This window comes from Ricinus communis, chromosome 1 (genome assembly GCF_019578655.1).
Source record: "Ricinus communis isolate WT05 ecotype wild-type chromosome 1, ASM1957865v1, whole genome shotgun sequence".
Lineage (NCBI taxonomy): Eukaryota > Viridiplantae > Streptophyta > Magnoliopsida > Malpighiales > Euphorbiaceae > Ricinus > Ricinus communis.
The window spans coordinates 4539284-4820672 of NC_063256.1; the positions used below are offsets into that span (position 1 = coordinate 4539284).

The following is a 281389-nucleotide window of genomic DNA, read 5'->3' on the forward strand; positions in this document are numbered from 1 at the left end:
GAGGTAGCCAACAAAAATATCGTTTTTGTTTCTGTTGCATTGCCAAATCTGTCCGTCCTATCATTCACTTTTGATGGTGAAGACTTTTTCAATGAACGTTTCTTTTTATTTAAATTTCTAAATCATCCTTAATTCTAATACTGGGTATAAAAATGATCTTCCATCAATACCCTAAGTTTATCCTCATAATCTATATATATATATAAACAAGGTTGTAACTTGCTTTCTCTATTTTCACAAAAAAAAAAATTATAAATTTTAAAAATTTATTTATTTAAATTATAATAAATTTAAAAATTTATATAAAAAATATATTAAAAAAATACTATTTATATGAATATTAAAGAAGTGCATTAACTATTCTAAATATATATATATATATATATATATATATATATATATTAATTAATATTAAAAGTATTATAATTTTATACTTAACCATTCAATTACTTTAAATTATTTTCCCCACCCTATCATCACAAGAATTATTCTAAGACTTTTAATCCATGTCTTAGAATTATAAATTTAATCTAATTTTTATAAAAAAATATCAATAATTTTTCTTTCATTTATTTAATTATTCGAAATCTTTTCCTTACTCTCTTTCATAAGAATTATACTAAGATTTTTAATATATTTTTAATTTAATTTTCATATATATTTTTGTTCAATTTCATAAAAAATACTCTAATTTCATATTTTAATATAAAAATTTGTATATGTATCTAAATAACTTATGATTAATCAATCACTGTATCCATGTCATAATACTTTATGGCTAAATATATAAATGGCTCCTTTAACTTGTTCTGTTTTTGCAATTGGCCCTACATACTCAATTTTGATTTAATTGAATTTCTCTAAAATTTTTAATCCACTTTTAATATTATAAATTTAATCTAATTTTTGTAAAAAATCTCTATAATTTTTATCTCATTTATTTAATTACTTTGAAGTCTTTTCCTTAATCTCTTCCATAAGAATTATACTAAGATTTTGAATATATTTTTAAATATATTATATATATATTTCTCATTTGATTTCATAAGAAAACTCTAATTTCATATTTTAATGTAAAGGTTTGTATATGTATATAAATAATTTATGAATAATAAACCACATCCATGTAAATGCTTTATAGCTAAATACATAAATGGATCCTTGAACTTGTTCCGTTTTTTGCAATTAGCCATCTGAACTCAATTTTAATTCGATATAACTTTTTAGATTTACGGGTTATTAGTTTTAAACCATTCAATCACAGACGTTATGCACGTATAATATAGTTATAATATTATAACTATATTTCATACCTTACGGAGGTCCGACCTCTTGAACTGGCTGAGGTCCAACTGTCAAAATTAACAAATGAATTGCCGAGCACAAAAAGAAACGTCTATTAATTCATAGTTTGATGCATCAATATATACCACATCTAATTACATGCAAACTGCCTCCTAATTACTCGGTCCACTGCTTAACTACGGCTGCAAATGGGCTAACAGCTTTGACAAACTTAGCCTAAACGACAACAAATTAAAAGACTGGAAATACAGGACTGACTCGATCAACATGTCATATACATAACTTAGGGAATTATAAATAAATATAAACCTAACAAATTCTCCCCTAAAGTCAACATATTTAAGTTGAGTTTAAACACCAGCAACTCCCACAGCTTTCTCATTCTTCATGACTCCAAGCTGAGTTCTGAGCTGTTCAAAAACTTCAAGCCCCAACGCCTTGGTCATAATATCAGTTATTTGCACCTTGGTACCACAGTAGGCCAGCTCCACAATTCCATCTTTGACCAAATCCCTGAGAAAATGGAACCGAACGTCGATGTGCTTACTCCGTCCATGCAGTATAGGGTTTTTGGACAATTTAATGGTGGAATTATTGTCACAGAACACAGTAGTTGCCCCTGCAACACTCTCGCCCCATCCCATCTGCTCAAGGACTCGCTTTAGCCATATACACTGTGCAGCACATGAAGCGGCGGCAACAAACTCGGCTTCGGTTGTTGACAAAGTTACAACCGGTTGTTTCTTGGACGCCCATGAAATTGCTCCTCCCTCCAAGAAAAACACATAACCCCCGGTGCTCTTCCTATCATCTTTGTCCCCGACAAAGTCACTATCAATATATCCAATTAGGCGCCCCTGCCCCTTTCTGTGATATTGTATGCCAAACTCCGCGGTCCCCTTTATGTACCTTAGCACACATTTTGCAGACATCATGTGTAGCCTTGTAGGTTTTGCCATATACCTGCTCAAGAGACACACCACAAACATGAGGTCCGGTCTGGTCGCTGTGAGAAATAGCAGGCTGCCTATCAACTGTTTGTATTGAGTTTCATCCACAGGCACTCCATCTCCCTCAATACTCAGCTTTGTCCCTGACACAATAGGATTTCTCACCGGGTTACTGTCTAGGATTCCAAATTTATCAAGGAGCTCATTCGTGTACTTCCTCTGACATATGAAAACTCCTTGATCATCTTGACTGACTTCTACACCCAAAAAATATTTCATTTGGCCTAAGTCAGACATTTCAAACTTGGATTGCATAGATGCCTTAAATTCCCTCACAAGCCTTTCACTGCTACTTGTAAACATGATGTCATCCACGTACAGACTCACAAGAAGTACATTTGATTCGTGGGCATAAATGAATAGAATGTGTTCATATGGACATCTGGTGAAGCCTTCACTTAAGAAGTAATTTTCTATCTTACTAAACCAGGCTCTCGGCGCTTGTTTCAAGCCATAAAGCGCCTTCTTGAGCTTATATACTTTATGCTCTTCTCCTTGAACCACGAAGCCTAGGGGTTGTACAACAAAGATTTCCTTTAAGAGCTCCCCATGGAGGAAAGCACTTTTCACATCAAGCTGATGAATTTTCCATCCATGGTGCCCAACAAGAGCCAATAAAGATCTGATCGTATCCCACTTGGCTACCGGGGCGAAGACTTCATTATAGTCTATGCCATATTTTTTAGCATAACCCTTCACTATGAGTCTAGCCTTATACTTGTCTACTTTCCCGTGCTCATTGAGTTTAGTTTTATAAACCCACTTCACTCCAATTGGGCTGACTTGAGATGGCAAGCACACCAACTCCCATGTGTCATTTTTGTTGATTGCTTCCATCTCAACCTCCATGGCTTTCCTCCACTTCTCCTCTTGTCTGGCCTCCTCATAACTACTTGAATCGGCTCCATCTGATCCTTGGCCCCAGCTCAGCTTGTGGAGTATTTTTAGCCTCAACTTCCTCTTCCTCTTCTGTTTCTCCTTGTGTACTCTCAGACAAAATAAATTCATTGCCATCATCAACTGCAATTATAATATTCTGGTCATCTATTGCAATTACTGTACTTTTAGATTCTGCTTCATCCTCCGATTCCCAAACTTCCTCTTCACTGCCATTCCATCTGAGTTGTGTAGACTCACCCACACTTTCATTGCAGTCTTGCCACCCCTTAGATTCATCGAATACAACATCCTTACTCACCATAATCTTTTTTGTTTGAAGATTATATAATCTGTATGCCTTGGATTCTGGTGACACTCCCAAGAAAATACACTTAGTACTTTTGTCATCCAACTTCTTGCGTTGTTGGTCAGCTACATGAGCATAACATAGGCTTCCAAAAACTTTGAGATGATCCACAGATGGCGGTGAACCACTCCAAAGTTCTTGAGGGGTTTTATCTGCATTGATCGAGGTTGGACATCTATTCAAGATGTGAGTAGCCCAAGCCATTGCTTCTGGCCATATTTTGCTTGGTACTTGACTCTCCTTCAACATACACTTAACCATTTTCATAATAGTTCAGTTTCTTCGTTCGCTCGGAGTGAAAGCCGTCTTTTGAAGCTTTGTCACAAAACTCCTTGAATTCGGTAAACAAGAACTCGCCTCCCCTATCTGTCCTTAAACAAGCTATCTCCTTCCTTGATTCCTTTTCAATGAACACCTTGAATTTTTGAAATACCCCAAAAGCCTCAGATTTCGCCACAAGGAAGTAAGTCCATAACTTCCTGCTGTAGTCATCTGTCAACGTAAACAAGTATCTCTTGCCCCATTAGAATCTGGTGTTATAGGCCCGCACAAATCTACATGGATCAACTGCAATATCTCTATTGCTCCCCATGAGCTTTTTTGTGCAAATGGTCTTCTATGTTGCTTTCCAAGAAGACAAATAGAGCACACATCAGAGTTACTACTTGTAACACCCGGAATTTTTATATATTTAATAAATGAGTTATTTTCTATACCCAATTAGTTTGAAATTTTAAGAAATTATAAGGGATGTTTTTATAAAAAAAAAATTGGTATTATAATTGATTAGTAGTATTAAATTTTGAGTTGGAAATTGATTATATTTTGGTTATTCAAAATTTTCCCAAATGCATATTTATATAAGTAAAATTATATATTGAAAATTTTGGAAGAAATTATAAAGGATGGAATTGTAAGTAATTAAGAAAGTTGAGGGACCAAATTGTAATAAGGAAAAGTTCAGGGGTCAAATGTCGATATCAAGGGAAAGAAATCGGGAAGAAGAAAGGAGGAGAGAGAAGAGATGTCGGGAGAGAGGGAGGCGCGAGAGGAGGAGTCATGGGGCTCTGTCCGGCGGGCGGCCGGCCGGCTGGCCAAGGCACCACGGGCGACGCAGCCTCGCGAGGAGAAGATGGCTTCTTCTGCCGTCGGGCGTTCCGGGTCGCCGATTAGTGCCGATCGACTCCTCTCGGCCCTCGGCTTTGTTTTGGCGGCAGGTGTCGATGGTGGCCGGAATCGGAGATTCACGGTGGAGAGAGAAAATGGTGGCAGTCGGCGTTTTTGGCTTTTCCGGAGAGATCCGGAGGAGGGATGATCGGAGGACATATCCCGACTCTCCTCCGCTTTCAAGCTTCGCGATGGCACTAATTTCGTGGGCGATCGGGTTTCGTTTGTGAATCGACGGTCGAGATCGTCCGTAAATCTCTCCCGGATGATCGGGTGTCGGATCGAAAAATCGGAAGCGGGGATCGCCATCGGCCGCATCGTTGTGAGTCCGATGGTGTGTTCGGATCGTCGATCGGACCCCGAGCGATCAGCTCCCTAATTTTCTTTAGCCCGTTAATTTTAGAAATTCTTGGTTTAATTGTGTCTAATGGTTTATATTGAGTATTTGATGATTTTTGTGAGTCAAAATAATTGTCCGCTTGCCTCAGATTTTGTGTGGGCTCTGGAAATAGGGAAGTTTGGGGACTCGACTCCCGTTGTTTAAATTGTTGGATATTTGGAGTGTTTTTCCGGCAGTCCTGGACCCGCTTTTTACGGGGGTAATGTTCGTGTTGTAGGGGAGGTTCTGCCGAATTTCTAGTTCCCAGTCTAGATTCTTAGAGCGATCCTAGAGTCTAGACCTAGGATTAATGATGGATTGTCTCAGTATTGATAAAGTGTTTTCCGTGATTAGATGATCTGTCTGCTCGGCCTCCTACCGAGGCACCGGAGCGAGCTAGGAGGTCGCCAAACCCGCGAGTTAAAGTCATTTAATCATTGCACTATTGCTAAGTCCGATTTAATATGCTATTTTGAAAGTTTATGCATAATATGGTTATTAGTATCGCAACGTAAATGATTTCACTGGACTATTAATTATTGAAAATAATATAAATATTATTATTAGTAACGTTATAATAATACAGGATATTATTATTCTGTCGACACGAATTGCACGTTGCCTTATCTTAAACTTTTAATCTTTATTTTGATATGTGTTGAATGATTTCATTAGACAATGATATTTATTAAATGTGGTGATTGCGATTTGGGAAATGTGGCTTGTAGAACATGTCACTGATGGGTTACATCGGATAATGATCATGGACATGTAATAAGATATTTATGGGTTTGCCTCACGAGCATGGCTCTCTGGGCTGATTTGGTGTAAATTGCCTAAGTAAGGTCCCCGGTCGAGCATTGCTCTCGGCCGGCTTATTTGGATACTTAAGTGACTGACCGGAGGTAAGGTCCCCGGTCGAGCATTGCTCTCAAGGCCTTATTGGATTAAGAGAGCCGAATTGCTACTAGATTTTGGGGTTTAGGGTTCTACCGAGCCACTCGTCCCGTGAAAAGTAAAAATATATTTTTATTTATTCATTTATTTATTTATTATGGTATGATTATAATATGGATTGTATTTACGTGCATGGTTGATATTTTGATTCGAATGATTAATATTTTATGTGAAGGAAATAGTAGGGTATGATTATAGTATGATTTGATATACCGATTTGAATAATCTATGTTTTCCGAGAAGAATGCAATAGTCCCCGGATTATTTGATTTTAACTCACTCTAGACCCATACCTCCATTTATGTTTTTTCGGATTCGTGATCGTTAGTTCTCCATGACTCTTATTCAAAGAACCCGACTCCTTCATCATCGGGTGATGTATTTGATTTGGTATGTAAATTGGTAAATCTTAGATTCTCCGCAGTAGTAATAGTAAATGTATAAGTTGTAAATTTTCTGAGCTTCAGGTCTCGCCTAGTTTTTCTGGCAAACCGAAGTATTTATATAGAATGTAGCTATTAAGATAATTTATGGTTTTAATAATATTAATTTGAGATGAGATTTGTTTAAATCAGTGAGTGTCAGGCTTACTACGGGTTTCGGTGGCCTTAAGCCTACCCATTCCCTAGTGCCGGTCACGGGCCCACGGGTGGGGTCGTGACACTACTTCCCTTCAACTGTGGCAGCCCTTGAACCATGGATTCCTGGTGGAGCTTGATTAAACCTTGGTAGTTCAAGTGCCCAAAGCGTCTGTGCCAGAGCTCGAGGTTCTCCTTTTCAGCCTTTGAGACCATCAAACACTACCCTTGCTCAGTCACTTTACTGCCTAATGACAAAGCTTGAAGAACAAACATCCTGTTTACTTTCATAGATGTTTCAAACAACAAGCCTTTTCTTTCATGGAACACTTTGCAAGTTCCCTGCTTGATCAGAAAAATTAGAGATTTCTCTTGCATTTGTCCTATGCTCAATAGGTTATTCTGTAATCCAGGGACATAATAGACATCTTGTATCACAGCAACAGTACCATCAATCTTCACCTTTATGCTTCCTTTACCAAGAACCTCTAATTTCGTGCCATTTCCTAACTTGATATTGCAAGCAAAGGCATTGTCAAGCTGTGTAAACCAGTGTTTGTTGCCCGTTATATGGTTGCTATAGCCCGAGTCCAAGAATCACAAGCCCTCATACTGCTCATCTGAGTTCTCCAAAGCCATTAACAACAGATCTTCACTGAATTCACTTGTATAATGCGCCTGTTGAGTCCACTCAAGGCATTCGTTCCTGTAATGGCCTAATTTATGGCAATGGAAACACTCAATTGTTTCCCTGCTTCTTGAACTACTGCATCATCTACCTCTTCCCTGATAATTACCACGGCCTTTGCTTCTTCCTCTATCATACCCAACTCCAACCCTTAAAGCTTGATCATCTGCAACTGTTTTCCTGACCAACTTCTGTTCGTGCACCAGTAAAGAGCTTTGTAGCTCATCAACAGTCAATTCATCCAGATTCTTAGACTCTTCTATCGAACATACCATATAATTAAACTTGTCCGTTAGAGTCCTAAGTATTTTCTCAACAATCTTCACCTCTTCAACCAGTTCTCCATAATTTCTCATGGAATTAGAAACGATCATGACTCTGCCAAAGTAGTCGTTAATCGTCTCTCCTTCCTTCATCTCCAACACCTTAAACTCTCTCCTTAAAGCCTGAAGTTGAGCTCTCTTAACCCTGGTGCTGCCTTGGAATTTGGTTTTCATGGATTCCCAAAGTTCCTTGGCAGTTCCCTTCTTTGTAATTGTCTTAAGGATAGTTTTATCTATGCTACTAAATAGATAATTCTTAGCCTTAAAATCCTTTAACCTTATTTCCTCTAAAGCTTTAGTTTGTTCTGCGGCTGGTTCTGTGAAGCCCTCATTTACTACCTTCCAATACTCCTTGGAACGCAACAAGTTCTCCATCAAGAGACTCCAATGGTCATAGTCTCCATTATAGGTCGAAATGCAAGCCTTCACAAAACTTACATCACCCATTCTCAGTTCTTCTGGAACACACTTACTCTCTGTAATCGTCTCTCTGTTCTCTCCGTGTTTACCCTACCCAGAGATCCTCTCTTGATTACTCTCTTTGTGTTTCCCGTCCCAATCACCAGATTGCTGTCACTGTTTGTATAATGGCTCTGATACCATTTGTCAAAATTAACAAATGAATTGCCGAGCACAAAAAGAAATGTCTATTAATTCATAGTTTGATGCAGCAATATATACCACATCTAATTACACGCAAACTGCCTCCTAATTACTTGGTCCACTATGCTTAACTACGGCTGCAAATGGGCTAACAGCTTTGACAAACTTAGCCTAAACGACAGCAAATTAAAAGACTGGAAATACAGGACTAACTCGATCAACATGTCATATACATGACTTAGGGAATTATAAATAAATATAAACCTAACACCAACTTCTCTACTAAGTGATTTTACCCTTATTCTATTATGAGTAGAGTTTTGTTACCATTAATCGTAACTGATCAATATTCCTGAATACGCTGGGGCAAGCAACGCAATCACAATTAAAGCTACGTATCCTGTATTCAAGTAAATATCAAGAAATGCTATAATTTTAGTCTTGAATACTAGTAGATCAACCGTGTGCCAAAACTTCTATTTTAGATAATTTGGTGGGGCAAATGCTTCACTATGCTATAGATATCAATTATCAGTTGGCCCAAACTCAAAAGTCTAAAGATACTAATATGTAGCCACAGGCTAGGCTACAGCGAAGGGTTGATGAGTTGATTGGCAGAAGGTTGGTCCATATTGTGATAGGAGGGTGGCTTGTTACTATTCTGAACCTGCATATGTCAAGCTGCTAACCTCAGGCCATTTTAATGTCTGAAGTTATCAGAATACAGTTCCTGGTGAAAATTCCATTGAGCAAATATCCAAGAGTACACACTTCCTGATGAGCGAATCCTGCAGGTATGTACCTAGTGTTGTCTGTAGGATTCTTATGCGATTATGTGTTTATCCACTGCATGGCAAAAATATCAGAGGTTTGTAGAAACTCTTTTTGTCAGTGATGGATTTGGTAGTTATTTGCATGACTGTGTAAATAATTTAGAACTTTTCTTTTCTTTCTTTCTTTCTTCTTTTTTTTCTTCTGTTGATCTGCATGTAAATCAAGTTCTCCGTACTACTAATTGGTCCTGTTTGTTCTTTTCATTATCAATTGATCATATGGCAGCAGGATATTTAAGGCCTTTTGGATGAGCAGTTAGGAGCTGACGAATTATTGGAAAGTACGAGGATGGTTATCAGAGAGAAAGAGATTCTGACATTTGTGTCCGCATTGGACAAAATTAAACTATACTTTATTAAGAAAAATAATTAGACCGGCCACAATATTAATAGACACAGTTAAATATAAATAATGATATGCTAATAATTGAATTGATAATTATATTTTTCATTTGAATATATATATATATACTTAAGACTAATAATTCCAAAAATTTACTTAAATTAAGCTAGTTCCTACAGTGTCTTTATTTTTTGTTTTTGGTTTTATTGTAGACTTGTGAGAAATTGGCTCATTGCAAATCCACACAAAATGAAAAACTGACCTTAATGGGGAACCTCTCTTGTCATACAATCTTGGCAAAAATATATTAAAAGAAAAAACTGAAAGAACAAAAAAAATCAAATTATTATTTTTTAATTCATTGGTTCACAACGCGTAGGTCATGAAATTGTCAGAACCATTGCATTAAATTCTTATGGAAAGACTTTGGTATACAAGCAAACCTAAATTGAATATTCCTTTCCCTTTTCTTTTCTTTATTTTTCTTTGCAAGTGATGTCAACTAATGGGGTCGGTTTATGTACACTTTCATGCTAAATTGTAAAGTCTTTACTTCATCTTGGTCAAGTAAATAATGGAACTAACCATAGGAGAAAAATATGGTCACACTCCCTCATGCAATGATGAAATAGACGAATTCTATGATCTTTGTCTTAGGAGTAGTTAGTATATAGTTTCAATGAGTTCTTTTTAAAACTCTATAATTATATATAACCAGTTTCAGTCTTTACTGATGCACATAGTGATATATATGTAACTAAATGCAATAGTTTTTTCTTTTTGGGTTAAAATTATTTAGCAAAATTAAAATTCTAATCTGTCCATTCTTAAATTGGTTTCATCTGACTATAAAACTAAGACACCAAATATTATGTATCTATATGATTGTAATTACCATATTCATTACTTCCACATTCAAGTAATTATTTAGAGTTCATAATAATCACCATGCTTCTCCTGAATCTAAAAATGATGTGGAGTACAGAAACTATGACAAGACTTAAACAAAGGATTAGACTAATTCTATAGTAGTTGAAACTTATAATTAAAGGGATGTTACATATATATAGAGACTTTAATTATTATATGAGTGATATATGAAAGTAATAATTATCCTATTATATTTGTTAACTGGCTATCTCTATTATAATTCTATATGTTTGAGGTCAATCTAGTACTGAGCCATTCACAGTATTTTTTATTTTCTTCAAATATTTAATCAGCACCCGGTCACCTACTGTTTTATATATAACCTTTCACATGATTTAGATTTTAATATACTGGAATCTTATTTTATTTTTCCTTATAAATCTCTCTCTCTATCTCCCTCTCTTCCCTCGATGAAATAATGCTAGCAAATGGACCTTTTTTTTGAGGTATTGGGACCTTCATGGTCTAAGATTAAGATGTAGGCAACACCATACAATTGCTATTTTATGACCAAATTAATCTCTTAGATTTTTTCAGCCACTCTTTAATTTATTTGAATAATTTCTAAGTCTTCTTTTTAAAAGATCTACTAATACTTGTAACCTGAGGATAAATGATTGATCTACCTAACTCCAATAAGGGGTAGCTTTAACTTAAATAAAGGGATGTTATTTGTTGAGCTTAATTTGTTCAGGGGTGTGGCTATGTACCATTTGCCCTCTTGTTTACAGACAATGCTCATTTCTTTTATAGTTCCATGTTCTTGCTATAACAGTTTGTATTATCCTTTCCTTTTTTTTTTTTTCTTTCTTTTGTCATTATAATTCATAAAAGTCAAATTTAAGATATATTATTTGAATCTTAGCTGTTTGATTACTTGTCCTTGCCTCCTTCGAAAACCAAAATATATTTTCTTGAAATGATACGCTAATCATATAAATTCTTTTTTTTTTTTTTTTTTTTTTTTTTTATGTATAAGAAAGGAAGAGGAAAATAGCTATGGCCTATAGGCATGCACGCATGAGTTCAATTCCTACCATCTTTTGCTTTTTTTTTTTTTTTTTTTCAAATAACTTTGTCGAGTAATTTTACGTTCTTTTGAATATGAGACTAATCATGTTTAAACCAGAGAGCTGTTACCTTAAACTAAGACTCTAACCATTGAGCCAATACCGCATTCGTCTATCATTGTTTTGCTTGCTGCATGTAGAAGGGCAAAGGTCAAGATAATGCCTTTAATACAAAGCTATAAGATAGCTTTAAATTGCTAATAAAATCATATGCGTAGACATACTATACCTAATACAAAAAATCTTCCCCCCTTTTCATATTGTGTTCTATTGTAAAATTAAAGTCATATCATTTTGCATCATCAATTGACGAGTACCATTTTTAAATTTCCTTACTACCAAGTCAACCACCAAATGTTTGCATCACAATTTCCCTTAAAAATATTGACAAGTACCTTTCAATCTTACTTATGCTGCATCCATGGCCATTTTTTAAGGACAACCTTTATCATTTCAACTTTTGTGAGGACAATCCTTTTCAATGTACTTATGATGGTTAGACAAATAGTTTAATGTTCAACTATTATGTTGTAACATAGATAGTTCGTTTTTTTTTTTTTTTTTGGTTTCTTCATTCTAATCCTTATGGTTCAATTGGGAGTAAAATTATTTTAAAAGATTTACTCATTTGTCATCCATTATTAAACAATTATGTAAACATCTATAATCAAAGATTTATTCAGCTATAAATTAAACGCTTCTAAGGGTAAGACCTGTACTCATGTAAAAATCCATTGTTAATTATCTTGACTTGTTAAAAACTGGTTGGTCGTGATAACTTGTTGATTATCAAATGAACCATTATTTATTATCAAGTGCCTTGTGTCTTTGTATAATATATCGGTCTATCTTGAAGATTAAATTTAGTAATCAGGATAACCATCCAATTCATCAAGAGCAAAAAATAATATTGGCAATAAAAAAAAAATTAATTAGTAAGATAAATGTTTTTTCGTTTTTTAAAAAAGAAATCCGGTTTTCTATCATTTTCCTTAAAAATGTTTTTCTCCTCCTACGGCTGTCAAACTTTTCTAATTCCCCTTCTTCTTCTAGTTAAGGGAAAATAAGAAAATTGAGTGTTGGACCTGACTAACAATTTTGAAAGTGCGGTTATTGTCCTCAATTTGTAAAAACAATAAGACAATATACCTTCATCGTATAGATTATATTATAGTCAGTCTTTAAAATTATTGGATTAATAAGAAGTTGAAGAATACGTGGAGGCTTTGATGATGAGGAAAACAATTCCTATGCAATCGTGAGGAAACAATTGGCTTTTGAAAGGTCGGATGGGTTACTGAAACTGAATATGTATGCCACCAAAAGCTTGGCAAGTTGTGATAAAAATGTGTATTAATTGGTGTTTTGGTCACAGAGCTGCCATGCATGTTCTTGCCAGATATTCATTCTCATGCTCTACCTCTATCAGATTCAAATGCCTTTTCTAAAATTCAACTTGAGGATTTTTAATAGCACATGTCTACATTAATGACCATTGTTATTGTTGGATTATGTCCTGTCCTTTTTGAGGTCTTTCCTTTTGTTTGTTTTTTATTTTTTATTCTTTAATGGAACTCAAACTCTAAATTTTATCCCTAAAATAGCCTAGGCTAACACACCAGTTTCCTTTAATCTTTTATAAGTTCTACCCAATGGGTTTTTAAATGTTGTTATACTTCTTTTGTTTTTATAGAAAAGAGTCATTTTCAGGAATTAATATTTAGATTTGGCGATTTAGCTCTTGACCGATTGTACACTTTTCAACTTTGATCAAAATTCAAATTAGAATTTCTCTTATTCCTATTTAAAACATGCTAATTTTCTTCAATTCTGCGTACCTTTGTGTTTATCTACCAAATATCATATATTTGTTTTGACGTTTTGGTTGCTGAAATTGGAATTAATGGGCAACACATGCCAACTTTGTGCATGTAAAATACATAGAATATAATTTGGAGTACATTGTATTATTGGTGTTGCAATTCAAACTCAAGACAAGTTGAATTCCTCCAGAAGTTTGAAAAATAGGAACCGTTGTCTATTAATGCAAAGATGACAACTGAAGATGCAAATAGGAAAAAGAAAAAGTGGACACATTCTTCAATTTTAATTTCAAAGGTCTAAATATATAAATTTATTACTTTTGTCGATATTTAGAAGAATATTTCTACGCATTCTTGACTGGCAAGGCCTTAATGTGGATAATTTATTAGCTCTGGATTTGAAGAAATATCTGTAAAATGATATATAATATGGTTGAAAATAAAAATTATAAAATGTTTTTGACTAGTGCCCAACTAACCTTTTACAAATAATTTTCTAAAAAAGAAAATTAAATAAACCTTTGCAGATCTAGTAATTATATTGCGTTACGGAAAGATAAACAAAGTTTGATTTTATAAAAATTAAATTAAATTAAGGAGTGCTCTGTACCTAATGTAAAAAAAGAAAAAGAAAAGGGAATTCACTAAAGTTAACTAGCGCATAGGGTTAGAATTAACTGTATTGAATTAGCCAACAATATAACACTTTAGACAAGTTTCTTTTAATAATTATGGATTATCTTTTAATCTCTAACTAATTAAAATTTTATTTTGATTTAACTTCTAAATTATGTTGGGTCAATAAATTAACATCTGAGTTAATGTTGCAGTGTGAACCTATCTGACTCAGTTGGTTTGCTTACATATTTGTTTGGTCCCGCAGTTAAAGCAGATTTTGAGATGGAGTCTCCCCATCCACTAACATTTTATGAAGAATTATCATCTGAATTGCAAGGGAAAGGGCTACGTCAAATTATGTAAGACATTTTCAAGAACTTAATGCATGAAATTCTGAGAATGTTACCCAGTAAATATCATGCCCTAAAAACTTCAGGCGGCCAAAAGAAAAAGCAGTCGCAGGATCTACATGAAATTCTGAGAATGTTACCCATTGAGGTAACGGCGGCTATTTAAATTTGACCAAGCATTGGCTGTTTACACATATATGAATCTTGAACATGACTACTGGTTCAAGGTTTTTCCTCTTTCTACATGCACAAACGTTGAAATTGAGCATTTCTTTCTTACTTTTAATCAAAATTTTCTTTTCTCAGAACTTCAATTAAAAAAAAAAAAAATTCAATAAGAAATATGACCTTCTCTCTTTGGAGTATATGTGTTTGACATTTCTCAACGAGAGTAACATGCATAATAGATAAGTACTCGAGTTTGAATATCTATTTTCTTTCTTTTTTAAGTATAAAAGTCAGAATCTGGAGGCTCTATTATGTGTATATAATGACCCAGCCTAGCTACTAAATGGGCATATGGCAAATAAAAGAATAAGCTCAATATCTATGGAGACCGACAAGAGTGGGAGCTTGGAGAAGCCTGATCATTGTGCAAATACTGCTGCAGTACAGGAAGAGAAGAAAATGAAATCAAGCGGTGATGATGAGGAGGTTGTTGTTGCAGAAATCAACAAGGTGATTATGTCTTTAGTTAATTAGGACCTGAGTGCATGGAAGATTTTAGATATGTTTATATGCTATTGTGTTCTTTTTCTTGGGAAGTTTTCTCTTGTCTTGTTGATTAGCTTTCCATGCATAGGAATCCACAAAGGAACTAAAAAGATTTATCCATTAAAAAGAAAGAAGAAAAATCTCCAAATGAAATCTTCCTTTTCCTTCACTTAAATTCTTGGAAATACACATAGCGAATGATTTGTCTTTTTTGGATTAATTAAATCTGGTATCATATACTTATAGTTTTCTCCATGACAAGATCCACTTTTCTAGAAAATTAGTTTCCAAGTTCATCCATTAATGACTCTTCCCATGTTTTGACTCTTTGCTTGAATATTGATTTTCTTAATTCTTTTTCAGTAATATACACAAAATGCTTTTGAAGCTTATGTATATTGAAATGAAATCATTATTCACGTTATTTCAGAAATATTTATCTTATCAAGCAATATTCATGTTTTTTTTTTCCTTTTGGTGTATGCCATCTTAGGAAGAAGGAGATGTGAATCATGTGATAAATATTAAACAAGAAGAGAATATCAGAAAGCGGCCTTCTTCCACGATGAATAAAGATCTTACTTCTATCAATCATGTAAGAATTTTCATATACTTGTTTCGTTTTATATGTAAACACCTTAATTTTTCTTTTCACTATTATTACTTTGGTTGTTGGGCAAAGACTTGTATGTAAAGAAAAATGTGTTCTTCCACTCATATGTGCAAGTTGATCTATAAAATATTAATAGTTTGATTATTTCTTATAATAATTAAGTTCACTTAATTTTGAAGAATTTATTTCGATAAGTTTTCCTTAAACTATTGAGTTGTTCAACCAAAATGATGGTAGACCAATTCTGTAAATCCTAATATTGAATATTAATTATTGAGGAGTTTTGCTTTCAAAAGATGATCACTGCATTATTAATGGATCTATTCTAAACATTTTTGTGCTATACCGAGTCAAACATTGTTCACAAATCCCACCATGAAGATCAGATCTCCTCTTAATTAGTCATTTGCAGAAATTGACTGAGATCTATTGTTATTATTTTATCTTCATTATATATATTCTAGTTAGTACCTTTTCTTTTCAAAAAAGAAAATCATAAAAGCACTCAGACTGCATAAATTTGAATTCTTAAATATAAAGTAGTATTGGGTTTATTGGTTATGGTCTTAATTTCTAGTCTTGATTCCTTTGCTTGGTTTTACAATTTTAGTTTGATTTTGATTATTGTAGTCTGCTATTTTGTTTCTCATTTTCAATGTGAAATTTTGCTGCCCATATTTTACAAGTAGCCACTTCATGATTAGAATATTATCTCAATAATAATTATTCGATGCCATATTATGTAACTAAACCTATAGAATTCAGATGTTACATTTTTCTGAAGCTCTTAGTTAAGTCGTGTAGTCTGGAGATGGACTAACTCAATGCAAGAAACTTTCCCAAAGATTACTATTATTATTATTTTTATTATTTTAGAAGTCTTAAATCATTTAGTTCACTTCTTTTGACACCAGGAGGATCAGCTGAGGTCCACAAAAGCTAAAATTGGTGAGGTTAAAGAAGAGAACGAAAGATTAAAACAGTTACTATCCAAAATTTTGAACGATTACCAATCTCTACAGAAACATTTCTGTAAAGTTGTTCAGGAGGAAGAAAAAAAAAAACCCGCCAAACTAACGACTGCCCATCAAAAAAATCAGGAACCAGAGCTCGTCTCTCTCAGCCTTGGTAGAAGTAGTTCCAGTGAACCCAAAAAGGAAGAGAAAAAGAGCAGCAATCTAAGTGATGGGAATGAAGATGATGAACTGAATAATAAAGGACTTTCTCTTGGTTTGGACTGCAAGTTCGAGCCAGATTCATCTGTAACTGTGAAGAATAATGCAAGCTCCGAAAATAGCTTTGATGAAGATCCAAAGGAAGAGGAACCTACTGAGACATGGTCACCAAACAAAATCAGGAAGACAACCATAACTCCAGATGATGAAGCGATGCAACAAAATCAGATCAAGAAAACTAGGGTTTCAGTCAGAGCCAGATGTGATACTCCAACGGTTAGCATCTAACTTTTATTTATTATATATCATGCACTGGAATGCATGCATGTGCGGCATCAAAAAATACTGTTTAAGGGTTAACTCAGTTGGTACTTCTTATTTTACGTGATTGTTTTCAAATTCTGAGATTGGATCATTATTAGGAGTTAATTTTCTTACTTGTGGTCTCAATGTAAATGATTTGACTAATTGGTAAATTAAAAAAAAAAGTAATAGGAATATTTTCATATTAAGAAAAAAAGTAATGAATTTGTTTTTTCAATGAATTATAATACAGATGAATGATGGATGTCAATGGAGAAAATATGGACAAAAGATAGCGAAAGGAAATCCGTGCCCTAGGGCTTACTATCGTTGCACAGCCTCACCAACTTGTCCAGTGAGAAAACAGGTATGTTTTCTGCATGCCATTGTTGACATTTCAATGATTAAAATATTTGTTTGGTTTGTTTGAACCATCGATATATGATTATGTCCTATCTACAACCATCAATTTTAGTAGAAATTACAGTCAAATATATGACATAATGTACTTAGAAAATAGAACTTTTAGGAGATTATTTATTTAACATCAACTGTCATCATATGGAAAAGTGCAAGAATGCACCATATATATGTCGGTAATATCAATATAATGTATAAGTTTTTGACATATTGTTAGAAAATACGTACCATCAAACTAATGCTCATTACTTGACATTTGATATAAGTATAAAGATTATATTTTCCAAAATCTAGTTAAGTTGCTCCAATGTAAATTTGATTTTTATCTCGTACTATTTGAATCAACACATGTAAAATGATTTACCTGGTACAAATGATAATTTAATTATACGAAAACTCCGACTTTGGTATTCAGTTTCTCATGCAGCTTTTTCTTGAATTTCAGGTGCAAAGATGTGCTAAAGATATGTCAGTCTTGATCACCACATATGAAGGAACCCACAACCATCCACTTCCACTTTCAGCAACGGCAATGGCTTCCACAACATCTGCAGCTGCATCCATGATACAGTCACGTTCATCAACATCAGCACAGCCAGGCTCATCGATCTCTGCACCAAGTTCAATCTCAACTTCAAATGGACTAAACTTCAGTCTCTCCCAAAACTCAAGACCCCAACAAATCTATTTCCCGAACTCTTCAATCTCAACTTCCAATTCGCACCCCACTGTTACTCTTGACCTCACTACTGCACCATCCACAACTACTGCCCAATATTTCAACAGATTTTCTTCTGCTCCAAGATGTCTCAACTTTTCTTCTTCACCATCATCTACTTCTCTAGATCAATCCAACATTAATACTCTGCAATCACTATGGAACCCTTCAAGCTACTCCACTTATGGAACAGTACCTCTAAACAGAAACTACGTAGAAAAGCAACCAACTCCAGGTAATCATCATGTTTACCAGCCATACATGCATATAATTAACAGCGAGACTACTCCTCCTCATAATCAACAATCTTTGACAGAGAGCATTGCAGCTGCAACAAAGATGATTACTTCAAATCCCAATTTCAGGTCAGCCTTGGCAGCTGCAATAACATCATTTGTTGGTAATAATGGAGGGAGTACTACTACTACTACTACTACTACTACTAATAGTAATAATAGTAATAATCCTGGTGCTGGAGAGCATTATTCTGGCCTGAACTTGAAGTTGGGTGATCATCATCAGTCATTAGCATTTAACACACTTTATCCAAGCAGCAATAGTAATGGAATAGGGTGTGCTTCAAGCTACCTGAATAAATCGGCTACCAGTTTAAGCTCTCAACAAGGGAGCTTGGTTTTGTTTCCAGGTTCATTGCCATTTTCTTCTACTACCAGGAGTGCTTCTGAATCTCCTGCTAATAGTAGGGACCATAACAAGGGTTAAGGTATGTACAGAGAAATTAATATGTAAATTTTGCTGCACTTTGTTTAGCTAGATCGATTGATATTTTCTGTGTAAAATTGTAGAGATGTTTCCATATGTATTTCTGCTACAAATTGTACATTGATTTTTCTTTTTCTCTCTAAAGAAATTTCTGGTTTTGGACTAAACTTGCCCTATATATATATATATATAACATGACCAATAAATAAGTACGGATTATAAATATATATAAGCAAAACAATTAAATTGATATAAAAGGGATCAATCAATTCATGAAGTTTGTTTTTCATTAGAATCAAATTGGATGAATGATTCGACAAGATAAAATATAGATTATTATACATTCATCATTTGATTTGATTGTCCAGCTAAACATAACTAAGAGAAGTCGTTTATGAAACAAGCCAATTCAAACACTAGCCGCCAACAATCAATTTCATATATTTGAGATGTTCAGCTGAATAATCCAGGTTGGGCCTAGGCTATTGATGCTGGTTTTCTGCACAAAAAAAAAAGAAAAAAGAAAAAAGTTCAGAGAGTTGAACATATATAGTGTTCACTTCAGCAGCAGCTTTAATGATCAATCTGTAATTAATAATTAGGGTTTCTGAACGGTTTATCCTCTTAATGAAAAAATTCACTCTTATAAAGTGAAAAAGGTTAATTAGAATTTCTTTCTATTTTAGGAAAAATTATAGATGATGGCTGTCAACTTTTTATTCACAATTGAGCTTTAAAGTTTCTTTAAACCATCTTTCTTATTATCCGTTCCCTTAGTTATACTTTATTTCTTATATTTCAATCCTTAAACTTTTTTAAAATAAAAGTACAAGTTTTGACCTCTTTGATCTAATTTTTTTACTACTATTTTAAGAATCTGATAACTTTCTTTTCTTTTTCATTTTTTGATGAAAAAAAATCTGATAGCTTTCAAAAATCACATAATCAAACTAATAAATAAGAATCAACTTTTCATGAAACTTTAATATTCATTCAATCATAGTATTTTAAACATTATCTTTAAAACATATTTCACTGTTTGTTTTTCATCTTGAGTTTTAGTTGCTTTTGATTGAAAATTGTTTACTTTCTTTTGGGGGGATTTATAAAATTAAACAATTTTCAATGGAAACATTCTTTTACTGACAAAACATAAAAAATTTCAAGAAGTTTTAGAATTCAATTCTAAAAAAGAATTTGTTTTATTGGAAAGTTAGAGCTAATTGGGCTTCACTTTTAGGGTATCAGGAAGAAGAAAGTCTTCGAGAATTGTCAAAGGGTCAAATTACCCACTCGACCTTGTCCAAAAAGATCAAAAGAAAACGAACAGAGAGCTTTTGAGCCCCAGAAAAAAAAAAAAATTAAAAACTCAGAAAAATGAACTCTGAGGAGCAAATGAGTTCTCCCCCTTACATGCTTGTGATTCACAAGCTAGTTAAGTCAAGCCAGCTGAATACATCAATATGTGTTTTATGATATGAGTCCATACAATAATTATTACTTAAAATAAAATTAAAAAAAAACTCCCCGAAAGTCTCAAATTATTCTATTAAACCCTTTCCTCCTTCCTCTTCTTCACTAAGAAAAAATGACTTTCTTGTAACACCATGAGAATACTATTTCCAAAATCAAAATTAATTTTTAAAGAATAACAGTTAATCAGTTTCTTATCAAGAGAATTTCCCTTGCTAACTAAGATCATAACTTTGTAGCCTTGTCAGCTAGAAAATCATTGAACAAAATCACTTATCCACCTAGAAATAATTAAATTAATTGTGCATTTTGAAAATTAAAAATTTTTAAAATGTGTTGTTGTTCAGCTGGAATTTGGCTGTAAAGATCGTATGTTTAAATTGTGATTTTAGGCTTAGAGATTGTGAGTGGGAGAACCATTTTGCTATGAGTGGTAGGTGAGATTCATTTTGAACCACTGGATTAAGAGATGAGATAAAGAGAGAGATAAGATAAAAAGATAGGATTTGTCTTTAGTTATAAAAAATTATATGGACTCATTTTATATGAAAATCTATAAAATTCATTTACTGGTATGTATTTTACACATGCGTTAACAAGTACTAGTCTGATACTAAAAGTTGCTTTTTGTGGGTTCATTTGCCCAAAAAGCTCATTTCTTCCTCATTTGATCTTTTTTAACAAGTTCAGGGGGCAATTTGACACTTTATCCAACTCAAGATTATAGAACGCATATTGGTTGATAAAATCTACCCAGCAAAAAATTGAGTCGTGGTAGCCGGACGTTCTTCCGCGTGGCACAGCCAAACACATGGCGACCACAGTAAACATGCATTAAAAAATCGGTAAAACTGAACCTGAAGAATGGGTATGCATGGCTTTACCAAAACTCATTCCAAATCCAATCTAATCTTTGAACCCAAAAAACTTTTACAGGTATGTTCAATTTCTTCTACGTAGATCTTACTAAATTATCCTTTGGTTTCTGTAAATTGTAGAGCCACATTTCACGTTGTTGCTTAAACCATTGAATTTTAGCTTCTTTTAAACAAACTCTGGCCTTTCTTTTTCTTTTTGTTGGCTTTTTATTAATTTCTTTGGGTGGTTGGTAAGGAGTTTCTTATGTTAATCTATCTAAATTATTAATGGGATGCTGATCGTTTGACAGATATGTTCAATGTATGTGGTTGATCAATTGGACAAAATTGAAGGAAAAATGGTCTTTAATGGTCAAGGATCAAGGATATTGCATTTTAATGGTCTTTAATGAGTGAAATAGATCTACAAGAATGTGAATTGATTGAATTGTAGGAGTATATTGTTTGAGTTCATGCTTTAAGAAATGTAGGAACAAGGGAATTTGATGAGGAAATTTTTGCATGTGAAGCTGACTAGGCCTGCTATTTTTTTGGTTTTCCAACATGGCTAGAACTAAAGAATTCAACATAAGTAAATCTCCTAAAGCATAATCTCACACTATAGCTAAGTTACATCAAAACCATATTACAAAGTCAATAGAATTGAGAGGTATTCATTAATTTTTTTTCCATGCATGTCTTTACATTTAAATGAATGGAATCGTAAGGGAAGTCTTGTTCTATGCAATATAGATATGGCACAAACCAAAGAGAAGAGGGCGAGTTCCAATCTTGAAAGCTGTGATGCTTATTTTGAGACCATACAATCCAGGAAAAAGTTACCATTATCATTGCAGGACACTTTAACTACTGCTTTCGCAAGGATTCCTGTCTCATCATTCCCACTAGTGCCCAGGGGCAAAGGTGATAGCCATAATTCTTTCGCTTCTGAAGTTCTAATGACCGTTGTTTGTGCACATGACATATTCCTGAATTGTTAAATGATGTTTCACAACATTATTTTTGTAGTCATTGAAATTCTGGCAGATACTTCTGTTGCTGATGCTGTCAAGATTTTATCTGAATGCAACATTACGGCTGCTCCTGTGAAAAATTCAGAAGCAGGGACTAGTTCTGATTGGAGAGACAAATACCTTGGTATGATAGATTACTCCGCAATTATTCTCTGGGTGTTAGAGAGTGCAGAGCTTGCAGCTGTTGCTTTATCCGCCAGTAGAGCAACAGCTGCTGGTGTGGGTGCTGGAGCTGTTGGTGCTCTTGGAGCAGTAGCACTGGGCATCACGGGTCCAGCTGCAATTGCTGGGTTAACTGCAGCAGCAGTTGGGGCTGCTGTTGTTGGTGGAGTGGCTGCAGATAAGGGGATGGGGAAAGATGCTCCTACAGCTGCCAGCAACTTGGGCAAGGATTTCTACAAAGTTATCCTACAAGAAGAACCCTTCAAGTCAACCACTGTAAGTTTACTTAGAATCCATAATAGATGTCTCATTTAAAGATTACCAGGTTTCTTTCTTCACTCGGGAGTTCTCTGATACAGTATGTTTTTCTTGTTACAATTTATTTTTCCTGTCATAGGTGAGATCGGTACTTAAATCGTACCGCTGGGCTCCTTTCCTTGCAGTTGCAACAGATAGTTCGATGTTGAGTGTTTTGCTTTTACTCTGGAAATACAGGCTGCGGAATGTACCTGTGGTTGAACCTGGAAAGACTGATGTTCAGAACTTCATTACCCAATCTGCTATTGTTCAGGGTCTAGAAGGATGCAAGGGAAGGGATTGGTTTGACTGTATTGCTGCACGACCTATCTCAGATTTCGGACTACCTTTCATGTCTGCTAATGAGGTGAGAATTTTTCAGATTAATCTCCCCCAGATCACCACTTAATTGGGGTGTTCAAGCATGTTACTACTTCCTGGCCAGGTTATTAGCATCCGAAGCAATGAATTGATTCTTGAAGCTTTCAAGCGAATGAGAGATAACCATATTGGTGGTCTTCCAGTTGTAGAGGGGGCCAATAAGAGGATAGTTTGGAATTTAAGCAAAAGGGATATAAGGCACTTGCTGCTCAAACCTGAACTTTTCAACAATTTCAGGTAGTGTAAACAGAATTTAAAGTTGAACTTACTAATTAATTCATGATAAAACTTCAATTATATGATTTCAAATGCAAAGTACCCTATAGGAAAAACAAAGACCAGCTAGATTGAAGCTTTAAGCAAGTCTTTGCTACCATTTTAATTTCAGGCAGCTCACAGTTACTGATTTCATGGTAACTTTCAGCAAGACCCATGAAATCGGCAGAGGCATTCCACCAATAACATGCAAACCAGATGCTAGTCTTGGAAGTGTGATCCACAGTCTTGCTTGGAATTCAGTTCACAGGATTTATGTGGTGGCTGGCAATGAAAATGAGGTTGTTGGTGTGATTACACTAAGAGATGTTATCTCTTGTTTCATATACGAGCCCGCTGACCATTCAGACAACTACTTTGGGTTTTCGACAAAAGAAATGTTGAACAATTAAAGAAACTTATCTGGGGCAAAACATCTCTAATAATAACTTCAGGAGATGCAAGGTCAAGAGATTATAAATAAAGAATGGAGCTGAAGTTGTTTTATCTGTTGTTTGTTTTTTTTCTTATCACTACTGCTACTGCCTAATTAATTCTACCTTTCTGCATCTCCCTATCTTCCTGTGGTACGACATATATGTTTTGACAGCTCAAACTGCAAGTGATGCGAACGAGCACCAACCCAATTCATTCGTCTACAAATACTGGGATCAATCTAATTAACCGCATCAATATTGATTTTTATTAAAAATGCATAAAACATTTTTATGGTGTTTTTTTTTTTTTCAATTGTCTATTCTTAATGATTATTTGATGTTCATTTAGAGATGTAAGAAGAGTAGCTTTAATAAATTAAAAAAACAAGATTGATTGATTTTTACCAGTCCACACAAGTCTTCAGTCAACTGGTGGAATACATCGCATCAACCTGGGAGCATTAGCCGATCTGGTACATCAATACACGTTCCCATGCCCATTCCAATCTTGTCTAACTTTGCTAACTCCCCCTTCTCAGCCCGTATCTTCTATCCGATCCCTCTCTTGAGATCCTTCCTTTACGAGGCCTAGAATTGATCAACTGACTGAATCAGTATAATCATGTGATGATGATACAGATGAATTTTAAATTGAGTCGAGTCACAATACAAGATTTGAACTTGATTCATGTGGTGGCTAGCTACTGTGATTAGACTCGGATATGCAGTTTCTTGTTTCATTTATCAGTCCTTAACCATCTAATAACTACTCTTGGTTTTCCGCAAAAGAAGTATTGGAAAATAACTTCTCTGCTGTAAACATCCATAATAACCGCAGGAGATGCAGAATTGTAACAAGACCTGGTCAGAGATTAGTAAAAAGACTGGATTTCAAGTCGTTTTATCAATAATTTTCTTTCTTATGCAACTCCAACTGAACAATATCCTGGGAGTTTTCTTAATCCTCTATCGTTTATCATTTGTCTAACTTCTTCTGCATCTTCCCATCTTCCCAGTCCAGCATATATATTTGAGAGGATCACGAAAGGAGATGGGTCCTCTGGTTCTAGTTCTGAGAGCTTGATAGCCATTTCTTCTCCCAGCTCAGAGTGCAAGTGATGCATACAAGCACCAAGGAGAGATGCAAAAACAGAAGCAGGTGGCTCTGACATGTCTTCTATTAGTTTTCTAGCTTCATCCAGCCTCCCAGACCGACCCAACAGGTCTACCATGCAACTGAAATGCTTTGCCTTCGGTTTCAATCCATAATCCGTGGCTATCATCCTGAAAACTTCCCACCCTTCGTCAACCTTACCAGTGTGACCACAAACAGTTAAAACCCCAGTAAAAGTTGTCAAATTTGGTTCCACCTTCTCCTCTAGCATCTGGTCAAACACCTCGAAAACAGATTCATTCTCTCCATTTCTTGCATACCCAGATATCAGTGCATTCCAAATTGCTGGGTCTTTTGGTTTTATTTCAAACTGATCGAAAACTCTTTGTCCCCAGAGAGAACACCCGCACTTCATGTACATATCAATTAGTCCAGTAGCCATAAATTCATCAAAATTCATATTAGTTCTAACAACATGCCCATGAATCTCTTTGCCACATTGCAAAGCAGTCAAAGATGCACAAGCTGCTAATAAACTTGTAACGGACTTCAAACTTGGGACCATACCAGACAATTGCATTTTCTTGAAAAATTTAAACGCTTCAACCCCCTTGTCTAACTGTTCAAACCCGCTAATCATTGAGTTCCATGTTGCTGAATCAGGTTCAAGTCCTTGAGATTCTAAAAGTTCAAATAACTCAATAGCATTCTGACTCTGAGCATTCAGCATCATACCAGCGATCATTGAATTCCATGTTATCAAGTTCTTATTATCATTCATTTCGTTAAATACATTGTACGCCCATTTCCAATAACCGCACTTAGAATACATATCTACAAGTGAAGTTCCCACCATAGTGTCACAGCCCATCTGTGTCTTCTTTAAAAACCCATGAACCTGCATTCCAAACTGAATATACAAAAGAGTAGAACAAGCAGCAATAACAGAAACCAATGTAAGTGAATTGGGTTTTAACGTTGAATATTCTCTCATATCCTTAAACACCTTCAGTACTACATTTGTCACTCCATTATGCAAAAGCCCCGAGACAAAAGCATTATAACTCACCACAGTCCTATTAGGCATCTCTCCAAACACTTTTGTAGCCAAAGTTAGATGTCCACAGCCAGAATAAGTAGTCACCAATGATGTAGCAACATACACATCCATTTCCACGCCCAACTTGATAGCGCAGCAATGCATTTGCACAGAAAGGTCAACACTATCACAAGCAGGCAACACACTAGCTATGGTAACTGAATTAGGCCTAAACCCACAGAAAGCCATCTCTTTAAACACTATCAGAGCTTCCATACAACAGCCCTTTTGAGAAAACCCAGAAATAGTGGCGTTGAAAGAGGCCTGGTTTCTGTCAGGCATTTCGTCGAACACCTTCATAGCATCAGGTAAAAGAGCAAGCTGCATGTACATGCTGGTGAGGGCAGTGGCTGTGTATATGTTCAAGTTGAAGCCAGTTTTGATGAGATGCGTGTGGATGATTTGGGCCTGGAGAAGGGAGTTGAGTTTGGCGCATGCCTTGAGGAGAGCAGGGAATGTGAATTGGTGAGGATGTATGGAAGCAGAGTGGAGTCGAGAGTGTAAAGAAATGGCTTCTTTGTAAAAACCATTAGCTACTAGTTTTACTATTTGGTGCTTCATGTCATAGCTACTGCCAACATGGAAAGTGCTAGCAATTCTGCATCTTGAGAAATTTCCATCTATGTTTAGAAATCATTTGTGAATAGAAATTTACTTAGCTGTTTATAGGGGAGTTTACAGCCAAATCAAATTTATACCAGCCATTGCTATCTCACTGCAGAGTCAATAATTCGTAGATTCTTGCTTGGTGTACGTAGCAAGTTCAACCAATGTTGTGTCCAATAGCTCAGAGGCTGCGTCAGTTAGAGATCCCCAAGGCCAAGCAGCCAAGATCTTCAGCTGGAGAAGTGGACGGTGCTCTACATCTGGGCTAACTTGATTGCACCATCTAACCCTCCATAATTCACCTGAACGAGTCTTAAGCCATGTCCATTTTTCTAACAATCAATAGTCTAACAAATTGGCTATGCATAGATGGATGATAATCCAAGAAAAAAGTAAGTAAATATGTAGAAAAATTAGTTTCAATCTTGGTTGACAAATAAAATCTTTTTAATAGAAAAAAAATTAAAAGAGAATTTCTGAAAAATTAAATTAATTGCACTCTAATTTAAAGCGTTAAAAAATTTAACGAATGTAAAAAAATAAAATATAATTAATTTTTGTTATTTCTCTAATTATAATTAAAAATCTAAAATTAATTAATTTCTCTATCTTCCCTTTAATAAAAAATTTCATATAATTAAATATAAGAAGATAAATATTTCCTTCCTTTTTACTATGCATGGATGAGGGATAATCTAAGGGGAAAAAAAAAAGTAAATAGATAAATAATTAGTTTTTATTGTGTATAGTTAATAAAAGTAAATAAATATTCCTTCCCTTTTCTTTAAAATACCTTCCATTTCCCTTCCCTTTTCATTACCATGGACAGTGTTCAGCTTCCTTCCGTTCCCTTTAAAATATCTTCTCTTTCTCTCCCCTCTTCGTTCCATGCATAATGTAAGAATCATTATTCTCAGAAGTGAAATTAATTTTGGTTTTGAAAATTATGGGCTTGCCCCGCTGCCGAAGTAGCAAGCCTGCGTAAATGGTCCCATTAGTAGATGACATTTTTGTCTTTTAACCGAAAAAATGACTTAACCAAATGATGTTGCTACCTCCCGTTCAAATAGCCAAAAATTCTCAAATGGCATAATGTCCACGTTGCTTTTAGTCTTTTAGCAATTCTTGCATATTGGCAATAGAGAATACACCGTTAAGCCCACTACATATTTAGGACAGAGCTAAAACTATTAGGTAACTACATTGTCATTTCCTATACTAGCCTAGGTATTTATGAAAAATACTCATGTACTTGTCCTCTTTCTATTAAAACACAGACGTTTTAACCATGCAATTTCTTACATTTATACTGTCTATACACACTATGGTTGTTTAAGATATTTTCATATATTTTTAAATGTCAATTTTTGTTATTTAATTAAATGTATATTTTACTATTAATAGATAATAATTAAATAAATTGTACAATAGATGAATTTCGCAGCATTGTGTGAATGACCTATCTAATTTATATATATGGTACAATAAAAATATTTTATGTAATATAACATTCTAATATATAAAATATACATCATATATAAAGTTGTAAAAATTTTATAATATATTTAAGTAATTATCTTTTCTAGACACTGTTTTTCTAAACAATTTTATTCATGCAAGAATGATATTGTTAACTCATAAATTTCAAGCCAATGATCCGTAATTTAAAAATAAAAATAGAAAATGAATACATGTTATTATTATTATTAATTTTTAGTATGTTATTTTAAAATATTACAATTGCAATTTTGTCAAGACTCAAAATAATTTCATTTTCTATTAAAATGTCTTGATTAATATTTTTTTTATATAAAAATTGAAGAAAGGATTCAAATATCTTTTTCTTACTGTCCACTAATTTAGCGGAATTCATTATTTTTATTATGAAAAAATAAAAATAATAGTTACTTACATAGCTTATGCCCAATGGACTAATTAAAGAAAATAACCTATTTTGGTTGTTTTTGCAAACCTTACCAAAGCTTGAAAGATTTCTAAAAACCAATCATATTGCCAGAGAAACACAGAGAGGGATACAGTCACAGGCCAGACAGGAATGGAAAGGGCAAGTGGATTATATCTGGAATGCAAAGAATTTTCTAGAAACATAATTGAGGTACTTCTTTAGCCTAAACGCCGCCGTTTATAACAATAATAGTGACAAGAAGATAGATTTTGTTAATTAAGAAAATAGCAAATAATAATAAAATAGAATGGGGCTAGTGAGTGGTATGTCTATAGCTAGCAACTTGGCCATAAAAGCAGAAAAACAGAAAAAGCAAACCCATAGGGACCGCTGACCTGAGCCACCCAACTGCGATTCCCTTTTACCATAATTTACCAAAAAAACAAAGATTATTGATTTCAATAAAAATCTTCACACCTGTGAAGATTTTTATTCTCTTCCATTAATAATCATTTTGGTCCATCGCTCGTCATGCAAGTTCTCTAATCTTCTGTTTGTTTCCTGAGAAGTAATTCTTATTTAGGAACGAGAAAGGGAAAAGCAAAAAAAAGGTGAGTTTGATTTTGTGAGAGTCAGCGGTACTCGCCGCGTTTGGTTACGAGTGAGTTCATAATAATTCTTATGTTCATTTGTATGCATTTCTTTTTTTCTTAAATTTTGCTTCTGTTGTTGTTGTTCGATGTTCAAATTTTGCTTTAGTTTTGTTTGATTATTCAATTTGTTCTGAGGTCTTGAGTGTTTGATTGATGGAATTTATAGATTGAGAAGCATCTGCTTATGGATCTAGGGTTTTGTGTTTATTGATGGAAATTAGGGAATAAGTCTTTTCTTTTTCTTTTGCTTTTTTAAAAAAAAAATAAATTAATTCTTTGTTCTTTTAGGTTTGAAATGCTTTGATGTTTGGGCCTTATAGATGTTAATATATTAAACTTAGTTTGATTAAAAACCAGTCTATTGATAATTATGAGCATAACCACAAACTGTTGCTGGTTTTCGTCAACTTGTCATACTAAAATTTGGCACAGTTTATCTGATAAGTATGCTAGGGCAATGATTAGAGTTAAAATGTCTGGTTGTTGTTGATCTTATTGAAGTTTGCAGGCAGTGAGGATGTCGACTCCAGCAAGGAAGAGACTGATGAGGGATTTTAAGAGGTTGCAACAAGATCCTCCTGCAGGGATTAGTGGTGCTCCTCAAGACAACAATATTATGCTGTGGAATGCTGTTATATTTGGGTAGGTCAAGAGACAAATGATATGGACTTGCTCTTTTTTCCTTTGATCTTATATTTTTATCACAGTTGTTTATGCCCCTTATTTTCTTTAAATTGCAGTCCTGATGACACCCCATGGGATGGAGGTAAAGTCAACTCTTCTACATGATCTGACTTGAAGAGGATTTTTTACCATTTTCAATCTAGTTTTCTTTCTATCTATTAAGAAAACTTTAAGTGATAGCATTGTTTCGGTTATAGTCAAAGCTTAACCGTATTTTCTTGTTCATGGCAACTGAAAACATACTTTTTTATTGTTAGTTATTGCTTTTGCAAAAGGTCTAATGTGATTTTATTTATTTATTTCTTTGCGCCTGTTTTTATTTTCCTTGTCTGCTCTAACTTGCATTTTATGGAGTCTTTTTGCATTGAATGATTTAGTATCTAATAGAAATAGCCTTCTATAGGATTTTCCAATTAAACCTTTCTGTTGCTTTTAGTCTGTTTTTCTACTTTTTATCCAAGGTTTTTGCTAGATCTCAACCTTCCTTTCTTGTATTATTCTGGATGGCAAGTTTTTCGCCCTCTTCTCCTACTTATGAGAGCTGTGTTGGAAGTGGTCAGCCAACTATAGATTCTTACTTAATTACGTGCGTATCTTTCACACATATTCAGCTTGTCTATATCCTTCCATTTTAAGCCGCCTATTGATATTTAAAATACCTACTCTCCTTCAATTTATGCCACTCATTGCTATTCACTTGGGCGAAGAGAGGGAGAGTTAGTCATGTGTCTCATCACCAATTCTCTTTCTTACTTAAGCTTCAATTATGCAATCCTCATTCAGTAACTGACAATATATTCGTTACTCCTGAACCTATGGCAGTGTCTTCAGATTCAAAACTAACAATAACAATAGATATTTTATTGTCTCATTAATTGGCATAAATTTCAAGAAGATAGATCCTTCTGAAACTATGGCAATGTTGTCCGAATGGTTTTGGGTGGGTATGAGGATGTGACTCTCGTTGGTGACATATGAGGGAAGCCTGTAAGCTTTTATTGTTAACCGGGTATGATTATCATGCGTTAACTTTGTTAGAATGAATGTGCATGCGATCATGTGCATCTATTTGGATAAATAAAAGGACTACATTTAGATAGTTGCCAAAAGGAGAACTATACACAAATATATCCACTTAAGTGACTTCCACAAAAAGTCCATAAAGAAAATCCTGCAATTTAAGAACTGTAAAGTATGGACCCCCTTCTCTTTAGATGTGTCCCTTGTGCTATTTTTGATGCCCTAAGTTATGCTTCTCACAAGTTAATAAAATGATGGCAGCCCTCATCTCATTGTATTCACTTCTACAATGAGATTTTCAGGATCTAACCCCCATTTATAAATTCTCTGCATTCATCTAATTACTAAGTATAGCATAACAAACACAAAGAACTTTTATCTACTTATACATTGTAATGAACGAGCAAATAAGTTATAGAAGTCTTTCTCTTTTGTTCATAGGTGCTTTAACGGTCAACGAGCAAAAATAGACACTTTGATGGCCTTTTCATTCTTCTGTTTCTCTGTCCTAGAAAAAGAGTTATTCCTATTATCGTTATTTCCTTCTAAAAGTATTTCTTATAAAAAGATTTCTGTTTATATCTCATGTTCTTCCTTTCTTCTTCAATTGCGCTGAGAACTCTTAAAGCACTTTAATAAATTTCTTGATTGTTGCCATCTTTCAATCTTGAAAATCCTTCATAGGAATTGAATTCCAAATTGTGTAATTGCATCTCATGAAGATTAGTTGCCAACTAATTTTTTCATATCAGATACAAAACAGAATAAGATATTAATGATTATTTGGGAAAATTTTCTAAAAAGTTTTTTCAAAAATATTTTGAGGACGTCTCGCTCCAAAGGAGACGCCAGCAAAGTCTTTGTAATCTTTACTAACATGACTCTTTTAACCTCCTCGATATATTACCCGTATCACAACCCTTAATGATTTTCCTTCTCAACTCTCAGTTTCTAATAATTTTATATGGGCTTTACTGAAGAGCATAATACTTTTGATCTCTAGACTTCTATGATTACTAGTTTTTTTCTTGTCTAGTAAGCTGTGAGGATAGGGAATGCATATTTTGCTTATGCTTGATATGCCCTCATTAATGCAAGCCACTTTTATTTGCTAGCGACTTTAATCCGAGCAATTTTTTTATGGTTAGTAGCTTTGAACTTGGACAGAGTGGCATCTGTATAAAGTTGATTATTGTGTTAAATATTGAAATTATTTTTCATGGTGATTGTTAATTGCATTTAAGGTTGTTATATTATGGGCAAACTTATATCTTAATGTCTTTAAGCTGTTCAGGTACGTTTAAGTTGACACTTCAATTTACAGAAGATTATCCAAATAAGCCCCCAACAGTGCGTTTTGTTTCTAGAATGTTCCATCCAAATAGTAAGTTGAATGCAATACCTTTTCTTCATCTTCTTCTTACCATTGTACTTTCCAGTATTATTGATCTAATTTACATGACTGCATGGAAATCCCTGACTAATGGTGATATTCAGTCAATTTCCATATTGTTTTTCTTGGGCTTATCACCTATGTAATTTATTTCCTAGCCGTGTATGTATCTGTGTGCATTTGTACCTCACTGTTTCTTTAGAACCATTTATTATTTTGGAGCCCTTCAGTTGGAGTTTTGGTTATATATATATACATATATATATTTGCGTAATTTCACTCATCTAGCAAGATAAGCCTGCCAATCATAAAATTCCTTTTGGATAGCAAACTGAGGTCTGGAGAAGGAAAACAGGTGGAATTTTGGTTATGGAATTTGTAACTTTATACTAATTGACAATAAATTATCTTAGAAGATTAAAATAAAAAGGACCGATGCATTAAAAGTTCATGGTAATTAATATTTTTTACTTTTTCTGCTCATGTTCTTTCCAGCAAGTTGCCTCATGGTCCATAACTGTTTCACTTTCATATTTATCTGTAGCTCGAGATAGACTTTCTCTTTGCTTTTAATCATCTCTATTTTGGTTATAAGTTCATACTTTGTTGGCCTTTCCTTCAGTTTATGCAGATGGAAGCATTTGTTTGGACATTCTACAGAATCAATGGAGTCCCATTTATGATGTGGCAGCCATACTCACTTCCATCCAGGTAAAAAATATTATCCCTCAGTTATTTTTGAATGACTTGATAACTGAATAACAATTGAGAATATATATCAAAATAATCTGCTTCAAAACCGTTTTTAAATAATTTTTTGAAGTGAGAATGCGGAAGTGTTTGTCCCTTGGAATCCTTGTTAGTCATCCTGTTAACTTATCTTAAAACAGAAAATCTTTTGTGGCTTCTGATCAGGACTAAATATTACTTGCCTGTTTACTGATAATATTATAGTAAACTTTTTCTTCTGAGTCATCTCACAGATGCACCAAGCTGTGTATCCTACCCTGCTGAGTAGTTCTCTTGTCCCTTACTATTTTCAGTTCTTTAACCATGAGATCTAATTCTATCTGCTTGTCAGTTGTCATCCCTCTTTTTCCCAGCAGCTAACTTTCCTCTAATCTATATGTTTCCTTTACTTCTTTTTTGAATGATACATCTCATCTTCACATCTGCAAAGGTCTTAGAAATGATGAGAAATTCAACCTGAGATAATTGATAATTTTACTCATTCAGTTGTGGAATCATTAAGGCACTCTTATACAATGAATATGCATAAGCTTCAAGTGCAACCGTGCATGGGGAGACTCTTGCATGCTTCCTACTTGGCTTTGCAGCCATCTCCTTTAGTATGATATTTAGGTGCAGGTGCAATTCTTTTCACTATGCAAGTGATATTTATCCAATCTGTTATTATTGCTTTATTGCAGTCATTACTCTGTGACCCAAATCCAAACTCTCCTGCAAACTCAGAAGCTGCTCGGATGTTTAGCGAGAACAAGCGTGAATACAATAGGAGAGTACGTGAAATCGTTGAGCAGAGTTGGACTGCTGATTAGTTTCTCCTAGTATGGCAGCAGAGCTTAAAAAGTTGTTCTTGTGCTATTTAAATAACATTGAACATGAAAATTGCGGCTAACCATGCCTGTTGTTATATGTTTGCTTGGCTTTATGAGGGATGTTTGGCCTCTTTATTGCAACACTTGATGTACCAGCTTATGTTGCATTGTGTTTGGAGTTTACATTTTGAAAAGGAAAATGAAAAAGGGGAAATATCACCGTTTCTCAGCCTGGATAAAGGGGGTGGTAATGTCTTTCTACGATTAGTTTGTCCTGTCCCAGGCATCAATCTCACTTTGTAGCTCTAGCGGCTGCTTTTTTCTGTTGGCTAAAGGATTTGGAGGGTGTGTTTCTAGAGCTGAAAACCAGCCTTGCATATGGAAAAAAAAGAACATAATGAGGAACAACGTTGAATATGAGAATTCTGTGGTCCAGGCTTAAAGAGAGATCTTACCACTTTAATTGACTGTTTTGGAGAATACTGTAGTCCAGGCGAGTTTTCAACTCATAAGGTTATTTAAAACTTGGGGTAAATACTAAAATTCCTCCAACCTATTACCTCATTTTTCAAATTAAGCTCTTGAAAATTTCTAGCATCAGTCTCAACCCTTAGCTAATGTCATTGTTACAATTTAAATTCTGGTAGTCTTCATCCAACTTGGAGGCCCCACACTTTTATACATGGAGCCCACTAATAACTATATTTTCTATGGATAAAACATATCTTTATTTTACTCTCTCCTATTTTAAAACACTTGTACCCTAATGACTATACTTTTATAAGAAAAAATGACATAATATTTTAATTTTGTGAGAATTAAATAATGCAACTCATTGGAAAAAGGAAAAACTAAAATAAGAAAGTACAAGTACTAGAAATTAAAAAAATTACGAACTTATTAATTTCATTAAATATACAAAATATTTGACAACATTCGTCATATATTTAAAGTACATTAAAGTTTAAATTTTTTTATTCAAATATTATAATCACATATCTATTTATATTATGAGTATATTAAAAAAATTAAAAATTTACCCATAAATATTCACTATTTAAAAATTTTAATATGATTCTACTGTTTGTCTCTTAGATGGACATGTCCAGAAAGTAAATTCAAAATCTGATATATTAATCAACACCTAACATAACAAAATAAATCATACAAAACAAATTTTTGCCCTTATAATCTCCTGTAGCCTTACTTTCCCTTTGATCTACTCATACTGACTTGATTATTTGAGCTTGTAGTTAGTCTGGAAATGCTCAAACTTGAATTTGCACCATGCTTTACTTTACTTGTTCCAAACACATGTACTACTACCACCAAATTATTCTTGTTCAAAATCATAGTCTCCTATATTTGCAAATTGATAATGTTGTTTATCCTTGTTGTTTGCCGTATACCATTATCACCTCCGCTCTCATCTGTTTCCATTTCACTAACCTAAAGAAATTGAAATAAAAAATGAACATGTTATATTTTCCACTATCTCTTAATCAAACTTAAAGCATGAAAAATATTAATAAAATCTATTGTCCAAAGCTTTATTAATTTTACCTTCTTCAATATACAGTAGTCACACCGATGAGATGATATTCTACAACCAGTCTTCGAGGACATTCATGAATGGCAAAATAATTTAAATATTTAGATTTGTAAGATTATATAAATTAAAAGTGTTTGGTTAATATAAAATACAACCATTAAAGTGGGCTCCATAAATAAAGAATGCGAGGCCTCCAAGAGAGCTGCGTCGGAGTGGATCGAAACCAGCAGATTATTTGAATTGGGACATTGGCATTAGTTCAGGGTTGAAAATGAAGCTAGAAACTTTTAGGGGTTTAATTTGAGAGTGTGATAATAGGTTGGTTGTAGTTAACCCTCAAAACTGTTTGCCTTCGGTTTTTGGTTAACAGCACATTCTCCATAATCTAAAAACTTGGAAAGTAGTACGGATCATACTAGAGGGAAATGAAATGTATCTGCCAGCCTAGGTTGGTTTTTAGTACGGATTCTGTGTTTCAACGGCCAGTTATGTACCGCAAATATTCATCTTCCGGCCATCTTACTTGACATACTACTAATTAAATAAAGTACCACCCCTGGAAACCTTTCGCTGAGAATATGCACGCATGCATTCTTTAAGCTCCTAGGCCTACCTCAAACTGGTGCCCTTTTAGGTAAAAGCGTCTGATGTCTGCCCTAACTAAACATACCATTAGCAAAGTACAATTTACCTTGCATTCCTGTGAGACCACATAATCTAGGAACACGGTCTCGCCAGATAATTGTCTCAGCAAAATGAATTCTGTTTTCAAGCGCAATCAATGTCCTTCCCCTACGCTTCATCCAGTTCAGAGAAGGGGAACAAAATAATTGCCTAACTGCTTCAATACATGATCCTTTGGTCCCGGATCAATTTTCCTATTTTACAATTATGCACTTCCTTTCCTCGTGATCATAGTTTTATGCTAAACTTTTTGTGACATTTCCCGAAGGGCTGCACTCTGTGCCTTGGTTATTTCTTCCCTCTTCCATAGGGTGTTACATAGGCCTTCACTGCTTCCATTGCATATTCAGAGTGAATCCGGTCTTCCAGTAGCATGAATTATTTTAAGACGTTCATATTACAAGCTCTTCATATTGACCTGTAAAGGAGCATCTCTTATTTCATTTCATTGTTTGGCAGAGAAGCCTTGCAAAATTGGTCAATGATACTCATGAAAACAGCCACTTATCCCAGGACTGGATGTCAAAGGAGCACATCTACCAAATTTTTCACAACAAATACAGGGGGGAACCCAAAATGTCAAAAAAATTAATCCTAGGAGAACTCTCCTATTAACTAATTTAATACAAAGCTAAATTGGTGGGGAGCGATGAAAAATGTAATAAACAATCTCTACCACTGTCCTACTCATCCTTGCTACACGCACTACCTGCTCCATTCATAGTCTCCTCCGAACCTTGGATTCGCATTATTCATATGCCCATTCAGATCTGGTTTAATGGAATTTGCAAACGTGTGCCAGCCTAGCAGGTATGGCAGAATGTACTGTAGAAAACATGAGATAAAACATGAGTAAAAGCAAATATTTGGAGATGGTTCGGTTAGTATATTAGTAGGTAATCTTAGTGAGAACTGGTATTAAATACATGAGGAAACCATGCTAAAAGCAAAACATCAGGAACCTAAGATGCACTTTTCCCCTGAAGTCTATTTTGACCAGTGTACAACAGAGAGTAAGTCCTTGAAGTTCAGCTCAAAAGGCTTCTATCCTGCATCCCCAAATATACTATCTTTAATCCCTAACGGTAATTGACGTTCATATGATTGTTAGTGAGGGTAATATGAATAACATGCTCCTCACTAAGTTTTACATACAAAAGTAATACCAATAATGTAGTCCCTTGGGCATTCTACTAGACAGTCTCCTTTAAGTTTAATTTCACCAAACACTTTGGCTCACCCTTTCACTGCCAAAATGTGCATTGATCTAACGGGAGACAAACAAAAAGAGTAAAAAGTGTGTTTTTGTGTGTGTGTGAGATATATATATATACACGAGAGTGAGAGATGACATACATTAAATGCGGATATGAGGACGGCAAACTCGGCCTTGGTAACGGGAATGTAAATGCTTTCATCCATGTTCATAGGTTTGTTTTGTACACCTTCATAAATGCCATTGCAATAACCACAAAACAGGGAACTGTTAGACGAACAAAATAATTTTGCCTCCAAAAGTTTAATAAGTCACAATAACATACTTAAACCTAATTCATCCAATTACTATCTGCATAAGTAAATATATGACCTTCCGGAATAGTTATTTATGTGTCTATGCATGTTGTTGTGTGTGTGAAACTAGTGATGGTATTTTGCATTTTGCATCAGAAGCTCTAATATGGAGTTCTGTAATTAATAGGGTTATCCAATCCTTTTCTTCTAACAAAATTTCTGGTTTGCTACCCCTTCTTCCGCACTTTTAGAGTGAAAACTCCCCCTCTTTATGATCAATTTTCTCTTCTCTCTTACTGAGGTTTCTTTAGCTTTCTTTAATGAAACTTCTTCAGAAAGAAAAAGACAATGAGTTTGGACATATAGAAGCTTGCTCTCTTTTCAATCACTAAATCCATCTGCATTGAATATTAAAAGTGCTTCACTCTAGAAATTCAAGATCTAATCTGAACATGAATGTAACTTCACTTTTGGAATGGACTTGATAATTTAACATCTTTAACTATATTTCAAGGTCACAGAGTGTTGATGCAGAAACTGTTTCATGATGTTCACATATAGCGTCACAATAGAACATATTCAGCTTTCATTTCCAAGGGTGAAAAAGAGGATTACTGAGGTTAAAGAAGTGGCCTGAACCATCTGGAAGTGGCTCTACCTTCAACACCTTCCTGATCTTACCTTCATCGCTGCAAATTCAAACAGTTCCCATTCGAAATTATTAGGATGCCTTCAGAAGTGTGCATGCTTCGATTGCTTAAATGATAAACACATATAGGTGGTTATGTTCTTATAAAGTATGCCAAACATTTCAAAGCTGCAATATCAGAAAAATCTATAAATCAACCAGATGGCTGAACAAATTTATGTCAGAAAAAGGGAACAAGAGATTCATCTATAAATAGCAGCGGCATTCATTTCGTGGCACAATCTTCGTCAATTGGCAAAAATCGAAATCATGTAACTCGCAAACATAAAAACTAAATGGAAGGCTGAGTTGAAATTTAGATAGTACCTTTTCCCCTTGTTAGGATCATGGAAAAATTCACAGGAGTCTCTAGCACCAAGGCTTATTATAGTTCCAATTTCTGTCACTGATAATGAGAACACCTATAGACATACATAATTAAACCTTCAATTACTAACAAATTGAAGGAAAACCGTTTCATGTCGGAGGCAAGAAACCAATTTATCATATTCCTAAGGTCTAAAGATCTTTAACTAAATTTTTCTGCATAAGCAATTGAGAACTACTTCAGAATAAATCATTTCAAAGTAAGAGCTCCTTTAACTAGTTTTCCGTGAACACCAATTAGAGAAAGTTACCTGCTTTCGACTCCAGTCGTATTGGCGTACACCAGCTGCAGGAGCAAACTGTAACAGCACAAAACCTTCCCTAGCTACTTTGAAAGCCCCTGACTACACAATAATAATAATCAGAATATACCCACATAAAGATACAAACTTTACCATAAGAAGAAGAAAAACAAAACTAACTCACATCCAATGCAGCAAATTCAGGTGCTCTAGGTTCAACAGTAAGAGCAGCCTTCCCTTTGTATATTGAATGGCCTACATAAACCCTAGGCACAGCAGCTGGTGACTGCGATGCAAAAGAAGAATCGTTTGAGGACGGCCGAGAGGGGTTGTACTTCTGCTGCTGCTGCTGCTGCTGGTCGTAGAACTCGGATTGACGGCATTTAACGGCGCGGTTGGTGTTGGTAGAGAGTCTTCTGGGTGCAGAAATAGTGTGGATAAATGTAGTACTAGTGGTTCTAAAGGACTGTAAAGAGGAAAATGTGTTGGGTGTCCATAGTTTAGGGTTTTGCGTACTAGTTACTGGAGATGATAGCATGTTTCTTTGCTTCTCTCCCTGTCCGTCTCTTCCTTTCCTGGCTAACTATTTGAGCCGGATTCTAATCTTTATAGTCGTGTAAAAACGCACCCTTCTCCGTCGTTTTAACCACAAGAATATTCTTGTCTTTTTCCTTAATAACAAATTCCTTTTACCTTAACTTAGTAAGATCAATATTTCCAAAATTAACAAAAGGCAAAAGCCTAAGAACACAGTCCTTCAACTATTTTCCCAAGAAAATTAAATTTTTAAGTTTTGCCTTCTTAACGGGGTTCAATTAATCTAATTTATTAGTCCATTAGTCTTTTTGTTAGTGGTACACTAAATATGTATTTAAATCTAAATAATATAAATAGTCAAAACTCAATAATATTATTTTTTAAATTTAACAAATTTTTATATTTGGTAATAATGGAAAATAAAATTCAATTTTACTATTAACTTACACTAATAATAGTGCTTAGAGCGGTGGAGATGATAGCAGTTTTGGCGAGAATAATAGTGGTAATAGCTATTTATTGTTTAATTATATTAATTATATTAAAATTTTATTTTATTTAAATAATATTATAATTTTTTAATTATTTTTTATTTTTAAGAGAGAGATGATTTTTTTTTAAATAGAGTTAATTTGAATTAAATATATAAAGATTTAAATTAAAAAAATTCATAAATAAAAAAAAATGAATCAGTACACTAAAATTAGTGACCAAGTTATACTTGATTTCTAATAATGGATAACTACCATATAAATTTATCAATGTGTTGCCTCCATCACCATCTACCATACTTAAAATCCATCACGACCACTGCTTTCTCAATTTATTTTCTATCAAATTGCATGATCTCTTCAAACCCATCCAGAGAACAGAATAATTTTTATTTATATGAATCCAATTAGAAAATGATATTTCTCCTTCACAAAACGAGTGAGATTTAAATTAATATTGGTGCTTTAAATGATATTCAAAAAGAAAAAAGAAATCATCACTAAGAAAAAGAGAAATAAAGAAAGCTATTATTTTCTAACGTTGGCCTGCCACTCTTCTCCATTGGCTCGATGTTCATTGCCTTTACCATCCATTGTCGACCTTAGCCACGCTGCTTGTCTTCATTGCCTTCAGTGATGCTTGCTGGCATCGTTGCCTTCAATATCAGAGTACATTGAAAGAAGAAAGGGCGATGACTATGAGAGGCAGTAGGTTCTTTTTTAATTCGATGTTTTTAACTTTTCTTATTTAATTCCTATCATTTTACTAATTGTACTTAATATTATATATTATTTAAGACAATAAAAACAGAACATGTTTCATGACATTATTTGTGGAAATTTAAATAGATTTTGCCATTATTAGAAATGTTAAGAGATTAATAAGTTAGGTTTGATTACTTTGAAACGTTTTTTTTTTTTCTGCTTCTTTTCGACCTTTTGCCAAAAGAAAAAGAAAAAGATTAAATGGACAGCGTATGGGTTACTAACGTGGAAAATGAAGTGACAAGTTCACTTCGCGGCTTATCCAAAATCCAGAAGCAAGCAAAACTCTCTTTTGCAACCACAGGACAGGATCCAATTATTCCTCGCTTAGAATTTGCGGACTTGTGAGATGTGATGTCTTCAATCTGTAGCTTCCTTGGTCTTATGGAACCTCGATGGAAGCACTTTAATATCCTTCATTCCAAGACCAAAATGAACTTCCTGGCGCCTGTAATTTGCTGCTCAAACAATGACCCAATTTCCAAACAAAGCCAGGCATTACTCTTTCTCTCTTCCTCCTTTATTGCTCCATGCGGCAGATTTTTGCGTTCGTTTCCTGATTATTTTTTTTTTTTCCCCTCTTAGCAGTTGGGTTACGATCCTTCAGAAGAGTTACTTCGACTCGAAGCTGATATAAAGCCAAGGTAGGTTCGTGCTATTTTGGTTTATCTAATGACGAGACAAACACTAAATTAGACTTTTTTTATTTTTGCTTTGAAAATTGAATTTCAGGAATGGTACCTCTGGTTCAGCTAAACCTAGATCTTGGTTTGGTTCGAATGGACAATATATTAAAGAACTTCCTTGCCCAAGTTGCAGAGGGAGAGGTTATACTCCATGTACTCAGTGCGGAATTGAACGATCCAGCTTAGATTGTTCTCAATGTAATGGAAAGGTACTCTGCTCTTTCTCCGCTGTCTCCTTTCAGGATTGCATATGGCATCTTATGATTTCTGTTTCTTTTTTTGTCACAGGGAATAATGACTTGTCGTCAGTGCTTGGGGGAATGTGTAATATGGGAAGAATCAATTGATGAGCAACCGTGGGAGAAAGCTCGTTCAATGTAATTTCTCGACATCTATTTTTGACGATTTGCTAAATTCACATGTTTTCTCCTTTTTCCTTTTACCTGTTACAATTCTTTTCTCATTTAGTTGCTTAACTTACATATATAACAGGCAACTGGTAGTCTTCATAATTGGTAATCTTTCTTTAAGCTTACATGTGGAGGACATGTAAACTATAAGTACATATACAAGTATTATGCATATTACCTTTTTTCTTCATTTTTGCTATGCCTTTATGAAAAATTTACTGTGTTCTCGGCAATAACATGTAGTATTTTATAGGTGTTCTATGCATTAAAATGGTTTTCTAGTATGGACGCCACTCTGCAATCAAGTTAATTATGTTGATTTTTCAATATTATAACCCAGAAAGGATATTGTGCAATGATTAGAACTATATTGTTACCTCTTCTTTTAGCTAGAATGTACTGACCACTGTAACCAGTTGTAGGAAACTCCTATGCAGTGTTGTACCATAAATTCTTTTGGTTGCTCCTTCTGAATGTGTACTGGAGTTGCTAGATGTGTGCTCAAATTTTGGGGTTGCTTAGTTGTGTTCATGTCTGTATTGGTTGACAACAGAGCATGATATTGAATTCTGATCCTATTTCCCTGTTGTCTCCTCAGTTCTCCACTCAAAGTGAAGGAGGATGATGAAGTAGACAATTTAGAAATAAAGCTGGACATGAAGAAAAAATCAAAGCGTGTGTACCAGTCACCTCCTCCTGAAGTTGGACAAAAGATCAGCCGATCGCTAAAAGTTAGTGGCTTCAATCCTCCAATGTCATGCTCCATTTAAGACATTGAGATGCACATATTGTCATATTGCTTTTTAGGAACAATCTAAGCTACGCATTAGGATTTGCGATCTCAGTTGCAACTTATAACAATATCAATGGCAAATAAAATTAGATTAGATGACATGGATGCTCACTTAATGAGCAATTGCCCAACTTTTATATGTCTCTGGGTCCTTCATGTTCCCTTTTCTGCTTGTGTAAATTTCTTTTCCTAATTGGGCCTTGAGAAAATAAAAGGTTGGGTATGCCCCTATGCCCATCACCCTGTCATTACTGTGTACCAAAGTAACATCCATAAAAAGTTTGTCGATCTATATGGTGATTAAGGGCTACAGGATTTTAATAGTGATGTGTTTATACTTCTTCCTGATGTGCTGCAATTTGGGAGTTTTGTAGTACTGCAATATTGGGCAACCTGCAAAATTCTTCTAAATTATCATTTTATGATAATAGTCCTGGATGACTCTTGTATATGCACAAATATTTTACACGTGTCCACAAGAAAAGGAGTTGTGAATTGGCCAGATCATGATCTTAATCTTCTTTGTTTAGTTGGATCGTTGCAGAGTCTCAATGCCAAAACTGGACTATTCAGTAAAAGAATGAAGATTATCCATGGCAATCCTACACTTCATGCGCAAAGAGTGGCTGCAATAAAGGTCTACTTCAAGATATTCATAATTCTTATTTTCAAGTATATGCCTATTTTTATTGATACAATAATATATGGTGTAATCTGTAAACTATTAGTGATGTCCAAAATATTGCTCATTGTTTATAGCTGCAAGTTGTTGGATCTTGATAGTTAGATCATAGGCTCGTAACACAGAAATTATTGAAACTTCTAAGGTTTAGAAATGAAGTGAAATTAATAATTTTTTAATTTTAAATGCTGAAGGGTCACAGCCAGATAAGGCAGACTTAATATTCTATGCATTTTATTTCAGCTTGACATAGATTTCAGAACAGCATTTTGATCACCCTTCTTGGGATCCACTTGAGGGGGCCGACGTTTGGCTATCCCCTTTCTTTCTCTGTTGAAAGAGGAAACCATGTATAATATGCTAGAAACATGAAGTGTGCGACAGTATAACTAGAAGCATGGGAAAGTATTGGAGGAGATTGCACCATTAGCTTTCAATTTGATTGAAACTGAAGAGCTTTTGATTTACACAAGTGCTTATATATGCATGCAGAAAGCCAAAGGAACTGTTGCTGCCAGGAAACATACTTCTGAGACTCTGAAAGCTTTCTTTAGCGATCCTGAAAACCGCCGCAAAAGGAGCATTGCTATGAAAGGTCAGGTTGCAAAATCCAGTAAATTTTTGGCTTCAACTCATTGAATTATGCTCGATATTTTCTCTGACCTAATGGCCAATCTCAGTTTTCATTAGTTGATGCTTTATCATGCATTTGCTACCATGATCCAAGTGATACCTGGAATGCACTTCCTTGGTTCAGAAATTTTATGCTCGATATTTTCTCTGACCTAATGGCCAATCTCAGTTTTCATTAGTTGATGCTTTATCATGCATTTGCTACCATGATCCAAGTGATACCTGGAATGCACTTCCTTGGTTCAGAAATTTCAATGTGTTTTCTTCTTTTCTTTTTTTTCATTTTTAATGAAAACTGTGGTAGGAAAAATTGTACCCTAGTTGATTCATATGGTAAACCACTTCCAGATTTAATCATCAACCTCTCGCTCACAAGTATTTGATTACTTAACTCTTTGGCCACATGCAAATTAAACTCGACTACAAGCATGTACTTTGTCATTTAAATGCTGATATCCATGCACATCTCTGACTAAATTATGGTCAGTCTCAGAGATGCTCTAATGAATGAGATGAAGGAGCTGTCTTCCAGGTTGTAGGTTTGTGCATGATGCTCATATCAACCCATTTGATCTTTATGATGCAGGAGTGAGATTTTACTGCAGTAACTGTGGACGCGAAGGACATAGAAAACACTACTGTCCAGAACTTAAGGATAGCATGACAGACAGGCAGTTTAGATGTGGGTTATGTGGGGAAAAGGGCCATAACAGAAGAACATGTCCAAAGTCAAAGATGAGCAATCGCAAAAGCATAGTTAGAAGGCGCCACAGCTGCAAGATTTGTCATCAAGGTGGCCATAATCGCAGGACATGCCCAATGTCAAGGATGAGCAATCCCAGAAGCACAGTTAAAAGACGTCGCTGCTGTAAGATTTGTCATCGAAGTGGCCATAATCGCAGGACATGCCCTCAATTAAACCGATCAAAATTAGTCAGTAGCCATACAACTGGATGCAGAGTATATACATGCAGTTTGTGCCAAGGGAAAGGGCACAATGCGAGGACATGTCCTAACAGAAATACAGAGCCTACAATTGATAGTCCTGGATATGAAGAGGACATCAACGGCCTTCTTGTGGACTAATGTATCTTCTTGAACTTCTGACAGTGGGTTCTTTTTTTTTTTTTTGCACTTCTAGTTTTGTTGTTCTCTGAGTCTTCGTTCTAACGAATCTGTTGTTCGTTAACTCATGAAAGTTGCCATATATTTGATGCCAAGTTACTGTTATTACGTTTCCCGTTTCCTCTCTGATGCTACAGGCTTGGAATTTTCTATCACAAGTTCAAAGCTCACTACCAGATATTACTATATAAAAATATAGACATATTAATATAATTTGAAATTATATAGAGCCAAATTGCATTGGTGCAGTTACATTTTCTTAGATTTTTTAAAAAATTTTATCCCTTTAAAAGAAATAAGGTAAAAGATGCATATAAGCTTTTGAACATTTAGTCAAAGTTCAAAGCAGTTCAGTTATATTTTTAAAATTAAAAAAAGTAAAATAATTATATTTTTAAAGCTAATTCATTTCTTAATAATGATAACAGTGTGATATTTTTTTTTTATCAAAAATGTAAAAGAATTATTATTTTATGATCTTATTCACTAAAAAAAAAAATTAATACTTCTTTACAATAAAAAAGCTCGAGTTAAAAAAAGTTAAATCACTTTACTTTCGCATCTAAAATTAACTGTACCTTTTGACAAGAAATAATGATTCAGCTCATCAAGTGTACTCAATTCTAATTATTTTACCATTACTACGACGTCGAACCACCCAAAGACTAATCTAAGTCTGTCAACAAAACCGAGCTGGGCCAAGCCCAAAAGTGACATCACCCAAATGCACGTACTTGTATCTCCCGCACTGCCTCTGTTCAACTTTAATCCTCCCCTAAAAACGGAGTTGAAGTCCTCTCTGTTAGGGTTCCTGTGATCCAGACTCACCTGCTTAGCTTAGCCATGGCGATGGCGACGCAAACCGGAATTGGCCTTTCCAAGATCCTCATCCTGGCCGGTGCAGGTACTATCCGCATCCGGTCAATCTCAATCGAGCATTTTATATGATTTTGATTTTTTATTTTGACTTCGACTCTTCTGGCGTTGTGTACAGGATACACTGGTACTGTAATGTTTAAAAATGGCAAATTATCTGATTTGATCGGTGAACTTCAGGTACTGTAAAGATTGTTCTTTCGGTTTGTTAGACACTTAGTTAATTAGCTAGTTTGTTGGTTTTTGTTAGTTTTGGATTGCATTGCTTTTTCATGACTTCTATTTATAGCTAGCTTAAATTTCTTTCGAGAGTTTAATCTAGATCTGATTAGGTTAGAGGACAGGTTGGTCATCTTGCTATGGTGTTACTAGGCATATCAGATGATCTAATTGAGTGGAAATATTATTGTTTATTCTTTGTACACCTTTTTCCTGCTAACGGAATTTGTTTATATTTGTGCTATGTTATTTTAATTTGTTTGTGTTGGTGTTTATGTTCACGTGCAGTCTCTAGTAAAGGGATTGGAAAGATCTGGGGAAAATTCTGATGGTGATTCTGATTACACTGATGCCATTGCCCAACAAGTATATAAATATGGTTTAATTAGAAAGTGTTTTTTATTTTTATCTTTTGCTTGTTACAACAGGTTGTAACTCGATAATTTATTTGAAATTGATTGCAGGTAAAGCGGTTGGCAATGGAGGTTCGGCAACTTGCCTCAGCACGGCAAATAACTGTTTTAAATGGGAATTCTGGTCAAATGGGTAAGCAAATACCATAACTTTTAATGCATCCATTATTGTTTTTATGTTGCAGATAAAGCATAGCATATATCAATAGTTTTAATTGGTGGTGTTTTTCTTGTTGTTTTGCTAATTGTGCTTTTGCTCAATGTAGGTAATTTAACTGGTCTCATAGTTCCAGCTGCTGCAGTTGGGGCATTGGGTTACGGATATATGTGGTGGAAGGTATCTAATAAAATATCAGCATATTTAATCTGGATTCCTACTGATGATTATTTCGCTTTACATCTTAAACAAGTGTGTCACCTGTTGTTTGTTTGTTTTCTTCTCCCACTTACATGTATATTTAGGAAATTTCTTACCAAGCTACCTTCAACAGACTAATTCTTTTTACTTTTAATAATCAGGGTCTCAAGTTGTCAGATCTCATGTATGTAACCAAGCGCAGTATGGCAAATGCTGTTACAAACTTGACAAAACATTTGGAGCAAGTTTCTGAGGCTCTGTCTGTAAGTGGTATCAATTGATAACATGTTAAATAGATTAAGCGACAGTATTTCCAGTTGATTTTCCATTGATTTTGAAACTATAAACGGAAAATCTATTCATTCACATATGTGACACAGCTCGGGTGTGAACTTGTTCAATTAACGATTCAAAGGAACTACTACTTGATCAATATTCATTTCAGAATACTTAGTTATCAGTCAACATGTATATTCTAATAAATATACTTGCCATCTAACTTTGAGGAATGTGTTACAGCATCTGGTTATTTTCATTTCTCTTTTTTCTTTTTTGAGTTAGGCTGCAAAGGTGCATTTGACACAACGAATACAGCTTGTAGATGATAAAATGGAAACCCAAAAGGAGATCTCAAAGGCAATTCAAAATGATGTGAGAGAAAACTCTTCCTTGATCTCTTTTTGTGTGTTTGTTCATGTTTTTGTGTCTCTCTCTCTCTCTTTATACGTGAGAGGTGTTTCATTTATTGCTTCTTTTAGCTGTCGGTAATATCTATACATAGTTATTAAAGATGCAAAGGTGTTTGGAGCCTAGGTGCAAGGTACAAAGGTGCGCCTTATCGAAGTGAGGTGCAAAAATAATATTATAATAATGCATAAAATCATAAACTAGATGTCAATCTTTTTAATAAAATACATGCACAAATATTAACTTGTCATATTTCTGATCCATAATAAGAACTAAAAAGAAACATGTTAAAGAGACATAAAACCATAACTAAAGACTTATATTCCTACTAAATAATTGTAATTGCTAAAGCATGTTCTATAAGACAACTACTCATCATAATTAATCTCAACATAGTAATCCACTTTTATGTCTTCTTCTTCATTAAGTTCCTCAATTTTCTTAAGGCCATTTTCATTTCCTCTTTATAATCTTTTTCAAAATCAATTTCTTTCTCATACCTAATTGTTGGAGGAGTATTAGTCCTCTTTTGAGGACTTGAACAAACCCTTATGCAACATTCTTTTGATTTCTTGGAAATTGGAATAATAAGGTCTAATATTAATGAGGCCCAATTTACCATCAAAAGCCAAATTTTAGTTATAAGCTAAACTTAGGCCCAACTTTAGTGAGGCGGCCTCTTTTGTGCCTCACAGCCTCTGATGTGCTTGCCTTATTGAAGTTGCTTGCCTCTGAGGCTATGAGGCGCGCCTTTAACAACTATGCATCTATATTGATACTCAAGGGAAGGGCCAAAAACATTATAATTTGACGTGCCAAAATAAAATACCGAATTGATGTTCCTCCCTCCTAAAAAATCGCACACTTGAGGTGGATTAGAACTTTTACGTTTTAAGGTTGGTGCGTCTGTGTGTATTTCTCAATTAAGGTAGATAAGAACTCTTGATTAAATTTCAGTAAAGCAACACTGTTAGCTTCTTACACCATGCGCAACACCTAGGTGAATGACTTGCTTAATTTATGAATTTAAAAAACATTCTACCATTTTAATACTTTCACCAGGTGCTGACTTGCTTATTTTTACTACATGTCAGTACATATCTATACTAGTCTTTTTTGGCCTTTTCATAGGAGAGATATATAATGGTTTTGCAAAGATATATGGACGTCGGAAAATCTGGTTCTTCATTTTATAACTTTGATGTGTAATGTCGCACAAGGGCCTACGGTTGGGGTGAGAAAAAAATTTGTCTGTGACATTAAGAAAATGTCTGAAGACATTGTATACCAAGAAGTTTAATGTATCTTAGCTACTTTGATTGTAGAACTTATTCATGTTTAATAATCTCTTATATTAGAATGTGCATAGTAGCCTCCAAATAAGATAGAGAATTGAATGAGGTAATCAGAACATGAATATATATTCTAATGCAGTTTATTGTTTTGCTGAAGGTTAATGCTGCTTCTGAAAATTTATCACAAATTGGCTCAGAGTTGTGGCAGTTGCAGTGTTTAGTTTCTGGCTTGGTAAGTTAAATTTCTTGATTTTACAAAAATATAGGTAGCGTTAGGGAACTTCTTGGCTGTCTAGCATTCTTGATTGCTATTACCTCGTCTATTAATGTATTTTAGTTACCTCAATTTCTTTTAAGATTAGCATATTCATTTTATTTACCTCAACTGGTTTTCTGGTTACAACTTTTTCATTCTTATTCTTTTCCTATAGTGAACAAAAAGTTCAATAATAATGAAGGTTAAAATGGTCCGTTTTCACCATCTGGCTATATTCCCATATGCTTTTATTTTCGCTTTGTATTGTCATTTATTCCTTTTGCTGAATTCTTTGCTATCCTGTTTCAGGATGGGAAGATATGTTCATTGGAGGAGAAACAGGTAAGGCAGCTTTCCCTTTTTCTACTAACTTGTTATTAATAGGATTTGTCTATTTTCTCATTAACATTCCACAAATATGCATTCAAGTCTGACGAAAGTTCGTACATACCTACCTCTGTGCGTGTGCACTCGCGCATTTGCATCTTCTGGGATGCAGTTTTGGTGTTGGTTGAGGGAAAAAGATGTTTAAAATGTTATCTTCAATTTTATTTCAACTCCTGTATAACAATTTTATTAATGAATGTGATTTTTTGTTATTTCAATTTCCAAGTATGATTTTCAGGGCATCTTAATTTTTAGTGCACAAGTAGTAGCTCTCTCTTGGTATGAAACACACTTTCATTTTAGTTTTGCTTTACAAAAACCAGAAGAAGTTTGCACACATTGGACAATGTCGGTGATATATCTCTGCATCTGTCTGTCTGGCAATTGTGTCCTTCCTAATCTTGAGTTTATTTCGAATGAGATTGTCAGAAGTTGTTCTGTAAATAGTTAAGCTGTTTTTCTACATAGATGTAGCTCATTATTCCTGTCAATTGTTCTGAGACTCATTAATCTATTGTGTACATTGCAATTGCATTACTTTTGTTTGATCTACTGTTTCCTGTTCTTATAGATGTACTGATTGAGTTTCATGGTTGCAGGATCTTGCAAATATGGGCGTGCTGTATTTGTGCAATTTTGTTGGCGGCAAAAAAGTGAAAATGCCTAAAGCTCTCGAGGTTTGTAAAGCATTTTATGAATTGCTCATTTTTTATTCTCAAGAAAATAGGCAATTGTTAGTACTGAATTAGGACTGATGGTAAGGAGGAAATGTAAGATGGAAGCTCTTATGGTTTGATGCAATGCATGGACCAGAAATGGAGAATTCTTTCTTCATTTTAGGTCGTTATGAAATCATTCAAGCACATGCCATTGTCGATTTTAGGTTGCAGAACTTGAAAATCACTTCCACCTTTATAATCCAAATAAACAAAGATACTTCTTTCTTCCTCCTCTATGAGTTCTCATTTTCTTTTTGTGTGTTCTGCATCCAATCAGAGCATCTTCTTTTTTATGTCCCTCTTTTTTTGTGCGACTCATTCTGATTTATGTCGTGGGCTTCAAAGAAGAATATAACCTTGTCTTTCCTTGATGTTGTCTTCTCTAGCTAGCTTCTTTTGTTGCAAGAATTTTATTTTTTTTCTGATTCTCAGAGTATTTGAGCTTTTTTTTTGTATTGCAGTTCAGTTCCCATTTGTGCGACTTTTGCTACTCGTTGACTTAGAGTTTGTTTAATGTCTAATTGCAGGATCAACTTAAACCTTCTGGGAGAACTCGTTCTGAGCTTCCAAGTGGAATGGTATATATCCTATAATGTGCTTTATGCTCTTACATACAAAGAACATGCACGACACTGTTGAATGTCAACTGGTTTTACCTATCTTTGGCATTTATCTTGAGCTAATGTAATATATGCAGTCAAAGGTACCTTTGGGTTGAAGTTGCTTGGACCGCAGTTAATGCAGTGTGTCGACTGTTTTATCTCAAGTTGAACCTGAGTTTCTTTGTTAGCAGGGTCTTAAGGATATTGCGGATGGTTTGTTTCGAACGATGAGTGAGCCAGCAACTGATCTCCTGCTGCAAGATGGAATTGATAAGTTGGACGATCAACCACAGACACCACATAGCAACCAACCAAGACCCTTGCTTAGGTTAGAATCTAACTCTTATTTATCTTTGTGAACTGACTGGATTCAATCTTGGTTGGTCATGTTGGAGGCACTACATTTCTTTTCCTCTATTATGTGTGTTGATTTCTGGTTTATACTTTAGTTTTACATGGTGTTGTATTTGCAGGTTTAGTTCAGTCAAGTGTTGATGCAACATTCCGATAGATGGTTTATGGATCCTCATCTTTGCAACATGCTCGTTGAGTAATTTGTACTTTTACAAATAAGGGAAGTCTCGAGCAATCGAAAAGGTTGATGCTCAATTTCATATTATGGTTCTTGTATACATGATGTTTCATAGTGTTTTATTTAGTTCTTAAGTTTAAAGAACGCATCTATTCGATTGTGTCATGGCTGGCCAGGTTGTAGATATGAAAATATAATATTCCAGTTGGACCAAATTTTTCCATAAAAAAATTGGATGAGAAACTTCAGAATTTTTTGCGTAATCTTTCTTTTTCCAAGTCATTTCGGCATTGCCTCTTTTTATTTGAATGAAACACGAATAGATGCATGACTGAGGGAGGGTGGGCCTTTTTTTTTTTTTTTTTTTTTTAATATAGAAAGCTGTCGATAAATTTATTTAGGCAAAACCAAATGGTTGTTAGCCCGCAGGTTAGGTTTTATAACATGTATAATTTTTGCTTATAAAAATGGGCAGTAGGGGTCTGATTGAAGAGATAGGGTTGACGGATTAATTTAATTTCAGATTGCTACGTTGCTCGCATGAAATAAATATGATTTAAGAAGTAATGTCAATGAACATGTAATGTTATTTTTCCAATTAAGAGAAGATTCTTTAGGGTAAATCAAATTAGTCAAAAGTGCAATTCGTCTTATTCTTGAATGTATCCCATCTCTACCTGCCACTTGGAATAAAGACAAGAAACGGCGGTACTCTAATAACTTTATTTATTTCTCACAGAGGTGCAATTTATGGAACAAAAGGAAATAATTAGTTTACATATGAAGCCTCTGCATGTCAATTCTAAAACATAATAAGCAAAACAGTTCAAATCACTAGTTAAAAGTCACCATTTCTACAGGAATTGCCCTCTTCTATTGTACAATGGCAATATGTTATCATCCTTGGATTCTATCCCTAAACCAGACAAAGCATCCCCATTGGCGGGGTATGTATAAGGACTCTGATTCATTCCACTGTAGAATATCTGTCCAGCTTCATTATTTTTGCCCATTTCTGAAACCAATTTCGCCTCGTGTTCATCATCACTAGGATTTAAGTTCTTCTCCACTAGTTCCTTAAACATGGAAGATTTAAGCAGGAGGCCAAGTGCAGTTGGAGATGATGACTTGGTGCAAGGACTAATTGGTCCAAAAGTTTCTTGCTTTAGAGGGGTGTTTAAATCCTCTACCATATAGGGATTGTTATTAGAGTGGTATAGTTGGATTAGTTTCTCTGCTGGATTGATTTGATTGGACAAAGTTGGCATTGGAAAAGGTTCTAGTGTTGATTTTGAATGTTCGGTAGTAGAAGGGCCTGATCCAGGTCTCAGCCATCTAATATATGTACTCAAATCAAAATTGGTCACAGCATTGATTCCTCTGTACTCAATAGCTGCAATATCATAGGCATGAGCAGCTTCTTCTTGGGTACCTATTGAAAGAAACAAACTTTCCATGAGGTTACTCAGTTTCATATTTATGTTCTTGAAATATAAAACAAGAATAGCTTGAAGTGGTTCAACTTACTGTAAGTGCCAAGGTAGAGATACTTGTTACCAAACACTCTCCCTATCCTTGCTTCCCATCTTCCATTGTGATGGTGCCTGCAGTTTTATTCAATTTACCGCCTCAGAATCCACTGTTTCCTTGGTAATTAGCAGCATATCAAGTATGAATGACTGTAACTGTATGCTTAATTACCTTGCAACTCCTCTATATTTGGATACTCCTCTAGAGAACCCACTGCTTCTCCTGCAAATTAACAAAAAAATATCCTTGTAGTTCTTCTGATAACCTCATATTAATTACGATCAATAATGACCAAGGGAATTATGATTACCTTCTTAGAGTGGCAAGATACTCCTCTTTTGTTACATTTTTCATCATGTCAATTTCTTTCTCATAGTCAGCTACCTATATAGCAAAACCAATAAGAGTTTTTAAAATTTTGTAACAGAGCTTCTCCTGTATACCTTCACATTGCAAAGTATAAACTGAACAACCAAAAAAAGGACATGAAAAGGAAAGATTAATGATACCGGAAAATTTGTGAAAGTCGATGCTCCCCAGTATTTAAGAGCAGCCAAATCATATGCTCTAGCTGCAGATTCTTCTTCATCGTAAGCTCCTGTAAAATTAACAACTCTCTGTACATTAGATTACTTAACTGCAGAGAAAATGATTTCAATCTGATAAGTGAATGATACTTACCAAGATAAACTGCTCCATGCAAGAATTTCAAGTCCATAGAAGCACCCAGATGACAAAGAAAAAAACAGACAATAATGAGAAATGATCACAGTAAGTCCTTAATATGAAACAAATAGATCTTTCGAGAATCCTACCTTGTTTTCCCTTCTTCCTCTGTGTTGGATTCCAAGATCCTTTATCCCACAAATGGGCTTCATATCGTCCAGTCCATCGATGTCTGCTGACTCCTCGAAATCTTGAACTTCTCTTTACGGTAGTAGCAGTAGCACCAGCAGCAGTGGCAGTAGTATTTTGATCACCATGAGGCTGCTGCTGCTGCTGATCATTAGAGCTCAATAAAGCTAAAGAAGAGTCTCTTCGCCGTCTCTTAATGCACTTAGTCTCCATAGCTTCACCTTCTATCAAGCACAAGCCACGCCTTCCAGTATTTGCATGACAATTCCCAGTAGCCATTTCCATCTTTTTTTCTTTCCCCTCTTGGATTCTCAGCAGATACAGACCAAATCCTACGATATGCTGCTTCCGGATTGGAAACTTATAACCATGTTTCCACAACCTTGTTTTCTAGTGTAGTTTGTTTTCAGTTGTAACAACAGCTTCAATGGTCGATGCGTACTATAGCATCCGAGACAAAATTCTAGTGTCTGCACTCTTACTAGCCAGCCAAGAAGGACTCTTGACGTTTTTGTTAGGGCATATCACAAAATTATCCACATTTTTTATTACCCTCCAAAAAACTCTTTGGTATCATCAACATTATTTCTATCACATATATATTCGTTAAATCCGTTTGGAGTTAGATTAATGTTGATTTTCTGTTGTTAATTTAGCTGTGTTATCTTAATGATTAACAAAATTATGCATACTGCATTATGTCATTTTTTATTAACTAATATACACACTAACTATGGGCTATATTTACCTTTGATCAGTGCCATGTCCTTTTTTAAAAAAAATTAAAAAAAGAAACAAAGAAGTCTTATTATTTGAATATCTGTTTCTAACTTTAAAATGGTTTTGTGCATAGAAATTAATTAAATTCTTTTAAAAATATAGAGCATTATCACTTGGATCTCATCTAAGGGGTTAGGCCGTTGCAAATTAGATTTATTAATTGTTTTATTGGTTATTTGTTCAGTTTTCTGGGGTTCATGAGACCATAATAATGTTTGACACTGTTTTAATTTTAATATGATTTCATTAGTCTTGTAGATGGTCGATTTTTAACCTCACTGGAAAGGTTCATAAGTCTATGAAAACTTACTAGCAAACACAGCCCTTGTTACTTCCCTTTTTTTGATTCTAATCATTAATAAACCTTGAATTGTTTCTAACCAAACCCAAAATCTGTTGCATCCGATTTTTTTGAAAAATTCAATTACATTTTGTAAAGAGAAAATATTAATTAATTACATGAAAAAACGAAATTAAAAATAGCAATTAACTAGAAGTTATGGCATATATGTATATATATATTTCATATAGAACAAGTCTCTCTCATTTATAATCTAAGAAAAAACATAAATTGCAACATGTTAAAAGTTTAATTTGAATGATCAAAGAGGACAAAGTAACACCTCAGACAAAACCTGAACCTGACTTATTATAGAACGATTCCAAAAAAAGCCTCTTAGACTTTTGTTTGATGGGATAATAGATGTAAGCAGAAACCTATATAATGTACAATTACATGAGAAACAACCTTATAATATTTATTATTATCTTTTGTGAGTTACCTGTGCTTGGGATCCTACGTCAAGAGCAGTCCATGTCGATTTAAGCTTATTTTGAGGGATGTCTCGTATTTCAATATTCATCTTTTTAAATGTTTGTGTAATCAACCAACCATGGAGGTCTTAACTCTGGACGGTATTTCCTATAGCATCAACGTTATACTATGCTTCTGACTATCTCACCATACTCTAATTATACTACTTATTATACTGTAATTATTACAGTGGTACTTGCTTAATTACTGGCCTCATTGTCAAAGTAATTTAATATCCTTTTACTCTCAGGTAAAAAAAAAAAAAAGAAAAAAAAAATAGATTTCAAATAAAATATTTATAAAATTTAAAGTAAGTACGACTCTTTTATTAATTAAGTCTAATATTTAGAGTATAAATATATTATACAGAAAATTGTTCGAGAAAGATTACAACATTGTGTATGTGACTTTTATCACTTGAAATTAAAGCTCAAATATCAAATTGTATTGATAAGTAGAAATACATATATACTAGTTGAAGGTTTTTGAGATAGAGTCACTTACACACATAATTTATACATAAATAAATAGTATATATTTTCAGTTTTTTTTTTTGATAAGTTTCAATAGGCATAAAAACATCCAAATAGTAAAAAGAACTAAAACTACAGTCAAAAGAAAAAGTACACTTCAAAATGAGATCAACAATTGTAGGCCAAGAAATGCCAATTTAGGAAAAAATTTCACCAAATATTTTTGAACCCATCTACTAGCGTTAGAGTCCAATAGCTAACCCTAACAGGTGAACCGACTAGTCTTTTAATTCAATGCTTCTTCGTGTGTCTATTATCCATTCTTTTCTTTTCTTCTTCGGATATATAACATAGTCTGGTGTTTCAAAAAATATACGAGAGACAAAGAGTGACTGAATATAATTTTTATATCTATGAAATGAACAACCACATATATTAAACACTCTAACAAGGCTTTCCAACAAAGCAGTCGAGAGCACCAGAGTAGCGAGTGAGTCTTGTTACAAATGTTCCTGGCTTTGCCTTGATCAATTGTAGCCTTGAGAAGTCATGTGTAATCGGTTTTCCAGATTCAACAAAAACAGCTCCATTCATCATCAGATCTCTGTCTGATCTCCAATTCCAGTTCTTCCACTCGCTTTCCAATGAGTATTCCCTCTTCGTCACCTTCGTTGACAACGAACATGAAACAATTTCGTCAAGAACATTTCCAAGAACAATATTTCTTTTTCAGGTACATGCTTTTCTGAAGTTACTAATTATGTACATATGGAGAATGCAGTAAGAACCCTTTTAGGGAACCTTTTTCATGCAAAACTATTTAATGATCATTACCTCCTTGGAAAAGATATTATTGGGAGCAATAAATCGGTTGCCTTGGCTGATGATCGTGGGTTTGCGGCTACCACCGATGGCATACATAAGCCAATGAGTGTAGTCATTGTTGACAACATGAAAGAAACCCCATCTGCACCTAGGCATTCTCTGTACCAAACCTCTACCAAAGTGGTTGAATGCAACTGTGATTTGCATTATAGTATCAGCCGAATAGCCATCGCTTGCACCGAACAACATCACCTGCATCAATCATCACAGATGAATCTAATACAATTCAAGGATCAAAGCGAAGATAATAATTAGAATCATATTAAGCAATTACCTCATTGTGATTTGTGAAGTGGCAATTGGAGATGGTAATAGAAGTTGACCCCATAATAGCATCAATTAGACCATCCTGACAGTTGGACATAGAAACATGATCAATCCAAATATTAGAGGACCCAAATATGGAAATCCCATCACCATCACTTTTAGTCCTGAATCCGTAATGATCTACAGAATCTCTAACAAGGCCACCGGAGCCTGAAACAATGTCATGAATCCGAATACCATGGATGATCACATTCTGAACGAACTGCAGAGTAAGACCAGCACCACCAGCAATATGTACATTAGCTCCTCTAGCATCAATGGTTTTGTTGCTTGAAATCATGAGTTCTTGATTGAGTCTAATAATCATACTACGTGCAAAAATAATCCAAAGAGGTTCATTCTGGATCACTGCATGGCGTAGGGTTCCGGGTTTAGGGTTAACCATGTCATTGTCTGAAGGATCAGTGACAATATAAAACTTTCCGTCCTTCCCGCCAGTTGTGCTATGGCCAAAGCCGAGGACACACTCGACTAGCCTCTTTCTGTTCAACGCCCATTTGGGGTCACACCGCCAGCATCTATCTATAGGATTAGTTGCTTTGCATGGACCGCCACCTTTTCTCCTCATCAAATTCCTTCTCGTGCTGTTGGTACCCGATACAGCCCTGCATGCAAACGTTTCAGCTTTAATTTGCAAATGATACCATATAATCGAAACTTGTAAAAGTTCACGTAGAAAGGGGAAAAAGAAAATTTGTCTCGTTCCTGTTGAAGTTGTTTCCACAGATATCACTATTTTCCTACCTGAATAGCGATTCACAACAGACTTGCAAAATGCACCCACATTATGTATCGTATAGTCAATAACATTTCAAGGGACAAAATACTTTTCTGCCAGGTTAAGATTTTGAAACCCAGTTGAATCCATAATCTTTTTCTTCTTCTTTTTCTTTTCATTTTAAAGAAAATGATTAAGGCAGAGAAAATAATTTAACTCACTTGTTAACTTGATAATTAAGCTGGTTGGAGACATTAAAAGGATTGGGATTATAAGACCGATAGGCGGCTTCACGGGCAATATCCGCTTTTTGCTTCCAGTACTCATCAAAATCCCCTATATTGGCATGCAAAGTCGGGAAAATCACAGCAAAAGAAGCAAAAAGAACGAACGTAAATAAACTTTTGTTCATTATCACCATTGTTCTTCGCTTTTTTTTTTTTTTTTTTCTTTATGGTTTTTTTCTTGGTTTCAACCTAAGGCCAAGATCCGAGGAGGCTGCGGCCTCCGTAGTCTGAGAGGAGACTCCAAGATGGAAGCTCGGAGCCGTACAGACTCAACCAGCAAAAAGTGAGTCTCTTGTGCTGCTATAAGGATTGGCAAATATTTCTCATAGAGTTTGTGGTGTATATATAATATATAAACAATTAAATGGGCTAAAGCCATATTAGGAATGAATGGTGGATTTGGAAATTTGATGAGGGAATTATGGACGACCACTTCTGATTTAACGGTTATATGTCTAATTCTGGCTCTTACTAAATCTCTTAGTTGTTTATTATTATTATTATTACTAATAAACTTCTTCTCTCGATCCTAATCTCTTAATTTGTTCCTTAATTAGGTAGATTCAGCTGTAATTTTTTTCATTCTACACTAATTGCTTTCAGTGGTTTGATCGAGTGTTACGTGGGTTTGTTGTATATAGGGATGTTACTTGGAAAGAAAATTGGTGGTGATTACCATAAACGTTTGCTAGGCTGATGTTCTTACCATATTTCTTTCTTCTTACGGTTTATCGGCCCTAATATACTCATTATCAAGTTTCAGAAATTTAAGATTTGATACACCGGATTATGCCACCAGAGTTTATACATAATTTGTTCCTTTTTTCTGTTTAAATTTTAACGCTCAAGATTTTAATTTTATTTTATCTTTTTAGGTTATTATTGCTCGATTCAAAACTAAATAGTGAATTATCTAATCTTATCAGCCTTTATTTAGTTTACACTATTAAATTAGATGAAATTGATTTAGGCTATTGATTTATATTTTATTTGAACATCTGAATGCATTCAGGATGTTCAATAGATTAAGGATTTAAAAATAGTTGGAGAATATTGAAGAACTATTTTTTTTTCTACCATTCTCGAGCAGAATGATATTATCTGTGCAAAAAAAATAATAATAAAGGATTTGCAAATATGAAGCATAATTCAAGAGAGCAAATTTGAGCATATTGATTTCATTTATGCTTGAAAGAGAAAGGCTTATAGTTGCCACTTAAAGTTATTTGCTCCTGTTTTCAATTAAAACAGCAGATGCACGAGCATCTTCGCTATCAATGTTACATTATACAATTCTGCAGAACAAATGCTAGGTACAGTACTTTTCCAGTAGCTTTATTTTAAGGGTTACAACAATGTGAATAGATATCCCCGATGAATATTAGAGATGGATATATACCTTGTAAATTTTACAATAGCCAATTCCCCACAATGTGGTGCAGCCCTTAACCAAGCAGATTATATAGGTCAAGAATGGGATGACCAAATTCAATTGTAGGCCATCCTGCTTCAATGTCCTTCAACTTGCTTCATAACTAAATTTGTGTGTACTTCACAGTGGACACTTTTTACCTTTATATACTCCCAAGATGTATTTTGATATCAACATAGCCGCATTATGAAGCTTCCCAAACCTTGTAATCTTTTCCCTCAATGGCCATGGACCAATTTTTCCCGCTTGGAGGTTCATAATGACCTGGTCCAATTTTCATTGCCACTTTCTCCTCTATGATGGCTGCATACACGTCCCTTTCTGCCTTCGTAATTTTAACCTTAAACAAACAAACCAAGGTAGGCAATCAGTAATTCGATCTTTTACTGTTAATGTTTTTTTTTCCTCTTTCTTCTACAGATGAGAATTTATTCATTATAAAAACAGTTAAGATTGGCTTATCCTTCTTACTATTGAGAATGTACAAATTGGTTTGGGAAGTAATAAGAAAGAAAATGGGGAAGAACAAAAATGTGGCACATAGCCCCATACAGAAATGAATTCGCATTATGCTATCAATTTCCTTTTCGCTTAGAAAGTGGAAAATGCAAGACCTATGCTTTCCTTTTCTTTTTCTATTTTGCCAGTCTTGTCATAGATTGCAAACTTATGACTTATGATTCAAGTAACTTCACTCCAGCACAATCCAACATACCAAAAACTAAATGGAAAATAGACAGATCTATTCTAATACTTACTGAACTCCGGCAGTGGATTTCATTCCTCTTTCTGAGAGAGATAAGAGATGCAATTTCAGACCGATAATGAGAGAAGATGTGGTCATAGAAAACAGTCGGCGTTCCTGGATGGGTCAAGATGTAAGCATATCCTTGCATCTCCTTTCCATTAGGAAATCTCCAGTGACCCTTGAGGAAGAAAGAGTACAAATCAGTCACATAAAAGTGTCATAATATCAACCAGTGATTGCAGCAACAAATAAAGGCTGGACATTCTTTTCCATTATAACAAAAACACTGCCCTCTCTCCTTCAGAATGCAGTATCGGTACTGGACAACATTCCCATATTGCCAATGCAATTCACTTTGCTTTTTGGTGCCTTCAAAATCCTCAATATAGACCTATTTACTAATTACATTTTCTCTGCCCCTCCTTCATCCTCTCTACTCTCTCCCACCTGTTCTCCATTTGCTAGCTCCTATTTGGATAATAGTAGCAGCAAAAGCAATTATCCTATAAAATCATTTAACCCATTTGGAGCTGACACTGAAACTGACTGAAGATTTGGAGATTTCAAAGACATGAAGTAAAACAGATAGGGAACAGATTGCTTAGTTTTTACCCCGCTACAGTTAGTCCTATTGATACTTTCAAGCAATAATTCCAGACAGAAGAAGAATCATAAGTTAAGAAGTTTAAACCTGAGTAGAACCAGTATCGTGATTCTCTATGAAGGTAACAGCACGAGATGGCCACCATCCCACGACTCCAGGAGGCTTTCCCTTCTGATCCGACAACCGCCAGTACTCACACCTGTCCAGTGCCTATACAAAAGAATTTAATGCTGTAAGCATAATTTACTCCACCCTGAAAGTGTTTGGAATAAATAAAAGGAAGAGAAAAGGAAGTTGCAGCTAGAGAAAACAACACTGGTTATGAGATAAAATTTGGGTTTCATGCTTCATCTAAATCATTCATGGTTAACAATGTAATCACTCTTAGATTTCAGAAGAGTGAACATAATGATTCTAGCAGTACTTGTAAAAACTCATTTTGTGGTATTATCCTAAATAATGAAGCATTAGTTACAAACTACATGAAACCTTATCGACATCACTCCATCCAGGCCAATTTGTAACATTATCATATAATTAAGGAGATACTAAATGTAAACCCCAAACATCAGTCAAACATATCCTTCTCCTTCATTCAGCTCAATTAAGGGCCAGACTTTCAAATGAATGTTGAAATACCAAATTAGTAAATGAACCAGAACCTACTCAGTCTTCTGCACAATTCATCCCTAGGTCCATGTTAAGACATGACGAAACCATCCTAGTGAACTTCCATCTTCCTATGAATGCACTCGGTTATTATCCAACCGGTTTGTCATCAGAGATTTGGAAGCTCATCCTCCATCTTAATTCAGCAAGGCATTCTTTATATCAATACATAAGTCATTCTGTTTCCAAAGGAATGCCCACAGACGATAGGGCACAGCTTAAAATAATATTAAATTTTGAAATGCTGTGATAATCTCTGTAAAGCTTCATATAGAACAAACTACAAAGGAGAAGAAACATAAATTATAAACCGAAAACAAATACAATGTTAAGCGAAAAAACTAATTCAATTTTCAATGGCAAGTATAACCCAGCTACCTTGAATCCAGAGACAGCAGTCAAATACGTGCTGGATTGACCTGTCAGATGCTTTCTATAACAGGCATGTTTCCTGAGTATAAATAATTTTAAGACGATCTGGATGAGCACTTACTGAATGAAGGATCCCCTTTGTGGTAACATCAAATGCACCAGCAGTTCCATTGGTAGCATTGATCCAATCAATTATTCTCTGCCGATGAGCATCTTGATTGTGATCCATTTCACCATATGTATAACTGAGGGAATCCCAGTACTCACCAACAGCGAAATAAGGTTCAGTTGCCTCCATGTAGTCCTTGACATAACCACCCCAAAATCCTCTGACAAAATCAAGCCTCCATCCATTATATCCAATTTCATCTCTGCATCATATGTAACCAGAAAACTCAGTAGTTGTAATTTGATAATGTACAAGAGTTGTAATACAGAAAAAGTCAATGTGTGGGATTTTAGTATAAACATCTGCAGCAAATTAAATTGACACAGGTAAGAAATCCAGGGTCAACAAGGTTCTACAGATCATCCAGTAGAATATTTTCATGAACCGCTAAGAAAACATGACAGTTCAAAGTATAGCAAACTCATGAGAATCCAGATTAACTATTTTACTTAGAGCTATGGAGAACTGTTTTAGACACATGCCATGGAAACTAAGGAGATCTGAACTCATGCAGCAGAACATAGACCATTACCCAATTGATTTGAAACAAATAACTGATCATCTTTTCAAACAGGATGCTCATGCAGCATCCCTGCTTATACTTTTACATGTAATAAATGGTACTGCTATATGACCAAATGGAATAATGATTCGAAGATGACTCCAGAATGCTTCGTTCTGAAAATAAGTTCAGTTTTGATTCCAATTGAATGTAATAAGGCTTTGCTTGACAGATAATATGAAGAAAATGAGATCACCTTAGCCAGCATAACCATTCTTTTAGATCCTGCCTCACAAAGTCTTGTGAATGATCAATGTTTGGCGCAGCATGAAAATTATCTCCACTACTTTTGCTGCCTCTACCCTGTATGATAGAAATAACTGATTATATGCATCCCAAAATACAGTATATGCATTCATACCTCCCATCGAGTTCAGGTACAAAAAAGCACGCCTAAAAGCTGCATGGTCACTACATTTGCAGAAAAAGGACAGGACATGCACATTTGCAATGATCAATCCAGTAAAACAAAGTTTTCTTCTTGATGCAAATAAAGTACAACTCAGCCAAATAACTGCTATTGTTTGTCAAGTCGAAGTTCTATATTGTTTTGGCATACAGTGTTCATGTTGCTAGAGGATTGACATTGCAACAGCATGCTTATTATATTGGGCCATTCAGGCATTCATTTTCTTCCTCATTCACTAATTTGGTTTGGAAGATGACTCGGGATGATACAATCAGGATCTGAAAGTTACATATTCTTGCCACAACCTCAACTAATCTTGTCAAACAAGACAATGAAACATAATTAGGATGGTATTCCTCAAGTTGTAGCCAACAAAGTGTCAACAAAAGGCACCCTCGAAACATATGCAAAGATTGAAGGAGATGCCCAAACAACAATGGATTAGCATTAGGATAAATCTCCAGATAAAGTATTTTAATTGAAAAGAAAGGTGAACTGAAGAATTATCAGAGCAGTGGAGAAGTTCAATGAGAAATCATCATAAAAGTTCCTTTTCCGATGAAATTCATGAATAAGGATGTTAGACTGGGCCAGATCAGGAATTTTGCCCTGTCACACAAAATCTGGCCATTGAGAGCAACATATAGCATTCTGGAAACGTTAATACTGCTAAACAAGTGAGCCACATTAAGACACTACTATGAGCTACAGCATTTCATGAGCACTCAGTACGATGCATGTCTTTTTTATTTTACCTACGTGTCCAAGATTTTAGGAAGGCAGTTAACATGTCAAGTTATAGAGCATAATGGATGAGCAGTAAACTACTGTAGGCCAGTTGAAGTTAAAATACTCAAACAAATGTTTTGTTTATTAGTGAAAGTATACTGTGATGTATCTCTATATTCTTTTTCTTTTAATGCAGTAAGTAAAAGAATAAAATTGCAAGGACCAAGGAGCAGTATTTATATACAAAGAAATGACAATATTTTCACACTCAAGCCCCAAGATTATAACATGCATGTAATATCATGCATTCTAGAACCATATGATACTATATTCTTAATTCAGCAAAAGAAATAGATGCCGAATATTAAAAATCAAAATCTTACGAACCTGGAAATGTGGATCATCTGCAACAATGGCCCGGTCATCCCAATTTAAGCGACCCCCAAATATATTCCATACACCATTTTGATTCTGGAAGTGTGCACAACGGTGGTTTAAGACAGCATCTCCAAGAACTTTAAGACCCACTCGATGGAGGCTCTTCACAAGATCCTTCAGTTCATCAATACTTCCGTATCTGATACATATATGCCACAGAGGTGAAATGGTATTCACCAAATGATGATAGTGACCATCACCAATTCATATAGAATAGAAACAAAAAAAAAAAAGAAAAAGGTGATTTAAAGAAGACCTACCATATTTCTTAGAGAATGATAAACAACAAAATTTATGAACAGAAGTAAGAAGCTCCTTGTCAAGTAGAAAAGGGCATACATCAAGCAAGTAAAATGAAAAAGGCTAAATAAAAGGTTCCAAATAACATGCATCAGCTTGGGTTTCTATGAAAACCCAAGCTAAAATATATTTTGATGAAGATCATGAAAAAATTATTATGCATTTTATAAATTCATATCCAAGTACCTGGAATTCAAATTATATAAATCCTTTGGCATGTAACCTTCTGGTGACACAGATTCTGTTGGCGGGGGCAACCAAATCACAGTGAATCCAAGTGAAGATATTTCTGCAGCTTTTTCTTTGAGTTCCATGTGCCATCTTCCAGATTTATTTGATTCCCAGTTAAAACCTTGGAGCAATATTTCATGCCCTGTCCCTGTCCCTGAGCAAATTTTAGCAGGAGGAGCCTTTTCTACCTCAGATTCTAGAACAGATTCCTCAGTGAAGGTAGGAATGGAGCTTCTGAAGATACTGTAGGCTTCAGCAGCCAACTTCTCAATTTCTTGAAGAATGCTTTCCTGTGCTTCTTTTGTCTTTGTCTGACGAACCTTCTCAGAGGAAATGCCATTTACTAAGTTCCTTATTTCATCAATTATCTCATCAGTATATGCAGTACGAGAAACTTCTTCATTTCCTTCAGCATCTTTCCCAGATGCTAGTACGCCTTCAGATTGCCCCTGTCCAGGTTGAGTAGGCAAGCTACTTGAAGTTGAGAGGGGGACATAGAAGTCATTACCCTTACATTTCAACCAAGTGCCCTCATTTAACTTCAGAACAAAAAGAAAGCCAGCAAATTCTTCATCTAAACTAAACAATCCCGAGCATCCATTTCCACCATCATTTGGCTGCAGAGAAGGAGACCCCGGTAAATGAAGAAATTAACAGTTATTGTTAAAGCAAATTGTTTGAATACCTTTTCTTAAATAACACCATTAAGGCACCGAGTCTGAAGCGTAGATCAGAGCATATATGTACAATGCTTATATGCAAAAGAATGATCAGAGCATATAAGTGTATAAGTATAGCATAATCAGTTATATGCAAAAAAATGCCTTCAACCAGATCCCACAGAAGGCCACATTGGAATGTATAAGATCTTTCAGACTGTATGCAGACAGGTTCAGAAAATGTCCTCAACCCCTTAGTAAAATGCATACATCCAAATATATAACCAGTCCTTTTGAAAAAATTTCCAGATGAATAATTGCAATTTTGGCTGGACCCTGAAAGGGTTTCAGAAGTGAAAACATTTGAGCTTTAACTAGCTTAGAACTTTACTGTATCCAAAAGAAGCTTACACACTTGATGAATATTTAACAAATAAGTATCACATCACGGACATCCACAATGACCTTATCTCCATTGTCCCAAATAATTCAGAAAACATGTATGTTCTATACCTGTAACATAGTCTGCAAAGCCTTGTTCTTAAACACAGTTGTTTCTGGTGGATGTGGGCTAGAAGGAATTTCCCAGTTTTTAGCATCATCTCTGCAAACTCCCCAGTGAAGAACAACTTCTCCAGGTAGATCAGTTTCTAAATAAAGAAGATACTTGGCTGTCTTAGGGCACTTAGTAACTGATACAGTAGCTGAGTTTTGAATGGTAACTTGTTTAGTAATAGGCTGCTCTTCATAGAAACCTTTTAGCTGTCCACTGTCTTGTTTCACATCTTTGGTCTCACTGTTGTTATCTTCATCTTTAGAAGGAAGCGTTTCAGTTTTGAGAAGCATGTTAGAAAGGAGAGACCCTAAAATTATGAGAAGGGTTAAGAGGCTGTCAATTAACAGTTAAATATAAAATGAAGAAGGATGGAAAGACTATAAGGAGGAACAAGCAAGAAACATAAACCAGATATTAATGACCCACATGTACAACTCATAATAGTAATTTGAGTTGGATCTACAACTTAACCGCGATTTTGCTAGCTAATTCAGCTGTCCACGTTTATTTCAAATAATACCAAAATTCAGCTAATTCAATAGAAAGAGGTGCTGGGAAAAAATTACGTTTCAGACCTTAATATTATGAAACAAAATAGAAAACCATAAACCTAACAGAACGTAAATCCAAATTAGAAGCCACTGACCACATTTATCCATTTGCACCGACTCTATTCACCATTTGATTGCTGGCCTACATTCAGAGTATGGCTCTCTTTAACACACTCTAATGGTCATGCAAATGTGTAGGACTGCATTCAAGTAATACATCGGATTAGGGACGTCCCCTCCCAAATGTATTATAATAGACTTGTCTAGAAGCATGATTGCACACCAAACATTAATAACTGGAAACAGATGCAGGATGAAAAATAGAAAAAGAAATCAGAAGGTTGTAAACCACATAAAGCAATGATTTCTACAACCTGGCCAGATACTGAAGCCTCTCTTTGCTCCAACTACATTTCCACCTTCGAGAAGGTAGTCCACAAGAGGCACCTTGAAATCTCTTCCTTTATGCTGATACCAAGCTCCTGTTTCTTCATCCTGTAACACAATTATCACAGTGGGAAGAAGAGAAATATGTTAAATAATTAGTTTATCAAACGCAAAAGCTAGCTAGCTGAAGTGCTAAATGTTGAAATCAAAACCTTTAATACAAAATTTATAGCTGCGATTGAACTGTTGGGATCTAAATCAATCTTCACTTCATAAAACATATCTGCCTCCGATGATTTCTCCAATGGTGTCTCTATTGCGTAGTCCTGAAAAACATATATGCTTAATGCTTGTGCTTGGAATACAAAAGTGGGCTCATGGCTCGCATATTAGAAGCCATAGGTATTACCTTTATGGAAATAGATCCACGTGGTCTCATATTCTTAGGAGGTTGATCCCATTCACTGCGAGATTCAAAACATTGCATTATCACATTAAAAAGAAAAAAAGAAAAAAAAAAAACTCATAAGAAAAGCAAGTAGAATGCCCCTTTTACATGTCTTATGAGGATCAAATTCAAAAATAAGGAAACAACCAAAGCGGATTTTAGAAACCTGCCGACGTCGCCCACATAAGAAACTCCCCAATGAAGAATCCATTTCCCTGGAAGGCTACATCCTACGCTAAGCTGCCAACGTTGTTGATCTTTCTCCTCCTTATCTAATCTCACGAAAATCTTTCCCTCAATCTATGATTCCAAGCCAAACAGATAAAGCATCAACAACATATGCAAGATTATGGGCTTGTTTGTAATAAATCATGTGTAACAGTTCATTGGATTCTTGCAAACTCATGTCATTTTTTGCATGTTTTCATTTCTTCAAAATGCTTTTTTTTCTATAAGATGAAAGAATTAAATTCTGGCAACTATGAGATTTCCAAACATTAGGATTGACTAAATAGAATTTAACTCAATTGAATTATGCACTTTTATTGTTGCCTCAGTCTAAAGATTAAAATAAAACAAGCAACCAAACTGATCCAATCAAATTTCAAATCTCAACTTTCAAAGTTCCTCCGTCTTAAGTAAATAAATAAAAAGCAGAACGTCAATAAATACATAGAAATAAATGAATATGTACAGGAGCATGTATTTTACGTGTATATAATATGTGTAAATAAAAGATACGAATACGTATAGAGGAAGCTATAGAACAAGTGAAAAACCGTTTCAGTTCGAGAGAGAGAAAAGGTCTCCTTAAATAAAACATCAGCCGATTTAAACGTTTCGATAAGAGCCGTATCGGTGGTGGAGCTAGCTCGGACTGTGTGAGAGAGAGGAGGAGAGCGCTTGAAGTTGCAGAAGCTGGAGCCATTAGAGAGGAGAAGCTTTTTAGAGAAATTCAAAGAAGAAGGTTTCAGGATCTTCCTAGAACCGATAGGCAACGATTTTTCTCTACCGGAAAATCGGAGAAGCGGCTCTACGGTAAGCGTCGACATAACATCGGTCTTTTTGTTTTCTGTTTACGGTGATGTGCGTGTGAGAGGAAAGAGAATGACGGAACGAAACAAATAAACAGAAATTTTTGCGGATATTTATAAGAGTGTTTGGAGTGGCCAGTGGTCACTGGATATTTCCTTTTTTTTTTTTTTTCTAAATTTTCTTTTTATATAATTTCCACTTTTTTTGTGTCCGATAAATGTTTTCCCTTTCTCCAAAAGGTTTTCCATTTCGCTTTTTGATCTTATCAAACTCCACAATCGTATCCAAATCTTAAAGGAGTACTAATCTATAATATTACCTTAAAGATACTTTCACATAAAACTATTAATTTAAGATAATGCATTATCTTAAAGATATTTATTTTTTTTGTTTTAATACGTATTTTATAATGACAAAAAAAGAAAGTAAAAAATTAATATCTATTTATATACTCAAATCATCCAAAATGTTTGTGTTTTCTTTTCTTTTTTTAGTAACATATGACCATGTAATAATGATTAATCGGCGCCAACATAATTTTTCTTGCACTCATCCCATCCCATCCCATCCCATCCCATCCCATGTGTGTGGATATATATATATCTAATTTTTCAACAACCTACCAAACACTCTTTGTAAGCATTAAATTAGATCAATTTAATGCATGGTGGAAAGGACAAAACTCGTTTACAAATTACTAAGTAGAAATCATACTTAAACTTTATATACAAGTACCATTGTAAGGCGAATAGCTAAAAGCAAAGAAATTGTGGTAGTAAGTACATGTTTAAATTTTTAAAGAAAAATAGGATATGTGGACCTCGGGATGTGGGTAATCCTCATCATCTTTGCGTGAATCACAAGGCTTTAAAAAAACTCCCCAAATAATAGTTGGAATTCTGATTTCCAAAACATTTGCATGTGAACTCAGGCAGTTTGCCCATCATACAGCATCAATTCCAACTCCATAGATACGGTATGCCTATGACCCATGTCATTAAATATTGAAAGGCTTTGCCTTAACTTGTATTGTATTCTCAAAGAATTATCCTCCATTCCAGTTCACAGTAAGAGAGTTTAGTTCCTAATCTTGGTTTTAAGGTTTTCATCCTGCAGAAGTCATTAATTTTTTTACGACTGATTGTTAAAATGAAAAAAGACAAAAAAAAAAAAAATTACCTTTTAATAAAGCCATTCGTAAGAAAAAAAATAGTGACTCATCTTTAAATTTTATTAATTTAATATATGACATCTTTTAACTATTACTTTATAAATATATAGCCAATTCATATTTGCCCACTTAATACGACCAACATTATTTTTATAAAATTATCTCTTTGAAAATAGTAAGATATTTAACCAATGCAAACACGGTGAAATCAGAATGCTGCTTAGTGTCGTACTGTGATTCCGTCGGCCCAGGCCCAAAATTCTTGGATTGAACTTACAGCTAGCAAAAATTACAAAAATACCTATATTTTTATATAGGTATTTAATATATTTTTTATTTTTTTATTTTAATATATATTATTGATAAGTTTAACCTCCTTTTTAAATTTTCCCTCTAAAACAGTTAAGAAGCCTCCAAACTAACAGATTCAAACATTTTCTTTTTGGGTGATTTTAAAAAGAAAAACGCAAAATATCTGCAGAAATAGAAAAATCTACTAGCAGATAAGAAGAAGAAGAAAGGTTGTTGCCACCATTCAAAGATGGCCAATAGCATCCCAAAGAATGTTCACATTGGCTAAAAAGACAGGGAGAGAGTTGGGCAGTATGCATGAGTACAAGATAGTTTTCAAATAGTGTCCCATGATTTGTCAATTTATTAAAACTATGAATAGTGTATCATAAACATATGTCAATTTATTAAGACATGGATTATGTATTATTATAATATAATTTATTTATTTATTTTAGGACCATTTTGTTAATCCATGAATTTTATGTTGAACTTTCTTCGATTGGATGTAACAGATTTATTGAGATATGTAAATTGATTAGTGTAGTTAGTGCATTTTGATTAATTTTAATATATAATAAAGTTTTAGGTACACTGAGTCTATTGTAGATTTAATTAGATTTAGTTAAAATTTATCTTAAATTTAGGTAGGTTTGAATGATTTTCTTTATTAGCTATATCTTTTATCTGTAAACAGAAGATATGCCTTTATCTTAAATTTATTATATATAGAAAATAAATTTGAATCAGTGAAACTTTAACCCCATGACTGTTTAAGGACCACTAATAATTGTTCCAAATGAAATCAATTTTTTCTGAAAAGAAAATAAATATTAAAAATTGAAAACTCGGAACCAATGCAAACACGGTGAAATCAGAATGCTGCTTAGTGTCGTATTGTGATTCCGTCGGCCCAGGCCCAAAATTCTTGGATTGAACTTACAGCTAGCAAAAATTACAAAAATACCTATATTTTTATATAGGTATTTTTGTAATGTTACACAATAAAAACGATATTTATTATTAATTTTAAATTATTTTTAAAATTTCTTTTAGAAAAATGGTCAGCATCCCTCCAATAGATATAATAAAAAATTACAAGAATATCCATGTATTTTTATTAAAATACAGTTTTTTAACTCTCTTTTTTAAAAATATAGTATAAGTTGTTTTTTAGTTTTTATTTAGTCGTCGTTTGATAAAATAACCAAAAAATAACTAAAGAAAAATTAAAAAAATAATCATATTATATTTTAAAAAATTATACATTAAAACTGATATTTTTATTGAATTTAGAATATTTTTGAAAAGTTTATGTTTCTATTTTTATTTGTAGGCACACTGGAGAAAGGTATTGTATCCTCAAAATAAATTGAGTAGAATTTCAATATCTTTTCTTTTCTTTTTAAGAAATTTGAAAACTCAATATCTTATTTTCTATTTATATAATTAGTGGTCAACTTATATACTATGCAACTATATTAAATTTCTTGTTGTAAATAACAATGTAACATAAATTAATAGAAAAGAATGAATAATTATTAATAAGATAAGAATATTTATTTATCGTGATTTAGACAATAAGAATGAATAAAATATATTTATTTGAATTGTTTAATAATATTTACAATATTTTATAAATACAATAAGAATGTATTAAAAATATAATAATTTATGTTTTTTTGAAGATAGAATTCTTTGTATAATTAGAATATGAAGTTATTACGTTAATATAATATTAGAAATAAAAATAAAATGAAAATTAAATATTTAAATATGAAACTTAATTAAATCAGTACCAATCATACCTTTAAGTGCTCTATTGCTCATATTTTTTCCATAGTACGGGTATGCAAAATAAAAACATGTGTCGAGTCATGTAACCTATCTTTATTTTATTTGTTGAAAATGAAATAGAATGTGGTATATAAAATAAGATACTCATTTCTTAACATTCAAAATTTTGTTGTGCATTTTTATTTATAGTTGTCGTTTATTTATGAATTACTTTAATAAATACAAATATGAACACCAACCTTTCTCTTCCGACATAGATAAGGGTGGGTATTCAATGAACATAAAATCTTAAACTAAAAAGCCAATAGATGCTATAAACATATGGGAAGATTGTCGTATCAAGGTAATCCTTATATGAGTACAAAAGTTTCGAGATCTCCTTCCTTATATCTACAAAATAAAATCATATACATACAAATCAATTAATAAATTAAAAAGCTAAATAAAATCTAATTAAATTAAATTAAAAATAAATAAATAAACTGGATTGCCTCTCAATAAGCGTTTGTTTATGATCTTTAGCTGCTCGACTATACCTTTTTTTTTTTATGATGAATTGTTGGTGATTGTGGACTCTTAATGAATGACATTGCTATGAGAGTAAATAGTCCTGCGGTACTAAAAATTTACCTATATTTTTAATTGATACTAACACTTTGATTTTTTTCTTTTTTTATAATAAAATTTTAATTTATATTACAGGTAACAGACCCTATTGAGATCTGTTCAATTTCTTATAACGTAGAGAACATAACTCCACATCAGGATTCTAATCATCGTCCATCGTACTTGACTTTGGATAAATAATCCTGTTGGTATCAAAATTTTGCCATTTATATCCAAATAGTACCAATTTTTCAACTTGTTTCCTTTTAATACCACATACATTGTTTTTGTTTCAATTAATGTTACCTATTGGGATTTTGATGATTTTTTTGTTGATGTGTTAATTAGTGTAATGCTTAGGTGAACTTTCAGCCGCCATAAAAGATTAGCTACCATCAATTAAAATAAAAATAATGGGTGTGATATTAATTAAAAAAATTGGTACTATTTGAATATAAATAGCAAAATTTTAATACCAATTTATCAAAAGCTAAGCGCGATGTGGACAATGAGTGGAATGCTTTTATATATATATATATATATATATATATATATATATATATATATATTAATTTTTGATTTAATTACTATAACGGATTCTTTTTATTTATATTTTGTTTCAAAATTTCAATTTAAGTGTTAAAGAATAAAATAAACTCAAAAAAGTAAGAGAGTGATTAAGAGTGTTATTAATTCTTTGTTAATTATTTCATCTTCCATCAATAAGTAATCCAAATATGGAGATTATCTAATCTAAAAATAGAGAAAGAAAAAAGAAGGGTATTGATTGGTTAGAGAGAATATGTTATTTGGTTATAAAATAAATTACTCTATATATTTGCAGTCTCTTTACTTTTAGATCCAATCTTATATCTAATGAGTTTTAAAATTTAATTTAATTTATATATTAGTTACTTGGTACTTTTTGTTTAAAAGTCATATAGTGGTTTCTATGATAATAAAATTAAAATTATAATGCAATGCTCGGTTGGTATTTATAAAAAAATTATTTTATTTAAAAAATATATAAAAAATAAAATAAAAATATTAAAATTGAATAAAATAAAATATATTAATAAAATTAGTATAAAATTTATTTAAAATATTTTATTCATTTTATTAAAATTTAGTTTAGTTTAATTCTATATAAATTTAAATATATAAAATAATAAATTAATTCTTTATTTTATATAAAAAATAAATATTTTAGATTTATAAATAAATATTATAAAATTTAAAATTTTTAACCCAAAACCCTGTAAAATGATTTAGTATTATAAATCTCAAATTAAGGACTTCCGTGATATTAGTACATCATTTTCAAGGAAGGAAAGAATATTTTAGCCTAGAAATATATATATATTTTTTAGCTCAAGGGCCTATAAATATTATTGTACACAAATTTAAAAAGTTAATGAATAAATAATATAAAAAAACAACCGCAAAGCCGGATATGCCCAAGCATACCCTGTCCCGATTCTCAAGGTCACAACAAACCCCCACCTCTTGTCAAGTAAGAATCAACGGCCAGCAAAGCGCATATCTTCCCTTGACAAGATCCAACGGTCCAAACCACACCTCACAATATAGAATCGTCAAACAAAAATTAATATTTAGGGTTTTCTCTTTCTTCGCTCAATTTGAAGACTCTGGAATACTCCACAGGCGGAAATTTCCTTCATTTTCCTCTTCTCATTTGCTCGGGAAACAATCATGGGGAAAGGTCCTGGCCTCTACACTGATATTGGCAAGAAAGCCAGAGGTAACTCTATTAGCGTTTTTAGCTGACTTGATTCTCTGCTTTTTTTTTTTTTTTTTCCGTTTGGTTAATCTGCTATTTGCCGTTTCCAAGTGCGCTTTGATTGTTGAGAACTTCTTATTACAGATCTTCTTTACAAGGATTACCAGGGCGACCATAAGTTCACCGTCACTACCTACACTTCAACTGGAGTCGTAAGTTTCCTATATTTTATGTTCCCTGTTTGGTTGGTAAGAAAATGAAAGAAATCGAAAGAACATTTATACTCCTTTTATTTTATAGCTGGAAATTGTTTACATAATTAGTCGAAAGTTCAACAGGATAAATATAAGGTCTTGAAATTGTTTAAACATTTTTTTAAGCCGTAGTTCTCAACTTTATTTGTTTGGCTACTGCCGCTGCTTTTTGTGTTTGGAAATTTAACGTTTTACATGCTTATAGTACAATGATTGACTGCATGACGTTTATACTTCATTTCTGTTTCAGGCAATCACTTCAACTGGAATTAAGAAAGGTGAGATTTATTTGGGGGATATAACCAGCCAGCTGAAGAACAAGAATATCACAACTGATATTAAAGTTGATACTAGCTCTAATGTAAGTTGGAAAATAAGCTCTTTGATATCTCATAGTTATTTGTGCTAATGGTTAGTTGAATATTGTTCGTTGCTGCTATTAGGCATTAAGATTCAAATATTTATGTAAACCTTTGTGGTTTTGTGCCCTATAGCATAGTTAAGTATGAACTTGTGATTCTTATGCTACAGATCAAATTAATTTTACTTTAACTTGTACTGGAATACTATTCATGATTAAATTCTGTAATCATAACTTCTGACATCTTATGACAAAATTTTGTGGAATTGTAATGCAAGAAGTTGTAATACAAGTTACAGTGATGGATCTTGTCGCTATAGTTCCAACTGCATTACATAATTTAAAAATGCATGCTTCTTTTTTTTTTATTTTTTTATTGTTTTTCATTTGTATGCGTTCTTGTACAGTATCAAGCTATAGTAAGTAATATTTTGATTGTCATTCTGGATATACAACAGTAAGATGATAATTGCAATGTCTTGAGTAAAAGCACTCCATTTGTTGAGCTGGATGCAATCTAGCTCTTTCACTATATACCAAGATATTGGAATTCCTTCGCGCATTTGTTTCATTACTAATTCAAATTATGCTGTATCATGCAGTGCATGCTGTTTAATGCTGTTTCTGTTTTTAACTTTGATTGCTCAACTAATAGGGTATCTATATATCTGTAGGTTTCCACAACCATCACCGTGGATGAGCCTGCTCCTGGACTCAAGACGATCTTTAGCTTCAAAATTCCTGATCAGAGATCTGGCAAGGTAAGGAGCCACTTGTGTTAATATTGATATATGGAAAATAGCTTGCCAGATGCTGTGATTCATTGGCAGTCTACATCTGATTTATGAGGCTTATGATTGAACCAAAGAGGAGTAGGAAGAGGGGGCGAACTATAGTTGTTCATTTCTTTCTTTGTTGTCTGACTTGTGATTTTTTAACAGGTGGAACTCCAGTACCAGCATGAGCATGCAGGGATAAGCACTAGCATTGGGTTGACTGCAAACCCCATTGTTAACTTCTCAGGTGTGATTGGGAGCAGTGCTGTTGCTCTTGGGACTGATCTCTCATTTGATACTGCCAGTGGGAACTTCACCAAATTGAATGCAGGATTGAGTTATAGCAACGCTGACCTCATTGCTTCCTTGACATTGTGAGTAATTCCTTCTGCGAAACCAGCAAATAAAAGCCACTATTATTATGTCAGCACACAGGCATATTGATTCATCCTTTTCACTGGTGATCGAATTCTACTAGTATAAACATCTAGTGTGAGCTTCTTTGAATACTTTTGATGTGTCTGGAGTCTGGTTTAGTTCTTTTAATCTGATTTTATTTAAGAACATAAAATTAGAGCTTTTTCAATCAAATATTGGATTTTATGTTTTTTTGCATCTTTTTGGTTCATCTGGTTGCCCTTTTTTTTGAAGTTTCAATTATTTCACTCTTTTTTGTGAAATTAATTGCAGGAATGACAAAGGGGATACTCTTAATGCTTCCTATTACCACATTGTGAGCCCACTGACCAACACAGCTGTTGGTGCAGAGCTGACCCATAGTTTCTCAAGCAATGAGAATACACTGACTTTTGGCACACAGCATGCACTTGACCCCTTGACCACAGTGAAGGCTCGGGTGAACAGCTATGGCAAAGCAAGTGCTCTCATCCAGCATGAATGGCGCCCCAAGTCTCTTTTCACCATCTCTGGAGAAGTAGACACAAGGGCAATTGAAAAGAGTGCTAAGATTGGCTTGGCTTTGGCACTGAAGCCATAGATTAAGTAAACTTTCATTTTGGGTGACTGGAAGATTGAGGAGAGCAATAATGTGAGGAAAAATGGCATCCCTTTTTTGGTTACATTTTTTTCTAGTTACATCCTTTGGTTTTAAATGAATATCCTATCTGTTTCTGCGGTTATATTTGGTCTCACTACTTTGGTGCTGAAGAGTGTAGAAAATAATTGTAGTTGGTGGAACGAACCATCTTTAATTTGTTCTCTTAGATTTTGCTTCTGGCCTTGATAGAGGGTATACATGCCTTCAGTAAATTATTGCACATGATATATTTTTTCCCCAGTGTTGTTTTTATTCTCGAGTATGAAGGGGTGAAATTTGTTGGTACGGTAATGCCTAAATGTTCATTGTACCTTGGTTGGTGATGGAAGTGTGATTGTATGATTCTCCGTAGAGCAGCATGGTTAAAACTGAAAGATAACTTGGACGGCCGCAAGGTTAATTCTCTATTTGTTGGTTGATCTGCTTCTACAGCGGTGACCACATCGATTGAAATTACAGGGTATTTTTGTTATTTACCAAGGCTTCCTCTTTTGGTACTGCATCGTATAATTGAGCTAAGCTGATTTATGAGTTACTCAAATCGACCTAAAAAGGTTCACATAATTTTTAACTTAATCTGCTCAAGATGATTTGGGTTGGAAATGGTCGACTAGTTTAAAAGGCTGAATTTGAGGGTACACGTTTTATATGGTTTATATTTGTATTGTATTATACTTGTTAGATGTTTATAACTTGTATCGGTACTCCAACTATTAAATCTAAAAAGAAAACCTGAGGCGGACTTCATGCCAATTTGCTTTGGTGCGTGTACTCGCATGCACCTAGCCTCCACCACCGTTCACCCACTCTTCGCAAAGCAAACCTTTGTCCCAGCTTGCCCCCTAAACTTGTGTCAAGGGGACTCAACTTTTCTAACAAACATGCTCACTATTTTGTTAGATAAAAACGAGTTTTGATGGAGCTTGAGGCGTGGCATTGTTGTTAAGGATTGATTTATTTTATTAATCTCTCAGGATGTAATAGGATTTATTTTAGTAATTTCTCAGATATAATACAAACAAATTAGTAGTTAATTCAGTAGAGAAGAAAAAAAGGAAGAGTAAGAAAATTGTGCATCAAAAACTTAGTAGAAAATTGATATTTATAGGGCTAGGATTATAAGTTATAATACAATATTCATAAAATTATTTAATAGATATTCTATCCACTAATTGAATTTTATAGTAAAAAAATAACAAAAAATTAGGTGATTGAATTATTAAAAATTATTAAGCTAAAAATAAATATTTTAAAGTAAGGTAAATATAAATAAAAATATATTAAAAACTGAGTTAGATTAGATGCAAGTTCATTTTACACAGAGAAATTTCAAAAATTTACATTTGAATTGAATTTTTGGTTCAATTCTTATGCATGCAAGTCCAATACCCTATAAAACTTTTTACAAGCCTAAAGGGAAAGATTTTTTTATAAACAAAAATAGGAATTTTCATTCTAGAGATGTTGGGTAAATTTTTCTTTTAAAATACAACAATTTTTGTTTAAGAGCCAAATTAATTCAAAATTATACTAGGTGAGGTGGGTGTAAAACAAATTCCCTCTAGAATTAATTAACTAAATCAAGATTATATAAATAATTTGTTAAAATGAAAAGCTCAATCTTCTATTGTTTTTATATTTTTCTAATAAATAAATAAATCATATTCAACTAATCTACTGCCACCATTCATCATCGCTTCCAGCCACCACTCACCATCGCTCAACCACCAATTTGGCCACCATCACTCACCAGCATCGCCACCATCACCAGTGTCGCCTCCATCATTACTTTCCACTTTCAGTTATACCCAATACCACCAGCATCGCCACTACCACCAGTACCGCAGCTACTACTACCACCTCACCTCTCCACCATCACCGAAACTGCTACAACATCATCGTCATTTAATCACCATAACCGTTACCAAAACTGCAAAAAGATTCAGAATCATAAACACTATATAATCACAAACACACCCAATTGATGTATTGATTAATAAAAGTCATAGTTGCCTTCGTTAAAGGTGGTGTAGTTAAAGAAAATGAAACCCATAAGATCTTCGACGTTGAAACCCAGTTCATTCTCTACCTCTGCCATGAGAATCATATTACGAAGCCCATCAAATTGAAAAACTATCAAATACAAAAAAAAAAAAAAAAAAATCATATTGAAAAAGGACTAATTTCTTAAAACCCAGCACAATCGTAATTCATTAGCACCAACTGACACCACCACCATTGTCTTCAAAGTCACTAACCCAGCTATAAAACATTTAATTTTTTTGTAAATCAGTAAAACCTGAGGAAGTTTCAATTGATGAGGAAATTGAAGCTCAAACTCGGTACATTGATGATGAAAATTTGGTGAATACCATTGGAAGGAAAATGATATACATGGAATACAAAGAAAGAGTATGCTTGATTTGGATTTACCGAAGAAAAAGAATCGACAGTGTTTGATTTGTTTTGTCCTTTTACTTGCAAATTATTTTCTAATTTTTTACTTTATTTTCTTTCTCTATGTTTTTTATTAAAAAAACCAGTCACTCTCTCTTTTAAGAATGCGTAATGCACTTGCTTGTTTTGGAGTCATTTCATCCTTAAATAGAAATTGTGGGTCTAATCGTTAGAAAAAAATGAAATTAGATCTATTTGACCCATCGGCACAAGTTATGGGAGTTATTTGACCCTTTGTCCCTTTTCTGTGCTGGTAATTTGGAAGGATTTCTCGACCTTTGTCTGTGACCAATAAGATTTTATTGGCGAGGACGACTCTAGTGACTCCACAGCAGTTGGATCTGTGCATCTGCAGCCATCTTTGGAGGAGTGTGTAGCATAGCTTGGACCTGATCATTCATTTCCATGCTTCATGTTCAGACTTTTCGTACTTGTATTAATCTTTTCCTCTCTGCTTTTTTGGCCAACTTGAAATCTGTGATGCTTAATTAGTTAACCAGAGGCTTTGATTTGAATGATTTTCCGAGTAATTTGATTTAAAATTTTGTTCAAGGATTAACTGTAAACTTTTAAAATTTTATTGATTAATCCTAAAAACTAAATAATTAACCAAATTAAAACTTATGAACCAGTACGATTTTTTTCAACACAAGAGATACAGTAATATTAATATAGTTAAAACTAAGGAGGCAGAAACGTAGTTTGCTCTATAAGTTATTACTTAAGATGTTGAAGAATTTTATATAGTAATTAAAAGGTTAGAGACAACTGAAAAAATCATTTGCAAACACCAAGGAAAGGTGAGAGTATCAACTACGCATACAGCACAAGCAGAAGAACCACCAAACGGGATACTCATAGTTACATCTTATCAAATTTAAGGACTCAAATATTTCGAAAACCCAAATCATCCATCATATACACAATCAACATCCTCAAAATATCTTTAGCACCAAAATTAATTCTATGATTATCAACACTGACCAAGTTCATTACTAATTCTACCAAGCATACATATTGATTATTTACTTAAAAGACACCTGGGACTTCTCCCCTCCCCCAGAATTTCCTTCAAACGAAGAAAATGCACCAAGGAAAGGAAATGAACCCAGGGCCTAGCTGTACTTTATAAAAGTGGAAGAAAACCCTCTACAGTACTGCTTCACAAAATTTAGATTCTACCGAGTCGAGTTGGCCTGAAGCAGACCATCCCTGATCTGTGTGGCAATATCTCTCACAGCACCGGGTCCATGAGGAATGAAGACAGAGCTGGATTTTGAGGATGCACCAATCTCCTTCATGGTATCAAAGTACTGTGTCACCAGAACCATGTCCATGACATCCTTCGAACTGGTCCCTGGTACATTCTCGGAGAAAGCTAGAACACTGTCTCTCAGCCCATCTACGATGGCCTGGCGCTGCCTAGCTATACCAAGACCTGCCAGATATTTTGACTCTGCATCTCCCTCAGCTCGCTTAATCTGCAATATCTTCTCTGCTTCGGCTTTTTCACTGGCAGCCACCCTCATTCTAGCAGCTGTTGGTCACAATTAAGAACAATTATATCCAAGAGTCTAGTCAATGTTAGTCACAATTAAGAACAATTATATCCAAGAGTCTAGTCAATGTTAGTCACAATTAAGAACAATTATATCCAAGAGTCTAGACAAACTGAAATTTGACTATACTTGGACCTCTTTTCTGGAGAATGCACTTCCAAAAAAGAATATTGAAAACATGGACTTCCAAGTCTTTTAAGACTAAAAATATTGGTTGGCTCAAAGTGGCCAATCAGGTCATATTACGCCTATGTCACGTTTACTCCTTTAACCATAATAAAAAGGTCTAAGATGGAAACCAGATTAATCAACTTCCTCGACAAATATCAGATACATGAATCACTGTAATTACGCCAGGCAAACTCTCACAGAAAAAGTTTAAGATAAGCAAAACACTAATGATTAACCTGCATTAATCTCGTTCATTGCCCTCTTCACATGCTCATCTGGCTCAATATCCACAATAAGAGTCTGAACTATCTCAAATCCGTAATGTGACATGGCCTAAATTACAAAAACTATATAAGAGAAACACTAGGGAAAATGGGGTCTTATATTAATTTCAAATCAAATGAGGTATATAGAGTAGTACCTTTTCAAGCTCATTTTCCACAGCTTTTGCTATATCATTCTTTTGTTCAAAGGCTGAATCCAAGTCCAACTTTGGAACACTTGCCCGAATAACTAAAGAAGTAAGGTGCAACATGAGTAAAGTTGAGAAAACACAAACTACTAGCAAAACTAAAGGAACTCAAGAATATGAAAATCCTACAACTCAAAATTCAAAGGAACTACCATTCCCAGTTCCATCCTACGCCCTCAACCCCCTGTATTATGACATTTTATATTTTACCAAGAAAAAGGATAAATATTTCTAATAAAATATTCGCTAAAATATATTAGACACTATCAGAACAGAAAGGAACCCACTCCCATCCCAGTAGAAGGGGAAAAAATTGCATCATCTTAAGCGTTGCCACTTTTCCAACAAAAACAGGGCATAAATAAACCAAAACAATTTAATAGTTCATTTTCTAATAACCAATTTAATTTTTGAAAGGACACCATTATCTTACATCTGAATATTATAAACCATAAAGCAAACATGTAAGGAGATAAATAGCCTAAGATAATAACATTGTACAACTTCTACCAAATGGAATAGTTAAGAAATTTGAATAGAATTTCCTTATACGGCATAACACAACAGCTAAAATACTGAACTTTGATAGTGGGAGGTCAGATGTGATAATATAGGAAATAGAGTAAATTAGCTACAACTTAATATCTGAGAGAGAGGAACTGGGAAAACTAATAGAGTTCTTCAATTTTTCATAACATCTCAGACTAATTAAACTTTCATACCATCAAATACATAGGCTTGGATCTGTGCTCTGGTATTACTGAGCTTATAAAATGCATCTGCAGCCTTTTCTGCCAGTGCTCGGTATTGAATAGAAGCAACCACAGTAACGAACACATTGTCCTGAAAATACAAACAAGAGTCAGAAAAGCTGATAGTGGCACTTCAGTTTCAGTGGATAAAAGTACAACAAAAGAATTATTCTGTGCTCGTAACACTTGTTATTTTATCTAAATTGAACAGCTCCTATACCATGCAAATATATCAACTGATGCGGAATTTCCTGCTAATTTCTTAGTTTGGTTATATTGGTGAACAAACCTTGGTTTTGGTTTCACATCGAACATCAAGCTGCTGCACACGTAAAGAGAGGTGACCAGCTAACTGGCTTCCCAAACACCAAGGCAAACAATGACAACCAGGTTCAAGCACATCATCAAATTTCCCAAAGGTTTCCTTGATAGCAACTGTTGACTGGTCCACTTGAACACATCCTAGGGCTTGTCCCATTTTCTGATCAAAAGAAGTACATAAAATCAGTAATAAGCTGCTGAGAATTCTGAATATTTATATAAACATCATGATTATCCTTTATGGAAGGTCAATCATATAAAAACCAGAAAAGATTGAAAAAGAAAAAGAAAAACTGCAGCAGTATTCAGAGAGCAGATGCACAAACATATCGAATACATTCTTCCATAACTTTTGGAAAAACCAAAAGGTCTCAAAAGAAGAATTGACTTCCCATCAGGGAAAACACAGAAGGACAGTGACTAAAAAGAGAGATAATCACCAATATCTTGATCTATAAGCACAGAAAATGACCACGTTAAAAAAACATTTTCAGAAATCACCAGTATCCAATTTCTGAATGCTCATGGTCATTCTAGGTAGCAAACTGTACTTTCTAAAACAAAAACATATTTCCTAACAAGTAATTCTCAACCTCACCTGACCTAGGTAAACTCAACTCGCTAAGAGGTCAGATCACTTATCCAACATTAACCTTTAAAGGGAAAAAGAAATGGAAGCGCACCTAACAACATTATATAGAAGTGCATAATTGCTAGTGCATACCAACCACCAGCTCTGACAAAACAATACAATCAATAAAATAATACAAATGATGATCTCTAAGCAATTTAATTGGCATATAAAAAATTTGCAGAACCACCCAAAACCACTGGCTGCAAATTTAAATATATCAGTCAAAATTAACGCCAGTATAATCATTCATCAGATGTCAAAGTAACAGCTACCATGTAGATGACAAGAACTAAGTTATAAGGTTACAATTTCAAAGGAAAGGAAACGGCAAAACCTATAATCGAAAACCCAAAAACAGCTATGTACTAATAGGCAGTAAAAACACAGACAAAGGACAACAAGACCTTTAGTTCTTTATATATAAGTGTAAAATTAATAATGTGAAAGCAACTCGGTTTTTATGGCATTCCCTATGCAGATACTCACATCTACACAGTAACAAGATAAATGCATATCCACAAACAAAATACGAATATAACTAAATAAGAGAACAAAATTTCAACGCTGTGAGTAGTCAAGAATTAAAAATCTTGCAAAATATCTCAGTCCCTTTCTTTTCTAAAAAGAAAAAACAACAAAATGATTATTAGAAATTACACATGTACAATGATTTTTAGAAAAACATCTCATTTATATTAAATAACAAAAATCGCAAAAAAAATTCAAAAATAGATCCAGAAACAATATGATAGAACTGTAAAACTTCGGAACCCTAGTTTTGAGCAAATCGAAACCATACTTCACTAGCACAGTTTCTTTGCTCACCTGTTTAGATTAAAAGCGAAAAAGCACTAAAACGCAAACACGGAGATAAGAAGACGAAAGTGAGGGAGAATTCTATACACATGTATATATATACATATAGTGGAGAGGAGGAGGAGAAAACTCGATTGCAAGGAATTGTAATTTCTAGGAAAAGGTGACGAGCGAGAAATACGTTTTCCGTTTCAGATGGAATTAACAAAGCCGTGCTCTTTGTTCTTTAATCAGTTTTGGTCGCTTCAACGGGGCCTCTTTGGTCAGGAATCTGAGAGCATACAAAAGAATACTTCCTGTATGTATTTTTATTAAATATAAATAATTAATTCCTCATTTTGATTGGTGTTGAAATGTAATTTTTGTTTTATTGAATATTTTTTTATTATAAATAAAATAGAATAATAGTAATTATCTAGAAAATAAAAAATAATATTAATATATTTAAAAACTATTTTTCCTTTTTAGATTTAAATAAAAAACATAATTTCTAAATTATTTTAAAAAATTAATTTTTATATATATCCTCTGTAACAAAAAAATGAACATAGACTTAAAATTTCGTTATAAAAATTTTTAGAAGATGACAGATAATTAATAATGATAATTAATAACTGATAACTTAAATTATTTTCTAAAATTTTACTAATCTTATATTACTCTTTTATAATATAAATTATATAATAATTTATAATAGTTAAGAATATCGTAATTAATATTATTTATTTGATTTTGGTTATTAACCAAAATATTTAGTATACAATTGAATTTAATTTTTATTGGTTAATTTTTAATTCTAAATGCTATAAATATAAATATTGTTGTTATTTAACTATTAACAAAATTTTTAAATGATAATTATTTACATAAAGAACTAATTGATATAAAATGAATTTAAATGTAAATAAATTATCAGTTAATAAAGATAAATTACTATAGATTTAATTGAAATATAATTTTATTATTTAATTTGAAAAATATATGATGTTCCTGTACATTTCGATCCTGTAAGCTATTAGCTCTTTGTCCTAAAAATAGCATTTAATAATTAATTTTCTTCTCAACCATAAGTTAATAACATTATGAAATAATATAATAAGTCCATTTTAAGTAGATTATTGATTATTATTATCTCTCACTTCTTCTCCCGAAAACTTTACATCAACGTATAAACAAATCGGATTACTTATTCCATTTTGGCTTTGACATTTTCTTCTTTTCTCCACATATACAGAGACATCAAACCATCTTAAAAATAACTATATTTTAAACTGCCATTTCTATTTATATATATATTTTAAATATTGCTATATGGATACTTACTAACTAAGATATATAAAGCAGAATTTAGCATCACAATATAAAACTGAGTATGTGGCTTAATTTGTAAATTGAAAATGGTTGGCCTATAAAATCATGAACAGATAATTTCATATCTTACTTTCATTGAGAATGATGGAACAGTGGTCCAATTAGAAAAGTAGAAAAGGACAGAAAAAAAAAAAGAAGATTTATATTCATCGTAAGTTTTCAAGTGGTAGGGTCTTGATAGTTGATTTTTCTTTTCCAACTACAACAAATTTTTAAATAGATAAAATTAATTTAATACTTGATTAGATATAATAAAAGATATTGGATGATTTTTTTTTAATTATGTATGTTTGATGATAATAAATTTTAATAACGTAAACACTATATTTAATAAATAATATTATATATTAGTATATAATTAAAAATATTTACAAATTAGATAATATATAATTTTATTTAATGTGTATGTTTTATATTTTAATATTATATAATTATATATTATTTAAAATTAAAAAATATTTATCAAGTTTAGTAAATAGACAGAGATGGATAACTCATATATCATATTATAGTGCACTTCTTTACTGGAGCCACCTGACTTAGCGAAGTCTTCCCCGAGTTGCCAAATACTTGTTAGGCAGTTGCGTGAGAGAGTTTTGAATAGTTTGTGGAACACCAATAATTCAAAGTTTGGAAAAGTCTATGAGTTAGTGCTTCATGAATTAATATTATAGCCATATAAATAATTAACGTCTGTTTTTTTAATTGCTATTGCAGATAGTGACACATTAATTTGAATCTGATAATCTTATTCTCATCATATCAGTAACTCAACCTTATAATTTCTTACTTTATATACAAAGCTACCATAATCAATTTTATTGTTCCTTTATATCCTTTTAATTATTTTAATTTTATTTAAACAGAATAACAGATTGGATAAGGACTCTTATTTTATTTTGATTCCTTTTATCAAATGGATTATGGTCTCTCTTCTCTTTTTGCATTCACTTCTAAAAATTAATATTTTACTACTTTAAAAAAATATTAAATTTTAATTTAGTTTCTATAGAATTTCTCTACATATTATATCATTGATTATTTATAAAAAAAAATATATGTATATATAATTCGTCAAAGAATATTTTAATAAATTATAATTTATCAAAATTGGAATTTTTTTGAATTTAAATCAAGTTTTAAGTATCATTATTTACTAAAATTTATTTTATGGCGAATAAAATTAAATATGAATAAATAGTTTATAATAGATGAAATTTTTAATTAATTAAAAGAAATAACAACGCCAGGAAGGGAGTCGTGGGGGGCCCAGGATGTAAGTCTGGCCTGCCCTGGTCCCTGAAATCTGAAAGCTAATGGGCCCATAATTGCTCAAGTTGGATAATAAATCTCTTTGCAGTTTGTAGTTTGTACAACAATTTGGGTATCTCTGTTTAGCATTTCTCTCTGCCTAAATAAGTAAATAAGTTAGAACTATTTTATTGTTACAATCCAAATAAAACCTATGGTTGTGATTAAATTGACTGAAAATTTATTAATAATATTCAAATTTTAGGTATGAGATATAAGTTCAAACTTTTGCTAATACCTTAAATAGTCTTTTAAATAAGTTTAATGTGTATAATTGAAGAAATATCAAAATTAAAATATGTCAAAACTATTTAATTTTAAATTTTTTCAATTATAATACTTGAGGTTTAGCACAAGTGGCAAAAACATTTATTTTAAAAGTGAGATGTTTTGAATTTGAATCATCTCCTCCGTACTAAGTGAGTTTTTGTCTTTTATAGCGAATGTAAAGAGATGATTATCCTATATTATGTAGTTCATAGTTTGTTGGCTTTCCAATAAATGAATAAAAATATTTTATAATTATATTATTTATCAAATTTGTATTTAATATTATTAATTTTATACATATAGTTTTTTTTAAAAATAAACAGTTATACTTTTAACTTGTTAAAAAATATTTATAATCAAAACAGTAATAACAATTTACACATTTCATATAGAAGACAAATTTTTTTAAATTAAAATTATACAATTTCAATTCAGAGTCTATAAAATTAGCTAAACAATAAACTCAATAAGTTATATCATAAAAATATGTGTCATCCATCTAAGAATTATATTTCAAATGTGTTTAGCTGATATTATTGTTTATATTTTATTGAGTAATATAGATATCAATGAGTTGTTGTTTTCTCTTAAACTGTTATATTATTGTTGTATTGGAAGATTTTTATGGTCTATTTTATTTTAAATAAAGAATTTTGTGATTTTTTAATATAATAATATAGATATAATTATTAGTAGCCACATGATTTTAATTTTAAAATAAAAAATTAAATTCAGTTTATGTTAATTTAAGAAAATAAGCAATAGATTTGAACGTCATTAGTCCGAAAAAAATATAAACCACGTACACTAAAGCCTATATGATCTTAAGATATTATTCAGGTTAAAAGAATTTAAAGAATGAAAACTATAAATTATAAATTGGCCAAATTCAAGTGGCAGGATCTAAAATATAAGATTAATGTGTCTAAATAAGTAATCGCAAGTGTATGAGCCAAATGGTAGTTCGGGTAAGCTTACCACGAGGTCGATCTCACAAAGAATTGTAGAGCATATATTATAAAGACCAACTATCATACAAATTACTGAAAGTAAATATAAACATTGTAAGCCGATGTTTTGAGAATAATCTTAGTTTAATAAAAGAAATTAAATAACCAAAAAGTAAATATGCAACTAAAATGATCAATATGAATTATATGATAAAATAGCATTTAGTTTAGCTTTTACTTAGTAATTCCCTTAATTCCATTAAGCTCTAATTTAATAAATGAGATGGTGATGTGTCTTTTCCCTAAGTCACTCAAGCTAATTATGCAACTTAGGTTTCTTAACCAACATAGATTAAAGTAAAGATGATGTCTCTAATACTTTTAACCTAAAAATTTAATAAATGAGATGGTGATGTGTCTTTAACCTAAGTCACTCAAGCTAATTATGCAACTTAGGTTTCTTAACCAACATAGATTAAAGTAAAGATGATGTCTCTAATACTTTTAACCTAAAAATTTTCATAACACATATTACTACTAAATTGATATGATGGTCAATCCATAATAATAGATGAAACTAATGAACATATGAAGGAAAAGAAATCATTCATTAAACTCAAAATATATAAGGTTCATACATAAGTAAAAAGCCAAACTAAACACTTATGGGACTTAGCCTAACATACTTAATCCAATGATCATTGTAATTAAATAGAAAGACTTAAGATTCATAAAACAGAAAATTAAAACTCCCTCAAAATTCAAAGGCTCTTCAAGGAATGAAGAAGATTGGTTCTCTTTTTCCACGTATTCAAAAAGCTTCTCTGATTCTTCAAAGAATGATGCAATACAAGCTAGCAAGATGTCAAAAATGATGAACTCCAGAATTTTCTGCAGAGAATAAGGGAACCCTTCTTGCCAGAAACCCAGTAGCCAAAGAACTCCCTATTCTAATTCACCTCTACTTCTTGTAGAGATTCCCTTCTCTGGAGTTCTTTTCTCCACACACAACTCCTATAGTTTATCCTTTATTGTCATAAACAAACTAAACAACTCAAATAATAATTATCTACTGATTATATAACAATTACTTAAACTCCCATTTTTGGGCCTTAATGAATTAAACTAGGCCCAAACTATTAATAGCTAACGTGTCTGATTCTCGAGCATTTAATAGCCGCAGTCCAATTACGCCCATTAGTGCGTTTTAAGCTAAAATTCTTTTTTTTTTTGCATTATTTCCTAAATTTAGACAAGAAAAACTAAAATGAGGTAAAACACATCTTTATACCATATTATATATAGAAACAAATCATTAACACTCTAAAATATTCTTAAATATCTATATACAATTTAGATCGATCAAAGATATATAACATAAAACATGGGATATGTAACTGTTAAGTATGTTTATTTAAGGAGAGCTAATATGCATCGTAATTATTAATAAGAATTTTGATACGTTGAGGCTTATTTATTGATTTGGTACATTTTTATCATTTAAGATAATAGAAATCTTAGCCAATTCTACGGGATGATTTTTGAGATATTTGTGTTTTTTTATAATATTATTTAAGTTATATTTTAATTCAGTTATTTTTATTTAGTTTTAAAATTAATAGTATAATATGATAAATTTAGATTTCAAAGTTCTTAAATTTTAAAAAAATATAAAAAGATATTATTTTTAAGTATTTGTATTTTGAACTTAAAATGCGAATGAAGAAATTATAATAATTATTATTTATAAGAATTAATATAATTTTATAATAAAGAAAAATTGGTATTATCATGTCCAATCAAAGATCGATAAAACTGATATCCTCAACCCTTTTTTCAGTTGTAAAAGACAGATGAAATATCAGAGATATTCTATTTGTAAGTTGATGTCCTAAGAGAGATTTTGGGTAGGTCATCAAAGGCTTTCTATAACACTATTTATACATTAAATTTATAAAATATTTTATTATATATTTAAGTAATTAAATAACTAATAATTCAATACAAAAGTATAAATATTTATTTTTATATATTATTTTATTAGTAAATGAAATAATATACACACTAAATGTAAATTAAAATTACACGGCTATTTACTTTATTTTCTTAAAGCAATTATATTCACGTACTGAAAGATAGAAATAAGGAATATAGTTACGTAAACGCCACGTTTAAAGGGCAACATACGTGGCATGAATATCTTAACACTGCACATAAGAGCATCACTTTATGCCACAGAAGTGAAAACAAACTCTTTTAAGTTTCAACGACGAATACCCCAAAACCATGAAACTTTTGACGACGAAAATGTTCTCCCTCCATTCTACTACAACGATCAAATCCAACTCTCCTTCTCTAGCTTCCCCGTTCTTCCCTCTCCAAACTAAATCCAGCAGGAATCTCATTTCTATGAATAACAACACATCACTCTTCGCGAATTCACTTTCCGCTGCAAAACAACCACAACTATCCACCGTCTCCGCCTCTAAATCGGACTATGAAATCGCCGATTCCTCTTTTCAGGTTATAGTTATCTCTCTCTTCTCTGCTTGTCTCTGTCTCTCTCTATATTCTTAATATGATCGATTTTTTTCTTTTCTTTTTCTTCCTTTAATTGCTTTTAAAAAAAAAAATGAACAGAGAATCTATAGAAGCTGCAATCTTAATATTTTCGTTCACAAATTTTTTTATTGCTGTTGTTGAAATGCAGGCTAGTGAATCGTTTTTGAGAAGTGTGTTATCAGGTATGGAAAGCGTTTATTTAAATAGAAATCCGACGGCGAAAGCTGTGTTAAGGTTGGTGCAGTCAATTGACGGCGAAAGAATCTGTTATGATCATCTTGCTTTCAGGACATTTGGGGTATCGTAGTAATTCTAATTAACTTTTAGAAAAATTTTGGTTTATGTGATATTAATTTTCCTGGTTGGAAAAATCTTTTGTTAAGGTAAATGGGCATGGAATTGACTCGATGGCAAGTATATTCTTGGATTATGGATATACACAGCAAGAAGAGTTAAAATTTCCTGCTAAAAAATTGAAAGCATTATGGTTTGCACCACCTAGGATTTCATATTTGGATTGTGGAGGTGGTGATGGTGCGGGAATTAATGGTCCTTTGCCAAGAATTTTTATATCTGAGCTTCTTGTTGATCAGATGAGTCCCCAAGCTCAGGTCTGTTGTTTCATTTTATTAATTGTGTTGCTTCTGATATAATTATCTGCTTTGTCATTTGCTCAAATAAACTTAATTACTACAATGACTGAATCAATTAGCTAAATTATTAATCAGTTTGCCAAGATTGAAACTAACTATACTTCAATTTAAATATGTATGCACTTGTAGTTCTGAAACATTTATCCAAATGCAAAATGCATTTTCTGGTCTTTCTTACGGTCATTGGTCAATAATCATGTTTAAGACTGCTGCTACCAGGAAATAATTAAAAAATATACTGAGATATCTAGTAGCGGATACAAACATGCTGCTCTTGCAAGTGCTTTAGGATCTTTAACATGGAAGAAGCCTTTATATACAGAGTTTCAGCAATTGTCCAGGTGATTTTACTGTTAGCTGTTACAAAAATGACTTTCTATATCCATACATCTGCAAATTGTATGCAAAACTTACACTGTCACAACAGTTCTTATGAATCGAATATTGTTCTGACACATTATTACATAGTGCTGTGCTTTCTAGAAGTAGTAAACTTACCATTATTTTTCAAAATTTTGAAGACTCCATTTGAAGGACTTATTTCTGGTTGATAAATATCTAGGGAGAGTGAATATGCTGCCTGGACACTTGTCAATGGTTATGCGCTAAACCATGTTACCATTTCCACTCATCGGCTGAAATCTCACCTGAGAAAAATCAATGCCCTCAATCAGTTCATTGAAGAGAATGGGTTCAAATTAAATTGTGAAGGCGGTGTTTTGAAAGGTTTGCTACTGTCTTGTTATCTCTTCCTCCATTCCCTTTAGTTCATCATTTGCAAAAAGAAATTTGAACAAAAACTTCCAATCTTCCGTGCTCATTTTACACACGTGACTCGTATAAAACCAAGATAAGGACCATCTTGTGTGAATAATCGTATGCGATTGATTGGGTTCTTATTGAATTGCATATGACTGGAACCTGGTTTATGAATATGCTGAATTGATCCAAGGTGCAATAGGTCTTGGACATAAGGTTCAAAAAACAGATATTTCTTTGTTGCTAATTGAATTGTGCTTTTTCCATTGGTTTTATCTGATAATTTTTGGTAGACCGATGCCCTTATGGTGTTTCATTAGTTAAAACAAAGTGGAACAATTTTAGTGCTGCTTGGAATGCATAAAAAAGGTTCCAGAAGTTTTGAGACAATGCAAGCTGCCAACCGTCAAGATCATATTCTTACATGGATTCTGAACCCCCAAAACTCACGCCTCTCAGCATTATATCATAAATTTTAAAGCTGATTGAACTTTGTCCTTTATAGAAACATGTGCTATGTGACCTGAAAAGTTGACAGCATACCTTCAGTATCTATTTTAGTTTCTATTTTTTTTGAATGACTAGTATCGACTTTCATGCAAATATCACATTCCAATGAATAATTCACTAGATGGCATTACTATATGGTTTCTTTTGCTTGACATTACATCATTAGAATTCTTCTTTAAGATCTAGAGATTCAGGACTACCAGTCTGGCTGTAGGATCATATCTAGATTGAACTGTTTGAGATTGATTTTGGTCATCAACAGTGTATCTTGCTTTGGATAGAAAGTTGACAATCTCTACTTGTTATGCATAGAGATGTAGAATTTGTGATAGTAACTTCTTCAATTCGTTTTCAATGCTTAATTCCTTGGGAGAGAGATTTGACATTTAAAAGATTTCACTATATAACCACCAGTGAGCCCTGATGGCCTTCTGCTGCAAAGTTCAACTGTGGCGGATTCAATCACTTTCAAATTTGCTGATGGTGTCAATGAATCAGTTCCTTGTTCATACATTGAGTTCGCAGAACGTCTTGTGTTGCCACAGTTTAAAAATTTACCAGAGGAAGAGGTAAGCAACCCTTTTATATAGTTGAAAGATTAAGTAGTAATTAACCACTTATTAACTTGATTAGCAATTTGAACAGGTTAAGGAGTTCCATAGGCGAGATGGGTTTGAGGTCGGGAATGCTGATAAGATCTTTGAGAGCACATCCAAAGAGCAACTGACAAGGAGAGCTGCATGAGATATAGTTTTACACGTTTGGAGGAATGATACTTAGTAGTCAAAATATGTTGTCAGCATCGAGGTTCAATAACAAGAGTTCTTCAAGACCAAGATGCTAGCATAATTTAAATGTGCAACATGTAAATAAATGTAATTTGCTTAATAAGGCTTAAATTTATCCTAGTTAATGCTGGCTGCAAGTTGCAATACTCGCTGATCACTCTTTTCTCCCTGCTCCTTTTATGCTAATTAAGAATATATTGGTCGTTTCGCTGGATAATTAACTGCTGATATTAAGGGTGCTAGAGATTCAAAAAGAAAAGAGAAAAAAGAACAAGAAATATATGAAATTCTAATTAGTTTTTTTATTTTTTTATAGTTATTTTGGTATTGGTAGGTTTTTACCTCTTACCCATTTGATTTGCTTCACTTTCAGAAGAAGCAAGTAAAAAACGACCTGGCTCCTTTATAGCAGAAGTTAAATTTATTTTGGTTGGAAATTTTTTGAAGACGAGTGCCACTACTCCTTAGCAAAACCTTGTTGCTTACCCGCAGATCTCCATTACAATTTACCAGACTAGCAGGTAGGTAATCTTTCAATTTATTTTGGTGATTAGGAGAGATGCCCGCCAAGCCAAGCATAGCTTTATATAATTATGTATCCCAATAACATGTTCAATGGATCAATCTCATCCCAGAATTGTTCGAGTTTGTGAAGATGGAGGCATGAATGCTACCTTCAGCTCAGGTCCCTAATACCAATTGCACAATTCGTCTCAGTTAAATTTCAGATTTATACAAAGAGGACGACAGTTGGTGGAAAGGGATAAAATGTTATAATGAGCTAAAAATCTTAAACATCTCAAGACATTCTGTAGTACCCATATGGCTGACAGACATTTCGCTCTATAAGCTTCACCTGCCTAACATTCTACCCCTGCCAGGATGGCATCATTCTAAACACAACATAGAGCAGACATGTTCCTCTGTTGCATTTTCCTATGTCCAAGAACAATTGCTTTCACAGAAGAGACATCTATGCTGGGAACATGGGGAAAAAGAAATGAATGTTGAAAAGGGGCGTGAAATGCAGATGATTACTGACCCTGTGCTACTGTTTCCCATTGGGTTTCGGGGATTGAAAGGGGTATTGATGGTGGTAAGGAGACGCGTGGGAACCATTTGGTATTGAAAGGCTCCTTTGTTGCTGTCCGTTCCTCAATAATCCTCCTTGTGTTCGGTTGCTACTTTTGGCATTTGGGCTGGATGCTATTTTGTCAGCTTGCATGGACTGAAAATAATAAGATGAGCTTGCCATGTCCTTAAGATTGGGTAGAGGTTTGAGCACCTCCACAACTTCACTCATCAGGGGCCTGGCTTTGGGATCTCGGCTGAGGCAGTGAGCAGCCAGTTGTGCTGCTTTCTGAGCACCTTTAATAGAAAAGTGGCCTTCAAGCCGAGGGTCTATCAATCTGTAGAATCTTCTTCTCTCTCCTAGATGAGGTCGAGCCCATTCCACAAGGTTGTGTTCTCCAATGGGTCGGTTCTTATCCATAGATCTTCTACCCGTTATCATTTCCAGTAAAACCACACCAAAACTGTAGACATCACTCCTTGATGTGAGATGCCCTGAGACATAAAAGTTTTAATACATTCAGACTTAACCAAATAAGTAAAAGAGTCCTGCTCCACAGGTTAAATGCTGATTGCATCAGCTATGATATCTAGCTACTTAAATAAATAAAAGGAAAACAATAGAAGAAACTCATTCCTGCTCAAGTCACTGGGTAAGAGAACGTGTACAGCTGGTTAATGAAATGAATATCAGTTCAAACCATCACAGTTCAGACTGAAATATATGACTTGGAATGATCCTAGCTGTGCAGACACCACAATTAATTTGTACTACTGAGATTACGAGTAATGTAAATCTAATTATCTAGAACAGAAACACATGCATCAAGAATGTACGGCTTAGTGTTTGTTGTATGTATTTTACTAAGAACTACTAAAGGATGCATGGGTTTCAATTCCCATTAAGAAGCACAACCCATGGCCAGAGGAGAAAAAGAGCCCAACAGTTCAACCTTCTTAGCAATTAGTAGAATCTAGAAGCATCAACCAATTTTTAACCTGGCATTCACTCTGAAGTTGGCAAAGCAGAAATATATTCCAATAAGTCTTAAAGGAACAAGAATATATAGAATTCCCCTCAGTGTAAGAGGTAAGACCTAATCAGGCTTGTAATATTCCAATTTCAATTATCATCAAGGGTGAGGAGACATGGAAAGATGGTAAACAAAATGATAGGCCAAGTTTGACATGGATATATGGATGTGTTTCTGCAGAAAAGTTAAGAACAACATCCACACATGCCTTTCGAATTTTTTGTGAAAAAAAAAAAAAGAAGGGACTTCAATCTTTATTGTATAAAGCTGAAGATAGATGGTAAAGGGAGCAAGCCTCTAGACTAAATTATGCTCACCAGTCATCACATATTCAGGGGCTGCATAGCCATATGTTCCCATCACGCGAGTAGATACATGGGTCTTATCTCCCTCAGGACCGTCTTTGGCGAGTCCAAAATCAGAAAGCTTGGCATTATAATCCTGGAATCACATGTTATTAGAAAGCTACACCATATTGAAGTAAGATACACAATTTTTCCGATGTTCCATTGCATACCGCATCTAATAGGATATTAGAGGTTTTAAAATCACGATATATGACTGGCCTCTCTGCTTCTTCATGAAGAAAGGCAAGACCCTTTGCAGCACCTAGCGCAATTTTCATCCTTATGGACCATGGAAGAGGCAGAGATCCTGCAAATAACATCAGTAACAATAGGAACATCAGTATATGACACTTGACAGCAATCCACATCAAAGGCAGAAACAGCAAATGGCCAAATGCAAATCAAGAGACAGAGAGAGACAACAGACACTAAGCAGGAGGAGTTTAAAAGAGACAAATAGAAAGGAAATAGGAAATTACTTCTAAATAGGTGGTTCTCCAAGCTTCCTCGAGGCATAAACTCATATACTAGTAGCCTTTGATCATCTTCAATGCAGTAACCGATCAGCTTAACCAAGTTAGGATGAACAAGATCACCCAAATAATTCACTTCGGCCTGCCATGTTGATGAGCCATTCATGAAAAGAAATTTTTTAATGGAAGATATTATTTAAAAAATGCCATTAAAAAAAACGAATTAATGGAAACAAATGCAAAGTCAAAAGTCCTATATAGGAAGTGGAAGAAAAAGGAAAGAGTTCCATACCAACCACTCTTTGTGACCCTGAAGCCCATCATGATTAAGGGTTTTAACAGCAACAGTAAGCCCTGTACCGGGTTTCACCGGAGCAGTTCCATTCTCTTCAATCCACCCTTTGAACACACAACCAAAACCACCTTCGCCAAGAAGACTCTCAGGTCTGAAATTTCTTGTTGCCAACTTAAGATCATTAAATGTGAATTTTCGCAGTCGAGAAGCAATTTTAAGCTCCTCTTCAAGTTTGGAAGTGGATGAATTACTTTCAGCATTACTTGTAGTTGTAGATGAGATTGTGGGAGCAGTTGGCTGGTCTCTGCTCGTATCATTTGTAGATTTACTTTCTGCTTATCCACACAAAAAGTTATCCTGTTAGAACCTATTCTCAAGAAAGGCAATATGAAGAATTTCGGTCATAGCATTGACATGGACATGAATCTGATGCACTATAGAAGTCCTCGAAATCCAAGCACATTCATGACAATATTCAATGTAACAAAATGCCAGTGCTGAGATAGAAGGGAAAGTAAACATTGGTCATAACAAAAAAGCAAAAGAATAGGAATCATGTATAAACTGCCATCTAGCACTTGGGATACGTTTTGGATATATTACAAAATGAACTAGTCACCAGCCAGCTGCTTATTCCAAAAGTGGACCTGCCACAACTACAAAAACTCATCACCAGTAATTAGAAATTGGAATGTGGGCACAATCACTAAGGGCTGATCTTCAATAGATCAATGGTAAACAAGAATTAGCTGGTCCTACCTTTCCTCCAATGCAATTTACCATAAACAGTTTAGAAAACGTAGTGCCACATTTAAAGGAACTAAGATATGAAAGAGAAACTTAGTTTTTTTAGGAAAATGAAGCTGAAATTCTTGGTATTGTAGAAAGGTTTCAATGTTGTCAAACAATCTATAAGGAAAGAGGGAATTATTCAGTCTCATACAGTACTATAAGTGCATAAAAGCTTAAAACATCATACGATTTTACAATTGGGAAAGAAAAAACAAAGGAAAACGTGAAAGGCCCAAGCTAACCATAACTTTAACTCGAATAAGCACACAACGCCAAAAGCAAAGTGCAATTCATAGCAATGCCACTCCTTTATCAACCTACTAATTAGTCAGACATATAAGTTTGTCCAGCCTTAATCTACTAAAAGCAGAAGCATTTGAAAATGACACTTCCAAAAGTAATTCCATGTATTCAGGATGCACTCCAGCAATTAAAGGCAAGTCCACCATTTTTCCAACAGTTAGGGAAAATTCTAATTTATCCACAAAACCCCTTTCACCAAGCCAATTCAACTTGCTGTATAATTTGGATTCTCAATTCGCTTGTTGCTGATAGAGAAACCCAGACAATTCCAAGTCTTGTGCTGCTCTTGGATTCATAATCTAATGTTACTCTGCCTTTGCCATAACCAAAACATTTTAACAAACATTATCTAGAACATATGACGACCAGAAAGTGACATAAATCCAAAAGACGAGGTACCCATGTTCAAACCACATTAGTAGAGAAACCAAACATAATCATCTAACTAAAACCAAGTTCTGAAGAGAAGTATGAATTACCACAGTGAGTACTAGTGCCACTGACGGAGCTATCAACTTTGGATCTTGAAGAAATGCAGCTTCCTATAAATCTGAACTTGAACCAACAACCTGTCTCTGCCTCCTCTACAACATCACCAGGGCTAGCACCACCGCTGCTATTACTAACATCTTGCTTCTTTTTATTCCTTCCCTTTGGTTTGCACACTTCCCAAGAAGATGCTTTTGCTCTGTTCCCATCTTCACTGCCTAATCCCATCCTCTACTCCTTTCAGAAAACCCTAAATTCTCAGAACCACACCCAGACCCACTTTTCATTAAAACAACCACTCCCAAATCCCACTTCCCCCGCCAAAAGAAATCTAATCTTTAACAAAACCCAAAAGGGGAAAGGGTAAAAAATGGAAAAAGAAACCAGATTTTAACAATTACTTCTCTTAGAAAAATAAACCCAGTTGAGAGAGAAAAGGCTAGATCACAAGAACAGGGTCCAAAATGACAACCCCTTTTTTGAATTTTTAAGAGTTAAAAATGTAATCAAGTTGGTGAAAACTATTTTAGATAAACAACAACAAGGAACGTAATCTTGGTCTTTCTTTTTTTTCTTCGTTTGAAAGAAAAAAGGTTTTCTTTTAGTTAATAAACAGAACCAACAAACCTCAGTAAAGACCAGGAAATGTCTGCTCCAAAGAAAACAGAAATAAATCTCTAAAAGAATAAAGAACAAGACTATTAGATAGACAGAAGCATAAGCATTCACTAATCGCACAGACAAAGCTGACCAGTGTTTTTATTAAAAAAAAAAAACAATGAAAGACAGAAATGAAAAATCTTTTTATTATCTTGAAATTTTTTTTATATATTAAAAAAAGAAATATACTATATAATTAATATAATATAATATATTAATCCAAAGAAAAGAAAATCAGACAAATATCAAATTAGTAAACAGCATATACACCTCTCTCTTTCTCTGATATTGTTGATTCTCTGTCACTTTTTTTTAATTGTTTCTTTTTTTTTTTTCCAGTTTGAAGAAAATGGAATCAAAGACTGGAAAAAGCAAATGGAGTTGCCCGAAGAATGCGGGCAGGGCTTCGGGCTGCCCGAGAGTTAGCGAGAGCTGGTTCGGCATTTGAGAGATGGCAAAACAGGGCAGTTCGGGCAATATAAAGAAAATAAGATGCGGGTCCCTTCTCTGATGGTGACGTGTCTAGCACAAGAGAAAATTCGCCCGTCGAATTTTATCTCTCGCCGGTGCTAATATGTACAGGACAAAAGTCAATTTGCCTCCCTGAACTTTTCTCTGAGAGATCAACTAGTCCGAATCTGAACTATTTCTGCAAATAAGACCATATGTTTTATTTCAGGACCATTTAACCCTTTATTTTAACTGAATTCAGTGTCGTTATAATACAAATTCTATTTTAAATTAATTAAAATTAAAATGATAATATTAATCTTAATGGTAAAAAGAAATTTGACTTTCTAAGTTTTTTTTTTTAGAATAACTCTCTTACTAATTGTGCAAAGCCACAACCAAAACAACTTTCCTACGGCTACCAGTGCAAGCTGTCACTTTAGACTGCACCCACTAAATAGAACAATATAAAATTAAAAGAGAACTTCCTCGCGGTACTTATGCTTGATTTTGGTTCACAAAGAAGTCAAAGCTCTCTACCATCTTCTTAGTACAGTACCTGCTTGTTTTAGTGTGGGTTGGCATGGTGGAGATTTTAAGGGATAAATGTATTTTGTTAGAAAAAATAAATTAGGAAAGTATATTATTTTATTAATAAAAAATTGGATCACTCTCTTTGACATGTGCATGTATTTAAACAAAAGGCTAATTTAAAATATAAGTTTAAATAATCATAAAATATAAGTTTTGGACATATTTATTGAAATAGTTTAAATTAGGTCTATAAGACCGCTCGGAACAAGTTAGGGGGCCAAATTAACCTTTGTCCCCTAATATGTATCTTCACCCACTTTTATTTTTATTACAGAAAATTTTGCTTCTCATCGAGGATCATGATAAGTAAATCAAACCCATGTTAGAGGGTGGTATTAATATGAAAAAGCTTGTGGATAATAGATATTCATAAGGTCTTCAAGTTGTCCATGTTATGGCATGGCGTGAGGATTAAATTATCTGTTTTTCATCTGGAAAATGTAAGATAGAGGAAATTGGTGATGTCAATTCTAAATTAGGTATTCTCCAAAAAAAGGTTATAGCGTTGACTTGTGTTAGCATTCGTGTTAGAACATATAGTCAACACCTTACAGATGATTTGATTGTAACAGTTAAAAGAAAAATGTTGAATTTGTTGCTTAATCATTCAAACTCTTACTCCAAGAATAAAGGAAGAAGCAAAAACTACTTAGTAAGTCTTGCGAACGTCTCAGCATCGGGGAGACAAATGTTATGCTACAAAGAGGAACCTAAACCGAACAAAACATAAAACAAGTAGAACCAATGTGCTACCAAATATTATTTAATGAATTATCCAATAATTTCATGGCAACTGTTAAATTTTATTGTTGTGTTCACAAATCACTCTGATTTTAAACCATCTGTATATTCAATTTTCGTAAATAATTCCATATTTACACTCATCAAGGCAAGCACAGGCACAAACAAATAGTGTGGGAAGTTAAGGTATCAAGCTCAAAACTTCCCTCTTCAAAATGTGGTAATTTATTCTCTATTTTATATAAAAAAAAAACTAAGACACTATAGCTGCTAACCATATCTAGTTTGGCACAACTCTAGGTCAGAATCACATGTACTGCTAATCGAAACGGATGACATTAAATCATTTCAACAAAAATAGAGAAGAAATCTTGGATAGGAACATGCTTCCAACCATTAAAAGCAGGTTAATATCATATATTACAGCAATAAAATTCTTCTAAGCCAGGACATCATTTCCATGCCAACCACAGTTTTAATTAGTTATTAGTCCAGCCGTTTCTATTTTCTGAAAGATAATTATGGAACCCTTATCACTGCATCTATGAAAGAAACAGAAGAAACACAGGTGTTCAGAGTAGTGAACACATACACAAGATCAAGAATGAATTGTTCTGTCATACAAGTGTAAACTGTCTACAAAGGGTATATTTCTTTCCCATCCCGGGCTATAGAACAAATATTGCTTCTCGCGGTCACGATTTAAGATACATCAGGTGAGGTTGTATTTTCAAAACAGATCAACACAACAATTCCCACAACATCAAGGGAGGAAATAACTAGATGCCACATATCAGGCAGCCTTTCGAAATCTTTTCCGCAGTTGAAGAAGTGTGATAACAAATAGAAATTACACTAAATTGATCCTAAATAATCCCTGTAGAAATGCTCGAAGTTGCATTTATTTTCAGTGAATGCTCAGGAATGTAGGTAAGACCTGTTCAACCAGTAAATATTACTCATAAGAACTTAAAACTGTTGATTGCCCTTTTGGGTTATCGAAAAAAATGTTAATGTAGTAAGAGATGGAACCAGAAAGATGACAGAGTCTGCCATTCTATCATACGATTCAAAACTTACATCCAATAGAACTGTATAAACAATATCATAATCAGATGTAACATCAAAGACCTACATTTTCCTTTTTCCAAGAAAGCAACAGATGTGGCAGCTCAAAATACTTAACCTTAAAGACAGTCAGATAAGAGATGACCAAAATAGAATTATCTTAAAATTCATAAAAACACAATAGTCTTAGCAAGATCGTATGAACCTTAGCACCAATATTATTAATCTTCTAACCATGAACACAAAATGCATATATATTCTTTATCATTATCCACACACATGTACGAGGCATCAAGGCTAAAGCAAAGGGCAGTTCAGTCCATATTATTTTGACACTTCAGACTAAACATTGTACAGATTTTGCAGTGGAGGGGTGAAAAACCGGCAATTCTAATTTCCACCTAACAACCAAAGGGGAGTAGTCATATATAAGGGTCACATGACAAGTAGCAATCCAAAGGTCATTACACAATGTCTTTGTATGTACATCAACCGTAAGGAGACAAAAACTATCTTAACTTGGTGAGTCACTTGGCCAAATGCAGTAACATTCAAGTTTAGTCACCACCTAGTTCATGCAATCTAAATTTGAGTTTCTCAGCAAACAAATTATCAAAAGAAAGTTGTTTTTTTTTTTTGTTTTTGGATGAGATAACCCATGATGCCTGCAATTATGGGAAAAGGAAAATACAAAAAGGGATAATTGGTAGTTCATAAGAAATGAAAAAAAGATTGGTCTTTTACCCTAAAAAGAGTATAAACCTAGTTCATATTAACACACAGCCATCACACTAGGAAAAAAATAAGACAGATGATAGAAGATAGTACCTTTATCCTTAACATCAATCTGCAATGAGTCCAGTGTAATTATGCCGTCGGTCAAGGGAAGTAACTCAAGTTTGATGGTAGCTGTTGATTGAGCAGGAACGCATCTGATGCAAGCAAACTCCATTATCAGTTTCTGTCCAAAGAGAGGGGGAAAAAAGAAGTAACTGAAGCAAATTATATTATCATTACCCTAGTGGAACTCTACTCTGCAGCCACAGATGCGTGCAACCCAAACCATCACTTGGAATGACATCAGATATGGGAGAAGATTGCTGATTAAAAGAATGAGAGTGAACTCCACCATTACTGCTCTGCTTTGGATTCTCTGAAGGAGGCGCAGAACTCAGCCTCTGTATTGTAGTAGACTCGGATAAACGAACAAATGGATTCATTGGTGTCGTTGGTGAACTCAAGGACCCTACCGAAGGAGGAGAAGTAAATGAGGCAGGTGCAAGAACTGTCATAGTTAGATCTTTGGGTGTCAAGTTTGAAGCCTGAAGCGTTAAGACCTGGAAAATTCAACAAGAGAATTTCTAACTATGAGACACAAACTAAAATTCAATGAAATGTAACAATCATGAAAATGCAGATTAAGAAAAACCTGAACAGGAAGCTGAGAAGATCTTTCATTAGATCCAGAAGATTGTCCTGATATTTCAGATGCAACAGAGATCATAAGATCCCTAGAGACTTGTGGTCGCCAACTGGTTGGCTGCTTAAAAAATAGCCTAGACCCTTCATTTAGCACAAACAATGAAATAAGAAAAATGAGAATAGTATGAAGTTAATCATATTATCTATGATGAACCAAATAGATAACTGGATGGTTACCTGTGTAGTTGCACCGACAGGATACCATAATTGCATACTTATCAGCATCCGAAATGCTCCTCCTTCCTTCAATGGGACTAGGTGCAAGATGCAAACTTGACGATGGAGAAATTCTTTCACTGTGAGCTTTTAGAGTTTTCTGCATAGAGCAATCTGGTTTAAGAATAAAAGAGTGCTCTTCACCTCTCCTGCCACGAGGAAATTCACAATAAGCTGATGATAGATAACAACTTCATTTCAATTCATGAACTAAGCTTTCTCCCCACAAGGAACAGTTAGATACCATTGGTTACAGTTAATGCTTTCTCTACTGACAAATTTATGCTCCTACAAAGTCTTTTAACTGCATATCAGAAAAATCTGTTCATAGGATCCCACGATAAAAAAAACAGGTAATTTTATAAATCATAAGGACGAAATTTATCCATCCTTCCAGTAAATCACTCCATACATTTTATGCTTTTATTTCCTATTTGTTAATCTTTTCCTCTACAGAAAAGGAGGACAGCATATTGCATGCTTTTTAGACTATCAGTTCTAATATACAGCAGAACACTATTTATTCGTCAAATATTGATAACAGAAATTTAAAAGAAAAAAAAATAACAAAAGAAAAAAGCACTATGAGGGTTAACAAATGAATGAACTATCTAACCATTTTTCAGGTTAGAGTAGGCTGGCTTACATTGAAATCATAATACAGAAGCAATGTTGAACAGATAACAATGCAACAATTTTCTAAAACATTGAGCCGTCAATTGGAATGGGTCCAACTGCAAAACACCACTCTGAAATATAAGAATACCAAATAGGCTTCATGCACTCCTAGATTGCGAATTCATCACAATTAAAATTTTAATACAAATGTAAACCTCATGCAAACATCAAGAGTATACTTATTTACTTCTCATGCATGAAACAAAGGATTTAATCCTATGATGACAGTTGCATAGCAAAGAAGCCCTTACCTTAATCTTCTCCAACTAGGTATGTTGGAATTAACGAAACATGTACTATTAGTGCGTGCAAAATACTAAAATACAGTAAATAGACGCCGCAAAGTGTAGGACAACTGGATAAACCAGGGCAAATGTGGTTAAACAACCAATAAATGAGAGCGCATTAAGATACCTAGAGCGAACAACAACCTGAGGGCTAAATTTGGCAAATAGTGGTCATTTCCAGCTTCAATGCAAGCAATTGGTAAAGATGAAGGTGAGCCACCTTTTGAAGCCTCCTCAAAAACAATTGTTATAGCATCTATAAATACAACAATATCAGCATTGCTTGATGGAGAAATATTCTGCAAAACAGAAGGAATAGGAAAATATTAAAATCTGTACAATAAGCAACTAGAGTTGTTAGCTATATCAGATGATATTCCGCGTGTAATGTAATGATGTAGCAAAATTCTTAACGCACACCTTTATTTGAACACAAAGAAGGTCATCTGTATTGCAGTCAGCAGCAAAAGAACGAATTTCTACTGGTTGAATAATTTCAAGTTTCCTCCTCCATCTCCTTCCAGGAATGTAGATGCCTTCGAGTCCACAACGAACAGAAAATCTTTGTCGCTCTAATGATACACCTCGGAAAGATAAAAGACCTTCAACCCCTACCTTCTGACTTTTCCATAACTTCTGAGATGAGTACTGGTTCCAGTCTCCAATGTCAAAGCTGGGTTTAGAACTTTGGGTTTTCACAGGTTGAGGAGATGATGCAGTATTCTGAGGCAATGATGACATGGAGTAACTTCTAAAATGGGAGAAGAGCTGAGAACCAGAAGGAGAAGGCTTTTGAGAAGCACCAACTATTCCTGAACCAGAACCTAAACGAGTAGGAGATAGAGAACGAGCTGGAGGAGGAAGAGTATTATCCAAAGGAAGCAACCATTTTAACAATTCACCACAGGGATCATAATTCACGCAATTTAAGTTCTCCTGATTCTCAGGAGACAGATTTCTCTCCTGATATTTCTCAAATTGAAGAATCTCAATGATAGGATCTCTCAAAAAATTAACACCAATATTAACTTGTAAAAGTACCTGCATCCTTCCAAACAAAGAAACAGAAAGAGAATCAATAGTCTGACCCTTCTCAAAATGAACATCAATAAGCCTTGTATATATACTGAACTGCCCTGTTATAGATACTGTCCAAAGATATCGTCTTTCATACCTTATGAAATGGTCTCATTTCAAATATATATTATAAGTTGCAAGGTTTCCTACTAATGCACAGGATATACATAATTATTTCATAATATGTGGATGTCTGTCAAGAAGCTAATAAAGCCATCAACTGTTGTGAGTCAAGCTCAGAATACATATGCATAAAAGAAAAAGGGTATATACATGTAAACCAATGAAATTACAGAGATTACAAAGGCATGAAAGATAGACTTCTACTTAAAATTATTTTTGTAAATACAAAATAAAATAGCTAACATTTTGGGATTTCTATCCTAAGAGGGAAAAATACATAACCTAAACTCAATTCACAAAGTCTTGACTGAAGCTTCTTGGGGCAAGATGCAAAACCACTCATGCACCTTGCTTTACAATAGCAGCTCCAGATAGGATATTTTAATTTATTTGATAAAAGAAGATTGCCACTGTCAGAAGCAAAAAAGTAAAACCAAGATACAGTAATTATAATTGAAGGATAAGACATCCTCCTCTGCACAAGCAATAAAGCCTTCTACTCATGCCAGATATCAGCTGGCCACATAAATTTTCTCATGCATACAGAATAAAATAGTAATAGTTGGAGTTGTTTTTATGCAATGCAGCACTTCTATACATTTTGGGAATATGCATATTTTTACATGTAAATTGAGAGCACAAAAAGCAGAAAGGACTACACAATGACATGGCCTAGCTCAATTGTAAAGCATCTAATTTAAAAAACCATGAAGGACCATTTGTGATAAACACTGACCATGGAAAACATATCAGGCATCAATTTCAAGAATAACTAAAATGGCATGTTATTCTGTATGTCAGACACAAACCAAAACATCCAAAATGCTATATGAGTAATAGACCAGACCACTACAAATACAAAGTAAAGAGCTACACTATTTTCTTAGAAGTCAATCAGGAGAAAATGCTAAATAGCGAGAATATAGAGGTTCTTAGACACATACCACTATGTCCCCATTAGAAAGAGAGTAACAGTTAACAGTATTCCTTGCTGCTCCACCAGAGACATTTAAATCAAAATTCCCTCTATCAACAAGAGCACCAAGTCGAGATATATTATTTGCAGTCGAGTTCTGACCATCCATCTCAGAAGACCTGGGATCAAAAGTACCTTTCTTAGACCAAAGTGGCTCCCCTGACTCCGCAATCCTGACAAAAAAGTGAGAGTTCCTAAATCTTTGCAATAACGATTCAGTTTGTCTTTTGTGATCTTCCATTCTGAGGAAGGATTCACTGGCAGAAATATCCTTCTGTGAATCAATCTCCTGTTTTAATGGCTCATTCTGATTTTGGTCCATCAATTGGTTGCCAGAGCCCATTTCTTCTCCCGACTCCAAATTTGTTCTATCTTTCATGTTTCCATTTTGTTTTTCAGGGCTTTGTCCTATGCCATTTTTGGACATCACTGCAGCAACTTTAAATGGAGTAATAATTTCTGTATCCTGCTTATATGCTGACAAGCATGCCAGGATATGAACTTGCTCACCTGGAATACATATAGAGTTCAGGTATCATAAAATGAATACAACATCTATGTCATGTATAATAACTAATGCAAGTCAACACTGGAAGAAGAACCAAGAGATAACAAAAAATAGGCACCGGGAAAAACAAATGACCGATCCAGCGAGCGGAGTGAATTTATATCTGGTGCATTATTCCAGCCATCAGGAAGTTTCCCTGTAAGAATTTATGAGGTGTGAAATATGACATTAGATTACAAGGAGAAAATCAAACAATGCATCAAAACCACACACCAATTGAAAGCTTAGTGAAACAAATTTGTATGTAAATGAAATCAAAACATGATGACTGTCTATGCATGGAACATACATGCTATGGTACTCATTGAATCAACATGACAACCTAACTCCAATGGTTCAGGATGTACCATGTGGAATAGTAATCCATCCTTCTTCTTCAGAAACATCAGAGTGATTCTCCACATCTATAGACTCATTCTTAGCACTGGCACCACCACCAGCTCTACCATTTTCGCCTGCAACAGTAGATCCATGAGCTGCATCGTCGTCATGAGCTTCAGTAGCTGTAGGAGATTGCTGGAATGGATCCTCAGCTATAAGACCTTCCAAAGTTGCTGATGGTTTTGACGATGCATAACGCGTGTCTATCGGAGGCTCATATACAGGAGGAACATGTTCTGTCACCGCATTATGATGTGTAGTAGTATATCTCTGCAGAAAATTCATTGCTGAGGAAAAAGTATCTGCAAAATACAACTCTTATATTTAATTGAATGTATAAACGATATTATCATGCGATTAAACAAAAAGTTAATGCGCAATTAGTGCATTCAAAGTTAAATCCAAAAAAGATAAAAAGAAAAAACAAACAACACTTTACTTTCCTAAGGATTAAAAATCATAAGCTTCCAAATAAATTGGAATTTGAACCGAGCAGAGGATAAACAATCATGCAAATCAAAAGCATAGACTCAACTACAATGTGCTAATTATTGATGTTATTAAGTAAGAAAAATAAGAAGGTTAACCAAGTATAAAGGCGAACTTAAGGATCTACCGTTGGTGATTTGAGATTTTCGGTTATTACAGAATATGAGTATGATAATTTTCTTTTGGGTTTCGGAATGAGAGAGAGGTGAGAATTACCTGATCGGATATCAAACTGGCCTGAGAAATGTGAGAAAGATCCACTTCTCTAAGGCAGAGAGAGCGAGTTGGCGAAGACGCGCTTTTCGGGCTTAAAGGTATACTGTTTCTATCTGACTTTTCATCTGAAATTGAAGGCCTTTTCATTAGGGCTTTGAAATTATTATCTTAGCCCATCACTGGATAATCCTGGATCCTAACACAGAGAGCGCCCAATTGCTTTCTCGTTATCTTTTCTTTTTTTTCCAAATAAATAATAATTATTATCAAATTTTTAGGAACTCAGGGATTTTTTCACTTTTATAAATATTAATATTATCATGTATTGCAAATAAAAAAATTAGAATTTTCTGTAACTCGGTGCTATTATAGACTATTATAATGCATTTTCTACCAAAATGAAGATTTGACTTTTACGGATATTGATAGGATAAGCAATGAGAATATTATTATTATTAGAAGAACAACAGCAAAATGATAAATGAGAAGAGATAGTGATAGTACAAATTCTAGGAAGAAGGATAGCATTTGAAGAAAATTAAAATAATAGATGAGATAATAATATGTGTTAATATCTAAAAGAATAATGAAGTATTTTATTTTTAAATATTTTTAAAAAATATATTAAATTACAATAAGAATGATAATATTCTTAAAAGAATATTAAATTATGATAAGAATGATAATAGTTTTGATTATAGTGATTTATCATAGAGTAATATTATTCTGTGTATCATCATATCTAATAATCTTACCGATTTTTATACCAATTTACTTTGGTCTAAATGGTAATAGTTTTGTAAAACTAAACAAACTATATTGTTAATCTTATGTTAACTGTAATATGTTTTTATTAAAGCTTATTTTATAAGAGTGAGGTCTCAAATTATCAAAATGATATCTTCTTAGCAAAATTGGTAGGTGATAGAATATCAAAGAAGTTGATCACATACATATGTTTAATTTACTGTTAGTATCATTTCTGTTAAGAAATGAAGAGGATCGAAAATATAGCTTCCTGCACCTCTAATTATAGTCTCATCATAATCATAATAGTTGGTTTAAAGCTAAAACGGATGGACTTTTATAGCTGAACAATATTAAAATTAATTATCAAAAAATAGCCATAAATAAAAGTTAAATACAGATATAGAATTAAAATTTGTATCTCATAATTTATATATGAAATTTTTGAAAATAAAAATAGAATTGGATCAAATAAAATAAATCATTTAATTTAAAAAATAAGATCGTGTTTTATTTATTAAATCAGAAAAAGAAGACATAGTTTGGTTTAAGCTAAAGTAACTAATGCTCAATCTTCCAGAACTAACAAGCGGAGTGGTTTCACATCATTCGCATGAAACGTTTCTTAAAAAAATTAAAAAAACGCCGGTGGTAGCATCACTTCTTATCTATCAATCTTCCGGGCATACCGCACCAAAATAAATTTAAAACAAAAAATGTCGAACACAGACAAACAATTACAAACCCTAGGAGAAGACCACAAACCACCCAGCGATCAAAACCTGAACCAATCCCAAGAATGGGAGACGATGGCGCGAGCTTGGTTAAGCGCATTCCCAGAGGCCAAAGCCGTAAATACCACCGAGGTCGAGTCTTGGATCGATTCAAACCGCACTTCTTTACCGGCTGACCTCCAGTCCATGCCTCGAACCGACCTTATTGACCGCCTCCTTGCCATTCAAAATTACATGAGATTGCCCAGTCAGGTACCTTTTGCATTTATTTCTTGTTTTTCCTTTGCGGGCTAAATTAATGCAATTAAAAAAGGTATACTTCTCGCTGAGAAGTAATTGAGGAACGCCTTTGATTTTATATGATACATTCGGAGCTAATTAAATGCAAATTTTGTTATTTTTTTTGGAGCAAAAGAGCAATTTGGAATACTCAACTAAACTCAACTGAGCCTTAATCCCAACCAAGTTGACTGGGGTTGTTAAATGCTCAAATAACTTACTTTTAATAATTGGCATTGTCTATGGTTAGTTTAACGGGATAAATGCAAGGATATAAAAACTAGGATGAGCTTATGTGATAGTAATAGTGAGTGAGCAGGGTGTACTAGATGCCAAATTGTGACCATAGCCATATGCTGTATTAAGTATTATATGGTTTGGCAAAGCAGTTCTTTTTGGTCAGCCGCCATGCTTTTCAGTGTTAATTTTTGGGGCACTTTCTTAATTGCAAAGTTGCTCTGCTTGAGATGTATGGGGATAAATGTGAAAACTCAAAGTTGGAATGCAAATTTTTTTTTTTTGGTTAGCTTTTCTTTTTTTTTTGGTTAGCTCTGTGTTTCTGCTTTAGTTCACTTATTGTAAAAGCTTCTTCTACTTTCTCCCCTGTATTGTATAATCTCATTAACTGTCATCTCTCCTATAGCAGGCAACAGAACTGAATCAGGTTGATATTCCACATGCTCGATTTCAACGAACAGATCAGTGGCTACCAGTTTATTCCTGGTTGGAATCTTTGGATAAAGATGAGGTGGTCAAGTCTAAAGATATTTCTGATTGGCTAACTGAGAACCCAGAGATTAAAGAACACTTATGCTCCAGGCATTCTCGATACCATTTGATGCACTACATTAAAAAGTGTCATATGAAGATACTAAAAAGGAGGGAGAAGAAGAAGGTAGCAGATCTTTGCTCTCTACTATTTGAAAACATTTTAACATGTGCTGGTGCCTTATATTCCAACATCTTCTCAGAAAATTCTCAGTGGCGGAATGCTTTCTCCATCTCATAGCTATAAGTAAAAATGTTCGTTTTATAACCTTTTTTTTCAATTTATTGACGTGCTTAGTTTACTAACTTGATGTGGGAGTATGAAGTAGGAGTTTTGAGGTATTGAAACTCAAGGCTTGTAATGCTGTCCAAACACAAGAGTTTAAAATTTACTTACATTACAATATTTTCACTTGGGAGTAAAATAAGAAAGCTCAAGAAAAGAATTCACATAGGTTAGATAGATGTAAAGAGGAACTTCTAGTCGAAAAGATAAAGGAAGAAAATGAAGAAATTCCTCTATGTGCTTTTTGCAGGCATTTGCTTTTGAGTTTGTAGCATCAACTACTTGCAGTCAATTATAAATGTCACATGAGCGTGGTATTTCTGATCTACATATTCTTATTGACCATCTAAGCTATGTGATCGGGACAGGGATTGCAGCATACTGAGAAACCAACCTCTCCAAATGCTCACAAAATTGTGGATGTGAAAGAACCAGCATCAATTCCAAGTATGCCCCTTTAATTGATTCAAAGTTAGTGTTTATGCATATATGTCCACAGCTTTTGAAGTTACCAATCCATGCCGCCACTGCCATTGTATGGTGGAATAGTTGAAAATCAGCCCATACATAACATTCTTTCAAGTTTTAGTTAAGTCTTCATGCGAGCAAGGGGATGGCTCAAGCATTCGCTATGCGTCAGAATAGATTTCAATTAAATGATGCAGAAAGAAAAACAAATACATGAATTTCTGGTGGATAGACAAATCTACAATCTCTTTGCATTGATTAGACATAGCATGTTGATGTTTTTGTATTTCTTTTCTCATGGGTCTTGCAGGCAATCCTTTGAACAATATACCTAAGGATAGTGACCTATACTTGGCCAAACGAAACGAAGCTCTTCGTAAATTTGAGATGTAAGTGACTAGTGGATTAACCTCCTTTTTCTTTTTCTTTGTTTTTCCTCTTTCTTGTATTGAACCTCATATTTGGAGTTTCTCCACTGGATATTTGCTTGGAATTTCAGTTTACTGGAGTTGGAGAAGACACTTTCTCCTCACTTTTCAAAGGCTCAAGCTATACAGAAATGAAGCAACGAGGAGAGCAATTTGGGGCCAAGACTAGGTCAGGTGGTGCAAATATTTTAATTTCCTTCAATTGATGATGCATTGTAAATAGCTGACCTAGGGTGATTCTCTTGAAGGTAGGACAAAGTTTTGGTAAGGCTAATGTATTGGTAAATGTTGTTCCCTATGTTTAAAATGTCATTTTAAGACATTTATTTTATAGGAGAGTTTGGGTTCAGATACTCCCAGCGAGTAGTAGATAGTGGTACTGCTAATATATATAGAGTTTTCGATTCTCATAACATGGTAATTTCTGCTTAGCTTACGTTAATAATGATTCATCTCTTAGAGTAATAGTGCCACTTGAAGCTGTTTCTCTATATATAGGAGAGAACAACAGAAGACTTGATAGATTATAGGAATCCACTTGTAACATAAAAAGAAACAGACTACTCTTTTAAAATAAAAAATGAATGGGATACGTTGATAAGCGGCGAAGCGCAGATGCTCAATTCTTGAAGGCCACGTGGAATGCTACAAATAATTGAGGTTGAGAGAAGCTTAGTTAGTTACTCTAGTCAGCAAGGCATGGGATTAATTATTTGTTGTGGACACAAGAGCATGACGCGGATGGATAAGACTCAGCGTCGGTTTTTCTGTTTGTTTCCTTTTCAATTACCAGTTGCTTTCAGCCCCTTTGATTTGATCTTCCTAGTCGGACCGTTTCTGGGTCCCACTTGCGTTTTCCTTTTCCTAATGGCCCCATTTACCCAGCATCTGAGTTGTCTGTGACGCATTTTCTCCTTTGCCAAAACTTTTAAGAGATAAATTCTCTCTTTTCAAATTTAAAATAAACTATAAATTCTAATTCTATTAAAAAACTAAATTGAATCTATAAAGAAAATGAAATTTTATTAATAAAGGAATTAAAAATGGATATATGCATAAATTTCTAAGTTAAACTAAATAATATATAATCTAATTTTTGTGTCTTTTGCTTTTTTTTTTTTTAAGTTCTAATATTTTTAATTTTATATATAACATATATAATAAAAAAACTAACAAAATGGTGAATTAATTGATATTTTTATTTATAAAATTTTAAAAAATTGATAGGTGTTCGGTTCAGAAGTTTGATGTAACTGATAGTTGTTTCTCACTGAACAACTAGATTAAAGCGTTTAGTAAGAACTTAAAAAATATCAACTGATAGTTGATTTAATCTCAATTAGCTGTTTTTAGAATTTTTTCTTATCAACTGATAGTTGATTTGATTTTTTATTTATCTTGACACTATTATTCTTATTAAAACTTATTAACAATAATTTACTTTCAATTGTTATTCTAATTAAATTTTTATACTTTAAAGTAAATAATTATTATTTTAAAATTATTTTTAATAGTTAAATAATTATAATATTTAAAATTATAAACTTTTATTACTAGAATTTAAATTTAAATTTTTATTTTAAAAATATTTTTAATAATAAATATAATTGAGCTAAAAAATTAACTATAAATTTTTTAATTAATATAAATTAATTTATATTATTAAATATAAAATAAAATATAAAATATATTTAATGATAAATAATACTTTTAATGCTCATTTAACATACTAACAATAACTATTAATAAAATTATATCAAATGGTTTAATTTATCAGTTACTAGATACCAGCTGGCTGAGTTAAATAGTTACTGAGAATTCAAAATTACTACTACTTTTATAAATAAATAATTATATAGTGTAAACATCAATAAACGAAGAAAATGTTCTCTAAAGAAAAAGAAAAAGAGAAGAAGAAATGAGGTATTTATTTTCGTTAACTCGAGCCTCCACCACATGATACTGTTTTATGAAATTGATTTGATGATGTTTTTTTGCTAGAAATTGTGATTATAAACTTAGGGGTTGGGTCCACTGAAATCTAAGTGGGTGAGTGTTCATCTTCATCTGTATTATTAAAGTGACTTATTAATTTATTTTGATTTTCTCTCTTGGAAGGATTATTTACTCATATGACCCAACTCTTTATTTGTTGCAAGAGACATGAAGGAAAATCAAATTGTTTAGGGCGTCGATTTTAAGAATAGAAAACAAAATAAAAATAAAAATGCTAGACATTTTCACCCTTACAATGTGTATTTTTATTTTGGTAGTATTAATGGGCATTATAGAGAATTCCTAAAGTTATAACTTCAATTTTTCTGTTTCCTTAATTTCATCTCTTTCTTTTTTCTTTGACAAACGTGAAAATCAAAGTTCATCAAATCCAAACAGCGGTATATTATCCCTGTTATTCTAGTTATAACTTTAATCAATTACTTTTCTATTTAAACAATAATTATAATTATGGATATTATATTAATTAATAGTAAGTTTCATAATATAATGAAATTAATCCCAGAATATAATATATTAACTATATTTATAATTTTTTAACAAAAGAAATTACAAGATTTTTATATTTATTGTATTTACTGAAACCCTAAAATATTAAAAAATTTAGTAAGAAAAACACTAAGAAATATATTTAATTGTTATAGTTTTCTAAATCATAATAATTAATTTTAATATATTACTATATGTGATTAGAGTATAATAACAATAGTGATGCAATACATATATATACGATTATTATTTATTAAGAATAATAAATGATTTGTCAAACAGAAAAAGATTTTAATAATTAATGATTAATAAATGCTAAAGAAAATTGAATTGTATGTCTGTTTCGAACCGTATGGGTAGAAAAATTAAATGCGTAATTACAATTGCAGTGTTAATTTTTGAAAATGCCACACTTGTATTCGGAATTTTGCCTTGCAATTATTGGCTGTGACTTGGCTTTCGAACCCACATTTCATGGAAAATGAAGAGCATTGGGAAGACATGATGCCGCCATGACTTGTTATTACTTTTTAGTAGTTACCCAACTTACCGACTGTTTACGAACTCAGCAGTTAACCGTTGAGAAATAGAATATAATTGCATAATACCAGATATTTTCCCGCCAAGTACATTAACAAAGCAGCATCAATAATTAAAATAATATATAGTATAGTATTGATTTTGGACTTCAAACCAGAAAACAAGAAAGAGCCCATTGGCTATCTAGCCACTTGAAGTGGGTTCGTTTTTCTTTTCAAACATTGATACGTTTTGATGGTTTCACTTATCCATTTGCGACGGGACATGAGTCAGCCGTCTATCACACTCACGAACACACCCAAACCGGTGGCTTACACAAGATGATCAATTTATCCTTTTGTTTTTCTAATTAATCAATAAACTAATAAAAAAAAAAGATAAGATAATTGAGCCACAGTGATAGTTGTCAGCTGTAAATTGCCAGGTGATTGTTATTTTTAGGTTTAGTTCTATTTTTAAAGATCAAATAAAGAGACTCTTTATTAAATTAATTTTCTTTTAAATTAAACGGGATCTAAACTTTTTAAATGTTATATAATAACGAAGAAGCATGAGATAAATCAATAATAACTAAATTTAAACTGTTGTGCAATAAATGTTCTCATGCGTGAGTTTTTTTCCAATTTTATTTTACCAGTAAAATAGTAAGATTTCAAGCCAAATTGGCATGCAATGCATGTGCATCTAATTTTTGAAAAGTTGAATTTATTCCCTTTTATTTTTACCATTTCGCTCAAAGTTATAAATTATATTCTGACTGTGATTTCATATTTTTCATTAGAACAAAATATTTTAGTATCGAAGCATTTTAGCATTTCATTTCAGACTATTCTGAATTATATATATAATTTAATTTTAAATTATTAAAATATAATATTATAAAATTATTATTCATAATCTAATTAAATAGTATATTGAAAAACAATGAGTATACATATATCCAGCTTTTCATTATCATAGAATTATAATATTGGAAAATCTCTTTTTGTAACACAACTAACTAAATTATAAAATATGATCTCTATGGGATAAAGCTATGAAAATCAAATTGAATAAGTTCTAAGTTGTTACTATTAAATAACATGGATTATATTATAAAAAAATTATAAATTAATGAAAAGATAAAGAGATGATTATTTGAAGTTTTTCAAATTATTTTTATTGAGAGAGAGAAAATAAATTTTATTATGTTAGAATTAAATATTACCTAACTACTTAACTTAATTCAATAATATATTTTTTTATAAAGCTGCTTCATTTCGACCAATTTCGTTAATCTCAGTCGGAATAACAATTTTAATTCAATCTCAGTCATTCGGATCCGAGATTTTGACTAATATAAAATAGAAATATTTTATTATATTTTTTTTAATAAAATAAGATATTTTAGCTATTTCAGATAAAACAGAACGGAATCAATAATCTTGATTACACGTGTCGAAAAAGATGAGTTCTAAAAAACTTAACATGAGGAGGGAAAAGATAAAAATTGAAGAAATAAAGTTTAAGGAGTAAATAGTATTTAATAAAAGGATGAAATGTCAGAAATTAACCCGAAAAAGCTTTCCGGTTGCTTGCTTCAGAGTACAGATACTCGCTTCTCGTCCGACGCAGCAAGACAGGGACTGTTAAATCATATCTATCCAACATTACAACAAATTTATAGTTTTTTTTTTAAATTTATTTTATTTCCTTTTTCCTTAAAGACGTGTGACTCAGCATCATTGTGTACTTGCAATCAAGTTCTTGCTCCGCAGCTTCTCTCCGCTGTCGTTTTTGTTTTTCTTCTCCTTTTCTCTAAATTCATGAACCAGCAGCAACGACAAACAACGATTGATGTGTATCTCTCACTCATCTCTGTTCATTCAAATTCCACATACCCTCAGATATTTTCCGTTTTTCTCTTCTTTAACACCTCAATCTCTGCGCTGCTACTTATTAACATTTCTTGATTAACAGTATTTCTATTTCCATGGCCTCTCTATTCTTTCTTTAATTCAATTTCAGTTCACTTCAATTCCTCTCTCTTTTCTTTTAAATTTTCAGTCTTTTATTCTTTTCACCTCTTTACCCACATGGGATTGGGTCTAACTTATAGAGCTCCGAATGGAACAAGAGTCATCATCCCACTTCGCAACTTTAATCCAACAATCTTTCAACACCCGTTACTCCTTTTCAGCCCGAGAAGCCCTTAATGGGTTACCCGACTGTTTTACCATCACTGACCCTTACATTTCTGGCCACCCAATTATATTTGCCAGTGATGGGTTTTCAAAACTGTCCGGGTTTCCAAAAGACGAAATTATCGGCAAGAACGGAAGGATATTTCAAGGACCTAAAACAAACAGGAGGTCAATTATGGAAATACGTGAAGCAATCCGTGAAGAGAGAGCTTTGCAGATTAGTTTGTTGAATTATCGTAAAGACGGCACGCCGTTCTGGTTGCTTTTTCATATGACACCTGTTTTTAATAAGAAAGATGGAAGAGTTGTTCATTTTGTTGCAGTTCAGGTACCCATTTTAAAGAGGAGAAACGGGTCGGCTTTGAGTGAAGATGGCTCTGGTTTGAGAGAGATTGTCTTTGGTTCTTGTAGACGAGAAGTTTGTTCTGATTCTTTGGTTGAGTTGGGTCGGGTTTTGTCTTTGGATTCGGATTCTAGAGGTTTGTGTTTCAATTTGTTAACAATTACTAATTAGTTAATTTTCTTGATTTGTTAATTGATGAGTTTGTATGCTAATTAATTTACAGGATCAAATATTGAGGAGCCATGTGAGGCTAGTGAGGCTAGTGAGGCAGAGAAGAGAAAAGCAGTAACTGCAATTAACAGTATATTGTCCGTATTGACTAATTATAGCGAGTGCAATGGTGAATTGGTGTGTGCAAAAAGATGCAACTTAGTCGGGGCAGGGATGATTAGCTCATCCTTAAATATATCTCTTGGTAGAATCAGACAAAGCTTTGTATTGTGAGTTGATCCAGATTTCCTATTTTTTTTAATTTGTTTTTCTTTTTCAAAATTCCATATGAAAAGTTTTTGTTTTATCATAATTGCTAATGCCTGTATTTGTGTTTCTGTATTTGCAGAACTGATCCACATTTGCCAGATATGCCTATAGTTTACGCTAGTGATGCTTTCTTGAAGTTGACAGGTTTATTTCATTGGTTGACATAGATTAATTTAGATAATGTGTTCAATATGATATGAACTATGTGAAACATAACTATTTGAGGCATTTTGTTATGTTGTATCTGCAGGTTATGCTAGGCATGAAGTGTTGTGGCGCAATTGTAGATTTTTAGGTGGGATTGATACAGATAGATCAGTTATCGAGCAGGTACCTATTTCCAGTTGTTGCATTTGTGTGACTTGAAATGGAAGTTTTATATATTGAAAGCTTACATTGATGCTGAATGGCTTTTTCAGATAAAGAAAAATATTCAAGCTGAACAAGCATGCACAGTACGTATCTTAAATTACAGGTTGATTCTTTAACTGTTCTTTGAATGTGTTCGAAAGAAACTAAGTTTTCTTCATCGGTTTTAGCTAATTCTTTTTTTATATTAGGAGGAATAAGACTACATTTTGGAGCCTTCTTCACATATCGCCTGTTCGTAATGCTACTGGCAAGGTATTATGCATTCATAAACTTCTCCTATTATCTGTCCATCTTTTACACCATTCATTATCGTGACACTGATATGTGCTTCATCTGGAGTAGTGAAAGAGAGCTTTGTTTCCTTTTATTTTACTTTAACCAACTATATTTCCATTTCATTTGGCTTCTTGATATGATTGCCAATTCAGTGTAAATCACTTTTACTGTAGGCTTTGAAATTCAGGTCTTATATTAGGTTGTGATGAAATGAAGTTGAGAACCCAAAACTGCTAACTGGTCATTAGTTTTCAGGCATAGAAAGTACCTTAAGAGCCCAAAAGAATCCTTACAGAAGCCTAAGTAATACCAGACATGGTCAATTTGTGTTGGATTCGCGGTGCTTGTTTCTACCTGCCGGTAACTAGATTTTAATTGTTCTCCTTGATGAGCTGGTTACTTTTGACAGGAAGAATTAGGGAACTGTATGGCACAAGCTCTTCTTAATGGACAAGATAGTTATCTGAAATCTAAATGTTTATGGAGGTTGTTAATTGTTTGTATAATTGGGTTTAAGATTTATTTTGAGGTACTTCATTTATAGCTAGGTTGTTAAATGTTAATTGTTTGTTTGTAGCTTCATTTTGAGGTACTCATAGGTTTTCTAAGAAGTACATTATCTCAAACCAGAAATGGATGGTTAAAAAGTTGAAAAAACGTAAGGAAGAACTATGTAAAAATCATTGCGATATTCTGACAGAAAATGGCTCTTCTATTTGTTGGTGGGATAAAAATGTAAATGGTCTTTTCAATTCCTTAATTATATCATTATATTGATATATAACGTGAGGTTGTTATTGTTTTTCTGGGCCATGCTTCAGAGAATGTTCAGACTGTTTCTTCTAGTTACCTTTGTTTGGAGAATGCCTGCTCAGCTATCTCAGGCAACCTTAACCATGCATAAACTTAGTTTTTTAATTAATGAAACTAGTTATACGTAATTTGTGCATCTTTTTTTTTTCTTTTTCTCATTAACTTCGCTGTGGAGGTTTTATGTTTTCCCATTGTACTTATCTCACTATGTTGGCATGCCCTAATTATCACAGTATAAGCCTATTTCGCGGAGGACACATGTAGTTTAGGCCGACCCTGTGATAGATAATGATTGTTGACTATACTTTTGTTTTATTGCACCTTTTAATGTAATGAATAATAGTAGTGTACTGATTTTATCAACTTATTGTGGCCAACTTAAACACTCTGAAAGGATGAAAGATGCCTTCAGAAATGATTGATGGAGGTAGGGAACAACATAGCTTTTAATTTTTTATGGGTTGCATTCATAGGAATTTCTGATGATAAGCATGGTATGCTCCTCAGTTGTCAATCTCAGCAATTATATCATTTTCCATGCTGGCTAGCTGGTGTAGAAGGTAGCCCATCTTTTATGAAATTTGTCAATATCCTCATCAACATTTGGTTGTTTATATATGGGGTTTCCATGGTCCCCCCTTTTTATTTCTGCTCTAGGTTCTTAGCGAGCAGTGTCAGAATGGTGATGCCATTCTCCTACTATGTTGATAAGTTAGTACACTTTGTTGAAGAAAGTTATCATTGAGGATATTTGATAGCTCTTGTAATTTGAAGTTGGGAAGCAAAAGGTGAGAAGACCCATCTTCTCCTCAAATCATTGATGCTACATAAAGAATATTTGTTTGAAGACCTATCTTCTCCTCAAACCATTGATGCTACATACTTAAAGAATATTTTTTTGTTATGAATTCAGATTTGTTTGTTAAGCTCTATTTACAATGGGTTGTCATTTTGGTCTACAGTTGTCACATATGTTAGTAGCATGGTATGATGCATCCTTGTATTTGTGAGAATTTTTTTTCTTCCACTGTTTTGTTTGTTTGCCTTCGATGGTTGCCAGCTATGTTTAATTCCAGCCGACAGGAATAGTTCTCTTTCCCCGCAACCCCCTCCCCCCCCCCCCGACACTCAATCAAATCTTCTTTTTTGACGATTGAATGCACCCCTATAGCCCCATATTTAGTAATTCCCGAACTCTTTCTTCGGTATTGGGGATCGTCAAAATAAGCAAAAACACTATTTCTACGGAAAATACCATTTAGCGGTATTTCAATCGAGATAGCCGAGGAGCGGGTGTCTTCTCTTTTTTTTTTCCTTTTTTGCAAAAAGTTATCATTTTTAGAATTCAGTATGAAAAAGAATTCTTTAGTCTACATATGAAAAAAGCAAAAGGAGTGCAATTTAATCTTTAGCACTGAGCTTGTAGTATGCTATTCTAGTTGTAATATTGATGTGGGACTGCCAGTTAAGATTTTAATACTCTTACTAATTTTAGGATATGTTATTTTGTATCCTTACGAAGGTTTATGGTAACATGAGATCTAAAATAAATTAGATTCAAATAATCTGGAAGTCAGTAATTAAGAATCATAGATTGTAAAACTGTGAAGAAGATTATTTCTTTTCCATATTTTTCATTGGCTAAGAATTGCTGTGGTAGTTCTACATAATTTGTGTCATTTTTCACTTTTGCTTTGACAAGTTATCATTTTGGTTGCAAAATCTTGTGAGTCCATGATGAAAACAACATGCCTAAAGCTTTATGCAAATTTCCTTTTCCTTTTTCAGATAGCATACTTTGTGGGTGTTCAAATAGAAGAAGGTTGTAAAAGCCAGGACACACATGGATTCAGCCCTGAGATGAGGCAGCTCAGTTGTGTAGGTGCAGTAAGGGTAGCTGTAAGGAGTTCATCGATTGGTGCTGGCTCCTCTAAATCATAGTATAAGTCTTCAATATTCTTCGCTTCAGCTGGTTACTGGATTTCAAATGATAAGACACAGCTTGAAGTTCATCTCATCTTGTAAATGTTGAAATTGGAGGAAAAAAAAAAAAAGTTACCCTGATGGATTGTTGTGATATTCGAAATGTTCATATACAAAAATATTTTCAGCAATCGAATGTGTTCTCTTTTAGTAGAGAATTATGTGTTTTGAGATCTTAGGATTGGTTGAATAGGGGAATTGGGATCAGATTAGCCATGTGGTATCAAGGACACTGTTCGATTGATATGTGCTTTGTACCATGGATATTCAGATAGCAAATTACTTGAGCAATAGAGGCTTAAACTGGATACATTTAAAACGAACAGAGTACGTTCTTAGTAATTAGGTGTTTGGTCTTTATTCTTTGACCCCTGCTAAAATGCCAGCCATGCTGCACCCAGCTCCTAGAGAAGATGGTAGTCAGATCATATGCTACCCGATGGCCCGGCAAAAATGCGTTCAGCTATGAGTTCCTTCCCAAGAAGAATCCACTGTGAAGGCACACTATACTCCTACAAGTAACTTTCTGGTATCAAGGTCAGGAAGAAAGCATTTAACGTTTGCCGATACCAATAAACACTATCGTGTTCCATTATATGAACAACAACGACAGCATCACCTCCATCTAATGAATGCTTCATATAAAGTTCATATTTCAAGAATTGTTTCATTTTAAAACTATTTGCTATATGAAAAAGAAAGTTCACTCACCTTGATTATTAGAATGTCAGATGCAATAGTCTAGAATATAGCCCCTTTCTTTTAGGCTAATAATATAAGAGTTAATAGAAAAAAAAAAAAGTCGGATTCATATCGTAAATAATTTTCAGAAAAGAAAACATTACAGTAGAAAATAGTATGGCATGCAGAGTTTCTTAAGAAAGGATAAAACCAGTAACGAGATTGTACAAGTTAAATGAGTTACAAAGCAAGGATATAAAGGACCTTTTACCCAAATAGGAATATTCATAAAATAGTTTGGTTTTGCATATATATAACATACAAAAAGAAAAAGAAACTAATTAATTTGAAAGTCGACAAGTGGATAATATTTGGGTAAGATTATGAAAAAAATGTGATCTTGTTTGGTAAACGGAAATACTTGTATAAAAGTTCAGTGATAAACTGCAAGCAATCGAGACAAAAATTAAATATACGTGATCTCCTCCAATAAGACACCAAATATAACACAACCCCCAAAACCCTAACTATCTTGAACCCACCAAGAAGCTAGAAACATCAAGAATGTCGATCATGATCAAGATCCCGTCTATTCTCATAATCTTTCCACTTGCTTTAACTTTCTTCACACTCTCTACATCACAAAATCTTCCCTACATGCAACCCTATTTCTCCATGATAACAGGTGGAAGATGGGTTCTTCTCCAAGAAAGCATAGGCATCTCAGCCATGCACATTCAAGTTCTCAAAAACAACAAAGTCATCATGTTCGATCGTACAGATTTTGGCCACTCTAATCTGTCTCTGCCATACGGCAAATGCCGCTTCAACGACGAAGCCGTCATGCTAGATTGCACTGCACATTCTGTCTTGTACGACATCGCTACTAACACATTTCGCCCTCTCATGATTATAACCAACACTTGGTGCTCTTCTGGCTCCCTTGATTCTAACGGCGTTCTTGTACAAACTGGTGGTGATGGAAAAGGTGAGCGTGTCGTCCGTACATTCACGCCGTGCGATGACGATTCTTGTGACTGGGTTGAGCTTAGTAACAGTTCCAGCACTCTCTTGAATAGGAGATGGTATTCTAGTAATCAAATATTACCTGACGGTAGAATTATAATTGTTGGTGGTAGAAGGGTTTTTACTTATGAGTTTTACCCTAAGGGCAGTTCTTTGGTTAGAGATAACATGACATTGCCTTTCTTGGTTAAAACTAGAGACCCATTAGAGGAGAACAATCTTTACCCCTTTTTACACCTTTTACCCGATGGTAATCTTTTCATTTTTGCCAATAATCGATCCATCTTGTTTGATTATTCAAGAAACTTAGTTATCAAGGAATTCCCTGTTTTGCCCGGCGGTTCTAGAAACTTCCCTTGTACTGGCTCTTCCGTTTTGCTTCCTCTCCGGTTAAATCGCGGCAACGGCGTCGGCGTTAATAATTATATGGCTGAAGCCGAGGTGATGGTTTGTGGTGGGTCACAGCCTGGTGCGTATCTCAAAGCTCACTTGGAGAATATTTACATGGAAGCATCAAGAACCTGTGGCAGATTAAAAGTGACCGACCCGAATCCTGAATGGGTGATTGAGTTCATGCCAATGCCCCGAATCATGAATGATTTGTTACTTTTACCCACTGGTGACGTCATTATTATCAACGGCGCTGCTAATGGAAGTGCGGGTTGGAATGATGCGGTCAACCCGGTTTTCCATCCGGTTCTTTACTTAACTGAAGCGGATCCGACCCAGAGATTCATAGTGTTGAACCCGACGACTATTCCAAGAATGTACCACTCAACAGCAGCATTATTGCCAGACGGCAGGATATTAGTGGGAGGAAGTAATCCACACCCAACGTACAACTTCACTGCGTATCCGTACCGTACGGAAATGAGTTTGGAGGCTTTCTACCCGCCGTATTTGGACTCGATTCATGCACCTTTAAGACCGTCAATATTGACAGTGGAGGGAGCGGTGTCGTACAATTGGATGTTTTCTGTTACGTTTGTGTTGACGCTCTACCGGGAGGATTTAGGGATAGGGGTTAAGTTGATGACGGCGTCGTTTAATACACATTCGTTTGGAATGAATCAGAGAATGATTGTGCTGAAAGTAGTGAGCGTGTGGAGATTGTCTGAGTTTGCACATAAAGTGAATGTTGTTGGGCCCACTAATGTAAACGTGGCACCACCTGGATATTATATGCTTTTTGTTGTACATGCTGGTATTCCTAGTCATGCTGTTTGGGTTAAGGTACAGTGAGACTCTTTTAGACAGGAGTTAAGATTCTTTATTCAGTTAATTTTTGTAAGAACAAAACAAAAACCAAAGAATAGTGTCTGTTTCTTGCATTAAGCTGTAAATTTTAGACACTTTCTAGAAAGTGAAAAAGAAAATAGAAAAATGGAGATGCGGGGTATCGATCCCCGTATCTCTCGCATGCTAAGCGAGCGCTCTACCATCTGAGCTACATCCCCATGCTGACATCTTATCTTACCAATTATTTTTCCATTATAAATTCTATAATAAAGAATGTCCATAGTGAAATTTGGTTATCAGAAGATGCAAGAATCATTCTCAAAATTTTCTTTTTGAACAAAATCAAAGTAGCTGCTTTCTCTCTAGTACAACAGAAATATTGATCACTAAAACATTAACTTCTCTAATTCATTCCTTTGACTAGCACTTGTTTTAAGCATCTGATATCTCCTATACAATGGCTGGCAGTAAAGTCCACCAACTGGTCTCATGTATTTTATATACACAGCCAGGGGGGGAAGGTGCTTTGTCTTGCTCAGTTGCTTAACCCAATCAAGTCAAGTGGTGTACACAGGCCATTCCATTCCATGCCATCTATATCTATGTGTGTGTATATATAATATTATCCATAAGTTTGATTTGCTAGTTAGTAGCTCTTGTTGATCTATATTTATACCAGTTTGTCCAGAAAAGGTAATGCAAGAAATTTACTGCACTTAGAACACACATCAGCCAGTAGAATCTTTCCAGTTGATAGTGATTTATGTTGCTGCCAGAGAGCCATGGATGGTGCTTGTAGTTGCCTGTAATAGTGTTAACGATCGATACAACCACTGAGCTTAAATAGTACCCCATTGCTAAGGACGCCCAAGAAAGAGAAGTAGCTAATGATCTCATGCTACTTGGCGCCTCTGTGAAGAAAAATTCCAATAGTCCTGCCAATGTGAAAAGATCTGCTGATCCCAAGAATAAGTACTGAAATGCTATCCAAAGGAATGTGATGGGCAATGGTTCTTCTGAGTCCAGTAGTCCTGAACTCGTAGCGACTCTTTTTCGCTTGATTTCAACTAGAGCAGCAGTTGCCATTGCTACTATAGAAAGAACTAAACCAACGCCTATCCTCTGCAGATGAGTGATGCCCATTTCTGATTTAGTCACTTTTCTAGCGAATGGAATTATGAAATGATCATAAATTGGTGCTAGGATCATGATGAAGACTACAGGAAAAATAGGAAGTGAAGCTGGGGGTACTTTCAGAGAACCTAGCTTGGTGTTCATTGTGGCAGCTTGTTGTACTGAGAATGTTGAGAGCTGAGCTAGGCAGCAATTCAGCATTATGGTGCAAGCAAATATTGGGAGGATTTTTAACACTATCTTCACTTCTTCCACTTGTTTTACTGTGCATTCCAATGCAGAGTGAACTGGGATTTTCACCACTGCTCTGTTGAGGCAGCTAAAGGCTTTCGTTGCAGTTTCGGTGGATGCCATTTCCTTGGATTTTTCTTTTGTTCCTTCGCTAGTTGCGTTTACAATGGAAGGATTTGTTATTAAGTTTGCTACCGCATTGCTTGGACTTCTGCTTGTACAAGTGTTAATTGCAGCGGCAACTAAAACCTGTTGAATCAAAAACCATTTATTTCAATGACCTCATGATTTCATTGCATAAGCAAAATTAGCACCATAAATTATTATTGAACTGTAGTAGCTCACTGGTTCGAGTGTCTACTCGTAATGCAAAAAAATCAAAGGGTAGATATGGGCAGTATGCATACCTTGAGAATGGTAGTAAGAGAACTTCCAGAAGGTATTTTATTCCTGTAAGTAGGTGTGCCAAAAAGGAAGATAGGGATGGACAAAAAAATTGCAATAGTAGAGATGCCAAAGCCCCATTCCCACCCTTTGTTGTCTTCAATCCAAACAACAAAAGTGACTGCAATTAGGCCTCCACAAGATAGGCAGAAGACAAAGTAATTGAAGAAGGTTGATCTTTGCTTCCTTCCTTGTGGTGAGCTTTCATCAAACTGCTCTGCCCCATGTGCCGGTAGCGAGCCTTTTATCCCTCCAACACCAAGTGCCACTAGATACAGGCCTATAAACAGCATTGCAGCTTTTGAACCATCTACTTCTTGGCATGAAATGTTGGGGTTGCCGGAATCACATTCTGGTGGCTTTAGTGAAGGTGACCTGGCTTGCACTGTGAGTATCACCAAGCCCTGTTGCATTCAAAATTTAAGCTTTGCTATATTAGTTGCAAATCATACTTTGCTGATATGAGGTGAAAATCAGGGGAATAGGCATGATAAGTAGTAAGTAGTCAGATCTGGCCTTTGTAAATTGCAAGGATATCCTTTTAGGGCATTAAACCTAACTTGACCTGAAAACTCAAATTTCAAACAGAGGCTTGTAGCCTCAAAATTCCAGAGGAGCCCATCTCAAACGAAGATGTAGACTAAAGTGTTTCAGGTAGCCCAACCCATTTAATGTTCCTTTCACATTTGACCATTCAACATCCATGATGATAATGAATAATACATTTTCATGGCCTAAAAAGAGCAACATCTTATGAGATAGAAACACTGCAACAAATTCCAACAGTTAGCTAAAATAAGCCAATATGTAGGGTCCCCTGACCACGTGTTGATCCCCACCTTAGCTCTTGGACTGATATAACCATAGAAAGGGACTATTGGACAGGAAATGTCGCATGCAAAAATATTGTTGGCTGGCTACCAAGTGAAACGTAGTCCTCCAAAAATATAGTTTTAAAGTAAGTCCTGTTACGTGAGATTCTTTGCGACTTATTATACTTGTAAAAGGGGTTTCATTCTCTCTGTTCATGGTTCAGTGGACATGCCCAATACCTTTACTTTACTTCTTTTTCTTCCTCTTAGAACTTGCTATTCTGTGGAAAAAAATGAACGAGTAATGAAAATATTAAGAGATTCTTCTCCTTATCATACAGTTTATGGTGATTGTAAGAAAACCTTTTTATCATGTTCCACTAATATTAGTGAAAATCTACTATAGTTACAATAATCATAGTAAAGAATGATTACCCTATTATACAACTCAACTCACTGCAAGAAATACTCATCCACATAAATATGGACGTTAGCCATGGCCAGACCAGGATCACCATATCTAAGACAGAGGCCACATTTAGTGGCACCATTAGGCGGCAAGGAATACGTGGCAAGCAAATAGAAAGGCATAGAGGACATTTGTCACGAAGTAGTGGGTTAGCATAGAGGTTATATTGTCAGGTAGTAAAGAGTGAGCGAGAGAGAGAGAGAGAGAAGATTTTCAGAAGCAAAAGGGACAATTTCAAACATCAAAAATAAAAAAGAAAAAGAACAGAAAACGAAGTTTCTTTTTGTCTTTGGCACTAGAAGCAAAGGCAAAGAACAGAGATGGGGTCCTCGAGCACTCTCTAATTGGATACGTTGCATGAGTTATTATTTTTATTATTTATCGTGTCTGGGTCCATTCTTAATTTACTGTATTTTTATAATATAAATTAATTCAGCTTCATGCAATTAGCCAATTACGACACCTCATTGACTTTTTCTTTTTCTTTTTTTCTGTTTCTCTGAATTATCAAATCCCATTCATATCTTCTTCTCATTATTTTTAAATCTAAACTATTAGAAAAAGTAGAATAATGAGTATATATGTTTTGTTTTATATATATATATATATATATACTTGTGAGTTTTGGGAGAATTAGATTTTGTTATTTTATTTTTGAAATAATTTTATTATTACCATTAAATTAAGGTATGAATAATAGAATATTGAATATTGAATTATTATATTCGACACTTTCTTTTTATAATGTGAGAAACAATTTTAAAGATGTTCCTACTATGTGTTTTTATGTTATGGAATATGGAATTTCTGACTTTTTTATATGTGTTTATTCTTATGTGCATAAAGTGACAAAAACTCATTAATTGTTGAGAATAAAACTAAATGTAAACCCAAAGACTTTTAAAAATTTTATCCACAGGCTATAGGACATGGTTATCTAGGGGGGGAAAAAAGAAGAAGAAGAAGAAGAAGAAGAAAGAGAGAAGGAAGCATTAACTTCCATTGTTCAGGGTCCAAAGCTTGCTGCAAAACTGCAAAGCCTTATTACATCACAGCACACCCAATCATGGCGGTGCCTTGTTAATTGTGCCTTGCTAGCTTAGTATTTTGTTCCTTGAAATTTATATTTACCAGTGAAACGACAAGAGTAATTACTACTTCATTTACAATGTGTCAACTGCAAAGAGCTAAAGCTGCACTCTATGTAAGATTAATTAACAATTTCTCACTTGTATGTATCTTAATTGCCCCTTGCTAACAGTCTAATCTGGCATCAGAGACCCAGTTCCTCATTTAACTAAGAGATTAAAATAAGAGTTCAAAAGGCATTATATATGTATATTTATAACACAAAACACAGAGAGAGAGAGATAGATGGTGTAAGCAAGTAAGTAAATAATACCAGAAATTCGATGGCAGCACTTATCAAGTAGATGCGATAAGTAGTGAAAAAAGCATCAGAAAGAAAACCACCAAGAAGTGCTAAAAGGAAAGCTGTTCCCATGAAATTCGTGACATTATTGGCGGATTTTGATGGAGATAAGTGCATGTATTCTGATAAATATATCACCAAGTTGCTTGCATTTGCCAGATATGCCAGGTTCTCCATTATCTCCACAACTGCCCACAATATCAAAAAAATTTCTTTTACATTATCTTATACCAAAATACAAATTTCTTTTTTTTTTTTTAAACAAAAAAAAAAAAAACATTATGGAATTCTGTATTTAAAGAAAGAAAAACAACAAATATAATAGCATAAAAGTCGTAATATCCAATCAAGATTGATATCATTACTACATACCCAATACAAAGTAGGCAGCAACCATGCCACCATGTTTCCCTTTGAGTGCAGGCCTATTCCTCCAATCAACATACCCTTCCCATCTGCTGAGCTGCTGTTGTTCTTCTTGATCCTGTATATAGCAAGAACCTCATCAAGTGTTAAGCAAATTAAAATACAAGTCGATAAAAAGAGAAAGACGTAAGAAGAGGAGGAACCCACCATTTTTCCCTATCTCTCTTTCTCTTTCTTAAAGAGTCTTTTTTTTGATTGAGAGGGAGATGGAGGTTGGATCTTTGGCGTGTGTGTGTGTGTGTGAGAGAGAGAGAGAAGAGTGAGCTTTGATTTGCAAAAAAAAGAGTGATAACTGGCTGTGGATTTAAAGAGCGACGCAGGGGGAGAGAGAAGAAAAGAGAGAAGGAAAGAAAGAAAGGTCCAAACTTTGGGACAAGAACGGTATGGCGTATGGACCCATTAGAAAATGACTTTGAATCCTTTTTTATGCTCTTCCTTTGTGTTATAGGAATTCTTTCTTTTTTTCCCTTTTTTTTCTTTCTCTAATTCTTATTTGCTTTTACGTTTGTTGGTCCAATTTGATTATTAGTGATATTATGATATTGTTGCCCACAGGAAATTTGGCAGAGCTACTAATTCATCCGAGGGGTTAAAATGAATTACAAAAGTGTCTAAGAAAAAATGATAAACAGTTGGCACATAAACACTAAATTTTTAGAAATCTGACCTAAAAATGTAATGTAATTAAAATTTGAAGGTAAAAAGTAAAAAGAAAATAAAAAAGAAGAAGATCTGAAACATTTAAAGGTTGAAAAATCATAAAACTAGGTTTTAAGTGGAAGTATGATAAAAATAATATAACAAAAAGAATAGAAAAATAAAAAGATATTCTTGGAGGGTAGAGCAGCCCGCCTCCCTCCGCCAGTGATTCCAATTACCGAATATGAACATGTTAAAAAGAAAAGAAAAGAAAAGGGAAGGTTCTTCTTAATTATCTGTTTGGTTAAGAAAGAATGGGAGTATTTCCTAAAAGAAGGCAAAAGCCGGAGGTTGAAGCATCAAATCCTAACCATATACTCAAAAGAAATGATGAGTTAACCTTTTCCTCACTTGTTTGACCCATAAGCTTAAATATTTTTATTATTATTATTATTTTGTTTCTGTACATTTCCATATAAAAAGTTATTGATGCCTCATTACCTTCCTAATTATGGTATGATACCTTTCACTTAATGCCACTCTTAAAAGGAACCCATCTTTTCTTTGTTATTCTTTTTCCGGGTCTTCTATTCCAAATACACTTAGCTCCAATATTTTATATTACCAGCTAACCTTATTCAAATGTACCTACCGGAAATATATATATATATATATTGCACGCGTTATAGCATGATTCTTTAAATGATCTTGACTTATCAGTTAGGGAATTCATTTGGTGAATTGTAATACAAGATATCAAATTGTTCAATGGACAAAATTCTAGTCGTCTGATTGGGAGAGATCTGGTCATGTTGCACCAATCTTTTATCCAAAAAAGAAAAGGCAGATCACAAGATTGAATCCAAGTTGCATTTATGTATTAAGGGTCTGCAAATATTGGGTGTTTGTTTTGTATTTAAAATCCTTAGGAAGAGTCTTGAAGAGGGATTAAAGTTTGGTCAAATTGATAGCTTTTTGACACCCCCACTAGCTAGTATATATGCTTCAATAAACCATAAGGCTATATATGGCACCACCATATGGGGCTATTTCGTGTATAACTAATGAAGCTATATTATACCTAATTATGCACATGAAAATGAAAGGTTTGTACTTGCTGGAGAGGACACGACTTCCCCTTTTAGGGATCCAAACAGGCCACCACTTTGTTGAGTTTGGTAATCATATTAGTGCTCTAGGATTTTAGATAGGCTGAGGCGTTTTAGGGCCTTTAATTAAATGAAGTTTACATACTTTATTCAAAAAAGAATTACTTGGGAATATAAGCCTACCAGAAATATCTCAAGTCTTTTTCTGATGATTAAAAGGATGCATATTCTCAACTCATGAGTCAATCCACACGAAGCACAAAAATAGTCAATCTAACTACATGTATATATATCAAATTAATTTATATCTTGCAATTTTACACGATGCACAGTCACGGGTCAATCTATATCTTAATTACAAAAACAAATTCTTATTTTTCATGCATCTACATATTTAAGTATTATATATTATTCAATTGTGTGGCATGCATGCCTATGAACCATTTTATGTTCAAGCGGACCAATTAGTTTTTAAAACACACATATATATATATAGATGTGTGTTATTTTATGAGGAAATAAACATAAGTAATAGTGAGAAATGTGAACGAAAAGAAATTAAATTTACGCACAAACAGTGGAAAATTGTTCTTGCCTTATATAATGAAAAAGAAAAGTGACCCAAAGTAAATGCTCAAGAGTTTTGACATAATGAGAAAACATTTAGATGAGAATCTTCAACCAAAACTAAATCATTTGGTTAGGAAGAGCAGGCGTGACCAAAACCTCATGAATTTATAGCAAAAACTACTTAAAAGCATCACTTGAGTCGACACATAAAAATAATATAATTTAAGAAACCAGTTCTGTGATTCCAGCAATAAAGTGTTGCGGGTCTCAGCTTCTTTGTTCGGCTCATTACTAGCCATTGCTCCAATATGTACGTCATCATTACATGTGCATGATTCCAATCATGCATTATGCTTGTATTGTAAAAAGTAAAATAAAAAAATAAAAATAATTGTACTATGAAGAATTTAATATTAAATATTTTCTCTATCTGTCGAAGGATGTATGGATATGAAAGTGCACCATTTTACATTATTTGAACTGAAAAAGAGAAAAAAAAAAAAAGATATTCTTGATTGGCTATATAAGAAAATATAAATAAATATAGTTATTTCAATTTTAATGTTTTTATTTTATGTTTGCTTATTTTATTTATTATATTTCACTAGTCTTCTCATCGCCCGATCGTACTCTTTTTTTAAGTTGGCTTTTTGGCTATATTGATAAAATTATTATCTTATAAAAGAAAATATAAAAAAATAAATTCATTAATTTGATTTAAATTATACTAATAATAATTAGACACGAGTTAAAATTGGTTTGTTAATAATCCATTCATTCTTTCCTCATTTTTATTCTTTATGCCTATAAATTGTTACACTATCATTTGTTAGGTGAAAAGTGTATTAAATAATCCTTCTATTTATCATCTTAGAGCAACTTTTGTTGGGTTGAAATATTTAGCGTTTTGATGAATTATGAGTAGTATGAACTTGTAATATGATTTTATGAAAATAGAAATAATGGTAGGAATTATTAGAGTTTAAAATAGAATTCAAACAGTCAGTCTTATAAAAAAATTTATTAACCGGATTACATTTGGTCACAAGTTATAATTTATTGCTCCTTATATTTTAGTTATTGGAGCAAGATTGTTACGACTTAGTAAAAAAGTAATTAATAGTGGGATTATTTGTGAATTATGACTAGCTAATTAACTACATTTATCATATATGTAGTGGCTCTATAATCATAGTTGCCATTGAAAACTTTGAGCTTTTCTGTAACACATATTAAAAGCATCTATCTATATCACTAGTTATACAGCATTATGAGTATAGTTGCCCAATTAACTCGGCCAAATTAGCGGACTGTGCTAAAATTTTTAAGATAATATTTTAATACCTATAAAGATTCTATCCGAAATCTCTATATTAACTTTGGATATTTGTATACAATATTAGTTGATTAAAGTTTAAATTTTTAGACAGATATAAAATTTAATTTTTATTATTGTCATTGTTATTATTTTTGTTATTAAAATAATTAACTAATAATTGATCAATTTCGTCTATATGCTAGAAGCAGCTTTTGACAAATACTGAAAGTTAATTAATGCATCTCGTCATATATAATTATAGTCCTGATTAATTATTCAAATGAAACAAATTTAGTTGATGATATTCATGGACTGTCTATTCATATCTCTTCGATAATTCAGTAATTACATTGAATGTATACATATTTAGAAAATGTATTAATGTAAATATCTAAAAATTAGATGGAAAGAAAAAGATAAATAGGGAGAAGTTATAGATAGACGGAGAACATATATAACAAATTAAGGGTTTTCATTTTCGAACACATTATAATTTACATACAGAGAGAATGAAGCTGAAAGTAAAGGACACAGAAGAAGGTTTAGATAGAGATGCAAAGGAAATTGAAGAACATATATAACAAATTAGTGGTGTTTTTTTTATATATCTTTAATGATTTCATAATAAATAATAAATATTACATAAAAAGAAATTTTAATTTACCACCTCCACATTGCCCGGTTACACTACCACCACCCTCAACACCACCAACCAACAACAATGATAGCACCATCCCAATAGTAACGATTTCATTAGCAACAAACCCATTAACAATAGAACTCGTTACTAGCAAAATCACACAATATTACAAACTGATAAGAGAAAAAACCAAAAAACGCCACCATTATAAACACTACCATTGAAGCCAAGCTGTGTCTACCACCATCTTTAATTATTTTTCAAATCAAATGGGAAAGAAAAAAGGACCATAAAAATAAAGAAATAGCTTGTTACCATCGTTGCTCATACAACATCAGTTTGCACCGTCACCCGGTAGCCTCAACCGCTGCCATTATTGCTGTCTATGGTTGCTGATATGTCTTTTTTAGTACTCGTAAGGGCACGAACCGTTCCTATAATAAGGGTAAGTTCACCACAAAGTCGATCTCTCAAGGAACTATGAAGCCACTTATTATAAAGACTAATTATCAACACAAAACAATAAAAATAAATCTAAACACTTTAAATCATATGTTTGAGAGGATAATGGTCATAAATTGAAGTAACTAAACAATAAATAAATATGCAATGCAAATGCAAATGCTTATGATCTAAAACTATATGCTAAAAATAGTATTTAATCTAGCCATTTATTTAGTAATCTTCTTGTTTTACTTTAAGCCTAGATCTAATGAATGAGATGGTGATGTGCCTTTTTTCTAAATCACTCAAGCTAACGATGCAACTTAGATTTCTTATACCAACATAGATTAAGGTAAAGATGATATTTCTCATACTTTTAAACCTAAAGATTTTTATAACAATTACTATTGTTAAATTAATATGATGGTTAACTAACAATAATAACTGAAACTAATAAAGATATGAAGGTAAATAAATAATTCATTAAATAAATAAATGATAAGGTTCACACAAAAGTAGAAAGACTAAACTAAACACTTATGAAAACTAGCATAACATATTTAACCCAATGATCATGGTAATAAATAGAAAGACAAAAAATAAACACTTATAATTAGCAGTTCATGTGTCTTAATCGTGGGCCTTGACACAAATATGTCACATTAAACTTCTTAGCTCCATATTTTCATTTTTTTGCTAATATTCCTGAAAATAGACAATTAAGTTTAAGTGAGGTAAAAATATATATTTTCACTATTTTATATATAGAAATATATTATTAAAATTTTAAACTATTTTAAAATATCTATACATAATTTAGACTTGGACTGATCAGTTGTTGTAGAGATTCTAGCAATGGCAGAGGCTGGAACTAGTAATGAACGATTCATCTCGATGGGCAAAAGACACGGCGATCTTGAACCGCTGGATGTGGGCAAGCTTGAATGGCTAGATTTAGGTGATTTCAGTATTGTTGTTGCGGCAGTGAGCGGCGATGGTAGTATGCAGTGAGATGACATATTTAGTGTTATGGCTTGGTGTTTGTGAAATTATAGAAGAGATTAGTGATGCTATGGGATTAAGCTTAAAGTATTAGAGGAGATTAGTTGTGCTATGGGATTGAGCTTGTTTGGTGGATTAAAAAATAAAGTCTTTACTGGTATTTTTTTTTTTCTAGATTAAATTTTTTTAATTTAGTGAGAGAGATCAAGAAGATAGTATTTGAGAAAAAATGTTTTATTATTTAAGTTTTTGAAAAAAAAGTTAATTATTTTGTATTTGATAAATCAAGAATTATATTATGTTTTAATTATTTTTTATCAATAAAAAAGAAAAGTGCAATGCACGTGCCTTGTCTATAAAAAAAAAGGCCAAAATTATCCAAAAATGGTAAGTTTTGAATTAAAATGATCCAAAAAGTTCAAAAGGATCTACTTGACTTAACCTGTAAAGTTCATGGGTCTATTCGAACCATATTTCAAAATGAAACTGAAAGAATACAAAAGAAGCTTTAGACAGAGATGGAATAAAAAATGAATAACATACCAATTACCAAATAGGGATTCTTTTCACATATTTAAATATTTAAAGAATGAGACTGAAAGAAAAGATAAACAGCAAAAGAAAAAAAAGGATGGATAATTAATATATATATATTATTTTTCTCTGTCGAAGTCTAAGAAGTCAGTTTGTTTTGGTTTTGGTTTTTTTTTTTTTTTTCTCCCTAAAATTTAAATTGTTTGGATCGCTCGTATATGAGACTTTTGAGATGGAGAGAATCTGTCAGATCACAAATGACAGGTCATTTACATAATATTAAAAACATTTAAAGTCTGTTTTATGCTTCTTTAAATCATTAATGATTTTAGTCAACTCCTGATTTGGAAGAGAAGCCTCAATGGCTCATAATGAATCTTAAAAATTAAATGGGTCATTTGTAAGGGAAAGAAAAATAGTAAAAAACTCAGCTACTTCACAATTAATGATCTTTGACTTCAATTTTGGCTGCATTATATATATATATATATATATATAATGCTAAGAACTTGGCAATCTAAGTAATTTTCACATAACTCAGTAGTTGAATTTCTTATTTTGAGTTTTTATTTGAAAAGACATTTCTTAGCCAAGTTCTAAGCATATATATATATATAGAGACAGACACAAGAGATGGGCCAAAGCTCTATTTTAAACAGAAAGACAGCAATGGGAAATTTTTGGATTCAATAAACGTAGCAAACATGCATTTACAGATATACAAGAATGATAACATTTTGTCCAGGGAATTTGAAAATATGCAAATCAGAGAATAATGGTCTATTAATGGTACATTTATTATTATTATAAAAATCAAATATAATTTTATTTAATAAATTAATATATAGTGTAATATTAAATAATAATAATAATAATATATAAATTAATATACTAATAAAATAAAAATTAAAATAAAATATATTTTTTCTTTTATTTTTTTTAAATTATTAAATTATTTGAACGTAATCATAAATATATATGTGTATATATATATATATTAAAGAATGTATGTGAAATTTTTTCTAAAGAAAAGAGAATATATATAGAATATTGTAAAAATAAAAAATATATATAAATAAATTAATCAATAAAATAAAATTAAATCATAAGTTTATATATATATAGTGTGATATAAAGTAATTTATGAATATGAATAAATAAATTAAAGAAATATGAATAAATAAATGAATAGAATAATATTAAGAGTATCATACCTTTCTCTTTCTATTTATTATTTTTAATTTTTATCAAAATTTATGGTGAGTTATTTGAACTCTATTATAGGTACATATACTGTGATATATTCATCAATTTCTTATAAGATTAGAAATTTTATATGTAATCACTGTTAATTTTATTAGAATTAATAAATTAATCACTAATTAAATTTATTAGAATTAAAAATTAAATTAATTATATATATAATTATAATAAAATTAAATTAATAATTACTTATCAATATTAAGAATATCTTAATCAGTTTAAATTATTTCCTTTCATACTCTTTCACATATATATATATATATGCAAATACTATTCAACTATAATTCAACTAAGTGTTAAAATCAATCTAAATATATTTCCCAAAAGAAAAAAAGAAGAAACCAAATCTACACGTTATTCATTAAAGAGTTTTTGTCATAAATAAATAGACAGGAGAATTCAAAATGATTCATTCCTATGCAATTTTAATCTTTTCGGTTTTTAAATTTCTTATATAGATTTCAAAATTTATATTTCTTTTATATGTTTCAATGTTTTTTTTTTCTCATGTTGGCCCTTTCAAAAAGACTTTGGTTCCTTCCTTTGAACTTTTGGTTTCGCCTCTAGCATCTTATAAAAAAATGGTTTAGTGCCAACATTTTAAAATGATAATGAAGTGTTAAGCTTTGTATGTTCTAACTAATAAAAAAGATAAAAGTATTTTAAATATCCATCCAAATTTAGTAGAGTTAGAACGAGTAATTAAATAAAAAGAAATTTTCTATTTCCTATTTTCCGTAGCGATTTATTATTTTATTACAGCATCTCATATTCTTTTATGGTCTAATTTTCTACTTCATAAATATGTGTCTTTTTATATTATTAGAACTATTATGTCCTTGTAACCAGAGAAAATTTATATATATATAAAAAAAGAAGAGAGACCCTTGAATTATAATTCAAAATTTATAGTTGTATTGATTCCTGTTGGCAGAAATGCAAGTTGATGAGAGGAGCATATATGATCATATTACAAAAGCAAAAAATAAATATGGGTGCACTTGCACGATTCTTGAAAGATAAGACACACAAGTGTAAATGTAACAACCCTAAACCAATTGCTCCCAAACAAACACTGACAGCTGAAACATATTCAGGATCTTCAACTTTAGACAAATGAAAGAGATGCCAAAGCAGAAGCTTATAAGATTAAGCAAGCCAAGTCATGCCATGCGCCCCAAAGTTATCCAAATTATTTATTTATTTATTTATTATTATTATTATTATTTTAAATGGATATGAACAAGGTGAAGGAATAATAGAGGATTCATGCAACTTCCATTAACTTTGTCTGACAATGAAGCAAGGAAAATGGAATCAAACCTTAGATTTAAATTGTGTGAAAATGTTTGTGGGCTGTGGCTTCCATGCAACAGCAGATTGCTTTTCACTCCCAAAAGCGAAAATGGAAGCTAAGGTGCAAAGTCAGTCATATATAACAGCAGCATGGGAAAGAACACAAAAATAGTTATTCCTTATTCCTCCGGATAAAAGAAATGGCATCTTTGGTTGATGGGAATGTTACGGTTTATTGCTTAGCTATTTACACCATCTCTGTTTGACCTTATTATAAACATTTTCACTTTATTTATAATCAATGGAAAAGAAATAATCAAACTTTACTGACTCCTTTCTATAAATGTGTTTCACACCCACGACCTGTCTATTATAATTAATCTCTTAAGAATCTCAGAATAACATGTATCTATTGTTGATTAATATATTAAAAAGTTAAACCTCTGAATAAATTACAATAAGATTGTTCTGTATCAGCTGCTCTTAATGATGATTAATATGCTATTTAATACTAATATTCATTGATAATAATTATATTCTGCTGTTATCATAAGATTATATATCATGGGTACCCAATAGCAGGTGCAACACATGTGGACTAACTAAGAATTTAGGAACATGTGAAAGGAACTCTTACTACTGCTGCTAAATATGGATCAGAAGATTTTTAAAAGGAAATTCAAGTTGGAATCACTGATTAATTTATGAAACACAGCAAAATTAAATTAGTTTCTTGTTCAAGAACAACATGGACATCATGTGTTTAGGTGCATGATTTGTGGCAAGAAAAACCTTAATTTTATCCCACCTACTTCTGTAAGATGCAGAAGTTTTATATAACAAATCTGACTTTAAGGAGGCAGCTACGAAACAGGAAGACAGCTATCTTATGCACTAATATTATACGCAACTTGATTATGAAGACGCCGCCTCCGAAAATTAAGGTTTTATAGTCAATATGTAAGATTAAAAAATAATTCATTAAATGTATCAGTAAACGCCTGTGGAGCAGATGTTATTGATTAATGTACAATATTCACACAGATTCTGTTTTATTTATAAAAAGTTTAATAAATTATTAACTACATAATCATCTTTTTATATTTATCATAAAAAATAATAACAAATTTTATATTATATATTTATTAAAATAGGATATTACCGTGTGATAAAAGAAATATCTGATTATAAAATTAATTAAAAAAGGAAGGCGTGCAAGCATGTACTTTTACTTGAATACAAATTAATTATTAATTAAAAATTCTATGATGTACTAACTTTGAAGGATTGACTTTTTTTTTTTTTTTTGAGTAAAAAACCCACCCCGTCTATTTTTTGGATACTACAAATTTATGCTTATCCATTGAGACTCTCACTTGCCTCCTTAGTTATTATCAAGTTTATGACTTCAAATATACATAGAAATTTATGTACCATTATTATTTTTACACCCTAAATATCTAAGTATGATATGTATAGGCTTAAAATTGTTGAATTTGAAGGAACAGAAGTAACTTTCGAGGTGGTTTTCATGAAAGGCTACATTACATGAGAAACACGAGAGGCTTTTATAATTCAAGTGCCGTTTGGAACTGGGTATTACCCATATATCTTTCTGTCATGCCATGGAATAATTATAACCTTAATTCTCATTACTTATTTTATTATTTCAGGTTTTTACCCTTTATTATATCACTTCTTAATTTGCATTAACCCAATATCTTAATTAAGAAGCACTGTTGGACCTTCACAACCAATGCACCCTAACTTCTTCCTTTTTGTTGATATTATGCAAATTGATGTGAAAGGTGAAACAGAATTTTATTACTTACATTGGATGGTTCTGAATGTCAGAATATATTATTATCATGAAAGGGATTAGAAATTTTAAAGGTTGAGTAATGTATGATCGTGGGTTAGGATTAGATTTCTCATGGGACCATGCGGCTGCAAATTAAACTTCTATCTTTAGAAAAACAAGTAATTAGAGGCTACTGATTTGCGTGTTAGAGGTGTGCCAACCTAACTTGGGTAACTATATATAAGAATTCTGACTTCTTTGTAGAGTTCACATTTATATTCCATGAACAGGGCGGTGGCCTAATGTTTTGTGAACTAACCAGATTTTGAAAAAAAAAAGAAGCAAAAAAAAAAAAGGTGCTTACTACTGCAGAAAGAATTGGATTCCTTTGGTGGTTTTAATTGATCTTCATTTTTTTTCAATGTATCAGTAACCTGGCAAGTGTTTCTGTAGACTTTTGACTGGACCACCATGTGCCTGTCTAACCATCTCCAAACTTTATAATATATTCCATTAAACATGAAATTTAGCCCACTCTCACCTTTTATTATTTTTTGAAATATGTCAAACCTTTATCAATAAATTTATACTCTAAGTCACTTCTTTTAATCGGACTACTGGTCCAATAATTGAATGCTTACCTTACCCTATGCCAGATCAATGGAGTTTACCAAGTCAAGAGCAGAAATTAAATGGAAGAAAAATCAGAAATCCCGTATTTTTTTTTTAGTTTTTAATTAAATTTAGAAGTCTTTTTTGTTTCATTTTTACTATATTGAAATATCAAAATACAATTTCGATTGATTTTTTATTTATTCTTTTTGTTTTTCGGTGTGGAGAAAAAAATTATAAAAATTAAATTTAGTACATAAATTTGAATTGATTAGGTACTTGAAACGATGAAGTAACGATTTGGTTTTTCTCATGGATCTGTTATTGCATGAGCACTTTATCTAATGCAATTGGGTATGCTCTCTATCAAAGGAGTTGGACACGTTCTTCAAATTTCATTCCGTGAAAAAAAAGTATCTTTACCTTCGTTTGCTTTTCAGTTTTCAAGACAATGAACAGAAAGAATAGCAATCCGATCGAGGATACAATTACCTTCTTTTTATGGCAACTTCGGCTGTCTGTCTTATTCATGTTGAAAATTGTTCCTATGTGAGGATGCGTTGACTTTTAATTTCAAATAGGTCGAGTCGGATAACCTTTAAGAAAATTATAATTTATAATCAGTGCTGTCCCAGATTTTAAAATTAAAAGAGAGAGAGAGAGAGATGATCTTGTCATACTCATATATGTCTATGTTGATTTTGCCAATGGGTAGTTGGGCTCGTAAAGATCCATTTTGCAAGTTGAGTATCAAGTGATTTCACCGTTCCTTTCCCCAGTTCTTAGATGTTGAAAGAAACATGAAACATGAAACATGAAACAAGAATATGAGATTTAACCTTCTTCTTTAGTTCTTTTCTCCAATTTAGGTGCGTTCTACAAAAGAGAGAGAAAAAAGAAGAAATTGAATTTGTGTTATAAGGAATTAACAAATGTCACAAGTTCTCTGCTTCTAAAGACGTGCGAAAATGAGATGCAATCAGAATGTTATAAGGCGGCTGTAAAAATTTACAGTTTAAAGAATTACGAGTATGATCTTTTTACTCCTGAGGCATGCAATGATGCCTTTTTGAGGGGTCATTTCCTCGAGAAGTGCCATTGATTTGAACTATGAAAACCAAACTTAGCATTTATGCTTTGATGCTACTAAAAGTAACTTGTGACTGGACATGAAGATCGAAGGTACAACGTATAAGTTTCACTTGAAAAACAAGTTTTGGAAATGAAATACTTGCAAAGTACAATCAATGTTTTGGCTACCCCACTTCTGGAAAACTACCTTTTCCTACATGATAATGGCAGCTACTTCTTCTTTTACTGAAAAGATATGAAAATATCTAACATCATTTACAAACCATACGCAATTAAATTCTTCCTTTCCACCCGCTCTTTTCTACATTGAAGTTGGAATAGACATTGATATGATTAACAAGAAGAAACCAAAAACAAACTTAAAAAGTAGTGGAGCTTAATATAAAAGGTGCTGAAAATAGCGCGACTCAAATCTGAATTGTATTGTGCATGAACAGACTTCGGAAAAGGTTCTTTCTATTGCCACTATCTTAATGAAATCAACGTTTAAAATGCTTATTGACAGTGCATGTGGACTATAAAATAAATAACCTGGTCCTACCTAGCTGCTCATCTCCTCACCCACCCCTTTAAAAACCTTTGGTGATTTTACCCATACAATACCTTATAAGCACTAAGCTCATGAGATGAAGTGCAACAATAACCAAAATATGCCCCATAACATGAAAAGAATGTAAAAAAATATTAACCTTCGACAGTTTGTACTCGGGGCTCTTTGCTTCGCGCATGCTTACAGATTGTATAACTACAAACTTAGGTGAACTTACCAGACAAAAGATATCTGATTTAGAGTGCAAGCATCACAGTGCCTGTATGGCCCTGCTAAATATTACTCGCAGAAACTAGGAAGTGAAAAATAGCACGAAGGATTGAGATTGCCTTTAGTTCCATCAGTGTGAAGGAAGTCGGGCCAGATAGGATAGTTAAGAACCTTAGGATGTTTCAATCTTAAGGAGTGTCCACTAGAAGAGGTAACCAAATTTTGATCGGTTAACGCTGTGAAAATCAAAACTGTGAGGTTCTTCACAATCCTAATGTGTACATCTAACTTTCATGTTAAACAAACAATTGCCATAACAATATCTTTAATATTATATATATTTTTTCTCTTCTTGTTCAACATCAAACAGCGAAAGCTTAGAGTTAGTCACATAACCTGATAATTTCAATCTCCTGGATATGTGTTCCAGCATGGCCTCAATATCATCATACCTAGGGTGGGAATTATCCCCAGAAAAGAACTGATGAGCTTCACCGTCAATCTCTATAACACTGCAACCAGGCTGTTTCCTCACACCATTAACCTTCATAGCTTGCCGCACATTATCAACCATTTCCCATTTTTTTGAATCAGCATAAATATTTGATAATAGCACATAGGCACCGTGATTGTTTCCTTCCAATTCAATTAATTTTCTTGAGGCAAGTTCACCCAATTCCATGTTTTTGTACAATTTACAAGCATTGAGCAAAGCACCCCAAGCACCAGTGTGAGGCTTCATTGGCATACTATTGATGATGTTCAAGGCTTCGTCCAGGCAGCCACATCGACCATACAAATCCACCATGCATCCATAATGATCAATTAGAGGCTCAATCCCATATTCCTTCCTCATGGCATTAAAATACTTGCGTCCATCCTCAACTGATCCAATCACACAACAAGCCCTTAAAATCGAAAGAAAAGTGACCTCATTGGGCAAAACCCCATCTTTTTTTCATCAGGGAAAATAATTCAAGGCACTTATGACCAGCCCCATTCATTGCTAGGCCATTCATGGCACTACTCCATGTATAAACATTCTTTTCCTTCATTGCCCAAAACACCTCCATTGCTTTATTCATATCCCCACATTTAGCATACATGTCAACAAGTGCAGTCCCTAATGTCACTGTCACTGGAATCTTATTTCTCTCTATATATGCATGAGCCCATCTCCCATTATCCAAAGCACCTAACTGACTAGAGGCAGATAGAACTGAGACCATTGAGACTTCACTAACCTTAACATCCTCTAATTGCATTAAATGAAACAAAGCCAATGCCTCCCTTGATTGCCCACATTGTGCATAGCCAGCAATCATTGCACTCCACGCAATATGGTCCCTATGAGGCATTGAATCAAATAGTTCTCTTGCAAAACCAACATCGCCGCATTTTGAGCACGCACTCACCATAGCTGTTTGACATACCAAATCTGGTTGCGGAATTAAATCAAACACCTGACGACAAAAACCTAGACAACCCAATTCAGCATACATGAAAATTAATCCACTTTGAACATGCGGGTCCAATCCAAACCCATATTTTATAACACAGCCATGAACAGCTAGGCCAATTTCCTTCGCCAAAAGCTGTGCACAAGCACGAATCAAGAAATTAAATGTGTAATTATCAGGAGAAATACCGTTATGAGAGTGTATAATTCTGTTAAAAAAATGAAAGCTCTTTTGTGGCTTAGAGCCTTTGGAGTGGGCTCTAATCATGGAATTTAGAGCGAAAACAGTAGGGTCATTACATTGGTCGAGAATCTGATTTGAATAATCAACATTCTTGGGGTTTTTGAGGACAATTGATGCTACAAATTGACCAAGAAAATTAGGATCATTAAGATGAGCACCGATGAGAAGATGTGTGTGGATTTGCTTGAGCTCTATTAAAGTTGTATGAGAATGAATTAGATTGATAATTGATTGCTTTGAAACTGATCTTAATGTTAAGTTGGTCATTTACCAGTCATAATACGGGCAGGGAAGTTCAGAACATGTCTTATAGTTTTGAATTTTTATTTCTTTTTTGTTTTCAAATACGACTATGTATTGAACGTCTTTCCTGCGCTTGTTTTTTTCTTTATGTTTTTGTTGCTCGACTGTTAATTAAATGTGAAACAAAATTCCTGTTAGTTTTGAATAATTTATTGTATTTTATTTAAATAAGCATGCTTTGGACTGTTAGCTCAACATGAATTCTCATGCAAGATGATTCAATTAATCAAACCCGATTCATATGATGGTGGCTAGAGCAAAATCCTTTGCTGAAGCTGGTCGTGATATGTTTGAGAGGAATGTGGGGCCTGCGGCTGGGGTGGAGAGGTTGATCCAGTGATGCAAGCCTAATGAAGGATATGGCACAAAGTTAATACAGATGCTGCGGTACGCGTGTGACGTAGGGTAGGGCGAGTGCGGGTTGGCTCATTCGTGATTCGAGTGGTAGCTGGAACGGTGGTTTTACAGCTAACCTCGGAGCTTGTAGCGTGACGATGACTGAGCTTTGATGGGTCTCTTATGGCTTAAAACTGGCATGGTCCAAGGGTTTGAGGAAAGTTATCTTGGTAGGTGGACAACAAGAGCGGTGGATTGCTTAACTAGTAGGAAGCTTGGGTCTTTCTTGAAGGATATTTATCGAATGCTACAGTTTAACTAGGAGGTGGCAGTCCTTCATGTCCACCGTGGATGCTGATATCCTTGCTAATTTCGGTTTAATTTTTGGTTTGGCCACCATCTTTTGGTGGCCATCCTCCTGTGTGTCATGACTGAGGATTTTAGGGGTGTGTCCTGTCCTCTACAAAGTTTTGTGCTATGCAATGTTTTTTAGCCTGTTTTAGCCTCCTCCTTATTAAAGAAAAAAAAAAAGAGATTGAACAAAATATAACAATATTTGAATGTGTTACTTCTCTCTTCTCCTTTTTATATATGTATTTTAATAATTGTCATTATTATTAATCTTTACATTAATACTTTTCCATAATATATATATTTTATATGTTTTAAATGTTAACTAAAAGTATAATAATTAATTATAGTTTGATTAGGACTACTAAGATATTAAGATCTAATAATTTAAATAATTATCAAGAACTTCACTTAAGATCTTCTACTAATTAATACTAATTCCTTTAAAATTCAACTTCCGTCTTTTTTGAAAAAAAAAAAACTCTGCATTTTCTAATATCCACTCAAAAGAAATTTATAAATCTAATTTCTTGCAATATTTAACAATCTAAGTAATTTTCTGCATTACCAGTGTGTTTATTTTCTGTAGTACGTATTTCGAATTCAATACAACCCTCGTGGCAAACCCAGATATATTATGCAGGTAGAACCCACAAAGAAAGACCCTTTTTAGAATACGACAGATGGATGTTTCAACCTTTATTGGTTGCAAGCTATAATTCTTTGTCTTAAGTCGAAAAGAATAATATACATATGAAATATAAGCAGCAGCAGAGCATGTGGGAGACATGAAAGGAAAAAAAGGCATTGATAAAATTCCTCATGCACATAATCAGAAGGAAACTGGATGCATTTTTGGCCTATACTACTAGGGAATATATTTCTTTTTGTATCAAATTGCATCAAAAGGTTGCATTAACTCAGGCCATTGGATCCCTCTAATTAAACACTTTTGACAAAAGTGTTGGTCTATAATGCCAATTCTATGTGCTATTACTACTTTCTACAACATTTATAGTCAGACAAAGGCAGCTGACTGGTGACCTGATACCTGAAAAGTCTCAAATTCCAAACCTACTTCAGTATTAATTTCCCCATGATCAAAAGCATATGTTTTAAAGATCTTAATCCCTTGAATATAGTCACTTCTTAAATGAGAGTTGCTAAAGAAATGTAATGCAAGGCTTGAGTAATTGTTACAGCAGTAGCAGAGAAACTATATTTGTTGGTTTTGATCTTGATTTTCTTTTGCTGATCCTGGAAAAGATTGCCAGCATGCCTGTTTAAATGTAATACAGCATTTTGAGCAGTTGAAGGTTAAATATTAAATCAGCTTACGCCATGGGCAAAATGCCATTCACTACACCTGCTTTGGATTCTTGGAGAGGTTTTACATTAATTGATAGTGATTTTTCCTGTTCTGGCCTATGCTCTGACAGTCCTGAAAGAGAAAAAGAAAAAAAAGACATGAAAGAATGACTAGTTGTCTACTAGCAAAGGGTCATTTTAGATTGAATTGTTGCGATTTGGTTCAAGCTGCAATGATGCTTTATGGAGTGCCAGAATTAACTCCAGGGTACTAAACGCCATTGCTTAATAAATGGATGGATGGAGTTGAGAATTGGAAAGGCAAATTCATCACCATGCATGTTGGTGATGCCATTCTATTCTGCAAACCTGTTGGATTTTGTCATGCTTAATTCACTGTTAAGAAGAAATCGTCATCATTGCACGAGACTCTTAGCGCACTTTACATGAATCGAGGAAGAATTTTCATGTTTTCTAGAAAAGGTTGTTTTCTCTACAGACAAACTTGTGACCTATTTGTCACAAAACAACAACCTTATCCTTGCTTCAAAGATTTGCCCTCACTTACTTCGCAATCACTCGTTTCTGAAACATTTCACCATGTGGTAAGTCAACATTTCATTTAATGAATTCTACACTTCATTTGTAAATCAATTTCTTTGTTTGGTTTGATATGTAATAAATATAAAATTCATTTGTAAATTAATTTAGAGTTGAAAACATAAAAGAGAAAGAATAAGGAGAAATGACTGTGAAGAAATAGAATAAATAAATAAAAAGAAATGAAAAAAGAAAAAACATACGTATTTAAATTATGAGTAATTTTATCATAATAAAGAAATAATTTCATAATTTTATAATTTATTTAAAAATTCTATCAAATTTGATATAACTTAGCTTACTCATATAATTTCATAAATTTATTTAAATATAATTTTAAATAAACATTCACTTATATCAAACATGCAAAATATAATTTATAAATAATTTTTTATTTTATCATAATTACAATATTAAGGGATCTTGTTTTACTAATCTAAATATATTTTATTCTACTTTTGAATAAAGGGTATGCTTCAAATAATTATAAGATTTAAAATATATATTTATACTATTTTTATTCACGTGTAGAATATTAATACATATCATATTCACAAAGAGTGGCTCCTTTCAAGTCCATTTCTTTCATTTATTCAAACATACAAAATATAAATTTACAAATAAACTTAAGATAAATTATTATTATACCAAATACAATATTAGTAAATTTTTTGAATATTATACTCTATTACATTAAATAAATAACAAATATAAAATAATTATAAAATTTAAAATACACTAGGTCATCTTATTCTAAGTCATTCATCGAATGCTATACATCGAGACTGGAGTGGCTGCCTTTAAGTCCACTTTTCCTTCATTATCTACAACTTTCCATTTAGATGGACAAAGCTTCATTCAGATTCATCTAAAGAATCATATTTATTTTTAAAATAATAACAAGAAAAATGAGAACTTCACTGGAACACCTATATGTTGTGGAAGTCACAAATTCAGGCTCCCTGAGTCCAATTTTCTCCAATTAATAATAGCTTTTATCTAACCTACACGCCTACAGAAGTAAAAGAAAAACCTTCGAATGCTCCACAAATGAGCCAATCAAAATTAAACGACAACCCCTAAATTGAGGTAAAGTCATGAGTTTTCCAATACCCTTTGGAGAAGTGACCATAGATCCAGGCAACAAGCAACAAATTCATTAAAGTAAAAGCTCTTAATCCGTACCTGCAACATTTCCCTCGACTTCTTTAACGTTAGGCAGCTCTGTTTTTTTCTCTTCTTCTTTTTTACTTTTGTTTCTACATTGAAACAATGGGTTCATAGCCTACTACTTTCTAAGCAATTTGCTTGCTGATTTTCCACAGTGAATGATATAAAGATAGAGGAGAAGTTCAAGGCGTCTTCTTGACTATTAGGAACACTAAGGTGCTTTTGGTATAAATAGTCTATTTTTCAAAATTTCTAAAGGAGTTACTTTACACAAATTAAAAATGAAAAGTGTTTAGTATATAGTTTTACTTTTATGGATAAATTTTTTATTGATTTGTCATATATTGTAAAAGACATTATAACAAAATTAGCAATAACTTATTTAGATATTTAAATAAAGGTGTATTAATTAATTGAATTCTACTTAACTAGATAAATTATATTTACCTAATTCCTAATTAAGTTATCCTATTTTCATCTGCACAATCCAAACAAAACTAAAATCTCTAGATCATGGGAAGTATTACTTTCCTCGCTTTTCTTATTTCATATAAAATGACTCTTTATTCTTTATTCTTTCTTTTTTCTTTTCGGGATTTATTTTTATATTGTGTAATTTTTGAGGTATTCCAAAGAATTTCAAGCCAAGCAGCAAAAAAAAAAAATCAAAAGTATGTATGCATATATAATTAATAAATATTCTTTTGGGATTTTCTTTTGCAATTAAAGAGTGTGGATTGGTATCCATAAGAATTCTGAAATCTCAAATTTGAGTATCTTTGTTCAAATAAAATAAATTTTATATTTAGTTTGAGCGTAAAATTCAATACAATTATTATACTGTTTCAATTAAAAAAAAAAAAAGAAGAAGAGCAGAAATCAAATAATACAACTCGGCAAAAAGGTTTCAATCGATGAGAGGAAAGAAAAAGAAATCTATAATAGTCTTGATCGCGAGCATTGCCAAAGGACATTTAAAGTTTTGGTTTGAAAAAATGAACCCCGTTGGAGGACTCAATTTCCCTTCCATCATCCACTTCAACTTCAACCTCTATCAACACCATAAATTCTCCCGTTTTAGATCAAACCAAAACCAATACCCAAAGGGATAATAAAATAGCCTTTCACAAGTTATATAATTAGTTTTCCTTTTCTCTTCTTTCCTTTTCTATAGATCAACCTCAATCCATGCATATTGGGCATGTTTGGTTTAGTTAAATAGCTCAACTAATAGTAAATAACTGGTGGTAGTTGTTAGCTGATATCAGTGTTTGATAAATATTTTTAAATTGTTGTTGTTGGTATGCAAAATGACCAATATAGATATAATTCATATTTAAAATATAATTTAGTTTATATTATTCAGATAAAAAGTATAAAATAATAATTAATATAATAGCAATAATATTAATAAAACATTTATTAAAAAATAACTAATAATTACCAAAAAAATGTATCAAGTTATTAATAATAATTTATACTTGATATATAAGAATTGTACTGCTTTGAATGATTTTAATTCATGAAGAAAACCATTAACACTAACACATATAAATATATACTATTATTTGTTGATAATTCTTAATTCGCAAAAAGAAACTAACCATTATTTTGTCAATCATAACATCAACAAACAATAATTAAACACGTGATGATCTAAATCATATAATTATAAACTATAAATAAAAGGATCAATCAATAAGAGAGTCGAGATTTTACATATCGTAACAAAAAAAATTATAAGAAATATCAAATTGTGAGAGAGATTCGAAAGAGAATTTGAAGAGATAGTGAATGGCTTGTCTTCATTGATATGTTTTTGTCATATATATAATACAGAAAGAATAGAAAAAAGGAAACTAGAAATGAGGAAACTAAAGCAGTAATTCTAATCTAAGTCTTAAACTCACGCTTAACCATATCAAAAGAATACATATCAATAAAATCTCAATATCCTCCCTTAAGGTGGTACATGAGGATCATAAATGCCCAACTTGAAAAGCAAAAACTGAAATTGTCGTGTTTCCAAAGGCTTGGTAAAAATGTCTGCAAGCTGAATTGTGGTAGGAACATATGAAGGAAGAATAGTTTCATCCTGGATTGCAACACGAACAAAGTGACAGTCAACTTCAATGTGCTTTTTCCGTTCATGGAAGACAGGATTATGTGCAATATATAAAGCCGATTGGCTATCATAATAAAGACCAATAGCAGTAGTATGTTGAATCCGTAAGCTAAGGAGAAGACCCTTCAACCATTTCAATTCACAAGTAAGAAAAGCCATAGATCGATATTCGGCCTCTACTGAAGAACGTGCCACAGTAGGTTGTTTCTTAGTTTTCCAAGAAATCGAGGAATGACCAAGAAACACAAGCCAAACCAATTAGAGAGCGACGAGTAAGAGGAAAAGCTGCCTAATCAGAATCACACCATCCTGTCAGAGAGATAGAGCTATTAGCTCGAAACAAAATACCTTGTCCAGGAGAACCCTTCAAGTAGCGAACAATGCGCAAAGCAGCTTCCCAATGTTCATGTCGCGGTTCTTGTAGAAACTGGGATAAAACGTGGACAGAGTATGCCAAATCAGGACTCGTGACCGTTAAGTAAATCAAACATCTAACCAAACGACGATAAGGTTTCGGATTAGATAAAGAGTCTCCTGAAGCATGAGCAAGCCGATAGTTTTGCTCAATGGGAAAAGATGCTGGCTTGGCACCTAAAAGACCAGTCTCAGAAATAATGTCTAGAGAATACTTTCGTTGACAAAGAAATATACCATCAGGACTTCGTGCCACCTCAATCCTGAGGAAATATTTAAGAACCCCAAGATCCTTTATATGAAAACACGTGCTCAAATAGTTCTTAAAGGCTCTCAAAGCAGTGGAATTATTCCCAGAAATAATTAAATCATCAACATACACCAAAATATTAATTTGAATATCACCCTTAGTGTAAGTAAAGAGAGAATAATCAGCATAGCATTGAAGAAAATCGTACTCTTTTAAAGCAGTAACAAGTTTGGTAAACCAACACCTCGATGCTTGTTTCAAGCCATATAATGACTTTCGAAGACGATAAATCATATCAGGTTGAGAAGACCCAAAACCAGAAGGAAGCTTCATATAGACTTCCTCATTGAGGTCCCCGTGCAAAAAGGTATTATGCACGTCTATCTAATGCAACTCCCAATTTTTAGATGCTGCAATGGCTAAGAAGGAACGAATTGTGACCATCTTTGCAACGAGCGCAAAAGTCTCGTTATAATCAATCCCGACAATTTGATGATTACTAAAAATAACCAAACGAGCTTTAAGCCATTCAATATTGCCATCAGAGTTATACTTGATTTTATAGACCCATTGACTACCAAGAGCACGTTTACCAGGTGGTAATTTTTTCATAATCCAAGTACCATTATCCTCTAAAGCGCAAATTTCTGTTTACATAGCATGACGCCATCCTACATCTCTCATACCCTCTTTAAATGATTTTGGTTCACAACCTGCAGTAACAGCGGCAAGAAATTACCGATGGCTAACAGAAAATTTTGTAAAATTAATATAATGTGTTATAGGAAAGGGCGTACCTGAGGAAGCAGATGTCGCAGGTGAACTTAGAGAAAAAGTATATGGACTTTTGTGAGAACAGTGTTACTAACATAGCCACGAAGTCGAATGGATGGAACTTTTTCACGGAATCCACGTCCCATGTTAGGTTCATCGGTAGCATCCGGAGCAACCCCTTCGGCCCCCCCTGCAGATGGATGGTGGGTTGGAGATGTGGGTGTAACTGGACTTTGTTCAACATTCGGGCCAGACTATGATTCGTTGGCTGCGGGAGGAATAGTGGGAGCAGGCTCTAAAGTGGTAGTTGTTAGGCTTTGGGTGGTGATATATAGTGGGGAAGATTCATTTGCAGGCTCAAGTTCATCAGACAATGATTCAGGTTCTCCTAAAATATCAAAATCATCATCACCCAAATTCATGCTTCTAAAATTATATTTAGAACGAATAGTAGGGGGAGCATTTTCAGCAAATGGAAATTGATTTTCAAAGAACTTAACATCTCTAGAAATAAAAAAAAAACTTTTATTTTCTAGATCAAAAAGTCTCTACCCTTTCTTACCAAAAGGATACCCAATAAAGACACATTTTCGACTTCAACTTGCAAATTTATCACTCTTAGCTCGTTGATTATGGGCATAACATAAAGAACCAAATACTCGCAGTTCATCAAAAACTGGCAAAGTATTAAATAGAATCTCATAAGGTGTTTTATTGTGAAGAACACTCGAAGGTGTTCGATTGATCAAATGAAAAGCTGCCAAGACACATTCACCCCAAAAATAAAGAGGAAGGTGACTTTAAAAACGCAAGGCCCTTGCCACTATTAAAATATGACGGTGCTTACATTCAACTCTGCCTTTCTGTTGTGGAGTCCCCAAACAAGAGGTTTGAAATAAAATCCCACTTGAAAAAAAAATAATCTGTCAAATAATTAAACTTTGTCCCATTATTACTCCGAACAATCTTAACTTTTTGTCCAAATTGTCGATCAACCATAGCCAGAAATGACATAAACATTTTAAATACCTCTAAATTATCAATAAACAAATAAACCCATACAGCTCGAGAAAAATCCTCCACAATAGTTAAAAAATAACGAGCACCACAAGAAGAAACTGTATTGTAAGGACCCCATAAATCACAATGAACCAATTCAAAAATTCGGGAGGCATTGTGATCACTAAGAGAAAAAGAATCACGAGATTGTTTGGCACGAGGGCACACATCGCATGCCTTATTCAATTTATCACTAGAATTACGTAAGAAAGTTAAGGACTTTACTACTTTCTTTGAAGGATGTCCAAGACGTTGATGGCTGCAACGCTATGGTTGGTTCCTCTACCACGACCAGTCGCAGGTGAGTCTGTACCACGACCACCACCTCCTTTGCCACGAGCATTAGTCGCTCTTTTAGTGCAAGGTCTATCACCCCACCATTCTGGATACCTAAGAAGTCAAAAACAAGTAACAATGTCATGTCCAGATCGATGACAGTGAGAACACAATAGCCCAGATTTGTCAATCTTATCTGGTTTCACTCGGCCACGCCCTTCTGGACAAACAGCAAACCCACCACTTATGGTAAAGATTCTCAAGAATGAGTAATTCCACGAACACGTTCTTTTTGAGTAATTTGTTGATAGACACGATCAAGAGAAGGTAAAGGTTCTTGAGACAACAAAGTAGTACGCAGTTGGGCATAATAATCAAAATTTAAACCCATCAAAAATTGATGAAAATGCTCGTTACTTCGTCATCTTTCATGTTCTTTACCCAAATTACATTCACATTTTCCACACTTACATGTAATAATAGGTTCATGATTAGCCAATTCATCCCACATAACCTTTAGCTTTCCAAAATATGTAGAAACATACATGATCTTAGATTGCTCACACTTAGCTAAATCAGTTTTTAACTGTTGAATTCGGGGTCCATTAACAACAGAGAAGCGAGCCTGCAATTCATCCCACAAAAGTTTAGCGTCATCATAAAAGGAAACAGTAGACTTAACCTCTTGATCAATAGTGTTCATTAGCCAGGAAATAAGCATCAAGTGAATGGTAAGCCAATCCTTCGTTGTGAAAGGTGCTTTGGGTTCCAAAATCATGCCATCGATGAAGCCGTATTTCCGGCAGGATAGTAAAGCAAGACGCACAAACCTTGCCCATTCATCATAGTTGTCGTGTCGAAGATGAACCAGAGTGATGAGATCTCCAGGTCTGTCTTGTGAGCCAAGAAAAAAAGGAGACGTATGGTCATTTCGAGAAGATATAGGTGAAGGTGGAGTCTTTGTCATATCGTTACCGTCAGCCATTCCCGGATGTGTATCTTAGCCGTGCAGCTCTGATACCATGAAGAAATCGTGAATTGCTTGTCTTCATTGATATGTTTCTGTCATATATATAATACAGAAAGAATAGAAAAAAGGAAACTATAAATTAGGAAACTAAAGCTGTAATTCTAATCTAAGTCCTAAACTCATGCTTAACCATATCAAAAGAATATATCTCAATAATATCTCAATAGAATTACTGTGTATTTTGAATAAGAACAAAAGTAATGTCAATTTTAAAATTTAAATAATAGGACAGTTTTGTCTTGTGTATAAATATATCATCACCAGTTGGCCAAAAACTCTTAAGAAGAGTTGATCTTATTAGTTATTGTTTGAGTTTGACTCACCAAATAGATTTTATTCGGCTGTTGAGTGTAAATCACATTGAAATGTCTCACAGCAAATAAAAAAAAAAATTCATAAACATTTATAAGCCAAATTTAATAAATATTTAATTTCATTATAAGCCAAATTTAATAAATATTTAATTTCATAAACATTTCAAATTCACATTGAAATGTCTCACAGCAAATAAAAAAAAATTTCACTCTATAGTTTGGCAAAATTATTGTAAATTTGATAGTAGTTGTTCAATTTCTAACAACTCAAATTTATAATTTTTTTACAATAGTTGCATTATTGAAAATAAAATGACTTATTATCCTTTTAAAACCAACGACATAATTTAAAAAATAACATTGCAAAAAAAAATTAAAAAATACTATCCTAGTTAACCGTTTTATTATAATTAAATATTATGAATTACAATATAAAGACCTCTTTTTATTTCTTTTTATATTACAACCCAAAATAATTATTCTTACATATACACAAAAGAGTATTTCTTCTTCTTATTATTATTATTTTAACTCATCTAAAGTAAGTAAATATATGAACACCTCAACTGTTTTAACTATCAATTAAAAGTTTCTAATAATCAAATATCAACATTATTTATTCATTATGGGTTGCCAATTATTTAATTAAATATACTTTAAAACAAATAAATCATTAAAGTATTGCTTTGTGGGAATATAGAAATTTGCATGCATTGCTTGCTTTAATAATTTCCAATATTTACAGTAAAGTTATTTTCGTACTAAGAAATTAGTAATGCTTTTTCTGTGCGTGTGTGTGTGAATTAGTGCTTTATTAATAATAAAGGGCAAAGTGTCTTGTTTTAGAAGAAAAAAAGAAAGAGAAATTTGTCTACAAGTGGACATTAACATTTTTAAGAATATAAAAACAATTAACAGCGGCATTACGTGGCGAATATGAGTCCAGGAGATTGATCGGAGTTGGGGATAGGGTCCACAGACACGATGATGACTCGGTGGCGGGTCCCAGAATAAATCTGATGTCCAGGACGAGAATCACGAGCCGTTGGCGTGTTAGCCCCTTAGGCAACTTCTAGATAATTTATTTAACCGTAATAACGGTCAACTAATCAAGTTTTATTAATATCTTAAGCAATGATTGACTCCCATCACGAAGGAAAATAAAGTAAAAGGATAATCATCGTCATCATCAACATTATTTCAAAAGTTGATCCAAAGTGACCAATCCGATTGCTACTTTTATTTGTAAAAACATTTTAGAAGTTTTGTGTTTGAATCACCCAACTATTGGTTTAAATTAATTAATTATGATTGTCTAATTCGTTAGTGATTATAAATTCAATAAATAAAAAATCTTAAATAACGTATATAATAGATAAGTAATAAGTAACGTTTTATTGCACAACGCTCTATAATATTTTATAAAATTATATATTTTACACAATATTAATAGTTTATTCTCTTTTATATGATCTTATTTTATCTTAATTATGAATAATAACATAAATAAATTTATAAAAAGATAACAAAATCTTCTGAAATTTATTATTATTTATTTTTTAAAATAATAATTTTAAAATACTTTTCAATATTTTATAATAGAAATTTTAAATATTTTAGAATCTCATATAGAAATAAGAAATATTTTAAAGTATTTATTATTTACAAAATGTTAAAAATATAATTAAAATATTATTTTAAAATTAGAATTATTGTTAAATTTGAAAAAAGATAACTCATTAATTAATATATTAGTCAAATGATAAATAGAAAAATTATACATCATCATTATATTTATAAAAAGTTAAAGGTGAATTTTAGCTCTAGGGTGAGATGTTTTGAGTTTGATTCTTTCTCACTGCATTATGTAAATTTTCAAACTATAATGAATGTAAGATAATAACTATCTCCATTGTATAGTTCGTTGACCCTTCCATAAAAAAAATATTATTAAAAAATTATATGTAAAAGAATTAATATACATAATTATTATGTCACTTTTTAAAATCAGAAACTATTATTATTATTATTATTATTATTATTATTATTATATAAAAGAGAAGTAAGATGTTAATTATCTTTTTTATAAATAATAATTTCCACCGGCTTAGAAGTCATTATTTGGTGTCTTATAATACTGATGTTATAAAAAAATTATTTTAACAAAAGATAAAATTGATATTTTTCTAAAAACTTATATAATCGGTAAAATAAAATATAAATATTGTTGAACTTTTACTATATTATCTGTAATTAGAGAAAAAATAATAAATTTTTATTCAATATTTATAGTTAGAACTAGGCTGAAAATATATATAATAGTGAATCAATTGCTCTAGTTTACTATCACTTTATAAGTGATTTGAGTTCAACTTTTATCACTTGTAACTTTATAGTGGATCTGAACAAGTGTTGCCATGCTAATTCAGCCTTTTGTTTTGCCCTTTTATGATAAAGCAAATTCATTTTGAACTCCTCCTAGAAAGAAAATCATCTTTCCACTCGTTAAAGTAGCTACCCATACATCCGTATTACCTCTCCAAATTTATGCAATAGCCTATTATTAAAATAACTATAATTTTCTGACATCAAAATAAATCAATTCCATGTTAATATCAGTATGGATATATTCAAATCATTTTGTGTTTTTAAAATATAGAAGCTGATTTGGGTTAAATAAAATTCGAATTTGATTCAATTTTAAAAATAAATAGATAAACAATTAAGTTTGTCTCCTAAACTTATGTGTAACGGTCAAATATATTATTTTTTTTAGTAAATAGCTTTGTAAATTTATGTTAAAATATCTAATACATCTAATTTAAACATTTTAGTAAATAACTCTTTCAATTTGTGCCTAGAAATTAAATATATACAAAATAAAATAATATTAAATATTCATATTTTAATTAAATTAAAAAAACTAAAAAATATTTATTTCATTAATAACTCCTGGAAATTTTATATTTTGCTAAACACGTTATGTACAACGCATTATTAAATATTATATTAATAATTTAATAAAATAAATATTTTTAAATTATTTAATTTAATTAAATTATAAAAATTAATATTATTCTATTTTTAAAAGAAATTTCAAATTAAGTATTTTTAGTTTTTAAATATAAAATTTTAAGATTTATTTCAAAAAAATTAAATTAAATATATTTAATTATTAATCATAAATTTAGAAAATAAATTGACTCGTTATCCGAAAATAAGCTTATGATGATTTTTCTTTAAACATTGTATAAAAAATTAATAAAAATGCGGCGAGTCGGTAAGAACCGGACCAACCGGTGAAGCCAAAGGCGAAGAAAGATAGTTTAGGCGTTTGGTGTTGCTCCATTATAAAAAGGAAATTAAATTAATGAAAATAAAAAAAGGATTATATAATAAAAAAGAAAAGAAAAAGAAGAGGGGGGGCAATGTCATAGAGTAGTGAGTCATCACCCCTCCCTAAATACAATCGCTCCCATCTGATAGCGATTGATTTGACTGCTTTCTTTGGTTTTCTTTCTCCCTCGTTGTCATCTCTATTTCCTTCTTCTTTTCCTTTTTTGCCCCTCCATTTCTTTTCTTCTTCTTTTTTCTTTTTCCCTTTCTTTCTTTTCATCCTCTTTTCTCGGTATCTTCTTTAGTCTTAATTCATGGTTAAGCTTTCCTTTCTCTTCTTCTTCTTTTCTTTCCTTCACTCAATGATGGGTATAATAGAATTAAGCTCGAAAACTGAATTTCAAGAACTCAACTTGATAGAATATATAAATATTAAGTAATTTTAAAATTTAAATCCTGAATTTCTAATTAATAAATACTTTACAATTTCTAAATTCAAAAAAAAATAAAATATTAAATCTTGTTTAAGTTAAATAGTATAATTCTCAAATCCATCATATGAATATTTTAGAATAGTTTAATATTTATCTCAAATTAATTAATATTTATATTGTGTTTGATTGAAATTTATACAATTTATTAATAAATCTAAATTTTATGTACTTTGGATGAAATAAAAATTAATTTAAAATTTTACATAATTAAATTTGTATCTAGTTGATTATAGCGAAACCAAATTATAACATAATAAAAAGAATTTTTAAATAAATTTCATACTATTAAATCAATATATTCTATTAATGTGTCTAAGTTAGTATTCACAAGTATACGAACCGTTTCTATAGTAATGGTAAGTTGACCATGAGGTCGATCTCTCAAGAAACTATAAGACCGCTTATTATAAAGACTAATTATCAACACAAAATAATAAAAATAAATCTAAACACTTTAAATCAGTATTTTTGAGAAAGCAATATTCATAAAGTAAAATCACCAAACAATAAATAAATATGCAAAACAATGCTTATGATTTATAACTATATGTTAAAGATAGTATTTAGACTACTCATTTACTTAATAATCTCATTGTTTTACTTTAAGTCTAGATATAATGAATGAGATGATGATGTGAATTTTATCTAGTCACTCAAATTAATTATGCAGCTGGAGTTTCTTATACCTACATATATTGAAGCAAAGTTGGTGTCTCTAATACATTCAATCTAAATATGTTCGTAACAATTACTATTGCGAAATTAATATGATAGTTAACTAGCAATACTATCTGAAATTAATAAAGATATGAAGGTAAATAAATTATTCATTAAATAAATAAATAATAAGATTCATAAAAAAGTAAAAATACTAAACTAAACACTTATGAAAACTAACCTAACATATTTGACCTAATGATCATGGTATTAAATAGAAAGACATAAAACAATATAGTAAAAGCTCTTTCTAGATCAAGAATTTCTTCAAGTATGAAGATAATTGGTCATCCCTCTTCACTTCTTGAAAAACTCTTTAAATCTTAAAAAGAGTAATGAAAACCAATATAAAGTGTTTATATAAGAACTGTAGAGAAAATAATGGTAGACCCATATAGAGAGCAGATAGGAGAGAGCTCTCGTCCTCTAAGTAGGTCTCCCTAAAGATAAATATACCAATATAAGTCTATCTAATATATAAGAATATATGTATCTTTATCTCCACCAAATACTATCCCATAAATAACTCTTAATATATATCCTAATAATTATACAAAATGACTGAAATGTCCCTTGGTCTTTATAATTTTTGGTTAGGCCTTGCAAATAACAGTCTATGCATCTTAATTTTGGATTTTGACACAAACATGTCCAATTGAGCTTCTTTTTGAATATTTAGCTTCATATTTTCCTCTCTTGGCTAATGTTACCTAAAAATAGACAATTAAGTTTAAGTGAGGTAAAAACACATATTTTCACTATATTATATATAAAAATCATATTATTAACGCACTAAAATACCTTAAATATCTATCTATAATTTGGACCTATCACATATAATATCAAAGTATCTCTTTCAACTTTATCATTTCTATTTTATTTTCATATTGATAATTTTTTAAAATAAAATAAATATTTTATAAATTTTAACTAAATATAATATTAGCTAATTTTAAACATTACTTAAATTAATTAAACAGTTAACGACTATATCAATTTATTATATACATTTCAAATAATCTGAAAGCTAATTTTGGAGAAAGTCACGGGTTGATTCAATTTATCTACAGTTAAAATTTGAAAAAATAAAATCACAAATTATTATTTAAATCAATAACTTTTGATACTATTATCAAAATGTTTTTCTTTAAAGAAAATGGAGAGATATGCTAAATGAGGAGAAGCATTTTGTCAAGCAGTTGGATATTTATGTGGAAACAAGATTTAATTAAGATGCATGAATGTTAATCTTTCTTTTCGTTACGCAATTGCCTAATTAACTAAGTATTTGTCTCGCAAAAAGAAAAACCCTTTATCGTAAAAACGGATTGAAAATGAGTACAAAAATAATTTAATGAACTCCAAATTCATGAGCTTTGTCCTAATTTCTTTGTTTTATATTACGTAGTAAGATCCCGACACCCTAAAAGTGGGTTCTCAAGGAGTAATGCTCCTTTTGTCACACCTCTAGGAACCCCCTTTATTATGATTATATAGATTTAATTATTTATTTTAAAATTTAATTTAAATTTTTAATGAACCTAAATTATATTAAGATTATTTATACTTTTCAATAGTTTGGCACCCTATATATGCATGATGTGAATGTACAAATTCAATATCATTTTTATACTTGTTTATTCTTTATAGCAGAAGATACATTTATGTTATTTCTTTTAATACAGTCTGCAAAATAGTCAACTAAAAATTAATGTTTTGAAAATGAATTTTTAGAATTAAAATAAAATAAAGCAATAAGTAGAGAAATTTCACAATACGGTGATTACCAACACAGAAATTGTTAACACGACAAGAAGAATGTTCCTGGCTTCCAATATTTCATTATAATAATGTATAATTTCTTTGTATACTATGAGAAATTAAAGAAGTAATTCTTATGTGAACTGGTGTATTTTTTAAAATTATTATTATTAGTTGTTTATCCGTATATTAGATGGTTATTATTATTATTTCGATTATAAAATTAAATTTGTAGATACAATTTTTAATTTTTTTAAATCTTATTAGTATAATAATATAAAAATTATCTGTAAAATACTTATTTATGAGTTCTAATATTATATAAATTAATACTACCATATTACTATTTTTTAGAATTAGAAATTATTTTATAATTAAAAAATAATTTATTAGTGAATATAATATTTAAAAATATTACTTTCTATAATTAGAATTATTATCTAATAAGAAAACTAATTTATTAGTTAATATAATATTAAAATATAAAAATATGCTATTTTTTAAAATAATAATTATTTAATTAAAAAAACTAATTATTATCTAATTAAAAAATTAATTTATTATTAATATATTATTTTTTAAAATTAGAATGAGCGTTTAATTAGAAATTAATCAATAAATTAATTAAAAAAATTATAAAATTACACATAAACTTGAACCATATAAGTTAAAATAAATAAATATATATATATATATATATATATATATATCAAAATAAAATTATATATATTAAAAAGTAAACACACATATAAAAAAATTAATCTTAAAAATTAATATATATATATATATATGTATTAATATTTTATATTTTTTTTATCAAGTAGTACGATAACAATGATAAATATGTGCTACCACTAGTAATTATAACAAAAAGTATTGAATGTAAATACAATATATCATGATGTATGCCAGATCATATATTAGCAATTTCTTTCCTTTTTGAGTAAACATACATACGGAAATTGTTGGATGAATGAATTATGACTTGTTTTATGGGTCCTTTCCTTGAATGAGTTGTTGACCAATTTTGTTAAAATATGGGGAATATGTGAAAATTAATATACTTATTATTGGATGAGATTCATAAAACTTAAAAATTGATGCCCTGAAATGAATTAAAATAAAAAATCTTAATATCTGAATTGCAATATGTTAAAATAGTTAATTGGACCGGTCCAAATGATTTGTGTCGAAATATGAATATAATAAAAAATAATTTATTTAGACAATGATTGTATTAAATAATTTTATCATAAATCTAAATTCTAACAACGTATATTTATTAAATGTATATATTTTTGATATTATACGAATTATTATATATCTTAATATGTGATATCAAATTTATATGTTTAACATAATTAATATATAATTATTATATTTATATATTGATTCAATTAAATGTGTTTATTTATGGACAAATACATCGTATATTAATATTATATTAATATGTTAAAGCAAAATATTTAGTTATACATATAATGGATTATATGGGTTAATTTATGTAAAATTTATATTATACCTATTTATAAATTTATCTAAGGAGTGCTCGTTTAGGCTGTGTATGTGAAAATGCTAATTTGTTCAATAACTTTTGTATAAATTAAAAAAATAAATAAAGGAAATAGAAAATGGATTTTCAGAAAGGGAAATTGGGAGGAAAAGGGAAGGCCATAAATAAAATTGTGCCGTTGCTTATGGCTTTCCATTTCGATATAACAGTAGGGACACAATAGTAATTTCAAGTAACGCTTGTCAGACCCTAGAAGAAAAGGAAATGCACCCTTATGTCCTGTCACCTATAGCTTCTTGTTATAAACCCCATCAACCCCTTCTTCACAGAGAAGAATCTCTCTCTCTCTTCAAAGTTTTCAACTTTCAATCTCTCAGTAATCAAAGTTTCTGTCTTTCTATTTTTCTCCTTTTGTGTGATTTCGAGGTTTTTTTCCTTCTTCATTTTTATTTACTGAGTGATGGGTTTGAGCTTTTTGCACTCACAGTTGCAGACTTTTTGCATTGCAGCAGTCTTCTTCATCTCCAGACTTAAAACCTATAATTCCTTTTGCTTGATTTCTCTATAATAAGACTGTTTAAAGTCTCTTTCTGGGAATCCAAAACAATAAAAGGAAAACAAAAAAATCCAACAAGAAAACGAAGTAAAAGAAAGAAAGAAAAAAGCTATGGCAGGTGATAAAGTTTCTGATGTTTCTAATGTTATGACTACCGTTTTGCTTCAAAACGACACTCTCCCTTGTGAACCTGTCTGGGTTCCCGCTTCTTCTGCCACAATTCATGGTAATTCTGTTTATTTTTGTTATTTCAGCTAGTCCAACACTCTGTTCTTGGCTCTGTTTCTTATCGGGATTGGTTGTTTTCTGTTAAAGTTCACGGACTTTGTTTTGGATGATTATGAAAGTATTTCCTGCCAAGAAGATCGAGTTACTATTGCCATGTCTGTGTATGGGATCGTACATTTATCCTATGCTACTGCTTTTAAAATATTTTGTTGACTATTTGTTGAAGGTCCTGAATTTCTGTTTTATTAAATCAGCTGAAGCTTAAGGCGAATTTTTGCAATCTTTTGGGAGATATGGTGACCTAAGTATTGTTTCTAACTTCTGAAGATATAGCAAGCGTTTATATTACAAAGAGAAGGTTTAAGCTCTTGCATAAAATTTCACTTTAGAGTTTTGTCAGGTGTCTTTACAAGTAAATCTGTTGTTTTTCTTTTCTTGTGATGTTTCACTTTTTGAACAGAGTCTTTAGTGCATCAATTGGGTGTTTCTGTTGGTGGCTTTCTTTTGTTTTCGGTTTCACTTTATTGCTATCGGAAATGGATGTCAATTTGAAGGAAAAATCCAAACGAAAGTCCCTTTTAAGTTGCACAATAAAAGACTAGAGATCGCAATAGCAAATCATATCGCAACAAACAGTAATGGGATTTTGAGATTGTAGTGATGAGCTGATTGTGTTTTTGAACTTTTTGCTGCATTTGATGTAGGTGCAAAGTCTATGGTTAACTTTGAAGATGTTGGTGGAGAAGACACAATGGATGCGCCATTTTTTCAACCGCTTGTTAAAGAAGAAAACGGTGATGAGGATTATGATGTGTTCCTTAACCCACCTGCCAAGAAAAGGCGGCTCACGGCTACTCAAGTTCAGTTTCTTGAAAGGAACTTTGAGGTAGAAAATAAGCTTGAACCTGAAAGAAAGATACAACTTGCTAAGGAACTTGGCTTGCAGCCTCGTCAAGTTGCAATTTGGTTTCAAAATAGGCGGGCTCGGTTCAAGAACAAACAACTTGAAAAGGACTACGATTCTTTGAAAGCCAGCTATGATAAGCTCAAGGCTGATTATGACAATCTCCTTAAGGAGAATGAGAATTTGAAAAATGAGGTAAACCTTGTTACTTGAAGAATCCGCAATATATCTTCTGAATACACTTTACAAACGGTTCACTTGACTAATTCTGTTGCTATTTTTCCTGTGCAACAGTTTGTTTCCCTGAAAGATAAATTGCTTGCTAGAGAGAAAGGGAGAGAAAACTTTGAACCATTTCATGCCATCAATTCAGTGAATGAAGAACCTCAAAACTCAATTCCAATGACTGTATCTGGAAAGGATTCCAATGCACCAATAGTGACACCAAAACAAGAAGATGCAAGTTCGGCAAAAAGCGATATTTTCGACTCAGATAGCCCGCATTCATTCTTGGAGCCGGCTGATTCTTCTAATGTTTTTGAGCCAGACCAGTCAGATTTTTCGCAAGATGAAGAAGATGACTTTGGCAGGAGCTTTTTGCCCCTACCATGTTTCTCAAAACTCTACCATGACCCACCTGCAAACTCGTGTAATTTTGAATTCTGTGTGGATGATCAACCCTTTTGGTCCTGGAGTTATTAAGTATTATATCTCATATAAGATGTTCCACATTGCCCTATCAAAGCAAAATTCAAAGTTCTCAGTTGTAATTATAGTTTACTGAGAAACCAATATAGTGCTCAATTTTCTTGCTTTTAAATTACCATATGATGAATGATCTGCTTTGCCTAACTAGTATCTATAGTTTTACTCAGCAACCAGGCATGAGAAAAGGATTGGTATCTTATATTACATAAGTTGCTATGCTTACACAAGACTAATCCTGTGTGACAATAATGTGAATGGACATCATCCCCATTTGAGATGCTTGTTTGGGATTCTCAATCAGCCAAAATCTTGGGCAATAAGCAATAGAGAATAGCAAACTTCTGGAGGAGTGTGCTTGTCTTGACGCTACATTGGGGCAAATGGAGAAAGAATGAAATGCACTGCACACAACTGCATAATTTCAAACCTAAGATATGAATATCTTTGTAAAGAAAGAAAAAAGAAAAAAGAAAAGAAGGCCTAAAGGTCTGAAAGCTTGAGCACTGCCGTACATAGCAACTGTTCTTGGTACCAATTCTCAGCATGAAAAAGAGAACCAGACATAAGTCACCGAGGTTGGTGGATTTACTCCGCAGTCTATGAGTCAGTGTTTTATTTATTGGTTAGCACTTGAGGGGATAATTCATGTGGAAATGTATAGTTAAAATTCATGTGGAGATGTATAATTAAAGTGTTCATAAGATTAGTGCGACTATTAAAATGACTTTTGATTTAAAGAAAAGTGAAAGTAAGTATTTGATATATGTTAGTCAATACATTTAAATTAAATAAACACGTTAAAAGTATATTTTAAGAAATAAAACACTCACAGATTTAGTCTAATAGTAGATGCATATATCAATTTGAGTAAAGTTTCATCCTCAATTTGTAATTCTTAATTGAAAAAAAAAAACCTTAAAATTAAAAGAAGGCTACAAATTAAACTTGAATTTTAATCTACGGTTCATGGCGACTGATAATTCGTGTTCATAAATAATTTAACTAAACGGTTTATGATAATCAATAGTGATAGCTAGTAGGTGAATTATTGATCTATATTATATTAGTATTTTATAAAATCAATAAAAGAAATAAAAGAAAAAAGAAAATACCTCTTAAGGTTACATACAAACCGGAAGGCAAGGGACCTTGACTTCTGTCGTTATAAATCATATAATGTACCAAACATAAACTAACCATGGCAAACGATGCACTAAATCAGCCTTAAACATTTAATTTTTGAGGCAATCTAGTTTTCCAAATTGATACCAAGAGAGTATCATTCTTCTACTTAGTTTAGATATTAAATTTCAATTTATTCTGATTTAATCGTTGAGATTTAACCACATTCACTAATATTACAAAAGTAACTAATAATAAAAGAAATAATTAAAATAAAATAAAATAAATCAGCAATTAACTTAAGGACTAAACTAAAATTAGTTGTAAAATTTTGCTATAATTATCCTGCGATTAAAGTTAACAATGGGCAGCAAAAGCATGCATTTGACAGGACTCCCCTAATCTGTGTGCTTGTGGATGGATGTTTAGAGAGCAGGTATTAGGCAACAAAACGACACACCACCATTGATAGAATGTGAAAAGCAAAAACCCCATTAATAAAAGTAGTTCTTAGTAAAATCCAAGAATCCTGCAATTCTTTAATCATTATAATTCATAAACTATGGCAAACTCTGAAAAAAGAAAAACAGGTTCAATGCTTTTATGCAAGTCAAAATTCTGGTATGGTATGCTTCATCTTCTGCACAGCTTCTCCTTCTTCTTCTTTTTCTTCTTTTTTTTTTTTCTTGGCAACGACTTTCTTGGCACTCTATTGGCCTATTAAAGATGTTGACAGGTTTGGTCTTGGAAAGATTATAATCCAATAGAAAAACTTTGTATATTTCGTGTTATATTTATATTTATAAACACATTTCTTTAAAATTCCTGTTCAAGATTTGCATCTGTTAAGAGAATATATTGCTGATGCAAGTAGGGCTTGTTAATGTGACACGTTAGTTATTGATGAACCTGACTAATTTATTATTAAATTATAGTTTAATGACATGTTTTAGTCATAATTTGGCACTAATGTTCTCCAATCTCCGTTGCATGCCATCACCTGTACAACTTAATTAATCTAAGCATATAGCTACTATCACCTTCCTGATGGATATTTCCTACTGGTTTTCTGGAAACCATAATTGGAGAGCTTAAATAAATTCTTTTCATTCAGTGAAAGTGACTGCCAATTAGAAAAATATGGTGGTATAATAAATTTAACATAAATTTTTCTTTTTTTAATTCTTTTTGTCATTAATGACTTTCCCCATTTTCTTTTCAACTATTAAATTAATGTGTAATAAACTTTTGATTGGAAAAACATCAATAAAAAAATAAAAGAAAAGAAAGAACCAACCACATTTACAAGTTCTAGTCTGAAAGTCAAGAAAATCATGCTATTTTTTTTATTTTATATTCATTTTATACATTAATATTGTCAATGGTGAACTAACCAGGGTCTGAGAACATGGAACTACAACCTACCAGATATTATTTACAATATACTTGTACCAGTACGTATCATAGAGGAAGAAGGGCTTTGGCATCTGAGGGAAAGATGTAGCAATTGAAGTGTCATTTCATTTTGAGCTTACAAGCAAACCCATTTTCTCACTTTAATTAGAACAAGCAATGTTTTGCTTGTATGCTTAAGAATTTTTATAATAGTAAAAGATTAATAAGTCGTGTTAACTGAAAAGATGCTATGAAAATGACAAGTAAAAGAAACAATTGAGGATTTGATCACTTGCATCAGAAATCTGTGAAGGGAAATTTAGAGAAAAATTAACATAAATTAAAGAAAATTACATTTCTTCTTTGCCCCAGTCATTCAATATTAAACATATAATGATGTTAGTGGGTCATGTCTAATATTCCAAGATTTTGGATTGGTCTGAATATTATGATAATAGCAGTAGTTAAAATAAGCTATAAACATACCCAATTATCACATGTGCTCGTCTCAATCCTCTATTGCATGTTACATGTTCATTCAATTGGTAAAATAACATTTAAATTAACTGATATTTTTATAATCTGATGGTAAGAATAAACCTGTTCTACAAGTGATTGTTGAATTTCAGATTTCACCTAATTTAAGAAGGAAAAGAAAAATTGAACTCAGTTTTTTTTTGGTTGATGATGATAATAGTGCTTCTTCTTTTCCATTTGTTTATCAATGTCAGAATACAATAAAAGTCAATCATCCTGACAATTTAATTGAGTAAGATAGTTATTATGTACATATCTTTATGTATATTTAAACATATTAATTAAAAAAGGATTGGGATGGTCGTTAATTGTCTAATAATTCAAGGGATGATAATATAAATAATCACTAAATTTTGTATTTAGTTTCATTTTGGTCATACAATTTTAATTTGTTTTATTTCAATCATTCAATTTTAGTTTTAGTTACAATTTAGTCAGTTTGCTAATTAAAAATTGATATGTTATAATTTTTTTACTTAATTACACTTTTTTTATTGGTTGTTCTTCTTATACATCAATATTTTATTTGTGAAGTAACTAAATTGAATCAAAATTAAAGTTGGATGACTGAAACTAAATAAATTAAATTCTTATGATTAAAATAAAACTATGTGACAATTTATATTATTATCTCGTAATTCAATTATTTTGTATAGTAATTTAGTCACTATATTTAAAAAAATGTATTTTGATTTTAAAAGTGCAAGCTTTTTAAGAATAATTTTTTATTTACAGTTTTATTTTTATGTATGGTTTTATTTTATCTTGCTTTTCGGAAGATACTTATAAAATAATTATAAGATTTAAAATATGTGCCACTTATTTATTGACTAAGCATAATATTCCTAATAAAAAGTAGCAAAATAAATTATTTTCAATATTACTAACACTTATCAACTATCTTTTAAAGTCTTTCTTCCAATACACTTTAATAAAATAATGTTTGCTGTTTGAAACACAAGGATTTTATCTCATATTAGTTTAGAAATATGATTGTCCCAAAACCTAATTTTTATTCTTGATTCTTTTTTGGTTTAAGGGTCAATTGGAACTTAAAATTATTTTTCAAATCTAATTCACCTTAAAATAAATATTTTTATCAAACTAATTCCTAAGCTTTCTGTTGACGTTTAGTCCCAAAACCTTTTAGCTGAAAATTTCAATAAGTTAATTTCTTTTCCTTCTCCAACAATTATGATTGTCGATTTTGGTTCCAAATCAAAAGTAATTCACGAGGCGGTAGATTTTTCTGAATGTTTTTGGCCAATTTAAGTGATTAATAGAGGATGCAATATAGGGATGGGCGATTGAAGCTAATAAATTGTTAATATAAAGTTTATGAATGATTTAAATTGCTATCATTTCACTCCCTGCTTTTCTCTTCCTTTCTTATGGTCATTACATGTTTAAATTTGTCAAGTTTTCTCTTATGTATTCATAATTCAGTAGCAAGTTTGATCCATTCGGATATTTCTGAATCCATATTTATTTTTTTGTTTCTTACATTTTCTTGATGTTGTTTTTCAATTGAGAATCCTACTTAAAAAATTAACTTGTAATTTAGGAGGATGAGAATTTTAGCGTGGTATTTAATTCAAATTTATAAAATTTATTTAAGAATTTAAAATTTAAATATTTTAAATGGAGTGAAAGTCAATTTAGCATTCTGCATAATTAAATTTGTATGAAATCAGGTATAGCTAAACTAAATTCTAATAAATTAAGTAAAATTTTCAAATAAATACCACATTAGTAAGTCAACATATTTCATAATGTTAAAATATCTCTTTTAATTTTATTATTTTTATTTTATGTTTGTATATAAAATAATTTTATTTTTATAGATTTCAACCGAACACATTATAAAAAATAATTAAAAGGTGAAAACAATTCAAAGTAGAATAATTTGAATGAGATAGATTTGCCTCTTTTTTAACTGTCAAGCTATATGGTTGTTTTAAAACTAAAATGCACGTTAATCCGTTTATTTGCGGAATTACCACTCGCGAGCTAAATTTGCGACACCTCTGGCAATTTTCTCCGGCAACAGAATGAATACTAAAAAAGGAGTAACAAAATTAAAGACTTATCCTTCTCTTTTCATTAATTTTTTTGGCCAATTTATACTCTTAAAATCAATTATAATTCGGTTTTGGTAAAATGATCATAACTCTTTAGATTATATTTGAAGTGGCAGGTTTAACATTCTGTACAACAATATTGATTAAGAACTTTTACTAACACCTACTGTACTTAGGTTTAAAATGCAGCAGCAGCAACCACAACAACTGTAAAAGAAAATGATGCAAATAAATGATTACGTCAAATAATAATAATAAAGAGAACAGAATAGCTGCACGAGAGGAAGAACTGGAGACTGAAGCTAGACAGCCGGTGGGATGTGCCGACGACCTCAATTTCCACATCTGCTACAGCCGATATCTTTACACCACGTATTTTAAACCGAATCCGGAAGAACTTCGCAATCAACGTCGAAAGCGCCACGCATCCCCAGACAGAGCGCACACCAGTGAAAACTTTGATGCGTGGAAGGGACCCACCGACTGATGAAGACACGGAATACAACGTGGCAGAGAATCAATGGTAGTCAATAAAGCACTTGGATCAGAGGAAGGAGTGGGGTCCATTTACTATTTTTATATTTTTAAGCAAGTGTAGCTATCACTTATTCTGTTTTACAGGAGAGTACAGATAAGAGTGAGATGGGAAGTGATGTAGCGTAGCGGGACCCAAAGACTTGAAGATGGTATTTCTCTTCTTCTTTTTTTTTTTTTTTTTTTTGAAATAGCAGGGACACCACACCACAACACTGTCCAGTGTTATTAGTGTCCCCACTCTCTCTATTGATGCGGTGATATCACACGTGTCTCGTCACTTTCTTCGGTCCTACTGCCCACGTGCACAACATATCTCCCTGTCCGTTTTTCTTTTTCCTTCTTATTTTATAAAATTTGGAGTACGCACTTCTGTTCTTACATTCTTATATAAAGTATCCTTTCAAAAAGAATTAAATAATTTCCTATTATTTCTATTTCTTTATATATGTAAAAAATATTTATACACCGTTTCATAATAACATAATATTTTTGCATTAGTTATTTTATTTAAAATATATAACATGATCAACTGATAAATATTTATATAAAAATAAAGAAATTTACTGTATAAAATAAAAAGCTAAATCAAATTAATTTTTATTTTGCTGTTCAGTGTTTTTTTATTTAAGCTTACAACGAGTGAACATGTGGATGGTATATAGAATTGTAACTTGTCAAAATTCATGCAACTTTTTGAAGAATAATTATCTTCTTATAGAAAAATAATAAGGATACTTTATAGGTATAAAGTTCTGGAACTTTAATTCGAAAGTTTATGCATGCTTCAATTGTCGATCATAGAGAAATCAGCTTCTTTTAGAGAAAAATGAAGAACCAGAAGATCCACTGAATGAATATCAAATGTGGAAGTTTAGGTTTAGAAGATAAACCCATAAAACAAATGTAGGAAAAAAGTTGGAAAGCCAATTGCAGAAAAAGGGGAGATGGAGATCATTGGTGAGCCTTCCAAGGAAAAGAGAAAATAAAAAATTTAAAGGGGAAGTTATAGGGTCGGAAATATAGAGGTGGGTGGAGCTTTTGAACATAATATCAAACAAACTGTGCAAAATAATAATAAAATGCAAAATTATTTAGGTGTAGGGATGAGCAGACCATCACTAAAATCGAACCGATTGAATTTAATCTCTTAATTTTAATTTGTTTAATGGGTCCTAAATCTTGGATGAAATTGTATCTTTTTATTTGATTTGATATTTTATTATAGAGAAAGATTAGTTGGAAACCTGAACTGAACCGACCTTTTTATTTGGTTGGGTCGTCATTCTATCATTTGTTGTGTAATGGACGTGGGTTCCAAAAAGCAACGTTTCAAATTTTGTTAGAAGTGACCGCTCACTCACTCGCACCATTTTCAGCTGCTTTCTCTATCGTTGCTGCTCACATTTGAGACACCATACATTAAAATCCATGTCCATTTTCTGTTCCTTATCTTTTGCTTCTCCTTCCAACTCATGTTCAACAACAGCGTCCGCACTTTTGTTCTTTTCTATTTCTCCACTGTTTCTTCTGAAGATACGGACCACCTGAACCTGGACCAACAGACCCTACACAAACTTTTCTTTTCTTGTTCCCACAAGATTGATTGGCTTGAGCTTCAGGCCTCCCCCGCGCAGCTTAGTGCCCCTTGAATTTGATGCTCAGCTGGGGCATGCTTGGCCGAGCTAGCTTTGGGGTACCCACAAGTAGAAACCGAAAGTGATTGGATTGATAGTTGGCAAGGAGCTTGATCCTGGGCACCAATATTATACTAAAAATAATAAAGAATATTACTTAAAAAAAAAAAAAAAAACTAGAATTTACTTCTACAATCTCAATTTCCATAATATATATTGAAGGTTCAAACTGATCATAGTTGTAAAGGCCCACGAGCAATCGACTAGACTCGATACCCGGGGTGGCAAAGGCCTTAGACTCTTTTCTGTTATTAAGCCCAGAAGACCAACTAAATGTCCACAGTTTCCTTCAGAAAATGGGTTCAGGGTTATATTAGTGCTACGTCGGATGTAACATTTAAGTATAATACCATTCAACAGTTCTTTCTTCCTATCATTTTACAGGATCTGTAATGCAGCTTGAAGATCTAACAACATCTTGTTAAACAGTCGCTATAAGAGACCGAGACACTAACAAAAACTTGAGCATCTCGCGTACCACAGAGATGACTGGAAGATTGTAATAGCAACCGACAGGCGTACCAGTTGCATACCTTGATTGAATGAAACTCCTTTCTGCATTCCTAATGTTTTGCCAAAGGATTTGGAATGGAACAGCTTTGTCTTCCCACTCTTCATATAACATAGGCGAAAAGGCCAATTGAAACTCCATTAGCTGATGCTTTTTGCTCTTTATCTGTGTATAAGTCTATTCATAGCTAACACACGACACTTATTAAATCACAAGGGAATTTTTTCCTACCCTTCAAAGAAACAGTAGAGCCTCCTGAGCACATGAAGCCCGAGTATAAGATAAAGATTCCAATTGAATTAATTCAGCAGTCATTGGTATTTACCACCTAAGTATTTGTCCACTTGATCCTAATTTTATCCCCCTTAAGTTTGTAAAGATGATTCCATTTCTAATGTAAGCTGGAAATACACGATGAAGATCTTCATGCTCCCACCTATTACAGTCTTCAATCTTTAGGACATTGATATAACTGATTCAAAAGTCAGAAATCATAAGAGTCATTGCGAAAAAAGGCACACACACAAAATGCAGGAAACAATGAAGTTACTGAGGATGAGCAGTGGAACTACTTCCACATAAATGCTTCTGTTCGGACAAGACGGAGCATCAAACAATCTAAGGGTAAGGGGAATTCCTTAAGATGTAACAAAGTTGTGCAACTAGAGCCATAGTTGGTCTGCTTGTTAATCTTTTACTCCAAATCTCATTATAAAACCTGACAAATGACTTTCCCTGTTCAATGCTTAATTCTCTAAAAACCATCCGAATATTCAAACAAAAGACTCCAGTGGGACAAGTTCAAACATGTCAGAAACCCAAAGTATATGGTTCCATAAACTAGTAACTACTACATTAGCAAGACAGGATAGTCATAGTAGTTATATACAGCATCAATCAGGATCAACAATCATATCCTGAAAAGTTAGCAACGCAGTTCATGATTAAGAGTCTCTATGACAATTAAAGTGATTAAATGTGTGTATTCCTCCATGCAGAAATAAGGCCAGAAATTTGATTTCCAAAAAGAGGTACATTTGCATTTGCATCATCAATTCATGGAAGCTAAAATCTCCCTAGTAGAGAATTGGTTACTTTTATATCTTTCCTGTCTCAAGAACATCAAATAGACCTAAATGGCTGAGAAATTACATTAAAAAAAAACTGAGTAATTTAGTAGATCTTTTGCAGTACAATCAGTGAAAATCAACTCCCCGCATTAAATGAAAGGTTGCAACCTATGGAAACAAACTGTGCTACCAACTTCCAAATGACAGAATCTACCAATTATAAACTGTAAGTTGACTGCTCTTGAGAGGTGTTTGTGATCTGATCTACTGACAGACATCACTTTGAGGAGCTCAAAGACTTCCTAATATTTCGAAGGACACTCCACATGAAAGTGGATATCAAAAAGAGGATAATACCCGTAATAATGGCATACTTCAGTCCAAGGTTGACCAGTAAATTTACCAGGAGTCCAGCCAATACAACACCAAGAAAATTTGCTGATACAGCTGGCCAGAATGGCATATCAAGAATAGAAGCTATGATGGCACCAGTCCATGCTCCAGTTCCAGGGAAAGGAACAGCTACAAAAAGCATCAGCCCAAGCCACTGAAACTCTTCCACGGGGTCAGCTTTCTGTTTGGCATTCTCAAACAGCATGTCAAGGAATCGAGATGCTGACTGGTTCCTTCCAGCAAGAAAAGAGGCAAATCTCTTCAAGTAAAGTATAATGAAAGGCACAGGAACCATATTCCTGCAATTAAAACCCCAAAATTTATTAACCTCGAGCCTGATTCTTATTTCTTGAAGCAATGAGCACGTCGAAACACCCACAATTTGGAACTTGATTTTTAATTAGAGAGCCGTTGTATAAAACAAACTTAATATAAGCATGTACAGCATGAAAGAAAAAGAACAAAACCAAATATCAAACATAATTCCTGCCAGGTTAAATTGGCTTCATTAAATGGTAAACATGCATTTCTTCAAATTGGGTACTTGGCAATTGAGAAAAGCAAAGCATCAATTCTAACAAGCAAAAGAAGACTAACCCGGCAACGGATAAGACTGTTAAAATCAGAGGCTTAAGTTGCATCCAGTAACCAACAGGAATAGCACCGCGAAGCTCAATCACCGGAAGTGTAGCAAGAGCAAACACAACAGCCTCATCAGGCCAGCCTAGACCTCGAAGAGAATTAGCAATCTTTAACCCAAAGCTCGAAGCTTTGATGGAATCAACAGCTGCATTAGCATCCCTAGAAACTGCAAACCAAGCAAGAGAAACAGATGCCCAAAATACGACCCAAAATAGAAACTTAACTGGCTTTTCCTCAAAGGACGGCAATATCTCTTCATCTTCAGCTGAATTAAGAAATCCATGTGAAGAAGAAGCTCTAGTTGTAGTGAAGGGAGCAGCCGATAAAGGATTACAGCTTGGAAAATTAACAGTTTGAAATGACAAGAATGGCTTTGACTTGACAAAAGATTGTTTCTTTTGAGCAATGGATGGATAAAGATTAAGGTTTTTTACATGATTGGGCAAAAATCTGAGATAGGTCTTTCTGAAAGAGGCTGATAGTAGTAATGGTGAAACAATGGCAGCCATTTTGAAATAAAAGAAGATGAAGAGAATTGGACTTTGAAAGCTTCAAAATCCACAGAACACTCTTCTCAGTATAATCAATTTAAGGATTTGGACACAGAAAGCGGACTCTTATAATCTACCTGAAATTTCACATTTTCCAAGTTTTGAATTCAGAAATGGATAGCAGTTGAGCATGGAAACAAATTAGGAAATTTGTAAGGAAAGGAGGAAGACTTTGCCGGCTCATTGCTTTGCAACTTTCTGATTGGGCAGATGTTGCTCCCTAGGGAGACCTTTTGGGGCTAAAGCATTCTTATTTGTATCATTTATCATTATAAAGGATAACAGATAAATCTTCTAGTTAGCAATTTGGATTAAGCTTAAGCGAACTTTGAAATAAACAAGGGGAGGAATTAACGAAGCAAAGGTGTTTTGTTACTTTTTGAGTGCTGGGGAGTGGCATTTTATTTTATATTGGTAATAGTATAAAATAAAGATATTCCATAATCTACTGTTGTATAAAAAGGACTTATGATGACACCAACAGGCTTAATCTCACTATAAATTATTTGAATAAAATTTCAAGTCTAAATAAAAGTAACTCAGTTTTTTTAATTATTATTAATTTTCTTATTTTTTAAAAAATAAAAATTTAAATACAATACAATTTATATAAAATTAAGAACGATTGCATAAGGTACTTAACAGATAAATTTAAATATAAAAAATAGTATATATATATTGGTATAAACTTGTCTAAAATATATATATATATATAGTATGTAAGAGTTCTGGTCTATGCATCTATCACATTTTTGCACTGGATCAGCCATACAATGGGAAGAAAAAGAAAATTTCAATTGATGCTATCTAACTTTTTTTTCTTTTAAACACAAAGTTGGCAAAAGTCTCTAAAATGAACTTGTAATGATGAAATTTACACAAACATGCATTGACCATGTGTACAAATTAATCATACGACTAAATAATTTACTTTTATTATTAAGTTAATAAAATATTCTAAAAATAGTTACTATTAAAAATGAAAATAAAAAATCCAAAATTCAGAAGTCGAGTGCTATAGCAATGCGAAGTGTGCTTTGACTGTCGTGGTAGCGGCTGTGGTCAATCTCAATCTCTATCTTTTTTTCTTTTGAACTGATCTCAGCTCTCGGAGAACAGAAGCAAAGCGCAACCCCCTCCTACCCTTTATCCTTTTCCTTTTTCTGTTTTCTTTCTTTTCTTTTTTCCCACTTCAGTTCACTTTAATATCGCACCAGACAAAACAAAAGCCAAATATGAGTCGTAAGAGAGACAACCCCTACTTCTCGCGCCACGACCGTGTTCCCTTCCCAAAGAGGCGTCGTCCTCTACCTCCTCATCCTCCACCATCCGCCGAAGATGAAATCGACAAGCCCACCCCGAAGCCTCAGTCACCCCCTGCGGTGGTGGTAATGGGGCTGCCAACGAATTGCTCGGTTCTTGACCTGAAATCAAGATTCGAGATCTACGGTGAAATATCTCGCACTCGCATCGATCGTGATGTAGCGCTCATCACCTTCCGTACTAGGGACTCGGCTGAAGCTGCAATTGCTGCTGCACTTGATACTTCCTTTGGTATCACGATTGGTTCCAAAAGGGTACCGACTTTTACTTTCTTACCCTCTACTGCAATCAAATCCTTTTCCTTTTTTTTTTTTTTGCTCTGGATGGTAAAATTGCATTTAGTCTTATGGATCATGCAGTTCCACTTGTTGTTTTAAGATCCAGAAATTGCTTAGGCTTAGCCCTTGAAACTTGAAAGCATCTTAAGCTTAAATGTCAATTTGCCCCCCCCCCCCCCCCCCCCCCCCCCCCTCTGAATTTGCGGACAATGGACAATTAATCCCAAAATCGATATTTTGACCTAATTAGTTCTCAAATTTTGCAATGTGGCTATTTAGGCCCAACTTCGATCACACTGAAGAGAGCTGGCTTGACACTGAACTTGGACCTGCATAGCTACGTTGTAAAAGTTGAGGGCTAATTAGGCCAAAAAGTTTATTTTGGAGCATCTGCAGTTCAACGGGCTATTTTTTTCTTTAAATTTCACCATTTTCTACAACGTGGCTAATTAAGCTCGATTTCAGACATTCAAGAGAGCATGTTTTATACTGAAATTGAACCGATTAACCACATGTAAAAGTTGTTGGCTAATTAGGCAAAAAAGTTGGTTTTGGAGCAAAAAATTCATGAACTTGTAGTTCAGGGGACAAATTGTTATTTAAGCCCCATTTTGGTTTATTCTGGAAGTAAGTTTTGATTTTATTGTTTGTCTTCCAATACTGAAAGGAGGGATTGGTGCAGGTACAAGTGTTATGGGCCACAGATCCGCTTGCTCAATGGAGGGAAGGAGTTGGGGTTGGAGGTAACAAGGAAAGTGGGTCATCCTCTAAACTATTGCGATCTGAGATACCTTTAAGCAGACATGGGAGAGGTAATAAGCTTGCTTCCGCTATTGTAAACCCAAAAAGTAGTAATAGTGATGCTTCTTCTGTGTTAGACGTGCCTTTCAAAGGCAGGGAGATTGTTGCTTATGATGATATCCTCTAGCAAATTGCTTTTCTCATTGTTAAAGGGGTTATGCTCTCTTGTACCATTAGTATGCCTCTGTTTCTAGTGATGGATAGGATCTGAAGTGTGTCTAGAAGTTGCATAGAAGGGTAGCAACTTAGAAGAAATTAGTTAGGAATTTGGATGCTACATTGCTCTTTGGCTTTATAAGGTGTTTTTATATTGGTCCTGACATGTAGCAAGTTCTATTTTAATCTTGATTGATCGTGGCTTTGTATTTTTTTTTTCTCTTTTTGCAATTGTAAGTTTTCTTTAGCGTTAATGTACATGTATCATATCTTCAATAATTAGATAATTGTGGACCAGAAATGATTTGCAGTTTTCCTTCTATATATTGATGGTTGCTTTTTACTTGATTTCTTCAGCAATTAAAGTTTTTTTTTTTTTTTTAAGAACTTTGAGTTGCATGTGCAAATAAAAATAATGGTTGGATTTTCAAGCTAGTGGTTAATCTTAGAAGATGCTTTTTGTATCGGGAGTTCAGGGTTGACTTGGGTGTCTTGTTTGCTAAAGAGTAGTATTAACACAAACAAGGAGAGAGCTTAAAAGGCCATTTTATTTATTTGTATTGCAGTTATTACCCCTACTATTGAATCATTCTCTATTTGCTGTGAAGAAAATAGCCGCTTGTATCACCTCTTTTTTTTGTAGGATGAGATTTCATTACATTCTTGCACCTACATGAAAATTTTTCCATCTTTTAGCAGTTTGGCCATCAATTGCTGGGCTGACATAATTTCTCTGAGTTTATTTGCATGCATGTACTTGTATGCGATGATGGTGTGATTTGCTTTAACATCCAAGGTATGAAATATGACAAATTAGGCAGAGAATTTAGAGCTCTGAATATTTAAAGTCTCTCTCTAGTATAACAAAAAGCACAAGTTGAATGAGAAAATTGGAGAAGAAAACGATCAACTTGCTTTATATTTTCTTGCCTTCTTGTTGGAATGTCCTTCATATTTGGAAAAGCACAGACCTTTGATCGCAGTGGTGAGGACACACAGCCTGATCAAAGGGATTTTACGAATCAAAAATTATTTCATGTACACTTACATTTTAGAACTGACTAATGTTGTGGGACTACTGGATTAAAATCTCACATTTTGCCTGACAACTACACGTGTCAAGTATAATAATAAAAGATCCTGCCTCAAAATGATCACGACCTCTTCATTACTGCCGTGGCTGTTTTATGGACGGTGTGGAAGGCTCCAAATGCTTCAATCTAAGAAAGTCAAGCTTGGACAATCCAGCAGACTCTTGAGAGGGCAGCTGGCTGTTTATAAATCGGAGTTTCTAATCTCTGCTTCTGCGAGTAATGCTACTTTGCACCTTCAGTGACAGGCAGGCATTAGCGATGAACCCGGTCGAGCTCAATGACAGGCCCCGACGCGGCAGTCCACAAAGAACCAAACCAGGGAGCTTTCAATTTTGTTTTGTTGCTCGATCGCACGCTGGAAATATTTGTGATTGTGATGTTTCCAAGGTTCCTAATGTAACTGATGCAGCACTTCTCGAAGCATTGAGCCTTCTGAGCTAAGTTAAGGTGGGACTCCGAGGGGACGCGAAAATTGTTTTTGAAGCTGTAAATGGAGAATATCCTCATAGCTGATATTTTCTGCAAATTTTTCTGATGTCTCTTTTGTCCATGCTTTGGTAGATCCTTTAACAGGGTGGCTGATGTGCTAGCCACAGAGGCCCTTTATTCTGATGCGTTCTGTAATGACCTTCAGGCCCAAATCCAATGGCTGAGGGATCAGCTGACCATGTAATTTTGTTCTTTATGAAATATTCCATCTTTAATTAATAAGATAAGTTATCGCGGTTCATTCTTATTTTAATGAAAATGAAAAAGCCTAATTGTAAAGCAATACCCAGAGGCCAGAAGGCCCAGTAGAGATAAAAAGCGATTTTCAATTTTTAATAATGATAAAACGGCGACCGATTGAATTGCTCGCCGGCTGTGCCAAAAACGCCAAGTTGAAGAAGAAGAAGAAGAAGCAAAGCAGAGAGATTAACGATGCAAGAAGAGAACAAAAAAGTAAAAGTAAAAGAAACAGAAGAAAGAGAGCACGAACAACAAGTATGGAGTTGGGGAGCAGGAACGGATGGGCAGTTAGGCACAGGAAAGCTGGAGGACGAGCATCTTCCTCAACTCCTTCAGTTTCCTTCTCTTAGTGTTAGACCCATCTCCTCTCTTGCTTGTGGCGGCGCTCACGTTATTGCCTTAAATTCTGGTGGTATTATTGAACTATAATTAAGTTTGTAATCCCTCACTGTTCGTTTTTATTAACAAAGAAAATATCACTTCTTGCAGATGGGAAAGTATTGACATGGGGGAGAGGCACATCTGGTCAGCTTGGCCATGGAAATATGCTCAGTAGTGTACATCCACAGCCTGTAACCTTTTTGGATAGTTTTGTTATTACTCATATCTCTGCTGGTTGGAGCCATTCTGGGTTTGTTTCAGGTCTATTATTTCTTCTTCTTCTTCTTTTTTTAATAATCAAAATGTTCAATCTTTTATTGATCTTTTGCTTCTTCTTTTTTTGAAACTTTCCAGATAAAGGGTGTGTTTTTACTTGTGGAGATGGTTCATTTGGTCAGCTTGGGCATGGTGATAATAACTCACATGCTACTCCTGTTCAAGTCTCTTATTTTGCAAATAGGCATGTTCACCAGATAGCATGTGGCATGCGACATTCACTTGTCTTGTTGAAAGGTAAATTTGTACTAAAAAACACACACTTTTCCACTTCTACTCGCAAATTTACTAAACATGGAGGACGCTTAACTTTCCTTTTAAATTTTCTCATCTGTAATGTGATTATTAGATTAGCATGTGATAATGAGTAGAACCAACACGATTCAATGCTGAAATTAGATTTCGGAGGCAAAAGCTTTAAAACAAGGTTGTTGTTTAGTGAAATGAGTTGAATGGAAATGCAAGAAATAATGAAGCCCCTTAATTATGGCATGCATATAACGTGGCCTTTACCACCTTTTCAGTTCATGTTAGCAAGTAAGGTCATTGTGGTGCAGATTCTTCAGGAAACCAAGTTTATGGTTTTGGTTCTGGAAAGCGTGGTCAATTGGGTATCTCCAAAGATAAGATTAAATCCATTAGTCTTCCTCTGGTTACCTGTGGATTTGAAGACATTAAAATCAATAGTATTATTACAAATGGAGATCATAGTGCTGCATTATCTGGTATCTGTCCACAATATCTACTTCTTCACGTTGCAATGGTGGCAGAATGTTTAACATTTTGTCATATGGATTTACAGTTGATGGTCATCTCTACACTTGGGGAAGAGGATTTCCTGGAACTTCTGATGTTTTTACTCCTCGGCATTTGGTTTCATCTTTGCAGTTCATCAAAGTTGCGCTTGGATGGAATCATGCTTTAGCATTGACTGGTAATTTCTTTTTCTTTTGTGTGTGGATGTCTGTGTGTGTTTATTGTGGTAAGTCCTCTCTTTACACTTCATCTTATTGACAACTCTTGTTTAAAGATTTGAGGGGTGGTGCCTGACTTGTTAATATGGGATATCTTTATCAGTTGAGTCTGAAGTCTTTATCCTTGGCGGTGATCGCCATGGAGCACTTGGTGATCTTGAGAAAATAAGTCCAGCAAAGCATCTAACTGGTAATGCATGAATTACAAATCTTGTTTTTCAATATTCAGTTAGCTCAGAAAGGTATCTAGAGGAGACTCTCCTGCATGTTCCTTCTAGCATTTGCCTGCAGTTCTGATTTATGAGTTGGCTGTTTCACATTGCGACAGATCCAACACATGCTATTTTTGATAGAGTCTCTATTCTTGATGGGATGAAAGTTGTGGATATTGCAGCGGGATCTGAGCATTCTGCTTTATTGACAGGCAAGAGTATTTCTCCTTACTATGAAGTTATATCTTCATTTATCCCCTTTATGGGGTCATTACATCATGGTCTGTGTTCATGTTACTGTAATGACAGTGGATGGAACAATAAAGACTTGGGGATGGGGTGAACATGGTCAACTTGGCTTGGGAAGCACAAAAGACCAAACCAACCCTCAATCAGTAAGCCTAGACCATGAAGCTGAGAACCAAGAAATCAACTTGAAAGTTTACTGCGGCAGTGGGTTTACATTTGTTGTGAGGTCACTCTCCACCTCTCAAACCTGACTGGCCTTGCAAGATAGTGAAAAAATGGCTCAAATCCGGTAAAATTAACAGCATTATGGAGATCATTGATAAGATTTTGAAGTGCACCTCTTTCATTACTGCTGTGAAATATACTGGTGGCAAATCAGCTAGATCACAGGCTATCGGAAAAGTTGCAAAGATTGGGGACTATTTTACCTTAGAACTTGTCCATTTTCGAATTCCAGAAGCCAGAGATCCCATTCGCCAGTGCTCCATCAACATGAGTGGAAGAACAGGCAGAGGCTGCAATTGGGAAAACCATATGTCATCCCGTAACTGAACATTTTCGCTGTAATGAGAAGTTGCAAGTGGAAGAGCCGTCTTGAAAATCTTGTTGCTAGACAATGGTACCTGAAAGAATTCAGGACCTAAAATGGATGACCTGAAGCAGGAAACTCCTATGTTTAGAAATCAATTGAAGGAGACGCTATCATTGCAATGATATTTCTATTTCTTCGCAAAGGATATGTGATGAACGATACCTCAATTAAGTTTTCAACTCTCAAGGAACTTTGGTACCATTTGGGTGCGAGTGTGTGCATGCTTATATTACCATTTAACAGAATAAATAAACTCTCCCTGATTATCTCATTTTTGTACCCACAAGACAGTTCTTTGAACTTGCTCCAAAAAATGAATCTGTCAAGATGTAACTAACCGAACACCAAATAATTATTTTTTTTCCCTTTTTTAGTAATTTCCTTTTTGTTTAAACACTTGCGATCGAAACATTGAATCTAAATAATTCATCGAAATGACATCATTGAAAGGTAAGTGCGTACACATTTCACACATGTTGCTGTGATTATTATTATTATTATTATTATATTATTAAGAGAAGGATGAGTGGTTTGATTTTCTTTTTCTTTATAAAATTTTGAATGAACAAATTATAAATTTTCCTTAAAAAAAAAGGTTACTCCAATATAAACACAGAGCGTTACCAGTAGCATTTGCAACGTTGCAATGAGAAACCCCTTTACTAGCTACTCTCTTGTTTCCGTTGTATAAAGCCCAAAAGAAAAGAAAAAAGAAAAGAAAAGAAAAATGATAAGAAGCGCGGTCGCTTTTAGAGGTAATAAAGGCGTAACGGGAACTGTCACTGCCAACGCCGGAGATCTCAAGCTCCGAGCAGTTGTTGATAACGCTGTCTTCGGCGGAAGCTCTTCAACTGTCGACGTCGACGATTTTTATCTTTCCTTGGAGAAACCTGGCTCCTTCATAGTAGACTACGATGTCCCCAATCAGGTCCTTACTAAACTCCATTAACATATTGCTTATATCTTTTCACTTCCAAAGTAACTGAATGAGAAGGTTTTCACCTTTTAGAATTTGTAAGTTAAACTTCTTACCTTTTAGAATTTCTGGGCTGGGTTAAAGTTTTCCTGGTTAAATGTTCTTACCTTTTACAGTTTCTGGGTTGTGTGCAGGATGTGCGGTTTCAGTTTATAAACACTGTAAATGTATTAGAGAAGCAGGTAAATTGGACTTATGCTCATTCAAGAAATGAAAATAGGACCGTTTTGGATGGAACTCTTGTTATTGATCCAGTTAATAAGTTTTCTGCTAGATATGAATTGGGTTCCAAGAATTGTAAGTTGAAGTATAGTTATGTGCATAGAGGAGTTACAGCATTTGAGCCTGGGTATGATTTGGGGAAGAATTCGTGGGATTTGGCTGTTTCTCATAGGATTGACAGTGATGTGATTAGAGTTTCTTATGAGACAGTGAGCAAGTATTTGGGTGTTGAGTGGTCTTGGAAATCTTTGCTAACTAAAGAGGGAGGCCTTAAGGTACACGGTTTTACTCTCTGGTTTACTTCTTTGTTCCTTTTTATTTTTAATTTCTTCGATATGAATAATATATATATTTTTTTTGAAATAGTTGCTGCAACATTCTTTTCTGAAAAGCATTTTGTGGATTGGATTATGAGGTTGAATTGTAGTGTACTTAAGCCTAAATTAACAAGACAATCAAAACTAACCCTGTTAGCCAATTACCGAAATATTTGCAAAAGGTTAACTCTTACCAGGAAAAGTGAAAGTGCTTAGGAGCAATGGCTCTAGAATTTAGATATAGCAAAGTGGCCTAGAAGGGGATGACTGACCTTGTTTTCTTGGAAAGAACACGAGTGCTGATTGATTATAGATACTGGGTTTGATTTATTTGTCTTTGTGTGCGTGCTTATTGTTTATACAGTATTTTGCCTGTTTAAGGATGACTCTGTAATCTGTATGATTAAGAGAATTAGATCTCAAAGCTTCCATGGCACTGGTGAGCTTCCTTAGAATTCAGATATGTCAATTTGGTTAATCAGGTGCCATTTAGACTCTGGAAATTGGCCACTAAGATTGATTTCTCTAACAAAATTACTATGTCATCATGTCTTTGATTTTTTACCATAACACTTGGGACTAGAGTCTAGTCACTGGGGACTAGACAAGCTTGCAAACGCCCAAATAGCTATCCAATATGTGGTTTTGTCTCTGTGGTGTATGCAACTTCTTAACCCTATACTTTTAAGTATCTTACAGATCTAAGGTGCTCAAATGGAAAGAGAATTTGCTTTGTTGTATGCTTCCAGAGTGCTCTCTCTTTCTCTGTCTTCATTTTCTGTCATCTTCCCCAGGGTTTAAGCTATGGAATTTTGCGTTGTTTTACCTTGCATCTATTTCTATTAGTAAATTCTCCTGTAGTGACTATGTATGGTTTTCATTAATCTGATACTGATCATTGAGTTTGGGAAGGCACTTTAATGAAGTCTTTAGGATGCCCAGTCGTAGTCCATTGTGTCAGATGTTCATGGGCTTTTAGCTATATGGTGATGGCTTTAATTGGCAAAGATGGAAAGATTTGTCATTTGATATCGTGATTCTTTTTGTTACATCCTAATTACACCCTGTCTATGACACTCACATGTAGAGGATGAAGTCAGGCATTTGGAGCAATATGTATGAGACAATGAATCAGAAGTATATGGCTATGCATATGAATCATCCGAGTAAGACAAGGATAAGGTGAATTAAGATTTGTACCAATATCAAAATATAAAAATATCAATCTGGGATTGGAAGTAGACACTATATAATTCCCTTAAAGATATAGCACACGCTGACAGTTCTTTTTCAAGTATTAATCAAGTAAGCCGACTTAATGCTATTATCACATCTTTGAAGTTGCTAAGTTCAAGTCAATCTAGCAAGAAAAGATTCATGATTCCTTAGTTCTTATGAAACATCTTTAAATGACTTCAGAAAATATAAGTCTGCTAAGTGACATTCTATATGTTGGTAGTTGAGGCTTATGATATGACACCGCAGGAGGAAATTCGATATTAAATGATATGCTTAAGAGTTGCACTATTTGACATTCAGTAGCATTTTGTGCATGTTGTGACTTTCAGTTATTTTTTGTCTACCAGGTTTTAGCATCTTTTAATTTGGCTGAGGGCCTAGGCATGCCAAAACTATCTGCTGAGAGCTCATGGAATTTTGAGATGTAAATCACCCCCTGTATAATTGACTGAGCTTCTTTTCCATGTATAAAACAATCTAGTTCCTGCTGTTAATTTTTTGCGTTCAATTAGAGGCTCATCTTGCTATATTATGCTCTTATTATTATGCCCGGGAGCTCTGCGTGCAATTCTTTATTCTTTCCTATTTTAGTTTCCTCATCTTCTTATGCTTAAATGTGATTATTGAACTGCATCATTTTTTCCCCATATTCATAATTGCAATTTTTTGAGTGTAAAAAATGTCCTTGCCATATCAAACCGTTGGTTAGATTTTTTCCAAACTATTGCAGAATACTTGGTTGTAATTTTGATGGCTTTTATCAGGTTAGTTACTGTTATTTACTGATACTGCAAAAGCATATGGAGATGCGAACTTACTGGTATCGCCATGTCAGTTTTGATGGAAAACATAATCAATGGTGTGATATGAACAATGACAATTTGGGAAGTACTTAAAAGCTCATGTTGAGATCATGCTTGGCACTGAGTGTAAACTCTATAAAATTTACTTAGGTAGAAGTTCCACAAACATAGCCCATATGAAACCACGTAAGCAAGAGTTCAATAACATCTTCCTGTCAAAACCATCTCAGCTGCACTATTTACGCATCTGGGAGAACCTGCCCTGCTGTTGCAAAGAATCATTCAGCAAGCAGACTGCAACCTTTCATTTTATTTTAAATTTTTTCCAACGCTCAATATAAATTTATGAGAGCTCTCAACACTAGTGGAAGATTACTTTGAATACATTTATATTTCAATAATGAGAATCGAAATGTAAAATACATATCATTGAATAAGAATGTGTTAAAATAAAGGCAATACACAACGTTTTCTACAATCCTAATCCTCTCCAATAAAAGAATCATCTACCACTATCACTATCTGTTTACAAGAGATGAGGGTTAAAAGGAAGGAGAAAATCTTGTTACAGGAGTTTCTCCAATACCTTTGGAGTTAGGATGATATTCTCATGCTCCCCATTTGCATGTCTTATTTATTACGTGATTATGAGTACATTATTCTCATACCTATCGTTGCGAACAATGGGGCGTAGAGGATCAACCTTCCATTCACCATCAACAATAAACTTGATCTGTACCATAACATAAAATGCCATATTTAAGGGAATCTGATAAAAGAATATGTATCACAATGGCATTCGGAGACATGATTATGATTTTACCTCGTATTTTCCTGGATACAATTTCATGCATACAGAAAAAATACCACCGCTTGACTTCTGCATCTTTCTCTACAAATTAAGAATGTTGTAAGTTGTTAACCATAGCCAAGATTGGCAACTGAAAGGAAGAGAAAAAAAAAAGAAGTCTCCGACTAACAATGTTGTATAGAGAAATTTGTAATAGCACCTCATTCCATCACTTGCATATACTAGTAAAACACATGACCTCCATGGTTCTAGTACCATTTTCTTATCTATTAAAAAAGCAGTGACATAGATGAAGAAAAAATTGCAATTAAAATCAACGAAACAAATTTTTTAAAGCTAGTAAATCCTAATTCTCCAAACCCTAGACAAACTTTTTAAGAGTCCCCAAATATTTCTTTTACAGAGAAATAAAGCTGAAATCTCAAGCTACTCAAAAGTAGTTTTATTCTTTTCCAGTAAATGTAAGTTCAGTCTGGTTATGGGATGCATCACTATTAAACCTCAAAATTAGGAACTGTATAGATTGATTTCCCCTTCCCCTCCCCTGCTCTAGAGCAATAATATCCTCCGCTACAACCACACTTTGGGCAATACAGACATTACCCACTCATCACCTAGCCCCAGCCGCAAGATCACAATTTCAAAAACTGCTCTGATCTTTTCCCATTAGTGATCTGTGCAAAAGAATAAACACAAAGATCTGAAGGAAGTGCTATACCAAAGACCAAGAATTACACATTCTCTTATTCAAGTTACAGATCAAGGAGAACTTGTGTGTATGAGTTTGGGCACTTTGAGTAAATCTTTGAGAGAATATGTCATTGGATTAAGGCTTTTCATTGACCTATGTTTGGTAAGAAAAGGAAACAAAGTATCTCTAAAATGGTGTGTTACCTGCACCATTGCTATCCCTACCCAGTTTAGCATTTACTAAATGCGTAACAAGAGATTATTCATAAGACTTAAGAGCCTTAAAGTCTAAATGATAGCAATAAGGGTGCAAGATAATCTTGTTGAGGGCCAAGCAAAAGCACCAACCTAAGAGAAAAGGATTGATGATACCAAATCATAAAAATACATTAAAACCTCTCCATAGTCATACACTTGGGACCAAATAAAATTTATGACTATGAAGAGATTATAACTTACTGGAGGTTTGAGTATTAAAACTTTTCTCTAGACTTCATACTATATAAATAAGATTAATGAGATAAAACAATATTACACTAAATAAAATATAGCATAACATACATTTTTTAAAGTTATATATGTAATATTACTATATAGAGGCATATTTTCTTAAAGCGAGACTTAAAATATATATAATTTATTACGATAGAGAGTTTATTCCTATTTACAACTGTCCCATTTTTTATCACTATGTAGAGATTATTCCTATATAGAATATCACTATAGAGAGATTTTATTGTAGTCCGATTTCAATTATGACACAAGTTAGACTAATCATTTTTTTTTTCAAGCAAATTAAAGTCATGCAATCCCCCTAAAATCCTAGAAGCCCAAGGGAGGTAGGACTCTGAAAAATGTCAGCTGCACATTATTTTACTACTGCAAAACCTCGGGCAACGCCTCTTATCATGTTGCTTATTCAAAACACTTATTATCATTAAATAAAATACTAACTTATTTAGAGTGATCAAACCTTGGTGTTCCATCCATCAAAAGATCCAGCTAAGAGCACCTCTGATGCTGAACTAGTCCAAACTATGCAGGCAGTACGAAGAAGTTGTAAAGCTCTCTGAGCATCATCAACCCTTTTCTGTTTCTCCTCCACTATCTTTTGTGATTCACTGTTGAAGTGCAGAATACAGACATGAAATTATATATGGTAACACAAGTTTTGGAGCATGGTTTTAAATAACAATGCATCACCCTTTAAGTAATGGGATTTTGTCCTACTGATAAGTTATAAGGCATTTCGAATCAACTTAAGCTCCGTTTGTTTATGGAAAATATTCTACTGCAAAATATTTTCCCTTATTTCTCAATGTTTGGGACACCAAGGGAAAATAAGTCAAAGGAAAATCACTTCAAAACAAAGGAAAATAACTTCCCGTTTTGAGAAAGGGAAGTTATTTTCCAACACCTAAAAACATGTCTACTAGATTTCCAATACTAATTAAATACAAAGACATTTGAAAAAAAATCAACATTACAAATTCTTTTAAATACAATCTCTTCTTTTGCTTCTCTCTTCAGTACCATTTATAGGCTCAACAACAAACCAAGTCCAATACATATGAATGTGATAGCATATACTATTACTTCAGAAAAAATAAATCTGAACTTAAATATTGAAAAAGATTTTTCAAGCAGCTCTTAATATTACAACCAAACGCCGGAAAATATTATCCAGAGAAAAGGTTTTCCAAAGAGAATTATTTTCTGCAAAACAAATGGAGCATTAGTTTGCTTTTGTTTTCCAAACTCTTATCTACTTTTCTTATCCCCATCTGGCCTTTTTAGCTTCTCAAATTTGAAGGGACTCTTGACCAAAAATTCTTTAGCCAAATTTTTTTTAAAAGTATCATTTGAATGGGAATTATTCTGAAAAAGGATTCACAGTAACAATGGCCGATTCGGTTTGATACGGTTGAACCTTTTTCTATACCAATATGGTTCACGATACTGTTATTTAAAACCTTGAGTTGAATAGATGTTGTGTTAGATTAATAAAACCGTGCATACATTATTGCGAGTGCCATTTTCCCTTCTAATACTGCTAACTTTGCTCGTATTGACCGTAGCCTATCCTGTGCTTTCATGATCTCAGTTTCTTGGAACTCCCAAGCATCAGAGAGCTTTGCTAAATCATCAGAAGAGCCAACCTGAACCTAGAGAAGAATAAGAGCAGTGTTAGAAAGTGTCAATATATGGTTAGATGTTGATACTGAGCTCAAAATAAACTACATGGAATCCAAAAAATTAAGTAGACGAAACTGAGCTAGGGCATAGGCAACTATTCCTTTATTCTCAACACATATTGTGGATTACATTCTGAAATCATGGCCAAAGTTGATGCAAGAAATTTCATCATATTCTTTGAATTTTAAATTTGACCAAAAAAAATGACAAAGAAACAAAGAAACTTGGCAGTTCATATTTGGACATGTCAATGGACAAGGAAGAAAAGGAGAGATTGAGGTAATTAAAAGAAGAACAGTGATGCTGGTCTACAAACTCAAACTCTTTTCTTAGTCCCTTTGTCCTAGAAAGCATGGGCAAAGATTTGTACAGCTGATGGATTGAGAGACAGTAAAAATTTGAAAATTTTCTCTGTTATTTATATCAGCTTATATTGACTAGTAAAAAAATTAAATTACAACAGATAGAAATTGGGGCAAAGCATGTTGCTATCGACCATACTCCAATATTTTTTCATGTAAGCTTAAGGCCGAAAAATTTCAGTTTGTTTCGTAAAAAAGAATTATAAGATGTCATCACAGGATATTAATATAAAAATATTCATGCAGATAAAGGGAAGAGAGATCAGGTACCCACTCGCTGGGATGCATTCTTGCCACTGTTAGATTTTAAAGTGCTAAGTACAGAGGAAAGTTCTGATTCCAACTGCTGAAGGCGACTTCGAATATCATTGAACTTAACCCTTTCACTACAACAGTTTCCTTTCCGTCCATTTGAAGATGCAGTAGCACCCTCACTTTTCTGTAGTATTTCATCTCCTAAAGCATCCATTTCACCTCCTGTTCTAGTTCCGTGACAGATGAATTCATCAGCTGTAAAGTGTACATATAAAATAGATTCAATTTATTCACGATCTAGAGAACGAGGCCAGCAGAAACCAAAAAATAAAATACCTTCAAACTCCATTTCTGAAAGCCCAGCCCTCTTAGTGCTCCACATTCTCCATGCATCTGGTTTAAGCGAATGTCTGAAACCATCAATATGTGATTGAGATCTGCTGTTACCAAGCTTGTCCTCTGGATCACTGAGTTTGTCATTGTCGGGGCTTGATGATGCAGGTGTACTGTTTCTTTCTAGGCCAGCAAGTGTCTTTTACATTGTAACAAACAGCAACAATTAGGTTTATAACGAATAGCCAACTAATTCTCAATCAAAATTAAATGATTATTGCACTCGCTGTAGTACCCTTTCCTCCTGGAAGAATAACAAGTTAACTTATAATGAACCTATATATCTTGACCGGACGCTCTGAACTTGGTCAGCAAACTAAATCGAAGAACAAACTAAATAGAAAATTTGTAAGAACCAAAGTAAAGTAAGCTGGTAGCCTTCTTCATTTCCAATTTGGATGACTGCAGGGTAACAGACTCTTGGATCACTTTTTAATCTCTGATATAAAAATTTTGGTAGGCAATTATATGCCTAGAATAAGCTCCTGTCCGTGCTTATTTCTATATCTAAGAACTCAAATTCCAGTTCCTTAATAACTATTCAAGAAAATATAATATCATATGTGGGTGTTGATTGCTCCTCATATGCAATATTCATCTTTTCATCGACTAGTTCACAAATGTACCAATTAGAAATGATGAAATTGAGACGGTACATGAAACATACCATATTCCTTGAGCTTTTAGCCAACAAGCCATGTGCAAAATCTTTAACTTGTACATGAGTGCTTCCTCCTGTCTCACTCAATCCAAACCCAAAATTCATGTTCCTTTCTTTCTCTAGTCGACTCAGTATACCTTCAATCCCAGAATCATCCTCAGCTTCTGTTTCTCTGAGTGCAAAAGAATGCACAAGATATATTAATCTAAAATGAAAATTTGGACTTTATAGGAGCTTGACAGGAGAATAGGATTGAATTCACCAATTTTTCTTTCTTTCTTCTAATTCTATAAATGGCTAATTATCTTACACTATGAAAGAGGGTTTCTTCTATTTTTCTTTTCAACTGCCATGAAAGAGGTAGAAGAATAGGATAGGTATGAAAAAATATGAGAAAAAGAAATTGTCCAAGCATCAGTGTTTTGCAATTGGTCAAATCCCAACCAAGAGAAAAATGACAAAATTACAACGTTTCAACTTCTTGTCACATTTCAGCTGGGCATCATTACGGCGGTGTAGCAACTCATGATACTTTTTATTGCTTTTTTTTTTTTTTTTTTTTTTTGTTGAGAGAACAGATAGAATTGCCATTTATCCATAAAATCATGATGTAGCCCAAGTAAAAAAAACAGTAACAAGCAAACAAAAAAATAAACTTCAGATTTTCCTAGGCAGCATAATTACTCTACACTAAGTACCAGAATAAGAATCTTTTTCACTTTTCCCTTCAGGTTCAAGGCTCTTTATCACTCAACATAAACCAAAAAACATGCAACTCGTTATCCACCAAATCTTATCGTCAACAAAATTGAAATGGGTTAAGCCAACTAAAAATTAGAAGCCTCACAGTGATCTACCAGACCAGGAAGCAGCTGGAGCATATGAACCACCGTTATAGGAAGAAACTTCATGACTCCGTTCTTGATTGTTCCCTAAAACCATTTCCTGACTCACTTCGTTCTTGAATCCTTTATCTCTTTTCAAATCCGAAGGCAAATCATCAGTACAAAATACCTCATCTTCCTCATTTGCATTATCATCATTCAAGTCCCAACCAGAAGTAAGCCAGCCTCCTTGCTTCAGAATAGCCTCAACAAGGTCCATCCTTCCAGCATCAACTAAATCTTTCTTGCATGGAAAGGCCTCAGGTTTTTCAGAATCCTTCATAAACTCCAAAATCTCAGCTTCCAGTGCAAAATCACTTTCAGCTTCCCAATCCTTTTTACACTTCCTAACAAACCCACTACAATTACTCCAACAAAAATCCTTTTTCAATTCAAGAAATAAAGAACCACTTTCTTTAACATCAACAAAGCGCAAAGACATAAGCTTTTGTTTCTTGTTTCTTGAATTACCTTCAAAAATATTAAAGGGTATAAAGGAATGGTTTAGAAGGCGGTTCAATTCAGAGAAATTTTTAGGCGAAACAAAGAAATGGGTTGGGACCTTAGTAAGCGAAAGCATGGTTCAGGCATTTCGTCGAGCACCTTGAACCCAAAATAACTAAGAGAAATGTTATTAACAGGAAGGCGCGCAAAGCTAAAACACAAGTTAAACTGTAATTGGCTTAAAAGAAAAGTTAGCTAAAAGAGAGAGCTATCACCATTCAGTTCACCGAGCATGAAGCAACGAACAACGCCAATGCAAAAGCGCAACGCTCATTAATTGGCCTAAGGCCTTGTCTTAGTCCTCGTTTATTACCGGGCAATAAAGTAAAACTTGAAAGGAAAGATAGAAAGTGACTTACTTTAATGTCTATTTCTTGTTTTTAAGTCATTACTTCCGGTTAGGGTTTGTTTGGATGAATCAAAACTCCTGATTTTTTGTATCAAAAATGTATAAAATCTTGTAGAATGGTTGGATTAAAAGGGCAGAGAGAGAGAGAGAGGGGAGGGGGGGGAGAGGATGAGGTGCACGTGGCATTCTGATGATGCCAAAGATTCAGTACTAGCCAGTAGTTTTGATTTTGCTTGTCCTGAGAGAATGAGACATCTGAGTCACCTGACTTGTGACTGATGCTTTCATAATTTTATTTATAATTATGATAATCTTGTAAAATATTTATTTATTTATTTAAGAGTTGATTGATTCCAGATTTTGATAGAGTCAAAGGCCATAAATGTAGTTTTGTTTTTATCCATGCTGTTGCTTCAAAGGTGGTCTCCTTGCCACTGGAGTAGAGTGTGTCACTACGAAGAAGAAGAAGAAGAAGAAGAAGAAGAATTTAAAAAAAATTGCTATTTTCAATTTCATCTCACATTTTCAATAATGCTAAGGTTCATGTAAAGGAAGGAATTAAGGTGCTTACTTGGTGTAATATAGACTTGTGTTTATGGGTTTAGCTTTGAGCAAAGAATTTGTGCTCATAAGTACATTTTCCTTTTTGTTTTTGTACTTTGGATGCTAAATTTTTATCAAATTTGCTTTGAAATTGATCAATTGGATTATTCTGGTCACCCTATCATAACCACAGATACATATTTCAGTCTAATTAATAAGCACTCCCCTCCAAAAAGAAAAAATAAAATTTTAATATATTAATTTAATTAATTAAACAATTAAATAAATATTAATAATATTTTAATATTTAATAATAAAAGATCCGGATCTAATCGATATAATCATTTCCATGATTATTATCTCAATAAAAATAAATAAGTAATTATATAAATAACATCTTTGTATAATTTAAAAAACAAGTAGCAAGTCTAAGACAATAAAAAAATACGTATTTTTTTATAAAATTAAACAAAAGAATTCATGGTGCATATTTTGAATTTGTTTTCTGGTAAAATATTTATGTTTTTCTTAAATTTCTTTTTATATAATTTTTTTCTAAAGTATCATAAGATAAAAAGATATAAGATACAAAAATATCTTTTATGTATCTTTTTTCTGATACCAAAATATATAAAAAGATATTAAAATATATAATTTTATATTATTGTGGCTTTATATCTTTTTTATTTTTCAGAATCTCATCAAAAAAATATTAAAAATACACCCATAAAATACTAAAAAAATATTATTTTAAATTTACACTAGTGTGAATTTTATTTTTATTTTAGTTCATTTTACTTTTTCATAATTTTATAAAAAAAACACTAAAAAGATACCTATAATTTTTTATTGTAACTTGTATTATTATAATTTACTTTTTTTGAATCTCATCCGAAAAATATAATATAAATATACCTATAAGATACCAATAAGATATAATATTAATTTATATTACTGTGAAAATCAAAATAAGGTACATTTATTGTTTAAATTTATAAATTAAATAATATTATATATTTTTATAGCATTTAATGTGTTTTGATGGCATGGAGATGTATGTTTTAAAAAATATACTATAATATATAAAAATTATACGAAATGAAAATTAAAATATATAAAATAAAATATAAAAATATTATTTAACCATAATAAAAATATATTAAAATAAATATAATATTTAAAGAATATTATAATACAGTTAAAAAATTATATAAATAAAAAATTTAAAAAATGTTAAAAAAAATTTGAGAAAATAATTGTAAAAATAAAATTTTGAACCCGCTTTCCCGTAGATTTGTAAATTTCCCTTTATGCGGCCCAATTGTTCTTGAGCACCTACTTTTGGTAATTTTTAATTTATAAATTCTGATTATTCCCGTTCTTTTAACTTTTCTTTTTCTCTTTGAGAAATCTGTTATTTTTAGTTGCTTTCTGAATAAACTATACTTAAATTTCAAAAAGTAAAAATGGCAAAAACCAAGTGTCAAAAATGCGCCCAAGTCTGAAGAACAAGTATAGCAAAGATGAAAATAGGTTTCCTCTATTGGGCTTGTTGAAAAGATGCTCTTAACACCAAACTTTGCTGAGAGCGAGTCCAATTCCTTATCCTTTGTCTGGGCTTCTTGGGCCCTTTTTGAATGTAAAACCCAGAAGAAGAAATTATAATTTGCTTACTGATGAGTAGAAAGCAATTGAAAGAAATGTAAAGTGAGTAGAATATAATAATTTGAAATTGGAAGGAAGTTAGTGCATGGCTTGGGGGATCTATCTTCTTGTTCTTTTGGTTGATTTCTAGTAGTATTAAAGAATATCTCTCTTTCTAGTGACAAGGATTTTGACCAATATACAGTGGCAAGATTGAGACAGAAACTATAATCTTAGTAGTCACCAATCAAACAGATTGGCCAAGAAATTTGGAGCATTTTGTTTTGGCCCTATAAATATGCAGTTTGTCACAGGCTATTAGTCATATGATTAGCAGAAAAAACTAAATAAAATAAAAGATTTATGCCCATTTAATGGATGTCTTATGCAAATTAATCTTTCATCGTTTGTTGTTTTCTCGTCTTAATCTATTTAGAGGGATTTATCGCCAAGTGGTTCTAACTAAAATTAAGGATTCGCCATTGAGATGTTTTTGTTGTGTTTGGAATATAGTGCAATGAGAAATCCCGATATCAATGCTCACTGGTTTTCCTCATATACTTATCATGAATAAAATAATTTCCATGCGTATTATCTGGACAAATAGGGCTGCCCCCTGTGGATGGGATTGATATCAAACTAATGAGTAAGCTTTATGTTTTTAATTTAATAATTAATTTTCATTTTGAAGCCTAACAGTACTTGTAATAGCAGATCAAGTCATTTAGATCTATTAAACAGAAACAGCCGATAGTTTTTAATTATGTCCACATGACTTCTTCTTCTTCTTCTTGCTTTTATTTTTCGTTAATCGGAAAGATGGTATTCATTTACTAATTTTGATTTAAATACAGTGAAAGCAATCTTGTTCGTTAATTTCTCATGTACGTGTGTAGAGTTAGATCTTCCTCCCAATGCTGAATTTGTTACAGACCAAAAGAAAGAAAGAAAAAGAAAACACAGTTCAAATTCAAAACATGTTAGAGAAGAAAAAGGAAAGCTAATTAATTCACTAAATAATTCAGTTAATTTACCATTAATCTCTTGGCAGAAATAAGAAAAGATGGCTTTACAGTTTGTTCGTCCCGTGCTCCTCCCGGAGAAGGGCTCACTCATTAGGAATGGAATGACTGACCCCACAAAAGTAGGTAAGCTTTTGGGGGGTCATTCTGCCACTCCCAAAAATGGGCTCCTCTCCTTCCACTTTCTACTGTGCTCTACTTTTTCATGCTCTTTCCCTGAAGATCACCTCATTAAATTAGACCCAATGCTTGTTCCTTCTAAATTATGCACTTCAATTTAAAAGATAGAAAGAGGAGAGAGACACGTCCATGAAAGCCCGTTCAAGGAGGATTGTCGAGATTATCCATGTTAGTCTTTCACGTAACAACAGATTTTGCTGCTTCTAGACGGGATTAAAATAGATATTCGGGCTTGAATTGTTTTTGGAGAATAATATGGATAGGATTATGACATTACAAATATTTGTTAATGTAAGTATTTCTTTTTTTATTCATTAGAAAGCAACATACTACGAACTACACAACAGGTGTAGTTATTTTCTTACACTCGCCATAAAAGCCACTTAATATGGAGGAAAGATCTCGTATTCACTCCCAATTGAACTAGATCTCAAGTGTATTAATATAAATAATTTACTCTCCACTACTTTAGAAATAAATTATAATTATATAATTAAATGATATTTAATAAATAATAATATCAATAAAATATGTTTAATGATAAAGAAGTTGTACTCCGTTTAAATTGATAATTAGTCAAGCATTTTTTATTTCTTTTTCATTTTTTTAAATTCTTTTCGTCCGATATTTATATAATCGAATTCACTGAAAGATAAAAGAATAAATTCTAAGAGAAAATGTCTTTAATAGCTAATATTTAAATGATATTAGAGGTGTTTCTTCATTTATTTTTTAAGCAAATTTCTAATTTAGCTATAATTTGAATGTAAATATATGATTTTAAGATAAATAATCAAAACTTTATTAATAACAGGTTAATCTTTTCCCCTAAAAGGGAAAAAGGAAAACACAATGGTTGCTCTTTCCACCAAAAGGTCAAAGAAATACCTTAAACATAAACATAGGCAGTAGGCTTTAAAAGTTGATAAAAATAGACTTTAAAAAGCTTCAAACCTGCCATGTGGACTGCTGATATCTTACTGACTAATAGACATGCAATACAAAAAACCTAATTAATATTTTTGCCAATTTAGCGGATGTCTTACGCGAATCAATTTCTTCTTTCTCTTAAATAATTATTGTCGTTTGGCTATGCATGTAAATGATTTATACAATGAGGTGTTGTTGGAATACAGTGGAAAGAGTAATCCAATTTTATTTTTACTTGCTGCTTTTTGTTTATATCATTAATTAGAACTAAAAAGGTAGTGTCTATTTGTTGTCTCCCCATTATTGATTAGGGTTCTTATGATTAAGTTATAAATAGCATCATCCCGCATTTTTTTTTTTTATTATTGATCATGCAATGCGATGCCTGCCTTGTTTGACGTCAATGGATACCTGCTGTTGTTGCGTCCTTATTATACACATGCATCGCAAATTCCTTCCGGAACCCATTATAGTTTTTCCAAGGATATGCCGAAGCTATCTGTCCTGCCTTACATGTTACCCTTGTAAAATATTTTATTTATCTTTTAACATTAGGTACTTCTTCAAGTCTTGAGTGAAAGGCAATATGCTTAGTTCATTAGTCATTTCCAAAAATCAGATTTTTCTTTTGGGGAAAAAAAAGAAGACATTACTTTTGCATTTGCTTAATAGTTTGTTGGTTTCTCTTTGACAATAATCGCATGTTTCTTTTGAAGTTCTGCTGGTTTTTCTTTCTTTTTTTTTTTATTATAGAAATTTTTTGAGGGGAATAAAATTATAGATTTTTTTTTTTTAGAATTAATAAATATATCTCGATATAAAAGATAAAAATAAATATTAAACATTAAAAAAAATATAAATAAAAAAATCTACTCATAACAATCATCAATCGTGTTACTAGAACAATAAATTGCAATTCTATGAGAAGGATGCTCCACTCGGTGTATACAAAATTCCAAGTGGCACTAAGCCATATATCAATTTCATAGATGTATTTTGACGAGCCTGATTATTTGAATGTCAGATTTGATCTCTTTTCTCTATTCACTACGTCCATAGAGAAAGAATTCAATATATCTATAATGGAGGACCATAAAATTTCTATAAAAAGAGAACTCAAAGCTCATGTAAGAACCAAAAAGATCTGTGCCAAAATAACCGACGTCAAGAAGAACAAAAGGCCTTCGGAACGTAATGAGTTTTGAAGTACTATTTCTGAATCCCCTTGACCAAATCCACCCACATTAGGATTACTTGTTAATGGTTGATCAAATTTGATGGATGCATCATTTGAAAAAAGAAGTTCTGGTCCTGAGATATAATATCAATCATTTGACGTTCCTCTGACGCATTCAATATGGTTATTTCGTATCCTCTCTTTTCTTTTTGTATGATTTTGCTTACTATACCTGTGCTTGTAGCATTATAAACCATATTGTTACTTTTGCTCATGTTGGGCTAAATCTGATCCCTTCCCCTGTTTTTATCTATATATATGGAATATTTTAAAAACTAAATATCTTTCTTGGTGTTAGGGTCCGGAAAAAGGATAGAGAAGATAATGAATGACTATAAAACTTCTAAAAGAACATTAATATTTATTTATTAAAATTAATTAATAAAAAAATGGATAGCTGCTTATATAAATATAACTGACAGCGGACTAAAAGATGAAGCTGTGATAAAGAAAATAAAAGTAGAGAAAAAGAAGAGGGATTATAAAAGATTCTTTTAAATTCTTTTTCTAAATATGAATATTCTTTTTCTAATTTTACTTTTTTCTATTTATTTCATTTCTTTAAAAGAAAGATTATTTTCCTTAAGAATTAAGAATTTTCCTACTGCTATATATATCAGACATATGACTATATATATTAAAATATTTACATATTCTGTGGATGTCTAATGATTTTTTTAACATCTTGTTTATGTATATGTTTTAATATACTAATATTTGAGAATTAGCTAGGGAATATAAAATTAAATTTTTAACATTAGATAATTCAGATTTTATCTGAAAGACATTGTTGAGTTCAATCATTTTCGAAAATAAGTTTTTATTGGAAAAGAAACAAATTAACAATAATTTCATGCTATTTAATTCAGATCGTATATTGATTTTTCTTTCTTTTTTTCTTGTATTATAGAGACTTTTGAAGGGAAGCAAACTATAAAGGATTTATCTTTTGGCTTTGGGATATTCAATTTTTTTTCTTCTAATTTTATCCATTATTTTCTTTCATTCTTTAAACAAATAAGATTCTTTTTATTTAAATTTAGTGTATTATATTATAAAATTAATTGTAAAAGGATATGTAATATTATTTATTTATTGTTACATTGACATCTGTTACACTAACTACTATTTGAGGTGTAATTCATATGTAAGTTTTTTGTTATTAATTAATTAAAACAAAACGTTATCCTATTATAAAAAAATATGTAATGAAATATAGATATCTTACTCATCTATTAGACATGCATCTACAAAAACTAAGATTAGCTCTTCTGTGCTGTTTTGTGGCTCCATCATGCTTGATTAATATTTTTCTATTGAGAGGAGGCCCAGGTAGGTAATTATTCTCCTACATTCATATTTAGGCTCGAAGTATATCACAATTAGATAATTGATATATATTTTATTATTTAAATCTAATAAATATATATTAACTATTTATTAAAATGGCATACACCAAATCTAAATAATTTCTTTTTCAGTCTTTTTGAGTCAAATTCTCGAACTATAATTATGTAATTAAGAAAATAAAGTGATAAGTAGATGAAGCAATATTCTTTTTCTTTTTCTTTATTTAGGTTATTTTAAAAAAATTAAATATTTCGCATAAACATACTCATATACATATATGTATAATTTAACCAGAATATATTTCCCATAAGATTTTGACTATAGTATTATTTAATAATTATAAAAAGTTATTTTAAATGCGATCACCATTGGATAGTTTTGAGCAATCTCACATCCTAATAAATGATAAAACGAGAGTTAAAATATCAATTCTATACATGAAAAAGAAAAATTAAAAGTTGTAAGATAATAGTCGGAATAATATGCACCCAAGAATTAACGTATTGGCAGGAAATTAATAATTTCCCAAATTCAATTGTGTCGGGCAACCGTAAACTAAAGCAGAAGAATAACCATTTGTCATCTGTTGCATAGGTCAAACTTAACTCCTAAATGGCTACGACCACTAACGCCATCCATCCATCCAGGAAACAAAGAAAGAAAGAAAGAAAGAAATAGAAGAAAGGGATGCAAGTTAAAGTTGTGACTAATTAAATATATATATATATATGTAAGAAATGAGAGAATTAATTAAATCCGATATGTATCAGTTTAGTTATTTTGGATTTTTTTTTTTTTGGTTTAATAGTTTGCCGGTCAGAGAAGTCGAGTTTGTATAATTATTGAATTTTGTATTAATTTTCTCTATCCTTAGCTTTCAATATGTAGGCCCATTTCTTCTATAAAGCAAACCGGAAAGGCTATTATCTTCAATAGCTGCTTTACGCGTCTTGTACAATAATTGAAAAAGGACTTTGAGCTAACCAATATTTGGCTTAAGAAATAGCTAAATCATAAAATCGCTCTTTATTGTGAATAACTATTTTAAAATAAATAAATAATAATTCAATATGATTATAAATTTTTAACTTTTCAATCCAGTTATTTTATTTTATGGTCAAATAAAAAATTATTATATATAGATAAGAGGCAGTTATCTCTTATACTCGCTATCAAAGTGAAATCTCAATTCCCACTTGAGTTATACCTATTATTTACCAGCACCATAATTTTTAATCAATTATAGTTTATATTTTTTTAATTGTATATTTTTAATCAATGGCATTATTTACTATTATTTACTATGACCACTATTTTCACCGACCATGAACCCCCAGCCCCAACCATCATCACTGCCACCACTCAGCTACCATCTCACCACGACATACATTAATGATATTTATTGTTATTTTATTTAGAACTAATAACTCTATGCCCATAAATCAAAAAATAGAATAAAATTACTTAGAAATAGTTGTTATATTCTTATTCAATTATTTACAGTATTTTATTTTATTCAATTCTTATTTGATTTCGTGTATTAAATATGGCCTTAAATTTAGTTTGTCAAGAGATTAATTCAGTTAATTTGTGAGTGTTTTTAAATTATTATTTTTAAAATTTATTGAAACTTAATAGTCATGTTTATACAATAAAAAGGAGTAGTCATTCTCTGATTTTACCATAAATATTATAAATTCCTGCTATTAATATTACTAAATGATTTGCACTCAAGATTTTTGAATTTCCATATATGATACATCAATCAACTCATTTTTTAATTGGTTATTTGTTGTTGGCTGGAGTATTTAAGTAAATTACTTTTTTTTTATCTTTACTAATTTTAAATTAATTTTGAAAAAAAAAAAAGAAATTAGACTATATGATATTTAATTTTTTGAAATTGTATCTATCACCAAGTCAAGAATTTGAGTACATAATTGAGCAAATGATTTTGTTTGTGCATGTGGTGGAATTTTATAATAGACAATGGCCTAAAAATAAATTAAAGAAAATAAAAAAAGAAGCCCATCTCAATAAACGTCCTCTCTCAATACATATTTGATTATACAATCACCACGACCTCTCATACTTGCCTTCATTTCGTCAGCCATAGAATCATCTATCTTGTCTCTCTCCGTCTTTAGCCTCCTTACAAGCACAATTCTTGTATAAATAGGTGTGCCTTGAGCTTGAGCAAGTAAAGAACTCAAGCTGGAAAAAGAAAAAAAATACATGTCTTGAAAGGAGGACTACTGCGGTTGGTAGCTAGCTTTGAGTTCTTGAAGCAAAAGAAGCAGAGAGGAAAAATGGAGGTTGGAGAACAGAAGAAGAACAGAAGTTCATATGAGCTGTACTGCTTTACCAAATGCTTTCAAAATCCATCAACCCGAGAAAAGGAACCAGAAGAGAAGAGTGGTGCCTTCCTAAGTGATGATTCAAAGATAATCATAGCTCAGCAAAAGCAGCCTGGAGGATGGAGAGCCATGCCTTATATCTTAGGTTATACACGTACTCTTTTTGTTTCTCTTTGTCCGTGTGTATAGATTTTGAATCCTGGCTGAGGTTTGAAATCGAAAAACTGATCATATTAAACTGTTAACAGTTTATTTTCACAATTCTGAAAACAAATAACTACAGTACCGGCTGAGTTAAACTGTTAAAAGTTATTTCACAGTACTAGAAAGTAAAGATCACCCATTGGGTATTGTTCTTTACTTCTGTGTTCATTCTAACAAAAAAAGAAGAAAAAGAAGGGTACATGCATAGTGTTTGTGTTTGATGCTTGGTTCAGAGTTTTGTCGTTTAATTCTTCTGACGTATATGGCGGTTTTTGTTGGGGGTAGGAAATGAGACGTTTGAGAGGCTGGCTACTTTTGGATTGTTGGCAAACTTTATGGTGTATCTGATGAAAGAGTTTCACATGGAGCAGGTGACTGCAGCAAACATTATCAACATATGGTCTGGTTTAACCAATTTTGCTCCTCTTCTTGGGGCTTTCATCTCCGATGCTTATGTTGGCAGGTTCAGGACTATTGCTTTTGCTTCCTGTGCCGCCTTTTTGGTATCTCCTCTCTCTCTCTCTCTCTCTCTCTCTCTCTCTCTCTCCTTGTACACTTGTCCTATGCTGCTGTACACAATTTTGGTATCCACATTCATTTTACACTAAGCAACACACCCTTCTCTTCTTTTATTATCTTTTTCTTCTTCTTTCTTTAGAATGTCACCTTTTAACACTTATTACTAGCACAGTGATGCCTTTTCTTGTTATGTCTCTGTCACACCCCAGATAAGGAAATAATAATAATAATAATAATAAGATTAATGGTATAATAACTCGAAATGTATAATATTGTAATAACAATTTAAATATTTATAACAATTTTAAAATTATGACATTTTATAAAAAATAAATTATTATAAAACTATTTATATAATAAAATACCGTATTAGTTAAAACTTCTTCTTTTGAGAAAAAAGAATTAACATAACATGAGCTACCATGCGTGAGATTCTCCTGAAAAACGATTTAAAGTGAGTTTGTTATGAATAATTAGAAAAAAAAGAAGCGTTTAGCACATGGATTAGTATATTAAATATCTCATTTACCAATATAAATTAGTAACAGATGTTTTATATTTTGATCAATTTAAAATAATTTCGTCTTTACAAGTAAACTTAAGTATATATTTAGTAAAAAAAAAGTATATGTTTTGAGACTTTTTCTTAAAAACATTAAAAGAATTAAATTTGTGGGGGGCTAATATAAAATTTCAATTAAATTAATTAATTTAATTAGACTTCTTAATGAAATTTAGTTAGATGTTCTAGGCCATGGCATTGAAGAAATAGGCATTATTTGACTAAGCCTTAATTACCCTACATCTTCATGACTTCTTACATCCCTATTTATATACTATATCACAAGACAAAACTCTTGATTCATTTACCTAAAGAAAGATTTATTAGGATTTAATTCATAAAATAAGTCTATTTTTCAATACATAGGGAATGGTTAAGAGGGCTGAATTTGTGTGCTATGCCTATAATCAAACTGGGGCAACCCTTCAAAAATTCACATGCACTATTAATTGCACATTTGTTGTACAATATTAATATCGACTGACATAAGGATGAATGATATTTATAAAATATGAAAAACATCAAAAGAAAAGATAAAAAATAATAAATAAATAAACTCAAGTACTTGGTAAATTCATAATTATTCTTATCATTATTGTCGAACTGCCTCCACTTATATGTAACCAGTTATTATCTTTTAGAAATTTACATATTTATGGCTATGTGCGTATTAAAATTTCAAACCATTTCTCCATCGGATTCTATTTTTTGACCCATTTTTGGTCAATTTGCAATTCTTTTTTCCCTAAAAAAAGGTCTATAATTTGATAGAAACAAGTGACAAACTGAATCCCATTTAAATAAAATCAAAATAAAAGTGTTATTTTTCTTCAGTGTTTTTACTTGTACAGGAGATTTATGTACCCTTTTTAGCATATATTCTTTCGTTTAATACAAAAATTATTCTTAAAAAGAAAGAACGTTAATTTATGGTGGGTTTGTGATATTTATCTCTTATTTTACAAGTTAAGCTTTATTTATATAAATGATAATTCATTAAGATACACTCCAACACGAATCTCTTCCCAAAATCTCCATTCCTCATGTATTATACATAAAGAAAGCCTTCCTATTTATTTATTTTCAATAAATTATTTGAGTGTCAGTTTCCTAATTTTGAGAGGCAAAGTTCATATCACAAGAAAAATCTTTTGATTCGTTTACCTAAAGAAAGATTATTAGGGTTGTTAATTTTATATACTAATTCCATTTGCCCAGGGAATGGTGACTGTGACCTTAACAGCATGGTTACCTAATCTCCACCCTCAAAAGTGCCACCAGCAAAGCCAGCAACAGTATGCTGATAATTGTGAAAGTGCCACACCACTTCAATTGGCTGTTCTACTTATGGGCTTAGGCTTCTTATCCATAGGCACAGGTGGAATTAGGCCATGCAGTATCCCTTTTGGTGTTGATCAATTTGACCCAACAACAGAAGAAGGCATGAAAGGGATTAACAGCTTTTATAATTGGTACTACACCACATTTACACTTGTGATTTTGATCACTTTGACCGTCGTGGTGTATATTCAAGATTCTATCAGCTGGGTTATTGGCTTTTCAATACCTACTGTCCTTATGCTTTGTTCTATTCTTCTCTTCTTTATTGGGACAAAAATCTATATCCATGTAAAGCCAGAAGGAAGTATTTTTTCTGGCCTTGCACAAGTTTTTGTTGCTGCTTACAAGAAGAGAAGGCTTAAGCTTCCTGATCATGGAGAGGTTGTTGATGGGATCTTTTACGATCCTACAGTGAAGGAGGCTGTGCTATCAAAGCTACCTCTCACCAACCAGTTCAGGTAATATTATATGTGAATGGGTTTCTTGATATCATAATTAATTATAGTAATATTTTATGAATCATTGATTACAGCTGCAACTGACTATACCAATCATATTTTTTTGGTAGTTAATTCATTTTCTTCCTTCTAGGTTCTTAAACAAGGCAGCTATGATAGAGAAAAATGACCTAAACCCTGATGGTTCTTGTGCAAATGAATGGAGGTTATGCAGTATTCAACAGATAGAAGAGGTGAAATGTCTGTTCAAAATCGGACCAATATGGGCATCAGGAATTGTTAGCTTCACTGCCATATTACAGCAAGGAACATTTACAGTATCACAGGCAATGAAAATGGACAGGCATCTAGGACACAAGTTTCAAATCCCGGCTGGTTCAATTAGCGTTTTCTCAATGATAACAATAGCAATATGGCTTCCATTCTATGACAGGATAGCAGTACCTGCGCTCCGAAAAATAACTAAACACGAAGGTGGAATCACACTTCTCCAAAGAATAGGAATTGGGATTGTATTCTCCGTTCTATCAATGATAGTAGCTGGTCTGGTTGAGAGGGACAGAAGGGCTGCAGCCATTTCAAACCCTGGTACACCAATGTCAGTCATGTGGCTAGTCCCTCAACTTGTGATAATGGGACTATGTGAAGCATTCAATATCATTGGACATATTGAATTTTACAACAAGGAGTTCCCTGGCCACATGAGAAGTATGGCCAACTCTCTTTTCTTTTGCTCCTTTGCTGGTGCGAGCTACCTTAGCACCTTGGTGATTTCTATTGTCCATAAAGTAACTCGAACTCGAGACCATCCCGACTGGCTGACCAAGGATCTAAATGCTGGGAAATTGGATCGTTACTACTTCGTTTTAGCAGGAATGGGGATCCTAACCTTTTTCTATTTTCTCTACTGTGCAAGGCTGTACCAATACAAAACCCCCGTACAAATAGATAATAACTCCTACCGTGATGTGGAGCTAAGTTTGGGTGAAAAAATCCCAAGCTCATAACTCCAGACTTCATTTAGCAACATTTATATAGCATGTAAAGCAGTATAAATACAAAAAAGCTTTCTAGTTTTGAGCTAGTGATCGAGTATCTCTCTTAATTATAAAAATTATATTGATCTACCTGGTATTCCATATGGCTATAACTTTTCTGATTTAAAGAAACAAAAAAAGGAATAAGAATAGAGAACTTCCAGAAAAGAAAGAAAGAAGGAAAAAAGGCTGTATGTGCGACTGTTGGGATATGAATAAGAGTTGTGGGATAAGGGCATGGGGTACGTATATCATCTTTTTAGGTAATTGTTGTTTGTAACTGAAAACACATTATGGATTGCCGTGTCTGGAAAGTTCAATATATAAATTAAAAACTCAAGCATTATCTTATGAAAGCATCCCTGAAGAAATTTGTATATACTTGTATTGATAAAACAGTGATGAGTATTTTACAATTCTGAGTTTATTTACAATTGATTGAAAAATTTATACTGATACTTGCATATGCCTAACGGCTAATTTCTGAGAAGGGAAAGGTAGAAGTGACCTTTCCTGCTTTGCAGGAAAGGTTGCTCCCTTTCACCCTTAGTCAGTGATGAGAAGCCTGCACAAGCAATCCAGCTTGTGCAGTCTCTGAGACCATGCCTTCCATGTCCTTCATTCTGCTTTCTTTAACACTCCCCCTTAAGCTGGGTTCATATAGGTTTATTGAACCCATCTTGCTGAGAATGGACCTATGACTCTGCTTGGCAAGGGCCTTTGTAAATATGTCTGCCAATTGATCTTGACTCTTGATGTAAAGAGTTTCAATTTCTCCTTTTTGAACCTTTTCTTGGATGAAATGACAATCGACTTCGATGTGCTTGGTCCTTTCATGAAACACCGGGTTTGATGCTATGTGCCGAGCAGCTTGATTGTCACAAAATATTTTCATAGGCTCCATCGTTTCTACTTTCATGTCCTTGAGTACTTGCTTTACCCAAATGAGTTGGCTAGCCGTGGATGCCATCGCACGATATTCTGCTTCGGTGCTTGATCTAGCAACTACGCTCTGTTTTTTGCTTTTCCATGTCACCAAGTTTCCCCCGACGAATATACAGAATCCAGTGGTTGACTTTCTATCACAGCTTCCAGCCCAATCCTCATCCGAGAAACCGACTGCATTAGTGGAGCTATTTTTCTTCATCGAGATTCCCTGTCCAGGTGTTCCCTTAAGATATCTGAGGATCCGATCAATGGCTTCAAGGTGGCTGGTACGAGGAGCATGCATAAACTGACTTATCATACTAACTGCAAAAGAAATGTCAGGTCTAGTGACAGTTAAATAAATTAATTTCCCTACTAAATGTTGATAGTGCCCTATGTTGGTCAAAGGATCTCCGTCTTCTAAATTGAGTTTAGTTTTAGTTTCCATTGGAGAGAGAGCAGGTTTGGCTCCTATCTTGCCTGTTTCCTTTAATAGATCAAGGGTATATTTTCTTGGGATAGGAATAAACCTTTGCTGGATTTTGCTATTTCTATGCCTAGAAAGTATGATAACTGACCTAGATCTTTAATGTCAAATTCCCTTTTTAGACATTGTTTGACATTTTCTATCTCTTGATTATCATTCCCGGTTATTATGATGTCATCAACATATACCAAAAGAATAATGGTGTGTGTGCAAGTGTGTCTAACAAACATGGAAGAATCAGAATCACACTTATTGAAATTGATAGTTAATAGAAAACAGCTGAGTTTAGCATACCATGTCCTTAGAGATTGTTTTAGGCCATAGATTGCTTTCTTGAGCTTACATACCAGGGATGAGTCTGAGTTTATCTTATACCCAAGAGGAATGGCCATGTAAACTTCTTCTGCTAAGTTTCCTTGAAAGAAGGCGTTCTTGACATCCATTTGGAATAGATTCCAACCTTGATTGATTGCTGCTGAGAGTAGGATCTTAACCGTGTTCATCTTGGCCACTGGAGCGAAGGTCTCTTGATAATCGACTCCGTAAGTTTGAGTGAAGCCTCGGGCTACCAGTTTGGCTTTGTATCTGTCAATAGTTCCATCACTATTGTATTTGATCTTGTATACCCATTTACATCCCACTGGTTTTTTATTTGGTGGAAGAGAGACAATACTCCATGTGTCATTCTTTTCCAGGGCTAGAAGTTCTTCTTCCATAGCCTTACACCATTTAGGGTCGGCATTGGCTTCGTAGAAGTTTGTAGGTTCGGAATGATTGGAGAGCTGATATAGATAATTGCGATATTGGTTAGATACAACATTATATGAAATAGAATTCTGAATGGGATACGTCACCGTATGAGACACATAGTCTTTAAATTTCACAGGTGGTCTGGTTTGTCGACTGGAACGTCTTAAGGCAGTTGCTTTCTCTGAGACTTCGTGAAAAGAAGCTTCTTGTTCTTGTGAGTGGTTATCTCCTCTTGAAGGAATTAGCCTTGAGATGTCAGGTGGCTGTTCTGGGAGTGGACTGTGATCAAAGCTGCTAAGAGAAATATCAGAGTTAAGCGGAAAAAGAGAATGAAATTCAGCACCGGTAGGGTTGGTATAGTAGGACTCATTCTCGAGGAAGGTGACATCCCGAGAGACATAGGTCTTGTGAGTCAATGGATCATAACACTTGTACCCTTTTTGGGTAGAGGAATATCATAGGAAAAAAGTTCTAACCAAGCACTTGTCTAATTTGTGATGGTGAGTGACGTGCACATAGCACACGCACCAAAGACCCGAAGGTGACCTAAATCAATTTTCCGACCTTTGAGAATTTTCAAGCGACTCATATGATTTAAGGTGACTGAGGGAAGTCTATTAATAAGATAGGTAGCGTTTAGGAGGGCATCCGACCAAAAAATGGAGGGAACATTATGTTGAAATAGGAGAGTACGGGTGACATTGAGGAGATGGCGATTCTTTCGCTCAGAGACGCCGTTTTGTTCGGGAGTATTGATACAGGTAGTTTGGTGAGTAATGCCATGTTGTCTAAAAAAGGTGGAAAAATTTTGATTGATGTACTTCGTACCATTATCTGAGCGAAAAATTTTTATATGTGCATTATACTAATTTTTGATAAAATAGTAAAATTCTTGAAATCGTGAGAAGACTTCATTTTTGCCTTTTAACAAATAGAGCCATGTAGTGCGGGAATAATCATCAATAAAGGTAACAAAATATCGAAAATGATTGTATGAGGTAACGGGGGCAGGTCCCCAAACATCGGAATGTATTAATTCAAAAGGTTTTTCAGACATGCTTGAAGATAATGAAAAAGGAAGCCGTGTGTATTTGAAAAATTTACATACATCACAGTAGCTAGAATCCAAGTTAAAACAAAATAATTTGTTGAGAACATGGTCGGAGGGATGCCCTAATCTTCGATGCATAAGCATGTCTTGGGGGGTTTTGGACACTAGACATTGCTGGGGAGGATAAGAAAGACAGTATATGCCATTTTCTAGGTGTCCCTTACCAATCGTCTTCCCGGAAATTCGATCCTGAAAAAACACTGAGGATGGTGAGAAAAAAACATTACAATTTAAATCACGAGTGATTTTACCAACAGATAAAAGGTTAAATTTAAATTCTGGTAAGAATAAAATATTCGAAAGAGATGAATTAAATAAGTTTGAGGTGCCATAACCCTGAATTTTAATTTGATTTCCATTGGCCACTGTCACATGCTGAGAATCTCTGCTCTGATAATTTTTTTGTAATTTTGCAGGATTCCAAGTCATGTGATCAGTAGTACCTGAGTCAATAATCCAGTAATGTTGATTAGATGCAGTATTATTTTTAAATGACTGAGAATTAAATTGAACCGAACCTGGCCCATTGGGTTGAGAGAATCCAAACCCGTGGGGTTGCTGGGCCAAGGCTTGCAACTGGGCCACAATGTCCTGAATTTGGGCCCAGCGAGCCTGCTGAGAAGAGGGTAGATGGGCCTGAGGTAGATGGGCCTAAGGTAGATGGGCCTGAGGCAAATGAGCCTGTGCTAAGGCTGGGTCCGGCCTAGTTGAGGACATATGAGCCAGGCCTGGGCCGAGCCCAAATGAGAAGAGCGGGCATGGATCAAGAAGTGGGTAGGGCCGAGTCGAGCTGGTGGACCGGGCTTCTGAGTCGGGTCGGTGGAGCCCAGCATTTCCGGGTCGAGTTTCGGGTCGGGGCATCATATAACTTTCAGCATATGACGCCCCTGCACCCACACCCCTTCGCCTAGGGTTTTCGTCCCTTTTCTCCCCAATTTTTCTGCCTCCTTTCTTCCACGCTCCCGAGCCTTCCCACCCCCGTCTTTGGTCGCGGTGAGGGTGGAGGTGCCGGCCGTACGGTGACCCCGCTGCAGTTGGTCACGCTGCTCGATGGCGCCGACTCTCCCTCTGTCGATCGAAGTCGCGGTGCGTGGAGTAGGCTCGGTTGTCGGTGGTCTATGGAATCTCGTTCATCGAGTTCCTTCTTGTTTCCTCACACTGAATCGAGGCTATTATGGCTTCGATTGATGGCAGTTGAGGAGCGAGCAGGATCTGCGATCGCAAGCCCTCGAAGCTTGAATCCAGACCCCTCAGGTATGTGTAAATGAGATCTTGCTCCGCTCTCCTCTGTAGTTCTTCCAAATCATTTGATGGTGGGAGGTAGTTTTGTAACTCCTCCCACCTGGTTAGAATTTCTGTCGAATACTCGGTTGAGCTTTTGGTCCCTTGAGCAATCTGGGACAGTTCTTGCTTTAATTTGAATATATGTGCGAAATTGTTTTGATGGTCGTAGAGGGTCTTTATTTTTTTCCATATTGCTCTTGATGTCTCCATGAGGATACATAGCCGAGCTATTTTACTGTCCATTGCGTTGGTGAGCATGGACATGACCAAATGGTCAGATGATTGCCACTCTTCTAGTTTTTCTAATTCTTCTTCTGTTGGTGCTTCTAGAATTGCTGGTTTTGGCTTTTGTTTGCTGCCTGTGATGAATCCAATTTTTTTTCTGGCACTGAGGGCGATAAAAATAGATTTTGACCACTCAAAATAGTTGTGACTGCCCTGCAACACAATATTGGTGATTTTGGTGGTTTCATTGTGAGCCATTATTTTTGAGTGTTGAACCGTGATTTTTTCTTGTTGTGACTCGGTAGGTGATGACTGGCTAAACCAGCTCTGATACCATGAAGAAATTTGTATATACTTGTATTGATAAAACAGTAATGAGTATTTTACAATTCTGAGTTTATTTACAACTGATTGAAAAATTTATACTGATACTTGCATATGCCTAATGGCTACTTTCTGAGAAGGGAAAGGTAGAAGTGTTTGCAGGAAAGGTTGCTCCCTTTCACCCTTGGTCAGTGATGAGAAGCCTGCACAAGCAATCCAGCTTGTGCAGTCTCTGAGACCATGCCTTTCATGTCCTTCATTCTGCTTTCTTTAACAATCCCTATGACAAACGACACTTGGTTTGTTTTTCTGTTTCCATTAATCAATTAAAAAGAGTAGCAAAAGCTATAATGGAGATATAACACAGAAGAAGCGTACGGAAGGATGCAAACAAATCTTTTCAATTATTCGTAAGGTATTGCAAGCAATAATAGAAACTAATAGAAGTGCAGCAGAAATCTGCAATATGGAAATCCAGAAATAATGGATACAAAGAAATAGTATTTTTAAATGAGTTTAGGTGCTTTTATAACTTTAATGGAGGGTCAACAATCATGTGAGTGTGAATGTATGTGTACAAGTTTCTTGTTTCAAGATTATACAAACTTATTTTGGCATGCAGTGCAATATATGGTGGCGTGGAGGATTAGGTGATAACTTATTTTTGGAGCTTTCTCCTTGTACATACTAGACCAAGACCATTCGAAACCAAGTAATGGGCGTGTCCATCTCACTTCCTTCTTTTTACTTTTTCTTTCTCTTTAGAGCAAAAATCATGACTTAAAAAGAAAATCTAAACTTAATTTGGGTGTATATCTCTTCGATCTTTCTTCCTTTCTTTTCTTTCCTATTTCTTATTCTTTGCTTTCATCTTTTTCCCAGTAAGAAAGTGTGATAAGATTTGTGGTGGCGTTCATGTTCATATTCTTCTTTTCACTCTTAACTGACCTCTTATTTGGGAAACATCGCATGCAAAGGGACTTTTTAGTAGGAAGGAGCTGGAGTTGGTATCACTTTCATGTGATGAATATAAGAAGGATCGCTACAATCTTATTGTTCTAGCAATTTTGAGATAATCATATGCTTTAATGCTCTAAATCAAATTATATATATATATATATATATATATATATGCCCACATAAAATCATTGACTTTCAAGTAAATAGTGTGTTCTCACACATTCTTTTGTAGTCCACTTATTTAGAAGCAGATGAAGAGTTAAATCATAATCTTAATTACTATGAATAAAGATTTCATTATATTCTCATGTTCGATCATGAACATAAATATGTGAAAACTTCATTCGTTTGCTATATCCCAGAATAGGATGAAGCAATATGTCTCAGTGTTCCTTCCTCCAGATGACAGCCACAATCTCACCATTAATTACACATTATTACTGGAATTATAGATGTATTTGTTGGTTGATTTTCTTCTTTCCCCACATCTGTTAGTGGTGTTGTTATAGTGGAAAATCTAGGTACGTATCATATTTAAGGAGTTGGCATGTCAGATCAAAGTAACAAGTGAAATCATTTTATTATTTGTTCATTAGAATCTGTTAATTGTTTAATTTTTAACAGATGGAATATAGAAAATGAAATCAATAATATTTACGTTGCACCAATATTAATTTTTCATATTAATTAAATGAGAGAATTTGGTATTTTTTATTTTCCTTCAAAAGAAATGGTTAATAAAAGTCTTTACCATCAGAATACACACACATACATATAGTTCTTTTGCATATATTATTTAGTTTAATTTTGTTAATATTTAATTAATAAGAACTGGGTTAGTTGAAACATCATAATCCTCCTAGCTGAATTAATAAAAGGGAAACGATAAACCAAAAAAAAGAATTAAAGGAAAATAAAAGAAAACGAAAGAACAAAAGGGTCAATGTTCTAATTTATTTGTATGCAGCTAATTTGAGCCTTTGAAAATTGAAATGCCAATTAATTTGTCTTGCATGCTTGTTGTAGCTTTCTCCTCGGCTTTACAGCATAGTGAAAAGACCTGTCCTTAAAACGACAGGCATGCAAAGTTATGAACTAAACCATATAAAGTTTCAAAGATATTTATTTATCTCTGTGTTTAATTTACTGTTAATTCTTGACGTTATTAATTGTTGTTATTATCATTGTTCATTAGCATGTTAAGCAAATATTTAGTTGGAAAAATATTGTTAATCAAATATTTTGTTCTATAAATGTAAAAGAATCTTCAGTAATTAGTGCGAATAAAAATGATGAATCACTTGGATAGATTTTTGCAAATAGATATTATACATCGAAACACACTAAATTGACTGGCACTGCCATTTTAGCCACTTCAAGTACTTTATAATCATTGTTAAGAACGTTAATGGGAGAAAGCAAAAATTGAAGACTGCTGTTGTTGCTGGATGAGAAAATAAATATGGAAAAAGAGATTGATTGATTTCTTTTTTTTTTTTTAGAAAGAAATTGATTTTAACATGTGTCCAAACCTAATGGAAAGCACTCATTATTCCGACAGTATAAAGAGTTTATAGTGACGACTTTAATCTGTCCAATGTCCAAGCCACCAGAAACTGCCATGAAAAAAAGAATGTACAGTGACAGACAGTGTAGCCTTTAGCTTGTACTAGAATTGGTCTTTTGATTAGACCCTTTTTTATAGCAGAAGGACCAGTTAGACCCACTTCAAATTGGACCATCGTGACACTGAAAACTCATACATATATGAACAGAATGGTGCTAGTGTGTGCTTGTGTGGTGGATTCATTACTCTGTACCTTTATATCAGAAACAGTAAAGATGTCTTTCAGCATTTGCCTCACATTCCTTCAAACAAATCTGATCTTGAGTATCGCCCTTGTTTTAATTTATATATATATAATTTTAAATTTAGTATAAAAAGATAACCATAAAAGAAAAAGAATCATTTCTTTATTTGACAGAATAAGTTAATTATTGCATTATGCAACGAGATTTATTTTTGTCTTTTTTTTATTTTCAAATTTTAAATGTTTGTTTTTCATTGATTCATAATTTGCTCAAATTGTAATCATAACTGAAAATAATTTATAAGCAATTACTCTTTATTCTAGAACAAATATGTACGTGTTAAATAATTTAAATTGTTTGATAATATATTAATTATAAATAGTAAATAAATATATTTAATTCTTAAATGAAAAGTAATAATTTATTCTAAAAATAACATATTAATATTATATTTTAGTATATTATAAATTATTACTGCATTGAATTTCTTTTTTCTTTTCTAGGTTTAGAAGCCTTAGATATTCATTTTTAACATTTTTCTTATTCTACTCTAATTGTAGTTCTTATATTACAGTAAATCCTTTTTTTTTTTTTTAATTATTCGTCAGTCGCAGGCCTCCATTTCTGCTTATATTACTTTTATTTCTATAGTTTCTTGCTTTTCTATAGAAGTTCTTAATGCCCTCATTCATCTCAGGGGATATTTGTTCTGTTTTGTGGGTGAAGTACACGATACCCAACCAATATGTTTCTGTGCTCAATCTCCTCTGTTTTCTACCAGTTATCGAGCTCATATCCAACCATATACGTTGGTTTAAGAAATGGATGTTAACAGTAACAGATCAAAGGAACTTCAAAAAGGTTTTCAGAAGATTGTTAGCTCTTCAATAATACTGAGTTTGGTTCTTTTACATATTATTATGATCTCCCATGGATTCTGCAGAACGACTTCAATATTGTACAAATCAACAGCAGTTTTCTTTTTGTTGGGTTATTTTGAGAAAAAGAAGAAATAAAGCCAGGATGCTTAAAAAGGTCGGTAGTTGGGCCAGTTCAAGCCCATAGAATTAGCCCCAAGGGAAAACCTAAATTGATCCATATGATTTTAATATGATATCCCATTTTTAAGGGTACATTTTACTAGTTGGGCCAGTTCAAGCCAATTTTACATATATCTACGGCATACGCAAGTTGTTTCTGTTGCTTCTAAATTGGCCCAGCCCGACACTAGCCCTACCCGAAACCATCTTAACAACCGTAGAGCAACCCGCAGTAGGTGTAGGACCCAACAAAAACTCTGAAATCCGCGCAAGCAGTCTTTTGACTTTCCCTCTTCTTCTGTTCTGAACCTCAAATAAGAGTGCAACACAACACAGCACACTCTTCACTCATATTTCCTCTCTACAAAGGCAAACCTATAGAAACAGAAACAAAAACAAAAACAAAAATTTAAAAGTAAAAAAAGAACAGAACAAACACATTATTTTGGCATTTGCGTCTTTTCATCAGCCATGGAGTCGTCCTTGCCGTCTTTACATCTAGCTATGGCGGCTCTAGTTGGAGCTTCGTTAATGGCACTATCTGCGTTTTATGTTCACAAGCGCACTGTCGATCAAGTTCTCGATCGTCTCATTGAAATCCGCCGCGGTTCGCCTAATAGTCGCAGAAAACATTCAATTGTAAGTGACGAAGGAGTGGATTTTGATTTTGAAGAAGAGGTGGAAGAGAGGAGTGGAAACGAAAACGACGACGACGACGATAATGATGAGCGGGACGCTGACGTGTACGGCTCTGATGGAGAGATGGTGGATGATATAGAGAAGAAAATGTGGAAGGAGAGTGCATCAAGGTCCTTAGATGATAGGAATGTGCTTCTTCCAAATTATACGATATCGTGTTCAATGCCTAATGCTGTGTTGAGTAATGATTGGTTCAATCAAGAGCAGCAGCCGGTTAGGTTTAGAGCTCAGGGTCAGGGAGATAGGCTTAATTTTATTCCTTTTGGATTGCCGCCTCTGCGAACATCTCATAGAGACGGTCAGTCTTTATTATTATTTATGGTTTGCGAATCAGTTGGTTGTTTATTCTGCATTTGGAGCTGCTGGTCCCTTCTAAGTTTGTACACCTTCTGCTTTGTGCAGGTGACAATAAGTCTGTTAATTACTCTAGTTCCATTACAAGGATGGCATCTCATAGCAGGCTAATTACCCCGAGATCCCCTGGCGGAGCTGCTTTTGAAAGTATGGAGGATTCTGATGAGGAAGGAACAGAGTATGCCATTGGAGATGACACCATTTTCAATAATGCAAACATGAATTCTTCTGCTGAACACGTACATGTATGTGCCTATTAGATTCCAGCTTTACTACTTGCTTCTTCTGTCTTCCAAGTAGCTCTTGATGCTTAACACCCATTTTTCCAAACAATTCTTGCAATGCAACTGAATGCAAGTTGGGATATTGGCTGTAGATGGTGACGCACTATTACTTAGGTAATGGTCTTTGAAAGAAAACAACTTAGTGGTCCTATTAACATTTTCTTACTCTGGGATGAGCTCTTGTCCTGTGGCAACATTTGAACTTCTTAATTGCAGTGTCTCTTTTTCTTTCTTATTATTGTTAAACTAAGGTTACTTTCTGGGATAACTGAAATAAAATGTTAAAATCAATTTGAAATATTTTTCTAAATGAGTTTGCAGGATGTTGATTCAAAAGTTCAAAGCTCTTCTGTTCCACCCTCTGGAGGTGACAGTATTAACAGTATTCATGATCAAAATATTCGAGATACTAGAGGTGAAACAGAAGTTGTTGATTCGCTTGGCATAAAGGTAGATACATCTTCATTGCACCAAGTGAGGAATGATCCTGCTTTTGCCATGACAATTTTACCTCCAAGATTGACAATGCATGGTACTCTCAAGTTTCTAGTTCTTTGTGCCTTTCCTTCCATGAAATTTGCTATTGATGCTATTTTACTAGATTTTTCCTATTTTCAAATCCCAATTGGACTGAAATTATATTATTGAGATTTTAACTAGCTGACAAACTTAATTGAAGCGGGCATATAATGTGCTTCTTTTTATGAGGTTATTAGAAAATTGAGTAGAAGTGGGTAGTTGACTGTTGAAAATATTCTCTGTGTGGAAACATTTTTATTCAGAGTCTGTAAATATAGAAGAGGAAGAAGTAAAGAAGATGATCCGTGAAAGCTTGGATTTGAGGAGTAGGTATGTTTACAGGGAGGAAGCTCCTTGGAAGAAGTTATCTGCTGCTGAACCTGGTACACCAGGGTTGAAATCTGATCCATTTCACTTTGAACCTGTTCCAGCAACTAAAGTATGTCACTTTCTTTATATCAGTATGAAGTTCTCTGCGGACAACTTTTGTTGCTTAAATACCTCCTTTTCTTCTAAATATCCAAAATATTGAGCAAATACCTTACTTTTCTTGAGCTATGTATTTTTTCTTAATTCTTGTCCAGCATCACTTTAGGATGGAAGATGGAGTTGCACATGTATATGCCAGTGAAAATGGTAAGCAGTAAGTCCAATTGCATTATTTTTAGTAGTTTATTATTTTTCTGACGGTAAAGACTAAACTACTATATGTGGTTCGGCTTCTTTCTACACTCTGTCTGTTTGCTGATAACTTATTCTATAACTAACAAGAGAGTTACTTGATTTGATTTGGTCATCAGAAAGACTGTGATACCACTGTCTTCAAATATCCAACATTGCCAATCCTTTTCTTTATTCTCATAAATTGAGTGAAGCAAAAGGTCAGAGATGGCTTACTAGAATTGTTTTGCTAAAAAAACTCACTTTTAATGGTAATTTTCAGACATGGGTATGGCTCTGACAGTTTAAATTAGTGAGAGTATTTGTGAAATATGGAAAATAAATGAGCCCAATACTGGACACATACTGATAAAGTCATACCAGAGTGCAAGTAATCTAGGTTTCAAATATGTGATCTATGACATCTATGTTGGATATTCAAGAATGCAGTAAATGCTAATATTAACCTCTTGCAGTGTTGCGCTTTACACATCAAACATTATTGTCAACCTAGCTTTTTATGGCCATATCTTGTCAATATTCAGGCTCCCAGTCAAATGATAAATTATGAACTACGATGAATTGAAAGATTATCTTATGTATTGGTGCTTTCTTTGAGTAAAACTCCATGTGATGGTTTTGAAGTCGGCCTACTGCAGCCATCTATGAGGCTTTGTTGATATGCATCTCTTGTGCTAAAATTGCTACCTAGGATATTTTTTGGGCCAAGTAGCAAGAATAAAGGATGCAGTTTCTTGTGAAACTCAAACATCATGAATGAGTTACTGAAATACTGAAGAAATGTTGGGAAGTATAAAATAATGATGAAGAGAACTCAAAGCCAAATGCTAGGTGATGGAACATTGCTACAGAAAATTAGGATAAATCTAAGATGTCTGGTTAAAAATTAAAGCTGTTATAAGATAGTGTAATAATTTCTGTTGAAAGTTATTCTTATATTACTTGCATGGCGACTTACAATTTTTTGCGGTCTTATTAATATATTATTTTATTGATCATGTGAATAATCAAGGTTAATTTGGTTTTTAATTCAGATACTGTAGATCTTTTCCCTGTTGCTAGTGCAACAACTTTTTTTACTGATTTGCACCACCTGCTAAGAATCATATCAATTGGAAATGTTCGCACTGCATGCCATCACAGACTACGATTTCTTGAGGAGGTATTTCTGTTCGGGCTTTATTTTGGACTAATGTCTTAATCAGTTGGGCTTTTGCTTGTAACTTATACTGATTGCTATACAGAAATTCCGCCTTCATCTGTTAGTAAATGCAGATAGGGAGTTCCTAGCTCAGAAGAGTGCACCACACCGTGATTTCTACAATATCAGAAAAGTTGATACGCATGTGCATCATTCTGCTTGCATGAACCAGAAGCATCTCCTGCACTTTATCAAGTCAAAGCTAAGAAAGGAACCTGACGAGGTAGTATTTGAGTTCTCACCAATCATTTAATGTCATTTGGTCGCTAAAGTTCACGTATTCTTTTTCTTCATTTTCTATTGTGTCAATATGTTTTCAACTTTTTTCTTTGATTGCTCTTGACATATAATCTGCAGGTTGTCATATTCAGAGATGGAAAATACATGACTCTAAAGGAAGTTTTCGAGAGCTTGGACTTGACTGGGTAAGGATTCACATTGTTCTATCAATTCACTCTCTGTAAGGACTTACTCTGTTGACTTCCTAATTTTTAGTGTTGAACTTCAGGTATGATTTGAATGTTGATTTGTTGGATGTCCATGCTGATAAGAGTACCTTCCATCGTTTTGATAAATTCAATCTTAAATACAATCCTTGTGGACAAAGTAGACTCAGGGAGATTTTCTTAAAGCAAGATAATCTTATTCAAGGTAAGTACTCATTACTAATATGAATCTTGATGGATTATGCTTGAATATAATCTTAGCCTCCGTTTATCTCTTGCAAATTAAGCTGTCAGGGAAATTTGGTGGAAAACATTTTCCATAAAGATGCATTGTTTTTTGTTGTTTGGTTGTAACGTTATAACAACTTGAATATATGGTTTAATGTTTGCCATGCACTGGAATAAAAAATTAAATGTCTTTTAGTGAAAAGACCATGAAAATGTGCTGTTCTTTAAGGACTTTAAACATTTTTATTTGTAGTTGAATAGGAGAAAAACTTAGGTACACTGGGTAGTTGGCCATGGCTGGTGGGGACTAGAGTGACCACCACCAGCAGTTCCGGGTCTTCTCTTGGTGGATGTATGCGTATATGATTTTCTTATAGGTTCCTTTTCAGTTTTCGATCAGTTTAAAGAAATTTTGAAAAGAATGACTTCCTATTTAAAGACAGGAAGTTATTTTCTGTCTAAATGGCTTAGTTTTAGCTTTGACCCAGGAAGCCTTTTCTGCTGACCAATTTTCTCACGTGGCCTCTAGGAGAATAGAATCCTACATGGGAAAAATAAGAATCTAAAATGGAATGTGAGAGAGTATATTGTGTCTTAACATAAGATGGGTTCCAACCCACTTATTTAGTCATTGACATGATGTTTGGTCTAACACTCTTAATGCCCATGGAGTTTTTTTTGAGAAAACACCAGAAGTCTTAAATTTAGAAGTGAGTATATTGCTTATGCATATTTTTTTGTTCCCCTTGATATCTATATCTTTCTTTTTGGACTTTTAGGACTTGCATGCAAGATATCAAATATAATCTTCACTAACAGAATTTATTCCATTGTTTCATTTGTATTGATGCTATATTAAAGTAAAAATCTCTGTACTATGAAATTGTACTAGGTAGAACAAATAAGATATCATGATGACTTTTTTAAGTGAATTATCACAGGACGTTTCTTGGCAGAAGTAACCAAAGAAGTTCTAACAGATCTTGAAGCAAGCAAATACCAGGTTTTGTTTTACACCCCAAAGGCATATGATTGAAACCAATGTTTCAGTTACTTTTGCCTTTCTTTTGCTGCATGTAATACTGTTTCCTTCAATCTGTTCTAAAAACTCTTTTTAGACCATATTATTCCACTCCTGTGGCAATTTTTGCTATGGTGGAATGCATTTGCTTAGACTTCAGTGTATGACTGCATGTCTTGTTACTTACCTTTAACAGACCAAGGAAGTAATTTTCTTCTTTTATTTGCAAGAGCACTTGCTCGGAGCAGAAAAATATTATCCCGTACTGAGTATATGAAAAACAACATAAAAAGAAACAATAGGACAATTGATGATTGATTCATACTTTTTCAGGAGCCTTGGTTTCATGGTTAAAACTAGGAAGCTTTTCAATGTTAATTGTTTTTCTGTAAAGAATCTTGTGCTGCTATTGGATGTCACACCTTAGGTTTATCTTGTTTCTATTGCAGTTGGATCTAATTAGCATTTTATCACCATCACAAATTGGGCTTGCAATGCTAATTGTAAAGAACATAGTATGTAAATGTGACATCTATTTGGGCATATGCCTCAATTTTATATTGTTCCAAAACAAATTTTGTGTTGGCAATTAAAAGAGGTCTTTATTCTTATGGGCTTTGCAGAAAAAATGTAATTGCTTTTCGTTTTCCTTTAAAGATCAGGCGGATTATTTGGCTTTTAGATTCTAAGAGTGATGGAGTATGGGAGAAATGGTACTACAAATAGCATGATTACTGGTGGTGCTTTCACCTAATTATCACTTGGCTGCTGCTTGCATCTATGCCCCTATATAACAATAGTTGTAGCTTTCTAATTGTCTTTAATACGATTAGGTAGCTTTAGTTTTTTTCCCTTTGATTTGGAATTGTACTAAATATCGTTAATTAAAGGTTAAGTTATTGACATTAGTTCTGCCTTATGCGAGTGTTTTCTTCACCTTAGATTTTAAAGTCGAATTTTTTGTCATTCTACAATTTTTTTAGATGGCTGAGTACAGAATTTCTATCTATGGAAGGAAACAAAGTGAGTGGGACCAGCTGGCTAGTTGGTTTGTTAACAATGCTATTTATAGTGAGAATGCTGTTTGGTTAATCCAGGTAAGTTGAAATGCCTGTTCTTTTTGTTTTGGTAGCTGCACTTTTATGTCTAAACTTGTTCATTCAATTGATTGGATTGGTGTGCTTGACATCATTAGCCATATGATTTGTGAATTAAGTCTAAATGTAATTCCTTGAACTTCTTGATTGTACACATTGACGTAAACCTTGTTAGAAGTACTTCACCAGAATCACATCACCCTATTATGTCTAGAGGTTGTCAAGAATAATATCTGGTTAGGATTTTGGTTCAGCTCTCTTCTTTTTTCCATATAGAAATTAGTTTTTATTCCTTCAATAGAGTTATAAGTTTTCATTAGTTTGCAAAAATTTATGTCTTACATTAATATCGTTTTTTATTTTACTTTGAACCATGGATTCTGAAGAACTTCTTACATATTTGACAAGATATGTTTGTATCATTCCTAGTTTAATAATGAAAAAGGTTTGATGTTGGGCTTTGTTGTCATTTATGTTAACTTGAACTATTTTAGAACACTATTGATCTATTACTTAGAAAATAGCAATAAAAATGATTTTGTGATGCAGCAATAAAGTATAAAGTATTATTTTTCTTTGCTACCTTTAGCTTCAGCAGCATTATATCCTTGATTCTCCTAGTTGGTTCTTTGCTACCCCATTTTTGTTTTTCTTTTACTTTCTTCTACCTGCCTTCCTCCTCTTCATTTTTATTTTTTATTTATGTTAAAAATAATTGTTAAATGTGCAGCTACCAAGGCTATACAATGTGTACAAGGAACTGGGAACAGTTAAATCTTTTCAGAATATTCTTGATAATGTTTTTATTCCACTATTTGAAGTCACAATCAATCCAAGCTCGCATCCTCAACTACACCTATTTTTAATGCAGGTAACTATGCTCGTTAAATTATTTATCTGAATATTTATGTACTTGTTACTATTTGATGGCCCATATTTATTTTGGTTATTTAAATGTTTGTCGAGATTTATTTTTCCTCAAGTGTAGTTTAGGAAAATGGATTTGTTTGATGATCTCTTCTTTGTTATTACTTCTGTAATTTACTTACATCTGCAACCACCCACCCATTATCATGCACAAACGGACAGGCATGAAAAAGCAACCTATTTATTGGGAAGGCCTGTATCCCATTACACTAACATACCTTACGAAATCCATAGAAACTTTAAGTATTAATTTTTATTTTCTTGATGCAGGTCGTGGGATTGGATATTGTCGATGATGAAAGTAGACCTGAAAGGCGTCCAACTAAGCACATGCCAAAACCAGCTGAATGGACCAATGAATTTAATCCAGCCTACTCATATTATGCTTATTACTGCTATGCAAACTTATATACTCTTAATAAGGTTTATATTACATTCTTGTTCCCTTAACAATGAAGTATATGGTTGAGAAGTTTCTTTACTTAAATCAGATTTTAAGGAAAGCGAAGTTGCATATGAGCTTGTGATTTTTCTTGTTTTATCAAGTAGTGGAAAAGGGGAAGGAAAAATCAGACAGCTCATTATGTAGTCTGGGATTAACTTATGTTCTTATTATCTTTTCAGCTTCGTGAATCTAAAGGATTTTCGACCATTAAATTTCGGCCACACTGTGGAGAGGTTTATATGTCTATTCTTGATTTTTTTTTAATCGACTTCCCTAAATTTCTGAGATGATGCTGATGTTTACACTATGTGCAGGCTGGTGATATTGACCATTTGGCAGCGGCATTCCTTTTGTGCCATAATATATCTCATGGGATCAACTTACGGAAATCTCCTGTTTTGCAATACTTGTATTACCTTGCTCAGGTTTGTGCTACATGCCTGGCATATTGCGTTTAATTGAAATAAGGACAAAAGCTTTTTGAAAGATAACTGCCTTTCCATTAGGATCATCTTATTAGTGTACATCTTTGACCTATCCTTTTCGATTTAGAAATTTCAGCAATTCCACGGTCAATCCTAAAAAATTTTGCCTCACATATTTATGGTTTGGGAGACGCATTGCTTAGTTTATTGGTTAAATTATGGGGTTATAATGATAAACACAAGTCTTATTCCTGAAAGCAGTCACCTTACACAAATATCGAAAGGTAGGATTATCTACAAGATGCTCCCTCCCAACCTATTTCAGTAGCACCAATAAGGGCAGTAGACATCTGTATAATTTCTGCAAGTCGTTTAGTGAGTTTTGGGTTGTGCTTTTCTTTGGTGAGTTTTGAGATTGATTTGCACCTAACTTCATCTGTTGACATTGTCATTTTATCGGTTTGAGGTTTGCTAAGTATTAGTTACTTTTCCTTTCATTCTCAGATTGGACTGGCTATGTCACCATTGAGCAACAATTCCCTTTTCCTGAACTATCATCGAAACCCGTTACCAATGTTCTTCCAGCGTGGGCTGAATGTCTCACTCTCAACTGATGATCCTTTGCAAATTCATTTGACAAGGGAACCACTGGTAGAAGAATATAGCATTGCAGCAAAGGTCTAGTCATCTTTATTTGCATGTTATTTTTTATTATGCTGAAGTGATGCGTGTTATGGAATTTGGATTCTTCTTTAGGTGTGGAAGCTCAGCTCATGCGACCTATGTGAGATAGCGAGAAATTCTGTTTATCAGTCTGGATTCTCCCATGTGGCAAAGGTGGGGAAGTCAATGAACACCACAGCCAAGCACAAACGCTCATCAGATTTATTTGTTTGCCTTCTCAACTAGTATAGTAGTTCATTTGAGTGATTACCAAAATGAAGTTGGTTATCTTACAATATCAACAATTCAGTGCACTGATTTGGCGAATATTACAGTGGAGAGGAATCTTCCAATAAGGATGTGAAACAACTTGTATTTATGTCGTGGTTGTAGCTGTATTACTTGTAATTTCTTTTGAGATAAATTTGCCATCTGCTGGTACGGTTAACATGCTTTTATTTTGGGGGTTCCTTCTGCAGTTGCATTGGCTTGGTAGCAAATATTTTGTGAGAGGTCCAGAAGGAAATGATATTCACAAGACAAATGTACCTCATATGAGGATCGACTATCGACACGAGGCAAGTAATTATACAACTTATTACAAGAAGCGAGTCTATTTTTCTTCTTCATAGCTAATGAGTTTCAGTTTTGCAGACATGGAAGGAGGAGATGCAGTATGTCTACTCTGGAAGGGCTAATTTTCCTCAAGAAATAGAATTCTAGACAAAATGAAATACTGTACTGAAGCATCTAGAAATTGGACGATGGTGTTCAGTGAGACATGCCATCAGTTTGTCTGAATGTTTTGGGATTCATATTTATGGTGTCATTGATACTTGTCATGACTTCATTATACATGCTGCTTGCAACAACCAATGGTGCCGAGAAAAATTATGTTAGCTTTAATGGTGAGTTACCAGTTTGCGGAAGCAATTTTGTGATCTCGTCCAGTATATTACCAATTTTGTCAAAACTAAAGGAGGGCTTGAATATATATATATATATATATATATATATATATATATTTCCTTGATGTAGGGAAATACTGGTTTTTGAATTTGGAGTTATTTTAGAAAGGGGCGGGTCTTCCTCTGAATTGAATATTATTGAATCCACTTCATGTTATGATCCACCTTGCTACTTTACATTTTACTTATCTCTCTATCAAGATGGTGAGGTGATATGACTTTGCAAATTGCACCCCCATACTGTTTTTTGGGTTAGTTTCCAATTGTCAACTCATTCCAGGGGGAAAAGAATGTGCTTAAATTCTGTTATTTTTGGAACCTAAGTAATTGGTTGCGCGAAATTTGGCAAAGAGGCACATACAGACTCATGTTTCATGATAATTAAATGTGCAAATTGCTGCGACTATAGCTGCAATGTCTGGTAGCAGATTATCATTCTGTTATTGAAGAAGTATATTTAGTCCATATTTAAGTTTGCGGGAGCTTTTTGTTTTCCTCTTTTCCTGCTGAATGTTGCTTATTCAAACTTGTATTTTTGCTGGCTATTAAAAAATGCGCTTCATCTCTTGCGAAAGATGAGGGTTAAAGGCAGGAACATGTCTACGTATACATTTCTTTTTCTTTTTTGTTTTGATAAAGACAGTATCCCTTTGTTTTTTGTTTGTTGCTTTTGCAAAATCTTTTTCTTCTCACTTTTCTTCAATCAAACAAATGTAAATAAATTAACTTGTAAGAAATAGTAAAATTAGAAATATCAGACTAACTATTTATTTCTTTTTTTATTCATTGCATTTATTAGTAATATTCTCAAATTACAAATTATAAAATATAAACACTTAAAATTTAGCATTGTAATAGCTTAATTTTTAATTTGATCTAATAAATACTTAAATTTTATTTTTATAATCTTTTAAATATTTTTAATTTTTATTTAATTTACACTTCAGCTTTATCTTTTGATAATTTTTAAATATTTATGAACATTATAATTTGAATGAAGTTACATATTAAAAAGTATTAAATATTAGACTGTATTTAAAAGTTAAAGTATTAAATATTCACGTAGTCTATAAAATATTAATATTATTATTTTTTTAGATCGGTGTAGTTTGGACTGATAGACCTACAACATTTTTGCCAAGTAAATATTTAGGGACTTTTACATATATACGGAAAGTGGCGGCAAGATTTTTGTTTTACAGTCAAAATTATTTCTGTGATCTTTTTCAAATTTTTTCTTTTATAATTTTTTTCAAAAAATATTGTCTATATAAGTTTTTTTTGGAGCTAAACTATGTTATCCTTTTAATATTTTATTGGTGTCATGTTAGTATATTTTTGTTATTGTTAAATGACTTTTTAAATTTTATTTTAATTATATTTTTATATATTTTAAACTGCATTTGGTATGTTTTTGATATATCATGGTATAGTTTTTGAAATACTTATATTAATATTATCAAAATACACTAATTACTATAAAAATATATAAAATCATTCAATTCACAAATACCTAGGGCTGAGCATGGATCTCGGTGCTTCCCTTCCGACCCGAATAACCGTACCGAAAAATACCAGAACCAAAATAACTGAATTTTTTTATAACCGAATTAAACTGATCCGAATTTTTTTCTATTACGGTACGGTACTGGTTCTTTAGTAAAAATCATACTATAACCGTATCCGTTTTGTACTGATCCGGACTAAATCGAAGAACCAAATTTTTTACATATGTTTATTAATAGTTATTTATATTATATAAATAATACCTATTAAAAATAACTATAATATTATAAAATACTTTATACTATATAAAAAATTATTTTAGATTTATCATTTTATATAATTCAAGTAATTATTATCGAAATAAAAAATACTACATATTTAAAATAACTATAATATTATAATATACTTTATACTCTATAAAAAAAATATAAGTTATATATTAATATATCATATAGTATACTGATACTAAAATATATACTCTAACACTAAATTTATAATTTACTATCTACTAACTTAACCATAATACATTTTCTTACCACATACTATAAGTATACACCTAACAATTTGAACACAGCGTCTTTCTCTTTAGAATACACCACCATACCTCCTATTTTGCAATTCAGAAAGACAAATTCTTAAGTCAAATTTCTGGATAGAAAATCAAAAGGAAGAAGGAAAAAATTCGCTCGTGTAGACGTCTTCCTCTTTAGAACACACCGCAGCACCTCTCAATTTTCAATTCAGAAAGACAAAATCTCTAAAGCAAATTTCTAGACAAAAGATTAAAAGGAAGAAGGAAGAAATTGGCTTGCGTAGACGTCTTCCTCTTTAGCGCTACGCATAATTGGCTCGCAAAAATGCAGAAGCAAGAATTGGCTCGCGTAGATGTCTTTCTCTTTAGCGCTCTCTCTTCCCATAATTGTGTCGTCATTGTTCAGTCCCGGATATTTTTCTTTTCATTTTTACTTTTTTATTTTTATTTTTGATGGGTAGATTGTTGGCTGCAGCTGTAAAAAAATATTTTATATTAATGATTGCCATCTGTAAAATATTTTTATGCTAGCAATAACATATATTTTAATGGTTTATATTTGAATATTGAATGAATTGTTGTACTTGCAAGTGACTGGATTGCAAAACAGGTTATTAAGAATATGATTGTAATTTTAATTTAGATTTTCATGCTACTTTCTTTAGGTTGGTAATCATATTTTCTTTAAATGTATTTGACTAAATATGAGATTAAAATTGTGTGTTTTTTTTTTTTAGAACCGAACTGTATTTAACCGTAAAAATTGGTACAATACAGTATGGATCCTTTTATATTTGGTACGGTACTAGTACCTTCAATTTTAAAAAAACCAAGATTTGGTATGGTACTGGTGATTTATAAATAACCGAATTACACCGATCCATGCTTAGCCCTACAAATGCTAGACATAAAAGATATAAAATAAAAATGATAAATTTATCTCATTTGACTGATCTCACATTAATACAAATTAAAATAATATCTATAAATATTTTATAGATAATACTTCTAACATCTTTTTTTTTTCGGATGAAATTTTGAAAAGAAAATTTCATAACAGTACAAATTAAAATATTAAATCTTTGATATTTTCTAATGTATTTTTGGTATTTTTGAATTCTCAACAGATAAAAAGATATAAAATAAAAATTAAATTTACAATAAAATAAATTATAAATAAATCTCTTTAGGTATATTTTTAATATATTCTTTACGATAAAATTATAAAAGAAAATTATAATAATATAAATTAAAAGAAATAAATGTTAAATATTTTTGAAATATATTTTTAATATTTTTTCTGAGAAAAAATAAAAATTAGTTTCACAATGATAAAAATTAAATAATATTTTTTTGATATTTTTATATGATAAAAATACAATATAAATTAAAATTTAAATAAAAAATTTTCTCTTTACCCGTAAATTTTTCTTTTTTCATAAAAAAAAGCGCCCTCTACAATTTGTTCAAAGGCTTAACACATAATTTTACCTCCTAACTTCGTATTATTAACTTCTGACGCTCCGTTACTTTTATTTTAATGCATAACACATTTGAACTTCTACTTTTGTACATGTATTTTATAATCATATTCACTTGTATCATTCCAGCGTGGAGAAAAGTTAATTTTCAGACGCTGATAAGCGCGTGAAGTCATTTAAAATAGCTGATGTGTGTACCACACACGCTCTCTCTTCCTGTCTTCAATAGCAAGTAAAATTGCCTTCACTGAGAATTGAAATAAAATACCCCACTAATCTCCATATACAGTAGCCACTAGTTTTAAATTTCTTTCTAAAACAAGACTTAATAGAAGCATGTCAGTTCATTTTCTCTGTAAGGTTTGAAACAATGCATTTGCTACTTGAACGAGTTCCATTATCTTATTCAGTCACTTCACACATATTATTTAGCAGTATCACAACCTCTATTATGCATTCAATTAGATATGGAAAAAAAGAAAACAACTCTTGGTTAAGTTAACTAAAAACCAAGCCAACTCAAGTACTTGAATAATAAGAGATCTAAAACTCATTCTCCTTGATCCCATACAACAATGAAAACCCAACAAAACAAAGAGAGAGAAAATCAAAGCTCCAATTCTATACTGCTAAAAAGTACAGAAAAGATTAAGAAATTCAATTTTGAAAACACAAATCAAAAGCAAGAAAGGAAAGAAGACACGGAAAGATAAAGTGGAAGCGGCAAAGCATAGTGGAGATGTGGAAATGGCATTTGTTTTTGATGGTTTTGTTTGATCTGTACAATACTTATCTTTCTAAAAAAAAAAAAAACAAAACTTTCATAACGAAATTCAAGCTTTAAGTTCCCTTGCTTACTTCAACCAACAGTTGTGTAAATTTACAGTTGCTTCACTTCAACCACACTTGCTACTTTGTTGTCAAAAAATCAAGCTTCAGTTTTCCTTTCATCGATGCCCGAAGCAGCAAACATTATTTGACGCCAGCTTGATTTTTAGGATTGGAGAGATAGTGTTCTAGGGATTTGGTTTTCTATTTTGATTTTGACTTTATATTTTACTTTTTAAATTTGTTTAACGTTACATGGCATTTGTCCAGTTCAAGCTGGCATATCCACATCAGCGCATGTAAATGCCATTAGGGGTGGCATAGATAAAATATAGAAATTAAAGTATAGAATAGGTTAAAATAGAAATAGGAGGGCGTCAGAGGTTAATAATGCAAAGTTCGGAGGTGAAATTGTGTATTAAGCCGTTCTTCAAATATTTATCAAGCATGGGCAACCCATACTGAAATTCTGGATTTGGGTCAAAAGATGTTGACCCGTTATCCATCAAGAACCAATCCGACAGAAGTAAAAAAATAAAAATAAAAATAAAAACAAAAACATCCATCATATTAAACCCCAAACTAATCATCTAATAACCCCCCTTTTCTACTCGCTCTCTCTCAAAAACCTCACCTCACCTCGTCGCCCTTTCATTCATCAAAACTGCCGCCGCCGCCTAACCTGGCGGTGCTGTTCTGATAATTAAAAGTCACCTTTTCAAATCCGAACGGAAAAGAAATGGCAGCCACTTCATCCTCAGAAGCAACAGAAGGACCAGTCCTCAACTTGATCAACAAACGGCTAAGAGCACTCCGTAAAAAATACAATCGTATTATTCAAATGGAAGAATCAATTTCACAAGGCAAGCCTATCAACAAAGAACAAGAAGACGTTTTGCGTTCTAAACCCTACGTCACCGCTTCTATCGAAGAGCTAGAGAAACTCAAACAACCTCTCTCCGTCGCCGTTTCTGAAGAAATTGACCTAGCCATCCAACGCCAGCAGCAGCAGCAGCAGCAATCTTCCAGTAGCGACAGAACTACTAATGAAGCAAACGGTGACAGTAACGGCGGTGGCCTGGCGATTGAGGATCTGTTGAATTTGTTGTACTTTGGTTCGTTATTTGATGTGAAGTCGCAGAATGAGTTTACGGCTACGATGTTGACTAGGACTCATGAAAGAGGGTGTTGTTTGACTTATGATTATGTCACTGACGATGCTACGGATCTGCTTGGAGAGAGAGACTTGGATATGATTTCAAAGCTCGGCGCTTTGTTGATTTCTCGGCCTGTTGATTCTAGCTTATCTCATAAGAATGCTTTGGTTAAGTGTATTGAGCATGCTAAGTTGTGGCTTTCTAACTCTGACCAGTTCATTGACCCCATTGCTAATGTTTCATGTAATTTTCTTCGTTATCAGTTTATCAATTATGTGTTACTTTATTTCTTTTTAATTTTTAATTGAGGGTTTGGTTTTATTGATTTTTGCAGACTCTGGGCTGAGGGAGAGGCTGAACAAGATTATGGCTTCTGATTATTTTATAACTACACCGGAGATGAAAGCTCCAGTTGAAGTGGCTGCTGCCGCCGCTGCTGGAAATTATGCGTCTTTCCAGGTTCCTGTTCATGGGGTTGGTCCTATTTCCGTCCCAGTTCAGGTGGAAGGCTCTGATGAGCACTACGAGGAGGTACAACTTCATTCATTGTGAAGCTTTCTTCAAAGATGTGTTTGTGTTCGCTGCTGTGTGTCATAAGTATTGCTCCTCATGTGTGTCTGCTATTGATTTATGATTTGGCTGTTATTTGTTTTGATTGACTTTTATGGAATTTTATCGGAGCTTAGTAGCTGTAGCAGGTCTTTGTATTTATTCGATTGTGTAGATGAAATCGGTTATATGTGAAGAGTGCTGGTCATGATTAATCTTTCATGTAGGAATACTGACGTCAGCATCCCTCTATTTACCAGATTCTGTTTAGGCTTGTGTTCAGGGACTTTGTCCTCATTAGCATGTGTATTTATGTGTGATTTGCTGGAATACTACTTATATGTGCTAGTTTCACATTGTCAAATATGGGTACATGAGAATAAAGTTACTGTTGTCGTAAGACATGGTGGAGTGGCGAAGTGTATCTACTTGGAAGCATTGTCATGCATGGGAATTTTCTGGAATGGCGTATGGTCATAACTGCAATTGTGATCTTCTGTGGACATCAGAGAAAGACATTCTGAAATCATGCCATTTTCTTTGACATTCTGAATGAATACTTTTAATTGGAAGTAGAATTTTCTTAGTCTATTTGCTGAAATCTGGGATTCAGAATTAGATTTTCATGCTGCAGATATGAAGAACACTGTTCTTTTAGGTGTCTTATTGTTTTTAGGGGCTGCATTTTTAAACTTCAATAATACTCCTTTCTACAACTTTTCAAGTGGAATACTGGATTCTCAATATCTAGACCTGTATGGAGCTGATACCACAATTTGCAACGCATTTCTAGACCAAGAAATTGGTGCCATTTGCAGGCATATTGTGGATAAGGATGTTATAGGCTTTAGTCGTTTGAAGGATACATCCCTTGTCAGTGGTAACTGGGAGCAAGCATTTCTACAATGTTTATGGAGGGTTAAAGCGGATGCTAATTGTTTTGATGTGGAGAAAGCTACTCTTTGGGCCTGGATTAGAGAGTTCCCTCTGTCATGGTCTTTCTTTTTTCTTTTTCTTCTTTAAAGAAAAGATTATTCTTAATGTAGCCCCTAACTTTGAGATTCCATGGGAAATTTTGATCACTTTTGGCTTGTATGTTATGGGATCAATAACAATTCACTTGAGTTTAGGTTCTTGATGCTGTTATCTCCACATTGCTCGTTTCATTATTCTTGTTTTAAAAGAATAAATGAATAATTGACTATAAAGACAATTATATTTTAGCTTTCTGGATCATTGTTTTTGAGTCACGTAAAAAATGGAATGATGGAATTATTTTGCTGCTTTTTCTGAAAATTTTTAGTATGAGTTTGGATAACTTCATCTCGGGAGTTGTGAACTCTAAAATAGTTACGCATATTGTTGGATATCTTCCTCTTACCTTATAATTAAAATTTGTCACGTATCTGCTCAAAAACATTATTTTCTCCCGAGTAAAACTATCATTAACCGCTCATCTTTCGTACTTGACCTCTTTGAAAAGTATACTTTTGTCTATATCGCCCTTAATTATGGTAACTCATTTGAAGCTGTTTATTAGTCTTGTTTGGCATAGTCTGGCACCTACCCATTTGATTCCAGCTTCATGATGTCGGCATTTTCACTTCCCCCTTTTCTTGATTGCACTTGAATCCCTCTTTCTATGAAGCGATATTAATATAAGGACAGGGTAATTTATGTTACTAGTTATGCTAGAATTAGGTGTAGCAATTTGCAATACACTGTCTATGAAGTAATGAGTAGTTGATTTTGTATCAAATCCTTGTGTTTTTTCAGTAAGCACATCTTCACTGTGACTAAATCTTTTATTGGATGAATTTTCTTTGGGATTGTGTGCCTTATACTACAGTTTTTTTTTTTTTCCTGTTTTGAACTTCAAAGGAACTTTATTGTGAATTTACTGGTCTAATTGGGACAAAATAAAATTTCTTAGGCTGTTATGATGTGTTTTTCTTTTCAGTGTTGAATCATTATATCTGGAGACCATTAAGAATGGCTTTCACTTAAGAAAGAAAAGATTGGGAACGCTTCTTGCTTGCAGTTTAGCGAATTGTGTAGCATGAAAAGCTAAGGAATGGTAGAGATTTGGTTTTACTAAAAGAGCCAACTCATAGGATCTAATTTGTGGACTACATTTAATTATTTGTGATGCATGAAAGAAATATCATAAGTCTCTTTGTTGAGGGGGAACTCCTGCCTTCACTTGGAGGAGATCGAGAATTTTAAACTAGGACGTGTCAAGAGAATACAAGACATTGCTCATTCTGTACTCCTGGTAATACCCTATACATTGCATATAGGCTTACTAGTGTTATAGTGTAATGGTTGAGGTGACTTTAAGAGCCAGAAGATGAAATAGTAAGAGATATAGAAATCCTACTACATAATCTTAAGTAATTATAGTTCCATTTATCTTTAATATTTAAGTTATTTAATCTACATTGTTTTTTTTTTTTTTCTTCCAGACATACAAACCTTCATGTGCTAATTTTCTGAATCCTATTGTTTTTATCATTTCTCCCAGTTGTGACTCTTTTATTAAAATCTCTATTTGATTCTCATATGGCTATATGTCAAATGTTTTTACTGAGTCAGGAAACCTTTATCGCACCTAGAGTTGACTTATTCGTTCTATTAGTTTGAGCTATATAACTTGCATTTGGATGTTCATCTCCTCGTCTTAGTGTTCGATTACCCTTCCTCTCTCCTTCGTGTGGGATGAGTTGCATATGAACTCTACTCTTCTTTTATAAGAATAGTACCATATGTTTCGGAGTTAACTACTTAATTTATTTCCTAGTACTTTCTGGCTGGGAGTGAGCTAGTTTTCTGCAATTTCTTAAATCACCCTTTTTTTATCGGTAGCTTGTTGAAGTTCCAGCATTCCAATAAAGAGAATCTGGAGTTGCACTTTGAAGTCTTCAATATTCAATATGTCTGAAGTTCTCCACATTATGTTGTTGCTTTTAGTTTTAATCATTTTGAAGTTCTGCATTGGTTGTTCTATTGAAATTACCACTTGTGTATCCTGTGAATTTCTATATTATCATGAGTACCAATTTGTGTGAAGTTGTCAAGTGCTAATGCATGCATGCCAAAGTAACTTATTGTTAATTGTTGTTTATGTGATGCGCATTATGTGCCCATGACACACCACATCATTGTTGAATTCTAATGATTAAATAAAACCATATCCATTCAAGCATTGCCATCTTGGCAGCTTCTTCCGCACTAAATGTCAAGACCTCCAACCTTAGACGGAGCCATCAGCGCTCCAATGCTCAATCATATTCCACTGCCATATACCACCACTGGCACAGTACAGAAACAACCTGCTGATCTATCACCATTTAATATGAATCTCTTCACTATTTAATGCAACAGCTCTCCAATTTTCGACCAAGTTATTCACCAATACCTCAGCTGTCACTATAGCCACCATTTCAGGTTTCAGCTAATAGATCAGAACATTGCGTGTGGGAAATTTGTTTCTTCTAATGAAGATATATATATAGGATCTCATTTTCAATATCTGGTTAATATGATGGTCACGAGAATGACAATGTTGCATACCCATATACTGCTGCTGTAATCACTAGTCTTGGTAAAACTTATTTTCCTCTTGTTTTTGGGCTCTTGGATTAGGTGGTCTTTTCTTCTGCACAAACAGAAGAAATTTTGATAAGGTTTTGCTGTTTGAAGATATTAGCTTGGGCTTTGTGGCAAAGAAATTAAAAAAAGGGATGTCGATTTAGGGAACACAAACTTTAGAGTCTTAAAGTATTATTCAAACTTGAGTCAAGCAAGATGGGGAAGCACTTTAAGTAGATTCCTCCGCAACTTAGACTGCAAGTGCTTAGCTTAGGACTGAAATACGTTTAGTCTTCATTCATAGAAGCCTTTCAATGAAACTAATTGAAAATGGGATCAGCTTAGCAAAACAGAATATTTTATGTACTCAATGTCCATTTATAAATCCTCCAGTGGAAGTATGTGTGCTGGTCCTTATATTGAAGTGAGTAATCGATCATCCCTCTTGAGGGGTTAACTGTGCTGGCAATTGAATTTAATTTCTCATGGACAAATATGGAGTTATTGGTACATTTTTAATGAAGAAAGGCACAAGGATGCAAGTACTCATAGTAGCCATCAGTTTTTTTTTCCGGTACTTGATTAAACTTATAGTTGATTTTATTTTTATTTTTTTCAATTAAAATAATTGTTTTTTACCAAAAATTCATTGCATATCTCTTCACCATTATTTGTCTATGGGTGAGTGGATTTTCCTTGGAGGAGCTTTTGATGCATAATGCGAATTTGGTTTTAGTTCTTTCATGATGACTTGTCATTTATATGAGACTGAGTTTGTTTATTGAATCTTGATGTACGAGTTCTTCAAGATTTACGTGTATTTTCAAATTTATTTGTTCTATTTTTGCTGCAGAATGAAGATACAGGAAATTTCCAAGGACACGAAAGTGGTGATGATCAGTCCAATCCTGCTGAGGAATTTCATAAGGTGATATACTTGATATGTTAGAACATTAATCTTTGGATGCATTTATTAATGTGGCAGAATTCTCCTTTTCAGCATGATCCAGAGACTGTAGTTCCTGCAGAAGAAGTCTCAGGTGAGCAAGAGCAAGAGAAACCGTTAGAAGTGGACAATATTCAGAAAGAGGTGGACCCCAAGGAGCAGCAGTATTTTGCTCGGAGGAACTACCAAAACCAAAGAGGCGGTCGGGGTGGCAATGGTGGTGGCCGTAGAGGTTATTCAAATGGCCGTGGTGGCCGCAGTAGTGGCAGAGGAGGTGGTGGGTACCAAAATGGTCGCAACCAATTTTACGACCAGTCTGGAAATTATTATCAGAGGAATTATTATAACAATCGGGGAAGGGGTGGTGGTAGAGGCGGAGGTCACCCTTATAACAACCATGGTTCAGCAGTTCACGGTGGTCATGGACCGGCTGGTGTCGGGGTAGCCTCTTGATATCATTATTCATGGGGTGTTTGTAGGGTGTCGTGTTTCTAGTTTTGTAGGTGGGTGGTGAATGTGTTTTGCTTTTCTGCATGAAACTTGTTATGAAGCTAGGTTATTTTTTATGCATGCGCCGCCCAAGACGCCCTTTTCTTATTCTTCTTCTGTAGCTCAGTCAATGAAGTACTTTTCTTTGGGACTTGATGAAAATAAAATGAAAGAAAGAAGGAACGAACGAACATGACTTCCCTGATTTTGCTTCTCTTCCACGACTGTTACAAAATTCGGTCAACAAAAAGAAGTGCTTAGTGCGTTGCCCTTGTAGCTTATAATATGCTCCAAGAGTTTCTCTTGGGCGCTTAAAAAGGTTCATCCTCACCTCCTTCGCCAAAGGTTGGCTTCCTAATCCGAGGCGGAATAAAGGCCCTTTTACTAGCAGCAGGCAGAAGGAAAAATCGAAAAGCATATGCTTGAAGAACCTTTTCCTGTTTAAACTTTTTGTCCATGGTTTTTTAAAGAAAAAACATGACTGGCGATTAAAGCATTCATTAAACGAAAAACCTGGGCTTCTTAGGTCTTTCCTTTTTCAGTGCAACACAGGGAAGCTTGTAGCTAGAAACCAGCCGCCATAACAAAGCCCAGTTTACCATCCAACTTGCATATTCCCTTTTTTACAATTCATTGCATCTTAAGCCTTAGAGCATCTCTACAACCCCCGTTTGTTTCCAATCAATTGATAATGACAGGTTTCTTATTTTTATGTCCAGATTTTTCAGGTACTGAATTTTACCTATTTAAATGGGGTGAGTAAGAAAAAAATTATTTGTTAATGCTTATAGTGGGAGTCGAATAATCTTTCTTTCTTTCTTTCTTTCTTTTCTGCATAAAGAATGCAAATCTAAATATAATTCATAAATATTTAACTTATAAAAAAGAAGTTTTGTAAGAGTTTTCTGAGGAAGAGATGCCAAAGAGGCCAATTATTCAAAAGATCATTTTTAAAATATTAAACACCAAACTCAAAATAGGAAGCAAATTTGGTAGCCAATAATGGAACAGAATAACAATAAAATAAAATCTTAACTTGATGTTTCTACTTTCTTTCTCTTCTTTTATCCTTAGGATGATTTTCTTTTTCATCTGCACTCATTTACAGGACTGAAATAATTAAATAATTCCGTAAAGAAAAGAAACCCTTATCCATTCCTCACCACAATTGTCACCTCACAACCTAGAAGGAAAATTTCTAAAAGAAGAAGAAGAAGAAGGATAGATAGCTTTGGTGTAGTTGCATATATAATTTGGGTGGTGACATTGAGTGGAAGGTATGATGCAATGTGAAGAATATAAAAGGAACAAATGCGTGATGTAAATATGTGGATAGTGAAGTCCAGTAGCTTAGATTTGGGAGCATCATCTTCCTCATCCTCTTTTTCTTTTTTCCTAATTTCTTTTTTTAAAAAAAAAGGAATATAAAAAGCAGATGCTTCTGCAGCCAGTGTAATTTACGTACTCATTTCTCAGTTTATGTACTCCTAATTTATTATTATTATTTTTTCAAGGTCTACAAATAACCATTTAAGTAATGCATTTTCAACCCCAAATCCCCAATCTTTGACTTCTCCTAAATTCCCCATCACAATTATTCATAATACACTCACTCATTTTACTATTATATGCTCGTTACAGTTTCTTTTTTATTTGTTTTAAATTATAGTTCACTTTTTTTATATAATTATTAGCTTAGTCTGTAATTGAGATAAACACCCTTCATTAGTTAATATAATTATTATATGTAATTAATTTCACGTTTTATATTTCAAGTAAAGTAATACTAAAGAAAATTTAATAAGAGTATTTTAAAAATTGGTGATTAAAATTAATGATATTAATAAAATATATATAAAAATTAAAAACGGATTTTTTTGGAACCAAGAAAGTGTTTTATTTCATTAATACGCTATCACAATTAATTTTTGCACTGTATTAATTATTTTTTTAATTTACTAACGGTCATATTCACAAAACACTAAAATAATAAAAAACAAATCATATATCCTAAAGTGAAAATATATTAAATCATATCATGCTAAATATTTATAAATTTATACTAAAAAGATAGAAAAACATAATTTATATATATATATATATATATAAAGAAGATTTTAAACTCATTTTAACTGCATCATATCATCGATAAACAAGCACTGCCTCATTTATGCATTAGTAAGTCCCGTCGGGTGTAAGTGAACCGTGGCTTGGTTCATGTTTGTTTAGAAAGTTATTTTGGTTTATTTTAAAATGAATTTAGAACCATTTTTCTGTAGATCTTCTTCTTTCTCAAACTCTTCTACCTCTGAATCTTCAAGGTACAAAGGTTTAGTAAATAGTGAAGAAATCACTATTGAAGATTTTACAAAGCATATTGATGATTGGAAAATATTCAAAGTTCAAAAGAAACAAATTTATGAGTATTCAAAGTTTCCTCTCTTTAAAACTGATTTTACTATCAAAACTGAAGAAAGAGATATTCAGATTTCAAAGCCTTTTGAAGAAATTTATCTTTTAAATCCAAAGACCCTCTAGAAGCATAAAGAAAAAGACTATAAGTATATCCATATAGGCCTTGTCCAGGTAGGAATAAAGCCCCTTACCAGAGAAGGTTTAGATACTTCCATCTTAGCAGTCCTTAGAGATGCTAGGTTTACAAATTTTTATGATTCTTTATTAGGTACTGTCGAGTTGAGCCTCAATAAAGGACCAATTTCTTTCAATTATTTTCCAAACATTACAATTTCATTAAATGATAAAAATATTTTAAAGAGCATTGTTCTTCAAATAAAAACACATAATTACAAAATGCTTGAAGGATCTATTCCGATAGCATTGATTTTCAAAATACATTACAAAGCCATGATTTCTGTTTTTGGTTCAAAACACAAGCTCCATTCACCAAAAGGAGAAACCTTATTCCTACAAACATATCTCTCCAAATCGAACGCAACAATTCCAAAAACCATTCAATGGAAAGACATCACTCTTCCAGAAGAATGGATCCTTGAAGATGCAACCCAACCTGAATCACCAAAGCAAACAGAACCAAATACAAATCTCAAAAATATAACCCAGTTTCCAGATGGAAAAGTAAAGCTCACCTTCAACAGGAAATCAACCTCTTCTAGATTTTCTGATGATATTCTTCAACATCGACCATAGATATTGGAAGGGTATCAAAAATACCTTCTATTATTTATGCTCCTTACAAAGAACCAACTCCATCTCAAACACAACCCAGATTTTCAACATCTGATATACCAAGCTCAAACAATATACTACAGAATGCTGATTACCAAAGCAATATCTCCAGACTAGTTTACAATGAACCAAAAAAAGAAGATGAGGATATAGAGATAGTCTCTACCCCCTCTTCACCATCACCATCTGCAATAACACAAAATCTAGAAGCAGAGATCAATATGATTTCAAAAGATTTTCAAATTGATAAAAAGCTTTTACATGAAGATATCTATTCAAAGAAAAACCATTCTAAAAAATTTTAGTTTTTTAAGAATTTTTTACAAGAAAAAGACAGTATTCAAGAAAGATACTATCAATGCCTCCTCCATCTATTAATGAATATGGGAACTACAATATCCTTGGTCTCTCATGAAGATGACCATGGCAACCACAACCCCAGAGCTTCTTTCTCTTATATACCTGGATTTTCCGCTTTACAAGATGTGCGTGATACCATCTCACACAAGTACAACAACTCCAAATCCTAGGTGCCATCCAAACCACAATAGAAGGGACCCCCATCTTATATGAACTAGGAAATTCAATTGAGGATGCTGTGTCAACCTTAATCCTAACGATTTCCCTCCACTTCATAGGAGACCCTTCTTTTCTGAAAGATAAAAATGCTGAGCTCCTTAGCAATCTAACCTGTAAAAAGCTTAGCAATTTCTAAGCCTACAAAGACACCTTCCTGACCAGAGTCATGCTTAGGGAAGATTCAAACCAACCTTTCTAGAAAGAGAAATTCTTAGTTGGTTTACCTAAGATACTAGGTGAAAGAGTTAGGAATACCATAAGAGAAGCCCATAATGGCCAGATCCCTTATGATTTCTACACTTATGGTGAATTAGTGAGCCTTACCTAGAAAGAAGGATTGAAGATATGCCATGACCTTAAACTTCAAAGGCAACTCATATGGGAAATGAAGAAGACTAGGCAAGAACTAGCTAGTTTTTGTAACCAGTTTGAGTATAATCTCATAGAGCCTCCCCCTACCTGCAAAGGAAAATGCAAAGAAGATTTCTCCAAATCTTTTAAGAAAAAATATTTTTTTCAAAAATAGAAGGACTCCAAAAAACAAAGACAATTTCTACAAAAAGCCATCCTCTTCAAAATTTTCAAAACAGAATTCCAAAAAAGATTTTAGTAAAATTACTTGCTATAAATGTGGCAAGAAGGGCCATACTTCAAAGTATTGCAAGTTTTCCAAAAAAACTCCATGAGCTTCAAATAGAAGATGAAGTTTTAAGCAAAATTTCAGCTCTTCTTGTTGATTCCTCTGAATAAGAGTTTTTGAATAGTGAGGAAGAGTTTCAAATTGATGAAATCAAAATCTCATCCGATTATTCTGAATCAGATTTTGAAGGTATTTCACAGAATATTAATATGCTCACTAGGCAACAAGAAGCTCTTCTTGAAGCCGTCAAGCATATTAATGACCCCTAAATCCAAAAACAAGTTTTGAAAGAAATCCTAAAAACTAAAACCCTTGTCCTCTCTTCTAATAAGAACACTTATGATCTTACTATGATCTTGGACAAAGGAAAAAAGCTAAAAAAACCCTCTTCCTACCGTCCAAGAACTTCAGAAAGAGATCAAAGCCATCAAAACAGAGCTCAAAGATTTGAAAGAAAAACAACAAAATGATTATGTTTTACTCCAAAGCCTGATTCTTAAACAGAATAGTGATTCTGATTATGAAGAAGAAAATGATTTTCAAAATCTTGAGGTTTCTGAAAGTGTTCCAGAAAACTTCATTAACGTTTTAAAGGAAATTACCTCAAGAAAATATTTAATTCAAATAAAACTCATTTTCCTTGGTGATTTTCAAATAGAAACTATCACTTTATTTGATATAGGAGCAGACCGCAATTGTATCAATTATGAGCTGGTTCCTAAAAGGTATCATCAAGAAACTAAAGAGAGGCTTACTTCAGCCAATAGTTCAAAGATTAGGATTGCGGGAAAAACTGAAGCTGCAATTCTAAATAATAATATTGCTTTAAAAATATTTTTATTCTTACAAAAGATCTTCAGCAAACATTTATTTTGGGAACTCCTTTTATCAATTTAATTACTCCTTTCAAAGTAACTACTCCTGGTATTATTTTTAAAGCTAAAGATTCAAAGATTGTTTTCCCTTCTATAGAAAAACCCAAAAAGAGAAATCTCAATCTTATTAAAGCCCACTCAATTTATAATTTTGAGATAAATGCTTTGATCAAAGGAAAACAAACCCAGCTTTTCCACTTGAAACAAGATATGGGTTTGAAAAGGATCCAAAATCAAATGCAAAATGATTTTGTCCAAAAGAAAAATCTCTGATTTGCAAAAGAAGATTGAAAGTGAAGTTTGTTCTGATCTTCCTAATGCTTTTTAGAGACGAAAACAACATATGGTAGATTTACCATATGAAAAAGATTTTTCTGATAAACAAATCCCTACCAAAGCAAGACCCATCCAAATGAATGAAACCCTAGAAAGCCATCAGAGAATAGAAATAAAAGATTTAGAGCAAAATGTTTGATTACCAAATCTAGATCCCCGGTCATGTCGACTTTCTATGTCAACAAAAATAGTGAGATAGAAAGAGGAACACCTAGGTTGGTGATTAATTACGAACCTTTGAATAAAGCCCTAAAGTGGATCGATACCCAATTCCAAACAAGAAAGATCTTCTTCAAAAGCTTCATTCGCTTTTATTTTTTCAAAGTTTGATATGAAATCGGGATTTTAGCAAATCTAGATTCATCCAAGACAGGTACAAAACGCTTTTACAGCTCATTTGGGTTAATGTAATGCCGTCGGATTAAAATGCCCTTACGATTTCAAAAATCTTGAATAACATTTTCAATCCTTATTCAAAGTTTTGCATTGTCTACATTGATGATGTGTTGATATTTTCAAAGTCACTTGGAGACATTTTTCTATGTTGTTAAGAAAATGGTTTAAGTGGTTTCAAAATCCAAGATATCTTTATTCCAAACAAAAATTACTATTTATCTCCGGACCTATCAAATTGTGTCTCCTTGCACACAATTTTAAAAACAATTCAAGATTCTTGCGGTTTAAATTATGTAATGAACTTTTATCCAAATTTCAACTGTCTTGCAAAGCCTTCATGATAGGTTAAAGAAAAACCCTGCGAATGAAGTATACACAAGATTGTCAAAGCATAAAAAAATAAGTTTCAATCCATATTTACACCAGATCCTACATTCATTCAAATTCCATCCGAAATTGCATCAAATCTAGGATATGCGATTCTAATAAAGAATGTATTGTCCGGTTTAGCTTTACTGCACAATCGGAATGATACACACAAAACTATTCAACTATCAAAAAGAAATTCTTTCGATAGTTTTGTGCATTTCAAAATTTCAAAGTGATCAAAAATTTCTTTTAAGGATTGATTGTAAATCTGCTAAAGAAGTTTTACAAAAAGATGTCCAAAACATAGCTTCAAATAAATTTTTGCCAGATAGCAAACCATTCTTTTTGTTTTTGACTTTGAAATCGAATACATAAGAGGAGATTCGAATTCAATTCCAGACTTTCTAACCAGAGAGTTTCTTCAAAAACAGGAGTGAAAATGTCAAGAAAATCAAAGTAAAAGAAGAAAAGTCGACAGCAAGTTCAAAGCCTGTCCAAAGTCCAAAGAAGGAAATTTTGCCTTCCTCTTCAAAGCCCATCAGAACCTGGACCAAAATCATCCAGGAAGAAATTGACCAAAGCAAGGTGATCGAGGCTGACAACAATTGCAAATTCGGAGTGGCTTGCACGCGAAGATCACAATTCTGAAAAGGGTCGAAGAATATTCAAAGCAAGTGATACAACTTCAACCCGAAGCCTCTCCAAAGTCATCCTCCTCCTCCAACAAGGGTAAAGGTATACTTTCTATCCCTTTTTCAAAATCTGAGATAGAAATTTTCCCTCAAAATCTATCTCAGAGCTCTAAAAGTATTTCAAAGCCCAACTCTTAAGAAATAGTTTTGTCACAAACAAAACTTTTTAAATCCAACGAATATATAGAAAAGCAAAATTTTCAGAACATTTTGACTATTGAGGAATGATTCTATACAGAAAGCCCCTCAAAACTGATTTCAAAGATTTTTCCTCCAGGATGGTATTTCAAGCCTTGGAATATTTCAAAGCCTCAATCCTACTACCAGTCTATCCTTGAGGTAACTGGTTCTGCAAAGTTCAAACACTTCAAAAAACACAAAGACCATAAAGACCCCGCATATTCCACATGCACCATACAAAGAATCTTCCTCACTATTTGAAAACTCTGATTCAGAGGAATCAACAAGAAGAGCTGAAATTTTGCTTAAAACTTCATCTTCTATTTGGAGCTCATGGAGTTTTTTGAAAAACTTGCAATACTTTGAAGTATGGCCCTTCTTGCCACATTTATAGTAAGTAATTTTACTAAAATCTTTTTTGGAATTTTGTTTTGGAAATTTTGAAGAGGATGGCTTTTTGTAGAAATTGTCTTTGTTTTTGGGAGTCCTTCTATTTTTGAAAAAATGTTTTTTCTTAAAAAATTTGGAAAAATCTTCTTTGCATTTTCCTTTGCAGGTAGGGGGAGGCTCTATGGGATTATACTCAAACTGGTTACAAAAACTATCTAGTTTTTGCCTAGTCTTCTTCATTTCCCATTTGAGTTGCCTTTGAAGTTTAAGGTCATGGCATATCTTCAATCCTTCTTTCTGGGTAAGGCTCACTAATTCACCATAAGTGTAGAAATCATAAGGGATCTGGCCATTACGGGCTTCTCTTATAGTATTCCTAACTCTTTCACCTAGTATCTTAGGTAAACCAGCTAAGAATTTCTCTTTCCAGAAAGGTTGGTTTGAATCTTCCCTAAGCATGACTCTGGTCAGGAAGGTGTCTTTGTAGGCTTGGAAATTGCTAAGCTTTTTACAGGTTAGATTGCTAAGGAGCTCAACATTCTTATTTTTCAGAAGAGAAGGGTCTCCTATGAAGTGGAGGGAAATCGTTAGGATTAAGGTTGACACAACATCCTCATTTGGATTTCCTAGTTCATCTAAGATGGGGGTCCCTTCTATTGTGGTTTGGATGACACCTAGGATTTAGAGTTGTTGTGCTTGTGTGAGATGGTAATCCCACCATTCTTTAAGCTGGCCAGAAAATCCAGCTATAAGGAGTTCAACAATGGCTCTATCAGAGGTACCACTTTGGGTTTTGTAAGCATTGGCTGCCATGGTCATATGTTGCAAGAGACCAAGGATATTGTATTCTGATATTCCATCTATATTCCATTCATAGACGGAGGAGGCATTAAATCTAGATTGGGTTAGGATATTGTTCCTATTTTCTATTTCTAGATCTGGGGCAGTATTCCTAGGAATATGCCAGATCAATCTAGGGGCTTGCCATCCCAATCTGTTGATGTTGGAGGGTTTGTCAATGACACTTTCAAGCTCTGAATCATTGGATTCATCGCAATGGGCTTGATTTATAGCACTGATATTCCTACTGCTTTGAGGAGTATCTGGCACTAGATTTTTGGAAGACTCAGAAGTTGCTAATTTGCTAAGCTATTCTCTGACTGCTCTAGCAAACTCAGTTTGCTTTTAAAATTGATCTTGGCTAGGCTTTGAGATTTGGTAGGGTTTGAAGACTAGATTTTTGAGCTTTTCTGATTGGTTTGTCTCTTTTGGATGTTCAGTGTTGGGGATTGGAGAGGTGAAGACTATAAGAGGTTTTTGGATCTGGCTTTCTATCCTAACAAGCTACTTCCCTATTGTGTTAAGATAGGTATTCGAGAAATTGTTCTGCTGAACAATATTCTTGACATTCTTCTCTAGATCTTCTCATCAATTTGTAAGGTGTAGTCTCTATTTCATTCTCTCCATAAAAAATAGTTATCTTCCTAAGGGGAGGATGTTCAGACTGGATGGTTTGGTTTTCCCCGACCTTCCACTCTAGAGCCTTATTTCTTGCAGTGACAGGACTAATAAGCTTTTCTTTGAAAGGATAAAGAATACTATTTTCTTTGTAATAAATTTGAAACCAATCAAAAAATTTGATTTGGACTTTGTTTTGAATGCAAAATTGATAGTATCTTTCTTGAATACTGTCTTTTTCTTGTAAAAAATTCTTAAAAACCTAAAGTTTTTTAGAATGGTTTTTCTTTAAATAGAAATCTTCATGTAAAAGCTTTTTATCAATTTAAAAATCTTTTGAAATCATGTTGATCTCTGCTTCTAGATTTTGTGTTATTGCAGATGGTGATGGTGAAGAGGGGGTAGAGACTATCTCTATATTCTCATCTTCTTTCTTTGGTTCATTGTAAACTGGTCTGGGGATATTGCTTTGGTAATCAACATTCTATAGTATATTGTTTGAGCTTGGTATATCAGATGTTGAAAATCTGGGTTGTGTTTGAGATGGAGTTGGTTCTTTGTTAGGAGCATAAATAATAGAAGGTATTTTTTATACCCTTTTAATATCTATGGTCGATGTTGAAGAATCATCATCAGAAAATCTAGAAGAGGTTGATTTCCTGTTGAACGTGAGCTTTACTTTTCCATCTGGAAACTGGGTTATATTTTTGAAATTTGTATTTGGTTCTGTTTGCTTTGGTGATTTAGGTTGGGTTGCACCTTCAAGGATCCATTCTTCTGGAAGAGTGATGTCTTTCCATTGAATGGTTTTTGGAATTGTTGCGTTGGATTTGGAGAGATCTGTTTGTAGGAATAAAGTTTCTCCTTTTGGTGAATGGAGCTTGTGTTTTGAACCAAAAGCAGAAATCATGGCTTTGTAATGTATTTTGAAAATCAATACTATCGGAATAGATCCTTCAAGCATTTTGTAATTATGTGTCTTTATTTGAAGAACAATGCTCTTTAAAATATTTTTATCATTTAATAAAATTATAATGTTTGGAAAATAATTGAAAGAAATTGGTCCTTTATTGAGGCTCCTACGACAAAGACTTACTAATAAAGAATCATAAAAATTTGTAAACCTAGCATCTCTAAGGACTGCTAAGATGGAAGTATCTAAACCTTCTCTGGTAAGGGGCTTTATTCCTACATGGACAAGGCCTATATAGATATACTTATAGTCTTTTTCTTTATACTTCTAGAGGGTCTTTGGATTTAAAAGATAAATTTCTTCAAAAGGCTTTGAAATCTGAATATCTCTTTCTTCAGTTTTGATAGTAAAATCAGTTTTAAAGAGAGGAAACTTTGAATACTCATAAATTTGTTTCTTTCGAACTTTGGGTATTTTCCAATCATCAATATGCTTTGTAAAATCTTCAATAGTGATTTCTTCACTATTTACTAAACCTTTGTACCTTGAAGATTCAGAGGTAGAAGAGTTTGAGAAAGAAGAAGATCTACAGAAAAATGGTTCTAAATTCATTTTAAAATAAACCAAAATAACTTTCTAAACAAACATGAACCAAGCCACAGGTTTCGCCCTTACACCTGACGGGACTTACTACTGTGCATAAATGAACAGTGCTTGTTTATCAGTGATATGATGCAGATTAAAATGAGTTTAAAATCTTCTTTATGTAGATAATGTTTCTTTCCCGGAACTCAATTGGCTCTGATACCAAGATAGTGAAACAAAAGATAGATCAACAAGTTTCTGGTGTGCAGGATCCTCAGATGAGGCAAGCACAGAGCATACGCTTGTTAAATCTAAAAGATTATAGATAAGAAGATAAAAAATTTATTGATAGGTACAAACTTTGAACACAAACTTTGAACAAATATACAAACTTTGAAAAAAGCTTTAAAATGAAAGCTTTAAACTAAAGAAATATAACTTACAAGAGGATAAATTGAATATAAGAGAAAATTATTTCTTCTCACTATCACTCTCACACTATACTCTCTTTTTTCTCACTATATTTCTCTTTGTGTGACTTGAAGAATCTGAGGTTCTTCGATTTTTGGTTCTTGCCTTCTCTCTAGGAAACTCCTCTATTTATAGAGGCCTTGACGCTTTGGATGCTCTTCTTGAAGCTTTGGATGCTCTTCTTAGTGGAATAAAGGGGGCTCTACTTCTTCTTATAGTCTTGTGATAATGGAGTAAGATGCTTCACTCCTTTTGTGGAAGTTGTCGGCCATGCTTTGAAAAAGAATCTTTTGCTTTTTTAAAGAGTCTTTTGTCTTCTTTCTTTTATCTTTTTAAATGAATTTTTTTTACATTGGGCTTTTGGCCCATTACATAAATATCTCGGGCTGCCATTTCTGGTTTTCAACCCAAAGGCTTTACAGAGGTATTATTTGATGGGCTTGAATATCCCAAAATAGTCATCTTCGTTTGAGTCACCATCTAGGTCTATTGCTGCCGAGCTGGTGCTAGAAGAGGAAGATGGAGCTTTTGATTTTCCTTTGAAAGAGGCGGTTTCCGACAATTGTTTGATCAACTGTAAGAAACCTTCTTCTGTCTAAGCCGCCGCTAGCTTTGGAATTATGAAGGACTTCTGTACCAAGAAAGTGGTATGTTCTTTCGGAGGTGGCAAGAAGCTATTTTTTGAAAGGAAATTTTGTACCAACTTTAGTGATAATTTTTCTTGGTGGTTAAATTTATCCCACCATTTGACTTTGAACCTTCGGATAAGAATGATTTCTCCATCTGCTGCTTGGTTGAAATGGAAATACCATACACATACCCAGGGAAGAAAGAAGTTTGAACAAAATAGAAATAACGGGAGAAAACGTCTTTCTATTTTGTTTGGTTTATAGTAGGCTTTGAAAAGGTTAAACAGAGATAGAACTTCTGGAATTATGGTCTCAGGAACATTGCCATAAAAATTTCACCATTGTTTAAACCAATAGGGGATCTTTGAAGTTTGGATTGAGCTTGTATCGAAGTAGAAAAGCCAAGAATGTCTTTGTCCTTCGTTTTGAAGAAGAAAGGTATTAAACTAAGCTTGTTGGTAATCCCAATAGTTAAAAGAAGTGTTTAGGCTTGATGGGTAGGTTCTTTGGAGGGAAGTTGGGAAAGATCTTGAAGAGTGTAAATCCATTCCCCAATCTGTGGGGTGTAGGATTCTTTGTATGGTGCATGTGGAATATGCAGGGTCTTTATGGTCTTTGTGTTTTTTGAAGTGTTTGAACTTTGCAGAACCAGTTACCTCAAGGATAGACTGGTAGTAGGATTGAGGCTTTGAAATATTGCAAGACTTGAAATACCATCCTGGAGGAAAAATCTTTGAAATCAGTTTTGAGGGGCTTTCTGTACAGAATCCTTCCTCAATAGTCAAAATGTTTTGAAAATTTTTCTTTTCTATATATTCGTTGGATTTAAAAAGTTTTGTTTGTGATAAAACTATTTCTTGAGAGTTGGGCTTTGAAATATTTTTAGAGCTCTGAGATAGGTTTTAAGGAAAAATTTCTATCTCAGGTTTTGAAAAAGGGATAGAAAGTATACCTTTACCCTTGTTGGAGGAGGATGATGACTTTGGAGAGGCTTCGGGTTGAAGTTGTATCACTTGCTTTGAATATTCTTCGACCATTTTCAGGAATTCAGAATCTTGTTGTGCAAGCCACTCCTGAATTTGCAATTGTTGTTAGTAGGATCTGACGTACGCTGCTTTGTCAATTTCTTCCTGGATGATTTCGGTCCAGTTCGATGGGCTTTGAAGAGGAAGGCAAAATTTCCTTCTTGGACTTTGAACTGGGGTTTGAACTTGTCGACTTTTCTTCTTTTGCTTTTGATTTTCTTGGCATTTTCACTTCTGTTTTTGAAGAAACTCTCTGGTTAGAAAGTCTAGAATTGAATTCGAATCTCCTCTTATGTATTCGATTTCAAAGTCAAAAATAGAAAGAATGGCTTGCCATCTGGCAAAAATTTTGTTTTGAAGCTATGTTTTGTACATCTTTTTGTAAAACTTCTTTAGCAGATTTACAATCAATCCTTAAAAAAAAATTTTGATCGCTTTGAAATTTTGAAATGCACAAAACTATCGAAAGAATTTCTTTTTTGATAGTTGAATAGTTTTTTTGTGTATCATTCCAGTGTGCAGAAGTAAACTGGACAATACATTCTTTGTTATTTTGGACTTGCTTAAGAATCCCACCATATCCTAGATTTAATGCATCAGATTCAACAATTTTGAATGCAAATGGATCAGCTAAATGTAAATATGGTATTTCAGAAACTTGTTTTTTCTTATCTACAATCTTTTAGATTTAACAAGCACGATTCTCAGATATCTAATCTCCGTCCGCATAGGAATCCTGCATATATATATATATATATATATATATATATATATATATATATATATATATATATATATATATATAATTCTAATATAAAAATAAAAAATAATAAGTACTTTAAGTCTTGTTAAGCGTGTCGCGATAGTTTTTTTTTGAATTGTAGCCTTAATTTATTTCTATCAAAAGAGAGAGATTTATATAATCTACATATCCTTTAAACAAAGCAATTTACATATATGATTGGAACATAAGTTAATGAGCGTACTTTGCTAGTGATATAATCGGAGTACATATGCTAATTGGTTTAATTGATACTAAAGTCTCAAATTGGAACACAATTTTTAGTCAATTAATAATATATATTTAAAAAAAGTTAGTACAAAAGAAGAGCACCAAAACAATGGTTTTCAAGAGACAGAGAGAGAGAGAGAGTTAGTCTACTAATATGTTTAAAAATAAAATAAAGTTGACAGGCTAAATTTGTGTGCCTCAAAAACGTTTTCCATATTAGTTTTTGACGGTCCAATTGTATTAAAAGGTCACTTCTAGGAATCCTATTCTCTGAAAATCAGCACAAGATTTTGCACCACCTTCAACCTTATATAAAGCAATCCCACCCAAGTTGTAAGTTCAAGCCAAAGCCTTCTTTTTGTTCTGAAGTTGAGAAGCAAAGCTCAAATTAAAGCCGCATCATCATCTTTCTCAGCAATGTCGCTTCTTCGGAGAGCAGAAAAAACTACAAGAATGTATACTATTAATTACTCAAATGATTTTTCAGACACAAAGCAATCCAGGGTTGTGGAAATCCATTCTACAGACCAGTGGAGAAGCTTCTTTGATGCCTCAAAAAGAAACAACAAACTGGTAATGAATTTTTCTAATCTCTCTAAAACTTCTACTTCTTTCCAGCTCTAGTAGCTAGTGGTTCTAGTTCTCATGGTTTTGATCTTCTGCTCTTGAAGTTGGTGGTTCAATTCACGGCTACATGGTGCAGACCTTGTCGTTTCATGGATCCGACTGTTCAAGAGTTTGCCGCTAAGTTCACGGATGTTGATTTTATCAAGATCGATGTGGATAAGTTGATGGTAGACAATCTTTAACTTTAGCAACTAATTACATGATTGATTTCTCTTTCTTTTTCTCTTATCTCATCTATATGACAACGATAATAATGGTCGTTGTGTGATTAAAAACAGAAAGTGGCTGACCAATTTGAGGCGACCACATTGCCAGCATTTGTACTGATCAAGAAAGGGAAACAAGTTGATAAGGTTGTAGGAGCCAAAAGGATTGATCTGCACAACAAGATAGAGCAACAGAGGATCTGATAATACTGATGCGTTTCTGATGCTGCTACCTCTATCTGAATATAACCTGTGATCAATGGAGAGACCAATCACCATATATAAAATAAGGCTAACAGATTATGACAATTGCCATTTTGTTGAGGCAAAAAGATTTTCTCATTGTTGTTGCTTAATGAATGTGCAACAAGTACAGTACTGTATTGGTTTGGTTTTGTCTAAAAAAAGATTTGTGTTGTCATCAAATAAAATCCAGTCAATGATATTTGACACTAGTGGAATTATGTTTTGCTACTTGTGAAGAATTAGCACAAAGTGGGTTCCAAGGGAAAAAAGGGGAGAACTCCCCCTGAGAAAAAATTTAATGAATGACCAAAAAAGTACAGCTGAAAATGAATGCATGCTTAGGTTCACACACTTCTACCATATTGGATGAGCCTATACATATTAATCCCATATGTATAACCCCACTTGCTCTAGTCCAGCCAAATGATTTCTTCTCTCTGAAACCAAGACAATTTGACAATTCAGAAATGGTACGATTCTTGCTTGGCTGCGATCACACCATCATTCTTTCCAGCAAGCAAGGCCCCCAAATCTAACACCAAGCCCCATGACATCAATGCATATCAGCTTTCCAATCAAACAGAGAGGAGAAGAAGAAACATGAAGGAAACACTTCATCACGGTGGAACATAAAGTAGTTTGTTCAATTACCTACACTCAATTGCTAATAAACAGCAAACGGTTTTCATTCATGCTACATAAACAAAGTGATTAGAAACTGGACAACTTCAATAAAAGAGAAAAAAATTCTTAGAAGGTAAAAACTGCAGTGGTATACATTCCAACATTATTGCAACATAATTTTAAGAAAAATTAAACATTAAAATTTGAGATGAAACGAGTCAAATGCATTGAATATCATCATTCTCTGATTACATAATACAGAGAATTTTCTTCTTCTTCTTCTTCTTCTTCTTCTTCTTCTTCTTTTCAAAGCAAAAAACACTAAAAATTAGATCACTAGTATAAAAATTTAAATTAGGAGTCATCTTGTGGCAGCTATGAGAATAGCCAAGGATAATAATGCCACATTAACTAATATTAGTGCTTCAGAATGCTTGAGTTTCTTCCTACTACTATGCACAGACTTGGTCTAGAAGAAGAGTGGGAACGTAAGGTATTTACACTTTAGATTCAATAAATTAGCATTGATAGATGATCAGCAACACAACCTCACGCATTAAGCATCGACGCCGCCCAGCACCCTCTTGAGATCAGATTTCTGTTCTGCAGTGAGTCTGGATGGAAATGTCACATCAAACTTGATTCTAAGTTTTCCTTTCTTGTGTGGTTCTTTTGAGATTGGCATTCCTTCATTTGGAATTACGATCTCATGCCCCGGTTTTATGATATCCGTCACTGGAATTGAAAGATACCTTCCATCCAAGGTAGTCAAATCTACAGTCTTCCCTGTAAGAGCCTCTAGTAATGAAAGTTTCTGATTAACGATTAGATCATTCCCATCTCTCTTAAAGACAGAGTGAGGCTTCTCATCCACCACGAAAATAAGATCAGCCGCAACAACACCGGGTTCTTGGTTCCCTTTCTCTGGGAATGTAATCTTTGTGCCTTTCTTCCACCCTGGTTTTATATCTATCTTCAAGATTTCATCTACAGTCTTTGGCTTCCTGCAACACAATTACTATTACATCAAATCAAAGTAACGAAATCACAAGACCAATAATTTAATGTGGAAGTAATCAAAGAAAAGAAGAAAGAAAAAGAAAGCATTTTTCCTTTCACATTTCTCGAAATCATGATTCTTGAAAAACGCCACAATCTTTATCAATTCTCGAATTCTGAATTCTCTATTCGGTGTTGCTAAAGTTCACTAAAATTAATAAAGGAAAAAAAAGGCAATAAAAAAGTAATAAAAAATAACTAACCCGAAACCGTCAGGAACTGAACGAGAAATTCTCATCTTTCTTCTAGTTCCTTTATACAGCTCCTCCAGACTACACAACAACTTACTCTCAATCGCCGCCGCCTTTTTAGTCCCTTGATTCCCCATCTCCCCGTTCTTATGAAACCCGTTCTTCGCACTCCCACCGCCGCCGCCAGATCCACCAAAAAACTCATTAAAAATGTCTTCCGCATCCCTCGGATTAAACCGGAATCCCCCATTCGCCGCCGTCTGTGGCGGCGGTGGCGGCGCATCACCACCACCAAATTCAAAACTCTTAAGCCCCTCTTCTCCATAAAGGTCATAGATCTGACGCTTTTGCGGGTCACTAAGTACATCATATGCTTCAGATATCTGCTTAAACTTGGCCTCTGCTTCTTTCTTGTTAAGCGGGTTCTTATCAGGATGCCACTTCATTGCTAGCCTCTTGTAAGCCCTTTTGAGATCATCATCAGCCGCTTTCCGGTTCACTTTCAGTATATTGTAGTAATCAACACCCATCTTCTTCAATTCTTTTCTTTAAAGAACGAATGTTAAACAAATTTCGATTCTTTTCTTTAAGTAATGAAAATTTTCGATTCTTTTTTTCCGAAAGAAAGAAAGTGTGAAATTTAAATTATTTAACGATTTTAAAGAAGAGTGATTATTTTCTTTAAAGATCGAGTCTTTTTCTTGAAAGATTGATAGAAGAGTGTGAAATGGGTGGAATGCAAGTGGGTTTTTGTTAAAATGTAGATTTCTAGAAAATTCTTGCGGTCACCGGCGAAGAATAAGGAGAGTCGGACGGAGGTGGTTTGAGCTGAGTTTGATTAAAGAAAAATAAATAAATAATAATAATAATAATAATAATAATAAGCAGTGAGCTTGCTTTTGATAACGCGTCTGTTAGTTTGTTTGATGATTTGTTAGTGATATTTTAAACTGAGTAATGTTGGTGTAACAGGTGCTTTGTAGAGGTAGATTTATGACAGACATATGAGGAAAGGACAAATCAGATAATCGATGGTAATTATTATTGGAATCCGTAACTGTAAAGTTTGTGTCTACGACAATGATTATATGGATTATTGGGGAGCGAGTAGAGGATGTCCATTTAATTCTTGGTTGTCTTCGAGGACGGTCTAGATCTATTAATAAAAAAATAATTTAAGTCGTCAAATTTTATACAAATAATTCACATTAATATTCGTTTCAAAAAATAAAATAGTCATTAATTGAATAAATTTAATCTTATGTTAGAATTATCTTTAAAATTATGAAATTTTTAATTTTAATTTCGATTAAAGTTAGTTAATAAAAAAATTAAGATAAATTAATATCAAATATCTATAAATAAATATAATACTTTTTCAAAACTGAATTATGCATGGTCTCTAATAAAAGGAAAATAAAATTACCAATTAAATATATTCTAACAAGATCGGATTTAATTGTGGGATTTGTTTACCATTATGCAGATATGTTATTGAAAATGTCAACCATATCATTTCACCATTTAATATGGATATCATCCTATATTTTATATTTGGATCCATCTAAATAAATAGAATTCATATCTATTAATAATTTATTTATTTTTATTTTTTTCTGAGGAAAGTCGTAACAGAAAATTAACAGATGAAATGCATTATCATTAGGAGGAGGAAAATCGCATGAATTTGAGTGAAGTGCATAATCAATCTTTTCTTAGAAAGTTAAGGAAGAACCTTTAACCCATGATTAAGGAACCTCTTAAGTGACAGGCCTGTTATCTTATCAAAAAGCTTGCTTTATTGATATCTCTAAGGAAAAGAAAATAAATAAAGAAAAGAACGTGCAGTGAAGTAATCGCTGGTGGTGACGGTACGTATCTTGTTTGTCAAGAGTTTCCGCACTGCGACACAATCTGGTATTTGGGTCGCCAATCGAATCATTGGATTACGTAATATTACACTACTATACGACGCCGTTCTCTGTCCTTTTTCTTTGATGCTAGTGTAATGGTCTCCATCCCCGTCACCTACTCGAGTATCATCCATAATGATAATAATTTACAAATTATGAATTGATTGGTTACTTTATATTTTAATAATGAAAAAAGGATTGATTATAGTATACAAATAAAGATATATATTTAGATTGAATAAGATTATCTAAAATTCGTTGATATAATAAGAGTTTGAGATGTGTATGATTTCGTTTCCTCCTAACCTATACAAATTAAGTTAATAATAATGTACGTACAACTAACTAATAAAAGAAATATTAATGAAGTATTAGCAGAAGCAAGGCCAGTCCGAGCTAACCATAAATTGATTAATTGATGACATGTAAACAGTGTATTAATTTGGCATTTTGTTTAGTTGGGTCGTGATTGATTAGGAAGTCTTAAATAAAGGGAATGATAGTCAAAACAAAGTAAAGCAAAATGGAGGGTGTGATTGTGAATAGAGAACGGTGACTTTGTTTTTGATTAAAGAAAGGGCGGAAGTAACATGCAATACATTCAAACGTTTACCCAAAGCCAAGGAAAAATGCCGACTCACACTCAATTTTGCAATTTACTTAATACATTATAACGTTTCTGTTAGTTATAATAATAAACTATAGAAACGCCTTAATGTGTAAGAATAAAGTAGCTGTAAAAGGAATTTAAATTGGACAGTTGTAAATAAAAAAAAAAACTTTACATTGGAATAAATTATACATTTTTAAAATTTCATCTTAATAAATTTGCTTTAGGATAAAAAATTATTTTTATAAGGTGATTTGGTGTAATGATTTGTTCTTTAAGAGTTGTTCATTTTTGAACTTACGAGTGCATAATGACCTGCTAGCATGATTGAAGCTAAAATATATTATGAAATTGTACTCGATTTTGGAGATGTAACAATCATCTCTCTCTCTCTCTTTGTTTTTTTAATTTATCTACAATAATCGGTAGTGCAAAATCTAAGCTGGATGAGATATTTGAAAGTTACGTGTGAATCTGCATGGTTTTGATGAATGAATGTTCTTATTGTCAGTTTTATTCGTCAGAATATTGCAATGACTTAGTAGATAAGAAAAGCTGGACTTACACAACTGTGGTCCATTAATACCCTGAAGAATTTTACAGGCATGTCCACACTGCACTCCATATTGAGCTTTTTAATCATCTAGTAGTAGTAAGTAGATGCTTATGTTTTTGATCTTGATGGCCATGTCGGTGAGTTCTCCAAATTATGTACAACAATACAAAAATTGAAAAGAAAAAAGAAAAGAAACTAATATTGTATTTTCTTTTTGAGAAAACTATTATTATATTTTTAGAATAGACCAGGTGTGCTAATTGAATGTGTATTCTGCCCATCCCCTTCAAATGGCAATGGCAATGGCAATTATCCAAAGCCCACCCCTTCGAATCCTCACCAGCTCCAAGCCCAACAATTCATTAAACCAACACCACGCCCATCTTCTTGGCTACTTGAATGACTGCAAGGACATGTCACAACTCAAACAAATTCACGCTCAAGCTCTCCGTTCAACGTTACCTGACAGTCCACACTCCCTCTTCCTTTACAGTAAAATTCTCCATTTCTCGTCCTTCAATGACCTTGACTATGCCTACAGGTTATTCAGTAAATTTGATAATCCCAATGCGTTTATGTGGAACACTCTTATAAGAGCATGTGCACGAAGCTATGATAGAAAAGAACAATCTTTTTTGCTGTATAAACGGATGATTGAGCAAGGAGATGTCTTGCCTGATAAGCATACATACCCGTTTGTTTTAAAGGCTTGTGCTTACTTGTTTGCTTTGAATGAAGGGAAACAAGTACATGCACAGATGTTAAAACATGGGTTTGAATCAGATGTTTATATCAATAACAGCTTGATTCATTTCTACGCTTCTTGCGGCTGTTCCGAGCCTGCACAGTACGTGTTTGATAAAATGCCTGCGAGAAGCCTGGTTTCATGGAATGCTATGATTGATGCGCTGGTTCAGTTTGGTGAATTTGACGCTGCGTTAAAACTGTTTGTTCAGTTACAGGAGTTATTTGAGCCTGATGGGTATACGATGCAGAGTGTTTTGAATGCTTGTGCTGGTTTATGTGCTTTGTCGTTGGGGATGTGGGTTCATGCTTATATGTTGAGAAAGTTTGATGTTGAAGTAACACTGGATGTTTTGGTTGATAATTGTCTGTTGGACATGTACTGTAAATGCGGGTCCTTAGATATAGCTATGCAGGTCTTTGAAAGGATGCATAAGCGTGATATAACTTCATGGAATTCTATGATTCTTGGATTTGCAATGCATGGGAAGGCCGAATTAACATTCGAATATTTTGACTGTATGGTGAGTACATGGAAGCTTGTGCCCAATTCTATCACTTTTGTGGGTGTTTTGAGTGCTTGTAATCATAGGTGTATGGTCAGTGAGGGTCGAAAGTATTTTGAGATGATGATTGCCGAGTATAAGATTGAACCTCAACTTGAGCACTACGGATGCCTTGTTGATATTCTGGCCCGTGCTGGTTTGATTGATGATGCTTTAGATTTGGTGTCAAGCATGCCCATGAAACCTGATGCTGTTATATGGAGAAGTCTTCTTGATTCTTGTTGCAAGAAGAATGCAAGTGTTGAACTAAGTGAAGAAATGGCTAGGCAGGTATTTGAGTCAAAAGGGGTTGACTGCAGTGGAGCTTATATGCTTTTATCTAGAGTCTATGCATCAGCCAGCAGATGGAATGATGTTGGTTTGCTCAGAAAATTGATGACTGATAGAGGTATAACAAAAGAACCTGGGTGTAGTTTGATAGAGGTAGATGGTGTTAGCCATGAATTCTTTGCCGGAGATACATCTCATCCTCAAACAAAAGAAATCTATCAGTTTTTGGATGTGATTGAACAAAGATTAGAGTCAGTAGGGTATTCACCTGACTATTCACAAGCGCCTGTGGTTGATGAGCTGCATGATGGTAAGCACCACGTTTCGAGGTTACACAGTGAGAGACTTGCTATTGCATTGGGGCTATTAAGCTTGAAACCAGGAGTGCCAATAAGAATTTTTAAGAATCTTCAGGTTTGCAGTGACTGTCACAAGGTCACTAAATTGGTTTCTGAATTCTTCAATGTGGAGATCATTATGAGAGATCGGGTTCGGTTCCATCACTTTAAAGACGGGTCTTGTTCATGCATGGATTATTGGTGATAATTGTTATACATGTATCTTTATATCTAATATCTAATTTAAGGAGAATTCTTCTATTAAACTTGTTATATATATATCATAACTAATAGAATTAATTTGACAAAATCTAAGAGTTTTTTTTCTTCAAATATTATATTGTGAGTCTTCAGAATTTGACTCTCCCTGTTTCTTGTTTTATTTTCTAAATCATAATCGTCCTTTATAATTTTATAATGTACATTTGACTCTTTAATATTTAGTATTTAATAATTATATTATTTACTAATTAATAAAGTTTGATTTTTTTTTAATTGATAGATTTTTAGAAGAAATATTTAAAGAAATATTATTTACATATTAATCTTATAGTGTTTCTTATTGTATTATTTATTATTGCTGGAAAATTATTTAATTTTATAAATTATCAGAATTTCAAAATTATTATATATCTAAATGATTAAATTTTTACATATGTGCTACTGAAAGTAAGAGTTATATTCCCTGTAAAAATGTCCGATCTTTGTAAAATTATTTTAAGGCAAACCGAGTACTTAACTTATATTTTTATAATTATTTTATATAGTAATTTGTTAATTCTAAAAAGTGTATAGTTTACTTTGGATATATAAATTTTATAACTTTTATTCTTCATAAATTATTAATAAGGTAATACTTTAAATAATTCATATTTTTTAGTTCACCTAGCATATTAATTATAAGAGAGCTAATTATAATTATATAATATGGTATAAAATAAAATTATAAGATGAAGGTAGAACTTTAAAGTTATTAAGCTTGTTCTTTTCTTTAGATTTATGAGGCATTAATCATTTATTCATATGTTGCACAACTGTTATTATTATATAATTATAAAATTAAATTAAAAAATAAAATTTAATATTTTATTTATTATATTAAAAATTAACAGTAAGTTAGATATTTGTAATTTTTTTAATTTTTTAAAATTTTATTACTATGTTAATATAGAAATTATTTTAAAAATATTTATTAATTAATTCTAATATCATATAAATTAATACTATTATTATAGTTGATATTACTATTTTTTTAAAATTACAAATTATTTATATAATTAGAAAAATTAATTTATTTAAATATAATATTTAAAATATTATTTTTTAGAATTAGAATCGTTATCTTATTAGAAGACTAATTTTTAGTTAATATAATATTAAAATAAAATTAATATGTTATTTTAAAGATTAAAATCGGTGTATAATTATGTAACTTATTAATTAATAAATTAATAAAAATATTATAAAATTATTAATAAATTTAAATTTCATATATTAAAAATAAATAAATGTATCAAAATAAAAATTATATTGTCAAGAAAAGGACACTGTCAAAAAAATTTAATCTCATAAATTTATATATATACATAAAAAACTATAAAATTATTTATAAATTTAAATTTTATATGTTAAAAATAAATATACATGTCGAAATAATAATTTTATTTATAAAAAATACATAAAAATATTTTTTAATTATAAAAATTAACAATATATATATATATATATATATATATATATATATATATATATATATATATATATATATATATATACTATCAGAAGCAGCAAGGGTTCAATTTATGTCAATTTGACACTTAGTGTTTGGTTAAACCCATACAATTTATAAAATTTATTTATAAAATTTATATATTTTAAATGGAGTAAAAATTAACTTAGTATTCTACATAATTAAATTTATATAAAATTAGTTATAGCTAAACTAAATTCTAACACAATAAATAGCATTTTTAAATGAATTCTACATAAATAAATCAATACATTTCATACCACTTATATATTTTTTTCAAATTTATTATTTTTTTCATATTTTTTAAATAAAATAAAATAAAATTTTAAACTAAATATAGTATTATAAAAATTGCAATGTGATACTAAATGAAAAATATAAAATATAAAATCCAATGAAAAAGTCATTAGGCTTTTTGTTCTCAGGAACAAAAGTCATTTACCTTTTTAGTTTTTCTGTGTAACAGCTGCAAACCGAAAAAAAAGCAAAAAAGAAAATATATGGGTGCAGAGAAAGACATAATTGCCCTTCCACTTTTTGTAAAAGAAATCCAGTTCTGCAATTAAAGTTATTCTGCTTTAACTAAAGCTGCCTAACTTTAATTAAAGCTATCTTCTGAAGAGTTGCATTCTACAACGCACTATTAATCTCTTTTTCTTTTTCTTTTTACTGGAAATACTTAACTACCCCTACATTCTTATGACTGCCCGCTTAAAATAGAAGGCTAGAATAGTAATTGAGTCCGTGCTTTTTGTCTTCTTATTTTTTTTCCAACGTTGAAACCAAAGAAATTGCTCATTTATTTTGTCCGTGTTTCTTCTGTAGGATGATAGAAAATGTAAAGAAACGCCGACTTCGAAGGAGAATACACCGTCGAAGAATGGCTTCGCCGCCTCATAACATCGCCGGATCCGTTATACAGCATCTATGGGGACTTAAATGCTTCTCAGACGACCATATTTCCCATGGATCTCATCGTACTTGCACCGATCTGGCTGTTTTTGCTCATTCTAAACAGGTCTCGTTACATAAATGATTTCACTCGAGTCTTTATTTTCTGTTTTTTCTAACCTTCAAAGAGCAAAACTGGACACCATGGATTTAAGCATCTCTGCGTTTATTATGTGGATTTTTTGTCTAAGTTCATCATGTCGATTTGATTCTAAGATTAACTATTTCTTTTTCTCTTTTAATAGGTTGTAGTTATTGTTGATGATCTGATCCTTAACTATTTCTTTTTCTATTTTAATAGGTTGTAGTTGTTCTTGATGATCTGATCCTCTTTCTATAGACGTACGGTTTCGTATTTTTGTTATTCATGTCTTACTGGCTGATAATGATAATTCATTACAATTCAATTTTATCCAACCCGCACCCGATCCTTCGGGTCGGATCATGAACCGGTGACCCAGCATCAAACCAAACCGGGGCTGGATTGATATTGGAATTTTGCAAAATTAGGTCCAGTAACTTGCTCGGTTCATTACTAATGATCAGTTCTCTCAGTCCCAGTGACCTGCTTCGTTCTTAATTAGCAGAAACCTTGGTCCATTAACCAGCTGCCTTCTTATGTTAGGTTGATGCGTCCACTAATCTGCAATTGGGTCTCTCTACTGACTAGTGTTGTCTTCAATCTTCACATTCCCTGTAAATTAGTGGACCAAGATCTGCATAGGGTTCTGCCCAGCCCAATGCTGTTTGCTTCATTAATGAAAGAACGAAGTTTATCAGAAATTTACATCTATAGAATCTTTTGCTTTTGTTCATTTCTAAAGAACCAATCATTATTTTTCTTCTCCTTTAAACCTTATTTTATCGGAATTGGTCAAAATGTGTACTTGCTTTTTCTTCCTTGCAGACTTTTATCATCTCCTTTTACACTTTGGCTTTCTGTCATTAATTTTTCTTAATTCTGGAGTTTTCAGTATTTGCTCTAGTTGTCAAATTCAAAATCAGCTAAAAGGTACATTTATTGGTCCAATTCTTTCACTCTTGCCTTTTTTGTTGCCAATTTATTCACCATTTTTTGCATTTATGAAGGTTTCTTCATAACTGAAATGTAAAACTATAGTCTGAGTAGGCTTCACCAAGTAAATCTATTTTGTATCCTTCGTGATCTTTGAGTTTTTGGAAATTTTAGTAATTGCTAAAATGGATTTCTCTTTTTCAAGTAGAAGTGGGGTCTAATCTGTCTCCGTTTAAAGAGTCTGTTATGATACGGATCTTGTTTCTTAAGGAGATCTTATACCTGATCCATAAGTTCCTAGTCAAAATCGTCAGAACTTCTAATTTGCAAACAAACTACTCTTGCCATGTTGTGCAACATTATTGTTTTTCTTTTCTTGTTTGTCTTAAAGGAATAATTTTCTTATTGCTCTCAAATCATTATCAAATTTCATGAATTTTTTTTTTTTTTCTGAATGAAATGAAAGCACAGGTTGTCAGGTGTCTTTCTCTGATAAGCTCTGCGCTTATGGGAGGTTTTAGTTGTTCATGGATTTTTAATTGTCAGTATTATTAGATTTTCCCTTGATGTGACCTAATGTCCTTTTTGTCAATCATGGTGCATATAAGTCAATTTTGGAATTCTCTTATTGAATATTTCAATGTGATGATGATGTTCAATTTACTCTTGAAAATGCCAAGAGTAGCTCCTAGTACCTTGATGGATAATGGGTCTTGCCACCTTAATGCCTTTTGGAATTGTAGCTGTGAGGTCTGGTGACCAGTATTCTGTATGCATTTAGTTAGCTCAAAATCAGCTGCTACTGATACTGACCTCAAGCAATTGCAAGTTGGATACTTGGAATGCTATTTAATGTGCTAAATGCTTGTTTAAACTAAACAGGTTATGAGTTGGATAATCAAATCTTAATCATTTATGTTTCAATGCAATGATCAGGATTATTTTGGACCCTGCTTCTTTGTCTTCTTAGGAAAAAAGGTAGCTTAGTCATTGGCCTTATACTTGTGAATGCTGCTTTCAGATGCATTAAACCCCAAGCAAATGTTGTCGAGTTGGGATCCTTACTCTTTCCCTCCTTATCACGCTGCCACAAGTCTATCATTGAATTATTTGTAAAAGATCAATTTGGCCATAAAATTTTAATTTGGCCTTATTAGCTCATGACATGTGATGTTGCCTAATTACTTGAGGCCAATCTAACCCTGCATGTCTAACAACCTCAGCAAAACTTCCAAGTTCCTTGTGTGCAAAATGTATGCTCTGGGTTCCTTGAAATAATTTTAAACTTTTTTTGTTGAGTGTTGATTATGAGACATGGGATGAATTGGCTGAAAAATTAAGACTCATGAGCTCATCAGGCCAAACTAAAGTTTTATGGCCAAATTGACCTTTTGTAAGTAGCTCAGCAGTATATTTGCACCTTATTCCTTCTCCTTTTTTGGGGTAAAGTGTTATATCATTGGTTTTCATTATTACTTACTGTTATAGAAGCTCTCCTGTCCATATCTGCATACCTTATTTTCTATCTTTCTATTAGTGCTGCTTAATCTAATCTGGTAGCATGTTTTGCTGCACTTCTCTGGTTGCTGTTGTGGATTTCAATTTGATTTTCTTACTTTTCAAGGCATATTAAGGATGAATGGAGCTTAATTGAGATCTGTGCTAAACATTGTCGAGTTTGGATTCTTCCCCACTCCCTCCTCATCACGCCGCCACAAGTCTATTGTTGAATTATTTGTAAAAGATCAATTTGGCCATAAAATTTTAATTTAGCCTAATTAGCTCATGACATGTGATGTTGCCTTATTACTTAAGGCCAATCTAACTCTGCATGTCTAACAACCTCAGCAAAAGTGTTACAGTATTCCATTATTTTACTAATTAATTTCCTATTTATCTATTATAGGTGATTCTTAGAATAATTAAGTTTTCCTCAATTGTCTTTCTTAATACTTTGCTAGTCAATTTCCTATTTAGTTATTATAGGTAAATCTTAGGATCTTCCTTATATAAGTTTTCCTTAATTATTGTTCTTGATTATGGCAAGTTGTTCTTGATTATGGCAAGTACGGTTTAAGGGTTAGAGGCTAGCCTACCATCTCTTGTAACTATTTAAACGTGATTTTCTTATGGAATAAGACAAGCAGAAATTTGTTTAAGGTTGTGAACTCCTAAAGTTTAGAGATCGTAGGGTTCTCTCTAATGAGCCCTTAACTATAATTCAACATAGGTCGAAAAGGAAGAAATTCCAGAAAACACTCTTCACATTCTTTCGATCCTCTGGTGAATTATAGACCCATAACCCGATCCCAAATGCAGGATCGTAACAAAAAAGCCCCAAGTTCCTTATGTTGTTGCAAAATGTATGCTCCAGCAAAAGCCCCAAATCGGCTTAAGAATCATGGACTCATCAGGCCAAATTAAAGTTTATGTCCAAATTGACCTTTTGTGAGTAGTTAGGCTTTATATTTGCACCTAATTCCTTCTTCTTCTTCTATTTTTGGGTAAACTGTAATATCATTGGTTTTCATTATTACTTACTGCTAATAGAAGCTTAATTGAGATCTGTGCTAATTTTCTACTTCGGAAATTTCTCATGGTCTTCTTATTTGTTGCTTTCTTTATAAGCTTTGCACTGTGATATCTAAATTTTCCAGATCGCTATATGAATGCTTTATGTTATATGCTGCCCCCTGAATTTGCAGTTTGGGCTAATTTTGATCCAATGTTTTCTGTTCTATGTTGTGGCACTGATGATTCTCTCTGCTTGTGTCTTAGCATGTAGTTTATTCTTTTTTGCTTGTCTATTGGATGTGAATTTGGCTTGTTGTATATCTTGCTAGTTATGCATGAACCTTGGTCCTTTTCTTCTCCTGGTTGTAGTGGTCATAGATTTTCACCAGCAGTTTCTTTATTAAATATAAGTTCATTGACACGCTGTTACGTAGCAAGCTGCCACTGTTAATTGGCTATACTGGGAGGGACATCTTACTCTTACTGGGTGGAATGCTACTTGTTTAAATAGCAATTGTGGTGTTTGTTGCACAATCCATTCTGGGCATCATTCTGTGTTTCAACTTGTCTTCTTCTACTCAGCTGGTGTATGGGTGGTTTCCTTAACCTGTCTTCTTAACTATCAATTTTTTTTTTAATCTGTTTCTTTTTTATAGTTTGAGACATGGATGGATTCTCCTATCCTCCTGGAGCTGGCATTACCTCCTCAGGTAACACAGGAATCCAATTAAGCACCAGCTCTCCCTTCTCTCCCTTGGCTGTGGCTCTAGGATTCATTCTTACCATGCTTGCTCTTCTCGGGGTGCTGATTCAATTATTTAGAGGGCGTAACTGTTTCATGAGGTGTGAAGAGAATTCCACTGATGCTAACCCTGCCATCTCCATGGTTCAAATAAATGGCACCAATTCCAACCCAGGAACTGACTTTGTGGTTCCAATTAATGTCACCCCTTCCAACCTGAGCACTCACCTTGTTTCATTAAGTGCCACAAATTCCAGTCCAAGCACCAACCTTGTGACTCCACTGAATGGCTTGAATAACACCAGCCTCATGGCTCCATTAAGTACCACTGTTCCATTCGTTCCAATGAATGCCACTGGTTCTAACCCAATCTGCAGCTTCTCCGCTCCAGTGAACTCCTCTAACTCGGATCCAGTTATTAGATGCACGACTCTGATGAATGCCGTCAACTCCAACTAAAGCATCAGTTTTGTGCTGTGAGAGTGGGGAAGAGGTAAGTCATTAACAATGTTCTGTATACTGCATTTACTGTTGGGTTAGATTCTTCCATCTTAAGATATTAATAAAGAATTTTAAGGTGATTGGTTTCTGTTTTCTCCAATAAGCTAGTGGAATGTATTCAAGTAAATATTTTCATATAAAGAATTTTGGCTTATATTGAAGGTAGTTGAAATGATCATCAATTTAAGTTGATGAGACATGAAAGCTTCTTCCTTAACTCCTTGAAGGAAAGAGTTTTCCCTTAAAGATTGGATATGATTGTTTGGGCTATTGAGGATAAATTATTTGATTTGGCCATTATTCAAGGGTAAAAGTCCATCTTGTATTAATTCTTTCTCAAATAAATATAGTGATGTTGCCTATATCTTAACTTGAGCCAGGAGTGAGATGCATACTTCGATTTGGGAGCATTTTGATGAATGCCTTTGTTGCTTTCATGAATTGGATGAACTGTTGTGGGCCGTAATTGAGGACCTGTTCTAAAAATCCCACGACTCCACCTTTCTAGTCAACCCTTTACTACCTTAAGGTGCTAGGTTTAAAAACATATAAGAGGCAATACTCTCTGTTATGAATTAACCTCTCCTACATATTCCATAAAGCTTTTCCAGTTCTTTGAGCAGGCTTGGAATTCATGAATTTTGACATTTTAATCAAATTTACATACGAGTACATATGATTCTTATGTAAAGCATAAAGTAAAATCAGTTGTTTTTCTTTGGTGTTTTGCAGGCTTTGGTGCTCTCAAATATGCCCCTGATATGCTAAATATTCTGTCGAATCTGTTCTACAGACTTCCCTTTTGAAACGTGTTGGGACTTACTGTTTGAGCTTTGAACATTTTAATGCTTGATCCGGTGCATTTGGTTCTGGACTCTGCAATCTGTAATGCTTGATTTTGACAAGTTTTGACTATGCATTTTGTTGAAGCCTTGTGACGGTACAATTCATTTCCTGATTTAGGTTGCTTTGAGCTGCTTGACGGATGTTGGCTTTAATGGAACTGATTTAAAAAAATAAAAAATTATAAACTGAAACTTGTTTTTGAAAAATCATCAATTTAATTTTTTATTTACAAAACTTAAAAAATAAAAATAAAAATTTGAAAAGCTCTTTTACCCACACCTCAAATCTCAAATGCATTTTTTTATTCTAGTCAGGTGGTGAACTATGCGAGCTGGCTGTGTACCTGCGAATGTATAGTCTACTTCAAAGTTGATTAAAGAAAGGTCAGCAAGTAGTGGTTTACTTGTCAACTAGAGAGTAGGGAACGAGTAGTTGTGGGGGACGGCAGATTTTCTTGTCAATGTCATAGTTAAATATCAATACAGTAAAATGTAAGATAGGTATGGGCTATAACAGGCGCAGCCTGGTATCAGATGTGGATTTATCTTTGCTTTCTCCCCTCTATTTAGCTGGCTGGCCAACGCCGAAGAGAAGTGATTGATCAGTAATCAATTAATACTGACTACTGTTGTAGTAATATGCATTTTCACATGTTAAAAAAATCCATTCCCGATAACGTAAATTGAAGTTGAAAACCTTCTGTATCTAAAGTTGCTCTGCCTATATGTAGAATTATATTATGAATCTGCTTCCACTGGAAAAGTTTGCATTTCGTCTGTATTGAAGTCTCTTGCTTTGTTCAGAAGTCCATGTCCTTTCAAGAAAAGAACTAAATGAAGAGCGCTGGGACGGCGATCAGCATCTGGTATTCGAGGAACAAGTGAGCTTGTATGCCCGTATGAACTTCTAAGCGCTACTACCACTCGTATCATGTGTACGAACCAACACACATTGATCATAATGAATTGCCATTCAACATTTTTAATGATTTCTTTAACTTATAAATTATTTTGCATTTAAGAAAAAAAAGAACTGTAAGAAAAAGAAAATGTGTCACTGATCAATGAAATGCAACTTTCACTAGTTATAGGATAGTTTATTAGATTTGATTATCCACAACAACACCGACAAAAAAAAAAACAAAAAAAAAGCAAGAGTTTTAACTTTATTGCAGTTCGATGCAACTACAAGCTTTTCAAATGCAGATTTAAATCGGTGAGGCTATTTTTACAGGTAGAATCAGTTGAACGAGTCCGGCAAGATCCGAAAAGATTTGTATATCTGAAACCACATCAGGAAAGCAAACATGCTACAACAAAAATTTACAACAAATTTTCAAATCAATGAAGCTATCAATAAAATATGCTATAATAATGTTCCAAGTACAGTAAAATTGTGGAGCATTATTGATGAGATAAGGACTGAGGAGTAAGGAGCATCAGCACCAAATTGACCCTTTGCAGAAGCAACATCACTTGTGCCAATACCTTAAAACCACGAGCTTCTACTTTAAATTCTAGCTGTTTCTACGACATAAGCGGGAAATGCCTGTTTCATTTAATATGTTTCCCGTTCCACATTCAGCTGACATAAATAAGAGGCAAGAACAGAATGTACAAAAAGATATTGCAGTGAAGCAATTTGAGAGACAAACTGTGATGTCCCGTCCGTCCATTGTTAATCATAGCACGACTCCTTTTGCAAGGTCTCTGGCTACTGATTGCACCAGAAAAAAACAAGTCAAGCAAGATTCAAGGCAAAAATACTGTATGCAGTGGGGAATGAGAATTGAAATCTTTATACAAGGTGCTATTCCATGCGCAGCAGACTGAGCGATTATAGGCAATAAAAATAATATATCAGAGACATTATGCAGCGTGACTAATCTATTCATGCATTAATAAGAACAATATGCATATCATATACAGGGCCTTCAGCTCAAGAAGGACTTGATAATAGTTGTTACATTTGGGGTCGAAGATAGTCTCCCAATGGACCATCACATGGAGATTTTAAACTATAATTTCTGGTTCGAAAAAAAGAATAATCACTTCAACAATGTAACGGTAGATTATCATGTTTATTTGATATCCTGTCCCATCTCGTTGAGCATGGTGGAATGATTCTAAGCAAACCTTCCTACCTTCTCATGAAGGCAAGCCTAACCTTGTTGATTTCACTTTTTTTTTTTTGTGCAAAAGACGCATTTTATGATACTTCACCATAACAGCTTATACCATAATGGATCAGTAACAGGTTGATGCAATCTACTCTTACAATATTCCAAGATAATGAACTCCAACAGAGCACAAAATATTTGATGCAAGGACAGCAAATATAGCAGCAACAAAGGCACGAGCAGATGGCTTGTGAATGCAGTAAATGGACAGCGGAATCTCCTAGATGAACTGATGCACCAAAAGATGATGGTAAAAAAATGAAATCAAGTTAAAATCAAAATCAAAAGCTCACCTTTGGAAGATGACTCAACTATAACAACATGCATATCAGCATTATTTGGAGGCAGCTGTAATCGAAGGGGATAAAGCTTTCCATTCAAAGGACTACGAGAACACACAACAATATCCTGTAAACCAGTCTCCTCCCTTAATTTTTGAGTCAACTCATCAACTCCGTTTCCTTTAAAATGGAAGTAATAAGCTTCCACAACATCATCATCAATATCACCACTCTCATCCGCCACGTGGTAATATATAGTCCTTCCTTCAGATTTTGGAGGTGAACTAACATTAGATTCACTAGACTGCACATTCAAAAACCAAAACCGGAAAAGTTCATACTTTGAGCTTGCTATAATATTATTTTCTCAATAGGAAAACAAAAATAAGTAAAATTTAAAGATCCAAACCTCCTGTCTCGAAAAGTTGCTAGATTTGATAGAAACAGAAGAAGGTGAACTAGAATCATCGAAATCCAAAGAATCAGAATGAGGAATCGCAGGTGGCGGCTCGGTCTTTTCTTGATTGGTTCTTGATGATTTAACTTGAATCTCAACAATATCAACATCCCAAAGAACCCAATCTTGAGTAGCAGTTCTATGAGGAATATCATGAGTAACTGAATTTCTCCAAGGTGGCAATCCACCATTAGCTCTCAAGAAGTTAGCATATCTTGTCTTTAGCTTGACCTGACCCGATTCTTTAATGGGTTCCCATTCAAGTGATGAATCAAGCCTTCTGGGTAAAGTCTGGAGCACTTTACGACCAGTCATACCCAAAAGAAAAGGCTGATTAGAAGCTGTAAGGTACTTGCCATAGCAGGACTTAAGGCGGATTATAGAATCGGATCCGGGGACAGATTCGACAATCCACTTAGCGTTCCTGGATGATCCGTTTCTGTCTTGGGTAACAGTCTCTTCGTCTTCCTCTGCATGGAGGTACTTATCGTGGTGGCTACGCAGACGTACTGCTTTTGCGTTGCGGAAAAACTCCATCCCTGATCTGAACTGATTCGAACTCGTCTGCAAAATGGATAATCAAAGTTAAAAGACTGGATCCTTCCTTTCGTGTCTTCTCGAAACGGAGGAGATCTTAAAATGGGTTTTCTTTTTCACAATGCTTTATGCGGTGTTAGTGGGTCAGCGCCGCCTGGCGACAAGAGTTGAAAGAGAGTGGAACTACACGCGTGGCGGGAGTTCGGTGGACGCGGTTACTTAATTACGTGTCGTTTTAGTGTTGATGTGGGTAATTGTTCAACGTCGTTCCGTGGGAGTTATTTTTACTGTTCTTTTCAGACAGGACTAAGGAATTTACGTTTATAACCTCAAGCAAATCATTCACTCTCTGGCTTTTGTTTTTCTTAATGTTTGAATGAGTCAGCTTAATCAACCTGATAAACACTCGAGAAGATTGTAAGTTTCTTGGCAGTTTGGCATCAAAAGAAAAGACAGAGTCGCGTGTTCGTGGAGTCTTCTTTTCATCAATAGTGTGCGACTTCACACACTGTTTTGTTGGGGTTTACAGTTAATATATAATTTCTTAATTTTTTTATAAACTGTTTTCTTAAGTCTACTTTCGAAAGAGAGAAAACCAATTCTTAAAATAAAATAAAATTTAAAATTCCTTTGAATATGTAAATATGAATCAATAATTGCAGTTTAGCTGTGTTTCAAGTAATTATAATTATCTCTAAGAAATATAAGCAGCAGTCTCTAGTGGAGCTAATAAGGTAATAAAAGAAATTTAATTAAATTGGGAAAATAAGTTTCAATATTTTGGAGGTACGTGCAGAATAAGAATCCGTATGCCTAAATTGGGATTCAGGTTTTATAGGATGTTCTAAAGAGGGCAATCAGTAAGATGATGATCAATTCTGCAAGAAAGAAAGAACCTTTCTTCTTGCCTTTTCTATGTACAAAGCAAGTCCACTTTCTTGCAAAGAAGATTGTGCACAACACAGCACGAGATGCATGCTATCCCTAGCTGTTATATTACTTAACAAAGATGTATACCTAATTATTAATGACCAATAAGTTCACTCTAAATAATAATAATAATAATAATACATATAAACTCCAGTAAGTTCCTATTTTCTTCTCCTAAATGATTTACATTCATTGTGCGGAATGTGGAGATTCAATCATTTGGGGTTTGAAGCTTTTTGAGTGTGTGAAAGTTTCGCACTGCTATTCATTCATTTGTCTAAACTACCATCTCTTACTCGTTCCTCAAGACTTCACTTACCCATTTCCTTCTTTCTCTCTTTTATCTACACTTTTTTAATCCTACGCCACCTTAGAAAACCAAAAGATATCAGTGTCCTAAGAGATTAGGGAATACCATTCACGCAAACTTTGTTCTTTATTCGTCTATTTAAAAGCCAATCAGTTATCTTTGGGGCGCCTAATTAGACATTACATATGCTGAAATCTAATAATTAGTGGTTACCACTTTTGATAATAGTGAAGTATATATGTACAAATCCGTGAGAAAGTTGACACCTTCTAAAGTCTGTATCTACCATTTCGAGAAATGTATTAAACCATTTCAGAGAAGGATACTTTTTGTTGTTTGCAAATTAAGAACCGTGTGATTCTTCTAATCTACACTTTTGGTTCACCATCTATCTATACCTGCCTCACTAAAACATATACTTTCTCTCAATACCATCATATTTATTTCTTCTTTTATTTCAAAATAAATATTATTATTATTATGTTGGAATTAGTGTAATAAATTTTAAAATATCTATAAAAATCTGATTTAATTAATTTTTTATTTTAATTAAATTTATTATATATTTTATTAATACAAATAAACTGCTAAAAAGTGACAATTTGTATAAAACATGAAGAGTATTATTTTAAGTAAATATTTTCTTTAATTCAAATTGAGTATTCTTTTAAAAAAATTAATAGGATATTGATTATCTCTTTCTATCTTACCTTTACATATTATCTGAAAAAATATTTATAAAATAGAAAAAGATAAAATTATATAGAAATTACTTAATATTTTAATAAAAACAGTATTTTAGCTATATTTATAATTAAAAGTATTTAATATATTTCTTAACTAAAACTTATGCGATTGGCTTAAACTACTTGTGAAATATAGGGAGTATCAAATCTTCATTGCCAAAATACTATTTATATATGTATCTAAAATATTACGCTTAAACAAGAAAAACAATAAAGATAGCAATTTAATAAACAACCTAAAAACAGTAATAAAACCTCCTCATCCAACTGTAAGATCCCAAAATTTTATTAACAGATGTTTCTTGACTGTTCTAAATTGTTTCATCAGACAATTAAATCATTAGTATATAATTTAAGTAAAAATTATAAATTATATCAAACTAAAAAATGCACAGTAAGTAGCTAAATCAATTTTAAATAACTAGCAGATAAAAGAAAAATGGCATACCTTCTTTGGGGACAACCTTGGAGACATAGACTTAACAACGGTCAGCCTGTGAGTTCTAAGAGAAGACACAACCGAAATTGGCGAACCAGGTTCCGACCCTAAATACTCATCGGAAGCTGCTTCAAGAACATCATCAGGAACAGATGACATACTAGACATAGACGACAAATACTCCGCCAAAGACTCCGTCTCCACCGCCTCCACGTCCCATAAAATCCACCTCACAGTTGACCCAGTGTGCGGTTCATCATGCGTAACAGTGTTCCTCCACGGCGGTGTTCCACCGTTAGCTCTCAAAAACTTACCGCACCAGCTCTGTAATCTCACCTGAAATCCGTCCCTTGCTGGCTCCCACTGTAAGTTCCAGTCTGTGATCTTTTCAGGTTTTGTTTGGATTACCCTTTTACCAGTCATACCCAAAAGAAAGTGTGTGTCAGAAGCGGTCAAGTATCTTCCATCGATTGTTTTGAGACGAATAGAGTTTTCTGTTCCTTCTACACGCTCAACAAGCCATCTAGCATGGCGTGTCGACCCGTTTCTGCTTTGACGGATAGTTTCTCCATCGTCATCGGCGATCAGGTACTTGTCAAGGTGGCTACGGAGCTTAACTGCCATGGTTTTGGTAAATAACTCCATGGTTAAGGGGTTCTTTATTTCCTTATATTTTTTGGGCTTGTTCAGAGAGAATTGGATACTGTTATATATAAGGGTTAATTGTGGCTGTGCATGATACGACTATGGAGATGTAGTTGATGAAGAAAAATTTTATAGGGGAGAGAGAGAAGCACACTGAGTTTTGCATTAATTAAATGGGATTATAAAGGTTAATTATGTTGGGATTTTCTTGTTGGTATTGCTAATTAAATAGTTTTTGTATCTTAGTATGTAAGGTAGACGAAGTATAAGAGCACAAAATTTCTATTCAGGACTTATTTTTTGCGTTGACGATGACGAAACTTCCATGAATTCTAGAGATTTACTATTGTTGAGGGTAATATGGAAAATTAATGAAATAATGAAGAGATAGCATAGCGGTAAGACTCACCACGCGCCTAAACCGCGTGGAATATGAAAGTTCTGGCTTAAATGGCAACTTGCCCCCTGCGATCTGTTTTTTCTTTTTCTTGCCAAAGCCCCCTGAACTTACTTGTCATGGACAATTAATTTTAACATTAATTTTTTTGATCTTGTTGACATCTAGACTTTCACGTCACTGTGTATTAACTCCAATTTTCATAAATTTAAAAGATTAAATTACATATATTGCAACCATAAGTAAAATATTTAAAAATATTAAAAGCTTAAAATAACATTACATCTCAATTTTTTTATTTTTTTACTTTCTTTTCTTCTTCTACTTTTGTCTCTTTTTTTTCAAAAAAATGAAACAATTAACTATAATTGTTAACCATAATTTCTACCTTTCTTATCACTTTTTTCTATTGTGATCTCCATGTCGCTATTTTCTTTTATTTCTCACATTAAAAGAGCAAGTTCAAATTTTAAACATTTTCAAAAATTCATTATTTTATCAAAAAATATATAAAATCTTTCATCTCAAATAATTATTTGCTCAATTTCATCCCATTCATTAATATGTTTCCATATTGATTTGGTTAGAATTTGTATTTTCTTACATGATTATTTCTTTACTTTTCACAAGATGAGAAATTCATAATGAGAAACTCAAGTAAATATCTTTGATGATCTTGAATTCAACATTCATTGATTATAGGCAGGCAATTTTAATTTTTTTTTTTCATTCTTTAACCTTTTACTATTTTCTTGTTTTGATTGAGTTATTTTCTTAGGCTCCTCATTAGTCATGATTGTAAAAGTTATACTCAATTTTATCCATCTCTTTTGAGGTTTAATTTTTATTCTTTTCTTTTTCACTATAATTTTTCAACTTGAAATAAATAGTGAATTTTATGATATATGTTAAGTGAGTTATTTTTAGAATTTACTTCTTAGTTTTATTTACTTTGAACCAAGAACATTATCTTCTTCTTTTGATCAAATTACCATGAATTTGTTGATATGAGTTGTAGTCTTTTACATATAATTTATTGTGTTTGAAAGCATGTGGTGGCTGTTGTTAATATTTCTTCATCAATTGTTGTGATATCAAATAGTGAAAAATTAATTTAAATTAATAATATATTTATAGTTATTGCTTGAAGGCCCTCGTAACTCAGTCTCCTCCTTTTGGGAAATGTGGTGCTTCCTTGGCCATAATTTGAAAGTTCAGAGGTTAATTTGGCCTAAAAGTTTAAGGCTAATTGTCCGCTGGGAGCAAGTTTTGAGGGGGAAGGTAATATTTAAGCCCCACACAACACAATGAGTGCAGAGAGCGTGAGTAGTAGCGCGTGGCTTTTACTGCTTTCCGGGTTTTTTTATTTTTAATAAACAGCTCAATCAAATTTGTTTAGTAAAAATTTAAGAATAAACCATTGATTTTTGACAGAAATAATTAACCATCTCTTTATTCATTGATACACTATTATTTTATCTAAAATTAATATCTTGTAATTTTTATATTATATTTAGTTAAAATTTATTAAAAAATTTATTTTATTTAAAATTAATATAATTATTTAAAATTTTATATTAATTTTAAAACACATAATTTTAAATTTCTAAATAAATTTTACGAATCACAACTACATAGAGTACAATTATTTATTAGGTATTCTAATTTGATATTGGTTCAATTCATATTAAATTGGACAAAATCAATTATAGTAATTTTTTAATCATCACGAGCTATATTTTGATAATCTATATAATTAAAATAATAATATTATATACACAAAAACATTTAAAATAATTATATCATAAATCATTTGTTGAAGACCAAAAGAAAAACACACAGGATAAAATCCAATTCTGAAACAATGATCGAGGATCATTGGTCAGGCCTCGACCACGTCATCACAGGGCCGAAAGTGAGTTAGGAGCAACCTTTCTTCCCTATGTAAGAAAGGTCACTTCTACCAACCATAGAATAGGAATGGAACTTTGACATAGAGCTCAGAGTCTAGTAGCATAGCAATAAGACCGTTTGAACTCAATATGTATAAATTAAGATTATGCTTCAAACTGTAATCTCAGAATTGATATTAACATTCATCACAGATTAATACACTTCAATATTTCCATATGGTATCAGAGCAGGAGTGATCCTGTCATCACTTACCCAAAAACAATAAAAAATCCAACCAAGCAAATCTCTCACCATGTCTCAAAACGATCTTACCAAGATCACCAACATAACCTTAACAGGCAGTCAAAATTATTTCCAATGGTCGAGAGCAGTATACATCTGCCTCAGTGGAAGAAAGAAAATAGGGTTTATCACAGGGACTCGAAAGAGGCCATAACCAATCAACCCAGATCAACCAACAAAGGAAGAGAATGAGGCAATCGAAGATTGGTAGACGACTAACCACATGGTCATGTCGCTTCTGATCAACACAATTGAGCCTCAGATTGCCAGGCTATGTCTGTTGTTGGCATCATCACAGGCAATATGGGAGCGACTGAAACAATTATACGGGCAAGAATAAAACTATGTGCACATATTCAATTTGAAACAAGAATTAGTGCAAATAAAACAGGGCACTCGGTCCAGCGCGAGTTACGCGACCGAGATATTAACTCGGTGGGAGGAGCTACAAAGCTACCTCCCGCCCACTACTGATCCAGAGGAAATAAGGCAGAGAGCGGAGCAAGACCTGGTGTTTACTTACCTGGGCGGGCTCGAGTCGAGCTACAAGGCGGTTAGATCACAGATTTTACTATCCAGCAAACTCCCCAGACTTGACGCGGTCATCGCTCTTGTGCAACAAGAGGAAACCAGGCGTGCCACTATGGGAGCCATGATAAACCAGAACAACACAGAGAATAGAGCCTTCGTCTCTCACTCGCGAGAGTCGGCTCGGGTGCGAGGGACGCCCAACAACGTCACAAGATGTGACCACTGCAAGAAGCAGGGTCACTCTCACGAGCGGTGTTGGCATCTCCACCCGCACCTTCGCTCGACACTCAATCGAGGAGAGCGCAGAAGAACTGGAGAAAAAAGAGACAGGGACGAGCGAAGAAGAAGAGAAGAGAAATTTGGCGGCATGGGTATGTTGAACGCATCTAACCCTAAGGGTTATGATGTGTTCAGCGGGTCGGACGTGGAGAGCGGGTCCGTATCACCCCGACCCGACTCTGCTCGACCCGACTCTACTGCTTATGTAGCCCAGCCCAATTGTACATGGGCCAATTCAGGCCCAAGGTTCAACCCACCAGCCACAGCCCAGCCAACCAGCAATTCATAGGCTAGTCCAGCCTCCGAGCCCAGCCCATCAAATCGACCCGAGTCCGGCCCAGCAGAAAACTACCAAATTTCTCAAATTCTCTCCCAACTTCAGTCCATTCTCCAACAATCCGTAGTTTAGTATCTCAAAATTATAAATCTACAAAATGGATTATTGATTCTGGTGCAACTGACCACATGACTTGGGACTCGACATAATTGCACAATTTTGTCCCTACAGATTCACAACATGTGATAGTTGCAAACGGAAGTCGAGCAGAAATCTCTGGTTTTGGCTCATCAAATCTGTTCCCCAATACTAATTCTATTCATGATATTCTTTTATTACCTAACTTTACATCCAATTTGTTATCTGTTGGAAAAATAACTCGTACTTTAAACTGTAATGTAATTTTCTCACCATCTTCTGTAATCTTTCAGGATCGCACCACCAGGAAGACGATTGGTGAAAGATACCTTCACAATGGATTATACTATCTCACCAATCCTACTAATCAATGCCTTACCTCCACTAAACCTCTCAACCACAGCATTCTTCTACATAGGCGGTTTGGGCATCTGGCTTATACAGTCTTAAATCAATTATTTTGTCTTAAAATAGATTCTGGTTGTTGTGACACTTGTCAATTTTCAAAACATACTAGATTACCTTTTCCTGTGTCCTCTACCATCTCAACAAAAATGTTTAATCTAATTCACTTTGATGTTTGGGGACCTGCTCCTTGTACCTCTTACAATCATTTTCGTTACTTTGTCACGTTCATTGATGATTTCTCTCGCATCACTTGGGTCTATTTATTAAAAGGCAAGAATGAAGTTTTTGAATGTTTTCAAAAAAATTTCAACTTTATTAAAACTCAGTATAATGCCAACATCAAAATCTTTAGATCCGATAATGGCACTGAATATATCAATAAATATTTTTCAGACTTCTTTTCCACTAAAGGCATCTTGCATCAAACTACCTGCATTTACACTCCCGAGCAAAATGGAGTTTGTGAAAGAAAAAATCGTCATCTTCTTAACGTCACCAGATCCTTACTTTTTCAAAATAATGTACCTCATATCTTTTGGTCTGATGCCCTCCTAACTGCTACCTATCTCATTAACCGCCTACCTAGTCCAAAACTCAAAAATCTTAGTCCTCTTGAAATTCTCAAGGGCAGGAAAATCGAACTAGGGTACATTAGAGTTTTTGGGTGCATAGCCTGTGTTCATGTTAAACGCTCTCATAAACTAGAATCCAGTTCTGTCAAAACAGTATTCTTAGGGTATTCTTCAACAAAGAAGGGCTATAAGTGCTATGATCCGTATACTCACAAAACCTATATCTCTAGGGATGTGTTTTTTGATGAAGGCACATCTTATTTTACTAACCCTCATCCTTCTCATGGGCCTTCCTTGTTATTTCCGGATAACTCTTTATTCTTTGTGATTCGGTTCTCCCACCGTCCGAAGCGAAATCCAGAGGCCAACCCTTTCGGGGGAGCCAGTATCCTTCCCGAGGGCACTTCTTCAGGGGGAGATGGATCACCAGTTGAAGAAGTCGCCCCACGCAGATCATCTAGACCGGCCAGACCACCAGTCAGACTAAGGGACTATGTGTCCCACAAGGTGACGTATCCTATTCAAAACTTCATTAGCTACCATAGCATATCCAATTCATATAGGACCTATCTAGATAAACTCACCTCCCATACTGAGCCATCCTTCTTCTACGAGGCTAACACCGATCCCAAATGGTGTCAGGCCATGAAGGAGGAGCTTCAGGTACTTAAAAAAATGACACCTGGAAATTAGTCCCTCTACCACAAGGTAAAAAACTTGTTGGGTGCAAATGGGTATATAAAATTAAGTATAAACATGATGGAACAATTGAGCGATACAAGGCTAGATTGGTAGCAAAGGGGTTTACTCAAACATATGGGGTAGACTATCAGGAAACCTTTGCACCTGTAGCAAAAATGAGCATCGTTCGTATTTTATTGTCTGTTACTACTAACTCAGGATGGATCCTATATCAAATGGATGTAAAAAATGCTTTCCTCCAAGGGACTCTCGAAGAAGAGGTATATACATGACTCTGCCTCCAGGTTATGAGACTACCACCAACCAATCAATGGTATGTAAACTAAAAAAGGCCATCTATGGATTGAAACAATCTCCAAGAGCATGGTATGCCAAGCTAAGCCTTTTTCTTTTAAAACTCAATTTCGTTAAGTGTGCATCTGATTCTTCTATGTTTGTCAAACATACTCATTCCTTCACTATCATTGTTCTCATTTATGTTGATGACATTATCATAACAGGCAACAATAATGATGAAATTGAGGAAGTAAAACAAAAATTAAAAGAGGAATTTGACATCAAGGTTTATTTCTTGGAATAGAAATAGCCAAATCCCATAAAGGTTTATTTCTGTCCCAAAGAAAGTACGTCCTTGATCTATTAAAAGAAACAGGAAAACTAGGAGTAAAACCTGTAGATTCACCAATGGAGACTAAAATTAAACTTAATCTTGAAGATGGCAATCCTTTAGACAATATAGGGCACTATCAACGATTAGTAGGGAAACTAATCTATCTCATGGTAACCAGACCTGACATCACCTATGCTGTAAGTATGGTAAGTCAGTTCATGCATGCACCTCATACTAGTCATTTAGATGCCATCAATAGGATTCTTAGGTATCTCAAGGGAACTCCTGGTCAAGGGATTTGGATAAAAAATAACAATTCAAATGATATTATTAGTTTTTCTGATGCAGATTGGGCCGAAAGCTATGACAGAAAATCAACCTCTAGCTTCTGTACATTTGTGGGTGGCGATCTAAAAACTTGGAAAAGCAAGAAAGCAGTAGATCGCAATGGCATCAGCAAATTAATATGGATCAAGCAAGTCTTTACAGATATGAGAATTAAGATCAAAGAACCAATAAAGATGTACTGTGACAATCAAGCAGCAAGACATATTGCTTCAAACCCCGTTTTCCATGAGCGCACTAAACACATCGAAGTAGATTGTCACTTTATAAGGAAAAAGGTTCAATATGATCAAAGAACCAATAAAGATGTACTGTGACAATCAAGCAGCAAGACATATTGCTTCAAACCCCGTCTTCCACGAGCGCACCAAACATATCGAAGTAGATTGTCACTTTATAAGGGAAAATGTTCAATCTGGAGAAATTGAAACTCTATTCGTCAGAAGTAATGAACAATTGGCAGATATCCTCACAAAAGCACTAAACAAATCCGATCTTAAGAACCTTCTCAGCAAGATGGGATCGATCAACCTATTCGAACCCACCTTGAGGGGGAGTGTTGAAGACCAAAAGAAAAACACACAGGACAAAATCCAACGGGTTACAAACAAGCGGTCAAGGACCACTGGTCAAGGCCGAAGTCAGAGCAACCTTTCTTCCCTATGGAAGAAAGGTCACTTCTACCAACCACAGAATAGGAATGGAACATTGACATAGAGCTCAGAGTCTAGTAGCATCGCAATAAGACCGTTTGAACTCAATATGTATAAATTAAGATCATGCTTCAAACTGTAATCTCAGAATTGATATTAACATTCATGACAGATTAATACACTTCAATATTTCAATATCATTTAATATATATTACCAACATTCAACAAACATTCATTACATAATTTACATTTATTAATATCAACTGCCGAACACAGTTGTTGTCAATCTTTACGAAAACAAATAGGCATCAAAAGAGTTCCTTTGGCCCCTTCTCTGGAAAAGTAGCTAGTTCTTGCTCCGTCTCCGTAGAAGGAGAGGAAGACTTTGACGACCAAAGAAAAGCGTGGCAACTTCATTCGCCATTTATTTATCCAAGTCCAATGGCTCTTTTTCTTTCTTCTTTCTTCTTTTTCTATCTTTCTCCTTTCTATTTTAAAGAGCAAAGGTATATCAAATTAGAAATTAGCTTACGCTGTTGCATTGAATTTGAACTTATTATCTTTAAGGAAAGGTATTGTCGTATTTATGTAATTTATGTCTGAAAATCATCTATATATTCTTTTAATGTTAAATGACACAAATAATAAAACCTGCTGCTTCGACCATCAGTTCTACAATATTAATCTTTATTTTTTCCTAATTTTGAAAAAAGAAAAAGTAGTGATCATTATTTTATAAGTTACAGGATAGAGTCCTCCATGTTGACCTAAAAATTTGATTTTGATTTTTTTTGTTAACATGGGAAAAATATAAGACACCAACCAGTTGTCCTAATTCTTTCGATGATCACTGAAAGTGGAAACCTGTCTTTTTGTTTTGGAGGGTTTAGTTGGACCATTGACACGATTCCAGTTCGAGAGTGGATGGTGCATTTGAGTAGAATAGGATGCAAGCACTTGGCTAAAAGAGAAAATTGAAGGGCAAAATTAGAGAGTAAAGTAAAAGAAGAGCATTTACAAAGAGGGTAATGGATTATTTGGTATAGCCATATACCGATCGTTAAAAGTGCAGAAGTGCCTTTCCCGAATTTGCTAGGATGGTTTAATGGATGCGTCATTAGCATAGCAGACTTACCTTTTTATTTTATTTTCTTGTGTTTTGTTGGGTTAGTGGTTGTGGATGCATTGGAAGAAAGTGGAACAATAAAGAGGGCAGGCTTTCATTTTGGCCGAATATTTGAGAAAATTGAACAATAAAGAGGGCAGGCTTTCATTTCATGCCTGTGACATACATCCATTGCCCATATGCTTCTACTACGTACCTCTGATTACAATTCTACAATAAAGTGCCTCAGCAACCATGAGATATAACACGCAATCACACTCTGATATCACTCAAGCTTAATCTTAAAAGCTGTTTTTAATTTTGATTAATCAGAATCACTTAGCTACTCTCCATCTATTGTATTAAACCATAAATATAATTAATGACGATAAATAATATATATTTTTTTTATTTGTATAATTTCTTTTTTCCTGTAAATGTAAATATTTTAAAATGATTTTACTTTTTCAAATGAGAAAATACTCTTTCACACTTGTTATAAAATATTTCTCGGTTGACATTTTATGGATGTGCCCAAAACAAAGAAAAATGTGAAAATTATTATATGCAAATCAAATTGGAGCCTTTGGCTAAAGTTGTAAAATTATAAAAGAAGAAAAACAGAGGATGGTATATCTATATATTGTTTCTCTGTGGATGCACCTCAAATTTGAACATTTTGACATTGCATAGACATATATATACAATAAGAAACCTAATTAAAATATAATGCGAGAGTCAATTTTAACATGTTGTGAACGCTTTGAAAAATAATGAATTCGCATAGACAATGATCCCCGCATAATTCAGCAAAAGCAAAATTGCTTTCTGTACAAGGGAGCAAGGCAGCAGATTGGTTGGCTTACTTTTCCATTAAGTGTAATTTGGGCGTGCACTACCTTTATAGTCCTTAAAATTGGTGTTCAAGGCCACTGCCCAACTCTCAATATAGGTATAGTTGTAGCTTTCTCTATGACTGTTATTTGTTTAACATTGGGTCTTGTCTGCATAAAACAATTTAAATTCTTCGTGAAGTGAAGTCAAGGCCCATCAACCATTGGGTTGTGATTGTGTTGAA

At 33.3% G+C, this 281389-nt stretch overlaps 33 protein-coding genes, 1 long non-coding RNA gene and 1 other non-coding gene across 66 annotated transcripts; 20 read left to right on the plus strand and 15 right to left on the minus strand.

The window, feature by feature from the left end:
- The first annotated feature begins 14678 nt into the window (after positions 1–14678).
- On the plus strand, positions 14679–19056 carry LOC8287003 (WRKY transcription factor 72A). 2 transcript variants are annotated; one of them, XM_015719771.3, is made up of 6 exons: positions 14680–14901; positions 15431–15532; positions 16465–17001; positions 17282–17395; positions 17894–18401; positions 18483–19056. In XM_015719771.3, the coding sequence occupies exons 1-6, from the start codon at positions 14743–14745 to the stop codon at positions 18887–18889; spliced, it is 1827 nt and encodes a 608-aa protein (XP_015575257.3). In that variant the 5' UTR covers positions 14680–14742; the 3' UTR covers positions 18890–19056. The 2 variants fall into 2 exon arrangements, with proteins under 2 accessions (XP_025013298.2, XP_015575257.3); XM_025157530.2 differs by having other exon boundaries at positions 14679–14901; positions 17894–19056.
- A 2088-nt stretch (positions 19057–21144) lies between these two features.
- On the plus strand, positions 21145–23917 carry LOC8287004 (SNF1-related protein kinase regulatory subunit gamma-1-like). Of its 5 annotated transcripts, none has more exons than XM_002520079.3 (6): positions 21145–21298; positions 21973–22143; positions 22249–22691; positions 22813–23079; positions 23158–23330; positions 23482–23917. In XM_002520079.3, exons 2-6 carry the CDS (start codon positions 21975–21977, stop codon positions 23759–23761), a joined length of 1332 nt encoding a protein of 443 aa, XP_002520125.2. In that variant the 5' UTR covers positions 21145–21298; positions 21973–21974; the 3' UTR covers positions 23762–23917. The 5 variants fall into 5 exon arrangements, with proteins under 5 accessions (XP_002520125.2, XP_015575292.2, XP_048231408.1 ...); XM_015719806.2 differs by having other exon boundaries at positions 22267–22691; XM_048375451.1 differs by having other exon boundaries at positions 21148–21298; positions 21948–22143; positions 22267–22691.
- Positions 23918–24137: 220 nt separating this feature from the next.
- On the minus strand, positions 24138–27551 carry LOC8287005 (pentatricopeptide repeat-containing protein At2g02750). The gene is made up of 2 exons (XM_015719805.3): positions 27398–27551; positions 24138–26916 (listed from the first exon to the last, which is right to left on the minus strand). The coding sequence occupies exon 2, from the start codon at positions 26557–26559 to the stop codon at positions 24706–24708; it is 1854 nt and encodes a 617-aa protein (XP_015575291.2). The 5' UTR covers positions 26560–26916; positions 27398–27551; the 3' UTR covers positions 24138–24705.
- A 1280-nt stretch (positions 27552–28831) lies between these two features.
- Positions 28832–34048, plus strand: LOC8287006 (ubiquitin-conjugating enzyme E2 2). Of its 3 annotated transcripts, none has more exons than XM_002520081.3 (6): positions 28832–29121; positions 29672–29805; positions 29904–29929; positions 32162–32251; positions 32883–32971; positions 33691–34048. In XM_002520081.3, exons 2-6 carry the CDS (start codon positions 29681–29683, stop codon positions 33817–33819), a joined length of 459 nt encoding a protein of 152 aa, XP_002520127.1. In that variant the 5' UTR covers positions 28832–29121; positions 29672–29680; the 3' UTR covers positions 33820–34048. The 3 variants fall into 3 exon arrangements, with proteins under 3 accessions (XP_002520127.1, XP_015575296.1, XP_015575295.1); XM_015719810.3 differs by having other exon boundaries at positions 28859–29171; XM_015719809.3 differs by having other exon boundaries at positions 28859–29121; positions 29665–29805.
- Positions 34049–36468: 2420 nt separating this feature from the next.
- On the minus strand, positions 36469–39489 carry LOC8287007 (single-stranded DNA-binding protein WHY1, chloroplastic). 2 transcript variants are annotated; one of them, XM_002520082.3, is made up of 6 exons: positions 39069–39487; positions 38894–38986; positions 38583–38677; positions 38183–38256; positions 37412–37500; positions 36469–36880 (listed from the first exon to the last, which is right to left on the minus strand). In XM_002520082.3, exons 1-6 carry the CDS (start codon positions 39420–39422, stop codon positions 36761–36763), a joined length of 825 nt encoding a protein of 274 aa, XP_002520128.2. In that variant the 5' UTR covers positions 39423–39487; the 3' UTR covers positions 36469–36760. The 2 variants fall into 2 exon arrangements, with proteins under 2 accessions (XP_002520128.2, XP_048227030.1); XM_048371073.1 differs by lacking the exon at positions 37412–37500 and having other exon boundaries at positions 39069–39489.
- Positions 39490–40893: 1404 nt separating this feature from the next.
- LOC107261319 lies at positions 40894–45114 on the plus strand. 2 transcript variants are annotated; one of them, XM_048371050.1, is made up of 8 exons: positions 40894–41172; positions 41263–41321; positions 41410–41572; positions 41652–41740; positions 42372–42504; positions 43111–43203; positions 43741–43843; positions 44468–45114. In XM_048371050.1, the coding sequence occupies exons 1-8, from the start codon at positions 41032–41034 to the stop codon at positions 44965–44967; spliced, it is 1281 nt and encodes a 426-aa protein (XP_048227007.1). In that variant the 5' UTR covers positions 40894–41031; the 3' UTR covers positions 44968–45114. The 2 variants fall into 2 exon arrangements, with proteins under 2 accessions (XP_048227007.1, XP_048227010.1); XM_048371053.1 differs by having other exon boundaries at positions 41266–41321.
- A 620-nt stretch (positions 45115–45734) lies between these two features.
- LOC8287008 lies at positions 45735–51601 on the plus strand. Of its 3 annotated transcripts, none has more exons than XM_015719828.2 (13): positions 45739–45910; positions 46001–46062; positions 46390–46467; positions 46566–46647; positions 46781–46851; positions 47034–47135; positions 47434–47523; positions 49012–49086; positions 49420–49452; positions 50097–50174; positions 50744–50794; positions 51007–51146; positions 51292–51601. In XM_015719828.2, exons 1-13 carry the CDS (start codon positions 45850–45852, stop codon positions 51311–51313), a joined length of 945 nt encoding a protein of 314 aa, XP_015575314.2. In that variant the 5' UTR covers positions 45739–45849; the 3' UTR covers positions 51314–51601. The 3 variants fall into 3 exon arrangements, with proteins under 3 accessions (XP_025013302.2, XP_015575314.2, XP_015575315.2); XM_015719829.3 differs by having other exon boundaries at positions 45744–45910; positions 51010–51146; XM_025157534.2 differs by lacking the exon at positions 51292–51601 and having other exon boundaries at positions 45735–45910; positions 50914–51058.
- A 457-nt stretch (positions 51602–52058) lies between these two features.
- Positions 52059–54170, minus strand: LOC8287009 (AP2-like ethylene-responsive transcription factor At1g16060). Its single transcript, XM_048371054.1, has 7 exons — positions 53696–54170; positions 53562–53570; positions 53390–53478; positions 53191–53264; positions 53052–53102; positions 52878–52954; positions 52059–52782 (listed from the first exon to the last, which is right to left on the minus strand). Exons 1-7 carry the CDS (start codon positions 54018–54020, stop codon positions 52205–52207), a joined length of 1203 nt encoding a protein of 400 aa, XP_048227011.1. The 5' UTR covers positions 54021–54170; the 3' UTR covers positions 52059–52204.
- A 1576-nt stretch (positions 54171–55746) lies between these two features.
- Positions 55747–58446, minus strand: LOC8287012 (pectate lyase). The gene is made up of 4 exons (XM_002520087.4): positions 57954–58446; positions 56962–57619; positions 56637–56879; positions 55747–56468 (listed from the first exon to the last, which is right to left on the minus strand). The coding sequence occupies exons 1-4, from the start codon at positions 58151–58153 to the stop codon at positions 56247–56249; spliced, it is 1323 nt and encodes a 440-aa protein (XP_002520133.1). The 5' UTR covers positions 58154–58446; the 3' UTR covers positions 55747–56246.
- Positions 58447–59167: 721 nt separating this feature from the next.
- Positions 59168–68584, minus strand: LOC8287013 (alpha-amylase 3, chloroplastic). 3 transcript variants are annotated; one of them, XM_002520088.4, is made up of 13 exons: positions 68063–68573; positions 67450–67583; positions 67245–67299; positions 67048–67161; positions 66823–66943; positions 65855–66204; positions 64638–65299; positions 64101–64290; positions 62772–62878; positions 61966–62215; positions 60891–61013; positions 60210–60377; positions 59168–59791 (listed from the first exon to the last, which is right to left on the minus strand). In XM_002520088.4, exons 1-13 carry the CDS (start codon positions 68333–68335, stop codon positions 59636–59638), a joined length of 2703 nt encoding a protein of 900 aa, XP_002520134.1. In that variant the 5' UTR covers positions 68336–68573; the 3' UTR covers positions 59168–59635. The 3 variants fall into 3 exon arrangements, 1 of the variants encoding a protein (XP_002520134.1); XR_001535296.3 differs by lacking the exons at positions 59168–59791; positions 60210–60377 and adding an exon at positions 61470–61752 and having other exon boundaries at positions 60920–61013; positions 61851–62215; positions 68063–68584; XR_007215271.1 differs by lacking the exons at positions 59168–59791; positions 60210–60377 and having other exon boundaries at positions 60920–61013; positions 61851–62215; positions 68063–68584.
- A 5148-nt stretch (positions 68585–73732) lies between these two features.
- On the plus strand, positions 73733–76612 carry LOC8287014 (mitochondrial outer membrane protein porin of 36 kDa). The gene is made up of 6 exons (XM_002520089.4): positions 73733–73945; positions 74069–74136; positions 74429–74539; positions 75214–75300; positions 75481–75689; positions 76006–76612. Exons 1-6 carry the CDS (start codon positions 73897–73899, stop codon positions 76310–76312), a joined length of 831 nt encoding a protein of 276 aa, XP_002520135.2. The 5' UTR covers positions 73733–73896; the 3' UTR covers positions 76313–76612.
- A 3078-nt stretch (positions 76613–79690) lies between these two features.
- Positions 79691–83878, minus strand: LOC8287015 (hypersensitive-induced response protein 2). Of its 3 annotated transcripts, none has more exons than XM_015719815.3 (6): positions 83736–83878; positions 82073–82264; positions 81754–81874; positions 80981–81072; positions 80796–80892; positions 79691–80366 (listed from the first exon to the last, which is right to left on the minus strand). In XM_015719815.3, exons 2-6 carry the CDS (start codon positions 82259–82261, stop codon positions 80008–80010), a joined length of 858 nt encoding a protein of 285 aa, XP_015575301.1. In that variant the 5' UTR covers positions 82262–82264; positions 83736–83878; the 3' UTR covers positions 79691–80007. The 3 variants fall into 3 exon arrangements, with proteins under 3 accessions (XP_015575301.1, XP_002520136.1, XP_015575302.1); XM_002520090.4 differs by having other exon boundaries at positions 83564–83820; XM_015719816.3 differs by lacking the exon at positions 83736–83878 and adding an exon at positions 83073–83127.
- A 5796-nt stretch (positions 83879–89674) lies between these two features.
- LOC8287016 lies at positions 89675–92874 on the plus strand. Its single transcript, XM_048375827.1, has 7 exons — positions 89675–89979; positions 90167–90316; positions 90402–90629; positions 90891–91012; positions 91234–91397; positions 92355–92509; positions 92586–92874. The coding sequence occupies exons 1-7, from the start codon at positions 89743–89745 to the stop codon at positions 92682–92684; spliced, it is 1155 nt and encodes a 384-aa protein (XP_048231784.1). The 5' UTR covers positions 89675–89742; the 3' UTR covers positions 92685–92874.
- A 565-nt stretch (positions 92875–93439) lies between these two features.
- LOC8287017 (serine/threonine-protein kinase PBL34) lies at positions 93440–98518 on the minus strand. The gene is made up of 6 exons (XM_002520092.4): positions 97523–98518; positions 95946–96280; positions 95660–95795; positions 95351–95487; positions 95151–95274; positions 93440–94294 (listed from the first exon to the last, which is right to left on the minus strand). Exons 1-6 carry the CDS (start codon positions 97758–97760, stop codon positions 93777–93779), a joined length of 1488 nt encoding a protein of 495 aa, XP_002520138.1. The 5' UTR covers positions 97761–98518; the 3' UTR covers positions 93440–93776.
- A 2054-nt stretch (positions 98519–100572) lies between these two features.
- On the minus strand, positions 100573–107740 carry LOC8287018. Of its 3 annotated transcripts, none has more exons than XM_002520093.4 (11): positions 107539–107740; positions 106800–107135; positions 106511–106588; positions 105853–106394; positions 104129–104749; positions 103853–104007; positions 102705–102892; positions 102475–102608; positions 102063–102382; positions 101874–101977; positions 100573–100914 (listed from the first exon to the last, which is right to left on the minus strand). In XM_002520093.4, the coding sequence occupies exons 2-11, from the start codon at positions 107116–107118 to the stop codon at positions 100844–100846; spliced, it is 2532 nt and encodes an 843-aa protein (XP_002520139.2). In that variant the 5' UTR covers positions 107119–107135; positions 107539–107740; the 3' UTR covers positions 100573–100843. The 3 variants fall into 3 exon arrangements, with proteins under 3 accessions (XP_002520139.2, XP_015575275.2, XP_015575276.2); XM_015719789.3 differs by lacking the exon at positions 107539–107740 and adding an exon at positions 107450–107535; XM_015719790.3 differs by lacking the exon at positions 107539–107740 and having other exon boundaries at positions 106742–106993.
- Positions 107741–108766: 1026 nt separating this feature from the next.
- Positions 108767–111713, plus strand: LOC8287019. 4 transcript variants are annotated; one of them, XM_015719768.3, is made up of 5 exons: positions 108767–109271; positions 109942–110193; positions 110721–110799; positions 111131–111209; positions 111320–111713. In XM_015719768.3, exons 1-5 carry the CDS (start codon positions 109002–109004, stop codon positions 111381–111383), a joined length of 744 nt encoding a protein of 247 aa, XP_015575254.1. In that variant the 5' UTR covers positions 108767–109001; the 3' UTR covers positions 111384–111713. The 4 variants fall into 4 exon arrangements, with proteins under 4 accessions (XP_015575254.1, XP_002520140.1, XP_048226399.1 ...); XM_002520094.4 differs by having other exon boundaries at positions 108772–109271; positions 109945–110193; XM_048370442.1 differs by lacking the exon at positions 108767–109271 and adding an exon at positions 109309–109820.
- Positions 111714–116016: 4303 nt separating this feature from the next.
- On the plus strand, positions 116017–120901 carry LOC8287020 (protein TWIN LOV 1). Of its 2 annotated transcripts, none has more exons than XR_007214896.1 (7): positions 116017–116955; positions 117043–117259; positions 117379–117443; positions 117550–117629; positions 117719–117754; positions 117860–117923; positions 120549–120696. XR_007214896.1 is itself a non-coding variant. In XM_048371394.1 (7 exons), the coding sequence occupies exons 1-7, from the start codon at positions 116400–116402 to the stop codon at positions 120699–120701; spliced, it is 1191 nt and encodes a 396-aa protein (XP_048227351.1). In that variant the 5' UTR covers positions 116017–116399; the 3' UTR covers positions 120702–120901. The 2 variants fall into 2 exon arrangements, 1 of the variants encoding a protein (XP_048227351.1); XM_048371394.1 differs by having other exon boundaries at positions 117719–117774; positions 120549–120901.
- Positions 120902–121044: 143 nt separating this feature from the next.
- Positions 121045–123921, plus strand: LOC8287021 (aldehyde oxidase GLOX). The gene has a single exon (XM_025157520.2). It carries the CDS (start codon positions 121989–121991, stop codon positions 123690–123692), a length of 1704 nt encoding a protein of 567 aa, XP_025013288.2. The 5' UTR covers positions 121045–121988; the 3' UTR covers positions 123693–123921.
- Positions 123835–123907, minus strand: TRNAA-AGC. The gene has a single exon. It is a non-coding gene; the product is annotated as a tRNA-Ala (tRNA).
- Positions 123922–124003: 82 nt separating the features above from the next.
- Positions 124004–129190, minus strand: LOC8270389 (protein NRT1/ PTR FAMILY 4.6). Of its 2 annotated transcripts, XM_048371388.1 has the most exons (5): positions 128785–129190; positions 128584–128695; positions 128182–128399; positions 125462–125902; positions 124004–125303 (listed from the first exon to the last, which is right to left on the minus strand). In XM_048371388.1, the coding sequence occupies exons 1-5, from the start codon at positions 128785–128787 to the stop codon at positions 124332–124334; spliced, it is 1746 nt and encodes a 581-aa protein (XP_048227345.1). In that variant the 5' UTR covers positions 128788–129190; the 3' UTR covers positions 124004–124331. The 2 variants fall into 2 exon arrangements, with proteins under 2 accessions (XP_048227345.1, XP_048227347.1); XM_048371390.1 differs by lacking the exons at positions 128584–128695; positions 128785–129190 and having other exon boundaries at positions 125462–126591; positions 128182–128316.
- Positions 129191–141316: 12126 nt separating this feature from the next.
- Positions 141317–144621, minus strand: LOC107261322 (putative pentatricopeptide repeat-containing protein At5g40405). Its single transcript, XM_015719787.3, is given in 2 exon segments — positions 141317–142675; positions 142677–144621. Coding segments are annotated over 2 exon segments (1638 nt in total). The 5' UTR covers positions 143688–144621; the 3' UTR covers positions 141317–142048.
- A 17243-nt stretch (positions 144622–161864) lies between these two features.
- Positions 161865–164059, plus strand: LOC8287025 (homeobox-leucine zipper protein HAT5). Its single transcript, XM_002520100.4, has 3 exons — positions 161865–162333; positions 163040–163434; positions 163534–164059. Exons 1-3 carry the CDS (start codon positions 162219–162221, stop codon positions 163939–163941), a joined length of 918 nt encoding a protein of 305 aa, XP_002520146.1. The 5' UTR covers positions 161865–162218; the 3' UTR covers positions 163942–164059.
- An 8758-nt stretch (positions 164060–172817) lies between these two features.
- On the minus strand, positions 172818–174819 carry LOC8287027. The gene is made up of 2 exons (XM_015719780.3): positions 173885–174819; positions 172818–173586 (listed from the first exon to the last, which is right to left on the minus strand). Exons 1-2 carry the CDS (start codon positions 174436–174438, stop codon positions 173172–173174), a joined length of 969 nt encoding a protein of 322 aa, XP_015575266.1. The 5' UTR covers positions 174439–174819; the 3' UTR covers positions 172818–173171.
- Positions 174820–175490: 671 nt separating this feature from the next.
- Positions 175491–177381, plus strand: LOC8287028 (uncharacterized protein At1g27050). Its single transcript, XM_002520103.4, has 2 exons — positions 175491–176057; positions 176764–177381. Exons 1-2 carry the CDS (start codon positions 175716–175718, stop codon positions 177007–177009), a joined length of 588 nt encoding a protein of 195 aa, XP_002520149.2. The 5' UTR covers positions 175491–175715; the 3' UTR covers positions 177010–177381.
- LOC8287030 (ultraviolet-B receptor UVR8) lies at positions 176764–181746 on the plus strand. Of its 2 annotated transcripts, none has more exons than XM_015719795.3 (9): positions 176764–176893; positions 178162–179270; positions 179351–179503; positions 179597–179755; positions 180076–180243; positions 180321–180452; positions 180596–180682; positions 180821–180916; positions 181014–181746. In XM_015719795.3, exons 2-9 carry the CDS (start codon positions 179054–179056, stop codon positions 181202–181204), a joined length of 1203 nt encoding a protein of 400 aa, XP_015575281.1. In that variant the 5' UTR covers positions 176764–176893; positions 178162–179053; the 3' UTR covers positions 181205–181746. The 2 variants fall into 2 exon arrangements, with proteins under 2 accessions (XP_015575281.1, XP_048235266.1); XM_048379309.1 differs by having other exon boundaries at positions 176765–176893; positions 178372–179270.
- A 377-nt stretch (positions 181747–182123) lies between these two features.
- Positions 182124–184854, plus strand: LOC8287032 (outer envelope pore protein 24A, chloroplastic). Of its 2 annotated transcripts, XM_025157528.2 has the most exons (4): positions 182124–182473; positions 182656–183018; positions 184148–184242; positions 184647–184854. In XM_025157528.2, the coding sequence occupies exons 1-4, from the start codon at positions 182273–182275 to the stop codon at positions 184651–184653; spliced, it is 666 nt and encodes a 221-aa protein (XP_025013296.2). In that variant the 5' UTR covers positions 182124–182272; the 3' UTR covers positions 184654–184854. The 2 variants fall into 2 exon arrangements, with proteins under 2 accessions (XP_025013296.2, XP_015575258.2); XM_015719772.3 differs by lacking the exon at positions 184148–184242.
- Positions 184855–185469: 615 nt separating this feature from the next.
- Positions 185470–192551, minus strand: LOC8287033 (protein PTST homolog 2, chloroplastic). Of its 4 annotated transcripts, none has more exons than XM_048379296.1 (8): positions 191318–192551; positions 190477–190642; positions 189753–189948; positions 189436–189671; positions 188623–188762; positions 187577–187724; positions 185926–185994; positions 185470–185835 (listed from the first exon to the last, which is right to left on the minus strand). In XM_048379296.1, exons 1-8 carry the CDS (start codon positions 191932–191934, stop codon positions 185740–185742), a joined length of 1668 nt encoding a protein of 555 aa, XP_048235253.1. In that variant the 5' UTR covers positions 191935–192551; the 3' UTR covers positions 185470–185739. The 4 variants fall into 4 exon arrangements, 3 of the variants coding, with proteins under 3 accessions (XP_048235253.1, XP_015575278.1, XP_002520154.1); XM_015719792.3 differs by having other exon boundaries at positions 188623–188768; positions 191318–192541; XM_002520108.4 differs by having other exon boundaries at positions 188623–188768; positions 189436–189638; positions 191318–192539.
- Positions 192552–201114: 8563 nt separating this feature from the next.
- LOC8287034 (protein NRT1/ PTR FAMILY 2.13) lies at positions 201115–205638 on the plus strand. Its single transcript, XM_002520109.4, has 4 exons — positions 201115–201615; positions 201960–202177; positions 203974–204554; positions 204688–205638. Exons 1-4 carry the CDS (start codon positions 201423–201425, stop codon positions 205559–205561), a joined length of 1866 nt encoding a protein of 621 aa, XP_002520155.2. The 5' UTR covers positions 201115–201422; the 3' UTR covers positions 205562–205638.
- A 9041-nt stretch (positions 205639–214679) lies between these two features.
- Positions 214680–224445, plus strand: LOC8287035 (probable AMP deaminase). Its single transcript, XM_015719814.3, has 19 exons — positions 214680–215508; positions 215613–215809; positions 216170–216380; positions 216631–216806; positions 216952–217003; positions 218083–218210; positions 218293–218472; positions 218607–218674; positions 218758–218900; positions 219865–219926; positions 220928–221041; positions 221772–221912; positions 222239–222391; positions 222593–222646; positions 222728–222838; positions 223343–223516; positions 223595–223675; positions 223981–224079; positions 224156–224445. Exons 1-19 carry the CDS (start codon positions 214983–214985, stop codon positions 224222–224224), a joined length of 2739 nt encoding a protein of 912 aa, XP_015575300.1. The 5' UTR covers positions 214680–214982; the 3' UTR covers positions 224225–224445.
- Positions 224446–229388: 4943 nt separating this feature from the next.
- Positions 229389–235753, plus strand: LOC8287036. Its single transcript, XM_002520111.4, has 4 exons — positions 229389–230216; positions 230308–230504; positions 234967–235041; positions 235114–235753. Exons 1-4 carry the CDS (start codon positions 229556–229558, stop codon positions 235510–235512), a joined length of 1332 nt encoding a protein of 443 aa, XP_002520157.2. The 5' UTR covers positions 229389–229555; the 3' UTR covers positions 235513–235753.
- A 13874-nt stretch (positions 235754–249627) lies between these two features.
- On the plus strand, positions 249628–250599 carry LOC8287037 (thioredoxin H7). The gene is made up of 3 exons (XM_002520112.4): positions 249628–249878; positions 249977–250099; positions 250211–250599. The coding sequence occupies exons 1-3, from the start codon at positions 249723–249725 to the stop codon at positions 250340–250342; spliced, it is 411 nt and encodes a 136-aa protein (XP_002520158.1). The 5' UTR covers positions 249628–249722; the 3' UTR covers positions 250343–250599.
- Positions 250600–251210: 611 nt separating this feature from the next.
- LOC8287038 (dnaJ homolog subfamily B member 1) lies at positions 251211–253149 on the minus strand. The gene is made up of 2 exons (XM_002520113.4): positions 252271–253149; positions 251211–252012 (listed from the first exon to the last, which is right to left on the minus strand). The coding sequence occupies exons 1-2, from the start codon at positions 252786–252788 to the stop codon at positions 251565–251567; spliced, it is 966 nt and encodes a 321-aa protein (XP_002520159.1). The 5' UTR covers positions 252789–253149; the 3' UTR covers positions 251211–251564.
- A 2259-nt stretch (positions 253150–255408) lies between these two features.
- LOC8287039 (pentatricopeptide repeat-containing protein At1g59720, chloroplastic/mitochondrial) lies at positions 255409–257651 on the plus strand. Its single transcript, XM_015719786.3, has one exon. It carries the CDS (start codon positions 255628–255630, stop codon positions 257458–257460), a length of 1833 nt encoding a protein of 610 aa, XP_015575272.2. The 5' UTR covers positions 255409–255627; the 3' UTR covers positions 257461–257651.
- A 2070-nt stretch (positions 257652–259721) lies between these two features.
- On the plus strand, positions 259722–266559 carry LOC8287040. Of its 4 annotated transcripts, none has more exons than XR_007217322.1 (5): positions 259722–259737; positions 259831–260023; positions 264142–264720; positions 265461–265668; positions 265885–266559. It is a non-coding gene; the product is annotated as an uncharacterized LOC8287040 (long non-coding RNA). The 4 variants fall into 4 exon arrangements; XR_007217324.1 differs by having other exon boundaries at positions 259731–259745; XR_001535294.2 differs by lacking the exon at positions 259722–259737 and having other exon boundaries at positions 259784–260023.
- A 161-nt stretch (positions 266560–266720) lies between these two features.
- LOC8287041 lies at positions 266721–272338 on the minus strand. 2 transcript variants are annotated; one of them, XM_025157529.2, is made up of 4 exons: positions 271463–272338; positions 268444–269055; positions 268047–268338; positions 266721–267287 (listed from the first exon to the last, which is right to left on the minus strand). In XM_025157529.2, the coding sequence occupies exons 1-4, from the start codon at positions 272096–272098 to the stop codon at positions 267256–267258; spliced, it is 1572 nt and encodes a 523-aa protein (XP_025013297.1). In that variant the 5' UTR covers positions 272099–272338; the 3' UTR covers positions 266721–267255. The 2 variants fall into 2 exon arrangements, with proteins under 2 accessions (XP_025013297.1, XP_002520162.2); XM_002520116.4 differs by having other exon boundaries at positions 266721–267290; positions 271463–272324.
- Positions 272339–281389: the final 9051 nt, after the last annotated feature.

Coding starts and splice junctions, on each gene's coding strand:
- LOC8287003 (XM_025157530.2), top strand. CDS start 14,743: ATGGCAAATAAAAGAATAAGCTCAATATCTATGGAGACCGACAAGAGT. Junction 15,533..16,464: donor ATCTTACTTCTATCAATCAT/GTAAGAATTTTC, acceptor TTTTGACACCAG/GAGGATCAGCTGAGGTCCAC. Junction 17,002..17,281: donor CCAGATGTGATACTCCAACG/GTTAGCATCTAA, acceptor ATTATAATACAG/ATGAATGATGGATGTCAATG.
- LOC8287004 (XM_048375450.1), top strand. CDS start 21,227: ATGGGTATGCATGGCTTTACCAAAACTCATTCCAAATCCAATCTAATC. Junction 23,080..23,157: donor CTTTCATGTCTGCTAATGAG/GTGAGAATTTTT, acceptor CTTCCTGGCCAG/GTTATTAGCATCCGAAGCAA. Junction 23,331..23,481: donor GAACTTTTCAACAATTTCAG/GTAGTGTAAACA, acceptor TTTTAATTTCAG/GCAGCTCACAGTTACTGATT.
- LOC8287005 (XM_015719805.3), bottom strand. CDS start 26,559: ATGAAGCACCAAATAGTAAAACTAGTAGCTAATGGTTTTTACAAAGAA.
- LOC8287006 (XM_002520081.3), top strand. CDS start 29,681: ATGTCGACTCCAGCAAGGAAGAGACTGATGAGGGATTTTAAGAGGTTG. Junction 29,806..29,903: donor TGGAATGCTGTTATATTTGG/GTAGGTCAAGAG, acceptor TTTAAATTGCAG/TCCTGATGACACCCCATGGG. Junction 29,930..32,161: donor TGACACCCCATGGGATGGAG/GTAAAGTCAACT, acceptor TAAGCTGTTCAG/GTACGTTTAAGTTGACACTT.
- LOC8287007 (XM_002520082.3), bottom strand. CDS start 39,422: ATGCTATCATCTCCAGTAACTAGTACGCAAAACCCTAAACTATGGACA. Junction 38,678..38,893: donor ACGACTGGAGTCGAAAGCAG/GTAACTTTCTCT, acceptor GTATGTCTATAG/GTGTTCTCATTATCAGTGAC. Junction 37,501..38,182: donor AGGCCACTTCTTTAACCTCA/GTAATCCTCTTT, acceptor GCATTTATGAAG/GTGTACAAAACAAACCTATG.
- LOC107261319 (XM_048371050.1), top strand. CDS start 41,032: ATGTCTTCAATCTGTAGCTTCCTTGGTCTTATGGAACCTCGATGGAAG. Junction 41,741..42,371: donor TGGGAGAAAGCTCGTTCAAT/GTAATTTCTCGA, acceptor TTGTCTCCTCAG/TTCTCCACTCAAAGTGAAGG. Junction 43,204..43,740: donor AAAGAGTGGCTGCAATAAAG/GTCTACTTCAAG, acceptor ATATGCATGCAG/AAAGCCAAAGGAACTGTTGC.
- LOC8287008 (XM_015719828.2), top strand. CDS start 45,850: ATGGCGATGGCGACGCAAACCGGAATTGGCCTTTCCAAGATCCTCATC. Junction 46,852..47,033: donor ACGGATATATGTGGTGGAAG/GTATCTAATAAA, acceptor TTTAATAATCAG/GGTCTCAAGTTGTCAGATCT. Junction 47,524..49,011: donor CAAAGGCAATTCAAAATGAT/GTGAGAGAAAAC, acceptor GTTTTGCTGAAG/GTTAATGCTGCTTCTGAAAA.
- LOC8287009 (XM_048371054.1), bottom strand. CDS start 54,020: ATGGAAATGGCTACTGGGAATTGTCATGCAAATACTGGAAGGCGTGGC. Junction 53,103..53,190: donor TATCTTGCCACTCTAAGAAG/GTAATCATAATT, acceptor GTTAATTTGCAG/GAGAAGCAGTGGGTTCTCTA. Junction 52,955..53,051: donor AAATATAGAGGAGTTGCAAG/GTAATTAAGCAT, acceptor ATAAAACTGCAG/GCACCATCACAATGGAAGAT.
- LOC8287012 (XM_002520087.4), bottom strand. CDS start 58,153: ATGGTGATAATGAACAAAAGTTTATTTACGTTCGTTCTTTTTGCTTCT. Junction 57,620..57,953: donor CTTAATTATCAAGTTAACAA/GTGAGTTAAATT, acceptor GTTTGCATGCAG/GGCTGTATCGGGTACCAACA. Junction 56,469..56,636: donor ATAATATCTTTTCCAAGGAG/GTAATGATCATT, acceptor TTGTCAACGAAG/GTGACGAAGAGGGAATACTC.
- LOC8287013 (XM_002520088.4), bottom strand. CDS start 68,335: ATGTCGACGCTTACCGTAGAGCCGCTTCTCCGATTTTCCGGTAGAGAA. Junction 67,300..67,449: donor TATGTGGGCGACGTCGGCAG/GTTTCTAAAATC, acceptor TGAATCTCGCAG/TGAATGGGATCAACCTCCTA. Junction 65,300..65,854: donor CTTTGCAGACTATGTTACAG/GTATAGAACATA, acceptor CCTTCTCTGCAG/CCAAATGATGGTGGAAATGG.
- LOC8287014 (XM_002520089.4), top strand. CDS start 73,897: ATGGGGAAAGGTCCTGGCCTCTACACTGATATTGGCAAGAAAGCCAGA. Junction 73,946..74,068: donor TATTGGCAAGAAAGCCAGAG/GTAACTCTATTA, acceptor TTCTTATTACAG/ATCTTCTTTACAAGGATTAC. Junction 74,137..74,428: donor CCTACACTTCAACTGGAGTC/GTAAGTTTCCTA, acceptor TTTCTGTTTCAG/GCAATCACTTCAACTGGAAT.
- LOC8287015 (XM_015719815.3), bottom strand. CDS start 82,261: ATGGGACAAGCCCTAGGATGTGTTCAAGTGGACCAGTCAACAGTTGCT. Junction 81,875..82,072: donor GATGTGAAACCAAAACCAAG/GTTTGTTCACCA, acceptor TTGTATTTTCAG/GACAATGTGTTCGTTACTGT. Junction 80,893..80,980: donor TGGAAAATGAGCTTGAAAAG/GTACTACTCTAT, acceptor TTTGTAATTTAG/GCCATGTCACATTACGGATT.
- LOC8287016 (XM_048375827.1), top strand. CDS start 89,743: ATGAAACTTTTGACGACGAAAATGTTCTCCCTCCATTCTACTACAACG. Junction 91,013..91,233: donor GAGTTTCAGCAATTGTCCAG/GTGATTTTACTG, acceptor ATAAATATCTAG/GGAGAGTGAATATGCTGCCT. Junction 91,398..92,354: donor TGAAGGCGGTGTTTTGAAAG/GTTTGCTACTGT, acceptor TATAACCACCAG/TGAGCCCTGATGGCCTTCTG.
- LOC8287017 (XM_002520092.4), bottom strand. CDS start 97,760: ATGGGATTAGGCAGTGAAGATGGGAACAGAGCAAAAGCATCTTCTTGG. Junction 95,275..95,350: donor CTAATATCCTATTAGATGCG/GTATGCAATGGA, acceptor ATGTGATTCCAG/GATTATAATGCCAAGCTTTC. Junction 94,295..95,150: donor CCCTGAATATGTGATGACTG/GTGAGCATAATT, acceptor TTTATGTCTCAG/GGCATCTCACATCAAGGAGT.
- LOC8287018 (XM_002520093.4), bottom strand. CDS start 107,118: ATGAATTTTCTGCAGAGATATACTACTACACATCATAATGCGGTGACA. Junction 104,008..104,128: donor TTCTTTGTGTTCAAATAAAG/GTGTGCGTTAAG, acceptor TCTGTTTTGCAG/AATATTTCTCCATCAAGCAA. Junction 102,893..103,852: donor TTGCCAAATTTAGCCCTCAG/GTTGTTGTTCGC, acceptor TCCTCGTGGCAG/GAGAGGTGAAGAGCACTCTT.
- LOC8287019 (XM_015719768.3), top strand. CDS start 109,002: ATGTCGAACACAGACAAACAATTACAAACCCTAGGAGAAGACCACAAA. Junction 110,800..111,130: donor AGAACCAGCATCAATTCCAA/GTATGCCCCTTT, acceptor TGGGTCTTGCAG/GCAATCCTTTGAACAATATA. Junction 111,210..111,319: donor GCTCTTCGTAAATTTGAGAT/GTAAGTGACTAG, acceptor TTGGAATTTCAG/TTTACTGGAGTTGGAGAAGA.
- LOC8287020 (XM_048371394.1), top strand. CDS start 116,400: ATGGAACAAGAGTCATCATCCCACTTCGCAACTTTAATCCAACAATCT. Junction 116,956..117,042: donor TTTGGATTCGGATTCTAGAG/GTTTGTGTTTCA, acceptor ATTAATTTACAG/GATCAAATATTGAGGAGCCA. Junction 117,444..117,549: donor TGCTTTCTTGAAGTTGACAG/GTTTATTTCATT, acceptor TTGTATCTGCAG/GTTATGCTAGGCATGAAGTG.
- LOC8287021 (XM_025157520.2), top strand. CDS start 121,989: ATGTCGATCATGATCAAGATCCCGTCTATTCTCATAATCTTTCCACTT.
- LOC8270389 (XM_048371388.1), bottom strand. Junction 128,400..128,583: donor TGCTGCCTACTTTGTATTGG/GTATGTAGTAAT, acceptor TATTGTGGGCAG/TTGTGGAGATAATGGAGAAC. Junction 125,903..128,181: donor GTGCTGCCATCGAATTTCTG/GTATTATTTACT, acceptor TGAATGCAACAG/GGCTTGGTGATACTCACAGT.
- LOC8287025 (XM_002520100.4), top strand. CDS start 162,219: ATGGCAGGTGATAAAGTTTCTGATGTTTCTAATGTTATGACTACCGTT. Junction 162,334..163,039: donor TTCTTCTGCCACAATTCATG/GTAATTCTGTTT, acceptor CATTTGATGTAG/GTGCAAAGTCTATGGTTAAC. Junction 163,435..163,533: donor ATGAGAATTTGAAAAATGAG/GTAAACCTTGTT, acceptor CCTGTGCAACAG/TTTGTTTCCCTGAAAGATAA.
- LOC8287027 (XM_015719780.3), bottom strand. CDS start 174,438: ATGGCTGCCATTGTTTCACCATTACTACTATCAGCCTCTTTCAGAAAG. Junction 173,587..173,884: donor ACAGTCTTATCCGTTGCCGG/GTTAGTCTTCTT, acceptor TTTTAATTGCAG/GAATATGGTTCCTGTGCCTT.
- LOC8287028 (XM_002520103.4), top strand. CDS start 175,716: ATGAGTCGTAAGAGAGACAACCCCTACTTCTCGCGCCACGACCGTGTT. Junction 176,058..176,763: donor TCACGATTGGTTCCAAAAGG/GTACCGACTTTT, acceptor GGATTGGTGCAG/GTACAAGTGTTATGGGCCAC.
- LOC8287030 (XM_015719795.3), top strand. CDS start 179,054: ATGCAAGAAGAGAACAAAAAAGTAAAAGTAAAAGAAACAGAAGAAAGA. Junction 179,504..179,596: donor CCATTCTGGGTTTGTTTCAG/GTCTATTATTTC, acceptor GAAACTTTCCAG/ATAAAGGGTGTGTTTTTACT. Junction 180,244..180,320: donor TCATAGTGCTGCATTATCTG/GTATCTGTCCAC, acceptor ATGGATTTACAG/TTGATGGTCATCTCTACACT.
- LOC8287032 (XM_025157528.2), top strand. CDS start 182,273: ATGATAAGAAGCGCGGTCGCTTTTAGAGGTAATAAAGGCGTAACGGGA. Junction 182,474..182,655: donor ACTACGATGTCCCCAATCAG/GTCCTTACTAAA, acceptor GGTTGTGTGCAG/GATGTGCGGTTTCAGTTTAT. Junction 183,019..184,147: donor CTAAAGAGGGAGGCCTTAAG/GTACACGGTTTT, acceptor ACTCACATGTAG/AGGATGAAGTCAGGCATTTG.
- LOC8287033 (XM_015719792.3), bottom strand. CDS start 191,934: ATGCTTTCGCTTACTAAGGTCCCAACCCATTTCTTTGTTTCGCCTAAA. Junction 189,672..189,752: donor TTCAGAAATGGAGTTTGAAG/GTATTTTATTTT, acceptor TACACTTTACAG/CTGATGAATTCATCTGTCAC. Junction 187,725..188,622: donor AAAATGGCACTCGCAATAAT/GTATGCACGGTT, acceptor GCACTTCAACAG/TGAATCACAAAAGATAGTGG.
- LOC8287034 (XM_002520109.4), top strand. CDS start 201,423: ATGGAGGTTGGAGAACAGAAGAAGAACAGAAGTTCATATGAGCTGTAC. Junction 201,616..201,959: donor AGCCATGCCTTATATCTTAG/GTTATACACGTA, acceptor TGTTGGGGGTAG/GAAATGAGACGTTTGAGAGG. Junction 202,178..203,973: donor CTTCCTGTGCCGCCTTTTTG/GTATCTCCTCTC, acceptor CCATTTGCCCAG/GGAATGGTGACTGTGACCTT.
- LOC8287035 (XM_015719814.3), top strand. CDS start 214,983: ATGGAGTCGTCCTTGCCGTCTTTACATCTAGCTATGGCGGCTCTAGTT. Junction 215,509..215,612: donor GCGAACATCTCATAGAGACG/GTCAGTCTTTAT, acceptor TGCTTTGTGCAG/GTGACAATAAGTCTGTTAAT. Junction 222,839..223,342: donor ACTTGTATTACCTTGCTCAG/GTTTGTGCTACA, acceptor TTTCATTCTCAG/ATTGGACTGGCTATGTCACC.
- LOC8287036 (XM_002520111.4), top strand. CDS start 229,556: ATGGCAGCCACTTCATCCTCAGAAGCAACAGAAGGACCAGTCCTCAAC. Junction 230,217..230,307: donor CCCCATTGCTAATGTTTCAT/GTAATTTTCTTC, acceptor TGATTTTTGCAG/ACTCTGGGCTGAGGGAGAGG. Junction 235,042..235,113: donor CTGCTGAGGAATTTCATAAG/GTGATATACTTG, acceptor TCTCCTTTTCAG/CATGATCCAGAGACTGTAGT.
- LOC8287037 (XM_002520112.4), top strand. CDS start 249,723: ATGTCGCTTCTTCGGAGAGCAGAAAAAACTACAAGAATGTATACTATT. Junction 249,879..249,976: donor CAAAAAGAAACAACAAACTG/GTAATGAATTTT, acceptor CTGCTCTTGAAG/TTGGTGGTTCAATTCACGGC. Junction 250,100..250,210: donor TCGATGTGGATAAGTTGATG/GTAGACAATCTT, acceptor GATTAAAAACAG/AAAGTGGCTGACCAATTTGA.
- LOC8287038 (XM_002520113.4), bottom strand. CDS start 252,788: ATGGGTGTTGATTACTACAATATACTGAAAGTGAACCGGAAAGCGGCT. Junction 252,013..252,270: donor TCAGTTCCTGACGGTTTCGG/GTTAGTTATTTT, acceptor ATTGTGTTGCAG/GAAGCCAAAGACTGTAGATG.
- LOC8287039 (XM_015719786.3), top strand. CDS start 255,628: ATGGCAATGGCAATGGCAATTATCCAAAGCCCACCCCTTCGAATCCTC.
- LOC8287041 (XM_002520116.4), bottom strand. CDS start 272,098: ATGGAGTTATTTACCAAAACCATGGCAGTTAAGCTCCGTAGCCACCTT. Junction 269,056..271,462: donor CAAGGTTGTCCCCAAAGAAG/GTATGCCATTTT, acceptor TCCATTTTGCAG/ACGAGTTCGAATCAGTTCAG. Junction 268,339..268,443: donor GCAACTTTTCGAGACAGGAG/GTTTGGATCTTT, acceptor TTGAATGTGCAG/TCTAGTGAATCTAATGTTAG.